Source organism: Oryctolagus cuniculus, chromosome 4 (assembly GCF_964237555.1).
Source record: "Oryctolagus cuniculus chromosome 4, mOryCun1.1, whole genome shotgun sequence".
NCBI lineage: Eukaryota > Metazoa > Chordata > Mammalia > Lagomorpha > Leporidae > Oryctolagus > Oryctolagus cuniculus.
The window spans coordinates 65,995,905-66,284,262 of NC_091435.1; the positions used below are offsets into that span (position 1 = coordinate 65,995,905).

The 288,358-nt window shown below is 37.1% G+C and overlaps 1 pseudogene; it reads left to right on the plus strand.

The window, feature by feature from the left end:
* Nucleotides 1–49,665: 49,665 nt before the first annotated feature.
* LOC103350619 (inositol hexakisphosphate kinase 2 pseudogene) lies at nt 49,666–240,507 on the plus strand (annotated as a pseudogene).
* Nucleotides 240,508–288,358: the final 47,851 nt, after the last annotated feature.

Here is a 288,358-nt window from a genome sequence, read left to right on the forward strand (position 1 = left end):
CAAGCAAGGAGGGAATGGCAAGATATAGCCCAGGTACTAAGAGAGAAAAACTGCCAGCCCAGAATATTATATCCTGCAAAGCTCTCATTTGTGAATGAAGGTGAAATAAAGACTTTTCATAGCAAACAGAAATTGAAAGAATTTGCCGCCACTCGTCCAGCCCTGCAAAAGATGCTTAAAGATGTGTTGCACACAGAAACACAGAAACACGGTCATCAATATGAAAGAAGGTAAAGGAAGGAAACCCCACAGCAAAAGATCACAGGGAATTCAAAGCATATATTAGAATTTATCTTTGGCAAATGGCAGGGCAAAGTTACCACTTTTCATTAGTCACATTGAACATTAATGGCCTGAACTGTCCAGTTAAAAGACACAGATTGGCTGATTGGGTTAAGGGACAAAACCCATCTATTTGCTGCTTACAAGAAACACATCTTTCCAACAAAGATCCATACAGACTGAAAGTTAAAGGCTGGAAAAAGATATACCATGCCAACAAAAAAGAAAAAAGAGCGGGCGTAGCCATCTTAATATCGGACAACATAAACTTTACCACAAAAACTGTTAAGAGAGACAAAGAGGGACACTATATAATGATTAAGGGATCAATTCAACAGGAAGATATAACAATTATCAATGTATATGCACCTAACTACAGGGCACCAGTTTATCTAAAAGATTTGTTAAGGGACTTAAAAGGAGACTTAGACCCCAATACAATAGTACTGGGGGACTTCAATACTCCACTCTCAGACATAGGCAGATCAATAGGACAGAAGATCAACAAGGATACAGTAGATTTAAATGACACTTTAGCCCAATTGGATCTAACAGATATATACAGAACTCTCAACCCTACAGCTAAAGATTTACATTCTTCTCAGCAGTACATGGAACCTTCTCTAGGATTGACCACATACTAGGCCATAAAGCAAGTCTCAGCAAATTCAAAAGAATTAGAATCATACCATGCAGCTTCTCAGACCATAAAGGAATGAAGTTGGAAATTAGCAACTCAGGAATCCCTAGAGCATACGCAAACACATGGAGATTGAACAACATGCTCCTGAATGAACAACGGGTCATAGAAGAAATCAAAAGAGAAATCAAAAACTTTCTGGAAGTAAATGAAGATAACAGCACAACATACCAAAACTTATGGGATGCAGCAAAAGCAGTGTTAAGAGGAAAGTTTATATCAATAGGTGCCTACATCAAGAAATTGGAAAGGCACCAAATAGATGAGCATTCAATGCATCTCAAGGACCTAGAAAAACTGCAGCAAACCAGACCCAAATCTAGTAGGAGAAGAGAAGTCATTAAAATCAGAGAAGAAATCAACAGGATTGAATCCAAAAAAATTACAAAAAATCAGCCAAACGAGGAGCTGGTTTTTTGAAAAAATAAACAAAATTGACATGCCATTGGCCCAACTAACTAAAAAAAGAAGAGAAAAGACCCAAATCAATAAAATCAGAGATGAAAAAGGAAACATAACAACAAACACCACAGAAATAAAAAGAATCATCAGAAACTACTACAAGGACTTGTATTCCAGCATACAGTGAAACCTATCAGAAATGGATAGATTCCTGGACACATGCAACCTACCTATATTGAACCATGAAGACACAGAAAACCTAAACAGACCCATAACTGAGATAGAAATTGAAACAGTAATAAAGGCCCTCCCTCCCAACAAAGAAAAGCCCAGGACCAGATGGATTCACTGCTGAATTCTACCAGACATTTAAAGAAGAACTAATCCCATTTCTTCTCAAACTATTCAGAAAAATCGAAAAAGAGGGGATCCTCCCAAATTCTTTCTATGAAGCCAGCATCACCTTAATCCCTAAGCCAGAGAAAGATGCAGCACTGAAAGAAAATTACAAACCAATATCCCTGATGAACATAGATGTACAATGATGTACAATGTAATACTTTATACATTTTAGTATTTTTTAGTATTTTAGTATTTTAGTATTTTTTTTATTCTAGTACCATTGGTTGAATTCTGTAATTAACACACAATTATTCTTAGGTGTTTAAATTTTTTTTTAACTTTTATTTAATGAATATAAATTTCCAAAGTACGGCTTATGGATTACAATGGCTTCCCCCCCATATCGTCTCTCCCACCCGCATCCCTCCCTTTTCCCACTCCCTCTCCCCTTCCATTCACATCAAGATTCATTTTCGATTATCTTAATATACAGAAGATCAGCTTAGTATACATTAAGTAAGGATTTCAACAGTTTTCTCCCACACAGAAACAAAAAGTGAAAAATAATAGATGATTTTTTTTAAATGATGATGAAATCAGATCAGACCTATTGTCATGTTTAATCCCAGTGAGAGTCAAATTGGGAATTGATAATTTCTTTTTTTTTTTTTTTTTATAGAAGATCAGTTTAGTATGCATTAAGTAAAGATTTCAACAGTTTGGACCCCCATAGAAACACAAAGTGAAATATATTGTTTGAGTACTCGTTATAGCATTAAATCTCAATGCGCAGCACATTAAGGACAGAGATCCTACATGAGGAGTAAGTGCACAGTGACTCCTGTTGTTGACTTTACAAATTGACACTCCTGTTTATGGCATCAGTAATCTCCCTATGCACCAGTCATGAGTTTCCAAGGCTATGGAAGCCCTCTGAGTTCTCTGACTCTTATCTTATTTAGACAAGGTCATAGTCAAAGTGGAGGTTCTCTCCTCCCTTCAGAGAAAGGTACCTCCTTCTTTGAAGACCTGTTCTTTCCACTGGGATCTCACTCACAGAGATCTTTTGCCAGAGTGTCTTGGCTTTCCATGCCTGAAATACTCTCATGGGCTTTTCAGCCAGATCCGAATGCCTTTAGGGCTGATCCTGAGGCCAGGTTTCCTTTTTGGTGCTCAGTTAGTTGTCACCTATCAGGTAGAACATATGTTATTTGTCCCTTAGGGATTGGCTTATTTCACTCAGCATAATGTTTTCCAAATTCCTAACAGGGATCACTTTTCACTGAAAAGAAGGATCATTTTTTTAATCCATTCAGCCTGTCACTACCTTTTAATTGAAGAATTTTGGCCTTTATATTCAAGGTTAAAGGGAGAATATCCAATTAACAAAATGAGACATTAAAAAGGAGATGTTTAAAAAAGGACATGTCAAAAATTAAGACCTTCTTAACAAAGAAGAGCCCAGGACCAAATGATTAACTGCTGATTTCTACCAAACATTTAAAGAAGAACTAACTCCAATTCTTCTCAAACTATTCAAAACACTTGAAAGGGAGGGACTTCTTCCAAACCCCTTCTATGAATCCTGCATCACCTTAATTCCCAAACCAGAAAAAGATACAACAGAGAAAGAATTATAGACCAATATCCCTGATGAACATAGACGTGAAAATCATCAATAAAACACTAGCTAATCCAGTGTATTAACACAACCATAAAAATCATTTACGTGGACCAAGTGGGATTTATCCCTGGTAAATAGGGGTGGTTCAACATCAAATTAGGAATGGTTCAACAAATCAATAACTGTGATGCATCACATTAACAAAATGAAGAACAAAGAGTATATGATTATCTCAATAGATGCAGAAAAACCTTTTGATAAAGTACATCTTTTCATGTATAGAAGGAAAATCCTCAACACTATCAAGGCAATATATAACAAACCCATGCTCAGCATCTTATTGAAAGGAAAAAATCTGGAAGGATTTCCACTAAGATCCACAACCAGGCAAGGAGCCCACTCTCACCATTGCTATTCAATATAGTTTTTAAAATTTTAGCCAGAGTCATTAGGTGAGAAAAAGAAATCAAAGGGATATAGATTAGAAAGGAAGAAGTCAAATTATTTATTTGGAGATGACATGATTCTATATATTGAGAAATCAAAACACTACACTAAGAGACTGCTGGAACTCATAAGAGAGTTTGGTGAAGTGGTAGGATATGAAATCAACACACACAAATCAATAGCCTTTGTACACCCAGACAATTCCATGGCTAACAAAAACTTCTAAGATAAATCACATTCACAATAGCTACAAAAATTAAATTCTTTGGAATAAATTTGACCAAGGAGTTGAAAGATCTCTACAACGAAAATTACAAGAAATAAAGAAAGAAATGAAAGACAACAAAAAAGGGAATAATCTTCATATTCATGAATTGGAAGAATTAGTATCATCAAAATGTCTATACCACCCAATCTAAATTATAGGTCGAATGCAATTCCAGTCAAAATACCAATGAAATTCTTCTCAGATCTAGAATAAAAGATGCTGAAATTTATATGGAAACACAAGAGATTCTAATAGCTACAACAATTTTAAACAACAAAAACAAAGCCAGAGGCATCACAGTACCAGATTTCAAGACAAACTACAGGGCATTTATAATCAATACAGCCTGGTGCTGGAACAAAAATAGACATGTAGACCAATGGAACAAAAAAGAAACCCCAGAAATCAATCCATGTGTCTGCAACAAACTAATCTTTAACAAAGGAGCTAAAATCAATCCTCAGAGAAAAGACAGTCTCTTCAACAAATGGTACTGGGAAAACTGGATCCGCATGTAGAAATACGAAACAAGACCTCCACCTTACACGTTATATAAAAATCAAGACAAAATACTTCAACGATTTAAATCTACAACATGATACCATCAAATTACTAGAAGAGATCATTGGAGAAATTCTGCAAGACATTTGCATAGTCAAAATCTTCTTGGAACAGACTCCAGAAGCACAGGCAATTAAATAAAACATAGAAAAATGAGATTACATCAATCCAAGCTTCTGCACTACAAAGGAAGCTTTCAGCAAAGTGGAGAGGCAACCAACAGAAAGGAAGAACATATTTGCAAACTATGCAGATAATAAGGTATTAATATCCAGATTCTGTGAAGAGCTCAGGAAACTAAACCACAATAAAACAAAACAATCCAGTTAAGCAATGGCAAGGACTTGAATGGCCATTTTCAAAGGATGAAATTCAAATTGCCAACAGGCACATAAAAATGGCTCAGAGATGTACAATTTGGGACATGCTCAAGCTGACTTGCCCCAAATGGTAGAGTTAGAAACATACCAGGGGACTCCAATTTAATCCCATCAAGGTGGCATGTACCAATGCCATCTCACCAGTCCAAGTGATCAATTTCAGTTCACAATTGATCATAATGAAAGGACTAAGAGTCAAAGGAAGCACATAAACAAGTCTAGTACCTGCTAATACTAACTGATAGAATAAATAAAGGGGAGAGTGATCCAACATGGGAAGCAAGATACTCAGCAGACTCATAGAATGGTGGATGTCCTAAATAGCACTCTGGCCTCAGAATCAGCCCTAAAGGCATTCTGATCTGGCTGAAAAGCCCATGAGAGTATTTCAGGCATGGAAAGCCAAGACACTCTGGCAAAAAAAAAAAAAATAAAAAATAACCAACCAAACCTAAATAAAAGATCTCTGTGAGTGAGATCCCAGTGGAAAGAACAGTTCTTCAAAGAAGGAGGTACCTTTCTCTGAAAGGAGGAGAGAACCTCCACTTTGAATATGACTTTGTCTAAACAAGATAAGAGTCGGTGAACTCAAAAGGCTTCCATAGCCTTGGAAACTCATGACTGGTGCATAGGGAGATTACTGATGCCATAAACAGGAGTGTCAATTTGTAAAGTCAACAACAGGAGTCACTGTGCACTTACTCCTCATGTAGGATCTCTGTCCTTAATGTGCTGTACATTGAGACTTAATGCTATAATGAGTACTCAAACAGTATATTTCGCTTTGTGTTTCTATGGGGGTGCAAACTGTTGAAATCTTTACTTAATGTATACTAAACTGATCTTCTGTAAAAAAAAAAAAAAAGAAGAAGAAATTATCAATTCCCAACTTGACTCTCACTGGGATTAAACATGACAATAGGTCTGCTCTGATTTCATCATCATTTAAAAAATCATCTATTATTTTTCACTTTATGTTTCTGTGTGGGAGAAAACTGTTGAAATCCTTACTTAATGTATACTAAGCTGATCTTCTGTATATAAAGAGAATGGAAAATGAATCCTCATGTGAATGGAAGGGGAGAGGGAGTGGGAAAAGGGAGGGATGCGGGTGGGAGAGACGATATGGGGGGGAAGCCATTGTAATCCATAAGCCGTACTTTGGAAATTTATATTCATTAAATAAAAGTTAAAAAAATAAAAAATAAAATAAAATGTTTAAAGCAATCATAAAAAAAAAGAAATGCAAATAAAAACCAAAATGAGGTTTCATTTCACCTCATGTACTCTGGTTTTGATACAGAAAAAATAAATAAATGCTGATGAGGATGTGGGAGAAAAGGTACTCTAATCCACTGTTCTTAGGAATTTAAACTGTTGAAACCATTGTGGAAGACAGTATGGTGATTCCTCAGAAAACTGAAGTCTACCATATGACCCAGCCATCCCACTCCCGGGGACTTACCCAAATGAAATGAAATCAGCATGTGAAATTGTTACCTGTACCCCAGTGTTTATTGCAGTTCAATTCACAATAGGTAAGGTCTGATCACTTCAAATGTCCATCAGCTGATGACTGGATAAAGAGATTTTCGTACATAGTACAGAATACTACTCAGCCATAAAAAAAAAAAAATGACAAAATGGTTGCAACTGGAAACCTAGTGTAATAAGCAAGTCCCAGAAAGACAATTATCATATGTTTTCCTTGATCTGTGGTAACTAATAGAGTACAAAAAATATAATGTATGTGAGCAAAATTGACATTTTGAGATTTGATTATAATGTATAGGCCTTGTCTCTATTGTTGAACAATGCTTCTTTTTTTCTGCTTCTTCTTTTTCTTGTTACTATTTGCTGAAATTTTTACTTAGTGAGGGTTACCTTATGGTTGTAAAAATAAAATCTATCATTGTAAAAATTAAAAGAAAGAATATGAAAGTAAGGAGGAGTGAGAATGGGACTGTGGGGGGAGGGATGTTTTGGTGATAAGTATTACTATGCTCCTAAATCCATAAATATAAAATACAAGTAATTTGTTCATCTTATATAAATAAAAATAACTTAAAATAAAAGGTACCTCATGAATAGAATATTTTAAATAATTAATAATTGGAAAAAGTACAATTAATAATCTAAAGACATCATTTTAGCAATTTAAGACATTATTTCCTACTCCAAGGTCACAATGTTTTGTCTAGAAATTTAGTGATAATTTCTACAACATATGTGATCAGTACTTGGTTTTCTTTTCACATTTTACTAGAAGTCAATGGTGTTATTCTCTCCATGAGCATACTCAATTTTTAAATAATGATTCAGTGGAAATATTTCCTTTTGTCTATTGATTTATTCTGGAATTTTAGTAAAAAATTATTTTGTCATGTGTCTGTAGGTCCATTTCTGGAGTCTACAATATTTAATTCAATTTATTTAGTTGCTTTTGTTTTCACCAATACTATGATGTTTTAACTAGTTAGTGTAGCTTTTCTAACAAGTAATGTATATTCTCTAACTTGTTGATGTTCTTTTTGCCTCTTCCTTCTTTCACTATTGTTTTGATTTCTGTAATTTCCTTTATTTTATACATTTTTCTTTAAAGAAATTTGCAATTTATTTTTTAAAAAAATGCCTACCAGAAATCTGATTTGGATTTCATTAAATCTACAGATTTGTCTTGGGTAAGAAATAACAACTCATCTTGTTCCTGTGAAATGCATATTGCTTCATGGCTGTCATGTAACATTAGGATATCCAATCAAATGTATGCATGTAGCCATATAAGGGAGACAGAAATCCAAAAATCATATATGAGAAAATGCCCCTCTTTTTTGTAGGCTCAGTCTTTTCAGATATGAATCCAACTGAATCTTATGCCATCATAATTAATTAAGACTGCTTCCTGGCCTTGGTCTCTCATCTCTGTTCGGGAATCCTGCTACACACTAATCTAACAGAGTTTTGAGTTGTAAGGAAGAAACTTAGATTCCCAAGCAAGTCACAGAAAACAATGCTGAGAAGGGTTAAGGTAATTTTAATCTCTTGTCTCCTAGGTATATACATGTTATCTATTAAAGTGAATGTACCACTCAATATAATACATAAAACCTGTAATTATTGCCCTTCCACCAACACCATAGCCAAGCTTTCACCAAGCCACTCCAACATTTTATCAAGCATTCTTTTTCCAGATGATGCAGTATGTATTTCATAGGATCAATGAATCCTATGTCAATGATTATAACTCTTAATTATTAAATAAGTATCTTGGTAAATGGTTATGCTTTATGGAATCTCGTGTTGGTAATTTAAACACTGCATAACCGCTTGGATAGTGTTGGCAGCAAAAGTATCGTGCATAGGAGGGCAGAATAGTGGTCAATTTGAGGAAAGGTAAACCTATGATTGCTTAGAAGATGAAAGAAGCTTTGTATAATTGACTTGTCAACAAGTGGCTTCTTTCAGTGTGCAATCATGTTGTGGGCTCCATAACTCAAGTGCTAACAGATGAGGTATTTCCTTGTTATGTTAGGTTCATGTACAGTCTCTACTTAACAGTAGCATGAGTGATACCTTCCTAGTTCTGTTGAGCAAGTAGAGGGTGGTAAAGACAGATTCTGGTTGATATTCACTGTTAAGTTACTTGGTGTAGCTGGTAGTCATGAACCTCTTCTACAGTGACTTCTCTGGTAGTCACTGACATGATATACAATATTTATGCCCATTTTCATAGGTCTGCATTCAGGCTTCTTCATCACACTTTCTTGCCTTTAATCTTACAATCTTGTTACCCAAGGCCTCAGTCTAACCACTCAAACTATTTGACACAAATCAAAATCATTTGGGAGATAGAGAGATGATACATAGATGATACATAGATAGAATTTCACTTCAATGTACTCTTTCCATGTAAAAATATTCTACTTCTTATAGGAGTGGCCCCTCTACTGTCCTTAGACTATCTGTGTACCTCAAGTGAAGCAAACTGTATTTATTCACAAGAGCATATAGAGATAATGCATTTTGAACCAGGCCAACGTATATTTTTAAAGATTTTTTTTTATGCTAAAGGCAGGGTGACAAGACAGGGGGTCGGGGATAGAGAGAAAAAGAGAGAATGACAGAGAGATCTTAAATCTACTGGTTCACTCCCTAAGTTTATACAAGGGATTGGGCTGGGCCAGGCTAAAGCTAGGAGCCAGGAAGTCCGTCCAGTTCTCCCACTTGGGTGGCAGGGACTAAAGTATTATGTATCATTGTATGTTGCTTTTCTGAGGTACACTAACAGGAAGCAGTATCAATGGGAGCAGTTTGACTTAAAAGAGCACTCCAGTGTGGATGCCAGCATTGCAAAAGGTGGTTTAACCCACAACACCATTGCAGAAGCCCATATCCTTTAAAATCTATTAGTTGAAGATACATATATCATACAATGAAGCCTTAAGTGTCAGTTAAGGAGAGGTTATAGTGCACCTAAGATGACCAATATCATTAGCTTAAGACAACTCTCCATGTAATTTACGTTTTACTTCTGGACTTGCACAGGCTGCATGAGAAATGTATCATTTCTAGTATATTATAAACTGATGCTGCTCCTGACCAACAATGGGTCTTGTAAGAGATGGCTATACCAAATTCTAATGTCAATTTTAAATGGCAATCTAGGTTCTACTGGACCCTGGGAGCACAACAGGGTCTGCTTTTCAAGTAGCTTTTTAAAAAATTGACATTAAAATGCTAAGAATCTGAGCTACAAAACTCCTTCTGAGGTGTCCTAGAGATTCCACAAATCATCTTTATCTAAATAGATCTCTATCTCCATTGTATCCACTGAGTTAGAGTGCCTAAGTAATTATAAAGATTATACTACAGCCTAAGGCTGAAACAGAATATTCTCTGTCTCTAGACCCCACATAAAAGTGGAACTGGAACCTTGGGGATCACATAGTGAAAGGATTAGAACACTAGTTTTAAGCGTGTTGTGTCCTATCTCTAAAATCCAAAGAGATATAACAAGAGTAACACTCTTAGTGGTAGGGGATAGAAAGTATAATGAGTTATCACTTTTATGGACACAACATCCTAAATATAACTGTACCCTTATCACTTCACTAATATACCAGGCCCTGAAAATATATAGGGTTTATCTCTAGCCATCTGACATGCAATGTTTTTCCAGGTCTTCCAAAATATTTGACACCCATTGATCTCCAGGTCCAACTAATATATCGTCAGTTTAGTGGAGCAGTGTCATGTTATTCAGAACATCAAGTCAATTAGTCATTGTTCATATGTTATAGACAGCAAATAAGTTATATTAGCCCTGGTACATGGCAGTAGATTATAAAATACTGTTTTCTCTGGCAAAACGATGTCCTTTAATCTTCTTTACTTTTTAAGGTAGGAGAGAAATACTTGTCATATCAGTACATACTTTCAAAGTTTCAGAGCTATATTTGTTCAGCTTCATTAAAGATATCACACCCTGCATAGCAGCTGTGATTGGTGTTATCACTTATTAAGTTGATGGTCTAATTTATATACTATAATCTGTCTAGTTTTTGCCACATAGGAAACTATAGCAAAAGCTGGGAACATTAATCTTGCACACTTTAATTTTTTGAAGAAGCTGTGAAATTTACCCATTTTATAATATTGATAAGCTTTATTATCTTTAACTAGGCCAGTGTTTTTCAAGATCCTCCTTATAATAATTATTCTTAATCCAAAGATCAGAGCAGTTTGGGGGAAATAGCTACAAAACAAATCCTCAGTTCCTTGTTAAAGGTGCTTAGGTCAGGATTCCATTTACAATACTTGCCATAATCCCCACTTTTTCTGCAGGCCGTCATGGATTCAGGTCTGGATGTTTTGCTTTCTGCAGTGTAAAACCACTCTGTGAAATGGCACCAAGTTTCATTGGATGAAATACTTTTGGATTATAAATTATGTAAACTTGGGATTACATTAGAAAATTCTTCCCCAAGGAGACCTGGACTCGTATGAATTAATTAACTCTGTATATGTAATCCAGCTCAGTTTAAAAAACCAATTGAGGGATTTGACAGCTCCATTGTCATATGTACCAAAGAAACTCCAACTCTACTCCAATCCTTTCAGAAAATCTGAAACAAAAATAAAGCAATGTATTGCTTGCTATAAAATGTAAGACTAGCTTTATAAAGCACTATGTTTCCAATATCTTGATTTTGTGAAGCATGAAATTCATGGATTGGCTAGCATTCAGCCATATCAGGAGAACTACTACAGCAGCCTGTTGTTAATTGAGTTTTACAAGTATAAGCTCTTGCTGATTGGCTAATTAGAGACATAGGTACTGATGCAAAACTGTCAATGATCAATTGGGATGGGCTTTAAGTGCCAAAGCAGTAACTTTCATGGATGAGTCAAAGAATCAATAGAAGAATCAATATTTTCTTTTTCTGAAATTTCAAGAGAACTTTTGTTCTTAAGCACTTGGCAATCTTCTGCTCACCACATGTAGATTTTTTATTTCTGACTATACTTCAGCTAAAGTACATATTAATAATTGTTGTGTATCAGTGTTCTCTGTAGGAACACACGGCCCAATAGCCATCATCAAAGACCCATATAGCCAAGACATTTTTGTTATTTTCGCTCCTGACATAATCATAATATCCATTTTACTTCTGCTATTCTGGGACATTTTCTTTACTGACAGTGGGGAAACCAATTCCAGCTTATGCTACTGTCAAGCTTAGCCTCTACGTATTATCTACTGCTGAGCTTCTCAGGAATTCCAGAGACCTTCCTCACTAAGCAAATCCTCGAGATGTTAATAAAAGGAACTTCTTCTGGGCCATCATAAGGAATGCAGTCAGAGGGTAGCTTTCCACACTTTCTAAAACTATTGCCTAAGCCCCAGAGCTTTCCATCTCTTTCTAAATGCTTGGTCAATGCATTCAGGATCTGCACATTATATTTTAAATTTCAAAGCTTTATTCTGCACATTTTTCATTATGGCTTTTGTCATTTCAAAGCTTTAAGAAACCAATCTCAACTCTGTCATAAGTTCCAAGTGTTCAGATGATAAGTTCTAACTCGTAAAAGAGTGAATTTAAACAACATAATCAGGTAGAAGAAAGAAAAAATAAAAGGCATAGAATTAAATGTAAGAAGAAAAATTATTTGTAGATAACTTATGTATATTTGGAAAAACCCTCAAAGTTTTTTTGAGCATTATTTTAAGTGTTGAAAATCTGAGCAAGGTAGCATCACCATACCTATATATTTTCTTTTTTTTTTTGAAAAATTTATTTATTTTTACTTGAAATGCAGAGTTACAGAGAGGCAGAGGCAGAGAGAGAGAAGTCTTTCATCTGCTGGTTCACTCCCCAGTTGTCCCCAACAGCCAAAGCTGCCCCAATCTGAAGCCAGGAGCCAAAAGCTTCTTCCAGGTCTTCCGTTCGGGTGCAGGGGCCCAAAATCTTGGACCATCTTCCTAGGCCATAGCAGGAGCTGGATCGGAAGCAGAGCAGCCAGGACTTGAACTGGGATTCCAGAACTGCAGGCGGAGGCTTTACCGGCTACCCACAGCATCAGCCTGTACTTTTCTATATATGCAAATGGATATTATAATCAAAAGAGCTTAATACTGTCATAGAAATAGATCAGAAACCTCAAAAATTAACCCACACCTCTACAACAAACTACTCTTTGACAAACGAGTTAAAAACATTCCCTAGAGAAGGGACAGTTCTGTCAAGAAATGGTGTTATGGAGATTGGATTTTCAAAAGCAGAAGTATGAAACAAGTTCAATACCTTACACCCTACACAGTCAACTCTAACTGGATCAAGTGTCTCAACTTAAGATCTGAAATCTTAAAGTGCTAGAGAAAAACACAGAAATCTTAAAGTGCTAGAAAAAAACAAATTCTGCAAGACCCTAGCATAGGCAAAGACTTCTTGATTAAAATCCTAGAAGCACAAGCAATAAAATAAAAAAAGATAAATTGGATTACATCAGGTCAAAAAGCTTCATTGCAGCAGAAGAAACAGTTACCAAAGTGAAGAAGCCAAGACAGAATGGGAGCAAATATTTGCAAAGTATGCATACAATAAAGTACTATAACCCCAGAATATACCAGGAGCACAAGAAATTAAACAACAGCAAAAAAACCAACCTAGTTAAGAAATGGACAAATTATAAGAACAGACATTTTCAAAGGATGAAATAAAAAGTATAAGTTTCATAGATGTAAGATTATGATTATAAGTGATATTCATATTTATAAATAAAATTTATAAGCTGAACACAATTTTAAGATGATCCATAAAGGTAACACATCTTCCATTAAAAGAGGATTTTAAAGAATACCAAACAATCTGATTCTATAACTTATTGGGAAGAAAAAATAGGTAAGAAAATTCTGAACCAGCAGAAGAATTTCATGTGTGCTAAAATATACTATAACACTATAATAGGTTGAGAATCAATTAGAATTGAATGGGAAGGACTGGCGCTGTGGCGTAGCAGGTGGAGCCGCTTCCTGGAGTGCCAGCATCCCATGTGGGCACCCATTCGAGTCCCAGCTGCTCCACTTCCCATCCAACTCTTTGCTATGGCCTGGGAAAGCAGTATAGGATGGCCTAAGTCCTTGGGCCTCTACACTCATATGGGAGACCCAAAGGAAGTTAATGGCTCCTGGCTTCGGATCATCTCAGCTCTGGCCATTGTAGCCAACTGGGGAGTGAACCAGTGGATGGAATCTCTCTCTCTCTCTTTCTCTCTCTGCCTCTCCTTCTCCCTCTGTATAACTCTGACTTTCAAATAAATGAATAAATTTAAAAAAGAATTGAATGGAAAGTCCAGAAAGAATTATATATATTTAAAAATATATATTTGCTAATATTTGAGATAAATTACCTAAGTATTATGTTTACATAACCATTGGATTTCAAAAAGTCTAAATAAACCTCATAAATGATTTATTGACATCTAAAATTATTTGATTAGCCTTACGACTATTATCTATAGCATGATCTCAGAACATCAGAATTATATTGAACACCTTATGTCTTATATGTATCTTTTGTGAGGTTTTTAGTTATATAAATTATCACCATGTTTCCATACTATTAATAGTCATTAATCATGTAATTTTTGTACTAAATTTATACTTTCAACATTTTTCTATTTTTAAATAATTTACTTTGTTAAAAGAATATTTATTTATTTGAAAGGAAGAGTTACAGAGAAATGGAGAGGGAGAGAAAGAAGGAGAAGAATGGAAAGAGAGAGAGGAGACAAAGAGAGGGAGACAGAGAAAATCATCCATCCACTGGTTCACTCCCTAAATGGCTACAATGTCCATGGCTGAAGCCAGTGGCCAAGAGTTTTATGCAGGTCTCCCAGGAGGGTATAAGGGCCCAAGTAATTGGACCATTTTTCACTAGCATTTTTCAGTTTTTTTTTTCTTTTAACATACTTCTAGGTCACATTTCTTCCTTCCTAGCTTAAATGTATCTTTCACTAAAATATGTCCAATAGTTGTAGTCAGAATTGACCTACACATGTAAATTCTATCAATCCTTGCTTTAATGTCTGCAAATTGCTATTATGTCTGACTTCTTAAATTGCCATCATACTGGCTCTTCCAATTTTCTAATTCTTTGTTTCCCTGGGATGAAACCAATTACAACTCTTTTCATAACATCCTTAGTCTATGGATTTAACCATTTGTGATGAACTGAATATTATGTGAATCTTATTGCTAACAGCAGGAATGAGTGCATCTTTATAAGGAAATATAGAATAACTTGTAAGTATCAATTTGTTGTATGTTACACTGCAGGTAAAATATATTAACTAAAGTATAATCAATGTTTTACCATTTACAATATAACTGAAATAATTTTAAAGTTATTTCATCCTTATAATATAATTCACTAGATATATGTAATCAAGTTACAATGTTTTTTTTTTTTTTTTTTTTTTTTTTTTTTTTTTTTTTTGACAGGCAGAGTGGACAGTGAGAGAGAGACAGAGAGAAAGGTCTTCCTTTTTTCCATTGGTTCAACCCCCCAGTGGCCGCTGCGGCCAGCGCACCGCGCTGATCCGAAGCCAGGAGCCAGGTGCTTCCCCTGGTCTCCCATGCGGGTGCAGGGCCCAAGGACTTGGGCCATCCTCCACTGCACTCCCGGGCCACAGTAGAGAGCTGGCCTGGAAGAGGAGCAACCAGGACAGAATCCGGCGCCCCGACCAGGACTAGAACCCGGTGTGCTGGCGCCGCAAGGCAGAAGATTAGCTTATTGAGCCATGGCGCCGGCCACAATGGTCTTTTAATTAACTTGGAATTGATTCTCTCTAATGATATGCTATAGAAATTTACATGTATTTATCTTATTTTCAGTTGCTAAAATTTTCTTTAATATGATTTTTGTTTTACAGTGATATACTAGAAGCTAAGAAGTAAAGTATCTAAAATAATGCCTATCTAAGTTCTATATCTGCTTCTTTAGTCTATCATCTCTTTTATAAATGAAGGCTTTTAAATTTACACATGTATGTATTTATATTTGTCTACTTATAAAACAAATGACAAAAAGCCACACATACTTTCTTCAATCTTTTTTTCATTTTAGTAATATGCCTGGAATATATGAAAGAGATGGTTCTTGCTCTTTGTTATAAATGTGTAATAATATTATCTTAAGAACTGGATTTTTAAGCAGGTCATTTTAAATTTATATTGTTACATAAATAGTAGGTTAGTATTTTCATTTTGTGACATTGATGTTGAATATTTTTCAAAGATTTGGTTTTTTTTTTTTTTTTATTTTTGAAAGTAAAGAGATAGAGAGAGAAAGATATCTTCAATCTGTGGGTATGTTCCCCAGTTGGCCACAATGATAGCACTGAGCCAAGTTGAAGCAGGAGTCAGGAGCTTCATCTGGCTCTACTATGTGGGTAGCATCAGCCTGATCACTTGGGCCATCTTCCACTGCTTTTCCCAGGCCATTAGAAGGAAGCTGGATTGGAAGTGGCATAACCAGGACAGAAATTGCTGCCCAAATGGGATGCAGGCAGCATCTTTAGCCACTATGCCACAATGCTGGTCCTGATGCTCAATGTTTTTAATGCATTCCAAGTAAGTTTATAATGGCTAAGAACAAAATTAATCTATAAAATGTATACAAGCAGATATTATGTAATCTTATCTGATTTTTTTGTTATTTCAATCATAACTAGAAATTTATATTTTTCTCAACTTATTTTGGTTGTTTTCAAACTAATCTCAATCTTTCATGATAGAAAAAATCAAATTTGATAAACATACTTTATAAGATTTTATTAAGTATTTTCTAGAACAGCAGATATATGAATAAAATGCATGACTTGAAAATAATCCAGTGGTGCTCCTGCCAGAAATAATGAGCCTCAATCATACTGAGAGCAGTTTCCATCGGAAAAAACTCAATATGATTTTAACTATCTCAAACTACTTCCTTAAGTATTCTTTGGACTACATAGACTTTTAAAAACTACTCAGATTTTATCCTTTAATCTAAAATGTGTAGAAGAAGTTAATATTGCAAGAATGCTGAGGGAAATAAGCCAGGCCCAAAGGGACAAATATCATATGTTCTCCCTGATCGGTGACAACTAACAGAGCACCAAAAAGGAAACCTGTTGAAGTGAAATGGCCACTATGAGAAACAATGACTTGATCAACACTTGTCCTAACTGTCAATGAACAACTTAATACTTTATCCATTTTAGTATTTTTTGTTCTACTTAATACTATTGGTTGAACACTGTAATTAACACACAATTATTCTTAAGTGTTTAAATTTAACTGAAAAGTGATCCCTGATAAATATAAGAGTGGGAATAAGAGAGAGAAGAGATGTACAATTTGGGACATGATCAAGCTGACTTACCTCAAACGGTACAGTTAGAAACATGCCGGGGATTCCAATTCAATCCCATCAAGGTGGCATGTACCAATGCCATCTCACTACTCCAAGTGATCAATTTCTGTTCACAATTGATCATAATGATAGGACTAGGAACCAAAGGGATCACATAAACAAGACTAGTGTCTGCTAATACTAACTGATAGAATCAAAAAGGGAGAGAATGATCCAACATGGGAAGTGAGATACACAGCAGACCCATAGAATGGCAGATGTCCTAAACAGCACTCTGGCCTCAGAATCAGCCCTTAAGGCATGCAGATCTGGCTGAAAAGCCCATGAGAGTATTTCAGGCATGGAAATCCAAGACACTAGGGGGAAAAAAAAAACCTAAATGAAAGATCTCTGCAAGTGAGATCCCAGTGGAAAGAACGGGTCATCAAAGAAGGAGGTACCTTTCTCTGAAGGGAGGAGAGAACTTCCACTTTGACCATGGCCTTGTCTAAATATGATCAGAGTCAGTGAACTCAGGGGGCTTCCCTAGCGTTGGCAGCTCATGACAAGAGCCTAGGGTGATTACTGATGCCATAAACAAGAGTGTCAACTTGTTAAGTCAACAACAGGAGTCACTGTGCACTTACTCCTCATGTAGGATCTTTGTCCTTAGTGTGCTGTCCATTGAGATTTAATGCTATAACTAGTACTCAAACAGTATTTTTCACTTTATGTTTCTGTGTGGGACCAAACTGTTGAAATATTTAGTTAATGTATGCTAAACTGATCTTCTGTATATAAAGAGAATCGAAAATGAATCTTGATGTGAATGGAAGGGGAGAGGGAGTGGGAAAGGGGAGGGTTGTGGGTTGGAGGGACGTTATGGGGGGAAGCCATTGTAATCCATAAGCTGTACTTTGGAAATTTATATTCATTAAATAAAAGTTAAAAAATTAATAAATAAATAAATAAAAATATTTTAATTAGATTAACTTAATTATGTTATCCCTTCCCCTGTGGCATCTATTGCTCCTCACAATAACTATGTAAATAAATAAAAAGTACAATAAAATACAATGATTTCTGGGTCTGTTTTTCCCTAATTCCATCTAGATCCTATAGTCATCTTAAGGCATAGCCGCTCAACAATGAGACATTGATTAGAATCCTAATTTCTCCCTTAAGGAAAATTTGGCTAAGTCTCCCTTGAATGTGGCCTAGGGAATTCCAGTCCCTCTCTGCCTCCACTTACACATTGTACTCACCTTCAATATCACTACCAACTAACTTATATGTAATTCCTTTAAGGGTTGTACTCCATGAATAAATGATATCCACACTGGTGTCGTTAATCTCAGGTGCATGCTGGCTTCAGACAACACAGAGGGAGAGTTAGTAATAAACTTCACAAAGGGGATACAGTCAAGCTTCTAAATTTGTGTAAGCAGGGTCTGTCCACACCCTGTTGTGCCAACACATGTCACTACTGCTGGGACCAGGCTAAAACTTCCAATACCAACTACACTGTAGATATGTGTTCAACATGGCAAACTTGGTCTTTGGTGAACACCCTGGGAAAAGTCATTTTCATACTCTCTATAGAGTTTTCTTGCATTTCAGCATTGTGAGTAACTATAGAGGATTTTAAGGCTCACTTGAAATAATGTTATGGTAAGTATTTTCCCTTTTGATAATTGCATGTATGTACATTCTACTCCAGCTTACTTACCATATTTTCCACTGTAGAAAAAAAAAAGCCGTTTAACTCATATTAGAATCAATACATTCACTTCACAGTTTTCAGAATTATAACTTTCAAATTTTCCTGCAATTAAAAGACAGTTAAATGAAAATATAAAGCAAAGTAAAAGATTCACTCACAAAACAATAATGAATCTTGCTTTCACGTATTTGGGATTCTGTGTAATATTTAGATGGAATTAAAGTTGTAGAGTAAAGTTTTTCCCACAGCCAATCATATACCCATTATCAACGGCTATGTTTTTAGGAGTTAAAGTTTCCCGTGGAGATAGTTGCATTTGTGTTTCCTGGAAGAGTTGCTGTGGGGTATAGTAAATAGAGGAGAGGGGTTCAATGCAAATAGAAAGGCATTATAGAAATCTAGGATGTAATCACTATGCATCTAGCTTTCCAGATATTTGGCAATACCTGGTCTATTCAGATTAAATTTTATTAGCATTCTAATCTGCATACAACATTCTTTTTTTAAATTTTTATTTAATAAATATAAATTTCTAAAGTACAGCTTTTGGAATACAGTGGCATTTCGCCCCCATAACCTCCCTGCCACCGGCAACCCTACCATCGCCCGCTCCATCTCCCATTCCATTCACATCAAGAATCATTTTCAATTCTCTTTATATGCAGAAGATCAATTTAGTATATATTATGTAAGGATTTCAACAGTTTGCACCCACACAGAAACACAAAGTGTAAAGTACTGTTTGAGTACTAGTTATAGCATTACTTCACGTTGTACAACACATTAAGGACAGAAATCCTACATGGGGATTAAGTACACAGTGACTCCTGTTGTTGACTTAAAAATTGACACTCTTGTTTATGGCATCAGTAATCACCCTAGGCTCTTGGTTGTTTATATTTCTTTAATTTTTTAATTTTTTTAAAATTTTTTGACAGGCATAGTGGACAGTGAGAGAGAGAGACAGAGAGAAAGGTCTTCCTTTTTTCCGTTGGTTCACTCCACCAATGGCCACTGCGGCCGGTGCACCTTGCTGATCCGAAGCCAGGAGCCAGGTGCTTCCCCTGGTCTCCCATGCGGGTGCAGGGCCCAAGGACTTGGGCCATCCTCCACTGCATTCCCGGGCCACAGTAGAGAGCTGGCCTGGAAGAGGAGCAACCGGATCAGAATCCGGCGCCCCGACTGGGACTAGAACCCGGAGTGCCAGCGCTGTAGGCAGAGGATTAGCCTAGTAAGCCATGACGCCAGCCCACCCTAGGATCTTGTCATGAATTGCCAATGCTATGGAGGCCTTTTGAGTTTGCCAACTCCGATCTTATTTAGACAAGGTCATAGTCAAAGTGGAAGTTCTCTCCTCCCTTTAGAGAAAGGTACCTCCTTCTTTGATGGCCCGTTCTTTCTACTTGGATCTCACTCACAGAGATCTTTTATTTAGGATTTTTATTTTTATTTATTTGTTTTTTGCCAAAATGTCTTGCCTTTCCATGCCTAAATTACTCTCATGGGCTTTTCAGCCAATTTCTAACTCTACCATTTGAGGTAAGTCATCTTGAGCATGTCCCGAATTGCACATCTCTTCCCTCTCTTATTCCCACTCTTATATTTAACAGCGATCACTTTTCAGTTAAGTTTCAGCACTTAAGAAGAATTGTGTATTGATTACAGTATTCAACCAAAAGTATTAAGTAGAACAAACAGAAAAAATACTAAGAGGGATAACATATTAAGTTGCTCATTTTAAAAACAGATTTATTTATTTATTTGAAAGGCAGAGTTACAGAGGGTAAGGAACATAGACACACACACACACACACACACACACACAGAGGGAGAGAGAGAATGAATATCTTCCATCTGTTCCTTCATTCCCATGACCAGTTCTGGTCCAGGCCCAATCTATGAACCTGGAGCTTTTTCTGGGTCTCCCACATTGCTGACAGGGGCCCGAGCACCTCAGCCATTCTCTGTTCCTGTCTCATGCCTTTAGTAGGGAGCTAAAGGTGGAGCAGCTGGGACATGAACCATCACCCATATGGGATGCCAGTGTCACCAGCAGAGACTTGACCCACTTCGCCACAGTGCTAGCACACAAAATACATTTTTTATTAAAGATTTGTTTATTTGGAAGGAAGAGTGCTGGGGGATGGGGAGACAAAGAGAGAGGAAGAGTGAGATCTTCTGTCAACTAATTCTCTCTCCAAGTGCCTTCAACAGCTGGGGCTGGGCCATGTCAAAGCCAGGAGCCAGGAACTCCATCTGGGTCTCCCATTATGAGTGGCAGGGATTCAAGTACTGAGTCATTATCTTCTATTTCCTAGGTACACTAGCAGAGAGCTGGATAGAAAGTAGAGCATCCAGGACTTATCTGGTACTCAGTATGGGAATTAGGAGTCCCAAGCAGTGAAAACCAGAATTCTTCCTTCCAGAATTCTTCCTTTGCTGTATTAAAAAGTAAAACGGGAAAGACCATCATTACAACCAAATGTTATGTGTATTTTCAAATTTTCTGTAGAATTATTTCCTCAGGAAAATTTCTTAGGCACTTTCTGCCTCTATATTCCTAACTCACTAGAGTCCAGGATCAAAATATTTTCAAAAACTCAGCTTGTTTCTTGATTATGGGAGAAAAGTCATTTTCATACTCTCTATAGAGTTTTCTTGCATTTTAGCATTGTGTGTAACTACAGAGGATTTTAAGGCTCACTTGAAATAATATGGTAAGTATTTGCCCTTTTGATAATTGCATGTGTGTACAGTCTACTCCTCAAAGGCAGGGTTGCTACAGTCAGGATACGGTTTCTTAATGCAGGAAGAGGCAGATAGAGGGGGCTCAAAGAAAGGATTGTGTGATCATCAGATGATGTAGCATCAGCCAAAGGTCCTGAGCACCAGGTGTCTTTTCTAGCACTCGATCAGCTTTCCATTTGCAGAACGAGTTATCCTGTCGCTGAACTCTGAGTGGCTGACCTCTTTAGTGTGTACAAGCAGAAAGGGAATTTTGGCAACTTCTCCCTGAGTGGTCATATCAAACACTGATAATTTTTGCCTTATTAATATAGTTGCCAATCAGTGGAAGTTCCCTATTTAAAACATCAAATCCCCTATACATGCCTTTTTAGTGGGAAACCCCAACAGTTCCTTTGCATTGTTTATACTCTTTTTTTTTCTGTTCTTCAGTGTTCCATGATTGTGAGAGTAGAATCCAGCATAGAAAAAAACCTGTATCACATCATATCTTCTCCAGTATAAAACATCTATAGATAAGAAAATCCAAAGTGTACATTCATCCAACAGAGTAAATATGAAAAATTCTTGTTTTATTCAAAATCTTCGATGGCAAAAAAGTATAAACTATTTTAAGAAAAATAGTGTAAAAATAATGGATTTTAAGAAACAGAGTGTTAAAAATTGGTAAAAGTCATAGTAACAATCACCGAAGTCACTTAAAGAAGTTAAAAATAATTTAGAATTAAAAACAAACTGGCAACATTTTTAAAGTATTTTATGTCTTTATTACTTCATCTGTAAGGTCATTATATTTCACTCAAATTCTTTGTTTGAATGATTGCTCTTCTTACTTCCATAGCACAAAAAGAAAAATTCTCTCATTAGCAATTGACCAGCATATAAGCTTATAAGGAGTTGCTAATACTCATTAATGAAGTGTAAATATGTAAATAAACAATGTTATTAATATGTAAATACATAAATAAGCAAAGATGTAAATTCATAATAAAATTGGTGATGGTGTAAATTGATAAGGCCATTATGGAAAAAAAGACATGGAGATCCCATAAGAAACTGAATATAGCCCTGTCATTATTTTAGGAATCCCAATACTGGGTATATATCCAAGGGGAATGGAATTCATCTGTCAAAGAAATATCCGTACTGGCATATGTATTACAATATTAGTCATAGTAGCCAAGAAAATGAGAAAAAACTTTTGATATCTCCATAAACAGAAAAATGACTATAGTTATGATTAATGTACTCTATAATCTCTTTTAAAAACAAAACTAGAAAATTGGGTTTGTGTGTTTTCAAAATTATAAAGAAATATTAATATTTGAAGAGATAAATATATGTACTCTGATTAGAAATTATACAATGTTTATAAGTATTGAAACATCACATAATGTGCCAGAAATATGTGCATTTTATGTCTGTTAAGTTCTTGTTAATAAAAATATTAAAAGTAAAATATGATGCAAATAAACAATATGAGAAATAAAATTAGAGTATTATTTTAGACTACTTTTCAAAACTTTTAAATAACAATAATTGCACATATATATTGGGCATCGTGTGAGATTTGAATACATGTGTATGAGGCTAAAGATAAAATTAGGGTGATTAGCATTTGCTCATTTTTAACATTACTTCATAATTGGAGATCTGCATCTTCCCTCCTCCACTTGCTCAAAAAAACACATAATAATTTATATTGTTAGAACATTCCATGAGTCAACACATTGACAATGTTCAGTCATGATTCTATATTAAAATAAGCATTATTATTTTATAATAATCATATTACAATTCACAATTGCAATTTAACTGGTTGATTTTATATGAGTTTTATGTCATCTACTTAAACCCACAAGATTACTCTATTTATACTGTATTTTAATCATTATAACATCAAGGAGAATTCTTTCTGCTTCTTGGTCATTGTGTGTGTATGTATATGTCAGTGTATATTTTATTGTTAATCACATTTCAGGGTTTGGAACATTTAGAACATTTCAGAAAGATTTCATAGTTGTCCAGACATCAGATTGGCATTTCACATCACTTTCATAATTTTGAGCATATCATGTTGTTTTTTATTTCTTTGACAGATACAGTTATAGACAGTGAGGGACATAGAGAGAAAGGTCTTCCTTTCGTTGGTTCATTCCCCAAATGGCCGCAACAGCCGGCACTGCGCCGATCTGAAGCCAGGAGCTAGGTGCTTCCTCCTGCTCTCCCATGCGGGTGCAGGGGCTCAAACACTTGGGCCATCCTCCACTGCCTTCCCGGACCACAGCAGAGAGCTGGACTGAAAGAGGAGCAGCCAGGACTAAAACCGGCGTCCATATGAGATGCCAGCATCACAGGCAGAGGATTAACCAAGTGAGCCATGGCATCGACCCAGAGCATATCATATTTTTAGTGGATTTGAGAGAAGAGAATATGCCATTTTCATCCAAAGTCTTCCTTAAAACATTACTTATTATTATTCTATATAAGGACTATATTAACAGCCTAGTATACAATCCCATAAACTTTGCCTAACTTTAAAATGATGAGAAAACATGTTTGCAAAATTACAAAGAAGCTCTTTGTTCTTGAAGTTATCATCCCAATTTGGCCAAGAACAAAAGAACAAGTATGTCTCAAAATTATAGGACATTTAATGACAAAATTCTTTACAAACAATATTACTATATATTTTCCTCTCATTCTGTTTTTGAAAAAAATATTCTTCAGAAAAGTAAAAATGATTGAGGATACTTGTCTTGTGAAGATCTCAACATTGCAAATGATAGTAATACCTTTATAGTTATTCACACAAGAACTCAATCCTGGGAACTCTTTTGGGTATTATTTCACTATTTTAAAGGTGAAGAAACAGGGACTCAGAGAATTTATCCATTTTTTTTTTTTTTTTAGAAAATGAAGAGTAGACACGAATGAATATTCATCTGACACCAGAGCCATTAAGATTAAAATACAGATATGACTTGAAAAGTTATTAAAAAGAGTATTTGTTTGTTAGATTTTCTGTTTTTTTTATTCCAGTTGTAGGTGTTCCTTTTCAATTGGTAAAATGGGTACCATATTAGGAGCAGAAAATAAATAAGATCAGACAGAGTTAGCATATGGGAAAATGGATAAGCTCTTGAAATTTGTCATTACAAATAATTCTCCCCAAAGAATCAAAAATACATATTATCCACTTTACCCATTAGACTTTCACAGAATCACTGCAGGAGCTTCCAGGGCAATTTTATATTGTCATGAGCTTTATGAGTCAGAGGATAGAAACAGCTGAGAAATTAGGGGACTTCAGAAATGACTTAGGTAATAGAATGAAATAATCTTGAAGTTTTAGTGATGGAAGGGTATTAGAAGTACTATCAATCAGTAGACTTCAAAAAGAAGTCACCTACATGCAAAGCAATGAAACTAGATCCCTGTCTTATACTATATACAAGAATGAACAATATAGATTAAAGATACACATTATGTCTGAAACCATATAATTCCTAGAAGGAAAAAAAAAAGATAAAAGCTCCTTGAGTGATCTCAGCCATGATTTTTTGCCAAGATATGACAATAAAAATCAGCAACAACAGCAAAATTAAATAAGGGGGACTACCTCAAACTAAAATGCTTCTGCAAAAATGAAACAACAAAATAATAAAAAAGCAAAATACAGCATGGGAGACAATATGTGAAAACCACATATATGATAAGAGGTTAATATTAAAATATATTAAGAATTTACACAATTTGAGAGAAAAAATAAGTAAAAAAAAGTTTGATTTAAAAACTGGCAAAGGAACTGAATTGATATTTTTCTAAAAAAGGGATTCAAAATAGCCAAAGATATATAAAGATATGTATAAAAATGTCAATCTTTAGAGAAATACAAACAAAAGCTAAAATAAGATATTGCCTTGTATCTATTAGCATGCCTATTATAAAATTATAAGTAATAACACTTCTGTAGAGAAAGAAATTTTGGAGAAAATGATACCACTGTATACAGAGAAGAGAAATGTGTTATAGTATGGATATGTTTTGTCCCCCGAAAAGGACATGTGACGTGTTGAATGCTTAGTCCCTAGCATAATGGTTTTGAAGTGGTAGCCTTTATAAGAGCTGATTAGATCATGAGCTTCACTCTGAGATGTGATTAATATAGTTCAATAGCAGTTTTGCTCCCATTAGAGAGCTGTGGTAAAAGAGTGATCACGGCCTCTCTTTGAGATAAGTGATGAAACTCTGTCTCTTGTTTCATTGTTGTGGTAGAAGGACATTTTTGTAGAAGAATGAGATGATTTTTTCTATTATTTTATTTTGCTCATTCAACTCATAACCTCTGATATAAGTGTTGAACAACAACTTGATATATTAGAAATGCAGACATAGGGAAAATAGCAAAGAATTGATGCATTTGAATCTAAAACTCTTAAGATTCAGTAAAATAGGGAACATTCCTGCATGTAAATAGTTGTTGCAGAATTTACAGAAGAGACAAGAGGCTCACTCTGGAGGAGAGAGCCTGGATTTGAGGCTTTTGGAAGAAAATAAATACCCAATAACAGAAAGGCCCCAGAAGGAGTGACTAGACATGGAGATAAAAGGTGTTCAAGGAAGAGGCAAATTCCCAGAGCTCCCAGACACTGGCAGCCACTTGAAGAGATTGTACTCACTACCCAAACTTGGGAACTAAATAGTCAGCTTCACAGAATTTTAGTCCACAGCATCAAAAAAGAAGCTTCACCTGTGTCACGAATTAAGTATGCTTGCTGTTAATTAGACAAAAGCACTTCTCTAACTTCCCTAAGCCATAGCCAGGGTACTTCCTTTTTACTCTCTGAGAACATTGAAGCCATTTGATTCTCTTTCTTCTCCACTTGACTAAGAAAGCTTAAATAGGATACTCTCTTTTTTTCTTGTTGTTCCAGAACATGCGATAGTGCTCTATGTTGGCATATTGTCAAAGAAAGATCTAACAAAGGGAGTCAATAAAGTTCACCGCAGGGATTTAAAGTGAAGAAATTTTGCTTAGATACTATTGCTACAGAATTCAAAAGTACTGCAATAGGTTTGAGAACCTGAACTGAACTACAAACACAGCATAGACAAGTCAGCATTTACAGCCAATGTACAGAATGAAAGAGCTGATGAACATTATAACAAATAATTTATATATGGTTCTATCCCCCTCCCCTGTATGGGGTTCCAGCAGCTCACGGGGGTCCCCGTTGGAGGAATGACAGTAGCTAGGCAGCCCAGCTTCATGAAGGCTCTGTGTGTGCCAGGGCACTCAGGCACATGATATATGCCCTTCCTGTCACCAAGAGGTACAAGATGAAGGTCAGCTCCCTCAAAGGACTGGTTAAGAAAGGTTCCAAAGAGATTGGTGTGGTTGTCAGGTAAATCTACTGCAAAAGTGGAAATGAAGCTCAAAATGTGTCTGGGAAGTATCAACTGTAAGACAAAAAGTGGGAACAAAAGAGAAGAAAGGGGCAAAGATAAAACAGGCCATGGTGACTCACCAAAATCCCAAAGATTTACCTACAGAAAATAGAAAGTAAGAGTGTAGAGAGTCTAGCCTCTGATGAGGAACATGAGAAAGAAGCCAAATCCTCTTATTCATATCATACAGCACATCTGGAAGGAAGACCACCTCATCCTTTAGGGGCATATCATACCCTAAAGCTCATGATGATCATGCTGACTCATCAAAATACCAAATGATAAGAAAAGGAATTCTCTTAGTATTTGCTTGTAGACTACAAAATAATATTAATGATTGAGTGTAGCTACCCATTAATGAATTAATTTTATTTATGAAACTGTACCATGAGCCTGTGTAATCCTTACACTAGATTTGTGATACTATTGTCTTTAACTTGGTATGAGAAAACTGAGTCATTAGAGATTAAGTAATGATGCAAAGGTCATGCAGAATGTGATAGGACAGAAATCACACTTAGATCTACAAAAGACATATTTTGATACCTATTGCACAATACAACCTCACTATTTTATTCTTCAGGGCTTTTACTTTTAACTACCAAGTATAGTATCTAATGAGGTTGGAGTTAAAAGTAAAGTAGAAAATCATCTTTTTGCTCATTAAGCAGTTAACTGCTATTAATACTTTTAAATAGTCTTATATCTCTTTATAGAACTCATGTGATAAAGCTTGTATTTGTGATGTCACACACACACGTTCTGCTTTCAAAAATGTTTGTCACATTATCTCCCCATATCATTATATATATATACTTCTAGGTTCAAGTGGGTAAAAATGTGAAAAACATTAATTTGGTATTTTTTAGTCCCGTGCCTGAAATGCTCAAGGGAGAGAAGTACATTGTCCAATATCCCTGATATTGAAAATGTTTCCTTTACTATTTTAAACAGGCAAGGATGTTGATGCTCATTGTCCTGTTCAATACAGCACTGGCAGTTTTAACCAGATAAAGAGAAAAAATAAAAGGCATACACACAGGAAAGGAAGAAGTCACAGTATTGCCATTTGCAGATGACATGATGCCATATAAAGGGAAACTGAAATATTACAAGTGAATACAGCAAAGTTGTAAAATAAAAAGATCAACACACAAAAATCCTTAGCATTTTTATTTAGCAAAAATTAATTAGCTACAAAAGAAATTATGAGGTCAACCCCATTCACCATTGTTACAAAAAATACCTTGAAACAAATTTAAAGATTTGAAAGCCCTGTACAATGAGAATTACAATATATTGATTAGAGAAATTGAAGAAGACACATGAAAACGCAAAAAGATCCCATGTTCATGGACTGGGAGAATTCATATTGTTAAAGTGTCCACATTACCCAAAGGAACATACAGATTCAATGCAATCACCATCAAAATCACAATGACAATGACATTTTTCACAGAACCAGAAAAAGAAATTCTAAATTTTATATGAAAACTCTGAAGAACCCAAATGGCCACAGTTATCTTAAGCAAGAAGAAAAAAGCTACAGCCATCACAATACCAGATCTTAAGATCTATTCTAATGAAACAGAAGAGTACTAGTATATAAATAGACACATTGACCAATAGAACAAACCCCAGATATTAGTCCAAATACCCACAGGCAACTTATGTTTGACAAAAAAAGATAAAACGTACCCTATAAAAGAAAGAGACTTTTCTACAATTAGTGGTTATATCTATAATGCATGAAACTTGAAATGAAGCTACCTGTAACACAAGAAACTTCAAAGAAAGCATCTATCTTTTAGTCTGTACAAAAATCTACTAAAATGGACAAAGTTCTAAATGTAAGACTGAAACTATGGAACTATCAGAAGAAAACATAGGGGAAACACATGAAGACATTGCCACAAGCAAAGGTGTTTTAAATAAGGTACCAAAAGCACAGGTAACAAAAGAAAAAAAAAGGATTATATGAAACAAAAGCTTCCACATAGCAAACAAAACAACAAAGAGACAACAAACACCTGGAGAGAAAATTTTCGCAAGCTCTTCATCTGACAAAAGATGAAAACACAGAATGTATAAAGAAGTAAAGAAACTCAACATCAAAATAACTTATTTAATTAGGAAATGGCTAAAATATCTAGAGAGGCATTTATTGAGAGAAGAAAAGCAAATAGATAGTGCTAACATGAAAAACATGTGCTCAGTCTTTCAGAATAAAATGAATGCAATTGGAGACAATTACATTTCATGAAATAAACCAGCCCTCAAAATGCAAATATTTTAAATATTATATTATATTATTGTACAAAATACTATAATACTTTTAAATATTATATTTTAACTCATTTCAATCCATCCACTCTGTAATCACAAGCTTCATTTACAACTAACCATTATATTCAACAAGTTAAAGGGAGGAAATAAAATTTTTCCTTGAGTTCTTATGGAAGTATCTGTAAGATCAACATCATTTAGGGAAGTTAAGCTCTCCATAACAGTATTGATTGAAGTGGATTTTACTGACCTATAAAGACATCTTTGTTAATAATTGATATTATTGTTAGTAATTAGTTATCTCTTATTTGACATAATATACACAGTACCCAAAATTTCATTCTATGTGAGTGAAATTGACATTTTTTGAAATATTTATTTATTTATTTGAGAGGTACAGTTACTGACAGAGAGAGGGAGAGACAGAGAGAGAGATTGTCCATCTGCTGGTTCACTCCCCAAATGGCTGCAATGACCAGAGCTGAGTCAGTCCTAAGCCAGGAGCCAGGAACTTCTTCCAGGTTTTGCATGATAGTACAGGGGCCCAAGCATTGGACCATCTTCCACTGCTTTCCCAGGCCATCAGAGAGCAGAATTGGAAGAGGAGCAGCCAGAACACGAACCAGCACCCATATGGATGCCAGCACCACAGGCATAGGCTAAGCCTATTAGGCCACAGAGCAGGCCCCGAAACTGACATTTCACTAATTGATTATTGTTTATAGCCCTTGTCAATACTCCTGAAGAGCAGTGTTTTTTGTTGTTGTTGTGCTACTTACTACTTGTTGAGTTCTTTATTTAATGGAAGATTAAGCTTGCTATTATAAACTAATTTGAAGATATGTCATTGCAAAAATTAAAAGTAAAATAAAAAAGGAAGGAGGGGGGAGGGCAGTATGGGGCATATCATATTCTTAAAACCATATATATGGCCGGCGCTGAGGCTCAATAGGCTAATCCTCTGCCTGCGGCACCAGCACACTGGGTTCTAGTCCCGGTTGGGGTGCCAGATTCTGTCCTGGTTGCCCCTCTTCCAGGCCAGCTCTCTGCTGTGGCCCAGGAGTGCAGTGGAGGATGGCCCAAGTGCTTGGGCCCTGCACTCACATGGGAGACCAGGAGAAGCACCTGGCTCCTGGCTTCAGATCAGCACGGTGTGCCGGCTGCAGTGGCCATTGGGTGGTGAACCAATGGAAAAGGAAGACCTTTCTCTCTCTCTCTCTCTCTCTCTCACTGTCCACTCTGCCTGTCTATATATATATATATATATATGAAAAAAATGAATCATAAACATTGTTGGTGGAAAATAGAAATTAGGACAGCCATTATAGAGAATAAGAAAAGAAAAATCAAGGAAAAGAAAAAAGAAAAAAATCCCTAAAGATGGATCTCCCATATCATTCAGTTATTCTACTTCCTGGAAACATATTCAGAGAAAAAGAAATAGTCACATGAGAGTGATACCTGCTCTTCCATGATCATTGTATCATTATTCACAATAGGCACGATGTGGAATCAATCCAGGTGTTCACTGTTTGCTGAACAGGATAAACACAACCTGTTACATATGAATACTATTCTGCCATTTAAAAGAATGAAATCCTTGGATTTTCAATAAAAATGGATGGAATTGAAGATCCTTATGTTAAGTGAAAAGAATCAGTCACAGAAAGATAAATATCAATTTCATACACACACACACACACACACACACATATATATATATAATCCAAATTTAACACAGTAATTAGTAGAGGTAGGGAAAGAAAGTGGGAGACATGGGGGATTTGATTATGAAAACAGAAACACAGTAGAGCAAATATAATATGCTTTGGTGTTTTGTAGCAGAGTGGAGTAACTATGGATTCTGCTGATGAACTATATTCTATATAATGACTGGAACTGATCATTTAGTAGGCTCTAATCCTAAAAGATAAAGGAATGGAAAAGCTTATTGCTTGGTTTAGGTTAGACATGTGTGCAGACATATTTCACTATATCCCATAAAAAGTGAAAGTATTACATGTTAATCTAAAATTTAAAAAAAAATTGAAAAATAAAAAAGTGGTTAAGCTTAATGGCCAAAGTGAATATCTACAAACCTGAAGTCCTCATAGTTTTACCATTTTGGGACTGACTGAGTAGTAGAGTAAAATGTATTTATAAATGTACATAGGAGCAATTGGAAGAATGAATATAATGCAAATGAATGTGTCTTTTCTAATTTTTTAATTTTTAAAAATATTTATTTATTTGAACGTCAGCATCACACAGAGAGAGGAGAGGCAGAGCAAGAGAGAGAGAGAGAGGTCTTCCCTCCGCTGGTTCACTTCCCAATTGGCTGCAATGGTCGGAGCTGCGCTGATCCGAAACCAGGAGCCAGGAGCTTCCTCCAGGTCTCTTATGTGGATGCAGGGGCCCAAGGGCTTGGGCCATCTTCCACTGCTTTCCCAGGCCATAGCAGAGAGCTGGACTGGAAGTGGAGCAGCCGGGACTAGAACCGGCATCCATATGGGATGCCAACACTTCAAACCAGGGTGTTAACCCACTGCGCCACAGTGCTGGCCCCAAATGAATGTGTCTTAAGCGGTATTGGCTCCACACTGCTCAGAAAATAGAAAGTTACCTGTGGGTACACACAAAGTGAGCTTTATACTAAGTGAGTTTTTCCATATTACAAGTACTCTAATCAATCTTCTTATGCCTTACTAATAATCTTAGCAATTATTCACAAGAGAAGAACGTAAGAAAAGGGCAGGCCGGTGTCGTGGCTCACTAGGCTAATCCTTCACCTAGTGGTGCCGGCACACCGGGTTCTAGTCCCGGTCTGGGTGCCGGATTCTGTCCTGGTTGCCCCTCTTCCAGGCCAGCTCTCTGCTATGGCCTGGGATTGCAGTGGAGGATGGCCCAACTGCTTGGGCCCTGCACCTGCATGGGAGACCAGGAGAAGCACCTGGCTCCTGGCTTCAGATTAGCACAATGCACCAGCCACAGCGCGCCGGCCATGGCGGCCATTGGAGGGTGAACCAACGGCAAAGGAAAACCTTTCTCTCGGTCTCTCTCTCTCACTGTCCACTCTACCTGTAAAAAAAAAGGGGGGGGGGGCAAAAAGAGTAATAGAAGGAAGTGAGCAGGGATCTTCCCAATATTGTATACTGAAAAGAGACAATGCTAATATGGGAGGTGAGGGAAGAAACTGAGTAAAAGACAGGCATACCTAGAGACCATGGAAAGTATATCCCAGCACCTTGGAGGTTAAACTGGGGTATTTGGAAAGATTCCAAGGACTGCTTACCCAGACAGAAGGCATCACAAAATCTGCCTAGTAGAAGAGTTACCAATGCAAAGCCTGGAAATATGTGTAATATTGGTGTAGTGAAAGCTCGTATGATACTCAAAGTCTACCACAATTTGTTCTGTGTACTACATAAGCTAATTCATTAAATCTTTATATCAATCCTTTAAATGTTCTCATCAGCAACATTTTATAGGTGAATACATTAAGGTACAGTGCCATTAAGAGGCATAATGCATTTTCTAACTGGGTATTCTGTCACTAGAGTCCATAATTTAAACTACATTATATTATGCTATATATAATATACCACCTTCTGAGAAGAAATAATAGTAGTTTTTACAGCATATACAATTTGGAGGTCTAGAGAGAATGAAATGTTTAAAGAAATTAAAAAATTAGGTACTGGCAAGGAACATGTATGTGCCTCTTTGTGTGTAAACAGTCACTTGGAGTCATTTACTCCAGAACAGAAAGACATTAAAATTACGATTGAAATATCATGTCCACACTACAGAGCAGTGTGGATTGACTTGCATGAGGAACCAATACCTTGGTTGAGATAATAATCACATAATCTAATACACTAATAAAACCTCATGGAAAGGTACACTTAGATATGTGCATTGCCCTCTAAAAAGCAAACATAACGAACAAGATTTATTTAGGCCTTCAATAAGGCTGGCCATCACTGTCTGATGGGACTACTTAAACACTGTGGCAGTCTCGAGGCCACCTCATGAGCTAATTGTTTTACCTTCCAAACCAGATCATTTGATATATCAAATAAATTCTAGGAACTGTATTATTTATATAAAGTGCTATACTGGTAAATTGCATAATCTGATAAAACAAAACAAAACAGAAAGCTGGTAGGGTCCAAACATGGAAGTGGAGAGTTAGAAATGCCAATTGCCTGATTTTATCGGTTTACACCATATACATTTGGTGAAATATTGCACTATGCCCCTTACATAACTAAGTATTGCTTGCTAAAGCCATGTTTTAAAAAATATGTGAACCCTGAGAGTTTTCAATGTTTTAAGAAAAATATAGCATTACTTTATATATTTATTTTTAAATTTTATTTGTTATAAAAATTTCATGTATTTCCTTTTTTTAACTTTTATTTAATGAATATAGATTTCCAAAATACAGCTTATGGATACCAATGGCTTCCCCCCCATAACTTCCCTCCCACCTGCAACCCTCCCCTTTCCTGCTCCCTCTTCCCTTCCATTCACATCAAGATTCATTTTCAATTATCTTCATATACAGAAGATCAGTTTAGCATATATTAAGTAAAGATTTCAAAAGTTCACACCCACATAGAAACACAAAGTGAAAAATACTGTTTGAGTACTAGTTATAGCATTAAAACACAACGTACAGCACATTAAGGACAGAGATCCTACATGAGGAGTAAGTGCACAGTGACTCCTGTTGTTGACTTAACAATTTGACACCCTTGTTTATGGCATCAGTAATCACCCTAGGCTCTTGTCATGAGTTTCCAAGGCTATGGAAGCCTTTTGAGTTCACCAACTCTGATCATATTTAGACGAGGTCGTAGTCAATGTGGAAGTTCTCTCCTCCCATCAGAGAAAGGTACCTTCTTCTTTGATGACCTGTTCTTTTTTTTTTTTAACTTTTATTTAATGAATATAAATTTCCAAAGTACAGCTTATGGACTACAATGGCTTCCCCCCCATAACGTCCCTCCCACCCGCAACCCTCCCCTTATCCACTCCCTCTCCCCTTCCATTCACATCAAGATTCATTTTCGATTCTCTTTATATACAGATCAGTTTAGCATACATTAAGGAAAGATTTCAACAGTTTGTTCCCACACAGAAACATAAAGTGAAAAATACTGTTTGAGTACTAGTTATAGCATTAAATCTCAATGGACAGCACACTAAGGACAAAGATCCTACATGAGGAGTAAGTGCACAGTGACTCCTGTTGTTGACTTCACAAATTGACACTCTTGTTTATGGCCTCAGTAATCACCCTAGGCTCTTGTCATGAGTTTCCAAGGCTATGGAAGCCCCCTGAGTTCACTGACTCTGATTGTATTTAGGCAGGGCCATGGTCAAAGTGGAAGTTCTCTCCTCCCTTCAGAGAAAGGTACCTCCTTCTTTGATGACCCATTCTTTCCACTGGGATCTCACTCGCAGAGATCTTTCATTTAGTTTTTTTTTGTTTTTTTTTTTTTTTTTCTCCTCCAGAGTGTCTTGGCTTTCCATGCCTGAAATACTCTCATGGGCATTTCAGCCGGATACGCATGCCTTAAGGGCTGTTTATGAGGCCAGAGTGCTGTTAGGACATTTGCCATTCTATGGGTCTGCTGTGTATCTCACTTCCCATGTTGGATCATTCTCTCCCTTTTTTATTCTATCAGCTAGTATTTGCAAACACTAGTCTTGTTTATTTGATCCCTTTGGTTCTTAGTCCTATCATTACAATCAATTGTGAACAGAAATTGATCACTGGGACTAGTGATATGGCATTGGTACATGCCACCTCGATGGGGTTGAATTCTAATCCCCTGGTATGTTTCTAACTCTACCGTTTGAGGTAAGTCAGCTTGAGCATGTCCCGAATTGCACATCTCTTCCCTCTCTTATTCTCACTCTTATATTTAACAGTGATCACTTTTCTGTTACGTTTCAGCACTTAAGAAGAATTGTGTATTGATTACAGTATTCAACCAAAAGTATTAAGTAGAACAAACAAAAAAAAATACTAAGAGGGATAACATATTAAGCTGCTCATCAACAGTCAGGGTGAGGGCTGATCAAGTCACCATTTCTCATAGTGTTCATTTCACTTTAACAGGTTTCCTTTTTAGTGCTCAGTTAGTTGTCACCTATCAAGGAGAACAAGTGGTATTTGTCCCTTTGGGATTGGCTTATTTCACTCAGCATAATGTTTTCCAAATTCCTAACAGGGATCACTTTTCAGTTAAAATTTAAACACCTAAGAATAATTGTGTGTTAATTAGAGTTTAACCAATGGTACTAGGACAAAAAAAATACTAAAATGGATAAAGTATTACATGTACATCAACCATCAGGACAAGAGCTGATCAAGTCACTCTTTCTCACAGTGTCCATTTCACTTCAACAAGTTTCCCCTTTGGTGCTGAGTTAGTTGTCGCCAATCAGGGAGAACATATGATATTGTCCCTTTGGGACTGGCTTAATTCACTCAGCATGATGTTTTCCAAATTCCTCCGTCTTGTTGCAAATGACTGGGTTTCATTGCTTTTGACTGCTGTATAGTATTCTATAGAGTACATGTCCACTAATTTCTTTATCCAGTCTACTGTTGATGGGCATTTGGGTTGGTTCCAGGTCTTAGCTATTGTGAATTGAGCTGCATTAAACATTAGGGTGCAGACTGCTTTTTTGTTTGCCAATTTAATTTCCTTTGGGTATATTCCAAGGAGTGGAATGACTGGGTTGAATGGTAGGGTTATATTCAGGTTTCTGAGGAATTTCCAAACTGACTTCCATAGTGGCTTAACCAGGTTGCATTCCCACCAACAGTGGGTTAGTGTCCCTTTTTCCCCACATCCTCGCCAGCATCTATTGTTGGTAGATTTCTGAATGTGAGCCATTCTAACTTGGGTGAGGTGGAACCTCATTGTGGTTTTGATTTGCATTTCCCTGATTGCTAGTGATCCTGAACATTTTTTCATGTGCCTGTTGGCCATTTGGATTTCCTCTTTTGAAAAATGTCTATTGAGGTCCTTGGCCCATCTCTTAAGTGGGTTGTTTGTTTTGTTTTTGTGGAGTTTCTTGATTTCTTTGTAGATTCTGGTTATCAACCCGTTATCAGTTGCATAGTTTGCAAATATATTTTCCCATTCTGTCGGTTGTCTCTTCACTTTCCTGACTGTTTCTTTTGCAGTACAGAAACTTCTCAATTTGATGCAATCCCAAATGTTAATTTTGGCTTTGATTGCCTGTGCTTCTGTGGTGTTTTCCAAGAAGTCATTGCAGGTACCTATATCGTGCAGGGTTTTTCCAATGCTCCCTAATAATTTGATGGTGTCAGGTCGTAGATTTAAGTCTTTATTCCATGTTGAGTGGATTTTTGTGTAAGGTGAAAGGTTGGTGTCTTGCTTCATGATTCTGCACGTAGAAATCCAATTTTCCCAGCACCATTTATTGAATAGACTGTCATTACTCCAAGGATTGGTTTTGGATCCTTGATAAAATATGAGTTGGCTGTAGATGTTTGGATTGATTTCTGGTGTTTAATTCTGTTCCATTGGTCTATCCATCTGTTTCTGTACCAGTACCATGCTGTTTTGATTACAACTGCCCTGTAGTATGTCCTGAAATCTGGTATTGTGATGCCTCCATCTTTGTTTTTGTTGTACAAGATTGCTTTAGCTATTCGAGGTCTCCTGTGTCTCCATATAAATTTCAGCACCATTTTTTCCAGATCTGAGAAGAAGGTCTTGGTATCTTCATTGGTATTGCATTGAATCTATGAATTGCTTTTGGGAGAATGGACATTTTGATGATATTGATTCATCCAATCCATGAGCATGGAAGATTTTTCCATTTCTTGGTATCCTCTTCTATTTCTTTCTTTAAGGTTTTGTAATTTTCATCGTAGAGATCTTTAACGTCCTTGGTTAAGTTTATTCCAAGGTATTTGATTGTTTTTGTAGCTATTGTGAATGGGATTGATCTTAGAAGTTCTTTCTCAGCTGTGGCATTGCCTGTGTATACAAAGGCTGTTGATTTTTGTGCATTGATTTTATACCCTGCTAGTTTGCCAAACTCTTCTATGAGTTCCAATAGTCTCCTCGTAGAGTTCCTTGGATCCCCAAAATAAAGAATCATATCATCTGCAAAGAGGGATAGTTTGAGTTCTTCCTTCCCAATTTGTATCCCTTTAATTTCTTTTTCTTGCCTAATAGCTCTGGCTAGATCCTCCAGAACTATATTGAATAGCAGTGGTGAGAGTGGGCATCCCTGTCTGGTACCAGATCTCAGTGGAAATGCTTCCAACTTTTCACCATTCAGTAGGATGTTGGCTCTGAGTTTTTCATAGATTGCTTTGATTGTATTGAGGAATGTTCCTTCCAAACCCAGTTTGCTTAGAGTTTTCATCATGAACGGGTATTGTATTTTATCAAATGCTTTCTCGGCGTCTATTGAGATAATCATATGGTTTTTCTTCTGCAGTCTGTTAATGTGGTGTATCACATTGATTGTTTTGCACACATTAAACCATCCCTGCATACCAGGGATAAATAACCTCTTGGTCTGGGTGGATGATCTTTCTGATGTGTTGTTGCATTCTATTGTTGAGAATTTTATTGAGGATTTTTGCGTCTATGTTCATCAGGGATATTGGTCTGTAATTCTCTTTCAATGCTACATCTTTTTCCGGCTTAGGAAATAAGGTGATGCTGGCTTCATATAAAGAATTTTGGAGGATTCCCTGTTTTTCGATTTATTTTATTTATTTATTTTTTTGACAGGCAGAGTACAGTCAGAGAGAGAGACAGAGAGAAAGGTCTTCCTTTGCCGTTGGTACACCCTCCAATGGCCGTCGTGGCCAGCGCACCACGCTGATCTAATGGCAGTAGCCAGGTACTTACCCTGGTCTCCCATGGGGTGCAGTGCCCAAGCACTTGAGCCATCCTCCACTGCACTCCCGGGCCACAGCAGAGAGCTGGCCTGGAAGAGGGGCAACCGGGACAGAATCCGGTGCCCTGACTGGGACTTGAACCCGGTGTTCAGGCTGCACAATGCAGAGGATTAGCCTAGTGAGCCACGGCGCCGGCCCCCCAGCACCATTTATTGAATAGACTGTCCTTGCTCCAGCAATTGTTTTTGGATCCTTGATCAAATGTAAGCTGGCTGTAGATGTTTAGATTGATTTCTGGTATTTCTATTCTGTTCCATTGGTCTATCCATCTGTTTCTGTGGCAGTACCATGCTGTTTTGATTACAGCTGCCCTGTAGTATGTCCTGAAATCTGGTAGTGTGATGCCTCTGCCTTTGTTTTTGTTGTACAAAATTGCTTTAGCTATTCGAGGTCTTCTGCATCTCCATATGAATTTCAGCATCATTTTTTCTAGATCTGAGAAGAAGGTCTTTGGTATCTTAATTGGTATCACATTAAATCTTAAATTGCTTTTGGGAGAATGGACATTTTGATGATGTTGATTCTTCCAATCCATGAGCATGGAAGATTTTTCCATTTTTTTGGTATCCTCTTATATTTTTTTAAGATTTTGTAATTCTCATCGTAGTGACCTTTTACATCCTTTGTTAAGTTTATTCAAAGGTATTTGATTGTTTTTGTAGCTATTGTGAATGGGATTGATCTTAGCAGTTCTTTCTCAGCTGTGGCATTGCCGGTGTATGCAAAGGCTGTTGATTTTTGTGCATTGATTTTATACCCTGCTACTTTGCCAAACTCTTCTATGAGTTCCAATAGTCTCTTAGTAGAGTTCCTTGGATCCCCAAAATAAAGAATCATATCATCTGCAAAGAGGGATAGTTTGAGTTCTTCCTTCCCAATTTGTATCCCTTTAATTTCTTTTTCTTGCCTAATAGCTCTGGCTAGATCCTCCAGAACTATATTGAATAGCAGTGGTGAGAGTGGGCATCCCTGTCTGGTACCAGATCTCAGTGGAAATGCTTCCAACTTTTCACCATTCAGTAGGATGTTGGCTCTGGGTTTTTCATAAATTGCTCTGATTATATTGAGGAATGTTCCTTCTATACTCAATTTGCTTAGAAAGGGTGTTGTATTTTATCAAATGCTTTCTCGGCGTCTATTGAGATAATCATATGGTTTTTCTTCTGCAGTCTGTTAATGTGGTGTATCACATTGATTGTTTTGCGCACATTAAACCATCCCTGCATACCAGGGATAAATCCCACTTGGTCTGGGTGGTTGAATTTTCTGATGTGTTGTTGTATTCTATTGTTGAGAATTTTATTGAGGATTTTTGCGTCTATGTTCATCAGGGATATTGGTCTGTAATTTTCTTTCTATGCTGCATCATCTTTTTCTGGCTTAGGAATTAAAGTGATGCTGGCTTCATATAAAGAATTTTGGAGGATTCCCTCTTTTTCGATTGTTATGAATAGTTTGAGAAGAATTGGAGTTAGTTCTTCTTTAAACGTCTGGTAGAATTCAGCAGTGAATCCATCTGGTCCTGGGCTTTTCTTTGTTGGGAGGGCCTTTATTACTGTTTTGATTTCTTGCTCAGTTATGGGTCTGTGTAGGTTTTTGATGTCTTCATGGTTCAATTTAGGTAGGTTGCATGTGTCCAGGAATCTATCCATTTCTGATAGGTTTCCCTGTTTGCTGGCATACAAGTCCTTGTAATAATTTCTAATGATTCTCTTTATTTCTGTGGTGTCTGTTGTTACGTTTCCTTTTTCATCTCTGATTTTATTGATTTGGGTCTTTTCTTTTTTTAGTTAGTTGGGCCAATGGGGTGTCAATTTTGTTGAGTGGAATTGAGGGTAGTTGATGTATGAAATCTGGCCCCTGTAGGTATTCATCTGCTCTACCTCTGGGACCACACAAAGAGTTTATTCAGCCCTCAGTGTGTTCTCAAATTGCTCTGCATTCTCTCACCAGGTTGCCAAGGTTACCGAGTTTGTGTACTCGGTGAGTTTTCTCACCCTCCCCCCTCAGATTTTCACAGTCTCAGTTCATTAGCTCCACACTTTCACTAGGTTCTAACCTCCTGTTATTTCTCCCCACAAGAGTCAGGTTTTTCTGCTTGGCTGATAGCGGGTGCCACATTACAGATGTCCAAAATGGCCCCTGCTCTTTGTCTTGCTTGGCTTTGCAAGGTGAGTGGAGAGAGCGGCTAGTGTCCGTGCCGGTTCCCCTTATTTATTTGTTTTTTTTTTTTTCTCTCCCCCAGTCAGCCTGGTGAACTTTCCCCAGTGGGGCTTCAAGCCTCATTCCCTGTAGGCTCTTTCTGCCTTTCCCCACCAATGTCTCGGGTTATCGAGGTTTTTGTCTCACCTCCCCTTCCAGCACTGGTGCGCAGACTCTGTGGCTGGGTTTCCATGCTGTGGGCAACCTTGCTCTCCCCGCAGGTCCTTCATGTCACATCCACTAGATCCAGAAGAGTTTCCTCTGCAATTTTTTCCTGAGACTACAGTAACTCCACTTTTATTAAACTATCTTTTCCTGGACTATCAGTGCGTGCCCTCACTATTCTGCCTTCTTGGCTCCGCCTCCTGTATTTTCTATATACAGATTCATGAACATAGTGATACTTTCCATCCCATTCTTCCTCCTGCCCATTCTCCCACCCTTCCTCCTCTTCCCTCTCCTACTCTCATTCTTTTTTTTTTTTTTACAGGCAGAGTGGACAGTGAGAGAGAGAGACAGAGAGAAAGGTCTTCCTTTTTGCCATTGGTTCACCCTCCAATGGCTGCCGCGGCCAGTGCACTGCAGCCGGTGCACCGCGCTGATCCGATGGCAGGAGCCAGGAGCCAGGTGCTTTTCCTGGTCTCCCATGGGGTGCAGTGCCCAAGCACCTGGGCCATCCTCCACTGCACTCCCTGGCCACAGCAGAGGGCTGGCCTGGAAGAGGGGCAACCGGGACAGAATCCGGCGCCCCGACCGGGACTAGAACCCGGTGTGCCGGTGCCGCTAGGCGGAGGATTAGCCTAGTGAACCGCGGCGCCGGCCCCTACTCTCATTCTTATTTTTTACAAAGATCTATTTTAAATTAACTTGATACACATAAGATTTACCCTACACTAAGTAAAAAGTTCAGTAAACAGTGTGAAGGAAAAAAAAGTTCCTCAATGGTTAAGACAAGGGCTGTTAAAAATCATTGAATCTCAAAGTGTCAATTTCCCTTCTATAAATTACCCTGCAGATACTCTATTATTTACCACAGATCAGGGTAAATATATGGTATTTATCTTTTTGGGACTGGCTTCTTTCACTAAGTATAATGGTTTCCAGTTGCATCCATTTTGTTATTTTGTTGCAAATGGCAGGGTTTTGAATTTTTTTTACAGCTGAGTAGTACTTCATACTACATATATACCATAATTTCTTTATCCAGTCTTCAGTTGATGGACATATGTTGATTTCATGTCTTAGCTATTGTGAACTGAGTTGCAAGAAACTTGGGGATACAGATCACTTTTTCATATGCTAGTTTAATTTTATTTTCATAAATTTCCTGGAATGGGATTGATGGTTCATATGGTAGGTCTATGTTCAGATTTCTGAGGTATCTTCATATTGTCTTCCACAGTGGCTATACCAGTTTATGTTCCCACCAACAGTGGATTACGGTGCCTTTTTCCCTACATCCTTGCCAGGATTTGTTGTTCATTGATTTCTGTATGTGAGCCATTCTAACCGGGGTGAAGTGAAACCTCCATGTGGTTTTGATTTGTATTACCCTGATGGCTAGTGGTCTTGAGCATTTTTTCATGTGTCTGTTGGCCATTTGAATTGCCTCTCTTGAAAAGTGCCTGCTTAAGCCCTTTGCCCATTTCTTAGCTGGATTGTTTGTTTTGTTGTTGTTTCTTGAACTCTTTATAGATTCTGGAAATTAATTCTTTATCAGTTGCATATTTTGCAAATAATTTCTGCCGTTCTGTTGGATGTGTCTTCACTCTGCTGAGATTTCTTTTGTAGTACAGAAGTTTCTCAGCTTGATTTAATCCCATTTGTCAATTTTGGCTTTGATTGTAGTTCTTTTCCAAGAACTCTTTGCCTAAATCTTGCAGAGTTTCCCCAAGGTTATCTAGTCAGAATCACTTCTGAGGTAGGTGATTTGCAATGCCCTCATTTGAGATACCTGCATTTCATACCAGAGAGTCAACTGGAGTCCTGCACTTCTGCTTCTGAACCAACTTCTTGCTAACACATCCTGGGAGGTAGCAGTGCTTCATCCCTTGTTACCCATTTGGGAGACCAGGATGGAATTCTGGGCTCCTGGGTTTGGAATGACCCAGTTCTGGCTGTTGTGGGCATTTGAAGTATAAACCAGTAGATATAAGATTCTCTCTCTCTTTCTCTCTCTCTCTCTCCCTGAAGTAGATGAAAATAAACAAATATTAACAATAATTTTAAGAAGACAAAAAGAGGAAAATTAATGATATGTTTATGTCAAGAATTGACCAAAATCAAGCAATTTACTCTATTTTCCTCCTTACCTGAACTGTAATCTTCATAAAATATTAAATAAATAGGAACTCTTGGCCATGGTTGTTTAACCCAGTAATAAGAAGTTACTTGAAAATTATTGTCTTTCCTGATGTGTGATTTGATCACACATACTGGGAAAACTAACATATTGACCAAGAGAACTGAACTGTATTTTGAAATGCTTAATGAACTGTGATATGGGGTTAGCTGATTAAGATGTAAAACCTTGAGGTTAAAGTTCAATAGGAATGTAAGCATACTAAATGACAAGTGTACTCCATTTCATCCATAGTTGAATCCAGCTCCTTCTGATATACCCTCCAGCTACAGGATATTTGAAAAGCACTGACTTTTTTTGTTCTGCAGTCTTTTCAGATTTCAAAAAACCCCTTTCTCTCTACTGTTACTAAGAGGTAAACACTTCTGTTGCCAAGTAACAAGAAAGTACAGTGTCTAGTATGTATCTGTGTTTCCTCAGCTGCATATCAAATGCAAAACCATGAGCTGTTCACAAGGACTTGGTCTTACCGAAATTTCATGGCAAATCCTGCAGTAAGTGTTTCAAGCCTGCCTGGGTTCATTTAGTCAGTGTTCTCTGAGAGTCATAGCTTTGTGTACAACTTTTAGTGTTTCAACTTGAAAAGTAAGGACATTACTAATGCAATTGCACTTTCCACTTTCCTGAAGCTCTTTGCTTAATCGTGAGCAAGTAATTTGAGGGAAAATTATTTTGTTTGTTTCATGTCTTGTTCCTGACCTATTTAACACAAGTTCCTCTTTTTACACCAAATAATGGTAGGTAAACAGATGTGTTATGAATCACTTTGATGTAATACCAAAGTTATTTTGTTATTTGCAAAAGTCTCAAATATACCTTTACAAAACTGACTCATCTAAAATGCCCCACACTCCAGAAAACACTAGATGAGCACTTACTCAGAGTAAACTCCAGTGATTAGCTACCTGTCATGCCCCTTCCTAAGAAAATTTCTAACAACTCTCCATTCACTTTTGCTCTCCTCTTTGTAACATGAATCATATCATAGTCACAACTAATTTGACCAATGTTTGGCCTAAGGAAAATCAATATTAAATGACTCAGGCAGGATCAAAGTCTGTATTTAAAGATGTGTACAAAGAGCTACGTAATGAAATAATGGCTTGCACTGGGTTCATATAACTTTGTGACTTAACCATGCTAAGCCACAATTAAGCAGGACAAACTCGTGTAGACAGACAAGAGATAGAGGTAAAGAAAAATAAGAGCATGAAAGACTGAAAAATAGAAAGACACAAAATCTTTGAGAGAAGTAGACATTGACTACAATAAGACTAGATTGTATTAATGTTATTTAATTTTATTTTCAAATTATTCCCTTGAAATAAGCTCAATTTAATCCCTCTATCCTTTACCTGAGAAGGAGTCTATATAACTTCTTAGTCATTGTCATTGGGAGTGATGGAGTACAATTCATAAGCTCTGTGGAGAGAAATCTGGCCTCCAATGTACTTTGCTCATTGGAATTCTCTTTAAAATATGAAGTACTTAGAACCTCTTGTCAGCTTAGCTTACAATTATCCTCAGCTGTCTTTCTCTAATATCAGAAAAGTCCCTTTCAGCATCAGTTTAAGCTGTTTTCCTCATGAGAGTTTTCTGTAGGTCCTAAGTTTCTGTGAGATATAATGTTTAAAATAAACCAGGCACTTTTTCAGTTTCTGTCCAATATTACCCAAATGAGACAAAGTGAAATTTCCCATACAGACTTTAGAGAGAAATGAAAGAAGGATGGATCATCAATCTGCTTGAAAGACAAAATTTACACACACAAAAATAACAATATACAGTATTATTTCAGTGAATGTTAAAGAAATTTTAAGAGACAATAATCACTACAGGACACTGTTGGTTCACAGCTAACAACCATGCTGTTATAATCCAGAGTCAAAAATAGGAAAATAGAATCACATTTTCATTTAAAGGCAAAGGAAAAATAATTTCCCTTTTAATTTTGAAAACCTGTCTTCAGGCAAATTCCTATATTAATAAAAAGAAACAATTTATATACCTAAAAATCAAAGTAGTGCTTAAGGGAAATCCTTGACATGGTGGAAGGTGAATGCAAAAGTTTTCTCTCTCTCTCTCTCTCTCTCTCTCTCTCTCACACACACACACACACACACACACACAAACACATGCACACACATACTAACACATTGTATGTCTCTATGCATGGTGTTTCTATGTATATTTTATGTATACCTATATCTATTTATACATATAAATAGATGTATTAGTGCACATAAACAAAAAAACCTGCAAAAGCTTTGTGGAAATTGATATAAAGTTTGTTTATTTTGGTACAAAAAATTTTAAAATGCAGTTTTCACAAACATTTTGAAGACCTTTCATATACATTCATATACAGGAATTTCAAAGTTTTTGAACAAAAATAACCTTTAAATTTTCTTTGCAATTATATTTTTAATAGAAACTATAAATTTTAAACAAAAATAATAAAAATAAAGAAAAATTGGACTCATATCTGAAAACTATTTCATTGACAATGATATTTTAATATTAAAGAGTTCAGAATCTTAATTTTATATTAGAAAGCTTTTACAATTATTTGAAAGTGTGCTTTACAGTCAAAGTTACTTTAGAGTTTAGCTTCTGTAACACACTATCTGGCTAGATTTAAACAAGCTAAATTTTCTAAATATCATTTTCCCCCATAATATATTCCAAAGTTATCATTCAGCTGATAGTGATGTTAATGGACATCTTCTTGGCTGGTTCTTCATAAAATAAATCCCAGAGGTGTTTCTACTTCAGTACCAATATCTGGCTACATTGATCATGAAACAGTTATAAAATTAATATAAAAGTGAAACCTCAAGATTGTTAATAATTCTTATGGAAAGTGTCATCTCCCATTTTCTTGCCATTTGGACTCCTATTTGTTTAAAATATGGACAGAGAAAGAGCATAAATCTTCATCTGATTAGATCACTAATGTGAACATCAAAGAGCTTGAGAGACAAAGTGAGCTTCTTCTTGAATAAATAGATTTATGTATTTATTTGAAAGGCAGAGTGACAGAGACAGTGGGAGAGACAGAAAGAGATGGATCTTCCATCTGCTGGTTCATTCCCCAAATGGCCACAGAGCTGGGTCATTCTGAAAACAGGAATCTGGAACTCCATCTGGGTCTCCCATGTGGGTCACAGGACCAATTACTTGGAACACATTCTGCTCCTTTTCCAGGTGCGTTAGCATGAGCTGGACCAGAAGCGTAGCTGACAGTACTGGATCATCCAACCAGTGCTCATGTGGGATGCTGGTGTCACAGGCAGTTACTTAACCCACTGTGCAGCAATGTCAGCTCCAACTTTTTGGACTCTTTTTGACAGGGACTTTGTTCTTGAAAAGAGAGTGAGGGAAAAAGAGGGGGGAGGGAGAGAGAGAGGGAGAGGAAGGATTTCTCCATAAACTATTTTATATCTGAAAAACAAAACTAAATTCACTTGAATAGTTTGAATATTAGGATGGTTCAAATGTGATTTTCATATCCCTTTTTGAATACAGATTCCTTTGGAATATGTATTTCTATTTCTCTGTGAAAATCTGTTTAAAATCAGTATCTTGGTCAAGTAAAATACTTAGGAAATTATGATTTCATTTCAATGAATGTTATTTAGCAAATAGATAACATATTTTCTCTAAATGTGCCTGTGCATGTGTGTGTGCGAATGTGTGTGTGTGTTTGTGTGTGTGTGTGTGTAGGAGACAGTGGAGGGAGTCACATCAAAACATATTTTTAAAATATAAATCTAAATGGTATATAGGCACATTTTTACATATTGTGAGTACATTTTGACCTCCAAATATATTTATTCACTCCACAATTATCTCACACCTATAAAATGTGTTATATTTGGCAATGCTAAGAATTAAACACAAGGGCATTACAATTTTAATGATGCAATGTTTATGATATCATAGAATTTAGGCTTTAATGAATATTCTCTTTTCCTCACATTAATTTGAGCTGTACAGAAATAGAATCCAGTGTCATAATTTAACAGGTCTCTGTATTTTCTATAACTCTTGATGATCTCCATTTTGAGACATTCACATATAATTTACACTGGTATTTACAGCAACATGGATGAACCTGGATGATATCATGCTGAGTGAAATAAACCAGCCACAGAAAGAAAAATGCTGCATTATGTTATTTATTCATAAATCTAAAAAAAAACACTCAAATATTTATAGACAGAGAATACAGTAGTATTTACCAAGCATGAGGATAAGAAGAAATGGGTAGATGTAAATCATAATTTGCAGTTCTTTTTTTGGGACATGCTCAAGTTGACTTGCCCCAAATGGTAGAGTTAGAAACATGCCAGGGGATTTCAATTCAATCCCATCAAGGTGGCATGTACTAATGCCATCTCACTAGTCTAGGTGATCAGTTTCAGTTCACAATTGATCATAATGATAGGTCTAAGAGTCAAAGGGATCACATAAACAAGACTAGTGTCTGCTTATACTAACTGATCGAATAAAAAAAGGGAGAGAACGATCTTTTTTAACTTTTATTTAATAAATATAAATTTCCAAAGTACAGTTTATGGATTACAAAGGCTGTTCCCTTCCATAATTTCATTCCCACCTTCAACCCTCCCATCTCCTGCTCCCTCTCCCATTCCATTCCCATCGAGATTCGTTTTCAATTCTCTTTATATACAGAAGATCAATTTAGTATATATTAAGTAAAGATTTCAACAGTTTGCACCCACATCGAAACACAAAGTGTAAAAACTGTTTGAGTACTAGTTATAGCATTAATTCACATTGTACAACACATTAAGGACAGAGATCCTACATGAGGAGTTAAGTGCACAGTGACTCCTGTTGTTGCCTTAACAATAGGAGTTGTTTGTTTCTTTTTTTCTTGTTGTTTGTTCATTAAGAGTTCTGTAAGATGGCTAAATCTAGAGATTTAAACAAATAGCATAAGGACTATATTTACTTTTATTTAAATGTTTAGAAGAATTCATCAATGAAGCAATCCAATCTTGGAATTTTTTTTTTAAATTGAGAGAGTTTTATTACTGATTAAATCTACATATTGGTTATTACTCCATTTAATTTTTCTAGAATTTCATTGTCTTCTAGATCTTCATTCTCCTAAATTATATGTGTTCAGAAATCTATTCATTTCTTCCAGATTTTTTCAATTTGTCAGCATACAGCTCTTTTTAATAATTCCTAATGACTCTTTTTATTTCAGTGGCATCATTTGTAACAACTTCTTTTTGTCTCTAATTTTATTAACTTGGATCTTTCCCTCCTTCCCTTTTTTGGTTAGTTGGGCCAATGGGGTATCAATTTTGTTATTTTCTTTCAAAAGGCAAGCTCTTCATTTAACTGATTTTTGTGAGCTTTCCTTTTTTTTGTTTCAATTTTTATTATTTCTTATCTATTTTTTATTATTTCTTAACTCCTTGTAATTTTGGGATTGTTCTTGTTTTTCTAGGTCCTTGAGATGCACTGTTAAATCATTTATTTAATATCTTTTCAATTTCTTGATGAGGGACTACTTGCTACAAACTTTCTACACTGTTTTTGCTGTATCCCCTAAATTTTAATATGTTGTGGCATCACCTGTATTTGCTTCAAGGAATTTTTGAATTTCCAATTTGATTACTTCATTGATTCACTGTTCATTCAGTAGCATGCTGTTCTGCCTCTATGTGCTTGTGTGTTTTCCAGAGTTTCTTATGTTATTAATTTCCAGCTTCATTCCATTGTGGTCAGAAAAAATACATGGTATGATTTCATTTTTTTAATTGATTGAGACCTTTTTTAAAGCATAGCATATCATCTATCCTAGAAAATGTTCCATAAACTGATAAAAATGCATATTCTGCAGTTGTGGGATGAAATGTTCTGTAGATAGCCATCAGATTTGTTTGGGTCATAGTGTAGATTAACTCTGGCGTTTGTTGCTTTTTTTGCCTACTTGATCTGTCCATTAATGAAAGTGGGATGTTAAAGTCTCCAATTATGATTGCACTGGAGCATATGTCATCCTTTAGATCCATTGACATTTGTTTTAAAGAACTGGGTGCTCTAGCATGGGGTGCATATCCATTTACTAGAGTCATATCTTCCTGTTAAACTGATCCCTTAATCATTATATAATGACTTTCTTTGTATCTATTGACAGTTTTTGTCTTAGAACCTATTTTGTCTAATATTACGATAGTAATTCCCACTCATTTTTTGTTTCCATTTGCATGTATCTTTGTTGGTGAGGTGTGTTTCTTGTAGGTATCATATAGCTGGATTTTGCTTTTTAATCCATTCAAACATTCGGTATCTTTTAATTGGGGAGTCTAGTTTATTTATATCCAAGGTTAGTTTTGATCAATAATGAAATGATCTTGCCATTTTCCTGTAAATATTCTTGTTTGTTTTAGATTTCCTTTGTACTATTATAAGGAGCTTTTCTGCCTTCACATTCTTTCATGATGCTGGTTATCATTCTCTGTTGCTGCGAATAAAGCCCTATTCAGTTATGACACTGCCATTTTCAGTGTCTCATCAAGAGGCCAATTATTTCACCTTCTTTTCTTCTTGTTTCTAATTAACACCAAAAAAATCTTTCTCTTTCAGGTCTCTAGTGCCACTTTGGTTGCCCTTCTCTACATCAACAAGGTGCAATTTTCCCAAACTGGGCCAATTATACTTTTTCTCTATTATTAGGTATACATACAACATGAAGCTACTGGGCAAGCCTCAGCTGATTGTTTTGTTTGAGAAGCCCTGTCGAGGTTGGTGTGAAGTGGTCCACAACACTCATTAAAGCTCAAAGAACTAATATGGAAGGACAGAGAGAAAGAAATAAGTTGGGGCTCACTTCAGCAGCAAATATACTAAAAATAAGAATAAGTTGATTCCTAACACTTAAAACCCTCTTTCAGTCTTCATGAGACTCCTGCGTACTTTGTGCTCAATGTTCTGAGACACAAACTAAAAAAGGAATGTATGGGTGTTGAGAGCGAATGATGGAGAATCTCAACATGATGGCTCCTCTGGAAGGTGAAGTCCATTATTGTCATGGTTTTCCAGGCTAATTTTGTAGAAATGCCCCTTGAAATAAAGGAGGGATGTATTAAATAGAATGGAATGTGCCTGTTCAAATAAATCTATAGTTTTCTTGATTTGACACTACCAATGTAGCAAATCAATTTCTGTAAGATCATAAAAAATCAATGGTGATTTTTCTATGTGGGAAGCTACTTGTAGTCTACTTTCTCAGAAGGCTTATCGGGATGGGATCAGGAGGATAGCTGAGCATCTGAATCTGCTCTGACTCAGTTAACTACAGCAGATTGTCAAAATCGTGAGTTTAAAAAGTAGATCTATTTCATTCAGTTTACTTGCAATGCTTCAATTGAAAGTGTTTAAACAATTTTTTGGCTTTATGATAATTAACACTGTTTCAAATGGAAATATATAGAAAATAATAAAGTCTGTATGATGAAGTGGTTCACATGTGAGTTTCTAATTCTTCCTCATTAAAGATCTGCCTGAGTTCTTTTGTCATTTTTTATTCTGTCCCAAACAGCTTTGAGGCATTTGTGATCTTAGAAGTAGTTTTTCAATTTTCAACCATTCCATAAGTTCACCTTTATTACTGACTTTATCAGCTGGTATATCCAGAAGTTTTTTTTTTTTTTTTAATTGCAATAAAACACCTAAAGTTTCCAAAATTATTTACTCAGTAACTTTGGACTTCTGAGTGCTCCATTCTGTGTCTGACTTACGTATGCTGTGCTAATGCAGGAATACCAGTGCTGGAATACAAACTTTTTTTGGCAAGAAGAGACATTTTCTAATTAGAGTATCATAATTGCATGTAGATTTTCCCATTGCATAGAATTGTTTTTCCAAGCAAGTTTTGCTCTGTTTATAGCAGTGCAGGGGATAGTTTATTTCACAACCACTATCTAGTTGCTTTCTCAAGCATTCAACAGAGAAAGAGATTTTTCTTTTTCAAACCCAAATGCTATGGGTTTCTTTTTTAATCCTTAGAGAATACATGTGCATTTTAACTGAATTGGTTTGCTACAAAATGCACATCTTTCAGTCTGTTTATTCTTGCGCATAAAGGAAAAAGAATTGACTAAGGATAATGATATTCCAAGATTTGACAAAGTGTTTGGTGTATGGCTCAAAGGTCTCAGTAAAAATAGGGTAAAATGTAAGCATATCATTTTTGTGTGTGTAAAAACATGTCGGCATTGAAGATGAAGTATTGCAAAAGAAGAACAATTCAAATGCTAGTAAAATCTGGGTGAACAAGATTGTAGTGATAGAAAATTCGGAAAGGGAAGTGGGATGACTTTTGATATTTCTTTTTTTCAAAAGCATATTTTATTGATTCATGAAACCCTAAAATTACACCATTCAAACTAGAAAAGATACTACAGTATTGAAGCTAATTTTTCAGGTTCATAATCTGCAGTAATCCAGAATAATATTATCTGAAGATCTATACGGTGTTTTTTTTACTCCAATATCACTACCTCTGAGAAAATTTCTCTGTCTTGTACTTTTCCTTTAATTTGATACAGAAGAATTTTATTAGATTGGTAAATGGATTATTATTACTTAAACGCAGTGTGTGGTACTTATTTTTAATGTGGACTCAGCTCTTTGAGACTATGAGCGTTATAAAGGCAAGAATCTTTTTATACTTAATACTTAGGATAATGTGCATTAAATTCATATTTGTAAAGATGAAAGTAATTTTCCTTATATATAAATTATTAATGTAATTTATCAGTAGGAACATTTTTGTTATAATTAAGACAATTTTGAATCTCATCTTATTAATAAGAATATGTTCAGAATATATTGTGATTTATGCATGTGAAGGTTTGAAATGGCCCCATTTTATATTGTTTTCAAAATGGCTTTCACACTTATAGGTTTTGGGATGAAAGAGAAATAAATAAAGAATAATTCAGTGCACCATTGCAAGATTTTGTCCTTTTGAATAACCACAGATACCTTCCTGTATGTAGTATATGTGCGTATTTTAGTTCATCATAAATATGGATGTCTTCAGAATGAGATGGCATAAATCACAAGTGAAGTTAATTTCCATATCAAAGATTTAATTTTACTTGTCTCTGGTTTATTGGCTATGTCTTACAACTTCCTTCTGCCTCTTTTGAGAGACTATTCTAGATTGAAAATTGATCAGAACCCTTTATGAAGCATGCAGATTTACATGAGGCATTGAGGGTATAGAGCTCAGTATACTATCAGTGATGTCATGAGAAGGACTGTATTTCTTAGTGCATCTGAAGGAAACAATAAGAAGGCAGATATCTTCAAACCAGGAAGAGGGCCTTCGTCAGAAATAAAATTAATTAGTACCTTAATCTTGGAATACCTAGACTTCAGAACTGTGGAATTAAAATTTCTGTTCTCAAAGCCACTAAGTTTATAAAAGTTTGTTAAAGAAGTCCAAGAAAACTAAGATACATGTTCTTCTAGAGAGGAATTTTAAACAACATGTTTGTGATATGCTACATCACTTGATCTTTTTGACAAATAACTCTTTAAGTAAGATGAGCAATATCCACCTAGCCTAGTCTTTAAGAAGTCAGTGAAGACAGCTGCACCTCCAATCAGGGCAGATGTGTTCAGGTTTTGGCTCCAAGTCCTCATTCCAGCTTCCTGTCAATGAGAATTAATGATGGATCAAATTATTGATTTCCTGATATTCGTGCTGGAAGTCTGTACTGGGTTCCCAGACTTCTCTCTCTCTCTACCATTCTTATCAATAAATATTTTTTTAAATTATGAGGAATCTTTAATACATGGAAAATGTATATTATAAAAATTGATACAGTCTTATCTGTGGCACAATCTATGCCCCGGAAATCATCCTAGGCTCTAGCCCCTGCTGCCATTGTTGGACACCAGGTGACCACATGGTCCAACCACAGGTGTCAGCTACACCCCCACCCTAATGGAATTCGCTGCTCCTACTTCCCTGCCCACCCCCCAGCAAAGTTTTAACAGGACCTGTTCCTGAACAGGTGTCTCTCTTGATCTCCTCTCTCTCTTTTTCCTTCTTTGCCCCTTCCCTTTGGTCTGTCGGGTTTGCCCTCAATAAATCCTTTCCCTTAAAAAATTATGAATGGATTTCATAAAAAATACACCAAAATAAACTCCATAGGGTATAAACTGTAATAGTTGCTGCATTATTTAGCTACAACATGTCTGAACATAGCCTAATTTAAGATTCTAAGAAAGATTACACATTGTTTTAAATCAGTCCCATTCAGAGCAACAAGATTTCTGCTAAAATACAATGAAATATAAACAGCAAATTAATGAAGAAGTTTGGGTGGAAAAATGGTGAAATTGTTAGTGAGTTATTAAAAGTTTACAAGGAGAGTTGCCCAAAGAAACCAGTGGTTTACATATGAGCGGCTAATTGTAAGAGGGGAGAAGATGAAGACAGAGATAAAACAGACAGTGACAAACTATTCACAGCAGTTTGTGAGGAAAATAAACGTGTGTGTCTGTGCCCTGACTGAAGAGGACTGATAGATAACAGTTGAATCAATGGCATCCCCAGCTTCTCAACTGGTTTATTGTACACATTTCTTATTGAAAAATTAAAGTGTAGGAAACTTCCTGCTTGAGCTGATAAGTGCAAAATTGTTGCACTAAGAACTACAGACAAGAGCAGAGATTTCAATGGGAATGTTAATTAGGAGGGATCCAGACTTGGAAGCATTTCTTCAGAGAATATAAAAAGAGATGAGGCAAGATAAGCATGATCCTGCAGACAAAGCAAAATCAAAGTAATGGTTACTAAGAAGTGCAAATGATCTAACGCAAAAGTGGATCAATCTAAAATTTTTGCCATGCCCAATTCATTCTTCCTATTGAATTTCTGTTGGGAAAAGGAACAATAAAAGCTGTTTACTATGATAATATTTTGAAAAAGGTTGCCAAAGCTTTATAAGAAAAGTGCTGGGTAACTCTTCCCAGAGAATCCCTATCCACCATGACAATGTTTGTATTCTTTCCTCTCATCAAATAAGGGCAATTTTGAGGCCGGAACTATGGCATAGTGAGTAAAGCTGCTAACTGTAGTGCTGACAACCCATATGGGCGGAGGTGCATTGTCCAATGTGAATTAATGCTATAACTAGTACTCAAACAGTTTTTATACTTTATGTTCTGTGTGGCTGCAAACTGATGAAATCTTTACTTAATACATACTAAATTGATCTTCTGTATATAAAGAGAATTGAAAATGAATCTTGATGTGAATGAAATGGGAGAAGGAGCGGGAGATGGGAGGGGTGCGGATAGGAGGGAAGTTATGGTGGGGGGAAGCCATTCTAATCCATAAACTGTACTTTGGAAATTATATTTACTAAATAAAAAAAAATAAGAATGGGAATAGTAGAGGGAGGAGGAAAAAAGGTAGAAGTAGGGGCAGGAGGGAGGTAGGGTGGGAAGAATTACTACATTTCTAAATTTGTATATATGAAATGCATGAAGTTTGTATTCCTTAAATAAAAAAATTTTTAAAAATCTCAAAAAAACAAATAAGGGTTATTTTGTAAGAATCTTGATGAAAAATCATTAGGCATCCACGTTAAAGTGGTAATGTGACTCCTTCCAACTTATTGTCCTTTTCTAATCTTAAAAAGTCTATGGAGGACAGTCATTATTCAAAATTTCATTGATATGGATAAGTTCCTAGGACCCCTAGTATGATAGGAATGGAATAAATGAGTATCATCACTTGAAAATATATCTTGAATTTGATGGAGCTAATGCTGAGGAATAAAAATTACATTTAGGTAATATTCTTCTTTCCATTTTACATGAAAATTTTTGAAGTCCCCACATCCATGTTTCAAAATAAAGTGTTATACATGTACAATTTTTCTTTATTAAAGAAAGTAAATGGGGCCAGTGCTGAGTCGCAGGAGGATAAAGCCCTGGCCTGCAGTGCCGGCATCCTATATGGGTGCTGGTTCTAGTCCTGGCTGCCCCACTTCTGAAACCAGCTCTCTGCTATGGCCTGGGAAAGCAGTAGAAGGTGGCCCAAGTCCTTGGTTCCCTGCACCCATGTGGGAAACCCAGAAGAAGCTCCTGGCTCCCAGCTTCAGATCAGCTCATCTCTGGCCATTGCGGTCATTTGGGAAGTGTACAAGTGGATGGAAGACCTCTCTCTCTCTCTTGCTCTGCATCTCTCTGTAACTCTGTCTTTCAAATATAAAATAAATCTTAAAAAAGTAAATAAAAATGTTAAATTGAAAAAATAAGACCTCAAAAATAAGTGGAATTACATCAGTTGAAATCACAATTTTAAAGTTTCTGGCAATAAGAATTTATAAAAATTACTTGGAATATCTACACACAAGTTTTCTCATTCATAAATTCTTCTCCGCAAACATTTCCCTCTAATTTTATTTCATTATATTTTGTTTCATTTCAATTAAGACAGACTTGTTTATTCAAAAGGCAGGATGACAGAGAGAAAGGGAGAGACAAAGTGAGAGACAGAGAAAAAGAGAGTGAGAGAGTGAGAGAGTGAGGGAGAGAGAGAAGTGTGCACCTCTATTTGCTTATTCACTCCCCTGACACAACTGGGCAAAGCTGAAGCCAGGAGCCAGGACCTTCATTTCAATCTCTCACTTGGGTGGCAGGAACCATCTTCCACTGCTTTTCCAGGTACATGAGCAAGAAACAGATAAGAAGCAAATCAATAAAGTCCCCAAAGCCAAAATAGAATGCCGGGGTCACAAGTGGCATATTAACCCACTGTGCCAAAATGCCAGCCCACTCTCTAATTTTAAAAACTTAGAAATAAAATAAAAAAAAATTTTAGTAAGTGTCCAGAACTGAATGTGTTATTACTTCTTGCCCAAACAGAATAGCTTATTTTCTCCTACATAATGTTCCATTGCCTAGGGTGGCATCCAGTATCTGGTTTAATTACAGTTGAGAATCAGAGCTCTAAGATCTGCATTTAAAAAACTGTGTATGCATTTGTCATAGTAATTACCTTTTAGAATTATGGAAGAGGTGCTACTTTGAATACCAAAGGATACTTTCCTTTCAGTAACTAATCCACTCTCAAAATTGAACCAAATTAAAGTGGGGTTTTTCTTTTTTAGAGATTTCTTCTACATATACATCAGGTGTCCTTATCTCAGTAGCCGGATTCACCTGTAATATTCTCAGGCTGGTGCTGGTTTCTTACAGGTGATCTCCAATTTTAAGATGAAGTAGTTAATGACACATTTAAATTCAAATGATGATTTTTAGCTTAGTATACTTTGACATGTTTTCAATATTATGAAATGTATTTTTAAATAATCTTAGAAAATCATATATTTAAGAAACTATAATTTCTTTGTTCAAGGTCATCATCACTTGGAATAGTGAACGCTCTGGTCAATTCAGCACATATTAATCCGTGATGATTATCTGATGACGTGACATAATAATAATAACAGTTTAATTGTATTTAAGAGTTTCTTACTACAGTTTGAGTAGTCGTAATCCAAACACTAAAAACTCAAAATACTAGAAACTGAAAATTTTTGAGTACCGACATGACACAAATGGAAATATTTACACCTGACCTCATGTGATGGGTATGTAAAAAAACATTTAAAGTTATCTTCATTCTGTGTGTAAATGGTACATAAGAAACAGAAACAAATTTTGAGTTTAGATTTGGGGTTCCCTACCAAAATATTGTATTATATATATGCAAATATCCCTAAATAAATCATAAACTGAAAGACTTTTTATCTAAAGCATTTCAAATAAACTATATTCAAACTCTATAAGTAAAGCTTTGATGAAGAATCTTTTTGTAAAATAATAACCACTTAAGCATAAGTAAAATTTTAATCACTGGATATATAGATTTTTTTGAAAATCAGATATTACTACTTTTTAACCTGAATCTCAAGTAACGCTTATTTCTCAATATTTGTTCTCTCCTGAAACATCTTGCTTTTGTAGCCATCTACTATACTCAAATAGTTTTTGAAAATACACAACTAACAACCTTGAACTTATCAATGAGCTAAAGGGCTTATGACACTTTATTTTCCTTTTTGATTGAATAAAATTCTCATTTTATCTGGCTTACCTCTGGGGTAAAGAGTTCATGTTCACTTATGGTAATTATTGACCTTTTCTCTTGATTAGCTAAACCTGTATGGAATTATAGTTGGAGTCATATTTCATGTTTACCTAATATAGTCTACATCTAGTCTAAATAAAGAAATGAATATAAAACTATGCACAAAAGAGATAAATAGCTCTTTATTGCAGTAGTAATTGTTTTGGAGTACTAATTCAGTGCAACACTAAACTGTGAAAACTTTGAGAAACAAACAAGATTAGTGTTGACCAACTGTTCCTGGATATTTAAACAAAAAATAAATCCATTTAACTGTTGTGCATGCTAGTTGTGAAAATGTTGTATCATCAGTGTTTGGGGAGATGATTTCCTCAATATACTAAGTACTAAAAAGATCATTCTGCAAGTATGGTGTTTGGTTCATATGCTGGAAGTTGTATGCACAAGAGTGTCTTGGCCTAGTAATACCACAGATCACACCACATAATTACCTAGTGGATAAACTTGTGATGTTGAACCTCGACAAAAGCTACATCAGAAAACAAAGAAATAAGCTTGATAGTGGATTTCACGTATCGGAGGGACTTATGTTAAATGCCAAATAGTCTTCATTTTTAGTAACTTCAGATGATATTTAATTGGTGAAAATGTTAATATCATAACTTTTACTTTGAGGGAAGGAGTCCTTCTAATATGTGGAATCACTTGTTAAAACTAAAATAGATTGTGGTAAATAGAAGGGTGTTTTTTAGTCCTGAAAATGATCAAATTTATATTGAGTTGTGAGGCTATAGAGTAGAATAATAAATACGGTTGCTGGATTAACTGTATTTCTGCTACCTCATTCTGCGAATGCGTGTAGGACTGGTACTGTAGTGCAGCCGATAAACATGCCACTTGTGGTGCTTAAACGCCTTGCAGGTGCAGTTTGAGTCCCAGCTGATCCACTTCTGATCCAGCTCCTTGTTAATGTACCTGGGAAAGCAGCTGAAGATGGCCCAGGTGCTTGGACTCCTGCACCCAAGTAGGATACCCAGAGGGAACTCTTGGCTCCTGCCTTTGGCATGGTCCATCCCTGGCCATTGCTGCCATTTGGGGAGTGAACCAGCATATGGAAGGCCTCTCTGTCTCTCCCTCTCTCTCTCTCTCTGTAACTCTGCCTTTCAAATAAATAAATAAATCTTTAAAAAGAGTGTAGAAGTTAATTTAAAAGGATATGACGCATTAAAATATGAAATACTAGGAAATTAATTCATCAAAACAGATACTAGCCCTGAATACTGGAAGAAAAAAAAAAAAAAAAGAACAACGCCAACAAAGTGGATAGAGGCCTAAATAAAATCTGAGTTGTAGCTAGCGCATGTACTAGGAGATTCAAAATTACTAAGGTGTTACTAAGGTGTTAACTTTTCCCTTAGTAATCTATAGATTTAATGAAATTCAAATAGAAAAAAATAACAGATAATTTGTTAGAAATTGATAAATTGATTTGAAAGTGGATGTGAAGATGCAAATAACCTAAAATGGTTCTGTGGAATATAGCAGGCAGTTTTAAAAAATAATCTTGAAAGACTTGTACTACCATGAACTTAAATGTATCATTAAGCAACAGCAATAAAGATAATGTGTTATTGGCAAAAATATAAATGTACAGTTTAATGTAACACAATGAAAAGTTCAGAAAGAAATCCTCACTTACATGGTCAAAACCCTCATGTTTGGAATTAGTGTCTTTATAAAAGAAACTACAAAGAGCTAGTTAATCCATTCTACCATATTAGGACTCATAGAAGACTCTATGATCAGGGAGGCAGACCCTCACTCGACACCAAATCTGCCATTGCCTTGGTCTTGAATTTCCCAGCCTCCAGAACTGTGAGAAATAAATTTTTGCTGTTTGTACATTATCCAGGTTACAGCATTTTGCTATAGCATCTTGAATGGACTAAGACAAAAAAGAAAGTCAGAGGTTAGGAAAAATATTCACAGTACATGTACCTGATAGAAATATATGTCATATAAACTTAGAAGCAATAACAGGAAGAACAATTGATGCAATAGAAAATGGGTCAAATATTTAATAGTCATTTCATAAAACAGGATATATAAATGGCAAATATGTAATAAAAATGCTTGGCATCATTAGTTATTAGAAGAAACTGAGTTAATGTTATAATGAGGTAGAATTCTCTACCCAATAGAATAACTAGAAATTAAAAAAACAGAGACTGGCTCTGTGGCTTAGTGGGCTAAGGCTCCTCCAGTGGCACCGGCATCCCATATGGGTGTTGGTTCTAGTCCTGGCTGCTCCTCTTCCAATCCAGCTCTGTGCTATGGCCTTGGAAAGCAATGGAAGATTGTCCAAGTGATTGGGCCCCTGCATCCATGTGGGAGATCCAGAAGAAGCTCCCGGCTCCTGGTTTTGGATCCGCCCAGCTCCAGGCAATGCGACTACTTTGGGAATGAACCAGTGGATGGAAGACCTTTCTGTCTCTCCTTCTCCATCTGTAACTCTGCCTCTCAAGTAAAAGAGAAAATCTTAAAAAAAAAAAATTAAAAAGATGGCAACAACTATTGGCAAGGTTGTGGAACAATTTGAATACTTGCACATTTTAGGTGGGAATTAAAATGATAGAACTGCTTTGGAAACAGTTTTGCTATTTCTAATCATGTCCCTACTATGTCAAGACATAATGCATTTCTAAGTATTTAATAAAGAAACATAAAAACAGTTATCCTATCAAAAGACTTGGAGGAATGGCATTCATCTTAGCATTTACGACATCTGTGTCCCACATTGGAATGCTTGGATTTGACTCCCAGGTCTGGCTCCTGACTGCAGCTTCCAAATATTGCAGACACTGGGAAGCAATGGTAATGGTTTAAGTAATTGGGTTCCTGCCACACATGTGGGAGACCTGGATTATGTCTCTAGCTCCTGGCTCCAGGGGAGGCCAGTCCTAGATATTGCAATCATCTGTTGAGTGAATAAGCAGAAGTGATCACTCCCCCACCACACACAGACACACATCTCGTCTGCCTCTGTCTGATTTTGTCTCTCTGCCTCTGAAATAGTTTTTTTAAAAAAACTGTTGCATATTTATTTATAATACCTTTATTCATAAAGCTAGGAATTGAAAATAGCTCTAATACTTATACCAACTGAACTGATAAAATGTATTTGATTTATATAATGGAATACTATTAAACAGTAAAATGAAGCAAACTAGGCAACAGCATAGATGAATATAAACAAATGTGGGAAATACATAAGATGCAACTGAATTCATACTCTATGATTCCATTTGTAAAAATGTTAGAAAGGCTAAATAATCTTTAGTGATAGAGAGCAAATTATAATCTCCAGAGACTTGAATCAAAAGGATTGGTTGAAAAAATGTTCTTAGAAAAAGTTTTGCATTGAAAATGCATAATATATCCTAACTTTAATGTGATTACAGTGGAGTATGAGAGTATTTATTGAAGCCCATTACTTGTACACTTAAAAGATTGCATTGAGAAAAAAAAGATACTGAAAATCAAGCTAGGTCTGCAGTCTCGTTAGCTGCAGTCAGTCCTCTCTGCCTTCACTGTAGTTATTTCAGATGTTGCAATTGAGAGATGGTAAATGGCAGGCACGCAGGAACTCTGTGTACAATTTTATGACTTTATGTGAGTCACTATTCATCTAAAAATGAAATTAAAAAATAATATTATAATTTTAGTATCCACACCAAAAGACAAGAATACATTTCATTTCCATATTTCAATAAAATTATTTTTAAAAAAAGATGATGAAAATGCACATGAAAGTAGAAAATGTTTGAGCTAAATGTTATAGAACTTTCTTAAACATCATTATTCTACAAATAAACACAATAAAATATTGTTCGAAACATTATTAAATGATCTAAAGAAGAAGTAGAAGAAGTAGATACTCACATAATAGAAAATTTTAAAAAAGGAGAGAGAGAATGAAGGATAGTTTTTTTATACTAAAAAATACTTTATCCAGGTAAACAATGACAAAATATGTTGTATGGAAATAAAATCTGATCTTATCAAAAGTGGTAATTTTCTGATGGTATTTGCAGAAAATGATGTTTTTAGTAAGTAGTAATGTAATTTAAAACAGTCTTGAAAGAATGTTCTCCTGGTACATTATCCCAAACTGTCTTTTCAATAAAGAAGACATATGGCATTAATTATAGTACAGCGATGTGAAAGGTGCATGTTAATTTTCATATGAGAGAAACTGCATAAAATATTTTTATGACTACCGTCATCATTATAATAACACCTCCAAGGTACTCACTCAACTTGGAAACATTATTCAAATTTTATGTCATTTGCAGCAGGCTAAATCAAAGAGGTTGCTGTTATCACATTAAGAACACTAGTCCTTTTTCTTTAATATCAGCAGGGAAAATGTCAGGGCAATCAAATACACCTGCTGATATGTCTGAATTTTTTTCGCCTTTAACATCCCCTCCCCCCCCCCCGACACACACACACATGTGAATGCTTAACGGTTGCAAGATTTCCCCTCTCCTGGCTACAATTAGCACTTGAGCATCTAATGTATAGCCAAGAGCTTTGGACTCAGTTCAGATTGCCTTGTCAGTATATTTTTCTTTTATTGCCATATTTGTGGATATTTGGTTTGGGGATTCTGGAGTCATCCTCCCTGCATGCAGTTTTAATACCTACTAGTTCTTTGCTGCTTTGCTTTCTCCAAGCTCAAAAATTGGCTTCGTGAGGAAGAGACCCACTGTGGGTGAGCAGCTCATAAAACATCTGCTTTGATCATCTCACACATAACACAATAGCATAGCTAAAAATAGCAAATAAATAAAATCAGATTAATTATTGAAATATGCTTTTATAAAGATAGCTGAGAATAAGATTGCTCTGTTCGGTGAAAATATAAGTTTTAAGAAGTTACATATGTATGGTAATAATATAATGTTGACAGAAAATACAATAAAAAGCTATCAGCTTTCATCTCCATCTTTGTCCATCAACCCCTAGTCCCTTTTCACAAAGAAAACCCCTTTTATTTTTCTATTTTTATTTATTTACTAATTATTTCTAAATATAAACAATAAGCATATAATATCACTTACTGATGATTTAAACATTTATCAGTTAGGAAAATAAAGACTTTCATTTACATGGTCTCCTACCCACCATCCTCAAACCTCCGTTCTTCATACTTAAGTGGTTATTTTTAATTTAACCAATGTTGCTCTCAGCTAATTTCAGAAAATTGCTTGTTCCTATATCTATAGGCTTATACCACACTTCTCCTTTTCTTAAATTTTCTAGCTCCTGTCATTTATATTTGACTTTATTAATTCAACATTTTTGTCGCACTTATCTTTCCCCTCGTAAGTCTTTAAACTTCTGTCCATAAAAAACATAATTATTTGTAGAATCCCATTTAAAACTCTTTATTCAACATTAAATCAATTTTACGAAAAAATTAAAAAATGAATTTATTTTGCAATAACTGAAATGGTATTCAGTGCAGAGGCATGTAGAGTGATGGGGTTCCATTACTTCCTCAATAGAATTATTGTAACAACCATTGTGCCACTGAACATTAAATAGCCCTCGGTTCAAATTTAATCTTTTCCTACACTTTATAATTCCTCAAGATTATGGGATACTGATCACTTCATATTTCAGTTGCAATTTTGTCATTCTTTAAATGTATTGTTTAAATGTATTGTTTTCAAATTATTTTTAGTCTTTTATTAAGAAAATATAAACTCTATTCTTTTGGGATGGACACTTGACAAAAGTTAACAAAATTACATCCCATATCATATCAGCCTAGATTTCATATCTGATTTGGTTTCCAACTTTACCTTTCTGTTCATAGCGACCCTGATAGGTAGTGTTGATAGCTCATGTAATTTGGGTTCCTGTACACCCAGTGAAGACTTAAATTAAGTGCCAACTCTAAACTGCAACCTGGCCCAGCCCCAGTCATCTCAGGCTTTGGGAAGTAAATCAGAAGAAGAATGCTACAAGGAGGGAGAGTGGGTATGAAGGAAAAAAGCAGCATAGAATGAGAAGTGTCATTATGTTTCTAAAACTGTATGTATGAACTACATGAAATTTTCCCCTTTATATAAATAAAAATAATTTTTTAAAGTTTTAAAATGTAGTCTTCAACTTGTGGTATCATATTTTAGGACCTTTTTGATTGAATCTTGTCTGTTCTTGCAGTCTTCTGTTTGGAGGTTCATGATTTCAGTTTTATTTTGAATTGTTAGTCATCAGATATATTTAAAAATCATCATTCTGAAATTAGCTTTTACTAAAGTTTGGTATTAATTCCATTGTTTCTTGAAACCCATATTTTTCTCTTTTAATTTTCATATTTGATTTAGATGCATTCCCAAGAAACTTTCTTAGACAAGGTGTACGAGTATTGAACGTGAATTTTGTGAATTTTTGCATGCCTAAATTAGAAAATATATAGGCTGAAATTATTTTCTCAAAATTTGCAATTTATTGAATCAAATACCACAATGAAGAAAGATAGCGAAATAAAACTGAGAATGAGTTAAGAAGAGTTTTCTGTTCTGGAAGATGTGGTGGAATGAGAAGGCCATGCCAAGATGGCCGCTGGCAACAGTCTGCCTGGCAACAGAATGTGATTGGATGGCTTCGGAAACTGCCTTGCAACCGGGTGTGATTGGTTAGGGCATAGACCACGCCTTGACTGGATTTGCTGCCTTGGCTATATAAGCGGCTGTAGCAACTGAAATAAATAAGTCTGCAGGCTGCTTGCCTCAGGCCTGCTTTCACCCGACTCCCGGGGTCTGTGTGGTGACTCTGCGCCTCTTACCCCCACCACGCTACTCCTCACAGAAACTAATCCACTCCAACAGGAAGACAAGCAAAATAGTCTCCAGGAGTAGAAAATGATTTTTAAAAGCCAAATCTACAGAGATATGTATAGGATGAGAGTTTAATATTATCTTTATTCTATATTAATTCATAAGAGAATAATTAAATGGCAAGTTTATTTGGTTGCAAAAATTTAAAAACCATGGTTCATACAAAACACATTGTGAAAAAAAACACTGTGTTGATTTAATTATTTTCACCAAAATGAACCTACCTTTCAATTGCATTCCCCATAGACTTTTTAAAGAAGAGTTACATACAGAGAGGCAGAGACAAAGAGAGGTCTTCTATCCACTGATTCACTCCCCAAATTTTTGCAATAGTCAGGGTTACATCAGGCTGAAACCAGGAGCCAAGGGCTTTATCCAAGGCTCCCACATGGGTGACAGGGGCTCAAACACTTAGACCATTTTCTGCTGCTTTTCCCAGGCCACTATCAGGGAGACGGATTGTAAGTCGAGCAGCTAGAGCATGAGCTGCTACCCATATATCAATGCTGGCATAGCAAGCTGTGGTTTTACCTGCTACACCACAATGCAGGCCCTCACAATAAACTTTTAAAGTTCTTCTGCACAAGATGAACCCAGATCATCTTACAGTTCAATAAAGTAAGGAAAGCCTGTAGAGCATGAAGCTCAAAAGGACAAAATAATTGCTCTGAAAGTGAAGTTAATTGCAAGATTGAAACTGCTGATCAACAAAATAAATAAGGATAACATTGTATTATACCTCTATGAGAAAATAACTATTTATGATATAAACAAATAGAGAAGACAGAACAGTGATTTCCTATAGATGAATTATGATTAATTTAGAGGAATCAAGGGAATGAGACACCACTATTAAAACAACCTACTAAAGTGTTGCATACAATATCTATCCATGTGTGCAAGTAGTGAGTGAAGGCTTGAGAAATAATTGGGTGTTTACATATTCTCAACTATTTCTACCAATATACTTATGAATAACAAGGCAAAATAGCAATTTTAAAATAGAAAACCTGATTGACACCATGTTAGCCATGTAGCCAAGGACAATATTACCAGTAATAAAAATGTATCAATGTAATATATTCCTAAAATTATGAATATCGTTACTTTCTTGTATTATTGTTTGAGAAACATATAACTTGCTTCTAATCATGGGAAAACAGCAGATGAACACAAACTGAGGGACTTTCTCCAAAATTATTTATCAAAACTTGTCAAAACTATTAAGATTATAGAAGCAAAAGTAACACAGTAGAACTCAGAGATTTGGAAAACTAAGGGGACACAAGAAACAATACGTAGAGTAGACTTCAAGAATAGATCCTGGTACAGAAAAGGATATTAAAGGAAAAATTGTTAAAATCTAAATAGAATCATTAGTTCATATTACAAACAATTAATTGAAAATCTTGATCTATGCTTTTAAACAGAATTCCTGCTCTCTGAGCCAATTTCTTCAGCTCACCCCTGAGTCTCAAAAGGTCTTCAAGATCTCTGCATACTGTAAGGGATCATAAAACATTAGCTGAATGATTACATTAAATTGAATGAAACACATGGCAGTCTATTTAACTTCACTCTGTACTATGATTTTTTTGAAGGTAATGAGCATTTGAATTAAAACCAAATTTAGGAACAAATATTCATGTGTGGATGGGGGCATATGCAAACATCCCATACAGGCACCAGTTTGATTCCCAGCTGCCCCAATTATAATCCAGCTCCCTGCTAATGTGCTTGGGAAAACAGTGGAAGATGGACCAGGTGCTTGGGCTTCTGCACCCACATGGGAGAACGGAATGAAGCTCCTGGCTTCTGGCTTCAGCCTGGCCCAACCTGGCCATTGAGGCCATTTGGGAGTGAACCAGCTGCTGGAACATCTCTCTCTCTCTCTCTCTCCCTCTTTCTCTCTCTCTCTCTCTCTCTCTCTCTCTCTTTTAACTCTGAGAGATAGAAAGTCGGAAGCCAGGAGCTTCTTCAACTTGGGTGCAGAAGCCCAAGCAGCTGGACAATCTGCTGATTTCCTAAGCACATTAGCAGGAGCTGCATCATAAGTAGGGCAGCAGTGTGAACTGGCACCCATATGGGATGTTGGTGCAGGCCCCAAGTAAATAAACCTTTCAATAAAAACAGAGGGGCTGACGCTATGGCACAACAGGTTAAAGCCCTGGTCTGAAGCGCGGGCATCCCATATGGGCACCGGTTCTAGTCTCAGCTGCTCCTCTTTCAATCCAACTCTCTACCATGGCCTGGGATGGCAGTCGAAGATCGCCCAAGTCCTCAGGCCCCTGCATCCGCGTTGGAGACCCGGAAGAAGCTCCTGGCTCCTGGCTTCAGAGCAGCGCAGCTCCAGAGGTTTCGGCCATCTGCGGAATGAACCAGAGGATGGAAGACCTCTCTCTCTGTCTCTATCTCTCTGTAACTCAAATAAATAAAATAAAAAAATAAAAAAAAAAAAAAAACAGAAAAAGAGGTGATGGATATAAACAAGTTACAGAAAAAAATGAGCACATACGGTTAATTAATAAAAATCTGCAATTTACTAGAGATAAAGCTCCAGGTCATACTTAAAAACAGCAGATTTTTTAATAGAAACCCTAGATAGCAAGAGGCAATGGCAGAATGATATATTCCAGGATCTAAAAGAAAATAACTGCCAACCGAGAATACTTTAGTGACATTATCTTTCATAAATGAAGAAGCAATAAAGACTTTCCAAGATAAGCAAATGGTGAAGGCACTCATCATGCAGGAAAGCCCTGCCAAAGGTGCTTACAGGAGTCCTTCACACAGAAGCAAATAAGGATTACAACCGCCACAAAGGCATGTGAATGTATAAAATTTATTAGGAACAGAACAGATGATATGTAAAATAATGAAAAATGTGAATGTATAAAATGGATTAGAGGCCGGCGCCGCGGCTCACTAGGCTAATCCTCCACCTTGCGGCACTGGCACACGGGGTTCTAGTCCCGGTCGGGGCGCTGGATTCAGTCCTGGTTGCCCCTCTTCCAGGCCAGCTCTCTGCTGTGGCCAGGGAGTGCAGTGGAGGATGGCCCAAGTGCTTGGGCCCTGCACCCCATGGGAGACCAGAATAAGTACCTGGCTCCTGCCATCGGATCAGCGCGGTGTGCCAGCCGCAGCTTGCCGGCCGTGGCGGCCATTGGAGGGTGAACCAACTGCAAAAAAAGGAAGACCTTTCTCTCTGTCTTTCTCTCTCACTGTTAACTCTGCCTGTCAAAAAAAAAAAAAAAAATGGATTAGAAACAGAACAAGATATAAGAAATAAAGATAGCTTCTTAAATGACAGGATTAAATCATTACTTATCAACAATAACATGGATGTAAAAGAATTCAATTCTGCAATTCAAAGATGCAGCCTGAGTGAATGGATCAAACAAAAAGATTCTATTTTAAGCTGCCTACAAGAAACTCACTTCACCAATAATGACACATACAGACTGAAAGTGAAAGGATAATGAAAGATATTCCAGTCAAACAAAAAACAAGTGGGGAGTAGTAACTAATATCAGACAAAATATATTTTCTGAAAAAAATTATAAAAAGGGGTGATGAAAGGCACTATAGTGATCAAGGTATCAACTCAACAAGAATAAATGAAAATTACAAATATATATGTGCCAAATACACCCAATTCTATTAAGCAAAAATTATTAGAGAGAGCTGAACTGGAAGAGGAGCAACCAGGACAGAACTGGCACCCCAACTGGGAGTAGAACCCAGAGTGCTGGCGCTGCAGGCAGAGGATTAGCTTAGTGAGCCACGGCGCCGGCTGATAAAGCACTCTTAAATATCAGCTCTGCAAGTATGTGATAATTCTTACAACTACATTCATATTTATTATTTTTCCTCCCTTACTAGACCCATCACTTCTCCAGCTGAGTTATGCTATAGTTAAAGATGAATGCATATCCTGAGAGAGGCACTTACTGACCTGTGTGGGAAAGGTCTCTTCCAATTCTTTTAGAACAAAGGGTGTCCTAACATGTATTAGAAAAGAATAGACCATATCTGAAGGCTATAGCAGTCTGAAGGACTCCTTGGGAGAACACAATCAGATGTTCATATTCTATGTTTCAAGGTCCTAGCATGTCTGAACTAAATACTTGCATATCTATTATGATCATAAAAATGACTCTGAATCTATGTGACTATAATGTTCAACATTCTCCTGAATTATGTCAACTCTTCTACTGAGGAACATAGGGTCTTTTTAAATCTATGAAACATTTAGTCTTTAAAGCTATTCATGTCCCTAAAATCTTACCATCCCTCTGGAAAATAATAAAACTTATCAGTAGCCAACCAATTCTACTATCTTTGCAGGACTTTTTGTTAGTCAGTCCTCTAATAAGCAGATAGCAAGACAGTGTGAAATATGCATAAGTTTTGTTTAGAAAATATCTGTGAGACATAATGGAGAAGAGTGATGAAAGGAAAAATGAGTTATGAAGTGACAGGGTTTGGAGGTGAGAAGGAAAGAAGATGGGTAAAATAATTCTAGAGTGTTGTGAAGTCTAAGAAATCATGGTCATGACCAACAAAAGTCCTACAGTAAAACAACTCTTTACATCAGTTTTGAGATCACCAAAAGTTCTTCCATACAACACTTGCAATGTTCAATCACTGACTGGGAATAGCCCATGTGAAGCATTGCCATGGGTAAATGTGATATATAGCAGTGCCCAGCAGCTCTAGTGCTTGGTTAAGTTCTTGATAGATGAAGATCTGAAAGGTTTATCTTCATGTCCATCAAAACATCATCACACTCATATTTTTCAAATGCCTACAAGGGCATTGCCTACCAATGAATGTCTTTAATCAGTTTGGTAGAACACAGGGCAGACAGAATGGCATTTTCTTTTTCTTTCCTAATAGTTCATGAGACATTCCATAGTTCGTATTACCTTCTGTCTTCTTGGATTACTTTGTACAACACTTGTGTTCATTAAGGTCCTCTGAGACACAAACATCAAAGTGGGGTGAGATGTATCTGATTTTATTTCTCTTTGGAGGGGAGAGACAACTGAAGAAAATTATAGAAAAGGACCTTTAGAACAAGGGAGGGGCTGGCATTGTCATGTGTGGGTAAAATCATTTCCTGCACCACCAGCATCCCATATGAGTGCCAGTTTTTATCTTGTGTGATCTAATTGCAATCCGGCTTCTTCCTAATGGCCTGGGAAAAGCATCAGAAGACCTAAATTTGGACCCCTGCCACCCACATGGGATACCAGGGTGAAGCATCTGGCTTTGGATCGGCCATCTCTCACCATTGTGACCATATGGGGAGTGAACAAGTGGTTAGAAAATCTCTCTCTCTCTCTCTCTCTCTCTCTCTCTCCCATTTGTTTCTATAGCTCCAAATTTTTAATAAATGCATATTTTAAAAAAGAAGGCTGATGGAGCCTTAATATCAGAATGCTGGTGTGATGTATATCTAGGAGAGTGAGGGAAATAATGTATTAGAAGAGTTGTAGATGGTAGTATATAGAACATTTCACCAGTTTAATGGGAAGCTTTTGTGTTAATTAAAGTCACCAAGAAGAAGAGAAATTTCCCTCAAAAATGAGCCTGCATTCGCAGACCAACTTGATCACTCTTTGGTTGGTAGCAACCTAACAGAAAATGTGGTCTTATTATGAACATGATAGATGGTAGTAGGAGCCAGAGCTATCAATTATGCTCTGCACTGCAAGAACTAAGTTCCCTGCAAAAGGCCTTTGAATACTCTCCTTACATTTTTGATTACCTCTTTATTGACCAGTGTTAGCTCTTAGAGCTTCCCTAAAAAATTGGGAAAAACTGGGTTCTTAAAACAACAATAATTTATCCTCTTATAGTTCCAAAACTGAAAATATGGCAAGGTGTCAACAGGCTAAATTCCTTCTGGAAACTCTTAGGTTAAAAAACACACCATGACTTTCTCCAAACTTCTGTTTGCTTCCAGCAGTCTTTGGGATTCCCTAACTTGGAGACACATCAATCTAATCCCTGCCTCAATCTCCACTGTTCTTCCTATAGATCTTCATCTTCCCTCTTTGCATATGTCTGTGTTCAAATTTTCTTCTTCTTTTAATGACATTAGTTTTTGTATTATGGTCCATCATCAAACACTATAACCCTATCTTAAATTGATTGGATTATCAAGATCCTATTTTCAAAGAAAAATTACATTATGGTTCAGAGTAGATATGAATTGTAAGAGGGACATTATTCAACCCATTACATACGTTCTTATCCTTCTCCCTTCAGGCTTAGCTAATAATTCCCAATCCTTCTTCATATTTATATTAACTGTCACTTCCCATTAGTCCGCCAAGACTCTATTAATTTTCCCAACTTATACACCTTCATAGCATGATCTATTCTTTGTAGCATTTCTCATAGGAGGACATTGTACATTAAATGTGTGGTTATTTTATTGATGTCCATCTACCCACACCAAGCCATGTGCTTAAGGAAATCAAAGCATTTCTCTTATATTTTAATCACAGCTGAATCCCAAAAATATAGCACAGTGTCAAGCATGTACTATGTACATGAAATTTAAAAATGAATAAATAAACAAATAAGTCACATTCCTGAGGAAGGAATAAAGGAGGGATGCTGTGAGAGAGTGGTAATGACACTTTGGAAGCATCTCTGTTCTCTGTTCGCAGAAAAAGAGGCACTAAGAGAAGTAGTCAATCCTTTGTTCACAATTCTTATTTTAATTCTTCTACTAAATAGTCTTTTTTGATTGGCCTTGAACTTTGATGAGGGAAGTTGAAGAACTCACATTTGGAGTTATGAATCATACTAAAAAAAAGATGAAAATAAGAGGAGAGAGAAAAATAGTGCATTGGCTGAGATTTGCTACTGGTTTTTCAAAGGATAATCTCATGTGGAGGCAAATCATGAATTACAAATAAGACAGACTCTGGCTGCACTGACAATAAGGATGGGTTAACGTCTGTCTACTTTCAAAAATAGATTATAAGATTCCTTTTCTTAAACAAGATATTGCTGCACGCTATTAACCCTGGAGATTTCTAGATATGCTGAAATAAACTTTTCACTTTGCTTTTCAAATAAATATTTTTTACTAAAAGTACATACATAATATGTGTAAACAGTTACAAACAAGTGGGTAAACAATTTCTTTTGTCACTCATTCAAAATTCCCATATTTGAGTTGCGTTTTCACCTAATTGATTTTAAAACAACTCAATGATTTTCAAGTAGTATTATACTTTGTTTCTTTTAATTAGATGACATGTTTCTAGTTGAGAATGCCTAGAAACAATATCTGAAATCTTAATTTTTTAAAGATGTTATTTATTTCTTTGACAGGTAGAGTTATAGACAGTGAGAGGGAAAGACAAAGAGAAAGTTTTTCCATTCGCTGGTTCTCTCCCCAAATGGCTGCAATGGTTGGAACTGGGCCAATCCGAAGCCAGGAACCAGGAGATTCTTCCAGGTCTCCCACATGGGTGCAGGGGCCCAAGCACTTGGGCCATCTTCTACTGCTTTCCCAGGCCATCGCTGAGAACTTGGTTGGAAGTGGAGCATCGAGGATTAGAACCGGCTCTCATAGGGGATGCTGTTGCCACAGGCGGAGGATTAATCAACTGCACCACAGTGCCCAGTCCACTGAAACCTTTTTAATTTAGGTAAATTGTTAGTCAAATATTCCATGTTGCATATATGTAAATTCATGACTCATTAACTTTTTCTTTTTTTTTTAATTACACATTTTGGGACATGTCTCTTTTATTAGCTTTTAATAGGGGGAGAAGCATTATGTAAAGATCACAGGACTGGCATCAGAAAGAGGAGGGTTCAAATATCAAAGTGTGCATTTACTAGTGTGCAAATGTAGGCAAGACATTTTGCATCTCTGAAACTCAGTTATTTCATGTTGAAAGATGTTCCAGTGCTGTTCAGTCACCACTGGGGATGCATCATTGGATGAGCATAAAATAGACAATAGGTAAATTTGTGATTTTCCTTCCTATTTCTAGGTGCCTAGCCTATTGTTCTTCAAACATAATCAATAATTGTTTGTTGATGATACCACAGAATTTCACATAATAGTAACATTAGCAGATAGATTCCTACTGCTTCCTATTTCCACTCTGGTCCTTTATAATTGAGCCTATTAACACTTTCCTTGTATTTCAAGTTGCCACATCTAGATTGACTGTAACATAGGGAAATATTCTAAATCACTCTTTTGATTTTTAATGACAGTTCATAATCTTGTTTTGGAAGTTCTGTGACCTTTTGCTTCTTGGGGCAGACAGCCAGAGAATAAATAAAATCATAAAATCTGAGAGGACTATGTTAGCCACACAAATTATTGAATAAGAAACTCATCTGCCTTCATTGTGATTTTACTTAGAACTTTCTTTCCCTCAGGCTTTCAGAAACAAAGAAAAGGAGTGAAACTAGTATGGAAAATGAGAACATCCAAACACAGCTGCAAGCTGAGAGTTGATCAATTTAACCTTTGGGAATAATGATTCATTAGCTTAGAAAACACAAAAAGAGGCATCTTCTTATGTCAATTATGAAAAACAGAAGTCATTAAAGAGCTAAAGAACTATGCTGATATAATTATGATGAGAGACAACCCTATTTGGTCAATAAGCTACCTTAATATGAGGCAATCTATGTCTGAAAGAATAAGAAAATTGGATGATACTTGAATACCAGAAATGAAACTGATACTTAACTTCAGCAAAGAAAAAGCAGCATACCACACAAGTACACACACACAAGCACACACACACACACACACACTTGCATTTTCTGAGTTGAAACAGGAGAAATGGAGAGACTGTCTAAACAAACTACATAAAGTATCAATGAATTTCTTATGAAGTTGCTCTTATAGATAATTATGGAAATTGCTCATCTGTAAATGTCCCTATCCTATTAGAACCTCTCACTTAATTAAAACATCGTCATCTCAATTGTTGAAATGCTCTTATTTAGTATGTTGTGCAGTGACTGCAGGGTTAATTTTTAGAGCGGCTGCAGGGTTAGTAAATGACTCATGGCTTTAAGAAATTATTTACTCAGAAGTACATACGCCTTGGCTACAAGTGAGTCTTCCAGATACACAGACTTACAAGCACATGCACCCCCTCATACTATACAAACTATGGATTAACTGCATGGGACCATCAAAATATCTATGGTAGAACAACTGAAGAGGTAAGGGACTTCTAAAAATTTAAAGACAAGTTCTAAACTGTTGCCATCCTGAATTTTACAATATTGAGCTCAAAAACAATTAATATCCTTGATATTTATAAAAAGGAATAATTTGTTCCCAAACTATGTGAAAATAAAGCCTCAGGAGAAATCGTCTCTTCAGACATGTTTGTCAATATTCAATTGAGAGTTCCATCTAACACCCATTTTGGGGTTGATTCAGTAATATTAGTAAAAGAACAAAAATAGACACAAAGCAAGGAATCAATACTTGCAAGAAGTCTCCCTGAAATATTCTGAATAATTAGACTATGTTCATTGCTTGTTAATGGTATGATGAAATACACAATTTTTGTCAATAGGATTTTATAAACTAGGTTTCTAATCCAAGTACTAAAATAATCACAAATATGAAAAAAGCTGCAATGAAAAGATATAAAACATAATCAGCTATTTTTGTAGCATTTTTTCTTCTTTAACTCATAAAAGCCAATGTATGTTAAAATTTGCATGTGTAGAATTCAATGGAAGGGAGAGTTAAACTTTTTTGTTTCTATCTGTACATTCATAGGAAGGAAGAAAGAAAAATGGTTGTAGATTTCAATGACTAAAAACCATGTTAATAAAATTAATTACTCTTGAAAAAGAAAAAAAGGAAAATGGGAAAATGTAAGAAACAAAACAACTTTAAAAACTTTTTCAAAAGAAGATTTAATGAGCCTAAACCTCTCCTCAGATAGGTACAGAGAGAAATAGGACAGATGTGATGTGACTGGATTTCATCGGAAGATACATTTTGTAAATCCAAGAATGGAGTTTGACTGAAATATCTTAACCATTCCAGTTTTAAAGGTAACTCTCAATTTTAAAAGTCATATACTTGAGGAACAGAATAAGGTTCAGGATTGTAATGGAAGAGCATAAAAGCCTTCCTTGTCTCCACGTGCCACACTGACATTCCTATCTATATTTTCTGAAGAAACATATTTTCATAATGCACCATTCTTCCATTAATTTAGCACTCTTACTGAAGCCGTAGAAAGATGAGAATGACATCAAGAAGGAAGAAACACAGAGTCACCCATAATTGCTAACGACATGTTTTAGTGAAGCTGATAATGTTCATTTGAATTAAATTTAGAAGCTGTTTTCTAAACTTCTCAAAACACATTTCTAATAATTGAACTGTTTACTCTTTGAAAGTTAGTATGCCACTAAGATAACTATTGTAATAATAGAATTTCACCATCTTATACCAGTTTTAGGTGGAATTTCTAGGATATGAGTTACACCTCTCGTTTCCTGTCCACAGCTCTGGATACTATGGTTAACAGAACTGTAAATGCTATTAAGATTATGGATCTCAGAGGAGAAAAACCAACTTCAAAAATCATTTCCATTTTAAGAAAAATCTCTCAAAACTTCATTCTTTTGTAACATTTTGTATTCATTTCTCTTTTGCTTTCACGTGTATTTATATGGTCAATTTTCATGATAATGCTTTTTTTCTAAATACACTTTCTTAAATTTTGATGTTAAAAATTATATTCAGTATCATCTGACTAGCCTGTGGCTCATTTTTGATTTGACTTATTCTCTGGATGCCTGTGAGCTTTAAGGGAGAAATGGCATATTATTTCTACAGTCTTCAGAAGGATCCTCAATTCTTCTTCACTTTTCACTAAATGTTTTCTAAACACTTGCTTATTGCCACTTCTGAATCTCACAAATGGTCATCACTTATCCTGTGGAAGTGTGTGTATATTTCACTAGCTCAATTTCTCTTGAATATTTAACCTCAAGAAAAGCTGAAAGAAAAATTTGAGATGGCAAAATTAGTAGTTACCTCAGAATAATCACTTATGACCCAAATTGATGTAAGATATTTTAAATATCACTTTACTCCCTTATAAATTAGACATAGTTAATAAAAATCAGTATTCTCTTGACACAAGTGCTATAAACAAGTCTTATTATTCAAGTCAAATGTTACCATATACTAAAAGAAGAACCATTTATGAAGTTAGCTGACAATGTGAAGAATACTAATAAAATCTTAGGTTTTAAAAACGCCATTTAATTTTGTATAGGGAATTAGAAAGTATTAAATACTAAAAAAAATCACCATTTAATTGTAAACATGAACTTATATATGCTTTTTAGAATTTTAGAACAATTATTAAATGATTTTATGGTGCTTTTTCTAACTTTTGGCACATTAGTTTTGGCATTTTGTTACTAATCTCTATGTTGGGTACAATATTGTGGAGTAAAGGATTAAGCTGCGTCCTGCAGTGCCAGAATCCTGTATGGGCAACATTTCAAGCCCCAGCTGCTCCACTTTCAGTCCAGCTTTCTGTGAATGCACATGAGAAAGCAGCAGAAGATGCAGAAGATGGCTCAGGTGTTTGGGCCCCTGAACCCATGTGTGAGAGCCAAATGAAGCCCCTCGCTACTGGTTTCAGCTTGGCCCAACTGGAGCCATTGTGGTCATTTGGGGAATGAACCAGTGGATGGGAGATCTCTTTCTTTCTGTCTCTCTGCTTCTCTCTGTAATTCTGAGTTTCTTAAAAAAAAAAAAAAAAAAAAAAACTTCTTGTTATTGATTTTCAGAATTGTGTTGCTTTTTAGGTTCTAAGACATTACATTATGGTACTCTATTAGTTACCACAGATCAGGAAAAACATGGTATTTGTGTTTTTGAGACTGACTTATTTCACTAAGTACAATGGTTTCCAGTTGCATCCATTTTTGTTGCAAAAGATAGAATTTCATTTTTTACTTTTTTACCATTGACTAGTATTCCGTAGTGTATGTATACCATAATTCCTTTATACAGTCATCAGTTGATGGATGATGTCTGGGTGATTCCATACCTTAGCTATTGTAAACTGCACTGCAGTAAACACTGGGGTACAGATAATTCTTTCATATTCTTATTTCATTTTCCTTGGGTAAATTCCAAATCAGGAGTTTTACTCATTTACACTAACACATCATTTCTATCATCTTAATTATTAATTTGAAATGCAAAAAGACTAAGCTCTGAGTATACAAGAGATCGAATTCAGATGTGCAGAAGGATCACTGACAGCAAGGAAGCAGAAAAAGATACCACACTGAACTTGGCTTGTTTAACTAACATTTTCCTGAGAACTACTTTCTGAGGGCATGTCTCCAATGATCAATGTATCTTCCAATAAGTCCACTATCCAATCTCTGTAATTAATTTAATCGTTTACCCTCTAACCTCACTAATGAGGAGTAAGAGGGGAAAAAGATTTTTTTTTGAAAACTGACAATTTCTAAAACCACATGACTGAGACTATAAAGCTGAAAATGAAATGAACCATATGTAAACACAGTATACTAGCTGGTAAATATTTTTCTCATAGAAAGTAAATGTTAGCAGTTCTGAAACTAAATTACATTTGTCGTAGAATTCAAAAATATTGAATAATATTGACTAGCACATTATGAATAAATGGGATCCATATTTCTCACTCTCAGCGTAAACTTTTCCATAAGATAAATTTATCTCATATTCATTGTCAAGTTTCATAGCTAAGTATTAAATAAGTAAACAGACTAATCTTCCCTTCTTTGTTTTGTTACTAATCAGCATTTTCCGGAGAAAAAAATTAAGAACTGATCCACTGAATCAGTAGATCACTAAGGGGTACAAATCCTGTCCCAGGACTATTGGCTCATGCTGGAAATCGCTCTCCGTCATGTTCTACTGCAGATTAGACCTTTTTGGTGATCCCTCCAATAGCTCCCTCTCCTAGAGGGAGCCCCTCACAGCAGGGGTAAAATACTATGGTGGTTTTAGTGCTTCTGTGGTATGCCAGACTTTATAGATGCTTCATAGGGCAAAGAAAATTGAGCATTCAGCAAGTCCCGCTGATTTATGCCAAACTGAGGGAGGCTGTTCTTGCCTGTCAGAGGTCACACTTGAATGAAGTATATTGTTAATCAAGTGGCCACCTGCACTGATCAGTGTGTCATTGCTGAGGATATGCCTGACAACGGAAACATCTTCATTTTGTAAGTACGCGTTGAAATTTTCTAAGACATTTTCAGCCTCCTGTGAACTGGCACAGTTTCTCTTGAAGTTGAAGAGCAAAGGATCACAGTTAATACCAGAAGAAAAGCAAAGTACACTTAAAAACTAGTGCCCTGTATTCAAGGCACCATATTTCCAATCCCTCTTTCAACCTAATTCTCTTGGAATTATAGGGTTCTTGTAAATATCAAAAGGACCACTCACAGTCTTTGAGAAATGTGCCCAGTTGGAGCACTGCACTTAGGTGCAAAAATCAAAGACTTCTTGTGCTTCTACTTTCCCATCCAGAAAATAGAAACAACTGAAAGAGCTGGTGTCTTCTGAGGACTTATTAGCAAAGTGTAAAATTCTTTGGCCCTTACAGGAGCAAATATGCACATCAGTAAACAAAGAGAAAAGAGGACAAATTAGCTATTTATGCAGCCTATCCAGAAAATACACTAGCCAGAGTGAAAAAAAGCCCTTTCAAGAAGTATTCACAGAAATTGCAGAGCCGTTATACCAGCCTCCAAAACAAGGTCAGGGACAGGATTTAATTCATTTTTTAAAGATTTATTTATCTGAAAGGCAGAGTTACAGATGACAGAGGCAGAGAGAGACAGAGAGACAGAGAGACAGAGAGACAGAGACAGAGACAGAGACAGAGAAAGAGAAAGAGAAAGAGAAAGAGAGAGTGATAGAGAGAAGTCTTCTGTCCTCTGGTTTACTCCCCAAATGGCCCCAACAGCCGAAGGTGGGCTGATACAAAGCCAGGAGCCAGGAGATTCTTCTGTGTCTCCCGCACAGGTGCAGGGGCACAATAACTTGAGCCATCTGCCACTGCTTTCCCAGGCCATAGCAGATAGCTGGATGGGAAGTGGAACTCTGGGACATGAATTGGCTCCCATATGGGATTCTGGCACCACAGGAGAGGTTTTACCTGCTATGCCAAGGCGCCAGCCCCATAGGATTTAATTCTAAAGTATTGGGAACTTAGAAAATTAAGGTAATAGGTGTTACTTAAATAGGTTATTTTTCATAATTTACTTTTTAAATACTAGTGAACAATTTAGAAGAATCCCCACTACACATTTAATTGTGGTGGGGATTGTTTATGCTTAAACTGTGAGCATAGGTGTTACTGAAAGGTATTTCTTTAATACACTGTCCCAGAGGTAAAAGCACAATACAGACAAGACTGTATAAAGTTGGCACAGATAATAGTAGCAAAGTTGTGTTGTGTTTCAGGCCAAAAGCTGGAATTGTTGCAGCTATTATTAAAAAAGGGAAAAATAAGAGGCAAAACCTTCTTTGGAAATGAATACATCACTGGCCCCAGGGTAGGTGTGGAATCACCAATGCCTTTGATGGACAGAATTGCACAAAGAAAGCATATTGAATGAGCCCACCTTTGTGATAAGAGGTAGGAAGCCTTGTGGGAAAATACTTTCAGCTCTGGACTACAGTCGTATCTGAAATCAAGGACTAAAAGTAAGAGACAATGACATCTATCTGTCTGGGGAAACAGTTCCTGTTGTGTACTAGGGAACAAGGCCAGGATGTGCTGGAGAGAGTCTTCTTCCCAACAAAAGAACTGGGATAGAATAATGGGATTATACTTTCTAAAGGGCTGGGCAGGCCCTTTTAGAATTTCACAGGCAAGCATGAAACGAAGGCCCTGGCCACAAAACCTGCCAGAAACCTTAGCTCTAGAAGAGTTAATAATAAAACAGGATGAAGTCTTGTTATATATCTTCCTAAAACATCTTTCCGTGTGTCTGCAGTGTGGCTGTGTTACAAAAATGAAGCTCACATCTATTTGGGGGAATTTGCCTGATGATATGAAAAAACTGTCAGATGGTGCCCTAGATAATACAAATAGGAAGGCTGTTCCTGGCCAAGCACAGAGCATGACGCTGGCAGACACATTTATAATGGAGTAGTAAGGAAGATTCAGATCTAAATTTAGAGCATTGAAAGCATAGATGGATTGGGATGCCATTTCTCATTGATCTTCATCAACCTGTACTCCTTTGTCCCATGCACATTTTATATCTCTCAATCGCCCCCTTTTTATATTTCATTTTCATTTATTCCTCTTATCTGAACCAAAATGAACCTTCTGTATGTTTTGCTTTATTATTTAGAATTGCATAGAATTATAGGAATTAACAGTGACTTCACCAAAAACCAATTTCCTTTTGAAGTCTGAAGATGAACTGTGGGTCCTGTGAAAGGGTGCCAGGGGAACAAAATCGTCACAGCCAGCTTCAATTTCCCTTTCACAGGATTTTTAGCATATGGCTTTCATCCTCAGGGTTCTACAATGGCTGTTGTACCTATAGGCAATCTATCCACATGCAAAGGAAGAATAAGGGCTGAGAGCTGGGAGAAAAAAAGTCAAAAAGAACATGACCGCTGACTCTTTATCCTTTTAAACATACTTGTTTCTACTTATGTCACAATAGCCAGAACTGGTTTGCATAACCACCCTATTTGATGGGACTGAGACAAATGCCAAATTTTCATGGTTCATGCTTACCACATGTATACAACTATGATATTCTTTCCTTGTTGAAAAAGGCTGTGGAAGAGACCAAACGATTATGCTCTATTTAATGTATTATATCTAATAGCATAGCCAAATATAGTTATGCTCTTATTACAAATATTTCAAACAACAGAGAGAGAAAAGTGACCCTGTGGACCACATACCCTAGGCTCAATACCTGTACCCCTTCCACTGAGATTACCCTATGAGCATTTTCCAAAAGATTATTTATTTATTTGAGAGATAGAGTTACAGTAAGAGAGGGAGAGACAGAGAGAAAGAGAGAGAGGTCTTTCATCCACTGATCCATTCACTATATGGCTGTAATGGCCGGAGCTGAACTTATCTGAATCCAGAAGCCAAGAGTTTCTTCCAGGTCTCCCATATGGGTGTAGGAACATAAACACTTGGGCCATCTTCTACTGCTTTACCAGGCCACAAGCAGAGAGCTAGATCAGAAGAGGAGCAGCCAGGACAGTAACTAGAGACCATTTGGGATGCCAGTGCTGCAGGCAGAGGCTTAGCCCAATAGCCACAGTGCTGGGCAATTTGATGTGTATTTTTCCAGACCTTTTAAGTGAAATTATATTATAATAATATGTATATATGTATATATATCACATATTTAGTTTAAAATGTATTATAGATTTTTAAATTATAAATGTTCTACTGTATTTTTCACAGACTTGCTTTTGTCTGTTTAACAGTATCTTAGAGGCTTTTTATAAAATTGATCTTTTAAAGTTAGAAATGTGAGCTTTATAAAATAGTAACACTAGACAGCAATTAAATATAGTTTGTATTACTCCCCAAGGTGTGGGTGGCATAATCTAGTATAAAAATGCAGAAATTATTCTCAGTCTACATAGAAAATGTCTAAATAATCTTAGAATTCTAATATATGTCTCCTTAAGTAGGTCATTTCTTTAATCTCATTTTTATTATTTTATTCTCTCCCTAATCTTTATAATTTTGATTGTTTTTAATGATTATCCTTCCTTCATCAAATTTTGGGATGTTTGTTCTTTGTTTTACTTGGTTCCTAAAGGGGGTGATAGGCTTTAATTATTTTAAACTTTCCTTTTAAACCACTTTCGATTAATAACATATATTTTAGTATTCTCTTTTTAATTGGCTTCAAGATTTTTTAATTCCTTTCTAATTTATTTGATAAATCTTTGTTTTGCAAGAACAGTGTTTTAATTTCCACATATTTGTAATTTTATGAAATATCTCATTGTTGATTTCTAATTTTAGACTAATTATGGTCAAAATGATACTTGATATGACTGAAGTATTTTTAAATTTTATATGATGGACTTTGTGGCTCAACATATAATTTATCCTGATTAATGCCCATATATTCTTGAAATGATATGTATTCTGCTGTTGCATGAAATGTTCTATATATGTCTAATAAATCTATGAGTATTTCATTTATTGTGACATTCAATTCAGCTGTTACCTTATTCATTTTCTGTCTGGAAGACTGATCCATAATTGATGATGGGACATTTAATTATCCTACTATTATATTGCTTTCTATATTTCCCTTCAGTTCTGTTGATATTTTCTGTTATGTTTATGTGCCCCAATATTGGGTGCATATAGTCTGTTGATGAATCAATACCTTCATCATTTACATATTTGTATTATGATGGATTTTAAATACAGTTCATTTTGTCTCATATAAATATGGTAGCTTCCACTATCTTTTGGTAGCCATTTGCACAGAGCAGTTTTTTTTTCAATCTCTTAACATTCAGCCTATATATGCCCTTAAAGCTAAAATATTCTATTGTATGTAACCCATTGTTGGATCTTTCATTTGTTTTTTTCTAATTTTTTTACTATAAAAAGAACAGATATCATATATTTCATAGATACAATTCCTTTTTAAAAGATTCTTTCATATATTTGAAAGTCAGAGTTACAGAAAGGGAGAGACAGAGAGAGAGAGAGAGAGAGAGAGAGCAATCTTCCATCCCCTGGCTCATTCCTCAGATAGCAGCAATGGCCAGGGCTTGGCCAGGCTGAAACCTGGAGTCAGGAGCTTCATTCTGGTTTCCCACATGGCTGGCTGGGGCCCAAGAACTTGGGACATCTGCTGCTGCTTTTCTCAGGCCATTAGCAGGGAGCTGGTTCAGAAGTGGTGCAACAGGGTCTTGAACCAGCACGCATATGGGATGCTGGTACTACAGGCACTGGAATTACCTGCTGGCCTCTCATAGATATAAGTCTAGGGAGATAACCATACTTCCCTGCCTACCTCCATTCCCCTCCTCAACCTTCCAACCTTTTTTCCCTTTAACTTTTGCAATAGCATAATTCCAATTTGCTTTATAATCACAGGCTTAATGCACCACTAACCGTAATGTTCAACAGGCAAAAAGTAAAGACTTCTATTCCATAGGAGTATAGACAAGGGCTAAAAACAATAAGTAAATCATAAGATATCAGTTTCACTTTTATAGCTTTTCTTCTGTGGTTCTGTTTTATTAATCAACACATAAAGAGGAAATATATGATATTAGTCTTTGGGGACTGGCTTATTTTCCTAAGCATAACAGTCTCCAGTTGCATCCATTTTGTTGCAAAATACAAGATTTCATTATTTACATGGCTGAGTCATATTCCATTGTGTATATAAACCACTTTTTCTTTACCAAGTCATCAGTTGATGGACATCTGGGTTGATTCCATAGCTTAGCTATTGTGGATTGAACTGTAATAAACATGAAGGTACAAACACTTCTGTCAATTGCTGGTTTTAGTCCCTTTGGGTAAATATTCAGGTGTGGGATGATTGGGTCATATGGTCAATCCGATTATTTGTTTTAACCCATTCAAAAACTCTATATCCATTGATGGGAGAATTTAATCCATTTACATCTAAAGTAATTGTTAATAATAAGTTTATTTTTGACATTTTGCTAATTTATTTTCATTTTCATATTCCTTTTTTTTTCTTTTGCCTCTCTTGCTGTTTTCTCTTGTGATTTGTTGGTTTTAGTTCTATATTTTAATTCCTTTTCTTTTCTTCTTGTGTATATTTTGGAAATTTTTTTTTCATCTTGGAGCTTATGTAAAGTATCATATGCTTAAAAATCTATTTTAATTTACAAACAACATCAACTATTGTTTCCATATATCATTCTCAGTTACACCACGATTTGGTAATGGTATCCCTGTTCTATTTTCTTAGTATTCACTGACATCACTTTTCTTAGTTATATCTAAACTATACAGATATGCTTCAATGATTTTGAGATACCAAAGGTCATTTTAAATTTCAGTAAATCATAATCCCTTTTAGCACATGCTGTGAGATTTTTGACGATACAGATCTTTAATGATTTTTGTTTTTTTTATCTATCAGATTACAATCAGCTCCTCTCCATGAATATTTAGGTCATGTATGGTTGTTACATTTCTATCATGTCTTTCTTTCCTGTCTTCTCTCTCTTTTTGTCTCTTTCTATTCTTCCCATATTCTCTTTTGATCACTGACATCTTGTATTATCAGGCTTTTGGGGTGCTGGATTCTGTCCCGGTCTCCCCTCTTCCAGGCCAGCTCTCTGCTGTGGCCAGGGAGTGCAGTGGAGGATGGCCCAAGTGCTTGGGCCCTGCACCCCATGGGAGACCAGGAGAAGCACCTGGCTCCTGCCATCGGATCAGCACGGTGCGCCGGCCGCAGTGCGCCGGCCGTGGTGGCCATTGGAGGGTGAACCAACGGCAAAAGAAGACCTTTCTCTCTGTCTCTCTCTCTCACTGTCCACTCTGCCTGTCAAAAAAAAAAAAAAAAAGAATCACAAAATTAGTCTTGTTTTCCTGAGGTCATCTGCCTAATTACATTTTTTCTTGTAACTTGTCCTTAGTTGAATGCTTGGTTTGTAAATTCTTACACCATTTGGACATTTTAATAATGAATGTGAGTAAAGTATCTTTGGCTTGATCTTTAGTCAATGGTAAATTTTAATTGCCTTTTGTTACAGGAATTTTTCTCAATTTTTAAGAATGGTTTTGAGAAGTAATTATTTCTTCTATTTCTTACTCTTTATTTTCAGTTATTGGATATTAAATCTTTCTGAGATCAACAACTGTTTTCTATAATAATTGTTATATACTATGAATACCCCAATAATGTGATCAATCATTTATTTTCCAAACTTTCACTGTAGGGTTAGTAGTTTAATAATTACCTAAACTGCCTCTCAAATTATTATAAGCAGCTGATTATCAAGTTTTGCCACTGTATAATAGGTATTGCCAACCTTTCAGTTTCTGACAAGCATTTTACTTGTGCTGCACACTGTTCAGGTACTAATACAGTAAAAGAAACTAAGGTATTGGAAAGTTAAGCAGATGCTCAATGAAATGTCTAGGAAGCAACAAACTTGATATTTAACACTAATAAAACTCCAGAACTCAATATTAGCTATTGAACTAAATTGCTGTATAAAAAGTTTCATGTATGGCGATCAGAGCTGTGGCATAGTGGGTAAAGCTGCTGCCTGCAGTGCTGGCATCCCATATGGGGGCTGGTTTAAGTTCCAGCTGCTCCACTTCCTATCCAGCTCTCTGCTATGGCCTGGGAAAGCGGTAAAGGATGGCCCAAGTGCTTGGGCCCCTGCACCTACATAGAACCGGAAGAAGCTCCTGGCTCCTGGCTTCAGATCGGCGCAGCTCCAGCCATTGCGGCCATCTGGGGAGTGAACCAGAGGATGGAAGACCTTTTTCTCTCTGCCTTTCCTTTTCTCTCTGTGTAACTCTGACTTTCAAATAAATAAATAAATCTTTTAAAAAAGTTATATACATGAATAGGAAATGTAATTACTCTGATTCATTTATTTCACCTTCATTATATAGTATCACATACAAAGTGACATGTTGACTGTATATACAGTAGGTAAAATCAGAAATGATCATGAAAAGTATCTGTTAGTTATCAAGTAATATTTTAAAATTTACTTCATATATTTTAGCACATACAGCTCCAACTAGCATTATTCCTTTAAATATGGATGTCTTGCATAATTTTACATTAATATAAGAATTACAAAAATACTATTCAATTTTCTCTATTATTAATACCTGTAATTATTATGGGACATTTGCTACAATTAACCAGACACTATTAATATATTTGTAGTAAATAAAGTACATATTTTACTGAGGTTTCCTTACATTTTGCCTAATGATCTTCAGCTTTAAATCTCATTCAGGATATGAAATTACATTTTATTGTAACTTCTCTATTAGCTTCCTGTTTTTTTTTTTTTGACAGGCAGAGTTAGACAGTGAGAGAGAGAGAGAGAGAAAGGTCTTCCTTCCATTGGTTCACCCCCCAAATGACCAAGAGCCAGGTGCTTCCTCCTGCCCTCCCACACGGGTGCAGGAGCCCAAGCATTTGGGCCATCCTCCACTGCCTTCCCGGACCACAGCAGAGAGTTGGACTGGAAGAGGAGCAACAGGAACTAGAACCCGGTTCCCATATGGGATGCCAGTGCTGCAGGTGGAGGATTAACCAAGTAAGCCACAGTGCTGTCCCCATCTATTAGCTTCTCTTGTAGGCAACAGTTCTTCAGACCGTACTGGATCATTAATGACTCTTGAAACAATTTTCAAGTGTATTGACCAGGCATTTCAGGATACCCTCTAAGGGGAGTTATTTGATGCTTTTTATACAATTAGCTTGAAGTTATGAGTTTTTTAGGGCTAAAGACCACACAAAAAATTTTGCTGAAGTTTTCATCACATTAATGTCTTATTAAGGGTAAATTCTATTGACAAGAGTTATGACACTGAAGTCATGTTTATCAGATTTCTGTACTGTAAAGTTGTTCTTTTAAACTGCTCTATCATACTCTTCCGAGGGATGTCAATATATGTGGCCCATACTTGAAGACTGGGTTATGGGAGTTACACTTCTCTTCCTTGAGGACTAAGACTTTATATAAATTATCTAGATATTTTAAATGTTCGTAGAATTGGGACTATTTCCTCATACTACCAATATTTTTCAAGCTAAAGTGTCAGTTACTTGCTTTTGGAAAATGAATTTAATATCTATTCAGTGAGAGTATTTATGAGCCATTCCAACATTTAGAGGATACAAAGCACAAAACATGAGGTTCACAAAGAGGAAAGAAATATAGACTACAGACATATGCATTACTTAGATTTATAGACATGCATAGGATCATCATACATTTATGTTTATTTAGCAACATTTGCAGATGCATTATTTCTATATATATACATATACATGAATAAATTAGACTAAAAGATGGTGAGATGAAAGTTACTAAAGTTTAAAACTTGAAAGAGTATTGAAGATCATTTTTTCACTTGATTTTTTGATAAGTAGCTAACAGAAACGTACTGTTGTATTTGTGAGTGATAACAGGGTCATCAAAACAGTGGCATTAAAAGGCAAAATTTTGAAAGTTTTATATAACTTTAAAACAAACCCAAATCTTAAATTATTGCTAAGTGAATATATCCATGTTATTATCAGGTGAAGAAACCGTACATTTGCATCACCATAGGAACTTTTTATGATCCTATTCAATTACTACTCCCAGAAGGCAAATACTAGCTTGACTTCTAAGAGAATACATTATTATTTTCTTATTTATTGAAACATAATTTAGTTTATTCATAAAATTATGTGTGTGTTTCAGTCAGAAAATAATCACTAATGAATGGTAACAGTATATTTTGTGTAAATATTCTTCCCTAGATTTTCTAGTTCAAAAGAACTTGGTCCCAATTTCCATTTATTACACTATAGAAATTATCATATCTAAAAATGCAAGACAAAAGATTCTGTTGGTTTTTGTTAAAATTATGCCTTTGTTATTTCTACCTTCTTTAGAAGAGCTATGCCTAGATGCTTCAAACTTTATGCACTAATTTTAAAAAAGTGATTTTCCTGAGAACACTTAGAGTCTATATATTTTAAATATCCTTGAAGAAATACAGAATATACATATATTTTATGTATCAGATAAAATAATTCTATCAAAAAATTCCATGTAAGTGGGATACTTGTAATTCTGTCCCTCAAAAGATGAGAGATGATATGAAATCCAGAATTTATACCAGACTATGAAGTTAAAACTACAAATAACCTTTTCCTGAAGAAGGGAGGTTAACATACCAAAAAGGACACTTTTCAAATTCAAATTCAAGACAGCTTCCAAGATGGCAGAGAAAGGAGGGAGCTTACTGATCTAGTCTAGAAGATAGTTTAAAAAAAAGTGGAGAGCACAATCTCAGAGAAGAGTTAGAGAGAAAATGGCAGAGGAAACTTGATACAAATAAGAGGGACATAGTGGATTTTGTGGAGGGCATGAAAGGCCACAACTCCAACAACCGAGAGCCTACACACCAGCATTGGAGAGTGAGGTGAGACCAGACTGCAGCCGCCCAAGCCACTGGCGATAAAGCTGCTAAAAGAGACAAAGAAGGGCACTATGTAATGATTAAGGGATCAATTCACCAAGAAGATGCAACTATTATAAATGATTTTGCACAACATCACAGGGTACCTAGCTATTTAAAAGAAATGTTAAGGGATTTAAAGGTAGACATAGCTCCAATACAATTATAAGGGGGACTTCAATACCCCACTTTCTGCAATGGACATATAGACCAGACAGAAAATCAGGAAAGAAACAGCAGAGTTAATTGACATAATAGACCAAAGGGACCTAACAGATTTCCGCAGAACTTTTCATCCTACAGTTGTAGAATACACATTCTTCTGACCAGTTCAAAGAACTTTCTGTAGGATTGGCTACATGCTAGGCTGTAAAGCAAGTCTCAGCAAATTAAAAAAGAAATCAAAATCATACCATGTATCTACTTGGACTTCAATGGAATGAAACTGGAAATCAGACTCAGGAATCCCTACAACATATGCAAACACATGGAGACTGAAGGACATACTTCTGAATGAACAGTGGGTCATAGAAGAAACTAAAAGAGAAATAAGAAACTTTCTGGAAACAAATGAAGATGACAACACAGCATATCAAAACTTACAGGGTATAGCAAAGCAGTGTTAAGAAGAAAGTTTATAGCAATTGCTGCCTACATCAAGAAATTGGAAAGGTACCAAATAAATCAGCTGTCAATGTATATGAAAGATCTAGAAAAACAACAGCAAACCAAACCCAAAACTAATAGGAGAAAAGAAATAATTAAAATTAGAGAAGAAATCAACAAAATTGAATCAAAACAATACAAAAAAACAGCAAAATGAAGAGCTGCTTTTTTTTTTTTTTTTTGGAAAAAATAAAAAAAGAGAGACACCATTGGCCCAACTAACCAAAGAAAGGTGAGAGAAGACAAAATCATACAATTAGAGATGAAAAAAGGAAATGTAACAACAGACGCAAAAGAAATAAAAATGACTTACCAGAATTTACTACAAAGAGCAGTATACCAACAAACTGGGAAACCTAGAAGAAATGGATAGATTCAGGGGCTGGTGCTGTGGCACAGAAGGTTAAAGCCCTGGCCCAAGTTTCCAGCATCCCATATGGGCGCTGGTTCTAGTCCCGGCTTCTCCTCTTCCAATCCAGCTCTCTGCTATGGCCTGTGATAGCAGTAAAGATGCCCCAAGCTCCTGGGCCCCTGCACTCAAGTGGGAGACCTGGAAGAAGCTCCTGGCTCCTGGATTCGGATTGGTGCAGCTCCAGCCATTGCAGCCATCTGGGGAGTGAACCAGCGGATGGAAGACCTCTCTCTCTATAATTCTGTCTTTCAAATAAATTTTAAAAATATACAAAATAGAAAGAAATGGATAGATCCTGGACACATACAACCTACCTTAATTGAGCCATGAAGACATAGAAAACCTAAACAGCCCCATAACCAAGATGCAAGTTGAATCAGTAATAAAGACCCTCCCAACAAAGAAAAGCCTGGGAACAGATGGCTTCACTGCTAACTTCTATCAGAAATTTAAAGAAGAACTAATTCCAATTCTTCTTGAGTTATTCAGATAATTAAAAGGGAGAGATATCTCCCAAATCCTTTCTATGAAACCTGTCACCTTAACTCAAAATTTGAAAAGAAGCAACCGAGAAAGAGAATGACAGACCAATTTATGCAATGAACATAGATGTAAAAATCCTCAACAAAATTATAACTAATTGAATCTAACAGAACATCAGAAAGATCATCCATCCAGACCAAGTGGAAATTTTCCCTTTTTGTAAGGATGGTTCAATATATACAAATCAATCAGTGATAGATCACATTAACAAACTGAAGAACAAAAACCATGATTATCTCAATAGATGCTCAGAAAGCATTTGATAAAATTCAACACTCTTTCATGATGAAAACTAAGCAAATTGGGTATAGATGGAACATTCTTCAACACAATCAAGGCAATTTATGACAAACCTATGGCTAGTGTCCTATTGAATGGGGAAAAAGTCAGAAGCATTCCCACTGATATCTGGTACCAAACAAGGATCCCCACTCTCACCATTGATATTCAATATAGACCTGGGAGTTTTATTAAGAGCCATTAGGCAAGAAAAAGAAATCAAAGGGATATATATTGGGAAGGAGGAAATAAAATTATCTCTATTTGCAGATGATATGATTCAATATATAGGAGATCCAAAAGACTCCACCAAGGGACATTTGGAAATCATCGAAGAGTTTGGTAAATTATCAGGATATAAAATCAACAAACCAACATCAAAAGTCTTTTATACGCAGATAATGTCAATGCTGAGATTGAGCTTCTAAGATCAATCCCATTCACAATAGCTACAAAAAATAATTTGGAATAAATTTAACCAAGGATGTCAAAGATCTCTACAATGCAAAATATAAAACGTTAAAGAAAGTAATAGAAGAAGATGCAAAAAATATGGAAAAATCTTCCATGTTCATGGATTAAAAGAATAAATATCATCAAAATGTCCATTATTCCAAAAGAAATTTATAGATTCAATGTGATAACAATCAAAATACCAACGATATTGTTCTCAGGTATAGAAAAAATAATGCTGAAATTCATATGGAAACACAGGAGAACTCTAATAGCTAAAGGAAGGGTGCTAGTATGGATGGGAGGGTGTGCATGGTGGGAAGAATAAATATATTTCTAAAGTTGTACTTCTAAAATTTGTATTCCTTAAAAAATAAATAAGTCAATTAATTAAAAAAATTCAAATTCAAACACAGGGTTATGAACCTATGAAAAGAGAATCAAATGGTTGAAATTCATGCAGCACAGTCCAGGTAACAAACCTGGAAAAAGGTGGAAGGTAAATATTGAATAACCCAAGAAGTCAAAAGAAGAGTCGTAGACACAGTTGATAAATCTTTATCACCCAAGTCACATATAATTCTTACAAGCTGCATGCCCTCCCAGCATTATATGCTGCAGGTGAAATGTTATGCCTGGGTTTTGGTTACCATAGCTCTCTCCATTCGATTGTTTGTCAGATGTTGAGCTATTTCAAGTGCTGTGCCTACAAGAAGACCAGAGACACAACATTAAAATATATTCAAAGATTCTCAAGCTTTTGCATGTTCTATTAGTTACCAAAGATCAGTGAGAACATACGTATTTTTCTTTCCAGGACTGGGTTATTTCACTAAGTATATTTTTCAATTGTATCCATTTTGTTGCAAATGACAGGATTTCATTTGCTAAACAACTCTGTAGTATTCCATGGTGTATATATCCCATGATTTTTTCATCCAGTCTTCAGTTGACAGACATTTGTGTTGATTCTATGTCATAGCTATTGTGAATGGGGGAACAGATAACACTTTCACGTGCTTATTTCATTTCCTTTGGATAAATTCCCAGGAATGGGAAGTCTTGGTCATATGGTAAGTCTATATTCAGTTTTCTGAGGTATTTCCACACTATCTTCCACAGTGGCCATACTAGTTTACATTCCCACCAACAGTGGATTAGGGTACCTTTTTTCCCCACATCCTTGTCAGCATTTGTTGTTTATTGATTTCTGTATGAAAGCCATTCTAAATGGGGTAAAGTGAAACCTCATTGTGGTTTTGATTTATGTTTCCCTGATGGCTAGAGATCCTGTGCATCCTTTAATTGGTCCTTTGGCCATTTGGTTTTCCTCTTGAAAAGTGCCTGATTAAGCCCTTTGCCCATTTCTTAACTATGTTGTTTGTTTTGTTGTTGTTGAGTTTCCTAATCTCTTTATATATTCTGGTTATTAATCCTTTATCAATTGCATTGTTTCAAATATTTTCACTCAATCTGAAAATCTTCACTATTCTGAGTGTTTCTTTGGCAGTGCAGAAGCTTCTCAAATTGAGGTAACCATATATGTCAATTTTGACTTTACTTGCCTGAGCCTTTTGGGACTTTTCCAAGAACTCTTTGCCTATGCAATGTCTTGCAGGATTTCCCCAGTGTTTTCTAATAATTTGATGATGTTGTGCCATGGATTTATGTCTTTGATCCATTAGGAGTGGATTTTTGTGTAAGATGTAAGGCAGGAGTCTTTCTTCATACTTCTGCAAGTAGAAATTCAGTTTTCACAGAACCATTTGTTGAAGACATTGTCTTTGATCCAGAGATTGATTTTAGCACCTTTGTCAAACATGTTGGTTATAGATGCATGGGCTGATTTCTAGAATTTCTTTTCTGCTTCATTGGTCTATCCATCTGTTTTTGTGTCAGACCCAGACTGTTTTGATTATAATTGCTGATTTCTATTTTGATTTCTTCTATGACCCACTGTTCATTTTGGAGCATGTTGTTCAGTCTCCATATGTTTGCATATGTTTTAGAGATTTTTGATTTGTTGATTGTTAGCTTCATTCATTTGTGGTCAGAAAGATGCATGGCATGATTTCATTTTTTGAATTTGCTGAGACAGCTTTATGGTGCAGCATGTGTTCTACCCTAGAGAAAGTTCCATGCACTGGTGAGAAGAATGTGTATTCTGCTACTTCAGGATGAAAAATTCTGCAGATATTCATTATGTCCATTTGGTCTATAGTGTTGATTAAATCTGTGTTTCCTAGCTGATTTTCTGTCTGATTGATCTTTCCATTGCTGAAAGTAGGGTATCAAAGACCCCATTACTATTGTATTGGAGTCTTTGTCTGCCATTAGATCCATAAACATTTATTTTAAATAGCCAGGTGCCCTGTGATTAGGTGCATATATGTTAATTATAGTCATACCTTCCTGTTGAGTTGATCCCTTAATCATTACAAAGTGCACTTCCTTGTCTCTTTTAACAGATTTTGTGTTAAAGTCTAATTGTCTGATACTAGGATGGTTATACCAGCTCTTTTTTTTTTTTTTTTTGGTTTTTATTAGCATGAAATATTTTATACATCCTTTTACTACCAGTCTGCGTGTATTTTGTGATGTGATGTTTTCTTGTAGGTAACAAATAGATGGATCTTATTTTATTATCCATTCAGCCATCTACATTCAAGGTGACTATCAATAAGTAATGACTTGGAGCCGGCACCTTGGCTCACTTGGTTAATCCTCTGCCTGCGGTGCCAGCATCCCATATGGGCGCCAGGTTCTAGTCCTGGTTGCTCCTCTTCCAGTCCAGCTCTCTGCTGTGGCCCAGGAGGGCAGTGGAGGATGGCCCAAGTGGTTGGGCCCCTGCACACTCCTGGAAGACCAGGAAGAAGAACCTGGCTTCTGACTCCTGTCTTCGGATTGGTGCAGCGCCAGCCGTAACGGCCATTTGGGAAGGGAACCAATGGAAGGAAGACCTTTCTCTCTGTCTCTCTCTCTCTCTGTCTATAACTCTATGTGTCAAATAAATAAATAAATTATAAAAAAATAAGTAATGACTAAGAGGCCAGCGCTATGGCACATGGGTTAAAGTCCTAGCCTGAAGTGCCGGAATTCCATTCTGCTGTGGACTGGGAAAACAGTGAAAGATCGCCCAAATCCCTGGGTCCCTGCACCCACGTGGGAGACCTGGAGGAGGCTCCTGGCTCCTGGCTTCGGATTGGCTCAGCTCCAGCCATTGTGGCCACCTGGGGAGTGGATCAGTGGATGGAAGACCTCTCTGTCTACTTTTCTGTTTAACTCTGTCTTTCAAGTAAATAAAATAAATCTTTAAAAAAATAAGTAATGACTTCGCCCTGCCATTTTCCCATAAATATTCTTGTTGTTTAATTTGGATTTCCTTTGTAATTTTTTGGCAGGATTTTCTGCTTTCACTTCTTTCATAGTGATGACCATGTTTCTGTGTTTCTTAAACATCTTTTCTCAGGCTGGACAAGTGGTGACAAATTCTTTCAATTTCTGTTTGTTATGGAGGGTCTTTATTTAACCTTCATTCATAAATGAGAGTTTTGTCAAGTAAAGTATTCTGGGCTGACATGTTCTTTTCTCTTAAGACTTGGAATATGTCACATAATTCTCTCCTAGCCTGTAGTGTTTATGATGAGAAGCCAGCTGTGAGTCTAACTGATGATCTTCTGAAAGTAATCTGGCATTTTTCATACACACTTTAGAATATTTTCTTTATATTTTATTTTGGAGTTTTATTATAGTGTGTTTTCATGAAGATTTTTTCTTCTTGTCTATTAGGAGTTCTATGTGCTTCCTGTAGTTGGATATCCCTTTCTTTTTTCCAAATTGGGAAAATTTTCAAAAGCAAAAAAAAGAGAGAGAGAGGGGAGATTTATCATGCTCAACTTGGGTGTCATCTTCAACACCCAATTTACTCGGAGCACTGAACAAAGCTCAAAGGCCACATCTAGCACAAGTATCTGGGTATTCATGAAAAAGCAGACATTCTATTAAGCCACAGAGGCATAGTCCAAAGTTAAATGCCATCACAGAGGGAAAAAACAGAACAAGTATCTCCAAAAAACCCTAAAAATAAATGCAGAAATTTAAGATGCAAGAATAAGGAAAACAACATGATGCCCCCAAAGGAAAACAAGTGTGGATACATCCTGTGAGGCCCACACTGCTGGGATGGTAGGGTGATGCCATTCTTCAACAAGAAGCACCAGAGACAAGTTTCAGTGAACATGTCCCTTAATTAACAATCAGGCACAAGCTTTTATGGGGCAGGAAAAGGGGGTGTAGCTATTCAGGGCAAAACTAATTCTACAGGATAAAGCTGATACTGGTGCTTCTACGCTTCTCCTATCAGCTTTACATCACATAGCTGTTACATAAAATTATGTAACCTTCAGAGTAGTCTTATGAGTCTGAGCCACACATGAGATCTGTTTACCTGGTTGACAATTTCAAGGCCCTTCAACAGGAAGTAGGGGTGGGGGAAATTAGCCTAGGGCTTCTGCCACCTACCAGAAGTCAGGTCATATTTGGTTCAGTGTGCTGAACTCCTGACCAGGGTCCCAGGAGGCATGGTGTACCATGTCCTGTTAACCTCCTGCATGGGCTAGGAATGCGGTCTCACAGCCAGGCAGAGGATCACTCATACACAAGAACACTTCAATACAAGTATGTGAAGATGAAGAGTTTGAAGAAATGGAATTCAAAAAATTGATTTTAGGATTATTTAAAAGTAATCAGAAACAAATACTATAATTAAAGAAATCCATACATGACATGAATTGAAACATTTTCCTATGAATTGAAGATTTTAAAGAGAAATCAAAATAAAATATTGGAAATGAAGAATAAAATAGATTAGATAAAATGTGTTGGAAAGCCTCATTGAGGAAGAAGAAAACTATATGTTCTCCCTGATCGGCGACAATTAACTGAGCGCCAAAGGGGACACCTGTTGAAGTGAAATGGACACTATGAGAAACAGTGACTTGATCAGCTCTTGTCCTGACAGTTGATGTACAATGTAATACTTTATCCATTTTAGTATTTTCTCTTTGTTTTGTTCTAGTACTATTGGTTGAACTCTGTAATTAACACACAGTTATTCTTAAGTGTTTAAATTTTAACTGAATAGTGATCCTGTTAAATATAAGAGTGGGAATAAGAGAGGGAGGAGATGTACAATTTGGGACATGCTCAATCGGACTTGCCCCAAATGGTAGAGTTAGAAACATACCAGGGGATTCCAATTCAATCCCATCAAGGTGGCATGTACCAATGCCATCTCACTAGTCCAAGTGATCAATTTCAGTTCACAATTGATCACACGAATAGGTCTAAGAGTCAAAGGATCACACAAACAAGACTAGTGTCTGCTAATACTAGCTGATAGAATCAAAAAAGAAGAGAACGATCCATCATGGGAAGTGGGATACACAGTAGACTCAGAATGGCAGATGTCCTGAATAGCACTCTGGTCTCAGAATCAGCCCTTAAGGCATGCGGATCTGGCTGAAGAGCCCATGAGAGTATTTTAGGCATGGAAAGCCAAGACACCCTGGAAAAAAAAAAAAAAGGAAGACCTAAATGGAAGATCTCTGCGAGTGAGATCCCAGTGGAAAGAACGGGGCCATCAAAGAAGGAGGTAACTTTCTCTGAAGGGAGGAGAGAACTTCCACTTTGACTATGACCTTGTCTAAATAAGTTCGAAGTCGGTGAACTCAAAAGGCTTCCATAGCCTAGGTAACTCATGACTAGAGCCTAGGGAGATTACTGACGCCATAAATAAGAGTGTCAAATTGTTAAGTCAACAACAGGAGTCACTGTGTACTTACTTGCCATGTGGGATCTGTCCTTAGTGTGTTGTCCAATGTGAAGTAATGCTATAACTAGTATTGAAACAGTATTTTCCACTTTGTGTTTCTCTGTGGGTGTAAACTGATTAAATCTTTACTTAATATATACTGAATTGATCTTTTGTATATAAAGATAATTGAAAATGAAAAAAATAATATATTAGTTAGAAGAGAACTATGATCAACAACAGATGATGGAGAGGATGTGGGGAAAAAGGGACACTAACCCACTGTTGGTGGGAATGCAAACTGGTAAAGCCACTATGGAAGTCAGTTTGGAGATTCCTCAGAAACCTGAAGATAACCCTACCATAGAACCCAGCCATACCACTCCTTGGAACTTACCCAAAGGAAATTCAATTGGCAAACAAAAAAGCGGTCTGCACCTTAATGTTTATTGCAGCCCAATTCACAATAGCTAAGGCCTGGAATCAACCTAAATGCCCATCAATGGTAGACTGGATAAAGAAATTATGGGATATGTACTCTACAGAATACTATACAGCAGTCAAAAACAATGCAATCCGGTCATTTGCAACAAAATGGAGGAATCTGGAAAACATCATGCTGACTGAATTAAGCCAGTCCCAAAGGGACAAATATCATATGTTCTCCCTGATCGGTGACAACTAACTGAGCACCAAAAAGGAAACCTGTTAAAGTGAAATGGACACTACGAGAAACGGTGACTTGATCAGCCCTTGTCCTGACTGTTGATGAACAACTTAATATGTTATCCCTCTTAGTATTTTTTTTGTTTGTTCTACTTAATACTATTGGTTGAATTCTGTAATTAATACACAATTATTCTTAAGTGTTGAAACTTAACTGAAAAGTGATCCCTGTTAAATATAAGAGTGGGAATAAGAGAGGGAAGAGATGTGCAGTTCAGGACATGCTCAAGCTGACTTGCCCCAAACGGTAGAGTTAGAAACATACCAGGGGATTCCAATTCAATCCCATCAAGGTGTCATGTACCAATGCCATCTCACTAGTCAAAGTGGTCAATTTCTGTTCACAATTGATCATAATGATAGGACTAAGAGCAAAAGGGATCACACAAACAAGACTAGTGTCTGCTAATACTAACCAATAGAATAAAAAAGGGAGAGAACGATCCAACATGGGAAGTAGCCACAGTGTTTTCACAGTCTGTCCCAGCACACAAGGCTTCCATAGTCATGATTGCCCAGACCCTGTCAATTCTTCTGGCCAGAATCAGTCATCTCCTCTTGGCTGGTTGCTGGGAACGTGGATACAAGCTGGTGCAGGTGTTACATTTGCCTAAAATGGAGCCCACCATCTCTCAGCTAGTTACAGGATGCTTGTGCTGGGTGGTCATGGAGACTGAAATGTTCCCCCTTTTTCTTGCTTTTTTTTTCTCCTAGGTTAGCTGGTACACTGTATCCCCTTCTCCCTGGGCTCCAAGCTATTCCCACAGCTTTATTTCCAGTGTCTTGGGCTGCTGCAGTCTTGCCTCATCTCACTCTTCAAGCTGGTGCTGAGGCGCTTGGATGTTGGGGTCCTGAGTTGTGCCTGTCTACACCCTCTATGTAGATCTACAGTGTCCTTCTAATTTGCATGGAGTTTCCTCCAGTTTTCTCCCTAACTCTTCCCTGGGATTTTACTCTCTACACTTTAAAAAAAAAAAAAAAAGAGTAGTAAGATCCCTCCCCATTCCACCATCTTGGAATCTCTCCTTATACATTACATAAATTGAATTATATATTATATACTATTGTTATGTGAAATCTCTTTTGCTCAATATCTCATTTGTGAATTTCTACTATTTTGTTGAGTTTATAGGAATTTTAGTATAATTGATTTATGGCACTTTATTTGGAAATACACCACAATTTTTCTGTTCCTTTTTTTATGCAATATTTGGCATATTCCAGTATTGGCATACTATGAACTGCTGCTATTAATAATGTTTATCTTCAGGTGAATTTATGTAAGAATGTCTGTTGCATATAAATCTAGGAGTTGAATTTTTTAGTCATAGGATAAACATATATTCGCCTTTAGAAGATATTACAAGTTTTCCCAGTAAATGTACCAATTTATGCTCACAGCAATGAGTGAGAATGTGTTCTTGTTGTTCCTAATTCACACTAAGAATTTAGGGGAAGTCTTTTTTACTTTAGCCTTTCTTATTGATGTATCAGGGTGAAGCATCATTTTGTTTCATATTTCCCTAATAGTAAGTAAACTTTAATATTTTTCATAAATCTGCTGACTACTTGGATGTCATCTTTTGTAAAGCAACTATTTATGTTTTTTGTCCAATTTCTTAAAATGCTTCCCTTTTCATATCAATTTATGATAGTTCATTTTATGATTTCAATGGTAGTCCTTTGTTATATATATTGCATATAACTTTTCCCAGTGTGTAGATTGCACTTGAAACTTTTGACCTTGACTTTTAATGAAAAGCCTTGAATCTGTATAGATGCTCACAAACATGCACTCATTTCCTCTATTTTAGTGTGTCTGTGCCCATGTGAAAAGTCTTTACCTATGTGCAGATCTACATTTTCTTCTAAAATTCTTATTGCTTACATTTTATACTTAAAAACTACAAGCTATCTGGAATTGATTTTACTTAGTCTGTGAAATAACAGTCATTTTTTTTCTCTTATTGAAAGCTTTGCATCATTTTTTAAAACAATGACAGTCTTTTCAAGGTCACTGAAGCAGTCATGCATATATTAATATTTTTCCTTTATCTGTTTGTCCTCATGCCAATTCCACCCAACCCTAAGCTATAAACTTTTATTCTAATAAAGGCAGTATGGACCTGATATTTTGTAGTTGAATACTCTAAAGTGTACAACTTCAGCATTGCGTTAGCTATTACTTACAGAATACCCATTATTTATTTGGAAATTGTGTTTTGTCCTCTTTCTCGCTTTTTCTCTCTTTCTCATTTCATTACATCTGTCACTCTATACACACAGATACACATGCATACACATTTTGTTATTTGTAAGTATATATTCATACACACTCTTAGTTAAGAACTTTTGGTTCAACATTGTGATGTAGCAGGTTAAGTCTTCTCCTGCAATACCAGCGTCACATATGGGCTCTGGTTTGAGTCCCAGTTGTCCACCTCCAATGAACTCCCTGCTAATGAGCCTGGAGAAGCAGCAGAGGATGGCATAAGTGCTTTAGCCCCTGCATCCACATGAGAGATTTGGTAGAAATTCCTGACTCCTGGCTTCTGATCAACTCATCCCTGGCCATTGCAGCCATTAGGCTAACAACTCAGCAAATGGAAGCTCTCTCTCTCTCTCTTTCTCTCTCTCTCACACACACACATACTCTCCCCCTCAACATCCTGTCTGTCTGTAACTCTGCCATTCAAATAAATAAATAAATCTTTAAAAAAAATCTGTCTATTGCAAAAAAATAAGCTTTACATATCATTTATAAGCTTTATCCCTATGTTTTGTTGTTTTCTGATGTAATCATAAATATTTTTATCGTTTAATAAATTTTATTTCCTAATTGTTGTTATTTGTATATAGGCACACAAAAAGTATATGGAATAAAAGGAATAAAAGATAAATTATTTGGTGAAAAACTTTTTGAAATTCTTTTTTTTTTTTTTTGACAGGCAGAGTGGACAGTGAGAAAGAGAGAGACAGAGAGAAAGGTCTTCATTTTCCGTTGGTTCACCCCCAAATGGCTGCTGCAGCCAGTGCACTGCGCTGATCCGAAGGCAGGAGCCAAGTGCTTCTCCTGGTCTCCCATGGAGTGCAGGGCCCAAGCACTTGGGCCATCTTCCACTGAACTTCCGGGCAGTTCACCCTCCAATGGCCGCTGTGGCCAGCGCGCTGTGGCTGGCTCACCATGCTGACCCGAAGCCAGGAGCCAGGTGCTTCTCCTGGTCTCCCATGCGGGTGCAGGGCCCAAGCACTTGGGCCATCCTCTACTGCACTCCCGGGCCACAGCAGAGAGCTGGACTGGAAGAGGAGCAACCGGGAGAGAACTGGTGCCTTGACCGGGACTAGAACCTGGAGTGTCGGCACCGCAGATGGAGGATTAGCCTACTGATTTGCAGCACTGGCCTGAAATTCATTCATTTTTATAACATATATTTCCATAATGCTTCTGAAGAACTGTCATAGAAATAAATTCAGTAACATACTAGGTTGAATGGCATAATTATTAAACGCCAATTTATGAATCTATATAATATTAATATTGTTATTAAACATAAGTATTCACTTCAAATGTAGACATATGTGTATATACTTAGATATACATATTAGTTTAGTAATTGGTTTCCTGATCGTTTTGGATTTCCTATTTTTATCAGATTGTCAAAGAATATGACAACTCTAGTGTTCTAATTTATCTGCTTTTTGTTCTTTTTTCTTTCCTTATTACATAAACTAGACTCTTCATGTAATTCTTTTAAAAGAGTTATTTATTTATTTGAAAGGCAGAGTTACAGAAAAGCAGAGGCAGAGCCAGAGAGAGAGAGAGGTCTTCCATCCACTGGTTCACTTTCCAATTGGCTGCAACAGCTATACAGCTGTAGCTGTATGCTGATCTGAGACCAAGAGCCAGGAGATTCTTCTGGGTCTCCAACACAGGTGGAGGGGTCAAATATTTGGGCTATCTTCTACTGTTTTCCCTGGCTATAACAGAAAGCTGGATTGGAAGTGGAGCAGGCAGGTCTCTAACTGGAGCCCATATGGGATGCTGGCACTGCAGGCAGTGGCTTTACCCTATACACCACAGCATCAGCCCTTAGTGAAATTTTTAAGGACCACTGCATTTACTATTGTGTCCTATAAATGTTTGACCACATGCATGAAAAAGAGTGGAGTCAACTAATGATACAAAAGACAATTTGGAGTTTCTTATTTCTTGTACTGTTAAAAATATTGTGCACTTTTCAAAATAACATTTCAATGTGAAATAGCTCTAAAATTACCACAGGATCTTTGTATTCTCTTTACACACACACACACACACACACACATATACACACATGTACTTGATATCCTCTCTTTCTTATTTGTACATGATCATTAATGATGTTTTTGGCATTTCAGTTGTGCTTTAACTCCTCAGACAGGAAATATATCTTATTTTCTTGTGTATTAATTGGCTTATAGACCTAGACTGTTTTCGATAACAAGAATTCTTTTATTCTTTGATTTGGAAAAAATATGTTACATACACTGTCAGTCTGTGTAATAGCATTTTATAGCAGATAGGCGTTCAAAAATTGTTTGCAAAACCATTTCACATATTCTCTTACTAGAATCTCACAATTTTTGAGGTTTTTCAGAAGCTTCAGCATTTGTATAAAAACATAATATACATATGATTTCATGTAATTGCCTCTAAATCATTGTACTTTATTACCAGTTTGTGGGACTGATTGATACAGTAATAAAACAGGATATTTGACCACCTCCTGTGTACTTGGCATTGTGCCAACCAGCATAGATTAAAGAGATTTGGGGAGACCATAATCCAAGGGTTCAGGTCATTTTGATTGCTAAATTGAGGATAGAAACTACAATTCCCACTTGGTAGCAGAAAGAGAATCCCATGTTCTAAAATTCCCTTCACAGAGATTTTTATCCAGATGGTTTTATCTTAACCTTATGCCTCAGTGCATCTGGAAGAAAACAACGTATGGCATCATATATATGGATTATTGAAAGTGCTTCTTAGTTTAGGTGTCTGCTCTGGAAGCTAACCCTACAAACTCAATAGAACAGTATTCTTAAATTCAGATCTACATTTCACAAACATGAAAGAGATGACTTTTCTGTTCAAAGCTTCCAGCCTTTTCCCACACCACACCTCACTGAATGGAATGTCCCTCTGCCTACTTCTGGGAAAACAAACAGAAATCAAAAAGAGTAATTGCTCAATCTAGTCTTTCAAAATTGCCACTATAAATAGAAACCACCTCATCAACCCAGTGATTCCTGGGATACACACAATTCCTGCACATATATCTCTGATTATGGAAATATTTATAACAAATCTCAAAATTTGATTATCAGTTCTCTTCTTCCCACTTGCAATAAAAATGTCATGATCTTCTAAATAATCAAGTAATTCCTTAGGCTTTTTCATCATTAATTTTATTATTAAGAATCTGAGGGGCAGATGTTGTAATGGCACCGATTAAGCTGTGGCTTGGGTTATGCACATCACATATCCCAGTGCCTAACTGAGTCCTGCCTTTGTAGGACTGATAGTGTGCCTGAGAATCACAGTTGGTGGCCTAAATATGTGGTTTCCTACCACTCATGATGGTTGTTCTTGGCTCTTGGCTCAGCCTGTCATAGCTCTGGTTGTTGGAGGCATTTGGGGAGTAAAACAATGTATAGAAGACTGATTCTCTGTCAGTCCTCTACTCTTTCAAATAAATCAATATATTAAATATGACTAATATATTAAATATATATTCAATATATATATTCAATATATAGTCAATATATTAAATATTGACTAAGATATGTCCTACTACTAAAATACATCTACCTACCAGATTATAATAAATCTTAAAATATCTAATCCAAATTATCCTTCAAGAGGCAACTAATTAAACTGTAATTTTACCTCCATGAAGACTTAAACTGTATTTTGCTTACTTGCTTGTTTAAATTTCTGCAATGGTTAATCTCCCCTTGATCGCAGTCCATGTATGTGTTAAAAATTCTATAAGGCCATCTTTTACATGTTTTATAATCCTTTTCCTATTTACCAAAAGTGCTCTATAAATCCACTGATAAGTTAAAATCTGTCTATTCATAAAGAGTTGTGTCCAAATCTGCTGGGAATTGGTGGCAAATAGAAAATCTTATTAAGGTTCATGGTAGTGTTTCTTACGCTTCTATCTCTTCCAGAATAAATTGGGAAGTTTTAAAATACCCATCTTCTAACCAGAAGTTTTGCATTCAGTATGTTTGAAAGATGTCATGAGTTTCACGATTCTTTTTGTGCTGCACGGAGACTTCTCCTCTGTAGTCATAGCTGACACCTGCTGTTTTACAGGATAAGAATAAATACGTCACCTGTTAATAATAACTTTCTTCATATTAGTAAAGGTACATGCAAAATTGTTATAATTTTTAAAAGAACAGCTTGAAAACAATATGGACCATAAAAATCATCTTTAGTGTTAATAATGAAAAATTAATTATAAAAGCATGATGATATAAGGTGCTCGTATTCATCAAAGCTGCTCAATTATGATAGTTCAAAGGGTATAATGAAGAAAGTTTTATTCTCCTATGCTGAGAAAAATATAGAAATAAAATCAACACTTGTTGATTTATTGATTTAACATCAATTTTAGATTATCTTTGCTAATATTATAATTTCCTAAAAATGTTTTAAATCCTTAACATGGAATGAAAGGGAAAATTTTTCAAACCAACAAACAATTTCCTATACTGTAGGTTTTTGTTTTGGAGAAGAGATGGATATAAGAATAATAATGTATGTTTTTAAACATGAAAACTAATAAATGTTTATGTGAGGAGTCAGACTGGATAATAAGCAGCGAGGTTGGTCCCAGTGGAAATTGAGGGTCCAAAATGCTTGCTTCCCCAAAAAGTTATCTTTAGCAAGGTCAACGTTGCCTGCCCCACTCCTTGGGAGCTTCCAGTTTTATCATGAGAATAGCTAAATGTGGCAATTCCATCCTTGTGAGCTCAAAGTTTACTGTAAAAACAAGTTGCCTATCCCACCCCTGGGCAAATAAGATTACAGATCACGTCTTTTGATGGGTTTTGTCCTCCCCTTGTAACTGAATGGCAAGCTGATTGTCAAGTTTTTTTTTCTACCTGTAAATTGTGTTTAAAAACCCACTACACTACTGTGAGCCCCTTGGGTTTGGCCTCGTTTGGAGCACCCTCCTGGCTGCTCTGCTGGGAGGTATCTAACTTAAATAGAGCTTGCTTTTTAAATGCATATTGCCTTTCTCTCTTTCTCTCTGCCTTGTCCACTTGGCAATTCTTCCACATGAGACAAAGAACTGAGGTAATCTTTTTTTTAAAGATTTATTTATTTGTTTATTTGAAAGGCACAGTTACAGAAACACAGAGGCAGAGAGAGAGACAGAGAGAGAGGTCTTCCATCTGCTGGTTCACTTCCCAAAAATGGCTGCAATGGCCAAAGCTTTGCCATTCCAAAGCCAGGAGACAGGAGCTTCTTCTTGTGGGTCTCCCATGTAGGTGCCGGGACCCAAGGACTAGGGCATCTTCTGCTTTCCCAGGCCATAGCAGAGAGCTGGATGGGAAGTGGAGCAGCCAGAACTCAAACCAGTACCCATATGGGATGCCAGCACTGCAGGAGGTGGCTTTACCCACTAAGCCATAGCACAGACCCCTGAGGTAATCTTTTCTCTGCCACTGTTTCACCTGAAACATTTATAGATTGGTTAACCTGTGTAAAATGGAAGTTAGATTAACCACTGAAAATTATAGATAAGTTACTTTCTCATCTATTTGATTTCATTATGCTATAAATTTTAAAATTTTTTTTGAAAATACAGAAAAATCAAATTACCGAAATATTTTCTAGAATAAGGGCCTTTGTTCATATTACTATGATGAAATTAAAATGAATTATATAATCATATTATTACTAAGGAGACTGAGGGCACCCACAGTTATGTATCTAGACAGCATTACTGGTCTTTTTTTTATTTATTTGTTATTTGAGAGGTAGACAGAGAGAGAGAGAGAGAGAGAGAGAGAGAGAGAGAAGGAGAGAAAGGTCTTCCATCTACTGATTCACTCCCCAAATGGCTGCACAGGTTGGAGCTGGGCTAATCCAAAGCCAGGAGCTAGGGGTTTCCTCTGGGTCTCCCACATGGATGCAGGGGTCCAAGCACTTGTGCCATATTCCTCTGCTTTCCCAGGCCATCAGCAGAGAGCTAGATCAGAAGCAAAGCATCTGGGACAAGAACTGGTGCCCTTATGTGATACCAGCACTGTAGGCAGAGAAAGCCTACTACACCACAGAACCGGGCTCCATTTGTCTTTTTTTTAAACTTAGAAGAATGTTCAATTCTCAGAATACTTCTCTTGTTATTAATGAGCATTTTTTATTTAAAACAATTTTGTCTTTCTTCTGTTTGAACAAGTATTTGTGGCTTTCTAATCATAAACACATTTAATATCATCAAATTTAAAATAATTACTGGAAATTTTCACAAAAATATGCAATAGCTTTCCATGGAAAGAACTGTCATTTATATTCCCTAACACTTCAATATATATATACCTTTTTTCCCTCTGTTTTTGTAGGATCCTACATCACAAAAGTAAAATTCATAAGGTCAAAGAGACTAATCTCATGTAAAATTTGGCAAATAGCTTTGTCATCCATCACTAATGAGTGCATAGAAGTAAAATTCAACATAAGGCTGTACTTAATATGAATACTAAACTGTGTTACATGTAACAGTGCTAGTTCTGGAAGACAAGAAAAGTCTCACTAAAGTTGAATAAGGTATACTGCATCTGTTCAATTCTTTTAAATTTTGCAGATGATTCTTGCCCTCTTTTGAAACAGGGTAGTTTTTATATACAAAACATATGTTGGTTTCATCAGCATTTGTTCTAGAGTTGACATTAAAACCAAAACCAAATACTGTTGAGCCAAAAAATCTAACACATATTAATCAACCTAATTATATTATATATCTGTATCTATATATTCGTAGTTTTTATTGGTTTACTTAAATTGTAACTAATTCTCTTAAGGATTGATATTTTTCATAAGCATTATCACCACACAACAAGCAGCAAATTCAGTTTGGAAACTTTGGCTGATGTTGGAAGTATTCTGTGCAGAGTGGATCTTGGAGCATCATTATTTGTTGGTATGCACCTACAGTTCCAGGGAAAACTTCTGAGCCTCTCATTACTTGGTCCATTTTCATTCTATCAACTTTGCTCATGTTTATTTCACTTAAAAATCTCTTCTTTCCTACTCACCATGTAAGATCTTACCCAAATCTCAGGTTAAGTCAGTTAGATCTTAGTCCTATTAAGTTCTAAAGTACTTGCTTTCAAAATATAATAATTGCAAATTAAGAACTCACTGAAGTTATTTTACCTTTTATGCTTGCCCTGTTTTGCATTTCTATTTCTACTCTGCATCTTCCACAGTATTAAGCACAACAACATTCCTATGAAAGTTCATTAATATGTGTTGGGTGCTCTACATTTGATGGTAAATTAAATCAAGCTCAGTTTGTAATTTCAGTATTAAAACTGGCAAATATTTACATGGTTTCGTGCTTGAAAGGCATTTTTGAAATTCTAAATGTAAACAAATCTTCTGTTCTGATGCTTTTTTTCTGTAAAACACTGAGTGGCTCATTACCCACAAGCTGCGGTACAATACTAGTATCTTCTGCAAAAAAATAGAAAGATCCAGTTATGGAAATTAAGACTGGCAAAAAATCATGGTCCTGCAATTATGTGTTCCCAAAACACACTGAAGATTCAACAAGAGTGTAGATAGAATTTTCTAATTGGCTAAAGATAATTTACATTCCCAGCTCCAAAATTAGCCTTGAAATGACATTCCTGTTGGAAATGGTTAATGTACAAAACTAAGTGGTGTTAAAGGATTAAGTCACATAAAATTTTTGGGATATAAGTGTCAATCATTCAGTTCACAGATTTTGTAAATTAGGCACCATCAGTGTTTAACTGAAGCCACCCAACTCAATGAAGACAAATAGTAATCTGTAAAAATTATAATTTAAATTTATAATTATGCTATAAATATCTTGTAGAATAAATTTGTAAGGTCCTTAATTTCTTCTTTTTTTTTAAAAGATTTATTTATTTATTTAAAGTCTGTTACAGAGAGAAAAAGAGACAGAGAAAAAGAGAGAGACGAGAGAAGAAAGAAATGTGGCCACAATGGCCAGGGCTGGGTCAGGCCAAAGTCAGGAGAGAGGAGCACATGCTGCTGTGTGTGTCTTTAGTGTCTATTTTCAAAGATCTGAATAACCATTTCCAACATGCAACATGGCATCTTAGGATCCAGGTACCAACATCGAGCTTTTTAAATATCTTATGCTAATACCAACCTGAAGCATTTCAAAACTCAGCATTAGGGAGACTGCAAAATACTTCGGAATTCATGTGTAGGTATGCATGTATGAGTCTGAGATAGTAAATAAAGTCTTCATATTTACACATTTGGGATCTCAATCTTCTCATTGAATCATCTCAGACAAAAATCTCTCTCAATATAGTAACTGTTAGTGAAAACTAAGGCATAATTGTAATAGAAAATCACACCTGATTGGTTATTATACTTGCAAAGATGAAAAGCATCTTCAAAACATAAACCTAGAATTGATGTTCTAAAACCATTTAACATAAACCAAGTAGTCATCATGTTTTCAGCATTCACTCTTCTTTAAAATTAATTATCTTTGTATCTTTTAGCAGTAGTATTAGTTTACTAAAAGAAATTCATTAAAGTCAACCTCTCTAATTTTATGAATAATAAATATTTTAATAGTACATTAAATAGGACTAATATTGTGTTATTACAATGTCTGTTTAAGCTAACATGATATATTAGAACATAAACAGTGTACAATGAGTTATTTTCAGGATTTCTTTGGTCTGCATTTTGGAGGTGATCCCAGCAATTTGATCTGGAATTCAAAAAGCATTTCAAATTCTACTTAGAGTAGTCAGAAATACAACATCATCCTGTGCCAGATATATTTTTATGGAAGGAACCTGTGATGCTCAGTTCAAGTTTTTGCATATGAGGACTTGATATGTTTATAGACTTGTTTATTTGGGATGACAAGCTTAAATTAAACCTTCACAGATTCTTCAATAGCTTTCCATTTGGAATAGGTTCAACAGCCACCCAGCAAGCTGCTGTACATATCTAGAATGGCATATATTTCACTATAGAAACACTAACAGAGTAAGAATATCACAAAGGTATTGCAGTCGGTCATCAGTGAAGCATGTAATGGAAAAGCAGTGAAACTAAACTCAGTAATAAAAATAGAGTGATCAAATAATTCAGGGTAAGTTAGTGTATAAAAATACTTCATATCTTTTGGATTTGTATACTGTTTAGACTTTTCTGTTTAGTAAGAGAAAACCTTAGCTATGGAATTGCTGCATACAAAACAGACCATAGATTATAATGTATAAGATCCCAGACTGCTGGGAAACAAACTTCAATTTGAGTCCTAGTGGTTTGTAATAATCTGGATGAATGTGAGAAAAATACTTAAATTTGGTAAATGTTCATTCCTGCCTCAATAAATTTAGGGTAGTAATGAAGCCAACTAGACCAGAGAGAATCCAAATCTTAAGAAAGATAAATAATAAAAGATGTTTAATATAAAGTTTGGAAAATAGAAAGTGAAAAAGTGTTACATATTTGCAAGATGGTCCATTCAAAAAATGTACACAGTTTATGAAGGGTAAAAACACCATGAAACTGTCATTAAGCTCAATCTTTTCAACTCAGTAGTGTTAGGTGAGGTCCTGTAAAATACAATAGAAACAAGAAAACTGCAGAGTTTTTTTCAACAGTTATTCATGTCCACAGATACTGTTCACAATCCATCAAGTAAAATGTGTGATGGTTTAAGCATAAATATTTTCAAGAAAACCTTATTAACTTCATTGTGAGTACTATCTACAATGACTAACTTAACTTCTGTTGTGGTCCATTTCTATTGAAAAATTTAGCAATCTTGCTAGACCTTCTTACATAAGGGAAAAGATAGATATTGACTTTAGTATGCAAGAGTAATACTGAAGTGTATAAATTGCTTTAGAAACTAGACAACTCAGTAATATTTTAACTTATTTAAAACAGTTTTTCCACACCAAATTTTATTTTCCCAATGTCTATGGAACTACACACAGTAATTTCCATTCACATAGTTTTTATTGTTACTGAGGAAAAAGAAGTAATGAAATTAAACAGTCAAATTTGAGTAAGGCTATGTGATGTGTTAGAATATATTTGGTGGATACAACAATAATTATGGTCATGAGACTTTGAAAACTATAACTTTTTAGAAATATGACTTATAACAAAGTTATAAAAGGATTTTAAAGAATTTTCCATAAAATAAGGCTGACTACAGCATACTCATTTTTAGGTAGATATTTTTTGTAGAATATGATAAGAATGCATATAATTTCCCCCTGCAAATTATGGATAATTTTGGAATACACATTAAGGAAGGTTATATTCAACAAGCTAGGTTTTGTGTTTTATTATGTATGTAACAGGATAATATATTTTAATTATGTTGATTTATATTTATAAAAACCCCTACTTTGATTTAATTTGCTTAGATGATGGAAAAAAGTACATTGCGATTTGAAGTGACTCTACAAAAAAGTTAACTCTGACTTTCAAATAAATAATAAAATAACTAAATCTTTATAGAATAATCTCTCCTTTTGACTTCAACCTCCTTTTTTAATATTCCCTTATCTTTAAGTTTTTGTTTAAAGTTCAACCTCTAAGAGGTCTCCCTTTAATCCAAAATAATTTCACCCTCTTTTCCCCTTCTATATAATTCTCCTGTACCCATCTGTTTCATTCATTTATTCCCTGGTTTCTTTAATCAATCAGCTAGAACTTACCATGTGTGAAATTCTGAGGAGTCATCTAAGACTGTGCTGTCATATACCATACAACCTATTAAGACAGAAAGACACCACATAGCACATAGTCAAATGCAGAATCTCAGCTATGACAAATTATAGGAACAACAGAGACATGGTCTTCCCAGAGAGTGTTGTAACACTAAAACAAGAGAATTTCCCTTGGCTAGAGGGTTCAGGGAGAGTCTCACGGAGGGAATGATGGTTGTGGAAAATCTGAAGGATGAGTAAAGAGTTAACTAGACTTACCAGTCTGTCGTCTGTTATGTAGTGAAATATCTGAGGCACGATAACTGCATAAATAAAAGAGGCTTTTTCAGTCCACATGGAGGCTGAAAGTCTAGAATCAAGCAGCCCCAAGATTTTGCCTCTGGTGAAGGCCTAATAATTACAGGTGGCATCATGGTGGGAAGATATGCAAGATGAAGGTCACAGGACCAAACTGGAAGCCTAAAGAGTGATTCCGGGGACAGTTCAAGGGTTTTACGACTTTCTCTTGCAACAGCTAAGAGCCACTTAGGAGTTACTTCAATCCTTTCTGAGGATAGAGCCTCCAATGACCAAGGACATTATAATAGACATTGTCTCTTAAAGGCCCCATTACCTCTTACATCATCACACCAAAGACAAAATTCACAATACATGAACTCTTAGGGGAAGAAACGCTTTCAAACTATAACACTAGGAGAAGAGGGAAAGAACACATTATGGAGGCAGGAGAGACTAGGTACAGATGGCTTGCTAGCACTGGCAAGGAGCACACTAAGCATTTAAGTCCAAAAGACGGCCATTGCAGTTCAATATGTAAAAGTATTGAAAATATTTTAACGATTAAAAAATAAATTCTTTAATTTAAATTACATTCTAAGCACTTGAGCAAGAACAGGTATTCTTGAATCCCTTGAGAATCACAACAGAAAATTGAAAAACTGCACAAAACCCCAAGGCTAAATCTAACCCAACTTCAAGTTATTTGCAAATAACAGCATGTTATTCAGTGGAGGAAGTATAGGCTATATAATAACACAGTCACTCTCCGTTATCTTCAGTTTGACTTCTGCAGTTTCAGTTACCTGCAATCATCATCAAGTATTTTTAATGAAAAATTCCAGAAATGGGTAATTCATGAACTTTAAATATGTTCAAACATTTATTTAATTTACTTAAATGTCAGACAAGGAACGATAGTTCCCATCTGCTTGTTTGGTTCCCAATTCCAGCAACAGTTTAATCTGGTTGGCCAATCCAGGAACTCAGAACACTATTTGGTTCTTCTACATAGGTAGCAGGGACCCAAACATTTGTGCCACAAGCTACTGTCATTCAGAGTGTGAGTTAACAGGAAGCAAGAATTGGAAATGAAGCCAAGATTTGAAGTTAAGTATTGTGATAGAGAATGCAGATACCACATATACCACAGTAGTATACCAAACACCATGATAAATAAATATTATTACATCATGTTTTAATATTTCTATTTTATTATGGATTATTATTGATAATGTATTACTGTACTAAATTATTAAATTAAACTTTACCATAGGTGTGTAAACAGCAAAAAACATGGTAAATATCCCCTTTGGTTCTATCTGTGTTTTCAGATATTCACTGGTGGTTCTGGAACATATTCCTATGGATAAGGGGGTACTATTATAATTGTAATACAGTCTATTTTCCACATTTGAAATAATTTGTTCTCAAAACATAGAACATTAACAGTGGGAACTATTAATTTTGCTATGTACTAGTTGCTAACTTCTCTAAAGTTTACCATTTTATTAAATATTAAAACATTTGAGGGCCAGCGCCGGCTAATCCTCCGCCTGCGGTGCCGGAACACCAGGTTCTAGTCCTGGTCAGGGCTCCGGATTCTGTCCGGGTTGCCCCTCTTCCAGGCCAGCTCTCTGCTATGGCCTGGGAGTGCAGTGGAGGATGGCCCAAGTCCTTGGGCCCTGCACCCCATGGGAGACCAGGAGAAGCACCTGGCTCCTGCCTTCGGATCAGCACTATGCGCCAGCCGCAGCGCGCCGGCCGTGGCGGCCATTGGAGGGTGAACCAACGGCAAAAGGAAGACCTTTCTCTCTGTCTCTCTCTCTCTCACTGTCCACTCTGTCTGTCAAAAAAAAAATTTTTTTGAATCATTGAAAATCAAGTTAAAATCAAGTTATATCAATGGTAACATGACAAATATATAAGACTCAATTTTAGGAATTGGAATATATAATTATAAATCCTATAAATAAAAATTCATCTGACAAATATGATTGAGCATATTATCTTTAGGATATATAATATAGGATATAGTTCTAGGTCTTAAAGAGTTGTAAATTCAGTGTAAAATATGATATAAGATTAAGAATGATAGGCATTTAAGGGATTATGTAAGGCAGCACTGTCCAACCAGAGTTTCACGTTATGAGGAATATTCTTTTTATTTGCTTTGTCAGCTATGCTTAATTCCAGGGACAGGAGACTATCAAGCTCTTGAAGTATGTCTAGGATGACTAAAGGTAAATTTAAAACTATTTTTCAGAATTTTAGTAATTTAAATACGCATATGTGACTAGTAATGTTTGTACCAGATAACAAAGATCTAGCACACTTAACTTTCTCAATTTTTAGATACTGAAATAAACATACAAGAAAAAAATACCTTGAGAGCTTATTTGGAGGTTCTAGCAGGAGAGACAGCTACTCGTATATCCTTGCCTGAAGACTAGTCTTCCTCTAGTGGGGAAGGTAGTCCTCTTCGACTGAGCCTGCAGCCTTGGGAAGGAGGCACATGGAACAGTGAGAGAGAAAGGGGACACCCCTATTATAGATGTAAAATAAAATTTAATTTATCATTGGAAAAATGTGAAGAATTGCTGAGAATGACTCCTGAATTACTCAGGGAAGACATAGTAAAGTACTTTTGTGGGGCAAGTGTGGCACAGTAGTTAAGTCACAGCTTGGGGTCACACTTTCCATCCCAAATGCCTGGGTTTGAGTTCTGCTCCGTTTGAGTTCCAGGCTCCTAACTTCAACTTGATCCAATCTGGGCTGTTGCCAGCATTGAAGGAGAAAACCAACAGATGGAATATCTCTCTCTCACTCAGTCTCTCTTTTTCCCCCTGCTGTTTTGGGTTTCAAATAAAGGCAAATAAATATAACTTTTTAAAAATAATATTTTGTGAGTTACTGTCATTGTTCTTATTATTGTGAGTGACCACTTTAGGGATAAGTTCTATTTTTTAAAAATGATAGTAATTTAATAAACCAAGAGATATACAAATGCACTTAATGTATTAGCCAAAGTGTTAATGGACTACGTCAACACTCATTTATTACTTCACATTTTCTGTAGGTTGAGAACCCAAGAATGATTTATCAGAGTCCTTTACTGCAGAGTCTTTCACAAATTTGGCTCTATCTTACTGAATTCCAGGATACTTCAAAGCTCAGTCATGCAGGTACTGTAATGATTCTATGTCTCAAGAATTGTGCTGGGGAGTCCTGTTCCTTGCTTACTGTTGGATTGATGCTAACCCTCAGTTCCTTTCCTAGAGGGTCTCTCCATAGGACAGTTCAAAATAGGAAAGTTTGGTTCATCAAAACAAAAAGAAAAAAGGACAAAGAGATAGACTTCATTGTTATGGTTTAATTTTAGATGTATTTATATTTTAGATGTATATATAAAATGGATATTTTAGATGTATATATAAATGTATTTTAGATGTATATATATTTTATTTTAGATGTATATATAAAACGTATTCTATATTTTTTCTTTTTTGCTTTAGACCCAAGTATATAGGCTCAGCCCACATAAAAGTGGATAGGATTACAAAAGGGCATAAATATCAGGTGATAGATAGTGGATCTCTATATGTAGAAGTATGAAATAAGAAGGAAAAATCAATACAAAATGAATCAAGGATCCAAACCTAAAATCTGAAACCATCAAATTACTGTAGGCAACCATGGGAGAAAAATGGTAAGGCACTGGAATAGAAAAGCATTTTTGGTTAAGACCAAAAATGACAAACAATAAACGCTCCTGGCTGCTGGCTTCGGATTGGCGCAGCTCTGGCTGTTGCGGCCAATTGGGGAGAGGAGCAGCAGATGGAAGACCTCTCTCTCTTTCTGCCTCTCCTTCTTTCTCTGTGTAACTCTGACTTTCAAAGAAATAAATACATCTTAAAAAAAGATTGAATAACTTACTGATTAAAACATTCTATAGTTTTTCAGAGTAGGATATAGCCATGAAGAGAGAGCTGTTTTTCAACATGGTCCAGACATGGATTGCATCCAGTAAGTGAACACAGTACTAATACTGATATAGTGAATAATCTCCATTAACTTTGCAAAGAATGGACACTCAGTAGAGAGCCTGACTCTCAACAGTGTTGTTGTTGCTAGAAAAAGAAGCCAAGAGGATTCAGAAATGACAACAATGATATAGAAAAGAAATATATAAACATGATTTTCATATTCTATTGTTGAGAAACAATGATTTTATATTTTTGCATAATCAGAGCTTTCTAAAAGAAAATTATTTGAATTGAGGAAAATTATTAGAATTGAGGGGTGTTTGAATGATAAATAGATCTTAGAAGTTGGGGGCCTCCAGAATTACTTACAGCCCTATCTCCTGGAGAGCCATTTATTTATTCTTGAAGAGTTATAAACATCTAGGATATTTTCCCTCTTCTTCCAGTGAGGATTTGTTTATATGATAAACAGTTTATTTTCCTCTCCCTGGAGGGGGAAGAGGAGTTACTATGCCTTAGTACTTCCCATAAGAGCTGTAAAATTTATAATCTTACGGTTCCTCTTCCTTCCTAGAAATTATCTCTATACATGCATATTCCCTCATCTCATTACCTCAAGAAAGAGAATATGAAATGGGAAACTTGCGGTTATTGCTCTAAATATTAATGGGACAGATCTCTGGTCTAGAAATACCGTATTCACTTTCAAGTTAAATATTACAAAGATATGAATGTGTTTGTGTTATTTGCAGCTATTAAAAGATACACAGACCTAAACTAGGGAGTTTGATTCTCCGGTAGTTGTTGAAAGTACTGTTCCCTGTTATTTTATAGTCACAGTTTGTTAAATAGCACAAGCGATTTGCACAGTACTGAGGGCCTCACATGTCTTTCTATACTACAGAGTTTATAGAGAGCAGAATTGCCTGCAAATGAGGAAACAAATTAAAGCAAGCAGGAAAACAAAAACAGGAACAATACTTACTAAGTTTTCCACCACAATGCTTACTAGCATTTAATAGGCTGGGTCTGCAAGGTCTACAGAGGAATTGTACCCAGATAGTTTGAAAAGTATTCAGAGGTCAGACAAGAGACTCAAGGGCAAGTTAATTATAGTGAAGACTGACCTTTAATTGAGATTTGTTTCCCACTTTTTTTTTTTTATTTGTTAAAACTGTCTTTTAAACAGTAATGAAAATGACAGAGCATATTTTGTTTGTTGTTTCATTATGTGGTTGGGTGAAATGTCCCTAATACTGCTTAGAATTTGTATTCGACAACAAGAGCACACGGTCTTGGAACCACTACTACAAATGGTTTATATTTTGCATTGAACTTGGTACCTCTGTTTTAGTATCAGCCTCAGAAGAAGAGTTAGCATGTGAGAAGCTAAACCTCAGGTTTGAATAATTCAGAGGAGTGTGATAATACAACTAGATAATTCATGTTAAATTTGAAAGTTAAAAATGAACCGATGTATTAATATATGCGTAAATGTTTATCTTCTAGAATATAACATTAAGACAAATCAAATTCCTTTCTCCATGAGTGCCTTTTTAAAAAGGTGTTAACCATTTCTTCTTGAAATGAAAATTTTCTATTAAAGATTTATTTATTTATTTATTTTTAATTTTGAAAGCCAAAGTTACAGAGAGAGAGATAGAAAGAGAAAGATCTTAACATCTGCTGGTTCACTCCCTAGATGGCAGCAAGGACAACGAGAGGCGAGGCCCAGGCTAGAAATCAAAAGCTTCATCCAGGTCTCTCATTTTGGTGGCAGGAGAGCAAGAACTTGACTCATCTTCTGCTGTTTTTCCCAGACCATCTGCAGGGAACTGGATTAGAAGTGGATTAGGAGGGACATGAATCAGCACCCACATGGAATGCCAGCATTGCAGATGGTGGCTTTATCTACTTCACCAAAATGCAATCCCCAAAAAGCATTTTTAAACAGCATTATAGCTGAACACAGTGCTATGAACGTTCTTAAGAACATTGACAGTCAGGAACCAGAATATTCAAGAACTTCTTAACTGTTTTTTAAGACTATTGGGCTTCATTGTATGGCAACAGGAAGTAATTGAAGAGTTTTATTTATGTATGTGTGTTACAAACATATATATGAATATTGATAAATGATCACCTCTGGCTGTTGAATAGTAAATGGTTTATTAGAAGGAGGCAAGTATGGAGAACTAAAGACCAGTAAAGGAATTATTGAAATAGATTAGATGGGGCTGGAGCCGTGGCTCACTTGGCCAATCCTCCGCCTGAGGTGCTGGCATCCCATATGGGCACCAGGTTTAGTCCCGGCTGCTTCTCTTCCAGTCCAGCTCTCTGTTGTGGCCAGGGAAAGCAGTGGAGGATGGTCCAAGTGCTTGGGCTCCTGCACCCACGTGGGAGACCAGGAGGAAGCATCTAGCTCCCGGCTTTGGATCAGAGCAGTGCCGGCCGTAGTGGCCATTTGGGGGGTGAACCAATGGAAGGAAGACCTTTCTCTCTCTCTCTCTCTCTCTCACTGTCTAACTCTATCTGTCAAAAAGAAAGAAAGAAATAGATTAGAAATAGAAATGGGAGCAAAATTAGGGTGGGGCCAGAGTTATGATCAATCAAGGTTAATAAGTGGCCCAAATTGTATGTGTTGATAAATTTCTTCTATACAGGTATTTATAAAAAGATAGTCACTCATTGCACAGTAAGACTCAGGTAGTTAGAAAATGATCCAACAAGTAATTTAAATTATACAATCTAAGTCTGGTTATAGGAGTCTTGTGTATTGTGCAGCTCGTTAAGCCACCCCTGGAATTCCATATGGGTACCAGTTGGAGTCATGGCTGCTCCAGTTCCAATGCAGATCCGTACTAATGTTCCTCAGATAGCAGTGGAAAATGTCTGGAGTGCTTGGTCCTTTGACACGCAAGTGGGAAACCCAGATAGAGTGCCAGTCTCCTGGCTTTGCCTGGCCCAGCCTCAACTGTTGTGTCCATTTGGGTAATGAAGAAGTGAACAAGTAGATGGAAGATCTCTCTCTCTCTCTCTCTCTCTCTCTCTGTGTGTGTGTGTGTTTATGTCCGGTCTGTTTCTATAGCATTGCCATTCAATTAAATCAAATTAAATTTAAAAAATGGTCATCAGAACTTATATTTGAGGAAGTCTAATACTGTGTTTTTGAGTATGTGTGAATATATATACCCTCTGCAATTCCATTATCCACATAATTTTGTAAAAATGATCAATGGAAACACTGAATAAAGATGAAGATGAGTAATTTCTCAAATGTCTTGCCACTTTTGAAAGTATATAAAATCGGAAAAAAAAATCAGGGAAAAAAAACTTACAGAAAGTCCCTGGTTTCTGTATAACCCTTAATTACTTCCTATCTTCTCTCCATTATTATTAATTTATTCCAGTCAAACTCAATTAGCTAATATAGTTTTCATATTTCTGTATCACAGTTTGATTTGATTTAGGAGCCTGAATATTTGGGAGAAAATACAATTGAGTTTGTGCAAAAATCTAGTGCATTATTATCTGTTCTCTTCTGTTTCAGATTTCTACTTTTATTCCTTGAACTGACTCCAGTGATCTTATGCTTCAAGTTGCATTTATAACCTTCTCTGGGGAAAATTTTCGCAACTATGTTCTGAAGTATGCAGCACATCAAGAAAACAGTTGCTCAGATATGTGTGAAAAGAAATTTCAGGTATGCCAAGATATTTAGGGAGAAATGTGTGAAAGCTGCATTTCTTTAGACGGAATGTGAGTTAGGTCAACTATATTTAGAATTTCACCTGATTGTACCAATTTCATTCAGTGAAAATTCAAATGAAAGTGTTATCTGTCTAATAGATGTTTGGATTAATTAGATTAACTCTTTACATTCATGAAGTAGATATTCACTCTTCTCAATGTAAAGAAAATGTGGATGTCGTATATAAAGATGTTATGTTTAGCACTTATTTTTTCTCTTATAAATCTAGGTAAACAAAAAGAAGATTTTAACCATTCCTAATAGTTATATGCCAATGAGTAAAACATGTTTATATTCTCGCATGATATAAGTAAGTTTACAAAAGAGCCTGAACTGAGAGAAAATGCATCTCAGTTCTAATTTGTTTTGTTATTCATTGGTAGTAAAAAGTCAGAAAGTGAGACTAAGGACCTGAATTCTTTTTTGATTTACCCAACTATGTGAAATCTTTAGCTGGAAATCACTGAAACCCAACAAAAATATCTTAGTCAATTGTGGTAGTTTTGCTGTCTAATTAAAATGATTAAAGACAGAGAAGAAATTTGGCTATACACAAAATCAGACTCCAACACTATTATGATTTTTCTCTTCACTTCCTTTTACCTATGTTTTTGTAGATAATTTTTCCACAAAGTCTTTTCCTCTATAAGAGAATTTGTCCATGGATATAATTAGAAACATTCCAAGACAGAGCATTAATTACACTGTTCTGCATCAATAAGCTACATATTAATCTTGGGAGCTGGAATAGCATAACTGACAACAGTCACTGCAGTGCCGTGACTGCAATTAGGAGCAGAGTAGCTCACCCAAATGAGCTGATGTTAGCAAGGAAGAGAGAAGTGATAAGCATAGAAAAAAAGTACTTATCAAAAATGCCAATGAAGAGGCCGGTGCTGTGGCACACTTGGTTAATCCTCCGCCTGCAGTGCCGGCATCCCTTATGGGTGCTGGGTTCTAGTCCCCGTTGCTCCTCTCTTCCAGTCCAGCTCTCTGCTGTGGCCTGGGAAGGCAGTGGAGGATGGCCCAAGTGCTTGGGCCCCTGCACCCGCATGGGAGACCAGAAAGAATCTTCTGGTTTCAGATCAGTGCAGCACCAGCCGTGGCAGCCATTTGGGGGGTGAACCGGCAGAAGGAAGACCTTTCTCTCTGTCTCTCTCTCTCACTGTCTAATTCTACCTGTCAAATAAAAAAAATAAAAAAATGCCAATGAGACTGTGTGAATTACAAGTATATGTGTTGATATAAAAACCTATCCTGGAATATGTTAATCACTTAAATGTAGAAATTTTCTTTTCTTTTTTCTTTCTCCCTTAGAAGTGGAGTAATGTCTAAAATGATAATACATATAATTCTACTACATCTACTATATCTACACACAAACTTGACTGATTTAATTTCTTCAAGAATTCCCTTGACTTACAGGCTTGATCAATGAAATTTACTCTCCAATAAAGAAGGTGACGTGAGGTTGTGGCAAATAGTACACAATTTTTGATACATATGAAGTTGGGTTTCATTTCAGCCACTTGCTATCTCTGTTCTCTAGGACAATTAATTTCTCTAGAACTCAGTTTCTTTATTTATAAAATAATGATTATATAACATTAAGGATACAATAATAAGGGCCAGAGTTGTGGTGCAGCAGATGAAGCTGACACCTGTGCTGCTGGCATCTCACACGGTTGTCAGTTCGGAACCCAGCTTCTCTACTATCAACATGGCTTGGAAAAAGCAGTGGAAGATGGCCCAAGTGCATGAGTCCTGTCACCCATGTGGGAAACCGGGAAGAAGCTCCTGCCTTTGTCCTGGCCCAGCCCTGTCCGTTACAGCCATCTGAGGAGTGAACCAGCCATTAGAAGATTCTCTGTTTCTGTCCTTCCTTTTCTATCTGTAACTCTGATTTTCAAATAAATAAATCAATCAATCTCAAAAAATGCAATAGTATTTCTAAATGACTTAGATTGTTTGGCAGCAAATAAGGAAATAATTATTATGATTGGGATAGTTCAGGAAATATTTTATTTTCCAAGACATCCTTATCTGGCATCTTGTCCTACGCAGGAAAACCTGATTCCCTGAAGATGATCCATAGAAATTCACTGAACATCCATTTTTCAGTGTTTTTGATCTTTAAATATTTTCCTTACTGAGACACAGACAGCTTCCTTTCAGCAAAGAAAGTTATAAAAGCAAAGCACAGGCATTGTGGCCAGCAGCTTAAGCCACTGCTTGTGATGCCTGCATCCCATATCTGAGCACCTGGTTTGTTTCCTGGATGCTCCACGCTTGTGACACAGCTTTCTGTTAAAGTACCTGTGAGGTAGTAACCTAGATGGAGTCATTCATTTGTAGATTGAACCACCAGATGAATTATTATCACTGTCTCTCCCTCCCCCTCTCCTTCCCTTTCTTCTTTTTTCTATTTTTCTTTATCTGTCAAGCTGCCTTTCAAATAAATACAAATCTTAAAAAAGAAAAGACAATATGAATCCATTATAGGAATAAATGGAATACTTCATGAACTGTCAATCCTAATTTCAGCTTCTCCATTTTCATATTTTCTGACCTTGAGGAAGACATTATATTCCCTCGTTAAATCTGACCCGAGTTTTACCTGCAAATTTGAAAAGAAACATCACAGAATAATTCAATATAATAGCATGTTTGCAAATATGAAAGTCATGTAAAATGCAATAAAATGCCAAATTATAAGTGAGCTAACATTTACCTATGATATCAGGTTGTTGAAAGAGACATATAGAATATTAAATGTTTTCATCACTCTTATGTCTCAAAAATAGAAATGAGACATTTCTATCCATTGAAAATTATTTTTTTTCATGTTGAAGAAACCATCTTCTACCCTGTTAGTTCATCTCTTCATAAACATAATCTTTGAACAAGTAAAGTCATGGGCATGGTCTGTTTTTCATGTGGGATTATGTAAATTCATGTGATAACAAAGAGAATTTGTGCTGCTTATAGTCTGTTGAAGACAAGATATTAAACAGGGCATTTTGCTTTCGTGGCTGAAATAGCTGTTGGAATGCAATCTCAGATCTTTCATGAGAGATTTTCTGAAAGGATAAGAGATAACTAGCAACCTCCACAGCAGTGTTCACACTATTTTCTCCTCAGGCTCCTTACATCCATAACTGTGCCTGGAGACAGAAATCCAGCCATTCTATTATTGCCTGATAAGTGACGCATCCAACAGGCAAGCGTTCTCATGGGTTTCCTATCATGTTGGCCAAGATTTATTTCAAAGCTGTATACAGTCTGAGGCCCTTTCTACCCAATCCCCCTTACTTCTTCTTTCTTTGTAGAGGTGTAAAACCTACATTGAGGTGTGAAGGCCGACCTCTCACTCCTCCTGTTCTTCACCTCTTGTACTTTATAAGTACTTCATATAATAAACCTCTCACAACATCTGCTTCTCAGAGGAAATTATCTGCTAAGATATTCAAATTAGCACTAAAATTAATGATTCTGTGATTGGGGTTCTAGTTATATGGGGATACTAAAACCAAAATGCGGTTTATTTAAAAAGTCTAATGGGTACTCTATGACTATCCTGACATTCTACATATATTAAAATTTCCTGGTTACAATTTGTTTTCTAGAAAAATAAAATTAAAAATTGGGTAATCAGTTTTCTGTCTTCCTTGTCCACAATCTTGTTTTAGAATAGATTTGCAGTCTCACCTCCCTGTTTCTTCACCCTAATCACAGTTGAATGGATCAAGGACTCCATCAGTACTTGGAAGACAGTCCTTGTCTTGAGTAACTTAATCAAATTTCGCTTAGGACAAATCAGTACAATAAACATAAAAGATGTAGTACATAGCTAAGCACACTCTAGAGTTGGAAGAATATATAGATGTGTGATAATTCACTTGTGTTATGTAAGAATATATGGAAATCAGTAAAAAATAAATAAAAGCAGAGATGAGATTATAAAGACTATGAGAGGCAGAGAGATCAACCTTGCTTTTCCTGAGTTCTATTTCTACATCATTCTTTGTGATGATTAAATTTATCTATTTGAATTTTCAAGTAATTAGAGCAAGGAACATGATGTAGAGATAGAAGAAAGTAAGCTTGAGCTAATTACGTCAAGCAAATTAGGAAAAGTCAATGAATCAGAGGATGAGATGAGAAGTATAAAATTTATCCCAAAAGTGATAGACAATGAAATTCACAAATCTTTTATAGGAAGTAAGTCAAGGTTAAATTATATTCCTATAAATCAAGACATGACATTATTCACTCATGTTTAACATATGCTTACGAGCCTTATTGGGAATTTAAAGGACATTCCTTTGCAGAAGCTTACCATATGAGGAAAAAGCAAATGTAAAAATAACCTGAACATAACATTAAGAGATTAAATACTAATAGAGAATTCTAGGAGGAAGTCTAATGAAGGAAGATATGTCATCATGTTGATGTTTATCAACGTGAAAGATATTTGAAAAGAAGTTTATCGAAAATATTGATTTTACAGATAGTCTTGTGGAGGAGGCAACATGAGTGAACGGTAAGAAACACATGGATCAGAGCCAAGAAAAAAGTAATTCCTCTTGCTTCTAACATAGCCTCTAGTTGGTAAATGACAGGGCAGGCATAGTCTGCATTATGCCCTTATTAAAGATATCCTGAAATAAGAACTGACAAAACTAAATGACTGATTTTAAAAGGTACACAGAGAGAAGAATTACTTTGTTTCAGCAGGGAAGCACAGAAAAATTATAACCCATTGACCTACACTGGGAAATTGGATTAAGGAATGGCATTTAGAGGAAGATACAATAGTACTTTTCATACAATATAAAATAATGACACTTTAGAAAACGTGTAGTAAACGTGAGAAAGCTAAAAACGTTCCCTAAAAACATAAATACAGCAGCTTCTGCCACACAGATGGTTTGTGTTTCCCACTTTTACTTACTACAGTCTTTTCACTGCAGTAAAAATTGATTGGTATAAATATTATACTTCTCCAAAGATTATGTTTTAACCTTATCTTTACTCTTTGCAAGTATTAAGTATGTGACCAAGCAAAGAGAGGTATGCTTTGACACACTGTAGAGAGAACCTTGACTTCTGTACTAATATTAGGCAACACGACGTCTTGTCAACATTGCCATATTCAAGGTTATTCTTGGTCTCTGTGTGATCTGAAAGTATGATACAAGAGATAAATCTGGACATGTAGGTTGAAGGGTAAGATTCAGGATTCATAATTCATAAAATAATGAGAATTAATTAATTAATTTATTGAACAAATATTTGCTAGGAAGCAGGCATTTTTCTAGGCAATGAGGATATTTTAATGAAAAATTAAAAATATAAAATACACAGAAATCCGACCTTGTACATTTGAGGAAACTAACAAAAATATACATTCACAAGTAATTAATACATGTATCATAGATATGTAAGTCACTTCATCTGAAATTACTCAATATGGTATAGAGAAGGAAAAGAGATAGAAGGACTGAAGAATAAGAAAATTTCAATTTAAAAATAATCAGCAAGACCACACTAGCATAGGTTGCAGCCTATGACTCTGACATCTCATATGAGCCCCAATTCAAGTTTGAGCTGATCCACTTCCCATCCAGCTACCTGCTAATGTGTCTGGGAAATCAGCACAAGATGGGTCAAGGGTTTGGGTCTCTGCCACCCATTTGGGAGACCTGGATGGAGTTTCTGGTGCCTGGCTTCAGCATGGCATAGTTCTGGCTATTGCAGCCATTTGGGGACTGACCAGTGGATGGAAAACTTGTCTATGCAGCTCTGTCTTTCAAATAAATGTTTAAAAAAATCAGGTAAACATTATAAATAAGGTAACCTTTGAGCATAATTCAATGGGAATAGAGTAAACCATGTGAAAATCTAGATAAAAAGGACATTCCAACAGAAAGAATGACAGTAGTTCCACCACAGGAATGGCTAGAAATATTAGTGAAGTGGACCTGAATAATTCCTGCTAGTACACTTGTCCTAACATAATATTGACATTGCTTATCTTCCATCTTCCACATATTCTATAGTTCTCTCACCTTAGTTCTGCATCACAATTGGTCGGGCTGTTTGCCCACAGATTTGTACTACACATATACCATTGTCACCAAGGGTTTGAATTCTTAGTTTTCTTTCCCTTTTGGACTGTGGTTGTTATGACTGTTCAAACACCAGACAAATGCTAGGTGAATCTTCTGTATTCCAGGCATATACCTACCTACTTCTGTTGTAAAGAGCAATCCTAGCTCTTCAAGATGTAGTCAGTTTCCCTAGCTGTTCAAGATGACAAGAAGTAGTCACAGTTTCCCTCTGCTATAGTTAGTACTAGTAGCATGAGGAGACCTGCAAAACCAGGGAGTAGTGGAGCTTCAAGACCAGTGGAGCTCTTACCCTGTATACTAGTTGAATTCTTGCTTAAAACAAACACTTCTAAATCAAGCAGAGCCTAAGGTCATTGGAATGGAAAGACAAATTCTGTAATTGATTCACTGTAAGTCTAAGAATAAAAGAACCAGGCTTCTGGTTTGTTTGTTTGTTTGTTTGTTTTTGGTTCCCGGACCCATGTATTTCCTCTGAAGAGGAGAAAGTACCCAAATATCAACTGTAAGCAAAATGCATATATTACATGCTAGAGGCAGTGCCCTAATGTCCTTGGTAGTAAGTTGGGCATTCAAAAGTGGATTTTAGGAACCGATATCAGTTCAGTATCAAAAAGAATGTATCCACCTAGACATCCTTGTGACTCCTGTAGTAAACCACAGTTGGAAATTTTTTGGCAAAGTTCTTGCTATAGGCATATATGGCTTAAGAGCCCTTCATAACATTTGTAAAAGTTTTTATCATAGGATATATGAATGATACCCTCCCTTTTCAGCTTCCCACCTGTTTAGTTTAGGTTTAACATAAGCTACTCCATCTTAATATTGACAACTACTACAACAAATCACTGTAGAGTGGCTGGCTTAAACAACAAGTATTTTATTTTTTTACAGTTCTGGAGACTGGAAACTCCAAGATCAAGGCACTGGCCAATCCTGTAGCTTGTGAGGGCGGTCTTCAATTTGAAAGTGTGTAAATTTTGGAGGGACACAAACACATACACTATAATATCTTAATAATTATTTATCAGAAAAAATAATTAGATACATTTTGTTAGATTCATAAAATTAATTATGAAGCAGAGCATAGTTTGGAATGACTGAAAGATTTGTATGGTATGGAAATGCATTAGTAAAACAGAGTCTTTTGTTTTTGACAGGAAGGAGTTAGACAGTGAGAGAGAGAGAGACAGAGAGAAAGGTCTTCTTTTTTCCATTGGTTCACCCCCTAAGTGGCCCCTACAGCCAGCATGTTGTGGCCGGCATGCTGCAACAATCCGAAGCCAGGAGCCAGGTGCTACCTCCTGCTCTCCCATGAGGGTGCAGGGCCCAAGGGGGCCATCCTCCACTGCACTCCCAGGCCATCCTCCACTGCACTCCCGGGCCACAGCAGAGAGCTGGCCTGGAAGAGGAGCAGCCGGGACAGAATCTGGCGCCCCAATCGGACTAGAACCCGGTGTGCCAGTGCTGCAGGTGGAGGATTAGCCCAGTGAGCTGTGGCACCGGTCCAAAACAGAGTCTTTTAATATTTACATCTTACAAATATTTCTGGTTATTAAATATATCATTAGTATCATTTAAAATTTTAATCATACTACTTATCTGCTGCCATATTTTCTGTTAATTTAAAATATTTTATGGAAAATAAGAAATCAGTATATTTTGAAGGATCATGTGTGTATTTGAATGTCATTTTCATATAATTAATAAGTACATATATATGTACTATATTTATTCACAAGTATATACTTATCTTTTTATTAATAATTATATTTTTATATTTTCTTCTCTATATCTAGGAATTAGTTACAAATCATTGCATGGATTATGGATTTAATAATGTGGTGATTGTAAAGTAACATGTGAGTCTGTGAAGAGAAAGAAAGTCAGAAAATGTCTGATAGTTTTTTTTAAGTTTTAGTTTGTTTTAGTTTTTAACATATTCAAAATAGTTCATAAATATAATTCAAAATGTAAAATAATCCGTTCTTCCCTCCCTCTTTCTCTCCACCTCATTCTCACCCTACCATCCTCTCCCTTTCTTTATTCTTTCTTCTTTATTTCTTTTTTTCTTTTTTAAGTTTTGAGGTAACATATTTTTAATTTATAGTCTAGGGCTTAGTGCTTCACCGAATAAAGTGTTCAACATATAAAAAGACAGAAGTTTGGAGGGAATACAGGCATAAGCTATAAACAATAATCAAATGGAAAGATGACAATTTTACCCTTAAACACTAAATTTTAATCACAGAACAATGAAACCATAATAGCATACATTCTTAAACAATGATTTGTCAAAGGTATAAAACAAAGTTTAATAAAACTGTATTTGCAGCAATAATGATACACTTGGGCAGTTCTTTTTTGTTTTTGTTTTTTTGATTTTTTTCTTTTTAAATTTTGGTTCAGCATATAAAGGAGGACATGTGGTATTTGTCTTTTTGTGTCCTCCAGTTGTATCTATTTTGCTGCAAATGGTAGAATTTCATATTTTTACATAGCTGAACAATAGCCCATTATGTATGCATATTGCATTTCTTTTATCCATTCATCTGACGATGGTACAAATTTTGGCAATTGTGAACAGTGCTGCTATAAACATGGTGGTATAGATATCAATTTTTATTGTTAATAGTAATATTGGTATTCTGCTTTTTTATTTGTTAGCAAGTTTCATGTATTTCATAGATACAGATTTAGGAACATAGTGACACTTTCCCCCCCTACTCTCAGTCCTGCCCATGCTCCAACCCTTCCTCTTCCTCCCTCTCACATTCCTACTGTTAATTTTCACAAAGATCTATTTTCAGTTTACTTAATGAGAATTTGGTTAACACTATGCTAAGTAACTGATATTGCTTTGATACAATGTGTTTATGTCTTTTGGTTTATACTCAGAAGTGGGATTGCTGGATCATATGGTAATTCTATTTGTGGTTTACTTTTAAGAGATCACTATACTGTTTTCCATTCCTACCAACAGTGTATAATTGTACCTCCCTCTCCACATCCTTGCTGGCATTTGTTACTCTCTGTCTTTAGAACAGTAACCATTCTGACAGTGGTGAGGTGGTACCTTATTTTGATTTTGATCTGCATTTCTCTGATGGCTAGTGATGAGCATTTTTTTCACATATTTGTTGGCCATTTGTATTCCTTCTGTTGAAAACTGTCTATTCAGGTCCTTTGTCTATTTCTTAACTGTATTGATAGTTTTGTATTGTTGAGTTTTTTAAGTTGTTATGAATTCTGGATATTAATTCTTTGTTATGTATGTAGCAGACAAATAGTTTCCTATTCTGCTGAATGTCTCTTCACTCTGTTTATCATTTCCTGTGCTGTGCAGAAACTTCTGAGTATGATATATTCTCATTTGTTTAGTTTTGTTTTTGTTGCCTCCGTGTTCGTATCTCATGCAAGAAGTCATCATCTACACTAATGTCTTGTAATGTTTCCCTTATATATTCTTCCAGATAATTTCATAAGTCCCAGCTCTTAAATTTAGGTCTTTGATACATCTAGAGTTTATTTTTATCTATAAAAATCTCTCCTAGGTATAGAGTTTGCATAAGGCTTTTTAAGTAGCTCAAAACTATAAATACAAATCCTTCATGATTTTTGGCATCCTTAACTTAGAGTTCTCAAGCAACACATATGCATATTTAGTAGCCACAATTTTATCAAAGAAACCTGTACTTATGCAGATCTAAATCTTGTCTCCTGAGTTCTCACCTGTACATCATCTAAGGAAGTGAAGGCATTTCTAGGTTTAACCCAGGATGAATAAGAATGGAACTGTCCATCCCACCAAAAGGTAAAGTCTAAGCTTTCGCTGAGATGTAGTCTGAGATTTTGGACTCACCCACTGGCACAGAACAATTTGGCTTTAGTATATTTCCTTTAAGTGGGGCAGCACTAGTACAGTCTACATGGGTCAATATAAAGCAGTTAATACTCATTAAAATTCAAATAATATGGTGCACAATCTTATTCTGAGATAAATTTGTTATTGAAAATATATAATACCATACTAACAGTGACCTGGTGTTTCCAATTATTTTATTAAATTTAGTTTTCACTACTGTAGTTTCTGTATTTCTATGAGTATATTATATTATCCAGGAATTGGAACAGTAAGAAGAAAGAGGAAATGAGCAGGGACAGATGTTTGGTTTATGGTATGCACATTTGACCTAGTGATTAAGACACAACTAAAAGTACCTTCAAGTCATATAGGAATGCTTTGGTTCAATTCCGTACTGCAGCTCTCAGTTCTAACTTATTGCTAATGCAGACCATAGAAGGCAGCAAATGATGATGACTCAAGAAATTTGGTTCTTTCTGTCGCTCTTTCTCCCTTTCAAATAAGTATTTTTTAGTTGAGACATTCTGTTTATATAGTTTTTAAACTATTGTTATTTGTTTAAAAGGAAGAAAGAAGGAGAAAGAGAGAGGCAGATAAAGAGATATACAAAGAGGGAGATATAGAAAGAGGGTGAGAAAGAACCAAAGAGAAGGAAAATAAGAAAGAGAAGGGGATAAAGGGAAAGAGAGAGAGAAGGCTAAATGATCTTCCGTCTAATGATTCACTCCCCAGTTGCCTGTACAGCTGTGGTTAGACAATGCTGAAGTCAGGAGTCAGGAATTCCATCCACTGATCCCATGTGGTTGGCAAGGATCCAAGTACTTAAACTGTCCTTTGCTACTTCCAAGAGCATGCATTATCTGAAAACTAGAACAGAAGTGGAGGTAGGATATTTTGATCCTAGGCTTGCTGATACAGGATATGGGTGTCCCAAGCAGTGATTTAACCTACTGTGCCTCAGTGTCCACCCATGTAATTTTTCTTATCAGGAAAATGATCAAATTACTGCAAGCATATCCGCAAAAAATTTACTAGGGTTTTTATCTGAAAAAATTCAATTATTGGTGATTTTCTCCTATTTGCTAATGTCTACAAATACTTAAAAATACTAAACTCAGAGAAAATTTTTTACAAAAAAGTGCTGAAGAAAAAGTTATGAAAGCTGGAGTGGATTGCATACTATCACTGAAGATTATTCTAATCTACTCTTGGGATCGACTAGCAGCCTCTCTACCGGAGTTCTTCAGGGTTTCCCTAGTCTGAGTTTTTGTTCAGGATTTCAAGTTTAAGGTCTCATTTTAGTTTGGTTTGCATGTTGCTATTGTTGGCATCTCTAAGCCTTGACCTCTTCGTATTTGTGTTCAATTTTGACAATATCAACCTCTCAAACTCTCTGTAGTCACTGCTCCCTTGATGGATGTTCCTCTTTCCCAATTTATTCATCATTGTCATTTTACAATCATTTCTGGTAAGAATTAGCTTTCATGTTTCAAAAGACATTGTCTCTGGGGATACCAATACTCAATCCATAATATTTGGGTATTTATTCTATGAAAATTCCCAAATGCATTCTAAAATATGAGCTGTTGAAAATAGGAGTTTAACCAACCTTTACATGAATGCCTGAGAATAAGTGATCGCTGTTAAACTGAAAAGTGATCGCTGTTAAATATAAGAGTGGGAATAAGAGAGGGAAGAGATGTGCAATTCGGGACATGCTCAAGCTGACTTACCCCAAACAGTAGAGTTAGAAACATACCAGGGGATTCGAATTCAATCCCATCAAGGTGGCATGTACCAATGCCATCTCACTAGTCCCAGTGATCAATTTCTGTTCACAATTGATCGTAATGATAGGACTAAGAACCAAAGGGAGCACATAAACAAGAATAGTGTCTGCAAATACTAGCTGATAGAATAAAAAGGGAGAAAACAATCCAACATGGGAAGTGAGATACACAGCAGACCCATAGAATGGCAGATGTCTTAAACAGCACTCTGGCCTCATAATCAGCCCTTAAGGCATGCGGATCTGGCTGAAAGACCCATGAGAGTATTTAAGGCATGGAAAGCCGAGACACTGGGGAAAAGAAATACCTAAATGAAAGATCTCCACGAGTGAGATCCCAGTGGAAAGAACGGGTCATCAAAGAAAGAGTTATCTTTCTCTGAAGGGAGGAGAGAACTTCCACTTTGACCATGGCCTTGTCTAAATGTGATCAGAGTCAGTGAACTCAGGGGGCTTCCATAGCCTTGGCTGCTCATGACAAGAGCCTAGGGTGATTACTGATGCCATAAACAAGAGTGTCAATTTGTGAAGTCAACAACAGGAGTCACTGTGCACTTACTCCTCATGTAGGATCTTTGTCCTTAGTGTGCTGTACATTGAGATTTAATGCTATAACTAGTACTCAAACAGTATTTTTCACTTTGTGTTTCTGTGTGGGAGCAAACTGTTGAAATCTTTACTTAATGTATGCTAAACTGATCTTCTGTATATAAAGAGAATCGAAAATGAATCTTGATGTGAATGGAAGGGGAGAAGGAGTGGGAAAGGGGAGGCTTGTGGGTGGGAGGGACATTATGGGGGGGAAGCCATTGTAATCAATATTCTGTACTTTGGAAATTTATATTCATTAAATAAAAGTTTAAAAAAATGAGAATAAACCCTAAAAATGGTGGAATCACTGACATGAGGAAGGCAGAACAAGCTGCTTTCTAAAATTCGCACCATCAGGGCCGGCACCGTGGCTCACTAGGCTAATCCTCTGCCTTGTGGCGCCGGCACACTGGGTTCTAGTCCCGGTCAGGGCGCCGGATTCTGTCCCAGTTGCCCCTCTTCCAGGCCAGCTCTCTGCTGTGGCCAGGGAGTGCAGTGGAGGATGGCCCAAATACTTGGTCCCTGCACCCCATGGGAGACCAGAATAAGTACCTGGCTCCTGCCATTGGATCAGCATAGTGCGCCGGCCACAGCGCTCTGGCAGCGGCGGCCATTGGAGGGTGAACCAACGTCAAAGGAAGACCTTTCTGTCTCTCTCTCTCACTGTCCAATCTGCCTATCAAAATATAAATAAATAAATAAATAAATAAATAAAAAGAAAAAAAATTGCACCATCAAATTAATTGAGAACATTGGGGAAACCCTGCAGGACTTTTGCCCAGGCAAATAATTCCTGGAAAAGACCCAGAGGCACAGACAGTCAAAGCAAAATGAACAAATGGGATTACCTTAAATTGAGAAGCTTCTATGCAGCAAAAGAAACAGTCAGGAAAGTGGAAAGGCAGCCGACAGAATGGGAGAAATTATTTGCAAACTATGCAACCAATAAAGGTTTAATAACCAGAATCTACAAAGAGATCAAGAAACTCTACAATAACAAAATAAACAAGCCAGTAAAGAGATGGGCAAAGGATTTAAGCAGACATTTTTCAAAAGAGGAAATCCAAATGGCCAACAGATACATGAAAAAATGTTCAGGATCACTAGCCGTCAGGGAAATGCAAATCAAAGCCCTAATGTGGTTTCACCTCACCCCAGTTAGAACTGCCCTCATGCAGAAATCAACAAACAACAAATGCTGGAGAGGATGTGGGAAAAGGGCACCATAACCCACTGTTGGTGGGACTGTAAACTGGTAAAGCCACTATGGAAGACAGTATGGCAATACCTCAGTAATCTGAATATGGACCTCTCATATGACCCAGCCATCCCACTCCTGGGAATTTACACAAGGGAAATGAAATCAGCCAAAAAAACAAACAAACAAAAAAAAACAAAACAAGAAAAACAAAACAAAACAAAACAAAAAGACTATCTGCATCTCTGTATTTATTGCAGCTCAATGCACAATAGCTAAGACATGGAATCAACCTAAATGCCCATCAACTAAAGACTGGATAAAGAAATTGTGGGATATGTACACTATGGAATACTATACAGCAGTAAAAAAGGATGAAATCTGGTCATCTGCAACATAATGGAGCAAGCTGGAAAACTTCATACTAAGTGAAATAACTCAGTCTCAAAGACAAATACCATATGTTCTCCCTGATCTCTGAGAATTAATAGCTCTCCTAAAATCAAACCTATAGAAGTAAAATTGACACTTTTAGAAACAATGGGTTGAATAGTCCTTGTCTTGACTGTCGAGGGACAGTTTTTTATTGTTATTTTTTATTTTGAATTTCCTTTTTTCCTTTGTATCCTTTCTTTCTTCTTTTTCTTTTCTTCATACTATATATTTAACTCTTTATGTTACATACAGTTAATCATATGTATATAAAGTCAATTGAAAAAAGATCCCAGTGAAAAATGAAAGGAGGAATAAGAGAGGGAGAGGGTAGTCTATAACTGCAAAGCTATATAGTTCTACATACAGTCCTACAGACTTACTTCTAAGGGTAAAGCCTAAAAATTTGTCATGGGACTCAAACCCATTAAAATCAGTGGTATAAATGCCATCTTAATTGTTAAAATGATCATATTAAATGTTACAGTCAATATATAGATAGGTTTAAGTATAAAAGTGACCATATAAACAACATCATGTGCATGGTAATAATAATAGACAGAATTAAAAAAGAAGGAATATCCAATATGGGAAGCAGTCCACACGGCAGACTCTTAGAATGACAGTGGCTGTAAATAGCACTCTGATCTCAGAATCAACCCTTAAGCCTTCCTGATCCGGCTGAAAGGCCTGTGAGGCCATTTCAGACGTGGAAAGCCAAGACTCTGTGGCAAAAAATATCCTACACGAAGGATCTTTGTGAGACCTCAGCGGAAAGAAGGGACCATCAAAGAAGGATGCACTTTTCTCTGAAGGAAGGATAGAACATCTACATTGCTTATGGTTGTGTCCAAACACTGATGCAGTTTATGGTCACAAAAGGCTTCCATAGCCTCGACAGCACATGAAAAGAGCCTCAGGTGATCACTGACATCATAAATAAGAGTGTTAATTGTTAAAGGAACAAGATAAGTCACTGTGCACTTACTCCCCATGTAGGACCTCCATCCTTAATGAGTTGTACTATGAGAATTGACTGCAAATCTTGTTCTCAAATTGTACTCTCTATGTTGTATGTTTCTGTGGTTGGGTGCAAACTGTTGAAATCTGTACTTAACATAGAGTTGGTCCTCTGTATATAAAATCAAACTAAAAATGAGCCATAATGGGCCGACACCATGGATCACTAGGTTAATCCTCCACCTGAGGCGCCGGCACACCGGGTTCTAGTCCCGGTTGGGGCACCAGATTCTGTCCCAGTGGCTCCTCTTCCAGTCCAGCTCTCTATTGTGGCCCGGGAAGGCAGTGGAGGATGGCCCAGGTCCTTGGGCCCTGCACCCACATGGGAGACCAGGAGGAAGCACCTGGCACCTGGCTCCTGGCTTCGGATTGGCACAGTGCACCAGCCAAGGGGCCATTTGGGGGCTGAACCAATGGAAAAGGAAAACTTTTCAGTCTCTCTCTCTCACATTGTCTAACTCTGCCTGTCAAAAAAAAAAAAAAAAAAAAAGAAAGAAAGAAAAGAAAAGAAATGAGCCATAATGAAGAAGGGAATGGGAGAAGGAGAAGGATGTGGGATGGGAGTCAGGGTTGAAGAATGGGTATGGAGGAAAAAACCACTATATTCCTAAAGTTGTACCTATGAAAAATGCATTCATTAAATAAATGCTTTAAAAAGTTGTACTTAAGGGAGGTAAACTGGGCTGCTTTAATGTATTGATTGCTTATTCAAAATAGAATAACTGTTTTCCAACATCAATAAATTGTAGAATGATGAGAAAAAATATTTAAGTGTTCTCTATGGGAATATTAATGCTTTTCTAGAGAAAACATAACTGCTTTTCTCAATTATTTGAAGGCAAGATTGGAATTCTGCCTTTGAAAAGAAATTAGAACTGAGGCAAACTTCATAGCAGCCAACTCCAAAGGCTGGTGGGCAACAGTCATTCCATTTGCAGCCTTTGTACTAATTCCATTTGGGGAACTTTCCAAAATCAAAGATAAACACTCTTGTATTTCCACAATTACTGCTGAAGTGCTTCGATACCCACATGGGATTAGAAATTGTCACAAAATCAAATTGTTAAATGGCAAAATTGTATATATTTAGGGTACATAGCTTTATATTTTGAAATATGTGTACAATACGAAATGGGCATAATCAGGAATTTATTTCCATAATATCAAATATTTACTTGTGTGTGTGTATGCATATGTGTGTGTGTGTTTGTGTGTGTGTGAGAAAGAGAGAGAGAGAGAGAGAGAAGAGAGACTCAGCAAATTACAAGTCTAAGATCCCATTCTAACTGTAGTCACCATGTTGTGTATTTTATCTCTGGAACTTATTCATCTAGCATAAGTGAAGCTTTTTACCCCATATCTTGACCAATATCTCTATTCACTCCATTTCCTGCTAACCCCTGAAATCACCCTTCAAGTCAATACCTGACTACTTCTGTGGGTTTGACATTTGAGCTATCTTCCTATATGTTCTAGAGATATTAGATTTTAAATTTACAGCCTTATTTCTAGTATCATAATGTCTTCATATTTGTATTTTATATTCATTTTTACAGTAGCTTAAAGAATAATCTTTATGTTCTGTGTGCTTTCATTAATTAAATTCTGCGGAAGTTTTGATGTTACTCTTATAAGCTGTACCGTAGGTTGGCTTTATCAGTGATGAGAATGCCCGTATGGAGCTCTCTCTTGTGTAGTAGCAGCCATAATGTTCTCTCTTTGCTTTGGTCATCATTCTGTGATAGCTATGGTGTTCAATGCTAATTTTAATTATTTATTTATAAAGATTTAGAATTTATTTATTTTAGTTATTCAAAAGACAAAGAAAAGTAAATGGAAAAATAGACAGAGATCTGTTGGTTCACTCACCAAATGTCCGCAGCAGTGAATGTTTGTTTAGGAAGCGAAACGCAGAAGAGGAGACACAGTCCAGGTCTACCACATGGGTGACCAGCAAACCAGAATTGGCAGTGGTGGTGGACTTGAACCCAGGCATTTCTTAATGGGATATCAGCATCTTAACTGCTTGGCTAAACACCCAAATCCAGAAGGTTATTTTAAATTCACTCTATATGTACAGAATATTTTTTTTCAGGGAATCCCAGCTGAAAGTGTATTTCTTCATTAAGGAGTGATTTAATTCAATCATCATTCCTGATGTCAATAACTTAGTCATTTCAAATCATGATGTTGTGAAACACCAGAATCTGTCCTGTGCTGAGTGATAGGCCCTTGCAGAAAGAAATGAAAAATGAAAACCAAAAGCACAACCAAGTTCAGATGACTAAACCATCAGGCACCAAATAGATGTGAGCCGCATACCTATTGATTGAATAAACAGACAATTCCAGCACCACAGCCATCAGCTCTATCTGGGACTTCAGTGATGAGGGTGAATGTTGTACTGACTGTGGATATATGCACATGGAGAGAATGAAGGCAATGCGTGGCATGGAGAGGGCAAAGGAATACAAAGTTGTTTTTCCTATTAATGTGAACCCAGACGCAGGGACTGTGATGAGCTTGAGTAGTTATTAGGAACATCAGAGAAACCTACACGAAGGGCCTGTGAAAAACAGAAGTTAGCAGAGCTAAGACATGTTAGTCAATGAAAACCATTAAAATATATAAGCTCTTCTGAAGATCAAACAGTAGAGGATGGCCTTTTAGTTGTGAGAATCAGAAGACTTGACTCCAGAAAGAAAATAGTGTGAAGTTGGTTATAGAACTATGAATAAATTTAATAGAATCCAAAGTCATGAAAAACAATATAACTGGGTTTCCTGTAATATAAATTTGTCTACATCTCAAAGCCACATGAATTGTCTACTATCCATCTTGCAAACTGAAGGTGAAATAAATGACTCTAAACCTTCTGTCTCTAGATTTAAGTAAAATATATTTGCATCTAGAGACATTTATATCATCATGTACAGAATGGTTAGCTCTAAGAGAATGCCATGTACATTTTAAATTTTCTTCTTGTGATTATGATTTTTAATTACTCTAAAACAATTAAATGATTTTATGTAGAATATTTTTAATTGGTAGCACATTATTTTCATCTTGACTTTGTAAAATTTATTTGATTATGATATCACTTAAAAATTTCTATGTAAAATTATTTAAATTCATAATTTTGAAATATATTAAATATTTATATTTAAAGTAAATGTAAACTAATAGAAAACAGTTAACTAATCCAAAAAAGCATACACAAGTAGGTAGAATTTAATCCACAGAAAATGAAAATATTACATCTATTTATCTATTATGAACAAGATTTATGATTAACTATATAATTTGTAAAGAATTCCCTTACTGGCTAATATAATTCAGTATCAATTAACACCTACTCAAATCTCAACACTTATTTAAATAAATTAAATAGAAATAAGCCTATATAGAAGTCACTTATTTTTTTCTGGATTTTTAGAATTATTATAATTTTATCAAACTAGTCAAAATGACTATTTTAGAGTTTGGATTCTATAGCTTATAAATAGTGATTTCATATTATTAAATGATCATACTATGGGTAAATGTAGAATTCAAAGTTTGAAAGGATATTTTTTCTTAAATCTGAAAATTTAAAATTCTCAAAAAAAGATTTAAAAACAATCTTACGCCTTAGAGGAAAATGTAACACGTAAGAGCTGTCACCAGGCGCTTTTTAGGGCTTTAATTTTTTTTACATGAGCTGGACATTTGTCCTAAATTAATTGCTTCTTTTCAGTTTTTATACAAAGCTTGTGTATTTTATGTCTTCCTTGCTTTCAGGGTTTAAAAATGAATGAAAACTGTAATAGACTGCTTTGGACAAGATTCAAACTTTTTGGCAGACTCCTAAGTAACAAGAGCCAGTACTTAATCAAATAGCGTATTTTAGTCTCTATTTTTTTTCAAGCTTTGAAGGAATGCTGCTTAACTAAACTGCCCATATATAAACTTTTATTTCTTTTTAAATGCTAATATGTTGTAAAAAATTTCAACCTGTCAGTAATCTAAATAACTTTTTCTGAGAGTGTTTCTGTTACCAAAATTTATTTCTAATTATGTCAATATTTTCCACTGAGCATAGAAAGCAAACAAGTGAGTTTATATGATATGAACATTTTCCAAAATTAATTCTTGAGACAATTCCTAATATAAATATTGACTTACGTATGAGCATTTTTCTACAGTATATACACTGTACTCATAGCATGTATGCACAAATATCTGTTATTTTTATTTCCCACATTTCTAAACCTGATTATATAACAGAAAAGTCACATTTTTCTGCTCTAGATGGAGATACAGAATAGCCGGGCAAGAAGTGAAGCAGCAAAGCCTCACAGAAGCCTGACAAAATTTACCCTTTGGTATATATATATATAAAGAAAAAAGTCAGCTTTGCTAGTGCAACCCCAAGAACAGAAGCCCACAGCCATTTAGTCATATGATTATTCCCTGTAGAATCCTGCTGGGATACTGTTGCCATAGAATTGAAAGACAAATCTAGCTACAGTCCTCAGATGTTATCTGTATAATGTCAAAGGTATTTTTTCAATAAAAATAATCTCATGAATTACTCAAAAAACCCTGTGCCTACTTTAGATTAATAAATAAATATTGTTAATTATTTACACAATTTTGGTGAGTTACTTCAATGGTCACAATTTTTTTATTTATTACGTTCATGTTGCCTACTGAAGATTGAATAATAAATTAAATTTGGAATGAATTACTATTGTTTAGTAAGAAGAATTAAAGCCCTTGAATATAAATCTGTTTTTAAAGTACTAAATTGAACTCAAGCATTTCTCAGTGAGACTAAAATTGCATTTATGTAAGTTATTCATGGAATCCTGAACATCAAATATTATTTGTGCTAAGGTCATGGATAAGTATATTTATATAATTCCTATTAAAAGTTCAGAATTTCTAATGTTGCTTCCCTTGTGTATATACTGAGCTAATAGAAAACATGAGTGAAAAGATAGCACATATTTTCTATAAATATATTCTCAATGTTGTTCCACTATATTAATCACAGATAGCTTAAAGTTATCAAAGGCCAGCATCTGAATTGAAACTAACACATGTTCTTGTACTGTACTTGTAACTGTAACTAAAAATGAAGCCTCATCCATAATCCACAGATATTTCAACATTGCTTGGCTAGATACACTGTGCCCAAAGTAGGTTAATTTCTAATAAAAAGTACATCTAAGAAGTCTGGGGGCAGTGCTGTGCCACAGCGGATTAAGCTGCCATCTGCAGTATTGGCATCCCATACTGGTGCCAATTCTAGTCCTGGCTGTATCACTTCCAGTCCAGCTCCCTGCTAATGAGTCTAGGAAAGCAGGAAAAGATGGCCCAAGTCCTTGGGCCCCTACATCAAGGTGGATGACCTGGAAGAAGCTCCAGACTCCTGGCCCATCCCTTTCTGTTGTGGCTATTTGTGGAGTGAACCATCAGATGGAAGATGTCTACCTTCCTCTCTCTTGCTCTTGCTCACTCTCTCTATAACTCTTTCAAATAAATAAAAATATTTTAAAATAAATCTTCTGAATTTATCACAATGTAATAAATATTTTTGCATATTGAATACATTAAAATGATCATAATTAAAGCAAACATACATGATTCAAATGACAACAAATTTAAATGTCAGGAATCTATTAAGCATATATCTGAATATAAAACACAATTCCCATACATTTGCAAAACAGAAATTTATAATGCACTTATCTCAATGTTTGGTTGCTCTTCTGTGTTACTATACTGACTCTCTTTTTTTAATTCTTAGATTTCTATTTCAGTAGAGATCCTCTTATTTTTCAAACTTATGAAAATAAAATGAATTTTAATTCTTTGACAATATAATACCCTTGTTCTGAATTATTTCCAAATCACTGAAGTAAAATGTATGAAAATTGGATTTGCTAACTGTGATTGATAGTCAATGATCTCAAAGAGCTTGATGTAATCTAATCCACACAGGTAACAAGCAGTAAGCATTTAACTTCTATTTCTACATGAGGAAATGTGGATTCACAGAATTTAAATAACCTGCACAAAGGCATACAAAATTGTGGACCCAAGCTTTGTATTACCCTAACTTACAATTATTCATTTGCCTAATAAAATCCTTCTTATAAACGCATTTGGCTTTAGCAAATACCTTCTCCTCTTATTTCACTTAAAAAGATAATTTTCCATAAGAGATTTATATAAAGCTTCATTTAATTCACTTTTTCCAAATGATTACTTATAGCATACTTCAGCTACACAAAAAAGTAAATAATGGCATCAAATAAATGCAGGCATTTGTCATAGAAGTTAAGATGCCAGTTAAAATGTGGCATACTATGTAGGAGTACCCAAAGTTCCTGATTCCAGCTTCCTACTAACACAGACTCTGGGAGGCAGTGGGGATGGCTCAAGTGGTTTCATGCCTGAGACTCACTTGTGAAACCTGCTTTTGAACATCTGGCTCCTGGCTCAGACTCCTTCAAGTCTCTGCCATTACAAGAACGTAAAGAGTGAACCAGAAGATGGAGACTCTCTCTCTTTCTAATTATCTTTTAAATAGAGAGATCTAAATGATATAGAAAAACACAATACAACACAAAAAGTACAAAAGAAATATAAATGCAGATAATATCAATACCAAACTTTAATGACAAAGCATACAGATAGACCGAAATCTCCCTGCAAATGTCTCCTTTGTCATATTATCTTTCCAAGTTTAGTACTAAATACATATTTATAGTATTTACAAACAGTATTTTTTATTCCCTTGGAAGCAGAAACAGAGATATAGTTAGAAGTAAATACAGGGGCCGGTGTTATGGTGCAGTAGGTTAAGCCTCTGCCTGTGGTGCCAGCATTCCATATGGGTGCTGGTTCTAGTCCCAGCTGCTCTTCTTCTGATCTAGCTCTCTGCCATGGCCTGGGAAAGCAATGGAAGATGGCCTAGGCTCTTGAGCTCCTGCATCCACATGGGAAACCCAGAAGAATCTCCTGGCTCCTGGATTCAGATCAGCTCAGCCCTGGTAGTTGCGGCCATTTGGGGATTGAACCAGTGGACGGAAGACCTTTCTCTCTGTCTCTCCCTCTCTCTATCTACAACTCTACCTCTCAAATAAGTAAATAAAATTAAAAAAAGAAGTAAGTACAATATTGAAGTTAGGGCAATGCTTGTGAAACGTTAACAGGAAAGAGGCAGAAGAGATCAATTACAGCAACATTGCTTTCTCTTTGAAATCACTTTGGTGGAGATCCAAGATAACTTGGGTACAACTCATGATATAATAGAGCATAACCATGCTAACTTCAGCTGCAAAGGAAGGATCACATTTCCAGGAGTCTGACTAATGAAAATTTGGGGTGAAAAAGTGAAAAAAAAAACAATTAATATTCCATAGACAAGAAGAAAGACAGAGACAATGATGCCACCAGCTGCAGGCTATAAGCCACCATCTCACCATTTGATGTGAGGAAGAATCTGCTGCATACCCTGCCACTCACAGTTCTGGCTGAGATGGAATTCCATGGCCACCCACTGACTTTTACTTCAGTCTGGGGCACTGACTGGAGTCTGAGCAACTGCTGGACTCGGGGCAGGGCAGCTGCTTTTACTCCCTCTCCTCTCCCAACTTCAGCAGAGTGCCACATTTAGAAGTAAAAAATCACGCAATGGGCCAGTGTTCTGCTCCTACCAGAATCGAGTCAGAGTCAGGGCAACATGCGGAGCAAAGAACAGATACTCTGCATCTTGGAAGTGTGGAATTTCTGGAAATTAGCCCCAGAGCAATGCTCACACACTCTACGTGAGGCAGAGGGATTCACCTTAGGTACACTCTGCAACATCAGGACTGTAACAATCCATTCTCAATTTCACAATGCCACTGGAATCTGCCCAGTGGATCTAGGGAAGAGCCCACCTGCATTCTTCTTCTCTGAACTCATAACCTCCAGGGCAAAATCTCCTATATAACTTGCAGTCACTCTCTAGGACAGTAGCAGGATTTAGTTCACATCCCGTAGTCCCAGGACCAGGGCTGTTGGTGTTATAAGCAGCAGAACTAGTTGGACCCTTCTAGCAGGATATGAGGAAGGGTCCATCCACATTACACTGTCCTGGAACCACAGAAATTGGTACCATAATCCATCCAAGCTTTCCAGTAGGACAAGGGGACTGCCGACTTAGTCTCCCTCAGAACCAAGAAAAAGGCCCCAGCTCTCACAATCACCAGGGGACTGACATCGAACGCTCTGTGGATCAAAATACACACCCTAGAAAATCCATATTTATCCCAAAGCCACTCTTCTGTCCCTGTGAACTGCAACAGATTAGTCTACTCTGTCACTTATAAACACAACTGAAAAAAAATTAAGACAAAAGAAAGCATGGAGAAGCTACACACCTGTGCTCACCTAGAAACAAAGTCAAAGCAATAAGCCCAGTGATACCCTGAATTTCAGCTAAACTATAAACTCTTTCCCATTAAAACCTACTCCATAAAGAAGAATGAGTGATTACACCAATGTACAGATGTAACATAGGGACACAGGAGACATGAAGAAGCTAGATAACATGCTTCCAGAGGGACACAGTAATCCTCCAGAATTACATTGTGAGCTGAAGAAAATCTGAAATGTCAGATAAAGAATTCAAAATAATGATTGAAAGGAAACTCAATGAGATGCAAGAGAATGCAGACAGATTAAAGAAATGAGGAAACCAACGAGTAACATAAATGGAAAACATTACTGAAGAGGTGGGACTCATCAAGGAAAACCAAACAGAAATTTTGGATATGAAATCATCAGTCAGTGAAATTAACAATGTGATGGAGAAATTTAACAGAATAGACCAAGTGGAGGAAAGAACTTCTGAACTAGAGGACAAGACTTTTTAAATAACTCAGACAAAAATAAAGAGAAAAGAATTAAAAAGAATGAACAAAATATATGCAAAATATGGGATACCATTAAAAGACAAAATATTACTATTACAGATATTCCTGAAGGAAAAGAAAAAGAGAACAGCATTGATAACCTATTAAATGAAATAACTGTTAAAAATTTTCCAGGTCTTGGCTGGCGCCACGGCTCACTAGGCTAATCCTCTGCCTTGTGGTGCCGGCACACCAGGTTCTAGTCCCGGTCGGGGCGCCGGATTCTGTCCCGGTTGCCCCTCTTCCAGGCCAGCTCTCTGCTGTGGCCAGGGAGTGCAGTGGAGGATGGCCCAAGTACTTGGGCCCTGCACTCCATGGGAGACCAGGAGAAGTACCTGGCTCCTGCCATCCGATCAGCGCGGTGCGCTGGCTGCAGCGCGCCGGCCAGGGCGGCCATTGGAGGGTGAACCAACTGCAAAAGGAAGACCTTTCTCTCTGTCTAACTCTCTCACTGTCCATTCTGCTTGTCAAAAAAAAAAAAAAAAATTTCCAGGTCTTGAAAGAGAAATGGACATCTAGATACAAGAAGCTCAAAGGACTCCAAGAAGACTCAATTTAAAAATTTTTTTTTAAATTTTCCGAGGAATATTGTAGTCAAATTGTCAATTTAAGAACAAGGAGACAGTAAGAGAAAAGTGTCAAGTTACATAGAGAAGAAAAACAATTAGGTTGGCTTCGGAAACTTCAATGGAAAACCTATGGAACAGAGAAAATGGTGGGAAGATATATTCAAGGTCTTAAAAGAAAAAAATCCAATAATATTATAGCCATCAAAGGTATCCTTTAATATAAGTGAAGGAAAAATAAGGCATTTTCCAGATAAGAAAAAAACAAGAGAATTCACCACCTGCAAACCAGCCTTACGAAAAATTATGAAGGTGTCATTGATTAGAAGTAAATATCATGAAAGCACATGATACCACCAAATTTACTAACAGATCAGGCAGAATCATTATCCAATCAACAAAACAATAGATTTTTGTTCTTATCTATCAATACTAATCTTGAATTCAAATGTAATAAACTTTCCAGCCAAAAGACTCAGTTTGGCTGAATAGATCGGAAAAAAAGACCCCACTGCCTAAAAGAAACTCACTTCATAAACAAAAATACACACAGACTAAAAGTAAAGTTCTATGGCCTGCGCCATGGCTCAATAGGCTAATCCTCCGCCTGCAGATTCTAGTCTTGGTCAGGGTGCTGGATTCTGTCCCGGTTGCCCCTCTTCCAAGCCAGCTCTCTGCTGTGGCCTGGGAGTGCAGTGGAGGATGGCCTAAGTGCTTGGGCCCTGCACCCACATGGGAGACCAGGAGAAGCACCTGGCTCCTGGCTTAGGATCAGCGCAGTGTGCCGGCCACAGCACGCCAGCCGCAGCAGCCATTGGAGGGTGAACCAATGGTAAAGGAAGACCTTTCTCTCTGTCTCTCTCTATCTCACTGTCCACTCTGCCTGTCAAAAATAAAAAAAAAAAAAAAGTGAAGTTCTAGAAAAATATAAACCAGACAAATGGAAACCAAAAATGAGTGGGAATACTAGATAAAATAGATTTTATATCAAAAACTGTAAAAAGAGACAAAGAAAGATATTATATTTTGATAAAGGTTTCAATTCAACAAGAGGGTATATCAATCATAAATATATATGCACACAGATCACTCAGATATATACAGCAAATACTATTAGATCCAATGGGAGAATAGAAAGTGACTTCAACACCACACTGTCATCAATCGGCAGATCATCCAGACAGAAAATCAATAAGGATACATCAGAGTTGAGACCTACTATCGAGCAAACAGACCCAACAGACATTTATAGGACATTTTTGACAACAGTTACAGAATACACAGTGTTCTCATCAGTACATGGAACACTTTCTAGGACAGACCACACATATTAGGACACAAATCAAGTCTCAGCAAATTTAAAAAAAGAATGAAATCATACTATTTTTCTTCTCAGAAAAATAAAGAAATAAAATTAAAAATCAACAACAAGAACACTAGAACACTTGTAAATATTTGGAAATTAAGAACATGTTGTTGAATGATCAATGAATGAGTCATTGAACAAATTAAAAAGCAAATCAAAAAGTCTTTAAATAAATAAAAAATGAAATGAAGGCACAACATATCAAAACCTGTGGGACACAGCAAAAGCAGTATTAAAATGGATGTTTATAGCATTAAGTCAAGAAAACAGAAAGTTTTGCTTGTTTTGAGAAGACTATCTCAAAAAAAAAAAAAGAACGAGAGATAGAGGAGAAGGGGGATGAAGGGAGGAAGGGAACATCATTATATTCTTGGAATTGTGTCTCTCTCTCACTGTCCATTCTGCCTGTCAAAAAAAAAAAATTAAAAAAAAATATAGTAGTCTCAGTCATCTCACTTTGTTCTTCTTAATGTAATGAATTTTTTTCATATGAATTTAGAAGGATGTGTCAACATTCCTAAAACAGTTTGATAGATTATTGATGGGGATTCAGGTGAATCTGTAGATAAACTGGAAATATTGGCATCTTAGCAAACTAAGTCTTTCAATATATAAATGTAAGACAATTAGATTTTCTTTTTTTTTTTTTTGTTTCTTTGGAGATTTGGAGACTTTTGCATAGAGGCCTTATAGTTTTTGTTAAATATTAAAACCTAATTAATATATTTTTGTATGCTATTATAAGTGCTATACAATTTAAAAATTAAAACTCTAATTTTTCATTGTTGCTATATTGGAGAAAAATGACTTATATCAACCTTGTATCCAATGATTTTGATAAATTTATTTACTCATTTATTCATTTTTTGGAGAGGAATCGTTGATATTTTGGGACTTTCTATATATATTATTATGTCATTTTTAAACACAGGTAATTTCATCTTGTTTTCAAATCTACATATCTTTATTTTAACTCCTTGGATTATTTTATTAGCTGAAACTTCCTATAGGAGGTTGAGTAGTAGTGATAAAGGAGATTATAGTAGATATTATTGCCTTGTTTCTAGTATTTGGAGGATATTCCAGTAGCCCATCATAATGTAGAATGGTATACCATGCTCTCTCAACTTCCTGCATGGGCAGGGCAGCAGACTCCCCACCAGGTACAGGGTTACCCACAGGGACTTGAACTAGTGCCTATATAGGATGCCAGTGCTCCAGGCCAGAGCTCTAACCAGCTGCACCACAACTCCAGCCCTATCCCTTTACTTTTAACATATTATAATTCACTTTTATTAAAACAGATTTCTTGCAGAGAACATATAGTTGAGACTTATTTATCTATTCTCTCATTTGATATATTTATACCATTAATGTTTAAACTGCTTATTGAGCCTGTAGGAAAGATATCTACTAAGCTTGGCATGTTCTTTCTTTCAACATTTTAAATATTTCACATTTTTCTCTTGTTGCTTGCATGGTTTTTGAATTAGAAATGTACTACGATCCTCATCTTTTTCTTGATTTATTGACATCTTTAAAGATTTTTCTCTTTGTCTTTGCTTTTCTTCCATTGAATGTGATATATCCAAGTTTTGTTTTATTTTGTTTTTGCTTTGTTTCAAAAGATTTATTTCAGAGGAAGAGTTACAGACAGAGAGAAATGTCTCCCATCTATTGGTTCACTGTCCATATGGTAGCAACAGCAGGAGCTGGGCTGATCTGAAGCCAAGAACCAGGAGCCAGCAGCCTCTTCTTGGTCTCCCACATGGGTACAGTTGTCCAAGGACTTGGGCCATCTTCCACTGCTTTCCCTGGCCATAACAGAGAGCTGGATTGTAAGAGTAGCAGCCAGGACACAAACTTGGTGCCCATATGGAATGCCAGGGCTGCAGGAAGAGGCTTACCCTATTATACCACAGCACTGGCCCCCATTTCTGTTTTATTTTTATCTGGCTTTGTATATAGTGAGGTTTTCAGATCTGTGGTTTAGGGTATGACATTAATTTTGGAAAATTATTAACGATTATTACTTCTAATATTTCTTCAATTCCATTAACTCTTTATTCCAACTTTGTTCTTTTAGTCAAACAAATATTATACCACATTGAATTATTCTACAGTTCTCAGACATGCTGGTACATTTTATTCATTCTTTTCTTTACTTTTCACTTTATGAAAATTTTCTGTTAAAATATTTTTTCAAAATCTTGAGTCTTTCACAGACCATGTCCAGTCTATGGATGAGTCCATAAATGGCATTCTTTACTTCCTTAACAGAATACCTTATTTCTAACATTTTTGATATTTGCTTAGAGTTGACATCTCTCTGCTTACATTACTCATCTATTTTTCTGTTGCCTGCTCTGACACTGATCTTAACATATAATTCATTACTTTGAATTGTCTTATAATTTAAAATATTTTAATTTTGTTTCGGTGCTTGCTTTATTAATTTAGGCTGTAAATTTCTTTTTAGTTTTTTTTTTTTAACAACAGAGATTTATTCACAATTTATTCACAATTCTGAAGGAATTCCAAGTTGAAGGTGCGAGTTAATTTATTGTTTGATGGGCTGCTTTCTGGTTTGCAGAGAATTGCATTCTAGACATGTGCTCACGAGATCCTTCCTTGGTACATGGTTTTGGAGAGATTGAGAGACAAAGAAAACAATTCTAAACCTAATTACCTTTTTTTTTTTTTTTTGACAGGCAGAGTGGACAGTGAGAGAGAAAGACAGAGAGAAAGGTCTTCTTTTGCTGTTGGTTCACCCTCCAATGGCCGCCCTGGCTGGCGCGCTGCGGCTGGCGCACCGCGCTGATCTGAAGGCAGGAGCCAGATGCTTCTCCTGGTCTCCCATGGGGTGCAGGGCCCAAGCACTTGGGCCATCCTCCACTGCACTCCCTGGCCACAGCAGAGAGCTGGCCTGGAAGAGGGGCAACCGGGACAGAATCCGGTGCCCCGACCGGGACTAGAACCTGGTGTGCTGGCACAGCAAGGCAGAGGATTAGCCTATTGAGCCATGGCGCCGGCCCACCTAATTACCTTACAGTACTCCTACCTCCAAATGTCATCACACTGAAACTGAGAACTTCAAAAAGAATTTTGAGGGACACAAAAAATTTATCGGCTAAAACCTAGGCTCCATTCCAATCAGACTAGCAAAACCAAAGACAAAGAAAGAATCTGTACAGGAGTAAGTGAGAAATCTCACAGAGAATAAAATAGTGGATAGAAAAACCAACCAAAAATTGGCTTGGTAAATTTCTGAATTACTTTTACTAAACTGACTAGAAAAAAAATAAAGAAGACAGCAGCAGAGAGGAAACATAATTCTAATTACTCACCATAGTTAACTCAAAAAAACACTTTTAATTACAATATATGAATATATTGGAGATAACCATGGTTGACAATTTAATATTGAAAAATAGCTCTTACCAGGGTGGCGCTGTGGCATATCAGGTAAAGCCACCACCTGCAGTGCTGGCATCCCATGTGGGTGCCGGTTGGAGTTCCAGCTGCTTCACTTCCAATCCAGCTCTCTGCTATGGCCTGGGAAAGCAGTAGAAGGTGGCCAAAGTCCTTGGGCCCCTGCACCCGTGTGGGAGACCCAGAAGAATCTCCTGGCTCCTGGCTTCAGATCAGTGCAGCTGCAGCCATTGTGGCCAATTTGGGAGTGAAACAGTGGATGGAAGACTTCTCTCTCTCTGCCTCTCCTCTCTCTCTAACTCTGACTTTCAAATAAATAAATCAGGTTTTGTGGTAAAGTTTATGTTGTCCGATATTAAGATCGCTACGCCCGCTCTTTTTTCATTTCTGTTGGCATGGTATATCTTTTTCCAGCCTTTCACTTTCAGTCTGTATGGATCTTTGTTGGAAAGATGTGTTTCTTGTAAGCAGCAAATAGATGGGTTTTGTTCCTTAACCCAATCAGCCAATCGGTGTCTTTTAACTGGACAGTTCAGGCCATTCACGTTCAAAGTGACTAATGATAAGTGGTAACTTTGCCCTGCCATTTGCCAAAGATAAGTTCTAATATATGCTTTGAATTCCCTGTGATCTTTTGCTGTGAGGTTTCCTTCCTTGGTTTCCTTCCTTTACCTTCTTTCATATTGATGACCGTGTTTCTGTGTTTCTGTGTGTAACACATCTTTAAGCATCTTTTGCAGGGCTGGACGAGTGGCAACAAATTCTTTCAATTTCTGTTTGCAATGAAAAGTCTTTATTTCACCTTCATTCACAAATGATAGCTTTGCAGGATATAATATTCTGGGCTGGCAGTTGTTCTCTCTTAGTACCTGGGCTATATCTCGCCATTCCCTCCTAGCTTTTAGAGTTTCTGATGAGAAGTCAGCTGTGAGTCTGATTGGAGATCCTCTGAGAGTAATCTGACTTTTCTCTCTTGCACATTTTAGGATCTTTTCTTTATGTTTCACTGTGGAGAGTTTAATTACAACGTGTCGTGGTGAGGATCTCTTTTGGTCGTGTTTATTAGGGGTTCTGTGGGCTTCCTGTACTAGGATTTCTCTGTCCTTCTCCAAACCTGGGAAATTTTCTGCTAATATCTCACTAGAAAGGCCTTCTAATCCTTTCTCCCTCTCCATGCCTTCAGGAACTCCTAGAACCCGAATGTTGGGTTTTTTAATAGTATCCTGAAGATTCCCAACAATATGTTTCAGATTTCTAATTTCCTCTTCTTTTCTTTGGTCTGACTGTATCCTTTCCTGTTCTCTGTCTTCTAAGTCCGATATTCTCTCTTCTGCTTCACCCATTCTGTTTGTAAGGCTCTCTATTGTGTTTTTCATTTGATCTATTGAATTCTTCACTTCAGTCACTATCACAGTTTCCTGTTGTACTAGTTGTTTCGTTTCATTTTGATTCCTCCTTAATATTTCATTTTCACGAGAGAGATTTTCTATCTTGTCCATTAAGGATTTGTGTAGTTCCAGAATTTGTTTTTGAGAACTTCTTAATGTTCTTATCAATTTTTTGAGATCTGCTTCTTGCATTTCTTCTATGTCATCATCTTCATAGTCTTGAATTGGGGTGTCTTTTTCATTTGGGGGCGTCATGGTGACTTCCTTGTTTTTATTACCTCGGTTTTTGCGTTTGTTATTTGGCATATTGGAGATATTTGGTTTCTTCACTGTGGTGCTTTTTCTTGTTATACTATGACTCTAGATTAAGTGTACTGTCTGTTTTTGATGGAGCCTTAGGGCTTGAGATGGGTGTGGCCTGAGAGCTCTGTTTGGTGTGCCAAAGGTGACACTCCCAGGTTAGGCGTGGTAAATCTCTCTCTCTCTCTTTCTTTTTTTTTTTTTTTTTTTTTGATTCAAAAGGGAAGTAATTCCGCACAGCTGAACGAAGTTGGAGGTAGTTAGCAGGCAAATGATATACCCACAGGAGCCAGAGATCGGAAGCTCTTTCCCAAGATCCCCACAGAGAAGCTGTTCGGCCCTCAGAGTGGGCTCAAATTCTCCTTCAGCCTCCCACTGGGTTGCCAAAGTTACGGAATTGTAGCGTCTCTGGAGAGTGTTCACGTGAATTCCGTGAGTTCTCTCCCCCACCGTCTCTTTTTTCACAGTCTCAGTTCAGTAGCACCACCAATTTACTAGGTCCTAATCTCCTGTTAATTTGCCCCGCCCAGAGTCAGGTTTTTCTGCTAGGCTAAGGGCCGGTGCAGACCTGAGGTCGCTCTGCTTATGACGTATGTCCAAGATGGCGCCTGCTCTTTGTCTTACTCGCCCTTGAGAGGTGAGCGGAGAGAGAGAAACCCGTGTCCGTACTAGTCACCCTTTTTTTTTTCTCTCTCTCTCTCTCTCTTCCAGTTAGCCTTGTGAACTCCCCCCCCCCCCGGGGGTCGTTCCCTCTAGTCTCCTCTCTCCGCTTGCCTGCCGGTGTCTCGGGCTATTGAGGTTCGGCTCACCTCGCGTTCCAGCGCTGGTGTGTTGAGTCTGCCGCTGATGTCCCGAACTGTGGGCTCCCACGCTCTCCACGCAGGTCCGCTGTGAGTCACGCGTTCCGGAAGAGTTTCTTCTGCTGTTTCCTCCCCTACTCTTCCTTGAACCTGCAGTATCTCCACTTTAATTAAACTATCTCTACCCAGACTATCAGTGTGCTCCCTTCCTATTCCGCCATCTTGCCCTCAAATCTTAATATCGGACAACATAAACTTTACCACAAAAACTGTTAAGAGAGACAAAGAAGGACACTATATCATGATTAAGGGATCAATTCAACAGGAAGATATAACAATTATCAATGTATATGCACCTAACTACAGGGCACCAGTTTATCTAAAAGATTTATTAACGGACTTAAAGGGAGACTTAGACCCCAATACAGTAGTACTGGGGGACTTCAATACTCCACTCTCAGAAATAGACAGATCATCCGGTCAGAAGATCAACAAGGATACAGTAGATTTAAACGACACTATAGCCCAAATGGATCTAACAGATATATACAGAACTTTCAATCCTACAGCTAAAGATTTTACATTCTTCTCAGCAGTACATGGAAGCTTCTCTAGGATTGACCACATACTAGGCCATAAAGCAAGTCTCAGCAAATTCAAAAGAATTAGAATCATACCATGCAGCTTCTCAGACCATAAAGGAATGAAGTTGGAAATTAGCAACTCAGGAATCCCTAGAGCATACGCAAACACATGGAGATTGAACAACACGCTCCTGAATGAACAATGGGTCATAGAAGAAATCAAAAGAGAAATCAAAAACTTTCTGGAAGTAAATGAGGATAACAGCACAACATACCAAAACTTATGGGATGCAGCAAAAGCAGTGTTAAGAGGAAAGTTTATATCAATAGGTGCCTACATCAAGAAATTGGAAAGACACCAAATAGATGAGCTTTCAATTCACCTCAAGGATCTAGAAAACCTACAGCAAACCAGACCCCAATCTAGTAGGAGAAGAGAAATAATTAAAATCAGAGAAGAAATCAACAGGATTGAATCAAGAAAAACATTACAAAAAAATCAGCCAAACGAAGAGCTGGTTTTTTGAAAAAATAAACAAAATTGACACCCCATTGGCCCAACTAACTAAAAAAAGAAGAGAAAAGACCCAAATCAATAAAATCAGAGATGAAAAAGGAAATGTAACAACAGACACCACAGAAATAAAAAGAATCATCAGAAATTACTACAAGGACTTGTATGCCAGCAAACAGGGAAACCTATCAGAAATGGATAGATTCCTGGACACATGCAACCTGCCTAAATTGAACCAGGAAGACATCGAAAACCTAAACAGACCCATAACTGAGACAGAAATTGAAACAGTAATAAAGGCCCTCCCAACAAAGAAAAGCCCAGGACCAGATGGATTCACTGCTGAATTCTACCAGACGTTTAAAGAAGAACTAACTCCAATTCTTCTCAAACTATTCAGAACAATCGAAGAAGAGGGAGTCCTCCCAAATTCTTTCTATGAAGCCAGCATCACCTTAATTCCTAAGCCAGAGAAAGATGCAGCACTGAAAGAGAATTACAGACCAATATCCCTGATGAACATAGATGCAAAAATCCTCAATAAAATTCTGGCCAACAGAATGCAACAACACATCAGAAAGATCATCCACCCAGACCAAGTGGGATTTATCCCTGGTATGCAGGGATGGTTTAATGTGTGCAAAACAATCAATGTGATACACCACATTAACAGACTGCAGAAGAAAAACCATATGATTATCTCAATAGATGCCGAGAAAGCATTTGATAAAATACAACACCCGTTCATGTTGAAAACTCTAAGCAAACTGGGTTTGGAAGGAACATTCCTCAATACAATCAAAGCAATCTATGAAAAACCCACAGCCAACATCCTATTGAATGGGGAAAAGTTGGAAGCATTTCCACTGAGATCTGGAACCAGACAGGGATGCCCACTCTCACCACTGCTATTCAATATAGTTCTGGAGGTTCTAGCCAGAGCTATTAGGCAAGAAAAAGAAATTAAAGGGATACAAATTGGGAAGGAAGAACTCAAACTATCCCTCTTTGCAGATGACATGATTCTGTATTTAGGGGACCCAAAGAACTCTACTAAGAGACTATTGGAACTCATAGAAGAGTTTGGCAAAGTAGCAGGGTATAAAATCAATGCACAAAAATCAACAGCCTTTGTATACACAGACAATGCCATGGCTGAGGAAGAACTTCTAAGATCAGTCCCATTCACAATAGCTACAAAAACAATCAAATACCTTGGAATAAACTTAACCAAAGACATTAAAGATCTCTACGATGAAAATTACAAAACCTTAAAGAAAGAAATAGAAGAGGATACCAAGAAATGGAAAAATCTTCCATGCTCATGGATTGGAAGAATCAATATCATCAAAATGTCCATTCTCCCAAAATCAATTTACAGATTCAATGAAATACCAATCAAGATACCGAAGACCTTCTTCTCAGATCTGGAAAAAATGGTGCTGAAATTTATATGGAGGCACAAGAGACCTTGAATAGCTAAAGCAATCTTGTACAACAAAAACAAAGCCGGAGGCATCACAATACCAGATTTCAGGACATACTACAGGGCAGTTGTAATTAAAACAGCATGGTACTGGTACAGAAACAGATGGATAGACCAATGGAACAGAATTGAAACACCAGAAATCAACCCAAACATCTACAGCCAACTTATATTTGATCAAGGATCTAAAACTAATTCCTGGAGCAAGGACAGTCTATTCAATAAATGGTGCTGGGAAAATTGGATTTCCACGTGCAGAATCATGAAGCAAGACCCCTACCTTACACCTTACACAAAAATCCACTCAACATGGATTAAAGACCTAAATCTATGACCTGACACCATCAAGTTACTAGAGAACATTGGAGAAACCCTTCAAGATATTGGCACAGGCAAAGAATTTCTGGGAAAGACCCGGGAGGCACAGGCAGTCAAAGCCAAAATCAACTATTGGGATTGCATCAAATTGAGAAGTTTCTGTACTGCAAAAGAAACAGTCAGGAGAGTGAAAAGACAACCGACAGAATGGGAAAAAATATTTGCAAACTATGCAACAGATAAAGGGTTAATAACCAGAATCTACAAAGAGATCAAGAAACTCCACAAAAACAAAACCAACAACCCACTTAAGAGATGGGCCAAGGACCTCAATAGACATTTTTCAAAAGAGGAAATCCAAATGGCCAACAGGCACATGAAAAAATGTTCAAGGTCATTAGCAATCAGGGAAATGCAAATCAAAACCACAATGAGGTTTCACCTCACCCCGGTTAGAATGGCTCACATGCAGAAATCTACCAACAACAGATGCTGGCGAGGATGTGGGGAAAAAGGGACACTAACCCACTGTTGGTGGGAATGCAAACTGGTCAAGCCACTATGGAAGTCAGTCTGGAGATTCCTCAGAAACCTGAAGATAACCCTACCATTCAACCCAGCCATCCCACTCCTTGGAATTTACCCAAAGGAATTTAAATTGGCAAATAAAAAAGAGGTCTGCACCCTAATGTTTATTGCAGCTCAATTCACAATAGCTAAGACCTGGAACCAACCTAAATGCCCATCAACGATAGACTGGATAAAGAAATTATGGGATATGTACTCTTTAGAATACTATACCGCAGTAAGAAACAACGAAATCCAGTCATTTGCAACAAAATGGAGGAATCTGGAACACATCATGCTGAGTGAAATAAGCCAGTCCCAAAGGGACAAATACCATATGTTTTCCCTGATCGGTGACGACTGACTGAACACCAAGAGGGAAATCTGTTGGAGTGAGGTGGACACTATGGGAAATGGTGGCTTGATCAGCATAGCCCTGACTGTTAATGAACAACTTAATACATTATCCCTCTTAGTAGTTTTTTTATCTGTTCTACTTAATATGACTGGTTTAGATCTGTAATTGATGCACAGTTATTCTTAAGTGTTGAAAATTAACTGAAATGTGATCCCTGTTGAACATGGTGGTGGGAATGGGAGAGGGAAGAGATGTATAATTTAGGACATGCTCAGGCTGACTTGCCCCAAGTGGTGGAGTTGGAAGCATACCAGGGGATTCCAATTCAATCCCATCGAGGTGGCATGTACCAATGCCATCTCACTGTTCCAGGTGATCAATTTCAGTTCACAGTTGGTCATGGTGAAGGGACTGGGAGTCAAAGGGAGCACTTAGACAAGTCTAGTACCTGCTAACGCTAACTGATGGAGTAAATAAAGGGGAGAGTGATCCAACATGGGAAGTGAGATACTCAGCAGACTCATAGAATGGCAGATGTCTTAAACAGCACTCTGGCCTCAGAATCAGCCCTAAAGGCATTCGGAGCTGGCTGAAGAGCTCATGAGAGTATTTCAGGCATGGAAAGCCAAGACACTCTGGCAAAAGATCTCTGCGAGTGAGATCCCAGTGGAAAGAACAGGTCATCAAAGAAGGAGGTACCTTTCTCTGAAGGGAGGAGAGAACCTCCACTTTGACTATGACCTTGTCTAAACAAGATAAGAGTCGGAGAACTCAGAGGGCTTCCATAGCCTTGGAAACTCATGACTAGAGCATAGGGAGATTACTGATGCCATAGACAGGAGTGTCAATTGGTAAAGTCAACAACAGGAGTCACTGTGCACTTACTCCTCATGTAGGATCTCTATCCTTAATGTGCTGTACATTGAGATTTAATGCTATAACTAGTACTCAAACAATATATTTCACTTTGTGTTTCTATGGGGGTGCAAACTGTTGAAATCCTTACTTAATGCATACTAAACTGATCCTCTGTAAAAAAAAAAAAAAAATTATCAATTCCCAACTTGACTCTCACTGGGATTAAACATGACAATAGGTCTGATCTGATTTCATCATCATTTTAAAAAATCATCTATTATTTTTCACTTTATGTTTCTGTGTGGGAGCAAACTGTTGAAATCCATACTTAATGTATACTAAGCTGATCTTCTGTATATTAAGATAATCGAGAATGAATCTTGATGTGAATGGAAGGGGAGAGGGAGTGGGAAAGGGGAGGGTTGTGGGTGGGAGGGACGGTATGGGGGGGAAGCCATTGTAATCCATAAGTCGTACTTTGGAAAATTATATGCATTAAATAAAAGTTTAAAAAAAAATAGAGATAAGAAATGCAAAAAAAAAAAATAAAAAAATAATAAATCAAAAAAAAAAAAAAAGGGAAAAGAAAGATAGCACCTATGATTTATAATGTTTCCAACATGCTAAACTTAGGAGATGACAGATATGCCAACTACCAAATCTGATAATTACTCACTGTACAAGTGTATCAAAATGCTGGCCAAGGAAGATTTTTAAAAAGAAAACAGCATACATTTGCTTGCTAACAAATTGAAAATCTAAATGAAATGGACATTGTCCTAGAACAAGGGAAACTACCAAAATGAAACCAAGAAGATACAGAAAATATAAATGAACCTAGAACCTACAAAAAGGAAAAATATTTACTCTTTTTTATTAATCCAAAAGTGACTTTATTGCTAAATTAACAATCAAAAAATTATCCCACAAAAAGTGCTGGACCAGATGTCTTCATTAGTTAATTTTTAATTAATGTGTTTTCTCAAGTTTTTAATTTAAAAATTAACAGACATATAAAATTGTACACATTTATTGGTTACTTTGTGATTTTTTTACATGTGTACACTACATTGTCCAATCATGACAAATCTATCTTTTTCAAGAATTTAACATTTTCTTTTAGCAAATACATCTACAAATCCTAGGAAAATATATGTTCATAAGTGTCATCACTCTTTCTGGATTGAATCTTTTATCATTATCTAATAAAATTCCTGGTCTGTTTTTAATGTATCTTATTTAAAATTGATTTAACTGATAAAAGCATGGATGTTCCTACTTTTTTCGGATTCCATTTCCATGTATGTCTCTAGAGGTGAAGTGAGGTTTCATAAGCAGTGTACAGTTAAGTTTTTATATTAACCCATTTTAGTCACTTTCTCTTTTTTAATTGGAATATTTATTCCACTGATATTTAAAATAATTTTTAATAAGTACATTCCTACAACTGTCTTTTGATAGCTGTTTTGTCATTTTATGGTAGTTCTTTTCTTTTTAGATCCCTCAATTACAATCTTGTAGTTAAGTAATTCTCTTTTTTGCTGTACTTTGATTCCTTACTCATCATTTTTAGGTAACTCTAAGTTTTGCTTTGAAGTTTCTTTGAGGTTTTCAAAAAATGTCTTCAGACTATAATTATCTATCTTGAAATAACAACATTGTTTGTAAAACCATAATAGAACACACAAAAGCAAACAGATAGAAAATCCCAACAAATCACAACCCTATATTTGTGCTCCATTCCTCCCCACAGTTTGAATTTTTGATTTATATTTTACCTGTTTACATATTGACCACCTCTTAATATTTTATTAGAGTAACTACATATATATATATATATATTGTTTGCACAATAGATATAAATGACTTCATGTAATGTTTACAATATAATAGCATTTTGAATTTGTTATTATAGTTACTGTGACCAGCTGATTTTCTACCTTTTGATATTATCTTCCTTTTTCTTCCTGTTTAGCATCTCATTTTCCTTTTCAGCATCTCTTTCTTCAAAAAAAAAATCTAACATTTCTTGTAACAGATGTCTGATAGTAATAAATTCTCTGACAATGTCTTTCTCAAATATCTGAATGTTTTTCTGGATGCAATATTTTTGGTTAGGTATTTTTATTTTTTACTTTAGTATTGTAAAACAGTACATTCCCTTCTGATGTATAACATTTCCGATGAAATATGCAGTCAGGGTGATTAGCATACATTTAATTTTTGTTTGCTTCTTTTATGTTGTAGATTTAGGTATCTTCTCTGTCTTTTCCTTGAAGATCTTGATTATAATATGTCTTGGGACATAGTTGGTTGAGTTGAATCTGATTGGTTTTTGATCTTCCTATAGATGGATTATTGCATCTTATTCTAGGCTTGATAAGTTTTCTGTCGTTGTCTCTATGAATATACTTTCTACATTTTATTTTTGACATTTTAAATTCCCTCTTCTTGAAACAATAGCAAATATTTGCTTTTTTCATGCTATGCCATATTTCCCATATGCTTTCTTCCTCTTGATTCTTTTTTCTTTTTCTTCTCTATGCATTTTAAATAGCATGATATGAGTTCATAGATCTTTCTGTTTGATCCATTCTTATATTTGAGCTACTGATGATATCTTTAGAAATTTTAATTTCACTTAGTGTATTTTTATGAAGGATTTCTTCTGATTTTGTTCATTTTCTTCTATCTGTATAAAATCTCTAATTTAGAATATTGACTCATTTCTCTGAGTTCTCTTATACTTCACTGACTTTCCTTAAATTACCTATTTTTAAAATTTTATTTGACAGATTGAGTTAGACAGAGAGAGATAGAGAGAGAGAGAGAGAGAGGTCTTCCTTCTGTTGGTTCACCCCCCAAATGGCTGCTACGGCTGGCACTGTGCCAATCTGAAGCCAGGAACCAGGTGCTTCCTCCTGGTCTCCCATGCGGATGCAGGGGCCCAAGCACCTGGGCCATCCTCCACTGCCTTCCCGGGCCACAGCAGAGAGCTGGGCTGGAAGTGGAGCAATTGGAACTAGAACCCAGTGCCTATATGGGATGCCAGCACAGCAGGTGGAGGATTAACCAAGTAAGCCATGGCACCGGCCTCAAATTACCTATTTTTAAATCTTAATCCAAGCATTTGGAAAATTCATATCCTAGATAGCTTGTTTCTAAAAACTTGTTTTGCTCTTTAGGTAAAGCTATTGTTCCCTAGAAGTTCCTGATGAGTGTTGAAGTACAATGTTGTCTGTACATTGAAGAATTAGGCTTTGTAATATGGCTTTGTTTGTGGCTATCTTTATAAAAATGTTAGCTGTCTTTCTGCTGTTGAAGTGGACAATGGTCAGTCTACTGCTGTGGCAGGCTCACTTCCCACTGATACACATTTCAGCCACTAGTGATATTGCTTGTGGTATAAATCTGCTCAGTCAGTACTGTGGTACTCCACTAGGCACTGGAGCAAGTCCAGGAGACTATGTTTGTGGGCACTAACTTGGGATCAAGGGTCATTAGAATCTCTTCAGTGATGGTTTTCTTCAGCCTGGCACTGAGTTTAAAAACAATCTTATGATTCTTTACTGTCTGCCATGGTTGTAGAAGGGATGAACAAGGTACCCACTCAACTACTCAGACAGACCCTAGATGGGTCTCATAGTCACCAGACTTTGTGTAATCTTGGAATTGTGTACCAGCCTTGCATGAAGCTGGGCATGCTAGATGCCAAAAAAAAAAAAAAAAAAAAATCTGCCACTCAAGGCACAGGTCTTCACAAGATACTGGGGCAAGTTCAGAAACTCCATCAACAGTCACGGGTCTCAGGATGGAAATTACTAAGATCTGCCAAGCATTGGGCTTTGAAAGTTCAGTGATGAATTTTAAGACATAGTCCCTTGGTCCCTTGCTGTCTGCTCAAGTTTGGAGGGTGGGATAAAAGCAATCCCCCCACCTTACAGACTGGACTCAGATTGATCAAGCCTGAGTCTCAACATCCCTTGGATGCACTAAGTCCCAGGAAAGCTTTCCAAGTCCACCTTTCAGTGGCTGTGACACACACCAAAATGAATCAACCCAGTGGAGCATAGGAGTTCACCTGATACTGGGCAAATCTCGAGTCTCCCTCTGTGAGAACTGGCCGGTTGGTGGAGGCTTTTGGACTTTATCAAGTGCTAGGTCTTTGTGTCACCAGCTTGGTTTTAAGTTCCAGGGTATGATCCTTAGCTCTATCTCCCAACTTGTCCTCATGGTTGACGTTTCAATTTCTGCTGGTGGTTGAGGGAGGGGCTGTGGAACTAGGGTCAGGCCTGGTGGGCTCAACCTTACTGAAGATATTCACAGTGAGTCTGACACTGAAATTAATTTCACTCTTCCTCTTCCAAACAATGGATCTCTCTCTAGGTAGTCTCTTGGAGCAACAGGAATGGTAATGTAGGCCACTCTTCCTTATTACTTTCTTTTTTTTTAACTTTATTTAGTAAATATAAATTTCCAAAGTACAGCTTATGGATTACAATGGCTCTTTACTGATACTTTTTGTATGACTGTAAAAAGATGAGCTACTGTGGTCCTTCATCTTGCTTCCATAGCTTTTGTGAAAGTGACTAGGTGTGTCCCTGATTACTCACATGCTGGTGTGTCTCCAGGGAGGTGGTCTCTGGAGCTTCTTGAATCACCATCTTGACTCTGCCTCCTCTTGACTTTTAGAGTGATTTATATCTTTTTATTAAAAGCCAGTATGATTTATTAGATAATAGGAACTGAAATAAAGATCTCTGGTGTAAGGTATTTATCACTATGGCTAGTAATTGGGCTGTGTTTGATGTTTGCTTTTGTGTTGGGGTACTAGATTTAAATTGCTCTACTGTTTCTCCCCTCTCCTCTATCTTTTCACTAGTCTAGTAACTATTCATTAAATACAGTTTATAATTTGAAGTAACAGTTGAAACTCATTTTTGTTGTTCTTGATGTGATCATGAGGAGTAGAGATGTGTTCTATAATCTAACGATTACATATTTTTGTGCTTGTATCTCTGAATTACGTTCTACACAACAGATTCTTTTTTAAAAAATGATTTCTTCACTTATTTGAAAGTCAGAGTTACATGAGAGAGAAGGAGAGGCAGAGAGAGAAAGAGAGAAGTCTTCCATCCGTTGGTTCACTCCCCAGATGGCTGGAACGATCTGAAGCCAGGAGCCAGGAGATTCCTTGGGTTTCTCATGTGGGTGCAGTGGTCTAAGGACCTGGGCCATTTTCTACTGCTTTTTCAGGCCACGTCAGAGAGCTGGATCGGAAGTGAAGCAGCTGGGACTCAAATTGGCACTCATATGAGATGCTGGCACTGCATGCAACAGCTTTACCTGCTATGCCATAGTGCCGGCCCCTACAATAAATTCTTAGCTCAATGCTGTGACCACACTCTTAAGTTAGACAGAATGGGTAATAGGGCCTGGAATTAGAAACACTCCCTTCTTCTCTGGGAGGAATAAGGTTATACCAGAAACCTATGTCACAGTGAACAGGTCACAGTAATGTAGAACACACATCACGTATTTAAATACTTTTTTCTCTCTTTATGCCAGAACTCTGAGGGAGTCCTTCTTGGCTCTATATCATGACCCTGTGGGTTTCCTGGAGGAAAACCAAAAAGAATGTAGGTGTCCCTCGAAGAGTGTTACCCTCAGGACTTCTCACTCTCAAGCATAGTCACACCGACTCTCACAATTCCATCCTAATTATTATTCATTACCAGCGATTATGATTCTAGGAGAATCTGCTCCAGGCAAGCAGATCCAAGACTATGTTTTTTCTGTATGTGCTTGTCTCTGCTGATTTCAGGATGGCAGCTTTCCCTAAAGCCTCAATTCTGCCCCAAGAAAAGCTGTTGTATTTCAATTTGTTCAGTAGTTTTTGTTGTTATTATAAAGAGTGGATTTATAACTTCCAAGCTTTTTACATGCCAGATTAGAGATCTACCTTTTTTTTTTTTTGGTTTGGTAGTTCATCATACTTATACATACATATGTACTAAATACACTTATTAATTTTATTCCGAGCATTTGTACTTCTTTCTGATAAACTTTCTTAGAGCGGTTCTAAGTTCTCAGGAAAAGTGAGCAGAAAGAAGAATGATCTTCAATACACTCCCTTGTCCCACAAATATATAACTTTCTCTGTTGTCAATAACCTCTAGAAGAGTACAACGCTTGTCACAATTGATGAACCTACATTGACACATTATTATTACTTAAATTTCATAGTTTATATTAGTGATTACTCTTGGTGTTGTACATGTTTTTGATGTTATAATAAATATTACTTCAAGTTACTGTTTCAAGTGGCCAGCATTGTGGTGTAGGAGGTAAAGCAGTAGTTTGATATGTCAGCACCCCTTATGGGCACTTGTTCATGTCCCAGCTGCTCCAATTCTGATCCAGTTCCCTGCTGATGGCCTTGAAAGAGCAGCACACATTGGCACATGTGCTTGTGATCCTATGGTACTCATGTTACACCCAGATGGAACTCCTGGCTCCCTGCTCCATCTTGGCCTAGCCCTGGCTGTTGCAGTCAAAAGGGGAATGTATCATTACACTATAATGCCAGCCCCTGGTGGATTTTTTTTTTTTCAGATGTTCTTCATGAGTTTAAGCAAGCACCCTTCTATTCCTGGTTTGCTCAAAAATGTTATTATAAGTCCTTTTTAATGTATATCAAATTATTTTCTTACCCTTTTTGAAGTGATCTTTTATCTTCTTTAGTTTGTTAATATACTGAATTACATTATTTGCTATTCAGAGGTAGAATCATACCTACAGTCACCATATAGATCCTAATCATGCATTCACAGCTAGTTTGGTTTACTTACATCCAACTGTGTCAATGTTCATGAAAGAGATACTGGCTTGCAGTTTTCATCTTGCAAAGTCTATATTTTTGGTGTCACGGTAACTCTGGTTTTATATAGTTTCTGAGAAGCACTGTCCTCTATTTTCTGGAATAAATTATATAAAACTGCTATGCATTTTTTAATGTTTGGTGCTGTTCAACTGAGAAATTACCTAACTCTGGTGTTCTTTTAATTAAAAGTGCATTAATTATAACTTCAATTTTGCTGGTAAATGTCACAAAGTTCAAGTAAGTATTTCTTCTTGAAAGTGTCTTGGTCATTTTTCTTTCTTCCAAGGAATTAGTCCATTTGACTTAATTTTCATGATCATACACTTATTAAAATGTTTTCATTATCTTTTTACTGTCTGTAGATCCTATAATGACACATTTTTATCTATGATACAGCTAACTTGTATTTAAAAGATATCAGGTTGGCTAGACTTTCATTACCTTTATTGATTTCTTTAAATAACTTGTTTTTAAGTTAAATTTATCTTTTCTGGTTTTTAATTTCATTGATTTCTACTCTTCAATATTTTCTTCTGTTTATTTTCTGTTTTACTTATTCTTTTTCCAAATTTCTTAAAGAAAATTTTAGAATACTTAATTGAAGTTTCATTTTTTATAAAATGTATAAAAATGTGATGCTTCATACATTTTTAAAAGATTTATTTATTTATTTAAAAGTCAGAGTTACACAGAGAGAGAAGGAGAGTCAGAGAGAGAAGTCTTCCATCCACTGGTTCACTCCCCAACTGTCTGCAATGACGAGAGCTGCGCTGAACTGAAGCCAGGAGCCAGGAGTTTCTTCCAGGTCTCCCACAAGGTTGCAGGGTCCCAAGGACTTGGGCCACTTTCTACTGCTATTCCAGGCCATAGCAGAGAGCTGGATTGGAAGTGGAGAAGCTGGGTCTCAAACTAGCCCCCGCATGGAATGCCAGCACTGCAGGTGTCGGCTTCACCCACCATACCACAGCACATGCCTCGCTAAATATACATTTTTTTTTTTTGACAAGCAGAGTTAGACAGAGAGAGAGAGAGACAGAGAGAAAGATCTTCCTTTTCTGTTGGTTCACCCCCCAAATGGCTGCTATGGCAGGCGCATTGCAAATATCCGGAACCAGGAGCCAGGTGCTTCCTCCTGGTCTCCCATGCAGGTGCAGGACTCAAGTACTTGGGCCATCCTCCACTGCCTTCCCAGGCCACAGCAGAGAGCTGGCCTGGAAGAGGAGCAGCTGGGACAGAATCCGGCACCCCAACCAAGACTAGAACCCGGGGTGCCAGTCCTGCTAAGTATACATTTTTAAGATATATGATGTGATATCTGACAAGATGTAAAGGATGGCTGGAGAGTTACACCACTATGGTTATAGTCTTTTGCACCCTTCATTCAGTAATTGATAGAATGTGAGCCTAAAAGTCAACAAAGCATAGAATTATATAGATATTATATACATATATATGTATATTATATATAATATATATCAGGTCACCCAATAGGATATAATTGTAATTTATTAAAAGAACACATACACTCAAGAGGAGAACAGCAGAATTTATTTTGTAGCACACAGTATATTCACTAATGTAGACTTTAATCTGAACCATAAACTCTTGGACATTTAAAGAATTAAAATAATAAATGTACACAGTATCCCATAAAACATTTACAAAGCAACTATATATTATTCATGATGTTAGAAAGTTCCTGTTTCCCTAGAAATTACAAGGTGACAATATTAATTGGTGATATAATGAGGGCCGAGCCCTCTGATTGGGATTAGTGGCCTTCTGAGCCATGAGAGTTTGCTTCTTTGCATTCTAGCATGTGACGATGCAACAAGAAGTTGGCAGTCTGCAGTCTGGAAAAATACCCTCAATGGACATAAAGTCTGCTGGTTCCTTGATCTTGAACATCAAGCCTTCAGAACTGTAGGATGCAAATTGCTATTTTACATCAACAAGTTTATGTTATATTTTATATTAGCTCAAATGAACTAAGATTCTTGGAAAGTTTGCAAGTATTGTAAGATTAACAATCTAATTCATGGGAACTACCTAGAGGAAATCTTAGAGAAATCAGAAAGTATTTTCAACTGAATTAAATGAAAATAAAGTAAATTTTCACAGCACTCCACTTTTGTACTATCTGTTTGTCTAGTACAAGGGCTACATTTCACATGGTGCCAGTTTCTAAAACTTGTTTTGATTACATTTTCCATAAGTAGCCCAGATTTTATATTTAGATACATTTGATCCATCCTCCCTGTATGTATCTTAACTGTCTAACAGCAGAATAGGATAAATGCAGGCACCAAAACAATACAGATGAGTGGAATAATGCAGACAACATTGGAAAGTAGCTTTCGATATGCTATCCATGTAAGGAATCCATTGGGGTAGAACATTATTTTTAGAAAAGATTATAAATTTATATAAACTAGCTATATCAATATAAATTAAAATTTTATGGACCACAAGTTACCATTCTCCAGAACATATGACTATGTCCAGATGGTGTCAGAAGATGTGTCCCCCAAGTAATCTAGAGACTAATTAAGAGCTTTATGGAGAATTTACTTTTCCTTTCAACCTTAGAAATATCTGATACTGACCAAGGTTAGAGGGAAGTCATACAGATAAACATTGATCTGCTACAGTAAGTACAACTGTACTTATTCTTTTGGCACAATAAAGGAAACAAACAAAAATACAATCACCATTTGATAGCTAGCCAGTCAGAGAATATGAATTATCAATATCATAAGTGCAGAGGGCTTACCAGTGTAAATATTACAGACATATTTTCAAGCAACTTGACAACTCAAGTAAAAGAATAAATTTCTAGAAAAAAATAAAAGTAATAAAATACTTATACCACATAACCTTGAAAATGTGATTATCACTACATCTTTTATAGCAAAATTTTGTACATTCACACACATACACATACATATAACAAAGCAGAAGACATGTGTCCTGGTGAATTATATTGAAAACTCAAGGAAGAAATATCACCATTATTTTACCCAAATCTTTGAGAATGTAGAAAGATTTTATCAAACTTGAGTTACTCTAAACCAAAACCTACCAATACAAAGCTGTTGCAAAATATGGCGTATTTGGAGATAACACTGCATAAGCAAACACAAATACATCAATTATGATAGAAAAAATGGATCTACTCACCAAATTGGAAATTAATGTTGTCAAATTATAATATTTAATAATATGAAGTTTATATTTAACCATAAAGAAAATTCAAAAAATATAAAAATTCAATAAAACATGTTCATGAATAAATGGTTTAATTTACTTGGAAAATATATAAAAATTGAAACTTGACATGCATTTCATAGCCTATGCCTAAGATATAGAAAAGGAAGTTGAGGGGCCGGCACAGTGGAGCACTAGGTTAATCCTCCACCTGCAACGCCAGCATCCCATATGGGTGCTGGTTCTAGTCCCGGTTGCCCCTCTTCCAGTCCAGCTCTCTGTTGTGGCCTGGGAAGGCAGTGGAGGATGGCCCAAGTGCTTGGGTCCTGCACCCACATGGGAGACCAGGAGGAAGCACCTGGTTCCTGTCTTCAGATAGGCACAGCTCCGGTTGTTTTGGCCATTTGGGGAGTGAACCAATGGAAGGAAGACCTTTCTCTGTCTCTCTCTCACTGTCTGTAACTATACCTTTTAAATAAATAAATAAATAAATAAAATCTTAAAGGTAAGAGACTAGCATGGAGTATTACAATTAAAAAAAAAAGAAAAAAAAAGAAGAGGAAGTAGAAAGACTTAAATGGAGATGTAGACAAATCCCCTGAAACTGTATGAGACTGCAAATATTCCTGTCAGGAATTGACAGATGAAGCAAATAAAAGGTGACTAATGATATACATCTCTTTACTACATAACTAAAAAGTTGTCTAATCTATATATGCCTTTTACTCCCATAAACAAATACATACTATTTTCAAAGCAAGGCCATAATGATACATAGTTCATTTTTGTGGTATTCAAAATACTTTATATCAGACTGTTTTGTGAAAAAAATGCGTTTAGAAACTTCTAACAAAGTCATTAGAAAAACTCATATGTGAAAAAAATCATAATAGAAATTTTAAGTGCTGGGATTTAATGATAACAAAAGAAATAAAATTAAATTTGTTTAATACAGCTAAAGTTTTCTACTGCTAGAAACATTATATCACTAAAATTAAGCATTAAAAAAGAAGAAATATTATTAGCTAAGATTTTTAACATGTAAACCAACAAACTAAAATTATCAGTAGTAAATAATAAATATGAATTAATATAGTGAAGTATCAAAAACAAAAGATAATTTAGGAAGATCAACAGATGTTTATTCTTTTGAAAATGGCTAGAATTGCACAAGCTCTGGCAAAGTTTATTAAGATTAGCGAGGTAAGAGAGAGACAATGAGAATCAGAGACATTATGATAAATATAGTAGAAGTGAAAATGGTATAGGAATAAAATACATAAAAAGTAATACAAAAAGAAAAATTAAAGGTAAAAAAGGAAAGATTAAGATCAACCAATGGCAATCAATTTTAAACTGTAGGAAATAGTAAACTCTTCTGAAAAAGTACATTTAAACTGACTAGTTTGCTTTCTTGTGTGGGTGTACTCACATTTTAAAGTATGAACCACAGTTAACTAGTGGTCTCAGGGGTAGTGAAACACTCACTTTTTTTTTTTTAATGGCTTAGTTGAAGTATAAGATACTGATCATGCTGTGTTAGTGATTTTGGGGTGGGGGGATGACTCAGCCATGTTTTGTGTTGACCTAACAAAACTGTTAAATGATGGTTGATTACACTTTAAAGTGAATTTGTCTATTTTATGAGGAACCCAGTGCAAGTCACTAAATATTGTCTAATAGTGGCATCTGCCTAAGACTTGTAATAACTAAAGTTAATTGAGCTTAAAGGAATTGTTACCATTAAAGTCTGTGTTTAAAGACAAAAAAAAAAAAAAAAAAAAAGAAAGAAAGAAAAAAGCAACCCCTTGGGTTTAAAAGGCCAGGTCTGGAAAAATTTATGGAGCATCCAAATAAGAGGCATTTCTAAATTACAGTTATATCCAAAGAGTAAAATATTAGTAACCTAAATGAAATAATATATAAAAAAGAGTAATGCATCACAATTTTCCTTGTTTTAACAATGTAATGCCTTTCATATTGAAATGTTGTAAACTATTTAATGTAATTCAGTTCATGGAATGTTTAAAGGACAAAATCTGCTTGTTATTGAAATACCTATGGAAAAATATGATAAAATGGATTGACTTTTATGAAGAAAGATTGCCTTTGCTAGAAAACAAATTATACCCTAAGATCAAAAAAACACAGATTTAGTTGCGAGCAAATACAAAGAGTGGGCTAATCTTCTAGCCAGAATGTCTCACACTCAACTTTGTCTTCTCACTGCCAGGGTAGAAGCCAAGACATTGAAATACACAGGCACACAAGGGAAGACTTAGAAGTCTGGAGGGAATGTGTCCAGAAGATTAAATTGATGACAGACACAAAGGAATCTAGTATTTTATGGATAAAATCCTTAATTCAGAAAACAGCTATGGTTCCAGTGCACAAATGTTGCATGTAGTTCTAAATGGTTATATATTTAGATTGGTCATCTTTTCGTATCAATTCTATATGATAATTTTCAGTAGCATTCTCATTTTACAGATGAAGAAATTGAAGCAAAGGAAGATAAAAACTTGATTCAGATTAAATACTTAAATTGAAACTGTTACAAAGAAATTAAAAAAAAACAAAAAACAATGTGGCTTTGGAATCCAATTCATGATTTAGCAACCATGTTATGCAGATCATAAAAAAGGCAGATTATCTCAACGAAGTTTAAAAAAATTCATAAGCATAAATGAAACAATCTTACTGAGACATTTTGATTAAAATATAACTATTTTGTTAAGATGTAGCAATGATACAAACTGAATCTAAGCTTTTGCATTCTTCCTGGCAAGGATGTGGTGAAAAAGGGACATGAACCCACTGTTGGTGGGATTGCAAACTGGTAAAGCCACTATGGAAGTCAGTTTGGAGATTCCTCAGAAACCTGAATATAATCCTACCATAAACCCAGCCATACCGCTCCTTGGAATTTACCCAAAGGAAATGAAATTGGCAAACAAACAAGCTGTCTGCACATTAATGTTTATTGCAGCTCAATTCACAATAGCTAACACCTGGAATCAACCTAAATGCCCATCAACAGTAGACTGGATAAAGAAATTATGGGACATGTATTCTATAGAATTCTATACAGCAGTCAAAAACAATGCAATCCGGTCATTTGCAACAAAATGGAGGAATCTGGAAAACATCATGCTGAGTGAATTAAGCCAGTCGCAAAGGGACAAATATCATATGTTCTCACTGATCGGTGACAACTAACCAAGCACAAAAAAGGAAAACTGTTGAAGTGAAAGGGACACTATGAGAAACAGTGACTTGATCAGCTCTTGTCCTGACTGTTGATGTACAATATAATACTTTATCCATTTTAGTATTTTTTTGTTCTAGTTAATACTATAGGTTGAACTCTGCAATTAACACACAATTATTCTTAGGTGTTGAAATTCAATTGAAAAGTGATCCCTGTTAAATATAAGAGTGGGAATAAGAGAGGGAGGAGATGTACAATTTGGGACATGCTCAATCGGACTTGCCCCAAATGGTGGAGTTAGAAATGTGCCAGGGGATTCCAATTCAATCCCATCAAGGTGGCATATACCAATGCCATCTCACTATTCCAAGTGATCAATTTCAGTTCACGATTGATCTTACTGATAGGTCTAAGAGTCAAAGGGATCACACAAACAAGACTAGTGTCTGCTAATACTAGCTGATAGAATCAAAAAGGGAGAGAATGATCCAACATGGGAAGCGGGGTACACAGCAGACTCATAGAATGGCAGATATCCTAAACAGCACTCTGGCCTCAGAATCAGCCCTTAAGGCATTTGGATCTGGCTGAAGAGCCCATGAGAGTATTTTAGGCATGGAAAGCCAAGACACTCTGGCAAAAAAAAATAAAAAACACCTAAATGAAAGATCTCCGCGAGTGAGATCCCAGTGGAAATTACGGGCCATCAAAAAGGAGGTATCTTTCTCTAAAGGGAGGAGAGAACCTCCACTTTGACTATGACTTTGTCTAAATAAATTCGAAGTCGGCAAACTCAAAAGGCTTCCATAGCCTTGGCAACTCATGACTAGAGCCTAGGGAGATTACTGACGCCATAAACAAGAGTGTCACATTGTTAAGTCAACAACAGGAGTCACTGTGTACTTACTCCTCATGTAGGATCTCTGTCCTTAATGTGTTGTGCAATGTGAATTAATGTTTTAGCTAGTACTGAAACAGTATTTTACACTTTATGTTCTGTGTGGGTCAAACTGATGAGATCTTTACTTAATATATACTAAATTGATCTTCTGTATATAAAGAGAATTGAAAATGAATCTTGATGTGAATGGAATGGGAGAAGGAGCAGGAGATGGGAGGGATGCGGGTGGGAGGGAAGTTATGGGGGAAAGCCATTGTAATCCATAACCTGTACTTTGGAAATTTATATTTACAAAATAAAAGTTAAAAAAAAACTTTTCTGAATAAAACTTGATAACTGACCAGACTATAAACAGATAGGAGAGTATAATAAAGAAATTTTCAGGGAAGAGAGGAATGAGAACATTCATATCTCTTGTATACCTGCTAAGAAAGTTCAAAGACACTGGATACTGCCATAGAAAATCTGTAGTGCAAGACAGAGGAATAGAATCTACGATAAACCATCAACATGATGAAAAGAGAGATTTTCAGTTGTCTAGGGAGTCAAGATCTTGATTACATTATACAAGAAAAAATGCTCCAGAGTATAGGTCTATTGAAAAAAAGGTAGGTCCTATTGAAAAAAAAGTAGGATAAATGTATTCCACATACTTTATTGATGTTTAAAATTATATGACTTTTGAAGGACTTGGTTATTGCAAATGAAATAACTAGGCAACAAATAATTCCAGGAAAATTGAAACTCACACAGTGAAAAGTAATGTAATCGTAGATATTATGTATAGGTTTTAGTAACATATGCATCGATAACTTTTTTAATTTTAAAATTTATTTATTAGAGAGCTGGAGAAAGAGGGAAAGACAGCATGCACTTCCACCTGCTGGTTCATTCCCCAGATGTCCACACAGAAAAAGCTCTAGCCAAGACGTGAGGACTAAATCCAAATATCATGTGGCTGGCACTTCCCAGCTACTGGAGTAATTCCCACTGTCTCTGCGTTAGCAATGTCTGCATTAGTAGGAAGTTGGCGTCAGGATCAAGTTTTAGGTACTGGACTCAGATAACCTAATATGGGAAGTGGTGTTCTACTAGTGTCTTAAGTGCTCCACCAAATACCTGTCCTACTGTTTTGTTTTGTTTTGTTTTAAGGATTTTATTCAGTAAGGGAAGTACACAAGAAAGTGAGGGCTTTCATTAGGGAAGAAAGAAGTCTAGAAGTTAAGTTGGGTCCATACCAGGCAGAAAGCAGGCCAGGAGCCACGTGGAGCAAGCATGCAGGCAAGAAAGCAGAGGAAGGGCAGAGGCCATAAGGTCTTGCGCCCAGAGGTGAGTTGCAAGAAGGGTGCAACAAGGGAAGAATCTTATTGTTTTTAAACAAGTATACAGAAAGAATTCAGAGAGAAGAATCCAAGAGAGCTAATGTTCATCATTTATATAAGATGTCAATGAAAAAAAAAACAAAATTGATACATTATAAAGGGCTCTTTGTTAGCAATTAGCTGATTTCACTAGTCAGAAGTCACAGATTCATTTTTAATCCACTCATAATATATTCATTCTACTTTGATTGTGGAATAGATTTGTTATTTGCTTTTCTTTCTCCATATTGACACCAGTGGTCCCAAGCTGAATCTTCTAGTTATTTCAGTACTCCAAGGATAAAAGTTAGTTTTTGGAACAGTGATAGAGTTGGTTAAGCAAATACTTTTGCTTTTCATGATGTTCCAGGCATATAACTCTATACAAATTTCTCTACAATGTGGTATGGAAGATCTAGTCAAGGATTTATAGATTGATTTGAAAGTCAAAAATATCTTAGATAGGCCTGATGCCTGTACTGGCCTTAGTAATTCTCCTTTGAAACAGAATGAGTGGTAAAGTGGAGGGATGCTGGGCGTAGGAGAGGGACAGGAAGAGAGAGAGACTATGAGGAATTGACTGCCATGATTACAGAGGCTGACAGTTCCCACCACCTGACATCTGCAAGCTTCCAAATAAGGGAAACTGATGATGTAAGCATCAGTCCAGGGACAGAAGTTCTACATCCTAGTGCATGACATAGGCAAGGACATCTTTGCCCTATTCAGGTTTTCAGCAGAACTAATGATGTCCCCTACAACTGGGTTGGGTAGTTTTTTTTTTCATTGAGTCATCAGTTTTGAATGCTAATCTTTCCTGGTAACCCTGCATATACCCAGATCACACCCAGACATACCCAGCAAATATCTGGGCACCCTGTGATCCAACTGACACAGAAGGTGAATCACCATAGTTTTCTAATGTAAGTTTTATATTATCAAGTGGAAGAGTTTAATTCATATGTCTGGTCAGTTACCATATTCATGAAATTTATAACCATTTTTTCCAAGAGGGTTCATATATCTTCCCAAAGGATAAAGCATCTCACACATACTCAAGGTAGATACATGCAAGTATGGACAGCATCCAGCTTTTATTTTTCCACCTATGACTAAAGAAGGACAGGAATCTTAACCCACAACATAATTTCACGTTTATTTCTCTTATAATTAAGGAAATAACAGTCCTGCCATCACAGTGATAAGATTTTTCCAATGATACTTATTATCTTCATTTATTTATCACTTATGATCAGCACAAACTTCAATAATAAGAAGGTCTTCTGTTTAGAGGAATAATGTCCAAGTACTAAGAGACAAAGAAACAAAAAAACAAAAGTGGTGTATCTTGTGCTACAGTTGAGAATCTTGTTTGTGATCATTCGTAGAAAGAGAAAAAGAAATTGTGGAAGCCAAAAACAACAGTGAGAGAAGAATCTGCATATATATAAAAGGGGAGGGGGCATATATGTTTTAAAATACCCATAGTTAAGATTTTTCTAACAAGGGCATCTGTACTGATGAAATATCTAAACACCATTCCACAAAACAGTTATCATTACAGTCATTATTAGGTGGAACTGAAACAGAAATATTAATAATATATGGCAAGAAGTTCTTGAGGTGGGAGCTGGGAAGGTAAACTTAACTGGTCAATGAAAATATCTTTACGTGATAAACTTCCTTCACTATGCCTAATTTTCTTTCTCCAGATAATTATGAACAATAAGGAATTTAGAATCAACATTTAAAATCATAGATGCATAAGTAGCTAAGATTTATCAAAGATGAATGAGTACATAACTAGTTCAATTTTGTACCTCAGGGCAGGTGCTGTGGTGCAGCGGGTTAATGCCCTGGCCTGAAGCCCCGGCATCCCATATGGGCTCTGGTTCTAGTCCCGGCTGCTCCTCTTCCAATCCAGCTCTCTGCTATGGCCTCAGAAAGTGGTAGAAGATGGCCCATATAGCCTTCAATTGCACCCACGTGGGAGACCTGGAAGAAGCTCCTGGCTCCTGGCTCCTGGCTCCTGGCTTCGGATCGGCACAGCTCCTGCCGTTGTGGCCAATTTGGGAGTGAACCAGCAGATAGAAGATCTCTCTCTCTGCCTCTCCCTCTCTGTGTAACTCTTTCAAATAAATAAATAAATCTTTTAAAAAATTTGTATCTCAGTAAAATCTTTCTTGATGATTATAACATGCAAGAAATTATTTGTAGTTCTCACTCATGGCCCTCACTAGATCCATGTATTGAGTTACTTTCATTTCAAAACAGGGTCTCAGGAGATTTATTACTTAAAATTCAATATCTTCTATTTCATTATATCAAAGAATTTCTGCTTCCAATTTATTTTGAAATAAAGGGAGATGGAAATAAAATATTTCAGAATTCAGCAAATCTTTAAAAATAATACTCAATATAACCAGAATAACCTTTAGATAATACATAATTGATAGCATATCAAATATTAGCAATAATAAAACATTTAAATCCATGCTTTAGGGAAAATTGAATCACACAATAAAGAATAAATTCTCTCAGTACGACATTTCTAACCCTATTTCGATTCACATTCCTCCTGTGGAGGTTAACAAACTCTAAAGCTTTAGCAATTCAACTTTGTTCTTAATCATTTTACTCAACCTTAATCTTTTTTGGCATTTTAGTCAGGGTAAGCCTCTCATTATTTCTTTCTTGGTTTAAGTAAATTTGATAAAATTAAAAATACATTATGCATGTCATAGGAGTGTTAACACATGGGTTGGTATGTGCACATATGCATGTATATGTGGGTACATTTGTGCATGTGTGCATATTTGTAAATGCATATATTTAGGGGCCAGCACTGTGGCACAGCTGGTTAACGTCCTGGCCTAAAGCGCCAGCATCCCGTATAGGCACTGGTTCGAGTCCCAGCTGCTCCACTTCCAATCCAGCTCTCTGCTATGGCCTGGGGAAGCAGTAGAAGATGGCCCAAGTCCTTGGACCCCTGCACCAGCATGGCAGACCAGGAAGAAGCTCCTGGCTCCTGTCTTTGGATCGGTGCAGCTCCAGCCATTGGCCAATTGGGGAGTGAACCAGAGGATGGAAGAACTCGCTCTCTCTCTCTCTCTCTCTCTCTGCTTCTCTCTCTGTGTAACTCTTTCAAATAAATAAATAAATCTTTAAAAATGCATATATTCATATATCTGTGAGTCCATAAATTTGTGTGTGTATATATTTAGAGACTGAGAAAGCTTGTGTGTCTGATACAAAGGCTTGATCCTGAACCATAATGGGAAAGATAATTTGAACTGTAACTGTTTATTAATAACATTAGTTTTCATTGTGTGGTAATTTAATATATAACAGTCACTCTATGGAGAAATGTACTCATATCATCTCCTTTCATCTTCACAAATCTATGGGGTATGTATTAGTCTTATGTATTGAGGAATAGCATGAGTAAATGTCCATGATTTCACTCAAAAAAGTTAGTTTTAGACTGTTATGCCAGTTTCTCTGATCAAAAACTTACTTCTTACGCATCTCAGCAAACCATACTGTTTTGTTCAATGGGGAACAGCAACAAATCAGTTGAATATAGTATCTGTAAAAAAGACCACTTTATGTAGGATATGAAAAAGGAAAGTGGAAAAGTATTGATATTACAACAATTGAACTATCCTCTTTAAAGATATATACAACAGTTTCCACAAGACAAGAATTTGCTATGACAAATTAAATACATCAATATTATAATGACTTCCTTTGAATACAATAAATCTTAAATCCCTGGTCATATAATAAAAAGAAATACAAAAAAAATGAACAAACAGCTAGGTCAATGCCTTTGTCACTTATATAAGACAGCTGTGGCGATGCTGTTTCAGAATATATAATGGCCCTTTCTGCTAAGTGGAAACTCTTTATTGCCTTTGTTGCATCTCCTTCAATTGGCATTGCTTACCATTATTGTTGCCATGACAAACATTTTAAACCCTCAAAATCTTTAGCCATACAAGTTTCCAGATGCATTTTGGAAAGCTTTACAATTATCATTCACTTTACCAACTTAATATGTAGATTTCACTTATTATTATTAAGGGGATTTTTTTTTCTGTACCTGCAGAGATTGAAGCACAAGCAACAGATAGGTGCTTTGGGATGCTGTTTTGGCCATCTTCCTTTCTCGGTAATCATTGTGTCTAACCTTTTTACATAGCCTTCAATTGAACTTAGATAAGTCAAACTCCGAAAATGAAGAAAGGGTTATTTAGTAAAGTAGAAACAATGAGACATTAGGACATACGCTCTAAATTCTGTTCCCAATCTCAGTAAAAATTCTGAGAATCTTGAGGAAATGATACTTCTTGGACTAATCAACAAATTCAAATGCAAACTAAGTTTCCATTATGGATATTATTGATTATCTGGCCCCAGACCAGTCATGTTACCAAGAACTCCTCTGTGGGCAGCTTCAAGCAACTCAGTATGTAAAAATTTTGAAATCCATTTATTGAAGTGATCAGTGTTTGAGATGAAAACATCCACTAGAAGAAATATTTAATATCCATAATTCTAGGGCTGTTATATTATAAAGAATGTGTAAAACTAGAAAGAGAACTGCAAGTAAAAGGAATATATGTTTACTTTTCAAATAGGAAATGAGGGGCTGGCGATGTGGTGTTGAGGGTAAAGCGACCCATGCAGGGCCAGAATCCCTTATAGGCACAAGTCTGAGTCTTAGCAACTCCTCTTCCAATTCAGCTCTCTGCTATGGCATGGGATAGCAGAAGATGGCCCAAGTGATTGGGCCCCTGCACCCATGTGGGAGACCCTGAAGATGCTCCTTGATTCTGGCTTTGGATCAGCACAGCTCTGGAAGTTGTGGTCATCAGATGAAAGATCTCTCTCTCTCTCTCTCTCTCCCCCTTACAAATAAATATATAAGTAAATAAATATTTTAAAAAATTGATTCAGCAGTTTGCTACAAGGACCTCAAGTAATTAGAAGTCCGATCAGATTTAAAAATTTACATTGTGTGTATGTGTGTGTGTGTCTATGAAGAAGTATATAAAGGAAAAAACGATTCTAGAGAAAATTCGGGAGATGATAACAATGGTAGTGAAATTAGTGGCGATGGCCGGTGCCGTGGCTCAATAGGCTAATCCTACGCGTGGCAGTGCCCACACCCCGGGTTCTAGTCCTAGTTGGGGTGCCGGATTCTTTCCCGGTTGCCCCTCTTCCAGGCCAGTTCTCTGCTGTGGCCCGGGAGTGCAGTGGAGGATGGCCCAAGTACTTGGGCCCTGCACCACATGGGAGACCAGGAAAAGCACCTGGCTCCTGCCATCAGATCAGTGCGGTGCACCGGCAACAGCGCGCCAGCCGTGGCAGCCATTGGAGGGTAAACCAATGGCAAAAGGAAGACCTTTCTCTCTGTCTCTCACTGTCCACTCTGCCTGTCAAAAAAAAAAAAAAAAAAAGAGAGAAATTAGTGGTGATGAATAATTGGAACAAAGAGTAACCACAATTATAGAATGCATGAAATTAATGAGAAATAGTGTGTATTCAAAAGAATGTGAAAATTGAATGTTTCATGGAATAGGACTTTAATTTCTGGAGTAAGGACAATGATCCTCTTAAAGGCAGAGGCTACCCACGAAAGCACATATTAGACTGAAGGCAAATATAAAATGATATATAAAAATTTTCCTCCGGTGCCCCGGCTCACTAGGCTAATTCTCCGCCTTACGGTGCCAGCACACCGGGTTCTAGTCCCGGTCGGGGCGCCGGATTCTGTCCCGGTTGCCCCTCTTCCAGGCCAGCTCTCTGCTGTGGCCAGGGAGTGCAGTGGAGGATGGCCCACGTACTTGGGCCCTGCACCCCATGGGAGACCAGGAGAAGTACCTGGCTCCTGGCTTCAGATCAGCACGGTGCACCGGCCGCAGCACTCTGGCTGCGGCGGCCATTGGAGGGTGAACCAACGACAAAGGAAGACCTTTCTCTCTGTCTGTCTCTCTCACTGTCCACTCTGCCTGTCAAAAAAAAAAAAAAAAAAAAAAGAAAACCTTTCTCTCTCTCTCTGCCACTGCCTCTTTCTCTCGCTCTCTGTAACTCTGCCTTTCAAATCAATCAATAGATATATATAAAAAAAGAAAAAGTATCAAAAAAATATAAAAATTTTAAGAGGGAAAGTAGAGAAAGATGACTAATAGTTTAATTCATTTATCTTTAGTTCTTGTTTCTGTCAAAATTATTTTTGTGGGTCAAGACAAGGCATAATAATGAAGCATAGAAACAAGATCATACATTCTCTTTAGAGGATAATAGGCATTTTGCTTTGGCCTAAACTCTATCGATGTCAGACGGTTAGCAGGACTTGTTCCCTCGGTGAGCAAAGCTCTGGCTGTTCAGTTCAAAGGTCTAAAGAAAGCACGTTTGTGATAGACAATGAGTGCTGACTCATCCTTCTAAAAAATATCAAGATGTTTTTGTCACTTTTAATAAAATTTAGATTAATCAGAGATTTATTTATTCCAAGAAAACTGCTTTGTAGTTCTGTGAAGAACAGCCTCCCTGGGAATCTCAAGAACTTTAGTTCAAATCCCAGCAGAATGGATATCCCTTTCCTTTTGGGTAGTGAAAATTGTTTCTTTAGAAAAAGCAAAATTCTACATCAAGAAATTGGAAAGGCACCAAGTAGATGAGCTTTCAATTCACCTCAAGGATCTAGAAAACCTACAGCAAACCAGACCCAAATCTAGTAGGAGAAGAGAAATAATTAAAATAGGGAAGAAATCAACAGGATTGAATCCAAAAAAAATTACAAAAATCAGCCAAATGAGGAGCTGGTTTTTTGAAAAAATAAACAAAATTGACACCCCATTTGCCCAACTAACTAAAAAAAGAAGAGAAAAGAACCAAATCAATAAAATCAGAGATGAAAAAGGAAACGTAACAACAGACACCACAGAAATAAAAAGAATCATCAGAAATTACTACAAGGACCTCTATGCCAGCAAACAGGGAAACCTATCAGAAATGGATAGATTCAGCTGGCACCGCGGCTCACTAGGGCAATCCTCCGCCTAGTGGCGCCGGCACACCAGGTTCTAGCCCTGGTTGGGGTGCCGGATTCTGTCCCGGTTGCCCCTCTTCCAGGCCAGCTCTCTGCTGTGGCCAGGGAGTGCAGTGAAGGATGGCCCAGGTGCTTGGGCCCTGCACCCCATGGGAGACCAGGAAAAGCACCTGGCTCCTGGCTCCTGCCATCAGATCAGCGCGGTGCGCCGGCCGCAGCGCGCCAGCCACGGCAGCCATTGGAGGGTGAACCAACAGCAAAGGAAGACCTTTCTCTCTGTCTCTCTCTCTCACTGTCCACTCTGCCTGTAAAAAAAAAAAAAAAAAAAAAAAAAAAAAAAAGAAATGGATAGATTATTCCTGGACACATGCAACCTACCTAAATTGAACCAGGAAGACATCGAAAACCTAAACAGACCCAAAACTGAGACAGAAATTGAAACAGTAATAAAGGCCCTCCCAACAAAGAAAAGCCCAGGACCAGATGGATTCACTGCTGAATTCTACCAGACAGTTAAAGAAGAACTGCCTCCAATTCTTCTCAAACTATTCAGAACAATCGAAAAAGAGGGAGTCCTCCCAAATTCTTTCTATGAAGCCAGCATCACCTCATTTCCTAAGCCGGAAAAAGATGCAGCACTGAAAGAGAATTACAGACCAATATCCCTGATGAACATAGATGCAAAAATCCTCAATAAAATTCTCGCCAATAGAATGCAACAACACATCAGAAAGATCATCCACCCAGACCAAGTGGGATTTATCCCTGGTATGCAGGGATGGTTTAATGTGTGCAAAACAATCAATGTGATACACCACATTAACAGACTGCAGAAGAAAAAACCATATGATTATCTCAATAGACGCCGAGAAAGCATTTGATAAAATACAACACCCTTTCATGATGAAAATTCTAAGCAAACTGGGTTTGGAAGGAACATTCCTCAATACAATCAAAGCAATCTATGAAAAACCCACAGCCAACATCCTATTGAATGGGGAAAAGTTGGAAGCATTTCCACTGAGATCTCGTACCAGACAGGGATGCCCACTCTCACCACTGCTATTCAATATAGTTCTGGAAGTTCTAGCCAGAGCTATTAGGCAAGAAAAAGAAATTAAAGGGATACAAATTGGGAAGGAAGAACTCAAACTATCCCTTTTTGCAGATGATATGATTCTTTATTTAGGGGACCCAAAGAACTCTACTAAGAGACTATTGGAACTCATAGAAGATTTTGGCAAAGTAGCAGGGTATAAAATCAATGCACAAAAATCAACAGCCTTTGTATACACAGGCAATGCCATGGCTGAGGAAGAACTTCTAAGATCAATCCCATTCACAATAGCTACAAAAACAATCAAATACCTTGGAATAAACTTAACCAAGGACGTTAAAGATCTCTACAATGAAAATTACAAAACCTTAAAGAAAAAAATAGAAGAGGATACCAAGAAATGGAAAAATCTTCCATGCTCATGGATTGGAAGAATCAATATCATCAAAATGTCCATTCTCCCAAAAGCAATTTATAGATTCAATGCAATACCAATCAAGATACCGAAGACCTTATTCTCAGATCTGGAAAAAATGGTGCTGAAATTCATATGGAGACTCAGGAGACCTTGAATAGCTAAAGCAATCTTGTACAACAAAAACAAGCTGGAGGCATCACAATACCAGATTTTAGGACATACTACAGGGCAGTTGTAATCAAAACAGCATGGTACTGGTACAGAAACAGATGGATAGACCAATGGTACAGAATTGAAACACCAGAGATCAATCCAAACATCTACAGCCAACTCATATTTGATCAAGGATCCAAAACCAATCCCTGGAGTAAGGACAGTCTATTCAATAAATGGTGCTGGGAAAATTGGATTTCCACATGCAGAAGCATGAAGCAAGACCCCTACCTTACACCTTACACAAAAATCCACTCAACATGGATTAAAGACCTAAATCTATGACCTGACACCATCAAGTTACTAGAGAACATTGGAGAAACCCTTCAAGATATTGGCACAGGCAAAGAATTTCTGGGAAAGACCCGGGAGGCACAGGCAGTCAAAGCCAAAATCAACTATTGGGATTGCATCAAATTGAGAAGTTTCTGTACTGCAAAAGAAACAGTCAGGAAAGTGAAGAGACAACCGACAGAATGGAAAAATATATTTGCAAACTATACAACTGATAAAGGGTTGATAACCAGAATCTACAAAGAAATCAAGACACTGCACAACATCCAAACAAACAACCCACTTAAGAGATGGGCCAAGGACCTCAATAGACATTTTTCAAAAGAGGAAATCCAAATGGCCAACAGGCACATGAAAAAATGTTCAAGATCACTAGCAATCAGGGAAATGCAAATCAAAACCACAATGAGGTTCTGCCTCACCCCAGTTAGAATGGCTCACATTCAGAAATCTACCAACAATAGATGCTGGAGAGGATGTGGGGAAAAAGGGACACTAACCCACTGTTGGTGGGAATGCAAACTGGTGAAGCCCCTATGGAAGTCAGTCTAGAGATTCCTCAGAAACCTGAATATAACCCTACCATTCAACCCAAGCATCCCACTACTTGGAATTTACCCAAAGGAAATGAAATTGGCAAACAAACAAGCTGTCTGCACATTAATGTTTATTGCAGCTCAATTCACATTAGCTAATACCTGGAACCAACCCAAATGCCCATCAACAGTAGACTGGATAAAGAAATGATGAAACATGTACTATACGGCAGTCAAAAACAACAAAACCCGGTCATTTGCAACAAAATGGAGGAATTTGGAAAACATCATGCTGAGTGAATTAAGCCAGTCCCAAAGGGATAAATAGCATATGTTCTCCCTGATCGGCGACAACTAACTGAGCACCAAAGGGGAAACCTGTTGAAGTGAAATGGACACTATGAGAAACAGTGACTTGATCAGCTCTTGTCCTGAGAGTTGATGTACAATGTAATACTTTATCCATTTTAGTATTTTTTTTGTCCTAGTACCATTGGTTGAATTCTGTAATTAACACACAATTATTCTTAGGTCTTTAAATTTTAACTGAAAAGTGATCCCTGTTAGGAATTTGGAAAGCATTATGTTCAGTGAAATAACCCAATCCCAAAGGGACAAATACCACTTGTTCTCCTTGATAGGTGACAACTAACTGAGCACCAAAAAGGAAACCTGTTAAAGTGAAATGAACAGTATGAGAAATGGTAACTTGATCAACCCTCACCCTGACTGTTGATGAGCAGCTTAATATGTTATCCCTCTTAGTATCTTTTTTGTTTGTTCTACTTAATACTTTTGGTTGAATACTGTAATCAATACACAATTCTTCTTAAGTGCTGAAACTTAACTGAAAAGTGATCACTGTTAAATATAAGAGTGGGAATAAGAGAGGGAAGAGATGTGCAATTTGGGACATGCTCAAGCTGACTTACCTCAAACGGTAGAGTTAGAAACATACCAGGGGATTCGAATTCAATCCCATCAAGATGGCATGTACCAATGCCATCTCACTAGTCCCAGTGATCAATTTCTGTTCACAATTGATTGTAATGATAGGACTAAGAACCAAAGGGATCACATAAACAAAAATAGTGTCTGTAAATACTAGCTGATAGAATCAGAAAGGGAGAGAATGATCCAACATGGGAAGTGAGATACACAACAAACCCATAGAATGGCGGATGTCCTCAACAGCACTCTGGCCTCATAATCAGCCCTTATGGTGTGTGGATCCGGCAGAAATGCCCATGAGAGTATTTAAGGCATGGAAAGCCGAGACACTCTGGGGAAAAAAAAAAAAAAAAAAAAACTAAATGAAAGATCTCTGTGAGTGAGATCCCAGTGGAAAGAATGGGTCATCAAAGAAGGAGGTAGCTTTCTCTGAAGGGAGGAGAGAACTTCCACTTTGACCATGGCCTTGTGTAAATATGATCAGAGTCAGTGATCTCAGGGGGCTTCCATAGCCTTGGAAACTCATGACAAGAGCCTAGGGTGATTACTGAGGCCATAAACAAGAGTGTCAATTTGTTAAGTCAACAACAGGAGTCACTGTGCACTTACTCCTCATGTAGGATCTTTGTCCTTAGTGTGCTGTACATTGAGATTTAATGCTATAACTAGTACTCAAACAGTATTTTTCACTTTATGTTTCTGTGTGGGAGCAAACTGTTGAAATCTTTACTTAATGTATGCTAAACTGGTCTTCTGTATATAAAGAGAATCGAAAATGAATCTTGATGTGAATGGAAGGGGAGAGGGAGTGGATAAAGGGAGGGTTGCGGGTTGGATAAATGTTATGCGGGGAAGCCATTGTAATCCATAAGCTGTACTTTGGAAATTTATATTCATTAAATAAAAGTTAAAAAAAAAAACAAATCAAAAAAAAGAAAAAGCAAAATTCTTAAAATTTTTAAATTTTATTTTCATTTTATTTACAAAGCAGACACACACACATATGGTCTCTCTCTCACACATACACACACACACACACACGAGAGAGAGAGAGAGAGAAAGATTGAGAGAGCTTTCTTTGGCTGGTTCACTCTCCAAATGTTTGCTTAAGCCAAGGCTAGGTCAGTGTGAAGCCAATAGCCTATAAAGAAATAGAGATCTGCTGCGTGCATGGCAGGTACCCAAGTATTTGAGTGGTCATCTGATGCTCTTAAAGGTTTACATTATTAAGAAACTAAAAATTCCTTGCTGTTCCGCTTCTGATCCAGCTCTCCGGCAATGTTTCAGGGAAAGCAGCTAAGAACGGCCCAGGAACTTGGGCACTTGCACCCACATGGGAGGCCCAAATGAAACTCTGGCTCCTGACTTCGGTCTGGCCCAGTCCCAGCCATTGCGGCCATTTTGGGAATGAACTGGCAGATGGGATCAATCTTTCGCTCTCTCTCTCTCTTTAAATATCCTTTCAAATAAATCACATGAATCTGAAAAAAAAAAAAAGCTTCTCAGAAATCCTTCTTTCTCCATCAGGTTCCGCCTGACTTCTTAACTGAGGATCTTGAGTAGACTTCCTGCAATGCTCAGTGAGGACCGAGGTCTTGAACCTGGTGATTACAGATCACATGCCCCCATGTAGACCTTACTGCTGCAGAGGGAATGCAAGACCTGCCCTCCTTTTCCCTTTCCCTATAGTGTAAGTCAGCACCTGGAGGATGGGATGCAGTATCAGAAATCACTGGCTTTGTTCAGGCCTCCTGCTGATTTTGCTTTGGATGCAGAAACAAGATGCAGATTTCTCTGAGTCATTAAGCAAGAATGTCAAGGGAATTGCCCATCTGCCTTCCCAAAGCATGCTCTACTGCTGACATATTGTCAAGAAGGCCAAGTCCAAAAGTTAGTTTTCAAAGTGTAGGAGGCTTTTGTTGGAGCGAAGTTTCTCATTCCATCAAGATAATTGGTCATCACATCATTTCTAAAGGGGGTTTTCACAGCTTTCAGAGCACAGAGCAAATTTTTGGAAGAAGCTGAAAGAAATAACAAGATTGAGGCCCAGCATGTGTTCTCGGTCAAGGTCAGGTTGCCACAGTCACCAAGGCTACTTTGCACAAATAAATTATTACTGAGAGATTGAGAGATTTTTACAGAGGATTTAGAACACCCTGCCATGTGCTTCTTGTTGTCTTTCAAGGAAAGCAGCTATTTACAATTGAAACACGTAAACCACCTGTCAAAACCTGATTTTCTGTAGAGGTTGATAAATACTGGAAAGCAGATGCATCCGTGAATATTTTACCAACATAACCATATGTGAATTATGCTGTAATTATTCCTCTTTAGTACGAAAAGTATTTCATGTTGTAAAATAGCATACAGTGAAGCTGACTCTGAGGCTCACATTGTGGTGAAAGGGCTGCATTGTGGTGAAATATAGATAGGAGAGTGCTAATGCCTGTGATTGAGTGATATTTGAAAGGAGTAAAATAAAATATGGCCCTTGCCTTTCATCTATCTTTCCTTCAACTCTGGTTAAAAGGTCATGATGGCTATTGGGTCCATGGCCAGTTCGTCAGTACAAGAGAACAAAAGCAAAAAGTATATACAAATTACCAGAACAAAGAACAACAACAACAAAACAAAAACAAAAACAAAACAACAAGGAAATAAATAGCAATACAGAATGGCACTTGTCATTACTGCTCAGTTCTGGCCAATTCTGGTTCACAGGCCATGTGATATTTGCACGGAAGATTTCAGCTGCATGTCTCCGTGACTTGATGTATATTGCTCCTTCTCCTGAAATGTCTTTTTTTTTTTTTTCACTTGTGACCTCCATGGTTATGCATGCTCTGATCTCCCTTCAAGAGAGAATTTGCACTGAGAACTGCTGAAAACTTCCAGCTGTCTCCTCATTGAGATCCAGTACAACATTCACAGTAATTATAAATTCTTCATGGGATACTTCTGGTCAATGAATGAGGCTGTACTGTAGTGAGCCATCTTTGCCCTGAGGTTTCTCTGTTAGCCTGAGATTTTTCTCAGGATTTCACTGCATTTCCTTTTCACTTCTCCTATTCAAGCTCTTTCTTTTCATAGGTATCTTACTGCATCTTTATATTTTCTTGTGCATTAATTTCTGATGGCTCTCTCTAATTACTTCTGATCCTCTGCCCCCCCCCCTTTTTTGACAGGCAGAGTGGATAGTGAGAGAGAGAGAGAGAGAGACAGAGAGAAAGGTCTTCCTTTGCCGTTGGTTCACCCTCCAATGGCCGCTGCGGCCGGCGCACTGCGCTGATCCGAAGCCAGGAGCTTCTCCTGGTCTCCCATGCGGTTGCAGGGCCCAAGCACTTGGGCCCTCCTCCACTGCGCTCCCGGGCCACAGCAGAGAGCTGGCCTGGAAGAAGGGCAACCAGGACAGAATCCAGCGCCCCAACGGGACAAGAACCCGGTGTGCTGGTGCCACAAGGTGGAGGATTAGCCTAGTGAGCCACGGCGCCGGCCCTGATACTCTGCCCTTTATTCTTCACATATATTTGGCCTAGAAACTATCTCCCAGCTTTAATTTCCTGTTGCAATTGATTTTCAGAAGGCCCAAACTAGAACACATGTGAAAACTGATCACATTCATTTATGGAAAATCAAGGTCAAGATCCATGCTACCACTTTCTTTCTTTTTTTTTTTAACTTTTATTTAGTAAATATAAATTTCCAAAGTGCAGTTTATGGATTAAAATGGCTTTCCCCCCATAACTTTCCTCCCACTCGCACCCCTCCCATCTCTTGCTCCCTCTCCCATTCTATTCACATCAAGATTCATTTTCAATTCTCTTTATATACGGAAGATCGATTTAGTATATATTAAGTAAAGATTTCATGACATCCTTCAAATCCTAACTCATTGTATTATTTTACTATATGAACCCCTGCCCATAAGAAACATAAGCATTATTTTTATGAGGAAATCTTATTTTATTTTAACATGTCCCTTGCTTTATTTAGAAAACAGACACAGGTATACACTTTTAAAATATTCATTCTTCCACCTTCCAGTAGCAATTCATAGAAGTGAACATGGGACCACAGTCATACCAGGGTCATAAACTCTTTGTGATATCACACTGGCTTCAGCCATGGCCCACAGCAGCAGGCATGTAGCTGGTATCATAGGAGCACCAACCCAGAGTACTAAATCTTAGCACATGTGGGAATAGGACTACAGTTCCTGTAGAGGAATGACAGTTCCATGAGTGTGGGTCTGGGGCCAGGGCAGTACCACTGGTAGGCAATCCAGGCAAGGCTTGAAGTCCCAGTGATAGCCTATGAGACTAGGGATGCAAAGGTCTTGCTAGAAGTCCGATATGGTCCTATGAATTAGGCAATGGCTTCACAGTCACAGCTGTAGGGAAAGAGGATGTAAGGCCAAAGTATTCTTACTCTTACTGTTCCTTGGACAGCCTATTCTGAATTCTCAGTCCCTTGCAGTGTAGAGCATTGTTTGGGCTAAGGTCCTTGAGTCACAGCTGCTCTGCTGAGTCTCGTTGAGTTCATGAAATTCCAGACGTTTTCTGCTAGTGGGGTAGACTAGCTTTTCTTTTTTTTTAATTTGACAGATAGAGCTAGACAATGAGAGAGAGAGAGAGACAGAGAGAAAGGTTTTCCTTCCTTTGGTTCACTCCCCAAATGGCTGCTACGGCTGCCGCTGTGCCGATCCAAAGCCAGGAGCAAGGAGCTTCCTCCTGGTCTCCCATGCAAGTGCAGGGGCCAAGCACCTGGGCCATCCTCCATTGCCTTCCTGGGCCACAGCAGAGAGCTGGACTGGAAGAGGAGCAACCGGGACTAGAACCCGGCGCCCATATGGGATGCTGGCACCGCAGGCAGAGGATTAACCAAGTGAGCCATGGCGCCAGCCCTGGGGTAGACTATCTATAGGGTCAAGGTGTGGGGGTATGCAGAAGAATCTTTTTTCTATAGTGATTTCTTTCTCAAGTTGGCACGACACTGCCATAGCCTATGCCCTGGTGATTGGGAGAGATACAATGTGAGGAATTTTTTTCCCCTCTAAATCAAAACTACTGGTCTTATTCCAAGTAGATTCTCTCACGGACCTGCAAGCATGTGATGCCTGTGGAACCCTCCTGCAGCCAGGATTGCCAGTTGCTAGAAGTCCGTGGAGAGTAGGTCCACTGAAGCTCTCCTGTGTATGCTTTTCCCTGCAGCAAGGGGTCCCCTTGGCTGTGGGGCTCAGGCCATGTTTGTCAGTTAGCTTTGTTCCTCTCTCTGGTGCCATCTCAGGTTTCCATACCTGCAGCTTTTCTATACCTCCCTAGGTGATGGGGTTCTCCCCAAATGTACCTAATTATTTGTTGCTTTGGTTTGCTCTGTGAAAGAGGAGGTAAATGCTGGAACTCCTTTTTTGTCATCTTGAAATCTGCTAAGTTTATTTTGAAAATAAGCTTATTGGGAAGAAATTTTTGAAATCCATGCATAAAAGGTATCTTCCAAAATCATAGAAGCAATATTATTATGCAAAAACTATGGATGAATTTTTTGGAACCAAAATAGATTATCTTTTAGTTTCATTTTTTCCACAAACTTTTTGAAGGACCCTTGTGCATTTAAAGGCACAAAAACACATACACATATTTATAATAAATGTTCTTGGTTTGAGTTTAAAAGTGATTCCTTTTCATGTTCTCCCTTATTATTTTGCAAGGACAGTTCTAGGAAAGTTCCTTTGAATCATTTAGTGTTTGATAATGTCCTTATTACTTTGCATTCTGTGAATGTGAAATTTGAGTAAATAAAAAAAAGTTATAGCAAATCATCCTTTTAGTGACATCCCAACAGAAGAGCATCAGTATCCCACTGGTTTTCATGCTGTTAAATATTTAAAAAAAAAAACAGATTTTTTTGTAAAGCAGAGACTTATGTTGAATTTGAATCTTTAAATTGAATTACTATTGTACAGCTTGACACATGCTACTGAATCAGCTAAGTCCAGAAACCTCAGAAAATTATAACCTCCTAAATTTCTCTGCTTGAAAAGCTGCTACAGAGTGCTCGTTTCTTTTTTGTGCCTCATCATTCTCATTAGGAGAAATGTGATAGTAGGATGACCACACAGTAACAGTCAGTTAGTCCTCATCAAATCTTGGCCAATGCTGACAGAAATTTATTGAGCAGAGAAGCTTGTGGCTCACAGGACAACATATCATAAAATATCATTTCCTGTCTCATCTGTTATAAAGACTTAGACTTGACTATTTGAAATTACACTCATTAAGCAAGAGCATTGCTTTTTAAAACATGGTGCACTTTGGGTAAGTGGTTATACTAGAAAGATGGTATGATATAATTATGATTGAGGTAGGAGAAACTAGAAAGTCAGTCATTCACTTTATTGGAACTCAAAAAGGTCACAGAGATGTCCTTAAACAACCATGTATTGACTTAAAGTTACCTTTTTATCCCTATGATCCTGGGAACTACACATTTGCAGTTCCTAAAATCAACAATATCTCTGAAATTTTCTCAAAAGAGATGAGATTTTATCTTTGAAAATCAATTGATTGCGAGCTCAGCCTTGGAGATGTATTCTGGTATTTTCATTTAGCATAATGCTACAGAGATATGAGAATGAAAACCGTGCACTTTGGGAGTGATATATACACAAGATGCAAATGAAGAAAATCCAGGCAAAGCAAAACAGGGTGATTCTAATTTAGTGTTCAAATTAGTTTTTCAGATAGCTAGACACTTGTCTCTCATTTTCAATCACTCCTCTGTTTGTAGAGCACTTTGACGGGTTGTCTTGATAGCAAAATTATAGGCAATTAAATGTAGAGGGGTAACTTTTCCAATGATTTCAACTTCAGAAAAATAAAATAGGAGATAGATTAAATACATCTTATTAAATGAAACAGTATTGTTTCAAAGGATCAAAAGCTTTGTCTCTTAGGGAACTGAAGGGCCCAGCTTTTGACGTCAATCACATTTTTTCATAAGAAACAGAACTTTTCTGCTTTTGAGTTGAATGATGAAGAAAATTATTCAACCTATCTTGAAAAAAGTTTGCTTTGAGACATGAAGATGTAAAGGTATTTGGCAGCAGCTGTTACCCCAGCTGCAGAGAAAACTTCTGTCTCATTTCATCTGTTGAATTCTTCACAGGATCTGGGGTAATGTTTATTTGTTCACAATTAAAGATACCACATAGTCATCAAAGATTGTTCCAAAAAGACTGTCAGAGAGTCTACAGGGTCTGAATGTTAAGCCTTCCTATGCTATTTAAATACTAGCTCACCATTTACATGATGTCTCTCCAAGAATGTTAAATTGGTTAACCAAAGTAAAGTAAGACATTTTATTTAAGAAAAACCTGGCTATCTTCCCACGCCTGCCTCTGTAGTTGCAATCCTAAATGCTGTATTTATTTGCATTTCATTTTCTGTATATACTCATATGTAACCATCACTGCCTCTCTGAGATGTACATCTAAATTTGTGCTTCCATGGGTTTCATCTGTCCTACAAAATATGGATCATAACATCTGCTTATGTAAAATGTGTTGGATAGAAATTCCTTTATCCTAAGAATCAATTCCATCTTTTTAGAATGCATGGCTGCCTATAATATATTCTGGTTTCACCTACCAGAAAAAAATATATAATTGAAATGACTAAAAGCAAATTATATTAGAGAAAAGCACATGTTTTAAAAATGAAATGTATCAATACTAGTACAAATCAATGCCTGGATGGCTCTTACTACCCAGTTCCATGCAATCTCATATTATTTTAACTGTAAGAGAGAAGAAAATATGTTTTTAACAACAAAAGAACTCATTTACATTAGCTTCTTAAGGGAGTCAACCTAAAGATACCTCAAAAATTACATATAAAATTTCCTGGCAGATATACCAGGCAGAGTTGAGTTGTCATTTACTGTAGTTTGAGATACAAGAAAGCCTTAATATTAGATTTTTTGGTTACTTTATTTGAAGTTGAATTTTGAAGGGTTTTACAGCGATTTTTTGACATTTAGTATCTATTAAAGTTCACTTTTAAAGAATAAAATACTCTTGTGTCAGGATGATAAAGACTACATTGTTTGCTTGGGAGATAGCTGTTCAGCCAATTGGGTAAATAGTGTAAAAGAAAAGCATTGCAATCAGGGAAATGTGATTGTATATAACTATTCAGATCAACCTGGAAAAGGTATGTTTCATGATTTATCACAGATACAAAAGGGATGTTATTGATCAAATAAACAGGTAATAATGGAATTGTGACAAGAAAAAATAAAGCCAAAAAAATCTCCAATATCAACTCTAAATTTAATTATTCAATAACCATTCAGATGTGAAACTCTAAGATTGAGTTAATTAAAAAAAAGTCACACAGAAATAAGAATAAAGATAGTAATGGAAACAGTATAATCACATGAGTAGTTCTTAATGTTTTTTAAGCCATAGAATAAACGTTGTCATTGTATTCATTATCATTAAAATGTGGCAGTTGTGGCAAGATGGATTATTATGTCACATGATGGATATTACAATCTCTTTTTTAATATAATAAAGGTTCATGATCTTGACTTATTATTTATTGATTTCTTTATTACACATGATACTAATTGAGAATGTGTCAGCCTTAACAAATGATTAATGTAGTGAAAATATTGAGAACAAAAGGATAAATCTGTGAAGCATAAATTATTCTATTCTACCAGTTGCAAGAACCTGGACAAGCCATTTTGTAGTTTGTGCTATGAATTCCTGATTCACATTAAGTAATATTTGGATTTGGTTAATTACCAAGGTTCTTTCCAACTCTAAAATGCAATCATCCAGTAAGTTCACATTATCATTTCTAGTGTCTTTTCCAAGAGCAACAACTAATTCTCCAAATCTCTAATCACTAATTGGGTGTCCAACTACTCACTTCAGTTATTATACTAACTGCTCAGAGTTGCCATGATTCTCACATATGAATGGCTCAGTGCCACAAAAGTGTCAAATCAGACACCAGATGCAAGTACTAAGTTGTTACTAGTACTTCTGTTTTACTGGTTATAAATACCTCTCCCACCAAGGTTAAAGTGTTTGATAGAATAGCTAAAAGAACTAAGAGAAAATTTTACTAACATTTACATTACAGAATCCACAATATTATGTAAAGTCTCCCATATAAAAATAAAATTATTTATTTATTTGAGAGGCAGAGTTACAGAGAGAGAGAGATGGAGAAACAGAGACAGGTCTTTCATCTGCTGGTTCACTGCCCAGATGTCCACAACAGCCAAAGCACTGGCCTCAAAATCATCTAATATTAAGTAGTGAAATGCATTTCAATTTTTTTTCAAAGTACTATATATGCCAAGTAAAACATATATGTGGAACAGAGTCAACCCTTAGACCAACACTTAGTACGTATGTCCTATATGGGATCAGGTCCATAGCAGGCTTCATAGTAGTTTATGAAGAGTGACATTTAAATACATTTATGGAGTAAAGGGGACATTCACTCCCTCTCTAAGTGTGGACGATAAAGGGCTACATTTTCTGACATACCAGGTTCTCCATGGTGGACAAGAGATGGATGTTCCACCTCAGTGGCCACTGTCTACTGCCTCCAATTCTGCCATCCAACCCTCATTTGTTATGTGCAGTTCTATGGCTTTCATTTCTTCCTCAAACAAACCAAATCTCTTCTTTCACAGAGATTTTCTCCTTGCTATAAAATTCTGATTAGAAGAAATGGTGCTGTGGCCTACTATGCTATCCTCTGCCTGTGGCACCAGCGTCCTCTATGGGCTCTGGTTCGTGTCCCAGCTGCTCCTCTTCTGATTTAGCTCTCTGCTTACAGCCTGGGGAAGCAGTGAATGATGGCCCAAAGTGCTTGGGATATTTGTAAGAAGCTCCTGGATTCTGGCTTCAGATCGGCCCAGCTATGGGCAGTGCAGCCATTTGAGAAGTCAAGCAGCAGATGGAAAACTTTTCTCTGTATCTCCTTCTCTCTGTAATTCTGCCTCTGAAGTAAATAAATGAAATTTAAAACAAAAATTCTGATTAGAAAGTTCTTCTTTTGCCTCTTAAGATTATTATTTTCATTGTTCAGATTGCAGCTTAAATTTATTTAAAACATTTCAGAATCATGTAGTAGTTTCACTCAATCATTCCGTACATCACTCTGTTTTATCTTGTCATATTATTCATTTCTTTGTTTAATTCCATTTTGTAGCATTCATAATTTCTCACAACACCAAATCATATTATAATGTAAATTTAATCAAAACATTGAGCATAGGAATCTGTATGTTTAAATGTACACTGATTTATCCCCAATGTCCGAGCCATTGCCTGGTATACAGTTGATGAACAAATACTCCCTAAACGAATGTAAATTATGACATTCCCAAATATCAACCCAAACAATAAATAAAAAGCAACTTTGGTACAATTTGCCATATGGCCTGCATGAGTCTTTCTTAAAGTAGGTACATTTTATTCTGATGAATGGCTCTCATGCTGGATGCATACATTTGATCTCAGCTAGATAATGCAGACCCTTAAGATTTCAAAAATATTGGAATGATTGCATCCGAGTTAACAAGGCTAAGTAAAGATAGTATTTGCCAAAGAAAGAGACAGTGAAAATTTCCCAGATTTTTAAATATTGTAAATTATCATCTTTAACTTTATGAATGGTACTGAAAATTTAATAAAACCTTAGGAGTTTGATTGCTTTTTCTGTTTTGTATCTGTTTTTCAATACTAAATGTCAAAAAATGAAATTCTGGAAACAGCTAGGCATCAGAGACAATTTTATTTTTCCTCAACACATTAGAAATGTTATATTTAGGCTGGCACCATGGCTCACTAGGCTAATCCTCTGCCTTGTGGCGCCAGCACACCGGGTTCTAGTCCCGGTCAGGGCACCGGATTCTGTCCCGGTTGCCCCTCTTCCAGGCCAGCTCTCTGCTGTGGCCAGGGAGTGCAGTGGAGGATGGCCCAGGTGCTAGGGCCCTGCACCCCATGGGAGACCAGGAGAAGTACCTGGCTCCTGCCATTGGATCAGCGCGGTGCGCCGGCCGCGGCGGCCATTGGAGGGTGAACCAACGGCAAAAGGAAGACCTTTCTCTCTGTCTCTCTCTCTCACTGTCCACTCTGCCTGTCAAAAAAAAAAAAAAAAAAAGAAATGGTATATTTATAAGAACAGTTTCATAGATTTATTATAATAATACATGTATTTATAGGAAACATCTGAATCCAGGACACAACTTTGAGAATTCCACTGCAGTTTGCTAATAATACTTTTTATTGCAGTTAATGACGTGTTTCTACTGAAACTACTTCTTAATACAGTGTAATATTTTAGCAATGATGTAAAATTCTATAAAGTTTGAAATTTTGTGTCTTTTCCATCTAGCTTAACTTTTCAGAAATAGGCCGATGATGAAAGTTTTCTTAAAGGATGTTGCTGAAATATGAAAGGTGAAGGAGGGTGAAGTTCAAGTGTCTTATTGCCATCATCTCTTTTCTCCTTTTTGGACTCAGACAATATTTATTAACTATCTATTTTTTTTATTCATTTGAAAAACAGAGTGATAATGAGGGAAAGACAGAGAGGGAACGAGAAAAGAGAATGCACTTCCATCCACTGGTTCACTCTCCCGATTTCTGGGGATGGGCCAGCCCAAGCACTCAGACTATCTTATGCTGCTGTCCTAGATGCATTAGCAGAATTACTGGATCAGAAGTGGTACAGCCAGGATTGACACCTGTCCTCATTTAGGCATCACAGGCGGCGTTTTAACCTGCTGTTCCACAACTCTGGCTCCTGTACTATTTTTAACGTGTTAGGTTTATATATGTATTTGAATGTGCAATTACTTTTTAATATCTTTCCTGACTCTTCTATAATTAGTAATATTTTGTTATTAACATTAATAAATGCTTTGTTTTCTACTTATGCTTTATATATAATGGATATGAAGTCTTCTAATATATCAAATGCATCAAAATCATTATATTTTATTATTTTATTTTTATATTTTCATAATTACACAAAATCCAGCTCTGAGATTTCACCTGGTATCAACATTATTTATTCTTTGGTAAACTTTTTCACATTCATGACAGGAAAATGGAGAAATGCCTCTGAGTCATAGTCCATTTTATTCTTGGCTAGGATGTTTTTCCCATATCTAGTTGTTTTAAATGTTGTACATTTGGGCATGGTTAGTTCTTCTGCTTGTATCCATACCCTCCATTCCAAGTTCAAAACAGAGCCTTGGTTCCCAAAGTGTTGTTCAACTCAGATATCCCTCTGTAAATACTGTACATTCTCTACAGCATGCTCTGCTCATGCTCTGGATCCCTCATAATATGAAGCAGCTGAAAATGAATAGTAGTGTCTAAGCAGTATTTCAAAAGAGTGCCCTATGGAAAACCTCTCCCTTACCTTCATAGATAACTGTGCACAAAAATGTTCATTTTATCAAGTAAGTCTGGAAAGAATTGGATTAAATAAAAGTAAAGAAATTTCTTTATGGAACAACTTCTCATAGATTTTTGTATGTTGACATTGCTTTAAAACCTCCAATAAGAGAAAATAGTGAAGATTTCTCAAATTTCATGGCCAACAAAGTTTATTTGCCAAAACAAAACAAACTTATTTGGTATCCCATGGTTTACTCTTTAGTACTCTCCAAAATAAGATGATGGCATAATGGACAGTGAGAGAGAGAGAGAGAGGTCTTCCTTCCATTGGTTCACCCCCAAATGGCCGCTACGGCTGGCGCGTTGCACCGATCCGAAGCCAGGTACTTCTTCCTGGTCTCCCATGCAGGTGCAGGGGCCCAAGTACTTGGGCCGTCCTCCACTGCCCTCCCAGGCCACAGCAGAGAGTTGGACTGGAAGAGGAGCAACCAGGACTAAAACCCGGCGCCCATATGGGATGCCGGCACTGCAGGCAGAGGATTAACCAAGTGAGCCACAGCACTGGCCCCCCAAGTTGTCTCTCAAAACCATACTTAAAAAGTCCCAAGATGATTTCTGTGATTGTAAGCTTGGCCTATTATTCTTTAATGCCCAGTCTGTTATTGGCCAGTGGGATTTCAATCTATGAGAAATAAAAGTGTTTTTTGCAGTACATCAGTCATACAATATACTTCATTAAAAGGAAGAGAAATATCTCAGCACAATCTCCTGATCTCTTATATTCAATATAACATCTGCTTAAGGCATGTGTGCACATACATGCTTATTTGAAGCTAAAGTGAAAAATAAATCTATACTGAGATATCATCCTTTTAGAGATAAGAAGGAAAAAAATGACCACAATTGCATCGTGAGAGGAATGGAATGGTGACCAAATCTATCACATAATTGAGAAAATTTTAAGAAAGTGCCCCAGAAAAATGATGCATCATATTTTTAGTGGATCAGATAATCAAAATTTATTTTTTTCTTTTTTAATGAAAAGGTGACAAGTGAATAAATATAGCATTTTTAATATCTAGGGTTTTGTCAAAATAGAAAATTGGCCAATGACCAAAAAAACCAAAAATGTCAGGAGAACAGACACAGATAGGAGACTCCACAACCATCATTGCACTTATTTCTTTGTTATGTGTAAAGTATAGAGCATCAGTCAGTGGATTTTAAAAGTTGTGCATATAAACACGGGGAGAATGGACAGTTCCTTAAACATACAATATAATGACAGGACAAAACTTGATGATATGTACTTATTTTAAAATACTACTTCATGAACTATGCACAGATATGTGTTTGGGATGTGATTTGACTGTGGAATATCCAAATGAATGCAGTATTGCAGTTAAATAAACATAGAAGTTATCTTTTAAAAGGATTTAAAAACTGCTTAAAATTTTCAAGAGGATGAATATTTCCCATGTTGAACAGTTTTGCAGTGCTGTATCTCCTGTGTCTAACATTTTCCCTCTAGGCTGTGTTGACACTGTAAATGATTTATGGTGACAAATGGTCAAATATATAATTTATATATATGACATCTGCTGTTGGTATTAACATAAAACTTAATGGAGGAGAGCAGGAACCTCTTTGACAATATTTTACTCAACTCCAAATGAAAGCTAAAACATTGCTAGCCGTTCACTGGATTTTTAAAAATATCTTCAATCATTGGTTTTTGTAACTGAACTTTCTTCCTAGCTAAGTCTCTGCCCAGAATGGAAATAATAGTTATCACAGCAGCCCAGAGCTATATATAAGGGTTTCTGTTTGACATGAGGCGTGACTGGAGTTCATTACTAAGTGAGAGAGATCTCTGGCAACCTCTTCTCACTACTCTTCCCGCTCCAGGACATGAGCACTAAATGCTGTGAGCTGTCTTATTTTGTTGTCCCCTGAAAATGGAACTGAGATTGTCACTCTGAAGCCACAGAAGCAAGAAAAAAAAAATGAGAAGGAGTCATCTAGTGATAAAGAGTCAGGTTTGCCACCTGATACTTCCTTGGAAGTTTGTCTTTAGTTAAGTTTGTTTCTCGCTGGTTGGCTTTTGAATGAGCCATTGACTTCTAGATGTATTTGTCAGAATTGATCCAAAAGAAGATGAGGGGCTTTGCAAAGGTGAAATCTAAATTGTGTGGCTCTAAGACGATTAGTACATGTAACAAGTGTGTGTGATTGTACTTCAGGGATATGTTGGGTCCACAATAAGCGGTAGAAATAGCAATACAATCCTACAGCAACTCAAAATTATTATGTATCACTTAATTCCTCCCCCTTATCATTTCTCCCCAAAATAATGAATGTTATGGCACTCACAACAGTCCTTATGAAGACTGAGGTCAAGACAAACATGTTTTCTAAGACTTTTGACATACAGTACATAAACTGACAGCTTTCTCTTGAGAAAAACTCGTTCTTGAAAGTTGAAAATACAATAAGCAATGCTTTTGACTTTCTACAGTGGTGAGTTATAAAAATCAAGGTTTTCTACCAAACTTTTCAACCACGTTGGACTGCTTCCCAGTATATTGCCCCTGTTGGAAGAGCAGGGCAGGCCAATTGTACCTGTGTGCTTTCCAGATGCTAGAATTCTTGCTCTGACCTGGACATGTCTGTTCATGCATTTGCTGGATGGCATTTTCTGGGTCACCAGACGTGCCCCTTCAAATTTGCGGAAATGTCAGCCCTTTGTTGGGACTTCTCTGAGACTAGTTTGCTTCCCCCACCACCTTGTTGGGAAACAGCTGGAAATGTTGGCTTTATCCAAATGTGTCAAACTGAATATTGATTCAGCGAAGTCTGTAAATGTTTAAGATTGAGTTCCAGTACATCTCAAAGGATTTGATTTTGTATCCAAGGTATGGATCCTTCTACCTCTCTCTCCTTCTTGCTCTCTTTTTGAGATTGAGTACAAATGCTTTTCTGTCACTGCATAATGTGAACCAGAAGACGGCTGTACACACCATGTCAAGTTGTAACTGCTTGGCAGACAGGATTTTTTTTCACCCTGATGAAGTGTATTATGTATTCTGAGATTGCTACAACTTTCTGCCTCTCGTAGCAAAGCCAAAGCATCGTTCTGGCACAGAATTCTTCACCATTTTCTTTGTTCGTTCTGTTCTCTTCAGAAGATCTCTTCAATACGCCACAACCCCCTTGCTCTTATAAAACTCTAAAGTATGTCACTAAAAAAGCTTTTGAGGGCCGGCGCCGCGGCTCACTAGGCTAATCCTCTGCCTAGCGGCGCCGGCACACCAGGTTCTAGTCCCGGTTGGGGCGCCGGATTCTGTCCCGGTTGCCCCTCTTCCAGGCCAGCTCTCTGCTGTGGCCAGGGAGTGCAGTGAAGGATGGCCCAGGTGCTTGGGCCCTGCACCCCATGGGAGACCAGGAAAAGCACCTGGCTCCTGGCTCCTGCCATCGGATCAGCGCGGTGCGCCGGCCGCGGCGGCCATTGGAGGGTGAACCAACGGCAAAAGAAGACCTTTCTCTCTGTCTCTCTCTCTCTCACTGTCCACTATGCCTGTCAAAAAAGAAAAAAGAAAAAAAAAAAGAGAGAGAAAAAAAAAGCTTTTGAGTGGGAAAAGGGAGGGTTGCGAGTGGGAGGGACGTTATGGGGGGAAGCCATTGTAATCCATAAGCTGTACTTTGGAAATTTATATTCATTAAATAAAAGTTAAAACAATAACAAAAACAAAAAAGCCTTTGAACAAAATCAATTAAGATCAAATGTGCATAAAAACTAATTCTACTCTCTTCTATGATCATCTTGTTTTAGGAGCAAATACAATTTAAAACAGCTCTTGAGAGCCCAGTGCCCAGTTTTCAACATGTTCCTTAGGTATTTTTTTTTTTTACCAGTGGCTGCAATTTCCAGAAACACATTTCCAGAGAGTAAAAAGGATGAATCAGTAAATAATGATATCCTCTCTCTTAAAGGAGGCTTGTATGAGATCTTCTCATGATCACTAAAACAGAGGTCATCTTGCTTTAATCAAAAGCAAGATTCTTGTTTTTTATCTTTATCCATGAAGCAGAGAGCTTTGTCAGTGATTTTCTGTGTTTTGGGTGAATAATAAAACTTCTCTCTCTTCTCTCTCTTTTTCTGTCATAGTGACAAACATTTTGACACCATTCTGCAAATTATAGGAAATAAACAGAAAAAAAAAAACCTGAGGCACTGTATCAATTGTCCAAAACCCCTGGGCATTTCAAAAGGTTAGCTCTGCTTGAAGGAATGTGTATTTATCTAATTTCACACTTGGATAGTGACTCATTAATCCACAATGAAAGTAGACATTTTGCTTCTCAGGATCTCCCTCTATTTTAAAGTAGCCAATCAGGCGGTTTAACGTTTGATCACTTAAACAAAGAAAGAGTATTTGGAAATTATTTCTCATGCATACATTAATCCACAAGCACTCTAATTAGATTTTATGAAATGTGAAACTGTTTACATGTCTGCCTAAATGAACTACTCTCCATCCCCTTTTTGACCTTGGTTCTGTTACTTTTTATTTCCTAGGATTTTTTTTCCATGTAGAATTAGAATTTTCATATATATATATATATATATGTATACACACATACTATATTGTTTTTGTCCTTTTAGATTTCTTAGCATTTGAAATATCAAGGTAAACATGTATGGTTTGGTTTCATTTACTCTTTAGAACATGCATGCCAAAATAGTGGAAGCATATTTTAACAGTGACCCTTTTCTGGCTGCTTATATTGTTTTCTACATTATTACAGTTAACCTTAGTTTTAAAAATGCATTAAAATATAGTTAATATTTTTCAAATGAATAAAATAATTGTCTTTTCCAGGGCTGGTGCCATGGAGCACTAGGTTTATCCTCTGGCTGAACCGGCATCCCATATGGGCACCGGGTTCTAGTCCCCGTTGCTCCTCTTCCAGTCCAGCTCTCTGCTGTGGCCTGGGAAGGCAGTGGAGAACGGCCCAAGTGCTCGGGCCCCTGCACCCGCATGGGAGACCAGGAAGAAGCACCTGGCTCCTGGGTCCTGGCTTCAAATCGGCGCAGCTCCGGCCGTTGGGACCACTTAGGGAGTGAAAGGGAAGGAAGACCTTTCTCTCTGTCTCGTTCTCTCTCACTGTCTGTAACTCAGCCTGTCAAATAAATAAATAAAATCTTAAAATAATTGTCTTTTCCAGTATAAAAAAAAACTATAAGGGTAGTATAAGAATTCAAACCCAGATCTATCAACACATATTGTCTTTGAAGTCAGATAGACTCCAAGAAACTCCAACTTCCAGCAGCACTCTGATAATTTCTAGGACAAAAGTAGTTTATTCATGTAAGCCTCAATAAGCCATCAGAAATTTTCTGGAGAAATAACAGAAACAATATAGAACATGTGAATCAAAGCACTCAATTATCTAACACCATTAAGCAATTACTCATATACAATTTTATATATATATATATATGGGTAGGAATGGGCTATATAAGGGTGGGAAAGGGCTATATAAGGCCACAAAACTATTGGGTCTGATCCTCCCAAGGCAACTGCAGGTAGAACTCTAAATTCAATAATTGTACAGGAGGCTAATTTTTAAGTTGATAATTTTGTGTGGCCTATGAATGATATACCTATAAATATGACCCTTAGAAGGAAAAATGTTTCCCAACTCTGTAGCAGATAGATGCTTGAGTAGCAAGCTTAAAGCAATTGTTAGTTCTAATTCATGCTCAACGTATTTTAGTAGTTGTAATTCAACCTGAATGGATTTAATAATATCTTTCAGTCTCTTCTTGTTTAGTCCAGTTATGGCAACAGTGTTTAAAAAAGAACCAATGAAAGAAAATATCTGTATAGGGACTCCAGATAATTTTCATGACTGAATTACTTCTTATATTACATTATATTTATAGGATTTATTTATTTATTTTTGAAACACAGACACTTAAATATTTTCCATTCACTGGTTCAGTCCACAAATGCTTTCACGTGCCCAAATTGGGTCAGGACAAAGCTAGCATTTTGGAATCCCACCCAGTTTTCCTGTTGGGTGGCAGGGAACCAAATACTTGAACCATTATATCTTGACTCCTACATATACATCAATAGGAAGTTTGAATCAGACAGAAATAGAATGGAGATTTGAAGCCAGGTTAAGAATTTTAAATTCGACTTTTTATTTAAAAAAAAGAATTTGACATATTCTTATGTGTTTTCCTGATCAAGTGCTTCAATATTAAAGTATAGCTTGGATGATGTTATTATTGGAGGATATTTTAGTGATTCAATATCCTTAAAACTCCTCTTTCCCCAATCTCTGTCTCCCTTTACAACTCTGCCTGTTTACAATGTGGCTTCTTTTCCCTGGCACTCCACTGAAATCCTTCTTTGTAAGGTCTAGAAACAAGCAAACAAATAAACACACACACACACACACACACACACACACACAAATATTTTCTTACTGACAACTGTATTGAATATTTTAGTCCTTATTTGTTAGATTAAAGAGAGGAAGAGACAGACTCTCGATCTCTCTCTTTCTCTCTCTCTCTCTCTCTCTCTCTCTCACACACACACACAAACACACACACAAATGGATCTTCCATCTGCTGCTTCACTCCCTAAATGGCTGCAACTTCCCCAGGCTGGACCAGAGCGAAGCTAGGTTCCCGGAAGTCCCTCCAAGTGTCCCATGTAGGTGGCACCAGCCCAGGTACTTGGGTCATCATCTGCTACCTCCCCAGGTGTGTAAACATGGAGCTATCTTTTAAGAGGAGCAAAAAGGGTTCAATCCAGTGCCCTTGTTTGATGTTGGCATTGCAACTGGTACAATGCCAGCCACTACAGACAGCATTTTCGATCTCTTATATTTTTTTGTTCCTATAACCATAATCTGCCTCTTAGATTTTTGGAAACTGTTTTGATATTTTTCAACCTTTAAAACTGAAATGAAACAAAGCTCTGTACTTTAAAAATAAATCCATTTTCTAGAGGTTTACAGTTCCATGTCTTGTGTTTCAATCTTTAATGCATTTTTGAGTTAGTTTTCAGTGTATAATATAAAATAAGGGTCTAAATTCTTTCTTCTGCTTGTGGACATGCAGTTTTCCTAACACCTTTCATTGGAAAGATTTTCCTTATGGGATTATATATCTTTCACAACTTTATCAAAGTTCTGTTGAGTATATAAGTGGAACGATTTATGGATTCTCTATTCATGGGTCTACACGTCAATTTTTATAATTGGATCGTACTGTTTTAATGACAGAGCCTGCTGTGTAGGCATCCTATATGGGCGCCGGTTCGAGTCTTGGCTGCTCATCTTCCGATCTAGCTCTCCATCATGGCCTGGGAAAGAAGTAGAAGAGGGACCAACTCCTTGGGCCCCTGCACCCAAGACTGGAAAGAAGCTCCTGGCTCCTGGCTTCAGATCAACTCAGCTCTAGCTGTTGTAGTCATTTGGGTAGTGAACCAGTGGAATGGAAAACCTCTCTGGCTCTACCTCTCTCTGTAACTCTGTCTTTCAAATAAGTAAAATAAATATTAAAAAAAATGGGGGAGGGGATTGGCATTGTGGCAGAGAAGGTAAAGCTGCCATCAGCAATGCAGGCATCCCATATGAGCAGCAGGTCAAGTCTCAGGTGTTCCACTTCAGATATAACTTCTTGCTAATGTGCCTGAAAAAGCAGTGGGAGGTGACCCAAGTGCTTGTGCCACTGAACCCACATGGCAGATATAGAAGAAGTTCCTGACTCCTGGCTTCAGTCTGACCCAGCCCTGATTGTTGTGGCCATCTATCTCTTTGTTTCCTCCTCTCTTTCTGTGTAACCCTAACTTTCAAATAAATAAAGTAAACTTAAAAACAAAGTATGGGCTAGGATGTTGAGAGATGGGAAATCTTGCCCACTATTTACAGGAGTGTAATAGCAATACTCACTACTTAATTTGTAGGTTATATCTGTGGATATTTCAGACATTGGGTCAAATACAGAAAATTATTTCCAAGTACGAAGGCTAGATCATTTTTAACTTCTTAAATGACACCAGGTAATTATTAGGTCGAACTAGTTGTGAAAGTATATCTGCTTTCATTATCAATAAGAGCCATATCATTCCAAAGATGTTTGTTTTATCTCATGAAAAAGAAAAGGTTTCCACTCAAATAGGAAATGAGCATTTCATGTCAAGTTCTTGTATTTAATAATTATTTAATTTGTAGCCTCATAAACAAGCATGAAGATTTAATGATTAATAGTTTTGTGCCAATTGCTACTTCAGGCATTGAGGATGAAAGAGCGCAGGCAGAGTTCCTAGTTGTAAATGCTTTCTTGAGTGGCTGTGTGTGTATGGGTGTGTATGTTTGGGATGAGATGGAATAGAAGTGGCAGTCAGGACCCGGAGAGGTATGGATGGGTAGATGATTCTATTGCCATGCAATAAGCACTATTATAGATACCTACCATGTCTCTTTGTGTGAGGGGGGACATTGTATCATGCAGGTCAGGAATACTCAAGGAAGGCCTTCTGGAGAAGGCATGGTCTCAAGCAGTTCTTAGAGAAAAGTATTCCCCATGCAAACAAGAAGGAAGAAGTCTGATTCTAATAAGATGTGCCACTTGAGTTGGGTCACCGAGGACTCTGGGGGTAGTATACAGAATGAAGAGGGTAAAGAGAGCATGAATAGTATTCCTTAACAGTTTACAATGTCTCAAGGTTTAAAACATTATTTATAAAAATAATAATTATGAAAATGCTTTCAACTTAGAACATATGAATGATACATTAGCATAATACATTTTGTAGCATGTACAACAGACCAATAAAGTGAGAATTATTCCATCCAAATTACTTTTTGGGAAATGGGATCTCAGTATGAACAAGTTACCCATGGACATGGATTCAGTGAGTAGAAGATCTATGATTCAAACCCCAAGACTCGTAACTTTGAGGTCTATGATTATTCCTGTAGTAACACTGTCTTTAAAGAAAATATATTACTGGGACCAGTGCTGTGGCACAGTGTGTTAAAGCCCTGGCCTGCAGTGTCATCATCCCATATGGGTGCTGGTTCGAGTCTGGCCACTCCACATCCTATCCAGCTCTCTGCTATGGCCTGGGAAAGCAGTAGAGGATGGCCCAAGTCCTTGGACCCTGCACCCACATGGGAAGACCTAGAGGAAGCTCCTGGCTCCTGGTTACTGTCTCCTGGCTCCTGGCTCCTGGTTTTGGATTGGTTCAGCTCCAGCCATTGTGGCCATTTGGGGAGTGAACCAGCTGATAAAAGACCTCTCTTTCTCTCTTTCTCTTTCTCTGCCTCTATCTCTCTCTGTAACTGTCTTTCAAATAAATGAAATAAATCTTTAAAAAAAAGAAATTTGGGGCCAGCACCATGGCTCACTAGGTTAATCCTCTGCCTACAGCGCCGGCATCCCATATGGGCGCCGGTTCTAGTCCTGGTTGCTCCTCTTCCAGTTCAGCTCTCTGCTGTGGCCTGGGAAGGTAGTGGAGGATGGCCCAAGTGCATGGGTGCCTGTACCCGCATGGGAGACCAGGAGGAAGCACCTGGCTCCTGGCTTCGTATCGGCACAGCTCAGGACGTAGCGGCCATTTGGGGAGTGAACCAATGGAAGGAAGACATTTCTCTTGGTCCTCTCTGTCTCTCTCTCTCTGTCTGTAACTCTACCTGTCAAATAAAAAAAAAATCCTTAAAAAAGACATTGTAGTATTTTAAGGCCATTTTTGTGGTACAGTGAGCTAAGCTGCCACCTGCCATGCTGGCATCCCATATTGGACCAGCAATTCAAGTCCTGGCACATCTTCTTCTTGTCCAGCTCCCTACTAATGTGTCTGGGAAGGCAATATGGGATGACCCAAGTACCTGGGCCCCTATGACCTACATGGAAAGCCTGGATAAGGTCCCGGTCTCCTGGCTTTGGTCTGGAACAGCCACAGAAGTGGCAGCCATTTGGAGAACGGACAGGTAAATGGATGAGCACCTCCAACTCTTATCACTACGCCTTTTAAATAAATAAATAAATAAATCTTTAAAAAGAAAGCATCATATTATTCCTCATCTAGACATCTTTATGTATAGCTTTAAAAATAAATATTTAATAAATAGAAAGTTTTAAGTAACTCTTATGGGTGGTTCCTAAAATTGTGAAACAGCTAGACATAGAAAGCAATTTGATTTCACTTGCATGTGCAATCTAAAAAAGTCCAACTCATAGAAGCAAAATAGAATGATGTTACCAGAAACTGACAGATGGAAGAAGGCAGAGATGTTAGTTGAATTGCTTAAACTTGTTATAAAATTAATATAAGTTCTGGAGAACCAGCATACAAAATGCTGACTGTATTAACAATGCTGCATTGTTTCATTGAAGTTTTGTGAGAGATTTTTAAGTGTCCTCATCCTTTCACACATATAATAACTATGAGTGGTGATAGGTGTGTCAATTTGCCTATTTTAATCAGTACACAGTGCAGTCAAAATCAAATCATCAGGTTGTGTAACTTAAATATACACAATTTTATCAAATATGTATTTTAAAGTTCCTAAGCATTAAAAAAAAAAAGGAAAACAATGACATCAAAACAGTGTTTTAAGGAACTACTATCAGTGCCCCTCAGTGCATGGTTTTCAGATTTTGCTGTCTCAAACAAAGCTCCCCTGTGTAGTATTCAAGTTGAATTCTGTTTCACATTTATGACAAGATATGTCGCATATGCTTTTCAATAGTTGATGTCCACAGTCTTCCTGAAACATTGTACTATGGACAAAAATACTTGTTTACCTTGTTTTTATTCAATGCCTTTATCTTTGAGGTTTTTATTAGCAGTTGTAAAAACAAAAAAAATGAAATATTTTATGGCATTTGCTAGATAAGTATTTGTTTAGCAAACATTTGTTGAATATAACATATACCCTAAATGCAAATCTAGGTGTTATGATTATTGCAGTGAGCTAGATACAGTTTAGGAATTCAAAGAACTTTCTCTCCAGTGGGAGAAGAGAGTAAGGGGAAAATATGCTATGAAGGAAAACAAAAAAGTAAAAGGATGACTAGAAGGGCAGGAGTTGTTGTGTACTGGGATAAGCCACCAGCAGCACCATATCAGTGACAGTTCGAGTCCTGGCAGCTCTACTTCTCAACCAGCCCCCGGCTAACACTCCAGGAAAAGCAATGGAGATGGCCTAAGTGGTTGGTCTCCTACACCTATGTAAAAAACCTGGAAGAAACTCCTGGCTCTTGGTTTCAGCCCGGTATATCCCCAGCCATTGTGGCCATTGGCAGAGTGAACCAGCAGATGGAAGACACCTCTTTCCCTCATTCCTTCTCTCTCTCTCTCTCTCTCTCTCTCTCTTTCATACTATCTTTTTCTATAAATCTTCTTTTCAAATATATATAATAAATCTTAAAAAAAAGAGGATGATCAGGAACTGAGCAGGCAGGGAAGACAAGAGATCTGATCCTAAGGAAATTTGCAGGTCCAGATAATAGTACTAACTGAAAGACATTTCTCTCTGACTTGGCATTTCTGTGCCCAGCCAAGCTGCTTACCCAAGTTAATTAGTTGGAAGAGGTTCTTGACAGAAACGTGGCTGTGAATGTTTGCACTCATTTATTATTCTCCTTTTCAAGGAGAAAATGAGGATTACACTCCTTGGGTAAAGGGTTGAATAAAGCACATATTTACCTTGCAAGGGGGTAGATTTGTCTTGCTCTAGGTTTAACAGAGATTTGGAAAGCATTTCATGGATAGCACAGAAAGTAGGCTGAAATCTGCCCTTGGATCCCAGGTTCTCAGTTTGAAAATCTGAGTCCTTTTACTCTGAGAAACAGTGTATTTCATGAAGGTCACTGCCATTCTTGTCTAACTTCTGGACAAAATTCTTGACATCAGCTTGAAGGTGCTCTTATAAGAGACTTACTATAGAAACATTCATTTCTTTTCAGTATGTTTAATTCTCTACTCTGACACTGGCTAGTTAACTGACCTTGGACAAATTACTTTCTCTCACAAAACTTCTGATTTTCCCTGACAAACCCCATTTTCTTCATCACTCAAACAGGTCTTGAAATCTCATCTCTCACAAGAAGCAATTCCAGGAAATTAGAGAAGAAATGATTAATTCCAGTTTGCCACTTCCATTGTGCTTTTCTTCTCTCCCTACATATCCATTAAATGAACTCGTCCCCCCAGTCTACAGCTAGTGAAGATACATCGACTTTGATTTCATTGTTTATGTAAGATAGTTGTTCATGTTGTCATTCCATGTGCATACTTCGGAGGAGAAAATGTAATATTTTTCTTACCTATCACAAGGTTCATGCTGAAATCTATAATAGACATATTAACAAGAGAAAGACATGACATGTTTATTTAATCCAAGTTTTATGTGACACATGATAGTTCAGAAACTAAAAGCCAAAAACCTTGGAAAGCTGTGCGCTTTTTAAAAGATTTATTTATTTATTTATTCATTTGAAAGACAGAAGGAGAGGGAGAGAAAAAGGGAGAGGAAGAAAGATTTGCAGCTGGCTGGCCAAACCTGAAGAACCAGTATGGAGAAGCTTACTGCCCCTACCCCACCCTTAACCCATCTAAGAAATAAAAAGGCCCAGCCTACTGAGGTCTGGCCCTTTGCTACGTGTGGTTTTCAGTCTGTGTACATGCTGGCAGTTGGTAAACTTCTGCGAGTTTATTTTCTTTGAATAAGTTCAGTCTGGCTGTGAGTTTGTATTCTGGCTCTTCTCTATTCTGTGCCCCATTTCTTCACATTTGGTGCCCCATGTAAGGAGGCACCAATCTGCACTTTTTCCTTACAGGAAGAGTACATGTAAACTGGTAACTTAACCTGCTGGGTAACAACATCAGGCCCCAAACTGTGTATTTTTATGGAATGCCAAATAGAAGTACGATTGGAGTATAAAACGGTATGATATAATGGTAATAAACTATTAGGAACTCAGCAAAGCTTGTTTGTTCACATTCTTCTTGGCTTCCTTGTTTATGGAAGAATGGCCCTGGAATAAGGACCTTAGCACTTGTTTTTTGAAGAGGGAAGTCAGAGAATTTATTTATGAAAATGCTTCAAGGTGAAAATGCTGAGTGATCTTGGCAAGCCTTGACCCATACTCATCTCTCAGTCTCTTTCTATTTTATCTTGTTTCTGTCTCTATCTTGTGTCTATAGCAGAAATATTATAACATCTAGACATAGTGTTGTAGTAGGAGTCCATGATTCTATTGATAATACACATTTCCCCTTTCACCTCACATCATCACCTGAGATAAATCAAAACTTTTTCTAGAGACCATAATGAAAAGTAGGCAACACAGTGATCAGAGGCCATGTCAATAGTGAATGCTATCATTTCCAATAGAACAAAGGTATAGCAGTTACACTGACAGGTGAACTGAGCAATGATGGAACATACGCCTCAGCCATTTGAGGTGCTTGTTACCCCCTCCTTCTTTCAAGAGATCAGTTCAGTTTCACACTCCATGGTTCCCCACCCCATCCCTGCATTCTTCCCCAGGTTTGGAAGCCAGGGGGCCAAACTTGAAAAACCTGTGTAGAGAAGCTCCCCTTTGCCTACTGCTTCACACCTCCACTCATAGCCCACACTCTGCCACATGTTTGGTCTCTCTGCATGGTGGCAGTTGGTTGACCTCTGTGAGTTAATTTTCTCTGAGTAAATTCTATCTGGCTGAGAGTTTGTATTTGGTCTCTTCTCTGTTCTGTGCCCCCTTTTCAATGCATTTGGTGCCCGTTGTGAGCCGGTACCAATCTGCACCCCTTTTTCTCACAAGGAAGAAGCTGCTTTCTTAGCCTTTGAAATGTCCAGTGCAGCAAGGTACTAACACAGGGACTTCAACTAATGTGATCCTGAGATAACAGAAGTTTGATGCCTTTCAGGTAACCAGATCCTTTATTTCACAAATAATGTCAAAGAGGGCTGCACACACAGGAAATACTACTTCTTCTAGTGCTTCAGCTACAGCTATGAGTATAATTTGCTTCACGCTTAAGAGCCTTGTAAGAATTCAGGGGTGCCAAGTGCTTTCATGAAAGCAATGGAAGGTCCTGAGCCCTGCTTATGCAAATGAAATGGACTGACACTAAACTATCCAAGGGCTCTCCAAACAGGTGCCATGTGTGTATTAACATATGTATTACATAGCATTTACATGACAAATGATTAAATTAACCGCCACCTAAAGGTGACCATGATTGAAACATCTTTAGCAGGCAGAGCAGAAAATTGCAGGGAGCTTATGCCTATGAACCAGTGGATAAGATCACAGCACCTCATTGGTAGCTAGGCAGAGGCAGTGCTAAATGAAGACTGGTTTCGAAGGTATTTCCAGGGAAGGCTTCCCCTGAAATTAAACACCAGCAGGGTATAGTATACCCCACACAGATTCAACACTGTGAAAGTGATTTATCCATTTAAAATACATTTATAGGAAGAGAGAACACGATTATCACACATGGAAATATGTGCAACATCCTAGCTGAATAATAAACTCTTCAGTCTTTCTCTTTATATTGCAAATCTGCAGTTTTGAGGATTTCCTTGTTGATAACAAAAGAGAGAGCAGAAGATGCCAACAGACTGACACTATTTTGAGCATCATTTAAGGAGCTTATTTCATGACTTTATAGGGTAGCACTACAAATCATTTTCTCATTAAGGAAAAGAAAAGCAAGTGAGAATCAAGACATAAGCATTGTAATTGCTAGAGTTACTACTAGTTGAATGGCTTGTACTAATTATTGCTGGGAAAAATAATCTTTTTATTTTGTGCATGAATAATAAAGAGATTTTGAGCCAAGGTAATGGTGTCAAAACTCACTGTGTGGTCCTTTATCCTCTTTGTCTGCTGAATTGCTTGCATGGACTCCTGGGATTTTGTAGTTGTCCTTACCTTCCCACACTTGGGCTTTCTGTTTCCTCTGTTTCTATGCTGTTGAACAGGAGCTTTGTGAAAGCAAATTACTTTGGATTTTGCTGCAGCTTTTGAGAAAAATGTTGTGAAAACCACTGCACGTTACTGAAGACTTCTCAAAACAAAACAACCGGTTGATTTAACAACCACTCTTTTGAAGAGGTTTCTGCTTGATTAGGAACACAAGAATAATGTTGAGAATCTGGGAATTCTCTTACTTCCTTGAGAAAATAGAACAAGATAAAAAAATGCTTCTTGCTGCTTGCTGAAAAATAACTGCTTATGAAGAAATAAGTACAACTGTAAAACTACTCAAAACCTAGCCATGTTTGGAATTCAAGGTCTGTACTTACAACCTACTTCTTTAACTATACTTTCCCTTTTGGTGTATTGTCTTATAGGAAACAGTTGGGCATGCTAACAAATAAAGTCCTTTATTAGTTTTTTTTTTCCTGTTAAAGAATAAATTCTTAAAGGTGGAGAACTTAAGCATGTGAATCATTAACTTAGAGAAGGTGAATTCTCAGTTACCTTCTACATTACAAGAATTGATAATTACTGCTGTTTACAATGTGACTTCTGTAACATGTTATTATGCTTGTTCTATTTTGTTTTGTTTTTGTTTATTTAACAAAAGTGATAATTTCCCAGGGATTCTGTATACTAAAGTAGTGATCTGTGGGGAAAGTGATATGTCACAACATAAAATTTCCTTGTGTTGAAAACAACCAAAGTCATTGAACAATTATCTATTTTATTCACAAATTTCCTACTTTCTCCAGATTCTTTTGACCCCAGGATGGTTTCATGGACCTGTGATCAGTAGAGTCATGTAAGACCCCAAACTACCTAGTGCTTACACATAGGGTTTAATGCTCAGAACTTGCTTTTCCTTCTTTCTCTTCCTTTCTTCCCTTCCATTCTTCCTTCCTCCCTCCCTTCCTCCCTTCCTCCTTTCCTTCCTTCCTTCCTTTTCTTTCTTTCTTTCTTTCTTTCTTTCTTTCTTTCTTTCTTTCTTTCTTTCTTTCTTTCTTTCCATTTTTTCCTTCTTCCTTTGTATTTTACTTGAAAGACAGAGAAATTGAGAGAGAGAGAGAGAGAGATCTTTCATCTATTGGTTTACTTCAAGTATTTGCTGTAGCCAATGCTAGGCCTGGCTGAAGCCAGAAGCCTAGAGCTCCATCTGGGTCTCCTATGTGGCTGATGCAAGTACTTGAACCATTGTCTACTGCCTTCTGGGGTGTGCATTGGCAGGAGCTGGATTGGAAGTGAAGTGGGAATTCAAACCCAAGCACTCTGATATGGGATGCAGTCATTTCAAGCAGTTCCTAAACTGCTGAACCACAACACCTGCCCCTGAAATGTTTAATATAATTATCTTTGAATTTAGGTTTTTAAATGAATTCTAATGGAGGAAAGAGATACCTGCCAGGGACTTTGGGACTCAGGGACTCAGTAAATAGATGGTTCACCTTACTCCATCTGGACAGGTTCTCCATTGCTGACATCCTGCTTCATGATGCCCCAGTCTATCCTAGCATCCCCTTCCTACTCCTCCAAGGTGTTTAATGCTGCTGAAAGCCTTCATAGATATTTGAGTGCAGACACAGATTGTGTTAAGGTCACAAATGTCTCATGGTGTCTTTAGAGGGCAAACCAACAGCCATGACTTACCTGGGCTGGCAGCATCTGGATATATTCCTTGGGCAGTTGACACAGGAAGTCTGTGGGAAGGGGAGATTAACTGCCTGAAGAAAGAGAAAATTTATACCTCAATGATTCTCAAAATTGCTTAACCTCTGTTCTGGCTAACATTCATGCATTGTCCATTACTAGTCTGTTTCATGGAAATTGCAAACAAAGTGATGATGTATTGACATGGCTATGGAAACAAGGGAACTGTGGTAGCAGCTTAAACTGAAGTAGAGGAATTTAGCCTTGTAGCTCCTTATAGCTCTAGTTATCTAGTCAGTGTCTCCTCGGACATCCCAGGAAACAGGGATGCTGGTAACTGATTTTAAGAACTTATATCTCAATTCTTTGATGAGAGAATATTTCGATGCATTAATTGCTGCTTCTTCAAATTTGCTGAAGTAAGTAAATTAATATCATTAGCCCTGAATAAAGTAAAACCAGATTTTTCTATAGATGTTATGAGGTAGAAGCCATTATATCTAAATATTAGGGCACTAGCATTTTAGAATGGAAAAGAGATGAATCAGCCAGTCATCTCTCCGGTTTCACTCCATTTTTTTTTCAAAACTAGCAAAAAAAATCTAGTAGTTGCCCAACAGCAAGTCTTTAATGTAGGGATTAAATTCTAAATATGTATTACACATGAGTGGTCTAAAGTTACAAGGACACCACATTTCTAATTTGAATTCTACTGAATTCAATGCTGAATGCTCTTGAGCAAAGGGCCAATGGAGCTTCTTTTGTGGTATAGTAAAATCTCTGAGGTAAACAGCTAACAACACAAGCATAATGAAAGATATTCACACATCTTAATATTCCAAGTCTTGCTTATATCTTCCAGGAGAGCACAATTTTTTGTCTTTCAGACCACGTCAAGGATTTTCTTCCTTGGCTTTTACACAAGAAGATACTCTTGTCTCTCACTATTATTGGAGAGAAGAGAAATGACATAGAGTTGTGAGCCATAAAGTTAAAAGTTGAGTCAGGAGACAAAAGAAAGCATGTAGCATACAAAACAAAATGTTAGTCTAGGATGCATCAGCAATGTTCGGAATTCTCTACAGCTATTGTGAATGACTGGAGAAGAGCTCTTGCCTTTCCCTCCTAGTGCTCCTCCCTACCGTGTGCCAATGACAATGCTCCCCTGTTTGTGAATGTTAACAACCCAATTAAAACCGTAAAAAGAGGTAACTAGTGGATTAAGACAACATAAAACATTAGAGTCATAGTAAATGCTGTATTTTTTTTTCTTTTCACAAGATCTTGAGTGAAGATAGGCCTTGTTATGAACAGAGATTAAAATGAAATCCAAAATCATGGGAACAACATACTTTTATGTTCTACAACCAGATTCCTTTAATAAACTTTCATATAGAGTAATGTATTACTGTATATTTCACTGATATACTAATAAATTAATATATATCTTTTACTCTCATTTGTCTCTCTCTTTCTTTTTATCTACCTGTCTCCTTTTTATTCTTTCTGCCTCTATCTGCATTCTCTGTTCCTATCTCTAGCTGAGCATATTTATAGTCTCACTCAATTTGAACAAACACCTTCAGCCACCTAGAATGTCATACACTAAAAAGTGGATGAGATGATTTTTATTCATTCTGCTCTAAGTTCTTTTGGTCATTTATTTAGTGTTCTCATTGTTTTGGACCCATATAAGACCTGCCAGTAATGATGCACCTCTAAGATAAATGAAGACAAAATGCCACACAAGTTTGAGATGTAAAAGGACACCAAGAAGATATTCAAGGAAACAGCAGTAAAGGAGAGGGGGGAGTTCTGGCTGCACATTTTGATGGAGACCATGAGCTTTATGGAAATGGAAGACTGATCTTCAATTATAATATCTGGAGTGAAAGAAACTAAAGCCAGAGGTCGGCGAAGTCCTTTAGGACTATAAGAACCACAGTCACAACCAGTATAAAATATAAGAATGCAAATCTGTAAGAATTTTGCTCTATTGTGGTCATCCACACTGTATGTGCAATGTTATTTTTCTCAGGCTGCAATAAATAACATAGATGGGGTGGCTCACACAGCAGAAATTTACTTTCTCAAAGTTGTGAAGACTAAAAGACTGAAATCATAATGTCATTATGGTATACATCTGGTGAGGGCTCTCTGGCTAACTTGCAGATGGCCACCTTCTAGCTGTGTCCTCATTTGAAAGAGAGAGAAAGTGTGTACTCTCTGGTGTATCTTTCTAAAGGGTACCAATTCTATCAGGGCCTCTCACCTTAATAACATTCCCACTCCAAGCACAGTTATAAGATGGTTAAGAATGTAATATTAACTTTTGGAGGATAGGATTTATTTCATTAGCAGTTCTCTTTCTGGAAATTCTGTTTTCCAACAATAATGCCATGAACCTTTAATAACTCAGTAACCATTTAGTAACCCAAAAGCAAGAGTACACGAAGCAAAAACAAAACCTGAGCCAAATTTGTTTAATTAAGTGGGCCAGCAAAGGCCAACTACATCTTTTTTATTTTGCATCTCTCTGAAACAGACTCTTTTCTTTCTTGCTTCTGTCTTTTAAGGTTCCTTTTGATTATATTGAACTCACCTGGATTATTGAGGACATTCTCCCATTTTAAACTCAGCAGATAGAGATCTTAATTTCATTAGCATGCTTAATTTTCCCTAGCAATGTAACAGAAAATCTCCTCAGGTTTCAGGAATTAAATGCAGACATCTTTGGGGAACTATTATTCTACCAATATAACCATATAATTGTATCAGAACACTAAATTCTTTGAACCTGTAATCTAACAAGGTAAAAGACAAATAAATAAAATCATTAACTTTGGAATATGAATTTGACCTAACTACTAATATTGTTCTGGACATTTTAATTTCTGACTTCCTAAATATGGGCCTTTTAATATTGGATAATACTTGAATCAGATTACAGATGTAAATTAAACAGAATTTAATCAAAAGCACAGGATTCAATTGTCCTCCAATTCTCTTTAGCATTCAGTCAGCTGATACTTGCAAATTTTAAAAGTTTAGTTAGTTGTTTCACTGGTCACCATGTCTATTTTTTGTGCCAGTGCCAAGCTGTTTTGAATATAACTGCACTGTAGTGTATCTTGAAGTCTGGTATTGTGATTCTGGATCTTAGTGAAAATGCTTCAAACTTATCATAATTCAATATGTTGGTGACTGTGTGTTTGTCCTGTATCGCCTTGATTGTGTTGAGGAATGTTCCTTCTACATAGTTTGCTAGAAGTCTTTATCGTGGAAGATGTTGTGTTTTATCAACTGCTCTCTCTGCATTTGCTGAGATAAGCAGAATGTTTTTATTCTTCAATTTGTTAATGTAATATATTGCATTTTTCAATTTGTGTATGTTGAACCATCTCTGTATACCAGGGACCAACACAATTTTGCCCAGGTGAGTGATCATTCTTTTTTTTTTTTTTTAGATTTATTTTATTTATTTGAAAGAGTTACAGAGAGAGAAGTAGAGTCAGAGAGAGAGAGAGAGAGAGAGAGAGGTCTTCCATCTGTTGGTTCACTCCTCAAATGACCACTGTGACCAGAGCTGAGCTGATCTGAAGCCAGGAGCCAGGAGTTTCTTCCAGGTCTCCCACATGGGTGCAAGGACCCAAGGAGTTGGGTCATCCTCCACTGCCTTCTCAGGCCATTGCAGAGACTTGGATCAGAAGTGGAACAGTTAAGACTGGAACCAGAGCCCATATGGGTTGCTGGCCCTGCAGGCCAGAGTTTTAACCTCCTGTGCCTCAAGGCCGCCCTCAAATTTTTATGCATTGTTGGATTCAATTAGCTAATATTTTGTTGGGAATTTTTGCATCTGTGTTCATTATGGATACTGGTCTATATTCCTCTTTCTCTGTTGTATCTTTTTCTGGTTTAAGAATTAAGGTGATGTTGGCCTCATAGAAGGAGTTTGGGAGTATTCCCTCCCTTTCAATTGTTTTGAATAATTTGAGAAGAATTGGAATCAGTTCTTTCCTTTTAAAAATTTTATTTACTTGAGAGGAAGAGATGCAGACAGTAAGAGGGAGAGACAGAGAGAAAGGTCCTCCATCAACTGGTTTAACCCCTAAATGGATGCAATGGCTGGATCTGAGCAGATCAAAACCAAGAGCCAGGATCCTCCTCTGCGTCTCCCAGGAGGGTGTAGGGGCCCAAGCACTTGTGCCACCCTTCCTATGCCGCAGCAGAGAACCAGATTGGAAGAGGATCAGCTGGGGCCAGAGCCAGTGCCCCTACAGGATTCCGGCAGAGGATTAACCTACTGTGCCACAGTGCCAGCTCCTGGAATTAGTTCTTTCAAGGTTTGGTGGAATTCAGCAGTGAAGCCATCTGGTTCTGGACTTCTCTTTGCTGGGAATGTCTTTATTAGTGATTCAGTCTTTGTCTTGGCTATTAGTCTGTCTAGGTTTTTTAGGTCGACATGACTCAATTTTGATAGATTGTATGTGGTCAGAAATCTACCCAAGTTTTGTATTAATACTCATGATTTTTTTTACTTCAGTGATATCCATCAAAACATTTCCTATTTCACTTCTGTTTCTATTGATTTGTGTCTTCTCCCTTTTTTTTATATAGTTGGCCAATGGTATATCAATTTATGTATTTTTTTTTCAAGAAACCAGCTCATCATTTCATTGAACTTTTGTTTCATTTTCATTTTTGGTTTCAATTTTTTATCTCTTATCTAATTTTAATCATTTATTTCATATAACTAATTTGGGGTATGGTTTTGTTTTTCTAAGTCCTTGAAATGCACTGATAGATCATGCATTTGATGACATTGAAATTTCTTGAAGTAGGCACTAATTGTTAGAAACTTAACACTGCTTTTGCTGTATTCCATAAATTTTAACATATTATTTGTCATTCATTTCCAGAAAATTTTTTATCTCTTCAGTAACCCACTGTTCACTCAGGAGTATGTTGTTCAGTCTCCACTTGTTTGCTTACTTTACAGAGTTGCTTAAGCTGTTCATTTCCAGGTTCATTACATAATGATCAGAAAAGATACAGGTATGATTTAAATTTTTTGAAACTGCTGAACCTTGCTTTATGGTGTCGCATATGATCTAACCTAGAGAAAGTTCCTTGCACTGAAGAAAAGAATTTGTACTCTGCGACTGTGGGATGAAAAGTTCTGTATATATATATCAGTTGTGTGCATTTGGTCCATAGTGTTGATTAGATCTCGTTTCTTTGTTGATTGTCTGTCTAGTTAATCTGTCCATTTACGAAAATGGGATGTTGAATTCCCCCATTACTACATTGTTGTATTAGAGTCTATGTCTCTGGCCAGTGCCATGGCTCACTAGACTAATCCTCCACCTGTGGCGCCAGCACCCCGGGTTCTAGTCCTGGTCGGGACGCCGGATTCTGTCTCAGTTGCTCCTCTTCTAGTCCAGCTCTCTGCTGTGTCCTGGGAGTGCAGTGGAGGATGGCCCAAGTGCTTGGGCCCTACACCCACATGGGAGACCAGGAGGAAGCACCTGGTTCCTGGCTTCGAATCAGCACAGCATAGCGGCCATTTGGGGGGTGAACCAACAGAAGGAAGATCTTTCTCTCTGTCTCTCTCTCACTGTCTAACTCCGCCTTTCAAAAAAAAGAGTCTACATCTCCCTTTAGATCCATTAACATTTATTTTAAATAGCCAGATGGCCTGTAATTGGATAAATATTCATTTATTACCATCACATCTTCCTATTGAATTGTGCCTTCATCATTACATAATGCTCTTCTTTGTTTCTCTCAACAGTTTTTGCATTAATGTCTATTTTGTCTGATATTACAATGGATGCATCTGCTTGTTTTTGCTTTCCATTAGTATGGAACAACTTTTTCCATCTTTCGCTTTCAGTGTTTATATCTTTGTTGGTGAAGTGTGTTTCTTATAGTCAGCAAATAGATGGATCTTATTTTTAATTCCATTCAGCCAGTCTGTATGTTTTAATTGGATAATTTAGATGATTTACATTCAAGGTTCTTATTTCTAAGTAACAACTTGATCCTACCATTTTTCCATAAATATTCATATTATTTGCTTTGGATTTCCTTTGTATTTTAACTAGGAGAATTTCTGCCTTCATATACTTTCATAATGATGATTATCATTTCTTCTTTCTTGGTGTAACACATCTTTAAAAAAAAAGATGTATTTATTTATTTGAAAGGCAGAGTTACAGAGAGGCAGAGGCAGAGAGGGATAGAGAGGTCTTCCATGTGCTGGTTCACTCTCCAGTTGGCCACAATGGCCAGAGCAGCACCAATCTGAAGCCAGGAGCTTCTTCCAGGTCTCCCATGCAGGGCCAGAGACAAAAGCCTTCCAGCCATCTTCTACTATTTTCCCGGGCCATAGCAGAGAGATAGACTGGAAATGGAGCAGCCAGGACTTGAACTGGTACTCATATAGGTTACCAGCACTGCAGGTGGCAGCCTTACTTGGTATGACACAGCACTGGCCCCTGTGTAGCACATATTTAACAATAATTTGTAAGGCTGGAAAAGTGGTAACAAATACTTTGAATTTGTATCTTTTGTAATATCTTTATTTCTCCTTCATTTATAAATGAGAATTTTGTTGGGTACACTATTCTGGGTTGACAGTTTCTTTCTTTCAGGACTTGGACTATGTCTTTCCATTTTCTCCTAGCCTGTAGGGTTTCTGATTTGAAATCAGCTTTTAGTATACTTGGGGATCTTCCAAAGGTAATCTAGGATTTCTCTTTTAGAAGATTTTCTTTATATTTTACTATTGAAAGTTTTACTATAATGTGTTACGGTGAATATCTTTTCTGATCATGTCCTTTAGGAATTCAATGTGCTTCTTCTACTTGGATGTCCCTTTTTTCTTCAAATTGGGAGTATTTTCTTTTATTTCACTGAATAGTACTTCTAATCCATTTTCTCCTTCCACATCTTCAGAAACTCCTGAGAGTCTGAAGCCAGACAGAGTGATTGCCCAAAGACCTGTCTTCATTCCACACACAATATGCAGTCACAGAATTCACACAGTCATAGTATGCAAGTCTTCCACAGTCACAGGGTACAGAGGATCCGCTCTCAGTTCTGGAATCCTCTCACAACCACAGAGAGAGCTGAGGCAAATTCAGCCCCAGCGGGCTATGCTTGTTCTGTCTTAGATGTTTGAGAGGCTTTGATATGGTTGGGGAATGAGAGAGCCTTACAGCCCCAAGTGAGTGCCAAGCCCCATGTCAATCTAACATTCCAGATTGAAAATCAGTGGGTAATGCAGACTTACCCTCTGCTAAAATCCCCTACTCGCAAGTGATTGAAAATTGCTATAGCCTCTACTGGTGTTTTCTCTCTGCTGGTCACTTGGTGCCCCTGCTAGGGAGATGGGAAGAAAGAAATGTGATTTTCTTTCACCAGGTTAAGTGGATACCCTGCCCCTGCTTTGGCTCCAGTCCAAACTGAAAGTCAGTGTGGTTCAAAATGCTATCCCTCAGGCAACATCACCAGTGACATTGGCTGGGCAGCTGCAGGCTTCTCCCACCTCTCCCTCAGCAACTGGCATCTCCTCCAGCCTCTGGATATGGTTGCTGTGGGTAGTGTCCCTGCTCGCTGATGCATGTGTGCACTGTCCACACTGCTCCCCGGCATCTCTCCTTCTGTAGAATTTCCACTGCAAATTTCTTTCCAACTTTCACCTGAGAAGACACTTCCTACACTTTTCTATTTTATTCCTCTAATCAGATTCAGCACATATTGTAACTATTTGGCCATCTTGGTTTCCCTATGAATGAATCTTTAAAAATAAGTCATGATAATACAATGAAGGTACCAAAAACATTATCACATGCCTACACATAGACACAGAAACTCTCACATACACAAATTACTATATTGCTGGGTAATGTCTAAAATAAAACTAAGAGAACAGAACTATGTGTATCAATATTTAGTCTTATGTCCTGGCATAAAATTTTAATGTATAATTTCTAAATGAATGAGCAAATATTTCTCAACAAATAATTAAATATATGCATATCCTTAAGATTACATGGACAGATAGCTTTAGATAACATTGAAAATTGGAATTTTTGCAAGGTCATTTAGGAGTTTAGATGTGAAAATTCATTTCTTCTTTTAATTATATGATGACTCTGGGTTCCAGTCATTCTAACTCCAGATGCAACAAAATTTTTATCTATGAAGCACTAGAACATTAGTTAAGAGCCATTTAAGATTCATTCTTATTTTAAAACAATTGCATTTTTAATATTTAACATGAACACTTTTTGAAAAATTTTCTATTATTTGAAAGGCATGATCTCCCACCAACTGGTTCACTCCACTAGCTGGGCCAGGAGAAAGCCAGAATTCCAGAATTCTATCAACATAACCCATATGTGTGGCAAGGACACAAATACTGATCATCTAGAAATCAGTGGATTTCTAGCAGGAAGCTGGATCATAAGTGGAACATCCAGGATTCAAATTAGAACTTTGATATAAGATGTGGGTGGCACAAAAGATGACTTAACCTGCTGTACCACAAAGCCTGCAACCAAAAATAGTTTAACAGAAAAGATAATACAATGACTTCTGTTTCTATATCTTCTTCAACCAGCCACAATAGTTATCAACTCATCGCCACCCTTCTTTCATTTCTGCTTTAGCCCTGTTCTTGCTTACCTTACCAGCACAATTTAAAGCAAAGCACAAACAACAGTCCATTAATTAATACATATTTATATAAGTATAACATTTTAGTTGATAATTTGGATGTGTTTTTTATATAACTGATTAAATGTTTTATCCATTTTTTTTTTCTATCAGGGCTTTCACCTCTTATTGATTTTTGAGTAGAAAATATAGGCTCTACTCATGAGTCTTTCACTTTCATAAATTTGTGTATCATAACAATATTTCAACAGTCAGGGCAAGGGCTGATCAAGTCACCATTTCTCATAGTGTTCATTTCACTTTAACAGGTTTCCTTTTTGGTGCTCAGTTAGTTGTCACCAATCAGGGAGAACCGATGGTATTTGTCTCTTTGGGACTGGCTTAGTTCACTCAGCATGATGTTTTCCAGATTCCTCCATCTTGTTGCAAATGACCGGATTTCATTGTTTTTGACTGCTGTATAGTATTCTGTAGAGTACATATGCCATAATTTCTTTATCCAATCTACTGTTGATGGGAATTTAGGTTGATTCCAGGTCTTAACTATTGTGAATTGAGCTGCAATAAACATTGAGGTGCAGACCACTTTTTTGTTTGCCAATTTAATTTCCTTTGGGTAGATTCCAAGGAGTGGGAAGGCTGGGTTGAATGGTAGGGTAAAATTCAGGTTTTTGAGGAATCTCCATAGTGGCTTTACCAGTTTACATTCGCACCAACAGTTGATTAGTGTCCCTTTTTCCCCACAACCTCACCAGCATCTGTTGTTGGTAGATTTCTGAATGTGAGCCATTCTCACTGGGGTGAGGTGAAATCTCATTGTGGTTTTGATTTGCATTTCCCTAATGGCTAGTGATCTTGAACATGTTTTCATGTGACTTAAAGAAGAAGCTGTATGCTTCTATATCTCCACACCCATATTGCTAGTGGAAAACCTTTGTATACATTGTAGCCAATGTGTAGGACAGGAATAGAACTGAACCAAAACATTCCATGGTTTCAGGATTAGAGTTTGTGGTGTTATAAACATGATAACCATATGTACTCTCCTAGAAGGGACTGGAAAAGGGCCCATTCACCACACAGTACTAAAGCCATAGCTAATGGTGACAGAAACCACAGCATAACACAGGATTATTAGTAGGAAAAGGATACAGCCCCTTTGAGCTGTCCAAAAATGAGGCTATGGCCATCACAATCTCTAGTGTAACAGACACAAAACCCTCTAGAGACTGAAGATTCAGAGCCAGGAAACCCATATGCACTTCAAAGTCACACTTGTACACAAACATGAACTGCTATAAACTTGGCCATTATTTACTTATATACACAGCTGACACTGATTAAGATAAAATAAATCATTCAGAAGTTCTACTTCTGGGCTTAACTAGAATCAAAATGAATCAACAAGCTAAGAATTCCATCTATACCACAAATTCTTTTCCAATAAAATATACTCCATAAAGATGAGAGAACTATAACACTACATGCACAGACATAAACATAGGGACACAAGAAACATAAAGAAGGTAACATGACACACAAAACACATTCTCCAGAAATAGATCCTGACCTGAAGGAAATCTATAAAATAGCTGACTAGAATTCAGAATAATAATTACAAGGAAAATCTTTGAAAGTGAGAGAATACAGATAGACATATTAAAGAAATGAAAAAACCAATAGGTGACTTGAATGAAAAAAAGCACAGAGAGAGAAATTCTTAGGAACAACAAACTTTAAAGATGAAAACTTCAATAAATGAAATGAAAAATACACTTGAGAATACCAACAGCAGAAAAACCAAGTGAAGGAAAGAATTCTTTTATCTGGAGGGCAACACCTTGAAATAACTCAACTCAAAAATAAAGATAAGAGGCTGGTGTAGCTCAGGAGATTAAGTTGCTGCATGTAGTGCTGGCATCCCAGATGGGCACTGGTTCATATCCCAGATGCTCCACCTTAGATGCAGCTCCCTGCTAACACACCTGTGAAAACAGTGAAGGATGGCAAAAGTTCTTAGGTCCCTGCACCTATGTGGAGACGAGGATGAAACTCCTTGTTCCTGGATTTGTCCTGTTCCAGCCCAGGCCTTAATGGTCATTTGTGAAGTGAACTTGTGGATGAAAGATCTCCTTCTATCTTTCTCTCTCTGTCTCTGCCTTTCCCTCTCTCTGTAAATCAGGCTCTCAAATAAACAAATAAATAAAAAAAGATAAGAGATTTTAAAAATGAATAAGTCTGGGGTAAGTGCTTTGGTGTAGTGGGTAAACCACCACCTGCAGTGTCGGCATCCCATATGGGCTCAGGCTTGAGTTTCAGTTGCTCCAGTTCCAATCCGGTTCTATGCTATGGCCTAGGAAAGCAGTAGATGGTCCAAATCCTTGAGCCCCTGCACCTACATGGGAGACCTGGAGGAAAGATCTGGCTCCTGGCTTCTGATCGGTGCAGCTCCAACCATTGTCGCCAACTGGGGAGTGAACCAGAGGATGGAAGAACTCTCTCTCTCTCTCTCTCTCTCTCTCTCTCTCTCTCTCTCCTTCTCCTCTCTCTATGTAACTCTGTCTTTCAAATAAATAAAGAAATCTTTGAAAAAATGAATATGTCTGATTTTGGAATTTAGGTGATTCTGGCCTCATAGAAGGAATTTGGGAGTGTTCCCTCCCTTTCAATTGTTTTTAATAGTTTAAGAACTGGAATTAGCTCTTCTTTAAACATTTGGTAGAATTCAGCAGTGAGAGCATCCAATTCTGGGCTTTTCTTTGTTGGGATAGTCTTTACTATCAATGCGATCTCTGTCTTAGTTATTGTTTGTTTAGGTTTTCCATAATTTCAAGACTTAATTTTAGTAAATTGTATTTGTCAATAAATCTATACATTTTTCTAGATTTTCCAATTTGCTGGGATATAACTATAGTGATTCCTGATGACTCTTTTTATTTCTCTGATAATTATTGTTACATCTAAAACAGCTGGGAAAAATACAAAACAAAACATAAACCAATAGAATTTTATAAAATTACTACTAAATACTATTTTTAGAGGATGTAGTCCTGCTATTTTTTTCCATTGATATTAAAATTGTTTGCTTTGGATTTTCTTTGTACTTTTATTAGAAGATTTTCTGCCTTCACATTCTTTCATAATCACAAGTATCTTTCTGTGTTTCTGTATGTAGCAATCTATTGGCATCATTTAAGATTGAATGAGTTGTGAAAAATTATTTCAATTTCTGTTTGTTTTGGAAGATGTTTATTACACATTTATTCATAAATGAGATCATTCATAAATGAGAGGTTTGTAGTGTACAGTATTGTGTTGATTTTTTCCTTTTAGGACTTGGACTACGTCTCTCATTCTTTCATGGCCTGTAGGGTTACTGATGAGAAATCAGCTGTCAGTCAAACTGGAAATCCTCAAAAATTAATCTGGCATATCCCTCATGCATATGTACTTCCCTATTTATTTCAGCTCAATTTGCAATAGCTAAGCTATGGAATCAACCCAGATGTCCATCAGCTGATTACTGGATATAGAAAATGTGAAATATATGCAGTATGGAATTCAACTGAGCCGTAAAAAAGAATGAAATCTTGTCTTTTTTCTTTTTTTTTTTTTTGACAGGCAGAGTGGATAGTGAGAGAGAGAGACAGAGAGAAAGGTCTTCCTTTTGCCCTTGGTTCACCCTCCAATGGCCGCCACGGCTGGCGCGCTGTGGCCGGCGCACCACGCTGATCCAAAGGCAGGAGCCAGGTGCTTCTCCTGGTCTCCCATGGGGTGCAGGGCCACAGCAGAGAGCTGGCCTGGAAGAGGGGAAACCGGGAAAGAATCCAGCACCCCGACTGGGACTAGAACCTGGTCTGCCGGTGCCACTAGGTGGAGGATTAGCCTATTGAATCGCAGCACCGGCGAAATCTTGTCTTTTACACTTGATCTTAGCCCAAAGGCCAAGAAGCAATGAAATCCTGTCTTTCCCAATTTTTGCAAAATGAATGCAATTGGAAACCATTATGCTAGGCAAAATAACCCAGTCTCCAAAAGACATGTGGCATTTTTTCCTCTGATTTGTGGTAACTAATATACAGCATACAAAAACGTAATGTGTATGAGTGAAAGTGACACTGAGATTTGATTATTGTTTATAGCCCTTGTCTATATTCTTAAAGACTGGCGGGATTTCTACCTGTTATTTGTTGGATTCTTTCCTTAGGGGAGAGTTAACCTTGTGATTGTAAGAAAGTATATCATTGCAATAATTAAAAGAAAAAATAACTTCACTACAACCCTTTTCTCTATTGTTGAGGAAGAGTATTTTTTTCTTCTCATTATTTGTTGAATTCTTTCCTTTGTGGAAGTTTAAGCTTATGATTATTAAATAAACAGAAAATATTTCACTATAGCAATTAAAAGAAACAATAAGAAAGGAAGGAGGAGAGAGGGTAGGAACGGGTATGAGGGAAGGTAGTGTGATAATTCTCACTATGCTCCTAAACCTGCATATATGAAATACAATTGTTCATTTTATATAAATTTTAAGAAATTAAAAATAAAAATTATTAAGTCTACACAAAATAGGGGCTACCATTAAGCAACCAAATATTAATATTACAGATAATCCTGGTAGAAGAAAAGGAAAAGGAATTTGAGAACTTACTATGTGAAATAATGATTGTAAACTCCACGTCTGGAAAAAGATATGGTCATCAAGAAACAAAAAGCTCAAAGAATCCCAGGTCAACCCAACAAAAGGAGATATTCTCCAGGGCATATTGTAGTCAAATTGTCAAAATTAAGGGCAAGGAAAGAAGCCCAAAAATAGTAAGAGAAAAACATGAAGTTATGAATAAAGGAAAATCAATAAGATTAATAGAAGACTTCTCAGCAGGCCAGAAGAGAGTGGGATATGAGAAAAAAAACTTTCAACCAAGAATTCACTGAAACTATCCTTCAAAGTGAAGGAGAAATAAGATATTTCCTGGAAAAGTAAAAACAAATAATTCACCTTCACCAAACCAGCCTTATAAGAAATTTATATTATAAGAAATGAGTCCTTATAAGAACTAGGAGTCTTAAATTATAAATAAACATCATGCAAACAAATGATAGCAACCAGTGCACTAACAGGACAGGCATAATCTGTAACCAATCGACCAAATGACAGATTCTAGTTCTTATCTATTAGTACTAAACTTCAATGTAAATAAATTAAATTCCGATTAGGTTTGCTGAATGGACAAAAAACCAAGAACAAACTATATGCTGCCTACAGGACACTCACTTCACAGATAAAGATACACATAGGCCCAGCGCTACGGCTCACTAGGCTAATCCCCGCCTTGAGGTGCCAGCACACCAGGTTCTAGTCCTGGTCGGGGCGCCGGATTCTGTCCCGGTTGCCCCTCTTCCAGGCCAGCTCTCTGCTGCCTCCAGGGAGTGCAGTGGAGGATGACCCAAGTGCTTGGGCCCTGCACCCCATGGGAGACCAGGAGAAGTACCTGGCTCCTGCCATGGGATCAGCGCGGTGTGCCGGCCGCAGCACGCCGGCCATTGGAGGGTGAACCAATGGCAAAGGAAAACCTTTCTCTTTGTCTCTTTCTTTCACTGTCCACTCTGCCTGTCAAAAAAAAAAGACTCACATAGAGTGAAACTGAGGTACTGGTGCAAATGGAAACCAAAAATGAGTGTGAGTAGCTATATTCACATCAGATAAAAAAGACTAAATTAAAATATAAAAAGAGGCAAAGAAGTATATTACATATTGATAAAAAATATCAATTCAGGAAGAATATTTAGAGGAAACACTCATAATATTGGTGTTGGTGATGACTTCTTGGATAAGACCCCAAGAGCACCGCACCAAAAGCAAAACTAGACAAATGGAATTACATCAAACTCAGAAGCTACTGCACATGAAAAGAAACAGTAAATACAGTGAAGACAGTGAAGCCAGCCAACATAATGGGAAAAGCATATGCAAACAACTTACCTGACAAAGAAATACTATCCAGAATATAGCAGCAACATAAAAACAATTTTCAACAGCAATACAAACGCCAATCCACTTAAGAAATGGGCAAAGCTCTCAAAAGAAGAAATGAAAATGGCCAACAAATTATTAAAAAAAATGCTCAACATCACTGGCCATCAGGCAATGCATATCAAAGCTACAGCGATGTATCACATGATCCCTGTCCAAAGACTATTATCCAAAAACCAGAGAGTAACAAAGCCTGGTGAGGATGTGGAGAAAAGGGAATTCTCACACATTGTTGGAATGTAAATTAGTACAGCTGTGGTGGAAAACAGCATGAAGAATTATTAAAAAGCTAGAAATAGACTTGCCATATGATCCAGTAATCCCACTTCTAGGTATATATCCCCAAAGACACGGACACATTCCATCAAAGAGATACCTGCACCACTGTGTTTATGGTAGCATTATTCACAATAACCAAAACATGGAAATAACCAAAGTGCCCATCATCAGATGAATGGATAAAGAAAATATGATATATATGTACATTTCTATAAGGTGTGTCTCCTTTAAGCAACATTTAGTTGAAATTTTGTAAATTTTTTAATATATTTAGGTTGATATTTATCAGTTCATATTTTGCTTTGTATTTTTCCCGGATGTTTTAAATTACATTCCTCTTTTGCCTTTTTTAATTAAACTATTTTTATTACATGGATTTTTTTCCTAAAAGGAAACACATATAAATTCAAAGAGTAAATCACTTAGACATTGATTTACTATTATTTTCAGTAGATTTCCTGAAGAATATGAAATACATTTTATAATTAATTTAACAAGTATGATAAAATCCAATGTATATTATATATAGTCAATAACTATAATCTCTTGTTCATAGTAAAAATTTTCTGTATACAAAAATTAATAGTGTTTCTACTTGTGAACAAAAATCAAATGTGTTGGAAGAAAAGGCTCAATTGCTACAGTAATAAATAAATACAAATGGATATAAAATACCTAGATGCAAATTGGTAGTACATAAAAATTGATTTTAGGAAATGGAAAGATATACTATATTCTAAATTAAGTAGTCTCAACATCATAAAGATATCAATACCCATATAATAAACTATAAAACTAAAGCAATTATGGTATGAATGCCATGAATTCTTACCACCCTCCATGTCTGGAAGTTAATGTGATTGTAAAGTTTGCCTGAAAAGGCAAGTTAGCAAAAGAGGCAGTCATAAGAAAAGCTAAAAGAGAAGAAGTGAAAGCAATGGTGAGGAGAATTGGGGCGGGGGAGGCAGGGTGACATTGAGTAGTGTTTGCAATATTGGGAAATATTGAAATTTTGATAATTGAATGGTGTTGTATTATTCCATAAACAATGAGATAAGTCTACCAATCCTAACAAAACTTCCAATAAACATTTAGTATTTTACACATACTCTTAGTATTTGATAAAAGTGCATTACAAATAGAGAAACTATGGAATTTTTAGTAAGTTGTATTATTTAACTAAATGCCTTTATGGCAAATGATGAAATTGAAAAGAAAAAAAATTTTTTTTTTTGACAGGCAGAGTGGACAGTGAGAGAGAGAGAGACAGAGAGAAAGGTCTTCCTTTGCCGTTGGTTCACCCTCCAATGGCCGCCGCGGCCGGTACGCTGCGGCCGGCACACCACGCTGATCCGAAGGCAGAAGCCAGGTACTTATCCTGGTCTCCCATGGGGTGAAGGGCCCAAGGACTTGCGCCATCCTCCACTGCACTCCCGGGCCACAGCAGAGAGCTGGCCTGGAAGAGGGGCAACCGGGACAGAATCCGGTGCCCTACCGGGACAGAATCTGGTGCCCTGACCGGGACTAGAACCCGGTGTGCCGGCGCCGCTAGGCGGAGGATTAGCCTAGTGAGCCGTGGCGCCGGCTTTGAAAAGAAAATTCTAACATGTGTATGGAACTGCACAAAATCCTGAATAGCCAAAGCAATTGTTGTTTGTTGTTGTTATTAAAAATAACCTTGTTGGAGTTTTCTTGCCACCTGACTTCAAAATATAGTGCAAATCTATAGTTACCAAAGCAGCACAGTGCTAGCATAAAAATATAAGTTAAGTCAATGGAAAATAAAGACAGATGAAGTTAGCATATTACAGAAAACTGATTGACGATGATGAAGTCAAAAACACATAATGGATAAAGGACAATTTTCAATTTATGCTATAGGAGAAAATCAATATCCAAACAGAAAGATGGATGAAAATAGGTCCTTATCAAATTCTATATGAAAATAAATTATAAATTATTTGAAGATTTACATATAACATCTGAAACCCTAAAACCTCTAAAAGAAAACAGATGAAAATCTCCATGACATGGATATGAAATGTGACATCTTTATTAAAAATGAAAAAGCATCAATAAAAACATAAAAAGAAAAATAGGATTATATTAACATATATATATGTATGTAACAAATTACTCAACTAAAACTGTTCAAAAGACCTGAATAGACATTTTTCTACAGAATACAAATGACCAACAGGTATTTGAATAAAATGTTCAACATCAATAAACACCAAGAGACTGCACATTAAAATCACTATTATATATCACTTCACAACTGTTAGAATGGTCATTACCATAAACCTGAAGGATAACAAGTATCAGGGAGGACATAAAGAACAGGGAACCATTACACACTGTTGATGGGAATGCAGATTAGTATAGTCATTATGAAAAAACACTTCAATTATTTCTCAAGTAATTAAAAATAGAATTACCATATGATCCAGCAACCCCAATGCTTGATTTATATTTAAAAGAAATTAGATCAGTATGAGGAAAAGATACATATACTCTCATGTTTATTCACAATAGCCAAGACAGAGAATAAACCTGTGTCATTACTGCATAAAGAAAAGGTAATATACATACACAAAGGACTACTACTATACATGCATGTAAAGGAAATGCTGTAACTTGCCACATCATAAATATGCCTGGAGTTCATAATATATGTGAAACAAGCCAGACACAGAAAGACAAATACTGCATGTTTTCAGTCATATGTGGTCTGAAAAAGCTGACATAATAGAAGAGAGTAGACTGATAGTTAGCAGACGCTGAGGTGGTTCATGGAGGTAAGGAGATAACAGTCAAAAGATGCAAAATTTCACTTAGAAGAAATAATTTCATGAAGTCTTTTGTGCAATATGCTGCCTACGGCTAACGTATTTTATTCTTAATAAAATTTAAGAGAATATATATAAATATTCTCACTATAAGAAATGATAACATGAGAAGTATGTATGTTAATTAGATTTATTTATTTTTAAAGTTTAATTATTAATAAAAATGAACAGATTTCATACTTTTCATAGATACAATTCTATAGTCATTCCATAGTATATACATATACTTCAAGTAATTATGTTTTACATGGAAAACACCTTTTTTTAAATCACGAACAGATAATTTCATCTGCCCATGTAAAAATAAATACGTAAATAAACAGAAAAGGAGATAGTGTTATGGCACAACAGGTTAAGCTGCTACTTGGGATGTCCAATATAACATCCGAGTGTTGGTTTAAGTCCCGCTATTCTGTTTCCAATCCAGTTCCCTTCTAATGTACCTCGGGAGCAGGCGGTGATGGCATTAAGTACTTGATCCCCTGCCATTCAAGTGGGAGACCCAGATAGAATGTGTGACTCCTTGCTTCAGCTTGATGTATTCTCAGTTGTTGAGGCTACTTGGAGAGTGAACAATGAATGGAAGCTCTCCCTCTCTCTCTCCATTCCCCTCCTTCTCGCTTCCTCCCTCTCCCTTGACCCCTTTCCCTCCCCCTCTCCATCTCCTTCTCTCAGTTTCACTATAAATAAATAGATATATAACTAAGTAAATAATCTTTTAAAAATGCAGAAAAAACCCTAAGCAGTCATTATTTTAGATTTTTCATTTCTAACCTTACTGATCTCTTCTTGAATATTTTCAACTTTTTTTGCCTAGCTTATTTGGCTTGGAATATGATAAAAGAATTCTGATTCCTTGATAAACTCTTGGAATAAGCCCCTATTGCTCTTGGAACGATATCCAAAATTTATGGATCAGTAAACTGATTGTAACTGGCAACTCCTGCAGAATGAACTAAATTTCTTGTTCTCTGTGTTCATCCTTTCACATGGAGCACCTTGTTACACGTCTGTTTACTGCCACAAACCACTCTTCATAATTATCTCCATAAGGTATGATATTTCTTTCAATGTACCATCCAACTTTCTATATCTTTCATGATAAATGAGATTATGTGATTTTTTGTGTAAATGTCATGTCTCGTAATTTTTATAGTTCAAGGTCTTTGTTCTGTACTACAGATTCCAGCCTTTCTGAATCAGGATGATTCATATAGGATATTTTTAGAGGCCCATGAAATGGTAAGTCCCATCTCATATATGTTCATATACATACATACAGAAATCTTGGCTGCTTGGAAACACTGTAATACAGCCTACAACTAGCATAACTTCAGAAAGACTAACAGAAATGTTCTAGATACTCTTCCAACGTATTGAGGAAAAGATAAAGGTTGAGATAGTACCAGAGAAAATCATCAAATGATTCTAGGAACATCTTCAGCATCATAGAAAGACTCACAACAAGAATTAGATTCTACTGCCAAGGCTCTTTACATTATATGACTTTGAACCAGCTTAACTTAAATTTAACTTCCTTTCTTTATCAATGAACTATTGGTCCAAATAGCAATTAGCCTTTCAAAGTTTGACTTCAGTTAATCTTTTTTTATTTTTATTTTTTTTAATTTTTTTTTTTTGACAGGCAGAGTGGACAGTGAGAGAGACAGACAGAGAGAAAGGTCTTTCTTTGCCGTTGGTTCACCCTCCAATGGCCGCCGCAGCCAGCGTGCTGCGGCCGGCGCACCGCGCTGATCCGATGGCAGGAGCCAGGTACTTCTCCTGGTCTCCCATGGAGTGCAGGGCCCAAGGACTTGGGCCATCCTCCACTGCACTCCCTGGCCACAGCAGAGAGCTGGCCTGGAAGAGGGGCAACCGGGACAGAATCCGGCGCCGTGACCGGGACTAGAACCTGGTGTGCCGGCGCCGCAAGGCGGAGGATTAGCCTAGTGAGCAGCGGCACCGGCTCGACTTCAGTTAATCTATCAGACATAAATAGTACTGGAATTTTTAAACATAAATGCTTTATTTTCAGAGATATGGGAAATACCTCCTTTAATAAAATGGAGTATCCACCTTATGATCTGAATCTCTAAATAAGTTTGTGGCACCTTTTAAAATTATGAAAACTTTTTAATTATCAGATGAAGTGATTCCTTAAGGCTTACAAATCTATGAGTGTAAATGCAGAATACAACTTTTTCTTTAAGACTGGAGTACAAGGAAAATTTAAAAATAGGTGTGGAAAATACTTTTGATAGGGTAGAAAAGGCTTTTCTGACTTTGAAATCAACTTTGGGCAACTGTTCCAAAAAATAACAACCAAGTGCAAGTGAGTTTGTCATTTTTTTCCTTTGATTCCTACAGATATATACAACAAGAAGCCCAGAGAGAAAAATCTACTTTATTAAAAAAAATTACTTATGGGAGGAGATTTAGCAGCACCCTTATTCTATTTAGATTGCTGATCCTCACAGATAATACTAATGTGCAAAATTCATAAGATGTTCAGATCAAAATCAGAGACCAAAAATTATATATATATATGTATATATATATGCAGTGTAGAAGAGCAATGCATGTTAAGACATAGGGGCTTTATTATAGAAATTGAAAAGAAATGGAAAAGCAATGTGTAAGCTATTATGATATAAAATTTGTGTATGCATCTGTCCTGGCATTCCAATCAATGTGGATCAAAAAATTTGTCAAAAATATAGAATATTGGATGTATATGTATACTTGTACTAAAATCCAAATGACACAGAACAGCAATTAAATAGCCTGAAAATAGATCTATTCTTCTAATACTTCTAGAAAACTTACTGATGAGGAGGCATGACTTGTACTTATACAACATAAAAACATCAAACTTCTGAGGGCCACAGAAGGTTCTCAAGAAAAGAGAGAATGTTTGCAAAATCCTGTGTCAGAAAGAACACTATCTCACCTCCTGAAAGCAGCCACAATCTCACAGCAATTGCAAGCTTTAAGTGGAAATATAAATAAATAAAGTCTTTAACCAACTACGACTGCAAGGGGATCACGTTTATGCTGGTGGAAATAATTAACCAGCTGGAGCTTAGCCAGTACACCAGACAGAAAATATCACCATCCCCTCTCAAATTCTTTGGGATTTTTAATGAGCACAAATCGTCATGACTGAGTTTTCATGCTCCATCCACATAAAGGACTTCTTAACAGTACAACTGATCTGTTCCTTCCCTTGACTCATGCTATGGGACATTGATTCAGAACACAGGATTAGGAAGTTTGTGGACCACTGCAAAACATTTTCAGTTCAATTAAATAACAGATTTTCCAGGATAGTGACAGTGTTGTTTTGCTGCTAGCAGCAAATGGCAGAACTGCTTGATGAATTCCTATCAAGGAATTTAATATTTTAATGTGGATCATCTATAAAGGCTTAATACTGTTTTCTGCCACTTGGAACACCTCTACTCTCCTCCCTAACACCAGTTTTACTTTTGTTCATTAGCTGTGGCTTCCCTGGCTTAGCCTTTTGCATACATGCATTTGATTTGTGCCGAATGGATGACAAATTATTCAGGTTGCAAATCATAATTGAGCAGAAATCCATGTAATGTGACTCACACAAACCTGCCATCCACTTCTGTTTTGCAAAGACTGCAGTATTAATAGTTGCCAGAGAAAATGATATTTGTTCAGGTTTACTACTGACCTGCATTCTTGAGACAGCGAAGATTCTTTTCTTTTCTTTTCTTTCTTTCTTTCTTTCTTTCTTTCTTTCTTTCTTTCTTTCTTTCTTTCTTTCTTTCTTTCTTTCTTTCTTTCTTTCTTTCTTTCTCTTTCTTTCTTTCTTTCTCTTTCTCTCTCTCTCTCTCTCTCTCTTTCTTTCTTTCTTTCTTTCCTTCTTACAGGCAGAGTGGACAGTGAGAGAGAGAGCAGAGAGGAAGGTCTTCCTTTTCCATTGGTTCACCCCTCAATGGCCATTGTAGCCGGCACGCTGCATCCAGCACACCGCACTGATCCAAAACCAGGAGCCAGGTGCTTTTCCTGGTATCCCAGGCGGGTGCAGGGCCCAAGGACTTGGGCCATCCTCACTGCACTCCCGGGCCATAGCAGAGAGCTGGACTGACTTTCTATAGCCCACAAACTCCAAAATAGAGAAAATTTCTAGGAGCTTCCTAGTATAATGAGACTTAAAGGTAGCACTGGAGAAGTAACTATCAATTTTGAACTTTTAATTTTTTTTTTATTTATTTGACCAATAGAGTTAGACAGTGAGAGAGAGAGACAGAGAGAAAAGTCTTCCTTCCGTTGGTTCACCCCCCAAATGGCTGCTACAGTCGGTGCTGCACCGATCCAAAGCCAGGAGCTAGGTGTTTCTGGTCTCCCACGCGGGTGCAGGCGACCAAGGACTTGGGCCATCCTCCACTGCCTTCCCAGGCCACAGCAGAGAGCTGGACTGACAGAGGAGCAGCCAGGACTAGAACCTGGCCCCATACAGGATGCCGGCACTGCAGGCGGAGGATTAACCTAGTAAGCCACAGCGCCGGACCCAAGCAACTATCAATTTTGAGCACTTATGTGCAAAACTCTATACTAGACATTTCACAATTATGATTTCATTTAACCCTCCCAGTAATGGAAAGGATGTTTTGCTAATGTCATTTAACACATGAAGGGGAGGGATGTGATGTACTTGCAGGAATCCAAGCAGCTAACATTCTTCCTTCACCTATTCAGGCTTTTTTTATAAATAAAAATACAGTACCATAAAAACTCTCTTTCTCTCTTTCTCTCTCCCTTTCTCTCTCTTTCTCTCTCTCTCTCTCTCTCTCTCTCACACACACACACACACACAGGCAAGAAGTTCATGCTGTTCACCAGATTTGGGAAGAGATACATCATTGTGGTTCGAATATTCTATATATCCATATTTAATCTACTCTAAAACCATGAACATTAAATTGTAGCACAAAAGCAAAAATTCAGAGTATGATTTGGCATTATAGCAGGTATTTCTCCATTTTCTCCTGAATGCTTTCCCTCACATTTCATTTGCTGCATTTTTCCCCCCTCAGGTGGTTGACCCTCTCAAACTGTATCTCCTGATGTTATATGCATTCGTCAGAGTTCTGCTGAGAGGATACCGGTATGACATTGGACAAAAGAATAGGAAAAGCTAGAGTATGCTCTCCTCTCTCCTCATGCCACAGGCAGTTTGCGGTGGATTGTTCACTCCTCTAGCTTCAATTCATCACCAAATGGATTGTTCTCCGTGGTCCCAGCTCTTGATGGGAAACCCAGCTGTGGTTCTCTGGTAACACTACGCCTGGTGATAACAGCTGGCTTGCCTTTTAGCTACTTTTACAATATCTTTAATAGTACAAAATTCACTTTAATGACGTTCATAGTTAGTTTGCATGCTATATCTAGAAACTAGAGAGTATTCCAAGGTGAAAATAAAATAAAGTAAATTAAATTAAAAAAACAAAAAATTATTCTTATTTTGGTTGTAGCCTTATCATAGTTTTAGCTCTTTTACATCTATCAGCTTTCTGTAGGCTGAGGCAGAGTCAAACTTTTCTTTTCATGTGGATATTCAGTTGTTCCAGGATCATTTTTTTGAAAAGATTATTCTTGTAATGACGCTGTGGCACAGTAGAATTAGCTACAGCCTGCAATGCAGGCATCCCATATGGGCACTAGTTTGAGTCCCACTTCCTATCTAGCTCCCTGCTAATGTGCTTGAGAAAGCATCAAAGGATGGCCCAAGTGCTTGGGCCCTTGCCACCCACATGGGAGATCAGGATGGAATTCCTGTCTCCTACTATTGGCCTGGCCAGACCTTGCTGTTAGAGCCATTTTGGAAGTGAATCACTGAATGAAAGATTCCTATCTCTCTTGCTCTCTCTCTCTCTGTGTTTTCAAATAAATTAATTAAATCTTTTTAAAAAAGACTATTCCTTCCCCCCAATTAACACCCATTATGAATTTTACTATTTCATGTAAATTTTGAAACAAGGACATATGAGTTCTCAAAATGTATCATTTCTTTTCATTATTATAACTGCTATGGGTCTCCTAAATTTTCATATGAATTTTGGATTGGCATGTCAATTTCAGCAAGGAAGTCACTGGTATTTGACAGGGATTTTATTGTATATGCAGATCAATTTGGGGAATATGGATGCTGTAATAATACCAAATCATCCATTTCATGATGACAATGTGACTTTCTGTTTATCCTGATCCTCTTTTTCTTAAAAGATTTATTTTTTGTTTATTTGAAAGAGTTAGAAAGAGAGGTAGAGACAGAGAGAGAGAAGTCTTTAACCTGCTGGGTCACCCCCAAATGGCCTCAACTGCTAGAGCTGAGCAGATCCAAAGCCAGGAACCAGAAGCTTCTTCTGGGCCTTCCACAGGGGTGCCGGGGCCCAAGGACCTAGGCCATCCACCACTGGTTCTCCCAGATGGATTAACAGTGGAGCAGCTGGGACTTAACACTGGCGCCTATATGGGATGCCAATGCAGTATGCCTGGGCTTTAACACACTGTGCCATATGGCTGGCCCCTTAGATCTTCTTTAAATTATTTTAATAATTATTTTGTAGTCATTTATAATAACATGCCTTATACAATTTATTTGATATTTATTCCCAAGTATTTCCTTATTTTTGATGCTGTAGAAAATGGCATTCTTTATTTTCACTTATATATTATTTACTGTTATTTTATAGAGATAAATTAATTTCAATATTTTACTTGTATTTTGCAACTTTAATGAGTTCTCCTACTACATATAATAGTTTTACTTGTGAATTCGTTAAGATTCCTATGTATACAATATTATCATCTGCATATAGAAACAGTTTATTTCTTCCTTTCTAATCTGGATGCTTTTTATTAAAGATTTTTTTTTTATTCATTTGAAAGTCAGAGTTACACAGAGAGAGAAGGAGAGGCAGATAGAGAGAGGGAGAGAGAGAGAGAGAAAGAGAGGCAGATAGAGAGAGGGAGAGAGAGAGAGAGAGAGAGAAAGAGGTCTTCCATCCTCTGGTTCACTCTCCAATCACTCCCCAATTGGCTGCAACAGCCCGGAGCTACACCAAACCGAAGCCAGGAGCCAGGAGATTCTTCTGGGTCTCCCACGCGGGTGCAGGGCCTCAAGGATTTGGGCCATCTTCCACTGCTTTTCCAGGCCATAGAGGAGAGTGGATCAGAAGTGGAGCAGCCAGGACTCCAAACCAGTGCACATATGGTATGCCAGCACTTCAGGTGGCAGCTTTACCTGCTATATCACAGAGCTGGCCCCTCAATCAGGATGCTTTTTATTTCATTTTTTTTTATTTAATTGCTTTGCTACATAGAGTGAAAATGTTAAAAGGGAAAAATCTTTGATTTCTTCCAGATTTTAACATGAACAAATTCAGTTTTCTATCACTAATCATGATGTTAGCTGTGAGTTGTTTGGAGATGTATCTTATCAATTTGGAGGAGTTCTTCTCCATTCCTAATTTCTTAAGATTTTTTTTTTTTGGTTTATCATGAAAATATGTTTACATTTTTCAATTGTTTTTCTAAGCTTTTGAGATGATGTGTTGATTGTCTTTAACTTCGTAATATTGTGTGTTACCTGGAATGATTTGGTGTGTTAAATCTAAGAAGTTTCTGCATAACAAAAGAAACACTCAACAATGTGAAGAGGCAACCTACAGAATGGTAGAAAATATTTGTAAACTATGCATCGATACAGGATTAATATCCAGATTATATAAAGAGCTCAACAACAACAATAAAACAATCCAGTTACGAAATGGGCAAAGGACATGAACAGGCACTTTTCAAAGCATGAAATTCAAGTGGCTAACAGCAACATGAAGAAATGTTTAGGCTCAGTAGTCATCAGGGAAATACAAATAAAAACTACAATGAGGTTTCCCCTCACTTCAGTTAAAAAGGTTATCATTTGGGGGCCAGTGCTATACCATAGTAAGCTAAGCCTCTGCCTGTGGCACTGACATCCCATATGGGCAACAGTTTATATCCTGGCTGCTCCTCTTGCTATTCAGCTCTATGCTATGACCTGGGAAAGCCATGGAGGATGGCCAAAGTTTTTGGGCCCTTGAACTCACGTGAGAAATCTGGAAGAAGCTTCTAGGTCCTGGCTTCAGATTGGCAAGCTCCCAACCATTGCAGCCATTTGGGGAGTAAGTCAGAGGATGGAAGATGACCTTTCTCTCTGTCTGTTCCTCTCTCTGTCTGTAACTTTGCCTCTCAAATAAATAAATAATTTTTTTTTAAAAAGAAAAGCTATCATTCAAAAATAAAGTAACAAATACTAACTAGGATGCAGAGGAAAAGGAGCACTAATACATTTCTGGTGGGAATGTAAACTAGCACTGCCATTGTAGAATACAGTATGGGCACTCCTCAGAAATCTGAAAATAGATCTGCAATATAATCCAGTAATTCCATTCCTAGGAATTTACTCAAAAGAAATGAAATCAGCATATGTAAGAGTCGTCTGTACCCCCATGTTTATACCAGTTAAATTCACAATAACTAAGATATGGAATCAATGCAGATATCCATCCACTGATGACAGGATAAAGAAAATAATGTATTTATACATAATGGGATACTATTCTGCCATAAAAAATTAAATTCTGTTTTTCACAACAAAATGGATGCAGCTGGAATTCAATATGATTAGTGACTTAAGCCAGTCCCAAAAAGACAAATATTATGTTTTCTCTGATTTGTGGTAGCTAATATAGACAATACAAAACTATAAAATCTATGAGTGAAATTTATATCTTAACATTTGATCATTTTTATTGAACTTGTCTATATACCTGTGGAACAGTTTCTTTCTACTTCTTGGAATCTTTATTTGGTGGAGGATTAAGCCTATGATTATAAAGCAATTTAAAGTATGTATTTCAGGGGCCCAGTGTCGTGGCGCATTAGGTCATTCCTCTGCCTGCTGCACCGGCATCCCATATGGGCACAGGTTCTAGTCCCAGCTGCTCCTTTTCCAGTCCAGCTATCTGCTATGGCCTGGGAAAGCAGTGGAGGATGGCCCAGGTTTTTGGTCCCTGCACCAGCATGGGAAACCAGAAGGAGGCACCTGGCTCCTGGCTTCTGATCTGCATATCTCTGGACATTGTTGCCATTTGGGGAGTAAACCAACGAAGGGAAGACCTTTCTCTCTTTCTCTCTCTCACTGTCTGTAACTCTACCTGTCAAATAAATAAATTTAAAAAAATCTAAAAAAAACTATGTATTTCAAAAATTGGAAAAAAGGATGGAAAAAACAAGAGGGATGTAGAGTCAAAAGTATCATTATGTGATTAAAATCATATATGAAATCTGGTCTCTATATATCAATTAAAATATATTTTCATCGATCACCCAAAAGAAATAATTCATTATCCATTTAAATTGAAGAAATCTCATTACATTTTCAGGTCCTACTACAAATTCTAGTTTTCCTGATATTTCTACCACATCTTCCTTAACAGGAATCTTGAACCCCTAAAAATTATTCATTGCAATTGGAATTGATTTCTTCCAAATTCCTTTTAATGTTGATACTTTGGCATCTTTCTAAGAGTAACAAATATTCTTAATGACATTTAGCATGGTGCTTCCTTTCCAGAATGGTTTCAATTTACTTTTTCTAGATCCTTCAGAGAAATCACTATATGGCAGCTAGAGCCATATCATACATATCTCTTAAACAATGAAATTTAAAAGTCAAAATTAATTTTTGATCAGTGGGCATCAGAGCAAATCTTGTATTAGTAGTTAGGAAAATGTCGCTCCCCCATTCGCGGAGGAATGACAGTAGACCCTGTGCTGTTCTTTTGTCTGCTCGGTCCTTCCCGGGTTGGCTGCCGACCCCTCCACCTCTGTGGAGGGGCGGTACCCCCTGCCACTTTCCCCACTTCTGCGGAGGAGCAGCATACCACCAGCCGGCTCTCTCGGGGGCTGCTCAGATGTTATCCAGATGTTCCTGGTGCATGTTGTCTCTCTCCTCCTTTATAGTCCTCTTCCACCAATCCCAACTCTGCTACCCACACGCCGAGCACGTTGCTCTCCTCCAATCAGGAGCAGGATCAGCTCCTGCAGGTTATTGGTCGAACTGGAGGCAGCTGTGTAGAAGTTGTTTGGTCTCTCTCTCAGCGCCATATTGTGGGAGAGCAGATGCATAGAATAAGTCTTAATTCCAGTAACCGTCTAGTCTCAGTTGCTCCCCACAGAAAACAACATTAATCTTGTATATCTCCATCAGAGCTCTTGGGTAAGCAGGTGCATTTTTCAATGGGCAATAAACTTTGAAAGGAATTATTTTTTCTCTAAGTAGCAGGTCTCAACTGTGGGCTTAAAATAGCCAGTAAGACATGTTGTAAATAGATGTGTTGTCACAGAGGCTTTACAGAAAGAATAGATTTAATGTAATACCTAAGGGTTTAGGAGTTTCAGAATGGTATGTGAGTATTGGTTTCAACTTCAAGTTACAAACTGTATTTACCCTTAACAAGATAGTCAGCATGTCCTTTTAACCCAAGCATTGAGTTCTCTCCAGCTCTGCAAGTCCCAGGAGCATCTTCCTCCAATATAAGGTTGCTTGGTCCACTTGGAAAATATGCTGTTGCCAAGTTCATCATAGTTCTGAAGGCTGAGAAGTAAAAACAGAAATGTACTAGCAGATTCAGGATCTGATAAAGACCCATTTTATGCCTCAGAGATGGCAACTTTAGCTGTATTCTCACATGGCAGAAAGTGAAACAGCTCTGCCACACTTCTTTATGAAGTGACTAATCGAACTGATAAGCGTTCTACCCTTATGACTTAATCAATGTCTAAGCCCCACCTATTAATACTATCTCATTATTATCTATTTTGCCCCCCAAAAATTTTTAATACAAACCAAAAAAGGTTTGTATTAAAATACACTTTGATATTAAATATGTCAATCAAGAATTTTGATTATTGTTTGTAGACCATAACATTTTTCATATTTTTATTTTTAACCATTTTTTCTTGTAATATAATATCTCTTGAAGGCAACATACGATCATGTCATTTATTCTTACTTATTATTATTTAAAGATTGATTTATTAATTTGAAAGGCAGAGTTACAGAAAGAGACAGAAACAGAGCGATCTATCTTCTGGTTCACTGCACAAATGGCCTTATGAGCAGGGACTAGACCAGGCTGAAGCCAGGTGCCAAGAGTTTAAACCTATCTCTGTGTTGGTGCAGGGACCCAACGATTTGGGCCATTGGCTTATTTCCCAGGCACATTAATAAGGAGCTGGATCAGAGGTGGAATAGCACAGGGACTCGAACTGGTATCTACATGGGATTCTGGCACTGTAGGCACCAGTTTAATGCCTTTAGCCACAGCACTGGCCCTGATCATGTTATTTTTTAAAATATCTTTTCCAATCTAGATCATTTAATGAACCGGTTAGTTTGTTTAATCCATTTACATTTAACCCAGTTAAGTGACTCTTCCGTCACTACCTTATTTGTTTTAAATATATTCTAGTGTACTATTTTAATTATCTTGTTTCTTTTTATATCTTTATGTTATTTTTAGTGCTTATTTTGGGGATTAAAATTAAAATCTTAATTTAAAATAATCTAGTTTAGATTAATAGTACAATTTCAACAGTACACTGAAATTTATTCTAAATTATATCCATTTCCATTTCTCTAATTATTACCATTTAAGTGACTTATTATTTAAATATTGTGATTGGAACTGGTGTTCAGTACAGTGATTCAAACACTGCTTTGGATACCTCCAGCTCTGCCTTTGATTCTAGGTTCCTACTACTATGGACCCTGAGAGGCACAGGCGATGGCTCAAGTACTTAGATACTTGCCACCAACATGGAAAAATGAGACTGAGTCTTTTTGGCTATGGCCTGTTCCAGAGTTGGCTGTTGCAGACATTTGGCTGAACAAGCAGGTGGAAAATATGTCTTTTTCTCTCTCACTTTTTCTCTGCCTTTCAAATAAATAAGACATATAAAGGTATACAATTATAAATGTCTGTGATTTATGCAGTGTCATATATATGCCATGTATTGTAAAATCATATATATATATACATATACTTAAATTGCAGCCCACCAAAATAGTTTTATTATTGTTGCTTTACACAATTATCTTATAATTAAATAAGAGAGGAGATATAAAACAAAATACATATATAGTCTTTTACATTAACTAATGTAGTGAACTTTACTCACACTTCATACTTATTTAGGCAGAATTGAGTTACCAAGTTTTATTTCAATTGAATTGAGTTAAAGACCTCTAGCATTTCCTGGAGTGTGTCTTTCAGTGACATATTCTCATTTTTTGCTTATTTGCTAATATCTTAATATATTTCACTTTTAAAAAAAAACTTATTTACTTTTACTTGAAGTTGAGTTACAGAGAGATAAAGAGGAGAGAGAGAGATCGGTCTTCCATCTGCTGGTTCACTCCCCAAATGGCCACAACAGCTGAAGCAGGGCTGGTCCAAAGTCAGGAGCCAGGAACTTCTGAGTCTCCTATGTCAGTGGCAGGGGCCCAAGCACTTAGACCATCTCCCATTGCTTTTCCCAGGCCATTAGCAGTGAACTGGATAGGAAGAGGAGCAACAGGAAGACATGAACTAGAATCCATATGGATGCCAGTATCATAGGAGGTACCTTTACCTGCTATGTTACCATGCCTGCCCCATTATATCCTTCATTTTTGAAATCTAGTTTTGCTTAATTTAGAATTATTGGCTAAGCCATTTTTACTTTTTTTGGCATTTGTATATGTCATCTACTGTTTCTGTTCTTCTTAGTTACTGATAGAGGTCATCTGTTAATCTTATTGAGAATTAATTCTATGGCATATTTTATTTTTCTCCTGCTGCTGTTCTCATTGTTTAGTGATTTCCTTGTACTAATTCTCTGGAATCTGTGTCCTCCCTGGTATGCAGCTACTACTTGATTATCTTAGTGCTCAGCCAAAGATTGATCAAAGATTTTCTTAAAATCTTGAATAAAAAGTCTTCCTCTTGCCATGGAACTCTGAATGTATATTGGGGGACACCTTCAACCTTCATTGTGCTTGAAATTCTGCTTTGGCAAAACAGCTAGCCTGCAGAAGTCCTCAAGGTCATGGTGAGTGCACAAGTCAGGTTTCTGCAGGAGTTTCTTAGGCATGTGAACATCTTGTATATTTAAGTTTAGCATTTAGAGTTCTCAAAAATATCTTAAGATGTCACAAGCCCTAATACATACAATTATTTCTCAGTTGTTTCTTTGAAGTATTTGGCCAGATTCTTGTTTACCTCAACTTGTGTCACAGCAACAGTGAGTTAAAATGAACTGACTGGAGAAGCCAACTTCCCACTATAAGGTGCCTTGGGTCCTGGACCTCAATATGGGCACGTGACAGCAGGGCAATGATGCATCATGGGAAAAGACAAACAACCAGATCCAAAAGTGTCAGCAGTATATCCGTGGTCATGTGTGTGTGTCTGCACATGTGTGTGGCATGCAGGTGTATGAGGCAGGCCGTGGGCAGCTCATGTTCATGGACCAATACCATAGGCAGAAGCTGGCAGTGCAGGGCTTCAAGAAGGCACTTTTCCAGTTTTTCCACAATGCACAGTGCCTGGGCTGTAAGCTCCTGGGCCCTGTGCTCAAGAAGCTGGCAGAGCTCAAAGCAGTGTTAGAGCGACTGGAGTTGTACAACTTAGACTCAGGCTCCCTGCTAGTCATTTATGGTGGAAAGCAGTGGCCTGAAGTGGCCCTGGACTCAGATGCTGAGGACTTAGAAGACCTTTCAGAGGAGTCATCTGTAGAGTCCACTGGTGCCTATGCCTACAAGCCTACCAGCCCAGTGGACATGCACATGATGAACTTTGCACACACTACCTGCTGGCTGTATGGCAAGTACAGTGTGGCGCACAGGGCCAGTATGCTGCCTATATATTTGGGTTCCAGAACTTGGTAGACACTGTCACAGGGGTAAGTGAGGATGGTGGGGAGTGAGCTCACTGGCTGCTCCAGCACCTGAGATACTCTTTGTGTCCCATCACAGCTATTCTGCATCAGGGAGCAGGCCAGCGTGGCCAAGTGGTGTCCCCTGCAGCCCGGAGCTGATTTGCAGTGGCCTCTGAGCCAGCCCCAATTGCACTCATAGTCTTTATTTATTTCAACAGTTTTGTCAACATTCCATATTTGATGATGAAGATACCTCTTTCTTCCCTTAGTGTAAATGTTCTAATACATATCTTCTTGATTATCAGAAAAAGAAATACTTCACTATATGCATGAAATATCCTTGTCATTTCTGTTTGCCTACTGGAAGCTTCTATGTTACTGCTGCTTATTCTGTACCTCCCCCAAAAATGCTCTGTACCTCCTCCAATAAATGCTTGCACATCAAAAAAATTATTAGACAATAAGTCCCTCATATTAACAATGCCCACTGCAGAACCTGGATAAAATGCAATCTATGACAATTACAGCTGCCCAGCCTTGCGGAAGTCACTTAACATTCCTGTCATAGTTCACTTAGTACTCCCTCACAAGATTGTTGTAAGAATAAAGTGAAATAATGAAAAGTGCCTGGATGAGATAAGCTCATTGTAAACATTAGCCGTTGATATCATCATTTTTTAAACTTTTATTTAATGAATATAAATTTCCAAAGTACAGAATATTCATTACAATGGCTTCCCCCCCATAATGTCCCTCCCACCCGCAACCCTCCCCTTTCCCACTCCCTCTCCCCTTCCATTCACATCATGATTCATTTTCGATTCTCTTTATATACAGAAGATCAGTTTAGCATACATTAAGTAAAGATTTCAACAGTTTGCTCCCACACAGAAATATAAAGTGAAAAATACTGTTTGAGTACCAGTTATAGCATTAAATCTCAATGTACAGCACACTAAGGACAAAGATCCTACATGAGGAGTAAGTGCACAGTGACTCCTGTTGTTGACTTAACAAATTGACACTCTTGTTTATGGCATCAATAATCACCCTCGGCTCTTGTCATGAGCTGCCAAGGCTATGGAAGCCCCCTGAGTTCACCAACTCTGATCATATTTAGGCAGGGCCATGGTCAAAGTGGAAGTTCTCTCCTCCCTTCAGAGAAAGGTACCTCCTTCTTTGATGACCCATTCTTTCCACTGGGATCTCACTCGCGGAAATCTTTCATTTAGGTTTTTTTTTTTTTTTTTTTTTTTTTTTTTTTTTTTTTTTTGCCAGAGTGTCTTGGCTTTCCATGCCTGAAATACTCTCATGGGCTTTTCAGCTGGATCCGCATGCCATAAGGGCTGATTCTGAGGCCAGAGTGCTGTTTAAGACATCTGCCATTCTATGGGTCTGCTGTGTATCTCACTTCCCATGTTGGATCGTTCTCTCCCTTTTTTATTCTATCAGCTAGTATTTGCAGACACTATTCTTGTTTATGTGATCCCTTTGGCTCTTAGTCCTATCATTATGATCAATTGTGAACAGAAATTGATCACTGGGACTAGTGAGATGGCATTGGTACATGCCACCTTGATGGGATTGAATTGGAATCCCCTGGTATGTTTCTAACTCTACTGTTTGAGGTAAGTCAGCTTGAGCATGTCCCGAATTGCACATCTCTTCCCTCTCTTATTCCCACTCTTATATTTAACAGTGATCACTTTTCAGTTAAATGATGAAAAACTTAATTAAAATCCATTGTTTGTTTATAACTTCTCTTTCCATTTCTGCCACATAGCTCTAATATTTAACCAATATTATAACATGAATATTCTGACATATGTGTAGGCATAGATAAATTAACATTTGAGGTTTTGTTCTCAAGGAATTAACATTAAAAAGGTAAGTACCATATAAGACAAAATGGAATCAGCATCAAGTCAAGGCAGTCATACCATGCTTCTCAGACCACAGAGGGAACAGAGGCCAATCTATCAAGTGCTGAATGTACCACACAGTCCTGGTGCCCTTGATTTGGGCGCTTAATGATAATGTGGAATTTCCTGGCTTCCAAACAACTCTGGGTGAGAGAAACCTTAAGACTACTATACCAATTTATAATATATCACTGAAAAGATCACAAGTTTAACATTAATGAGATTTGGAATAGGCAGAAAGAGGTAATAGACGCTGAGATTAAAGAAATAATAAGGTCTTGCTTGTGGAGTATCTCTCATAGTCTGTTAGATATTTGGAATATATACCACAGGAAAACATGATTCAGAGAAGTTTCAGGAAAAATATATTAAAGCCTCCACAACTATTCACAATATATAATAAGATAATATATATACAGGAATATGTTTACTCCTTGGGAAAGACAAGTTCCCCTTTATGCCATATTTAGGCCTTAGTAGGATGAATAGATATTTCTATATTTCTTTAGGAAAGAGGAATATTTCTGAGTTTTAATATCAGAATTATCTCATTAAATATTAAATCTTAAATATTCTCTGTTACACTTCTTTCTTTGGAATGAATATTTGTCTCATTGAGTTCAGACAACAATTTAAAAATAGCTGCAAAAACTTAAATAAGATGGACATGAAGAAAATCTCTAAAAGAAATAATATTAATCTCAGTTTTTGAGAACAGAACCAAAAAGACAGACTGAGGTGACCTCATAAAGGAAGCTTAGGCATCTTGCTCTGGGAGTTAAGCGATTAAAAAAAAAACAGACAAAAAAAATTCCTCTTTTCTTAAGCTATTTGTTCTTGAGCTCATTAGGGGAACTACAATTTCAACTTGAGCTTAGGAAAGAGTTTCTCAAACTTGTTATTATTTACATGTTGGGTCAGATAAGTCTTTGATCTGAGACTTTTCCTGAGGTTGTTCAGCAGCTTTGATTAAGTTTATCCACTAGGTTCCAAAGGACCTTTCGGTTGTGATTAAAAAAAAAAAAAAAAGTTTCCAAACACTGTCAAATATCCCTTGGAGGTGGCAATTGTTTCCAAATGAGACCACAGGGTTACAGGCATTTGGGAACAAAGAGACTGTCAGTTTGTTAGATTCCAAATTCTGGGTCCATCCTGAGCAATCAAAATAAGATGGCAAAGTAGGAAGCCTAGATTCTCCTTTCCCCAACAAATACACCAATTTGTCAGTCATTGAAAATTTCCCTTTTAGACACTCCAGAAACTAATGGAAATGCTTTTGTACCTGGGGTGTACAAAACTGATATTCACCAAAGCCAATAGATTTGAGGCACTCATGCTACTGCCCTTGCTGTTGCCAGAGCAGCTTATGATCAGAAAGAGATTCCCAACACCACACTTCACCCAGGTGAGGTAAAGAGTTGGTTCACACATCCAGTCCCTAAACTTTTCTAAGGGAGTTCCCTAGAGGACTGGCTTACATCTCACCAGCCTTGTGGGTATAGCATAGGACATAGGCTAGTCCCTGGGGAAGAGGGCAGAGCTGCAATTGTGGACTAACGGACGCTATAGTTCACCCTGATCTCCAATTCAGCTTCTCCCTGAGAAGAAAAATGTTGGTCTAGGCATTCAGCGACACAATTTTTGCAAGGGCTTCACAAAGGACTATCTCCGACTCATCTAACTCCAAGTATTCATGATAATTGTCATAATCCAATTACCTGTTTGCAAAGGAGAACACAGATGGAAACTTGGACCTGTAATTAGCATAGACCACTCTTCCAGATCAGAATAGAATTAGCTGACTGGGGGAAGAAAACTGTAGTTCTCAGATTCTCCCTAGGAGAGGAAAGAGTTGGATGGAGCAACCAATAATCCAACTTCTCTGAATGTCAATTATCAACTTATTTTTACTGCAATTGGCCTATTGTGTTGATGGGACCCAACATGCCTTGCGTGCCTGATAACTACAAACAACAAAGAAAGCAGGAAGGAGTAGCATAAAAGATTGACGAATCTGAATATAATCAAATAGTACCATGACAATAGCAAAAAATAAGAAATTTCTTTTTTAAAGATAAATGTGTAGACAAATATAGAATTCTGGATTGTAAAATAATAGTGAAAAATTCTTTGTCATAGCATAAAAATTCAGGCAAAAGTATATTAGATAACTTGACATATTTGATTTGTTGTTTATAGCCCTTACCTATATTTCTTGCTGAAATATGGTTCTTTACTTTTCTTTGGTGAACTCTTTATTTAGTGGAGCATTGCCTTTGACTATAATGTAATTAAAATATTTATCTCAAAAATAATAAAAGACAAAAAGAATGATAAATTACACAATTGGATTAGATGGAAATTATAAAACCAACAAATATAGAGTGTGAAGGGAAGAAGTTAAGGTGCAGTTATTACACAATGGAATTTAAACTTTTTGTTAACTAAAAATAGTTACCCAAAGGAAATTAAATTGGCAAACAAAAAAGCTGTCTGCACATTCATGTTTATTGCAGCTCAATTCACAATAGCTAAGACCTGGAACCAACTCAAATGCCCATCAACAGTAGACTGGATAAAGAAATTATGGGACATGGACTCTACAGAATACTATACAGCAGTCAAAAACAATGAAATCTGGTCATTTGCAACAAGATGAAGGAATCTAGAAGCATTATGCTGAGTGAATTAAGCCAGTCCCAAAGGGACAAATATCATGTTCTCCCTGACGGGTGACAACTAACTGAGCACCAAAGGTGAAACCTGTTGAAGCGAAATAGACACTATGAGAAACAGTGACTTGATCAGCTCTTGTCCTGACTGTTGATGTACAATGTAATACTTTATCCCTTTTAGTTGTTTTTTTTTTTTTTTGTTCTAGTACTATTGGTTGAACTCTGTAATTAACACACAATTATTCTTAGGTGTTTAAATTTTAACTGAAAAGTGATCGCTGTTAAATATAAGAGTGGGAATAAGAGAGGGAAGAGATATAGAATTTGGGACACGCTCAATCGGACTTGCCCCAAATGGTGCAGTTAGAAATGTGCCAGGGGATTCCAATAAATCCCATCCAGGTGCATGTACCAATGCCATCTCACTAGTCCAAGTGGTCAATTTCAGTTCATAATTGATCACACTGATAGGCCTAAGAGTCAAAGGGATCACACAAACAAGACTGGTGTCTGCTGATACTAACTGATAGAATAAAAAAGGGAGAGAACGATCCAACATGGGATGAAGGATACACAGCAGACTCATAGAATGGCAGATGTCCTAAGCAGCACTCTGGCCTCAGAATCAGCCCTTAAGGCATTTGATCTGGCTGAAGAGCCCATGAGAGTATTTTAGGCATGGAAAGCCAAGACACTCTGAAAAAAAAAAAAAAAAGACCTAAATAAAAGATCTCTGCGAGTGAGATCCCAGTGGAAAGGATGGGGCCATCAAAGAAGGAGGTACCTTTCTCTGAAGGGAGGAGAGAACTTCCACTTTCACTATGACCCTGTCTGAATAAGATAGAAGTCAGTGAACTCAAAAGGCTTCCATAGCCTTGGCAACTCATGACTAGAGCATAGGGAGATTACTGAAGCCATAAACAAGAGTGTCAAATTGTTAAGTCAACAACAGGAGTCACTGTGTACTTTCTTCTAATGTGGGATCTGTCCTTAATATGCTGTCCAATGTGAAGTAAGGCTATAACTAGTACTGAAACAATATTTTACACTTTGTGTTTCTGTGTGCATGCAAACTGATGAAATCTTTACTTAATATATACTAAATCGATCTTCTGTTATAAAGATAATTGAAAATGAATCTTGATGTGAATGGAATGGGAGAGGGAGTGGGAGATGGGAGGGAAATCATGGAGAGGAAAGCCACTGTAATCCATAAACTGTACTTTGGAAATTTATATTTACTAAATAAAAGTTAAAAAAAATTTAAAAAAGAAAATAGGCTGCTCTAAGTTATTTGATGTAATCTCCAAGGTAATAAACTCATACTCAGGTGCAAAAATAACTGTAGGTGTTATACAAAAAGCAAAAAAGGAATCATAGCACATCAATACAAAAAATCAACAAAACACAAAGGGAGACAGAAAAGGGGAAAAGACAAATTAAATAATTATAATATTGACAGAAAACATTTACCAGCCAGCGCCATGGCTCACTAGGCTAATCCTCCCTCTGCGGCGCCTGCACCCCAGGTTCTAGTCCTGGTTGAGGCACCAGATTCTGTCCCGGTTGCTCCTCTTCCAGACAGCTCTCTGCTGTGGCCCGGGAAGGGAGTAAAATACAGATGACCTCAGCAAAATATTAGCAAAATAAATTCAATAGCACATTAAAAGGATGGTACCTAATTATCAAGCATGAATTATCCCTGGAGTGTAAAGATGTCCCAATACATGAAAAATCAATAAAATATAATAACACATTAACAGAATAAATAATACAAATTACACAATATCTCAATTAATGAAGAAAAACTGACAGAATTCAGTTAAAAACTCTCAACAAACTAAGAATAGATGTATGTTGATATGATAAAGGTCATAAAGACAAAACCAATAATTATTGTTATGTTTAATAGTGAAAAAGCTGAAAGCTTTTCCTGTAAAATCAGAAACAAGTCAAGGATGTCTACTTTTGCCAGTTAGTTAAATATAAGAATTAAATATAAGAATTTTTAACCATAATGATGAAAGAAAGAAAGAGAGAGAGAGAGAGAAAGGTAGTAGAGAGCAAGGAACGAAGGAATGGAAGAAGGAAGGAATAAAGGAAGAGAGGAAGCAAAAAGCATCCAAATCAGGAAAGAAGAAGGGAAATTTTCCTTGTTCACATTTAGAAAACTTGTTACATTTACTAAACTCTAAAAATCCCACCAAAAGATTATTAGTTAAAAAATGAATTTAGTAAGTTTGCAGGATACAAATCAACCTACAAAGTTTAGTAGCATTTATATGATTAACAACAAACTATTGTAAAAAGAAATTACCAAAACAAACCCATTTATAATACTTACAAAAAATAGAATTATTAGAAATGAATTTAATCAGAGGTAAAGATACGTACACTGAAAAGTATAAAACATTGATGAAAGAAGATAAAGACACAAACAAACGAAAATATATCTTGTGCATAAAAATTGCAAAAATTCATGTTCATGCTGCTTTAATTAATCCAAGGACTCAATAATTATTTATCAAAAATTTTAATAAAATATTTTTACAACATAGGGAAAAAAAGTCTAAAATTTGTATGGGACCACAGTTACCCCATGCAGACCAAACTTGAGCAAAAGGAACAAAGTTCAGGGCAGTATACTATCTGATTTCAAAAGATAATTCCCTACCATAGCAATCAAACAGTGAGATGGCAGACAGATATATAGAGATATGTAATCAATGACCCAGAAATAAATTGACTCAATGATAGTCAATTGATATTTTTATATGAAAGCAATAACATACAAAGGGAAAAATAAATCTCTTCTAGAAATGCTGTTGGGAAAACTAGAGTTCCACTTTGTACCATAAAAATAGTCCTTTGTTTCATATGATACATAAAAACCAACTCAAAAGCTATTGAAGAATGAACTATAAGAACTGAAACTTTTAAATTACTAGAAGTAAACACAGAGGGAAACTCTCATGATGTTGTTCTGGGCAATGATGTCCTGGATATGACTCCAAAAATGCACACAAGAAAAAAAATGGTTAAATGAAATTGCATCATAAAAATGCTCTGCATAGTCACAGAAACAATCATTAACAATGTGAAGAAAAAATTTAGGCCTGAGCCGCGGCTCACTAAGCTAATCCTCCGCCTTGCGGCGCCGGCACACCAGGTTCTAGTCACGTTTGGGCCACCGGATTCTGTCCCGGTTGCCCCTCTTCCAGGCCAGCTCTCTGCTATGGCCAGGGAGTGCAGTGGAGGATGGCCCAGGTGCTTGGGCCCTGCACCCCATGGAAGACCAGGAGGAAGAATCTGGCTCCTGGCTTCGGTTTGGAGTAGCTCCGGCCATGGCGGCCATTTGGGGAGTGAACCAACGGAAGGAAGACCTTTCTCTCTGTCTCTCTTTCTCACTGTCTAACTCTGCCTGTCTAATAAAAAAAAAAAGAAAAATAATAAAAATAATAGTAGCCTGTAACTACTATTTTAAAAAGCAGTATTCTAGAAACTCAAATTTTAAAAAAAATAACTATCATGTAATCCAGCAATCCCACTTCTGAATTTTTATCCAAATTGAAACCAGGATCTTAAGGCACTGTTGTGGTGTAGCTTGCAAAGCCACCTTCTGTGACACCAGCATCTCATATGGGTGTGGTTAATTTTCTGGTTGCTCCACTTCTGATCCAGCTCCCTGCTGGTGCATCTGGGGAAGTAATAGTTTAGGGACAAAGTGCTTGAGGCCTTGCCACCCACATAGGAGACCTGGAGGAAGCTCTTGTTTCCTGGATTTCGCCTGGTACAACCAGGGGCTTTACAAACATTTGAGGGAGTGAACCAGCAGATGAACAATCTCTCTCTCTCTCTCTCTCTCTCTCTCTGTGTGTGTGTGTGTGTGTGTGTGCGTGTATGTGTCTCCCTCCCTCTCTTTCTGTAACTCTGCTTTTTAAATAAAATATTTTAAAAAATCATAATCTCAAAGAAATAGTATTCCTATTTTGTCGTGTCATTTTCCGTACTGTCCAAGATGTATATATTTATTGGTTCCCCATTCTAATTAAGTATGTGAGGAAAACATATTAATTACTGTAGTTTTATAATTAAGATTATGATTTTCTCTAAAGTATCCACTATTTGTATTCCCAGTAGAAAGTTTACCTAGGTACCCCTGAAAGTGTTTAGATATTGAGGATGCTAAAGTCATAAAATTTTATTAAATATGTCAGTTTTAATTCTATACAATTTATGATTTAACCCTTTTTTTAATAACAGAGTAGCTATAGGATTTTAAATACTTTGTGACTATCAGTCATATATCAATAATTAGGATGAATTTTTACATAATAATAAATAATTTAAGCTGAATGATGGCAGATCTCAGTTCATGACACACACAGGCTATTCTTTATGAAAGAGAGGGAAGTAAAATGTTATAATACCTTGGGTGTGTGTCATCTCCAGGGGTTGCTCTCTGAGGGGAATAAAGGAGTATTTTATTCTTCTAAATAATTTCATGTTTATAGTGAATATGGACTTGGACTTTTGAGGATTTGGACTAGGCAAATGTTTCTTAGCTACAAAAATCAAAAGAATAACCTGCAAATGAAAACATAAATAGATATTCTGCTGAAACTCAAAAATAAACACATTTACACTGTGATAGACATTGTTGAAGAGTGAAAGCTGTAGCCACAACTTGAAGAAAACATTTCAAATGCATACAAGATAAAGGATTTATATCCAGAATATATAAAGAATACTCAAACTTCAACAATAAAAATGACATCAACTCAGTTACACTTGTCAAATTTTCTGGATGGACATTTCAGCAAAAAGATAAATGCACTGCAAATAAGAATGAAAAAATGTTCTGCATCATCAATCATAAAGTAAATACAAACTGAAACTACAAGGATATCACACTTGAATGTCAATTTTTTTAAAAAATGGAAAATAGTTATATTCTAACTATTAAAAACAGCTAGAAGTCATAACTGTACATGAAATGCCAAACCATAAAACCTTGTAACAGTTGCACAGTTTTTGTAAAATAAAATTAAACATAAAACTATCATGTCACTCAGTAATCCTACTACCCACTCAAAAGTAGTTATCCTAGAAAAATGAAAGCTGGTTCACACAAAAACCTGCACAAAATCGTTTGTTGCTTTGGTTCATAATCTCCAAAAGCTGGAAACAAATCCAATGCTATTCAATTGCTGAACCAACTGTGAAGTATATGTGGCATACTACTCAGAAATTATAAAGGACGCAATGTGTGTTTTAATTTAAAATGCATCTGGAAAGCCAAGACATGGTGGCAAAAAAAAAAAAAAAAAACAAAAAAAAAAAAACTAAATGAAAGAGTGAGATCACAGCAGGAAGAACTGGCCATCAAAGAAGGTACCTTTCTCTGAAGGAAGCAGAGAACTTCCATCTTGACTTTGACCCTTTCTAAATATGATCAGAGTTGGTGAACTCAAAAGGCTTCCATAGCCTTGGCAACTCATGACAAGAGCCTAGGGTGATTACTGATGCCATAAACAAGAGTGTCACTGTTAAATCAACAACAGGAGTCACTGTGCACTTACTCCCCATGTAGGATCTCTGTCCTTAATGCGTTGTACTATGTGAATCAATGGTGTAACTAGTAATCATCAGTACTTTACCTTTTGTGTTTTTGTGTGGGTGCAAACTGTTGAAATCTTTACTTAATATATACTAAATTGATCTTTGGTATATAAAGATAATTGAAAATGAATCTTGATGTGAATGGGATGGGAAAGGGAGCAGGAGATGGGAGGGTTGCAGGTGGGAGGGAAGTTATCGGGGGGGAGCCACTGTAATCCAAAAGCTGTACTTTGGAAATTTATATTTACTAAATAAAAGTTAAAAAAAATCAAATGCATCAAAGTATTTGAATCTCAGATGCATGAAGCTAAGTGAAAACTCATGTGCTCTGTGGCATCTGGAACTCAAAGTCCTAATCGAATAACACAAGTCAGTGGTTTTCAGGTGCTGGGGATGAAAGGAAAGGTTGACAACTAAGCGGTATAAAGAAATTTTCCTGGCAATGGAAATGTTTATTTTGATTGTGATGACAGTTACATGAAGTTTGTCAAAGCTCATAGAAATTATGATCTAGAAGATGAAATTTTAGTAGTATATAAATTTCATCATATAATTTTTTAAAATGAGGGAAAGCTGAAACAAAAACATCAAACATTACAAAAATTAAATAATATTTAAAGTTTATATAATTATGTCAGCATATGAATTATTGACATAATAATTGTATAATTCTGTGTTATACAAATTGTGCATATAAATGATTAATAGAATATTGTTTCATATTGTCTTTGTTTTCTGCTGTTATAACAGAATTTCATGCATTCAATAAATTACATACAACAGAAGTTATATGGCTCACATTTTAGAAGCTTAGAAGCCTGAGAGTGTGTCAGCAGTAAATGGGTTGAATCATCTCATAGAAGAAACCTTCACAGGGCAAGAGAGCACTCCACAGGGAGAACAAGGAGGCTGAACATGCACAGTAACAACATTAATCTGTTCATGAAGGCAGAGTCCTTATGACTCAGTCACCTTATAAATGAATCACCTCTAAATAGCATCATACTAGTAATTAAATTTCAATGTGTATTTTTGAGGAACAGTAAAGCCATAGCCTTTACACCAATTATATAATAAATTGGTATATAGTAAATTTTATATTTATGTCATGCTTCAATTTTATTATAAACTTAAATTATATTTTCATAAATTAAATTAAGGAAAGGATACAAATGAAGGTCTTAATCTTATCTGTGGCTAAGTCCATTATATTTTGTATTTCTTTTTAATTTTTAATTTTTTAAAAATATAAACAGGTATGCAAAGACTATACACATTTATGGGATGCTACGTGATGTTTCACTCCATGTACACACTGTGTAATGTTTAATCAGATTAAATGTATTTATGCCTTTAAACATTTAACGTTTCTTTAGGGAAAACATCCAAAATTCCATCTCCTAGTACAGAAATATACATTACATTAACATTAGCCACAGTTACTCCACTGTGTAATAGAACCTGAGAATGTCCTCCTCTTATCTAGCTATAACCTAGTACTCATCAATAAAACTTTTCCAAGCTTCCATCTCCAGTTCTGCCTAAACCTCTGGTAACCACCATTACATATTTAAATTCTATGCCATCATCTATGTTTTGTACTCCACTTATGAGTAAGATCATATGACATTTTCCTTCCTATATTTGGTTTATCTCATTTAACATAGTGATCTCTAGTTTAGTCCATGCTGTGGAAAGTGACAGTTCATCTCATTTTATGGCTGCACAACAATTGCTTATTCTGTTTTCTACTGTTCTGATAGAATAACACAGACTGAGTCACTGATAAAAGAAAAGAAAAGAGAACTACGGTTTCAACACACAAACATTTGGAAGACACATTCACATTACGGAAGATCTCTAGTATACGGAAAGAAAGAAATTCATGCTCATATGTTAAAAAATGTTTAGGATTAATAAGATTTCACAAATCCAAATATGAGTATTTATTGAATAAAAGTTAGTAGTCAAGATAATTTTTTTTAACTTTTATTTAAGGAATATAAATTTCCAAAGTACAGCTTATGGATTACAATGGCTTCCTCCCCCCATAACTTCCCTCCCACACACAACCCTCCCCTTTCCCTCTCCCTCCCCTCTTCCATTCACATTGATTCATTTTCCATTCTCTTTATATACAGAAGATCAGTTTAGCATATATTAAGTAAAGATTTCAACAGTTTGCACCCACATAGAAACACAAAGTGAACGATACTGTTTGAGGGCTAGTTATAGCATTAAATCACAATGTACAGCACACTAAGGACAAAGATCCTACATGAGGAGTAAGTGCACAGTGACTCCTGTTGTTGACTTAACAAATTGACACTCTTTTTTATGGCATCAGTAATCACCCTAGGCTCTTGTCATGAGTCGCCAAGGCTATGGAAGCTTTTTGAGTTCACCAACTCTGATCATATTTAGACAAGGTCATAGTCAAAGTGGAAGTTCTCTCCTCCCTTCAGAGAAAGGTATCTCCTTCTTTGATGACCTGTTCTTTTCACTGGGATCTCACTCACGGAGATCTTTCATGTAGGGTTTTTTTTTTGTTTGTTTGTTTGTTTTTTTGCCAGAGTGTCTTGGCTTTCCATGCCTGTAATACTCTCATGGGCTTTTCAGCCAGATCTGCGTGCCTTAAGGGCTGATTCCGAGGCTAGAGTGCTGTATAGGACAGAATGGGAAAAAAATATTTGCAAACTATGCAACAGATAAAGGGTTGATAGCCAGAATCTACAAAGAAATCAAGAAACTCCACAACATCAAAACAAACAACCCACTGAAGAGATGGGCCAAGGACCTCAACAGACATTTTTCAAAAGAGGAAATCCAAATGGCCAACAGACATAGGAAAAAATGTTCAAGATCACTAGCAATCAGGGAAATGCAAATCAAAACCACAATGAGGTTTCACCTCACCCCATCGAGAATGGCTCACATTCAGAAAGCTACCAGCAATAGATGCTGGAGAGGATGTGGTGAAAAAGGGAAACTAACCTACTGTTGGTGGGAATGCAAACTGGTTAAGCCACTATGGAAGTCAGTTTGGAGATTCCTCAGAAACCTGAAGATAACCCTACCATTCAACCCAGCCATCCCACTCCTTGGAATTTACCCAAAGGAAATGAAATTGGCAAACAAAAAAGCAGTCTGCACATTAATGTTTATTGCAGCTCAATTCACAATAGCTAAGACCTGGAACCAACCCAAATGCCCATCAACAGTAGACTGGATAAAGAAATTATGGGACATGTACTCTATAGAATACTATATAGCAGTCAAAAACAATGAAATCCGGTCATTTGCAACAAGATGGAGGAATTTGGAAAACATCATGCTGAGCGAAATAAACCAGTCCCAAAGGGACAAATATCATATGTTCTCCCTGATCGGCGACAAGTAACTGAGCACCAAAGAGGAAACCTGTTGAAGTGAAATGGACACTATGAGAAACAGTGACCTGATCAGCTTTTGTCTGACTGTTGATGTACAATGTAATACTTTATCCATTTTAGTATTTTTTGGTTATAGTACTATTGGTTGAACTCTCTAATTAACACACAATTATTCTTAGGTGTTTAAATTTTAACTGAAAAGTGATCCCTGTTAGGAATCAGGAAAGCATTATGCTGAGTGAAATAAGTCAGTCCCAAAGGGACAAATACCACTTGTTCTCCCTGATCGGTGACAACTAACTGAGCACCAAAAAGGAAACCTGTTAAAGTGAAATGAACACTATGAGAAACGGTGACTTGATCAGCCCTTGCCCTGACTGTTGATGAACAACTTAATATGTTATCCCTCTTAGTATTTTTTGTTTATTTGTTCTACTTAATACTTTTGGTTGAATACTGTAATCAATACACAGTTATTCTCAAGTGCTGAACCTTAACTGAAAAGTGATCACTGTTAAATATAAGAGTGGGAGTAAGAGAGGGAAGAGATGTGCAATTCGGGACATGCTCAAGCTGACTTACCTCAAACGGTAGAGTTAGAAACATACCAGGAGATTCCAATTCAATCCCATCAAGGTGGCATGTACCAATGCCATCTCACTAGTCCCAGTGATCAATTTTTGTTCACAATTGATCATAATGATAGGACTAAGAGCCAAAGGGATCACACAAACAAGACTAGTGTCTTCAAATAATGACTAATAGAATAAAAAAGGGAGAGAACGATCCAACATGGGAAGCGAGATATACAGCAGACCCATAGAATGGCAGATGTCCTAAAGATAATTGTTTTTTTAAAGATTTATTTATTTATTTGGAAGAAAAGTTACACAGAGAGATAAAGAGAGACAGAGAGAGAGAGAAAAATAGAGAGGGCTTCCATCCACTGGTTCACTCCCCAATTGGCCACAACGGCCAGAGGTGTGCTGATCTGAAGCCAGGAGCCAGGAGATTCTTCTGGGTCTCCCATATAGGTACAGGGTCCCAAGGACTTGGGCCATGTTCCACTGCTTTTCCAGGCCATTGCAGGGAGCTGGATCAGAAGTGGAGCAGCCAGGACTCCAGCTGACATATGAGATGCTGGCACTGCAGGTGGCAGCTTTACCACTATGCCACAGTGCCAGGCCCTGGAATAATTATTTTTGTAGCTTTCACATCCAAATTAAAATCAGAACCATTAATAGAGACCAACTGATTATATTTTTCCAAGAAATAAAATTTCAAAATATTTGCATATTAGTAGATAGAAAACCAAAATATTTTGCTTTTATTTGTTGTTTTTACTGTAATTCACACTAAACGGAAAAGTGGAACTACTCTAATCTAATTGAGCTCATTTGAAAAGACCTGCCAAGGCAGCCTGAATGATTTATTCTGTTGCTAGAACAAAAACCAATAAAGGAGACAGAAACCTAATTTTTCTCATTAAAAAATAGTAAATATATTTAGCCAGTAACAAGATAGGATATCTTATTGACACGGCACATTATTAAGCCAATCTCACCCTCATCTACAGAGTTAAATTGCACAAGATAGTAGATTAATGTTCACAGGTTGGACAGGCAAGAAATGTGACTAGTTAGCTTAACATACTGATGAGCTTTATTTCAAGTAGGATGTAAGACTTTTAAAATATGTTAGTCTGATGTTTGTATTATCATTGGTGATTCCTGTTACTGTCATAACTTACCGCTACTACCACTGTCAATATTATTGCCTAAACTTAATTGATTTTGATCAAAGTAAGCTATTTTTGTGACTCACTTCACTTAAGATAATCTTAACACTAATTCTATGATATTGCCATTATTTTATTGTATTTAATAAAAAATGGAGCTCAGAAAGATCATATTTTTTAAAGATTTATTTTATTTATTTGAAAGTCACTGTGCACTTACTCCTCATGTAGGATCTCTGTCCTTAGTGTGCTGTACATTGTGATTTAATGCTATAACTAGTACTCAAACAGTATTTTTCACTTCATGTTTCTGTGTGGGAGCAAACTGTTGAAATCTTTACTTAATATATGCTAAACTGATCTTCTGTATATAAAGAGAATTGAAAATGAATCTTGATGTGAATGGAAGGGGAGAGGGAGTGGGAAAGGGGAGGGATGCGGGTGGGAGGGAAGTTATTGGGGGGGGGGAAGCCATTGTAATCCATAAGCTGTACTTTGGAAATTTATATTCATTAAATAAAAGTTAAAAATAAAAAAAAAGAAAGAGTTACACAGAGAGGAGAAGCAGAGAGAGAGAGAGAGGGGGGTCTTCCATCTGCTAGTTCACTCCCCAGATGGCCGCAACGGCCAGAGCTGCGCCGATCAGAAGCTAGGAGCCAGGAGCTTCTTCCGGGTCTCCCATGCGGGTGCAGGGGCCCAAGGGCTTGGGCCATCCTCCACTGCCTTCCCAGTCTACAGCAGAGATCGGAAGTGGAGCAGCCAGGTCTCAAACCAGCGCCCACATGGGATGCCGGCACTTCAGGCCAGGGTGTTAACCCGTTGCACCACAACGCAGGCCCCAGAAAGATCATATTTTGTGATCAAAATAATTAAAAAACTTGAAATTGACGTGTTGAGAAAGCATATTGTTACCTTTTAAAAGATTTATTTATTTGTTTAATTATTTATTTATTTGAAAGAGTAAAAGAGACATACAGAGATCTTCCATCTGCTGGTTCACACCCTAAATGGTCAAGACACCAGAGCTGGGCCAAGCCCAAACCAGGAGCCAGGAACTCCTTCCTGGTGCTCAACAATGATGCAAAAGTTCATGTGCTTGACCATATTCCATTGCCTCAGCAGGTGCATTAGGAGAAACCTAGATGTGAAGTAGACAACTGACCTTGTTATAGTAGGCTGATATTGCCCAGTGGGAGCTCAACCTGCTTCACCATAATGGCAGGCCCAGAGCACATTTTCTTACCAAGTTAGAAGAGAGTTTCATGAAAGATAGTCATGTGAAAATAGGTGAGTGATTAGCACTGAAAGTGGGATAATTTAAACAAATTTCATTATGTAACATTTTAAACACAATAAATATTTTTAAAATAGAGAATACATACCAGAAAACACATTGACATTAAATATAAACACAGTCATCCTTTGGTGTCTGTTGGCAGATTGCTTCTAGGAGCCCTCTAGATATCAAAACCCATGAACTCAAATTCCTTACATAAAATGGTGTAATATTTGCATATAACAGACAAAACACTCCTATGTATACTTATGTGATGTCTAGGTTACCCATAATACCTACAATAATATAAATTCTGTGCAAATGGTTATTAAATGTATCCTTTAGAGATGCAATATTTTTACAATATTTTCAATGCGCAATTTGTTGAATCCCACAGTACAGAAATCACAGATGCAGAGGGCCAACTATAGACTCAACATTCAAATGAAAGAAAAATGGCAATAATTATCTTCCTAGAATTTTATCTATAATCACATTGTATCTATTAAAAACTGATAAAAATTAAAAGAAAAAAATATCCATCCCAGTTAAAGATCCTACACTATCTATTTCAGAGTATGACTATATAATAAGTGTTTGATTTCTAGGGGAGATAATTTCCTTCTTAGTACTCTTTCATTTCACACTTTCTTGTCTATTTCAACATAGTTATTTCCATATTATTTTTCAGATTGTTGTTTCAGAAATTTACAAATTTCCATAAATTGCTTATTGAGATTTCCAAGTAAAATAAATTAAAAAAATCTCTAGCCCTAAACCATGCTTCATTCATAATGGATCATGCAAAATAGATCTAATGTTTCTGGAACTAAGCAGGAATGACTAAAGATGATTGCCATGATTTTACTACAAAGATCCAATTATGTAGCTTATGTGTGTGTGTGTGTGTGTGTATGTGCAAGAATGAGGCATTGATTGATTTCAATGATGAATTATAAACTTTGCATGATAAAAGTAATTTTTACTTTCCAGGGCAAAACTGTTCGTTACCCTAAGCCATCCAAGACAAAATAATACATTCCTTGAATGTAGTTAACCATGCTTCAAAAATAGTTGACAAAAGACACAATAATGCCCATTAAGAATTTAAAAAAACTCATTTATTTATTTATTCAATGAATATTCTGAACATCTTTAAAATACAAACAATGATGCTAGATGTTGGACATACAGATGGGAATATGACAGGAAGCTTATAGCAAACAAATAAATAAGCAAAATAAATTGTACATTTCCAATTCTGCTTGGGTTGATATAGGGAAAAATGTGATGCTATAAGTTCTTTCAATAAGGAGATACAAGGCATCTTTTACTTTCTCTTGATCACTTACTTGTGTGTGCATGTATGTACTCCTGTATCCAATGAATAATAGACATCTATGACCATCCAGAATGGGGTCGGGAATACAGGAAGAAGATGCAGAAAAACCAGACTAACCTTTTATCTTCATTCCTGGAAGATTTCTGTTATGTTTCTTGTGTTATTTATCTTTGGATGATTAAGAACTACCTCACAGTTTGCGATCTCTACCAAAATTCCCTCATTTAGAATGTCACCTGGCAGTTGGTCCTTGGTCCCTTTAAATTGGGGTGCAATTATTAAAAACAAAGAGAGTGAAACAGCTAACCTGTATCCCGTTCTGTAGAACAGTCTCAAAGCTCTGCTGACACACTCCACTCCACTCACCCTGAGAGTGATTGAAGTCAATGGCTTCTGTGTTCTGTCATATCACGTTCAGAATTCTTACAGTGCATCTATCATGATGGCATTCCAAACAATGGGTGAAAGAAGTTTCTATGTTAAATATAACATAAACATGTGTTTAGGATGCATATGTATGTATATAATATATTTTATATACTAAATATAACATTATATATAAATACTAGAGGATATATATAATTATTTGTGAGTTGCTTAAAAATGATGAAGAAAGTTGACACAGAGTTATTATTAGCAGAGACATGAGAGCTAATCTTCTCATATGTTGTATTTTTGAGGAAAAAAAGGCACTGAAAATTAGATATATTAAAAATTTGATTGCTTAACACAGAAAGTGTGTGAAACACAAAGGCACTGTGAAGTTGTTGCTTGTGTGCTCCATCCTTCCCAAATTTGTTTCATTGTATTTTTCAATACAGCTTTAAAAAGAATGAAAGGTTAAAATATAACACAAAGATAGGTAAAAAGAAGTAAATACACTGTTGCAAATAATCCATTTTGTTTGCTTTTTCTACTTTCCTCCTGTGGCATAATGATCAAGATTTCCTCCTAAAGGAGAGAATTCTTAAACTTTGAGCATCTGTTATTGTCTGAATACTGCTTCTCCAGGTTTCACTATGGTGCATCTAATCAAGAAACATATCGGTCCATGACCATTAGATTGACACTAGCACAAGGTTTAGAGACCACAGAAGAAATGCTCTTATTAGCATTACAGCAGCTGCATATGATACCATACAGACTTGAACTGAACATTTACAATTCAGCTTTCTGAAAAACACACATGCACATGATTACTGAATATACTGAAATGACAGATACAATTAAATCTCCAACAACAGATGTCTTGTGGGAAAGGATTGGAAAGTGAGATCATAGTTATAGCCAATGCTGCTGGATTGGGCATTTTAACTTAAAAGGAAACAGTTATTCTTTGTCTAATTTCCCATTTCAACTCTTATTCCTATAGTATCGGAGATGAAGACTCGATTTTTCCAACATCAGCTCTTCCAGAATTTTGTTTTCTTTTTTAAGGCTGATCTCCATATGGATGTACTTGTTTTCAACTTGGAGTTTCTATGCATGCCATCAGTGTCTGATCCTTTGACATTGCCTGCAAGTAGTTTACTTAAATCCAAAAAATAGGATTTGGCCATTCAGTTTCTTTATTTTTTTTAAAGTATTTATTTATTTATGTGTGGGGCAGAGTTACAGAGAGAGGGAAAGATAGGGAGAAGTCTTCCATCTGATGGTTCACTCCCCAAATGACCCCAATGGCCGGAGATGGTCTGATCCAAAGCCAGGAGCCAAGAGCTTCTTCCTGGACTTCCAAATGGATGCAGGGGCCCAAGCACTTGGGCCATCTTCCACTTCTTTCCCAGGCCGTTAGTAGAGAGCTGGATCGGAAAAGGAACAGCCAAGACAGGAACTGGCACACTCATGGAAGGTAGGCTTAACCTACTTTGACCCAGCTCTTGCCTCAGCCAATTTCTTCATGGTACTAGTTCTCTGAGTCTACCACCCTCCTGCTATTCCCTTGTATGTGGATCATACTAAATTAAACATTTATCTGTAATACATTCATTACTATCTGTAATACATTAATTCAGTACACTTGATGTGATTTTAGAGAACTCATGTTATTCTAAATCTCCCTTCCTTCCTTCCTTCTTTCCTTCCTTCCTTCCTTCCTTCCTTCCTTCCTTCCTTCCTTCCTTCCCTCCTTCCTTCCTTCCTTCCTCTTTGAATCAGGGTTACAGAGAGAGGGAGAAACAGAAAGAGAGAGAGTGAGAGAGAGATAGAGAGAGAAGGAGAGAGAAAGAGAGAGATTCCATCTGCTGGTTCACTCACCAGGTGGCCATAATGATCATGGCAGCACCAGATGGAAGCCAGGAGCCAGGAGCTTCTTTCAGATCTCCCATTTTGGTGGCAGGGTCCCAAGCACTTGGGCCACATTCCACTTCTTTTTCCAGGCCATTAGCAGGAACCTACATTGAAAATGGAGCAGCCAGAACATAAACAATATGTGATCAGGTATCTTGCCAGCCCTGGCTTATTTGTTTTTAAATGAGATTATTATCAGTGCTATGAAAGAGAAGTACAGATTGCTATGATAGTATTTAACAGGAACCAAACCTAGCTTACGAGAGCATTGTAGAATATAACAGTGGTTTCTGTGATAATGACATCAGGATTAACTATTAGAAAGTGTTTAGAAGATGATCTGGCACAGAATAAGGGCCCAATAATTGTTGATTATTAGAGCTGTATTTATTGAAGCCTTCATGGATACTTTGCACAGTGATACAAATTCAAGTAAGTATTAAAGAAAGATGAGTTAGGCTGCAGATCATGTATTCTAAGGATTATAAACTTCCATTAAGATGCACTAGGTCAAACAAATATGGGATTGAATGCCCAAGTGATAAACCTTTAAGAACTGATATGCAGAAAACTACAAATTAAGTTTGAGTGGTCTAAAAATTGTCCCAAGGAGGAAGAATGTAATCCAGATCCTGAAAGAAAGAGTAAGGTTTGTATAGGCTGAGAGTGAACAGAAGTGTTACTATTAACGTGGATCTTCTCTCTTTAGTACTTATATAGGTTAGATGTGTTTTAATGTATCACTTGGGGGGGGGTGAGTCTATGTTGTGACAGCTCCTCAGAGATGTCATCAGAAACTGTTGTTATTTCCATCCTATCTTACATAATTCTCATGATTTTTTATAGCAGCTTTAAGTTTACGCAAATACCTGCAGAGCAAAAACCAGAGAGAAAAACCTTTTCTGTAAATCCCATAGGAGATTCCTGTCACTGGACAAAACTGATTGCATGCACATTGCTAATCAATCATTTGATAGAGGAGAATAGAGTACTATGAACGACGTAGATGGATCATGTTTCATCTCCTTGGTAGCTGTTTTAAAAAAATATTCATCAATAAAAGGACAAAAGGGAGAAGGGTATTTTGGTAGGCAACTAGCAGCCATAATTTCTTTTTCGTCATTTATCTATAAATTCTCCTCTCCTGTTCATCTATCCTGGGGTCCCAACAAAGACATACTTCTCAGTGTATTACACCACTGGTCCCCACCAGCTATGATTTCACCCCTAGGAAGGACTCAGAAATTTTTCATTTTCATCCAGGATCCACAAGACAGCTAGAATTTCTTTTTGAAGATCCTTCAGGTACATGATGTTACAAATGAGTGATCTGAAAGAAGAAACCTGTGGGCACTGGAAGGAAATCTTGCGTTGACCTGTGCTAAAATCACAGGCAAGAACGCCTGATTGCTGAGAGCTACAGCCTTTGCTTGAAGGAGTGATGATTCAGTAAATCGTGGTATCTGTAGGGTTGTCAGTAGACACAAACTAAAAGTTAGCAGAGTGTAATATGGAGAAATAAATTTACTTTAGTTGTTCAAAAGTATTGATGATTAGTCAGATATGCAACCCCCTTCCGCTGACCATAAATTTCCATCCAGCATAATATTTGAATGCCCGCCTCACAAAATGTGAGATTTTTTTTATCTTAGCAAGTCACATAGAAAATCTGTACTTCAATGTTTTGTCTTCATGTTGTGCTGCTTACACAGTAAATCCATCTGTTCATGACATTAAGTGTTTGGAAGGTATATTTTTAAAACAAGAAATGTTATTCCCCTGACCCTCTAGTCTGAAGTTGTTTAAGCACAGCACAGCATATGCTTCACAAAGGCCCTGCTCAGTCGCATCACGTAGGGGGGATGGACGGGGGGAATTCACAGGCATACAGGTTTAAACAATCGCAACAAAACCAAGAAACTGGGAATGAAAAGTTTTTACAAAATTGTTACAGAAGAGTGAGAACTAAAAGATTTTAAGAAGAATTAACAAATTAAATATAGAGGAAGAAAATAAAAAATTTAGGAAGTTGCAGAAACTGAGTTAATCCTCATCTTGCTGAAAAATTTCAGTTTTGTATCCTTCATACTCTTCTTCAGTCTCTGACTAGAGAAAAGCTCTAGGTTGTTTCTAATTCTTATATTTGTATTTTTTCTTCTTAAGTTCCCATACACTTAGCATATACAGCAATGATCAATTGTTTGTTTCTGTGTGATCTTGTTATTCTTTTGGAACTGATAGCTCAGAGACAGTTGCAGGGATTGGGAGAGAAAAAATTTAAAAACTTAGATATCTTCTCCCTTCCCTAGAAGGATGGTACTTGGAGACAGAGGGCACAATTGCATGGGTTTCAAATGGTGGATGTGATGCAACCCCCTTAGTAAAAGATATGGATGACATGATCAGCATTAAGGGGTAAGAGTGGTTTTTCCTACTTCTGCTAAGATAATTGATAGTCAACAAAAACAGGTGGTTACTGTTTTTTAAACGAAAGCACAGAAACCACCACTAGGGGGCCTGCATTGTAAACAGTGGGTTCAACCATTGCTTACTAGGCTGGCATTTCATACTGCAGTGATACTTCATGTTCTGGCTGTTTCATTTGCAATCCAGCTTCCAGCTAATGTGCCTGGAAGGCAACAGAAGATGGCCTAAGTACTTGGGTACCAGCCACCCATGTTGGAGATCATTACGGAGTTCCTGAATCTTCTTTTTTGTCTGGCCCAGATCTGGCTGTTGCAGCCTTCTGAGAGTAAACCAGCTGCTGAAAGATAATACAGATAATCTCTCTCTCTCCTCTTAAAATTAATTAATTACATAATTAACCATTTTTTAAAAAGAAACAATTACTAGGCACTCAGACACTAGGAATTAATCAAAGGAAAAAGAAAGAGTACTACTTCAGGTCTTTTCTATATGCCCGTACAGTGAGCACTTTTTGTTTCTTGGAATTCATCAAACACTTTGGAGACATTGATATTTTTATAGAACCAGGGATAACAGTTAGTGCTGCATTTTAAGATGAGAGACATTTCTGGTATTTAGAATATTTATTTTTTATTTTGATCTATACAGGGAAGGTTTGATTTTGAAACATCCCTTCTAGTACCTAGCACAACAATGCTCATATTTACACGTTAAAAAGCTGTTGCCATGAAGTTGGCCTAAATTCAGACTCATCATCCATGGATGCACAAGGATGGAGAGAATCAATTTTAAATCAGTGAGCCAAACTGAAGGAATGTGAACTAAGTATAAGCTGTCATTCTACAAAGTTGACTCAAGAAAATCAGGTCCTTAAGAAATATCCTGTGATTACAACTGATCTTCTGGTGAATAAATAAGCTATGCCACTTAAGTACTCTCCTGTTCACCTTTTCTGGGGTCCTAATACAGACGTAACACAGCTGACGTGAAAAAAGGAAGCAACTGATGATCTTATGGATAAAAATAATACTGTCACAAAAGTTAAGACAGATTGGGTATTTCGTGCAGCAATTAAGATTCTACCTGGGACACCCACATTCCAGGCATGAATGCTTGGTTCAAGTCCCAGCTCCTCTACCTCCAATCCAATTTCCTGCTGATGCACACCCTGGGAGGCAATAGATGATGGCTCAAGTTGTGGGATTTTGCAACCCATGTGGGAGACCCTGGATGAATTCTGAGTCCCTGGCTTTGGCTTGGACATGGTCTGGCTGTTGCAGGCATTTGAGGAGTAAACCAGTGGGTGGGAGACCTTTCTCTTTCTCTCTGCCCTTCAAGTAAAGTAAAAAGAAATAAAAATTTCTGAAAGAAAGTTAGGAAAGCCTAAAAGGTCATGTCCTAAGTTCTGCATAATGACACACAGCAGTTAGAATAATACAGTATGCTAATAAAGACTGATGCGCGTGCAGTAATTATTCTATGCTAAGAAGTTTACACTGATTATTTTATTGAATCTTTGAACCATCTCTGTGAGCTTAGTAAACTTAATACTCTCATTTTACATATGAGTTAATGTATGGTTGATGCTCAGATCACTGAGCTCCTCAGCTATGGAGCTGGACTCTGAACTTTGACTTGTCTGTTCCCAGATGTATACTCTTAAACAATATGCAGGGTGAAATATCTGAACACATTTTGGTTTTTAACAAGAAATGACATTCTGTAGTGCTTTACATTTTTCTGTCCATATCACCTAAATTTGTGTGCATAGGATTCCTAGAAGAGGGACTAAGAGTTTAAGAGATAGTAGTCATTTCATCGACATTCACAAAAGCAGATCTTTAGCTCTGCTTGTCTGTGAATGTCTGCATTTTGCTCTTCAACAGATGAAACCTCTGCTTATAAAAAACCCACATGCTTAGCATGTTACTGAATATGGTATTCTATTACTTATATCTAGTTATACTATATATGACACATTTTTAATTATATAAACCATAGCATAGTCTCTATAATCTGGAATTAATTTAATATGACTGCTGTAATGAAGTATTGCAGCCTGGGTGAGTTAAGCAGCATACACTTGTCTTCTTACTGTTCTCAATGCTTAGAGCCCTAGAAATGAGGGAACAGCAAAGTTGGTTTCTTCTAAGACTTCTCTCTTTGGCTTGCAGATGATCATCTTCCCATCTTCTGCCTGTGTCTTCATGTTGTGTTTTCTTTTCACATGTTTATCACCAAATTTCCTCTTGTTTTACTTTTTAAATTTTATTTATTATATTAATTTAATGGCAGGGAAAGAGAGAAAGGAAAAGAGACAGATTGAGAAGGAGAGAGAGAGAGAGAGAGAGAGAGAGAGAGAGAGAGAGAGAGAAAAGGATGGAGAGATTCCATCACTTGTTTTCCAAATGCTGGGAACAGCCAGGACTAATCTGGGGATGAATCAATCTGAAGTCATGTGCTGGGATCATTTGAGGTCTCCCCTATGGGTGGCTGAGACCTAACTACATGAGTGTCATCAGATGCTTCCTGGGTGCATATTAGCAGAAATCTGAAATCAGGAATGAGCCAAGATTTGAATGTAGGCAGTCCTATATGGAATGCAAGTATCCCAAGTAGTATTTTAATTGCTGTGCCAATTACCCACCCCAAATTTCTTCTTTTTCAAGGATCCCATTCAGATTGCATTCAGGCCCACACTTATTACTTCTTGTTAATTTAATCATGTATTCAAAGGCCATATCTGCAAATTCATTCTTCTGAGATGCTGTGAGTTAGGGACACAGCAATTGAAACTTTTGAAGGACACTGTTTGGCCCCCAACAATCTGCAAGACTCGAAATGTCTGCCAACAATCCAGAATTTCAAAATAACAGTACCCACTTTTCTGACTAAAACAAGTAAAATATTCAATTTAAGTGGGTTAAAGATAATACTGATTTCTAAATAGGAGATCAAGTCCCTTTAGAGTCAGAAGATGGCACAGAAATCCTTCCTATCTCAACATATTTTTTTCTACTCTTGGTGAGATTAAAACCAAAGCAACAGGCTGGTGCCATGTCTTACTTGGCTAATTCTCTGCCTGCGGTGCCAGGACCCCAAGTTCTAGTCCCGGTTGGGGCGCTGGGTACTAGTCCCTGTTGCTCCTCTTCCAGTCCAGCTCTCTGCTGTGGCCCGGGAGGGCAGTGGAGGATGGTCCAAGTGCTTGGGTCCATGCATCCTCATGGGAGACTGGGAGGAAGTACCCGGCTCCTGGCTTCGGATCGGTGCAGTACTGGCTGTAGTGGCCATTAGGGGAGTGAACCAAAGGAGGGAAGACCTCTCTCTCTGTCTCTCTCTCACTGTCTATAACTCTCTCTCTGTCTGTAACTCTCTCTCTGTCTCTCTCTCTCTCTCTCACTAACTCTGCCTAGCAAAAAATTAAAAAAAAAAAACAAAGCAACAAACCTTACAATAACTATTTTCATCATGGTCACTTGAGGCATTTTTGAAAAAACTTATTGGTATATCAAAAATAGTTATCATTTATGCTAATCATTAAGCTATTCCACCTATGTAGACACATTTTGAACAATTGTCTTCCAAATTCAAGAGCAAATTACTTGATCAGGACTAACAAATTATACTTTATTCTTCCAAAGCCTATAATACTTGTCAACAATTAGTAAAGTGTAATATTTGATACTATGACAATAAAGAACATGGTGCTTTCCAAAATGTCCAGGCAAAATGAGTATAGCTGGATCCTCAAGGTGTAGTGTGACGAGAGACCAAGAGAGGAATGTGTTAGTTGCATGATTGAGAACTTTAATACTAAAATAAAATTATAGATGGCTTGCTCTTTCCTAGGCATCATATGAAGCAGTAAATGCACAATAATTACCCTGAAAGAAATGATTCCTACCATCATGGAACTTAGTGCGTCACAGAGAAGGCTTGCAATGATCCTCATGGGAAGGTCATTTGAAAAATGTAAGTGACATAGCATTCTGTCTTAATCTATTTTCTCTTGCTACAATTGAGTATCACATACTGAATAATGTATGAAGAATAAGTGTGTATTTGGCTTGTGGTTCTTAAGGCTGAGTAGTTCAAGTTCCGGCAGCCGCATCTGGTAGGATTTTCTTACTGGTAAGGTACTCTGCAGAGTCCCAAGATGGTTCAGAACATCAGATGGGGAGATGGAATGTCTCACTCAGGGCTCTACTATTCTTATAAAGCCATGGGGTCCTTTGATTAGGAACCTATCCTTGTGGCCTCTCGAAATTAATAATCTCAGGAATGCCTCACCTCCAAATACCATAGTCAGTTAAGTTTCCACTTTCTTTAGTAGTTCACAACAGGAATTAAGTCGTAGCATGAGTTTTGTTGAGGAATCGTCAAATCATAAGACCTTATAAGTTATACTCTAATTTCCAGAGAATTAGCTCTTCCAAATTGAATTTGGGTTTAATTTTTAAGTTAAATCCAAGTTTATTTGATTTTTTTCTTGGAAGGAAAAGTTAAGATCCATGATGAGTCTAACACAGTTTTCTTTGTTTTATAAAACTGCATTCAAAATCATCTCTCCCCATTTTGTGACACACAAGCAAGAGATAGCTTCATGACTGATATTGTGGAAAGTATTCCTATGCCACACCTCAGCCTTCTTCTAGGACAGTCCTGGTAAGCAGCCCAAAGGTAGCCATGAAGTCCTTGGGTATTTTATTTACAAATGAAATAAAATGATTTGCAAAAATCTTCTTATAGGAAACAATAACTTTGAGAAATTTTATAATTTTTTTAATAATATTGGCTTTGGGCCAGCGCCGCGGCTCACTAGGCTAATCCTCTGCCTGCAATGCCAGCACCTAGGGTTCTAGTCCCAGTTGGGGTGCTGGATTCTGTCCTGGTTGCTTCTCTTCCAGTCCAACTCTCTGCTGTGGCCCGGGAAGGCAGTGGAGGATGGCCCAAGTGCTTGGGCCCTGCACCCGCATGGGAGACCAGAAGGAAGTACCTGGCTCCTGGCTTCGGGTCGGTGCAGTGCGCCGGCTGTAGTGGCCATTTAGAGGGTGAACCAACAGAAGGAAGACCTTTCTCTCTCTTTCTCTCTCACTGTCTAACTCTGCCTGTCAAAAATAATAACAATAATAATATTGGCCTTGAGGAACTTTTTAAACTACTTTCAAAGCAGTTTTGGGGACAGGTGTTTAGTATAGTGATTAAGAGGTCTCTTGGGATGCCAATATCCCATATTCAAGTACCTGAGTTTGAGTCCCAGGTTCACTTCGGATTTCAGCTTCCTACTAAGGTGCACCTTGGGAGGCAGTGGGTGATGGTTCAAGTGTTTGGGTCCTGTCCTCCCAAGTGAGAACGTCAGGTAAGTTTCAGGGCTCCTGGCTTCAGAGTGTTGCAAGTATCTGGGAAATAAACCAATAGACGGCTGTCTGTCTCTCTTTCTTTGCCTATCAAATAAGTATATTTCCTTTAAAGACTTAGAAAGAAAACTCCAAAAAGATACAAATGAAAGTTAGGATAATTGTATTAAAATCATTTATCACGGAGCTGACATTGTGGTGCAGTGGGTTAAAGCCTTGGCCTGAAGCGCCAGCATCCCATATGGGCGCCAGTCCCAACTGCTCCTCTTCTGATCCAGCTGTCTGCTATGGCCTGGGAAAGCAGTAGAAGATGGCCCAAGTCCTTGGGTCCCTGCACCCACATGGGAGACCTGGAAGAAGCTCCTGGCTTCAGATTGGCTCAGCTCTGTCCATTGCAGTCATCTGGGGAGTAAACCAGGGATGGAAGACCTCTCGATCTCTACCTCTCTCTGTAATCTTTCAAATAAATAAAATAAATCTTTAAAATAAAATCATATATCACTTCAGTGCTTGCCAAAATGTAGACCCTAGAGCAGCAATTTAGAATCATATAGAAACTTGCTAGAAATACAAATTTGAAATTTCCACAGGGACCTGCTAAATCAGAAACTCAAAGGGTGAGAGCCATCAATCTGGGCTTCTTTAAGTTCTCTGATGATCCTTATGTTTTGAGAATCTCTGCTTTATTTTGACCAAATCATTATTTTCCACTTGGACCATCCACTCATACTATTATCTAAACTAAATGAGTAGTTTAGAAAGCCATGATCAGAAAATCAGCTGCCTTTACATGGAGCTTATACAAGAAAGTTTTATGCATAGTGTAAAAGCAATTATATAAAATTTGAAAAGCTGAAATAGCACAAGAATGCTATTTAGAGACAATAATTTCTCAATAAATATATAGCATTCTTACAGCAAAATTGTTGAGAAATCTGCAGCCTTATAGTTCAAGTTCATTAGAAATAAGTTTATATTTTTCTTTTCTGACTTATTTTCTGATATTTTCTCTCTGTGCTGCTAATAGCAAACAGCCCATCAAACTGGAGAGTTTTGAGCAACAGGACTTTTTTTACTTTACACCTCATCACTGATCCTAAGATCATTTTTCAACCTCATTGCTTTACAAGGGTACTACAAAAAAGTCCATGGCAAATTCATATAATGGAAAAAAAACTATGCATGGATTTCAAAACTTTTTGAACCAAAGTAAACTAATCTTTTAATTTCAGTCTGCATCAACTCTTTGGAGTAATTTCATGTAATTTTGCCTCTTTAGAAAGTGTTAACCAGAAAAGCCAGTAATAATAAATTCCCAAATACTTCTCCAAGGGGAAAGGCAGCATTTTTACTTGCTTCTGCACAGATACCCGTCACTGGGAAGCACTAGAATTCAATGTGCCTTTAGTTTGAAAAAGAAATGGGTGATTTATTGTAGTTTTTAATTTGCCAATTCTATAAAAATATCCTTTTAGTCCTGAAAAGTCTCATAAGCATTTGATATTTTTAAAATGGTTATTACCTTATAAAAGGAATGAATAACTTCTTAGGGAATCCATTTTTAGTTACATTGCTCCTTTCAGACTCACAAATACAGGATAATAGAAAGGAAGACAGTTGTGATTCTCCTAATGAGTGAACTTATGAAAATACTACATAATCAAAAGTGTTTATGTCTTACCACAGTGGTTAGAATTTTAAATAGCTCTAAAGTTCTCTATTGATTTATATTCAGACCAAACAGCCCTACTCTATGACAGGGAAAGAATAAGCATGTCAACAGATAATACAGTCATATTGGCTACTTTGTCAGCAGTTTTCTTCATTCAGATGAATGGATAAAGGGCTTCTTTCCTGACATATGTGTCTGCATGTCACAAACAAGACAAATAAAGGTGATCTGCTAACCAATATGAATGGCACATACATTTCCAATCACTTGTTACTGAGTGGGTTATTGCTGTCTTCAAAGAAATATAAAGCATTTTTCTGTAACAGAACAAAAGCCTGGCACACTTAATAAACTCCTTTTGAAATGCAGAAGTGCTGTATTTTTATTGCATGTTCTTTAGACTTCACTTGAATTACTTCTTATTAAATATCCTACTCTCTGGTGTCTAGGTGCTAGGGAAGTAATTTCCTGTGAACTCTCATTGACCCTTTGTTAAGTTCTAGTAGAAAGTGTATATTAGCTCCCTGGAAGGAATGAAAAGGATATGCAAGGTACAAAGATTTACTAGTTAAAAAAAATTAGACCTCTTTCCTCCCCACGCCAACAAAGTGTTTTCTCATTAGGAGATCAGAAAGGAAGTCTTGCCTCACATCAGACCCACCTTCATCACTTGCAAAATCCAGAGCATTCTTCTGCTTCCTCACTACACCAATTAAAATCAGTAAGTTGCTTTGAACAATAGATTGACAGCCACAAATCAGTCTGGTAATGCTCATTGTCGGGAAACTCTGAGATCAAGTTCTAGTACACTACAGCTTCCTTCCCATCCTATGAAAATGCATAAAACCACAGCTATTCCATAGAATGATAGTAAATTAGTAGTTGGTATGGCTGGGATTTTATTTTTTGCCATCTTGATCCCTATCTAAATACAGTTAAAATTTCCATGTAGAAGAAATCTTTGACTACAATAAAGAGATCATTAGGAAGAATTAGGTAGCAATAGATATAGCCAATAGACATGCTCTCACTGTCAAACATCAGCTAAATAGCACTTGTCATCTGGATCTGAGGATAAAGAGAAGATCTGAGCTGCATCAGGTTAGCGGGAATTAAGAATTAGGAGTGACTAAAATAGGTGAGGGAACAGGAGTGGCACTTAGACTAGGGATTGCTTTTCTTTATGGGAAGAGGGCTTATTTCTAACTGCCACACAGATATCTAATAAAAACCTCAAATGCATGCTATCCTTAAACAAACTTATGATCTTCCTAATATTCACTCTAACTACAGCCATGGTCTTCCCTGTACCACTTGAAGAGAGCCTCATCCTTCCAACTGCTTGGAGAAAAGATCTTGGAGGCATCTCTGATTCCTCTCTTCTTTTCATCCCTTGTACCCAATCTCATAATACTCACTTGGCTAACCTTTCAAAATAAATCTAGAATCCACTGTGATCAGCTTGGTACTATGAACAAAACATCTCTTTTAGGGAACTTAGAACCAAAACTCCCTCCATTGCAACATAAACTATTTTCAACATAAAACCGAAAGTAAACCTAAAAATAAAACAAAACAAAACAAAACAAAAAAAACCACTTAAGTCAAAGCATAAGTACATATTCCTTGTTTTTCTGCCTAAGGGATCCTTTGCACTGACTGCTCCTGTGCTTGGAATGTCCAGCCTGCTATTCCAGATATCTGTAAGACAAACTCCTTTTGCTTCTTTAAATAGTTTTTCTAATTTAATCTTCTCAGTCAGTCCCTTTGTGACCTCAGTGTCATCCTCCTTGGCGCCCCACTGAAAATACTTTTTTCATGGGCCAGCGCTGTGGCAGAGCTGGCAAAGCTGCCGCCAGCAGTGCTAGCATCCTATATGGGTGTCAGTTCGAGTCTTGGCTACTCTACTCTTGATCTAGCTCTCTGCTATGTCTGGAAAAACAGTAGAAGATGGCCCAAGTCCTTGGATCGGATGGTCCAGCTCTAGCCATTGCGACCATTTGGGGAGTGAACCAGAGGATGGAAGACCTCTCTCTCTCTCTCTGCCTCTTCCTCTCTGTAACTTTGCCTTTCAAATAAATAATCTTTAGAAAAAAGAAAGTACTTTTTCAGCATTGTTTATGTATGGACATATCATGTATTTGACTTATGTATTAAGATTTTTCTTTATTACCTCTCTTCATCCACCAAACTGTTGCTTCACAATGCCCTGGCCTTGGAATTATTATGTTCAATAACTAATGCATCAGAAATGCCTGACATTTATTGGGCATTTAATAAATATTCATTGACACATGAATGTGATTTACTACTTCATTCAATGTGGAGGACAATATTCAAGTCCTATTATGTATATAACAACTCTAAAAGACAATGTTGAAACATATACACACATATCTTTCAGTTACTTCCCCTTATCTAGTTTATAAAACTATACATGGAGAAAGGAAACCTCAGTAGGCTCATGTGAAATGATCTACATAAGTCCCTGAAATGGAAAATAAAAGAAAGAGATTGCATTAAACCTTGGAGCTTCTGCAGCTGTGAAGTTGAGCTCCGAGGCTCCTCATTACAAGTTTATTAAGTGATGAGTCAATTTTCAATTTTTTCTGTAATGCTTTCTCCAGAACTTTATTGTAGAATATGTTTCTAATCCACAGTTTTAATAATATAGTTATTAAATTAAATGAGTGCATTTAGCATAATTATCTTAAGTAGTTGAAAACTATATTTTAGCCACTTGATTCCAAACTGCATTCTTTATTCAATTTTATGTTAGTGATCAAATTCCCCTTTGCTGTGGGTTTAAGTTGTTATTCTATCCATCTTCCTACTCAATAGAACTTGGCAGTAAACTGTTGGAAAGAGGCACTAAAAGAGTTCTCATTTAAAAGTAACAGAATTGTGTTACATTAGATTAGGAATCGGGGCTGAGGTTGTGGCATAGTGAGTAAAGCCGCTTCCTGCAAGCATCCCTTGTGGGTGCTGATTCATGTTCTGGCTGCTCCATTTCCAATTCAGCTCCCTGCTAATATGCTTGGGAAAGCAGCAGATGGCCTAAGTGTTTGGGCCCCTGCCACCCACATGGCTTCTGGCTTCAAGCTGGCCCAGCACTGGCTGTTGCAGCCATCTGGGTAGATTTCTCTGTCTGTCTCTCCATCTGTTTCTCAGTAACTCTTTCAACTAAATAAATAGATAGCTTTTTTAAATAAAGAAATCTTTTTTTTTTTTAAAGGTGGGGTTTCTGTGGTATAGTAGGTTATGCCACCTTCAGGAGCAGCAGCCCGTATGGGTGCCAGTTTGAGCCACAGCTGCTCCACTTCCAATCCATCCCCCTGCTAATGTCCCGGGAAAGTGATGATCAAGTGCTCGGTCCCCTGCACCCACATGGGAGACCCAGAAGGAGCTCCTTACCCCTGTCTTTGGATGGGTCCATCTCTGGATGTTGCAGCCATTTGAAGAGTGAACCAGCAGCAGGAAGACCACTCTCTCTGTCTCTCCCTTTGTCTTAGCTCTGCCTCTGAAATAAAATAAATAAATCCTTAAAAAAATTAACTGATAGTGTTTTTTGTGCCCACACTGGAAATGACCTTTCTTAAACTGTTACCTTCGTGGAATGTGTCAACCGATGACATAAGCAGACATAAAGGGCACAGAACCATAAATGACCCTGTAATGCCCTGGAGAAACTATAGCATGTTTTAACAGAATGATGGTGTCACATGAAGTCAAGATACACATTTCAAAGGTCTTTCCCAAACAAAAAAGCAGATGCCCTCTTCTTTTACCGCTAAAGGCAGCCTCCCCCTAGTGGCCATAATAGATATGACTACACTGTCTGTGACCTTGGTGGATGTGAACTTTTAGGATTTGAAACTAATGTGAGTACCTAATTAATTGATTGTAAGTTCCTCTTATGCAAAATAAATTTAGTGCTAGGAGAACCTAATTTACACAATTAGCAAATTATAACCACAATTTTTAACAATAACAAGCTCATCACACAGTTAGAGGGAACAGTTTATAAGATAACAGGGTGTACAGCTTATTCCTATGACTACTAGCAATGTAGAGTGAGGAAAATCATTACACCCACCTTGCAGAAGGCTGTAGGGTGTAGAGGCAAAACACCTAGCACAATAATGGATGTGTATGATGGGTCCTCATAAAGTTTATGGAGGCTGGCGCCACAGCACACTTGGCTAATCCTCCACCTGCGGCACTGGCACCCCAGGTTCTAGCCCTGGTTGGGGTGCCGAATTCTGTCCCGGTTGCCCCTCTTCCAGGCCAGCTCTCTGCTGTGGCCAGGGAGTGCAGTGGAGGATGGCCCAAGTGCTTGGGCCCTGCACCCCATGGGAGACCAGGAGAATCACCTAGCTCCTGGATTCAGATCGGCGCAGAGCGCCAGTTGTAGCGGCCATTTGGGGAGTGAACCAACGGAAAAGGAAGACGTTTCTCTCTGTCTCTATCTCTCTCTCACTGTCTAACTCTTCCTGTCAAAACAAAGTACCTAAGTACCAGAAGATTAATATCTTTTACCTCCTGGTATAGCAAACTGTTCATATCTATATAGCCTTTTTGTAATTTCTTAAAGCTTTAAACATTCTTAATGGTTGAGTATAATACATGTGATAGAATGAAGTATCCAAAAATGTTTTACTCTTGTTATGGACAATGGTCCCACTATGTTCAATTTGGCAAGCTTTTTATTAAGAGATGCTATACACTAAGCTCTGTGCAAAAGGAGCATTAGCCACAGAGAAATGAATAGTATATGGCCCTTGCCTCCAAGGGAATCAGAGACTTGCAAAGAAATATTTAGACTAGCAAGTCGCATCTGCAATTCAAGAATTATTTGCAGGTAGCATAATTGCAAAGTGGCTGTCTCTTTGTGAAAAGGACAAGGAACACTTGGGCAGAATGAAGGTGGTTCTTGGGGAGAATAAGGTAATTTTAGAAAGGTGAGAGAAGAGCTTTTTAGAAGGTGGGACCAGCATGTACCAAGTAACAGTGGCAGGAAGCAGTGAGCTGCACTCCAAGATCTTCCAGCAGTTCTGTATGGCTGGGCCATGCTTAGTGTTTTTGCCATTGTGAAGCATTTGAAAATCCTTTGGAGCTTAATAGAACTGACATAATTTCTTTTGATTTCAAATTGTAGTAGAATTTTCCAAGCATATCATTCCATTAAGTTTTGCTACTTTATACTCAAATGGTCTGGATGTCTCTATCCCAAAACAGAGTATACTGACACTAACATTCACCTAAAAGTTGACAGATAAAAACAAACACCCGAATTGCTGCCTAATGTTCCCTGCAGTCCTTTTATGTATCCTTAAATTTGACAGTCATTTGTTCAATGTCTCTCTGATACACTATGATATTTTGGATCATTTTCAATAAGCTTTTTTGCCTACCTTTCATTCTGCATCTATAATGAATGATTAAAATACCTATAGAAAACTACATAGGGTATTCCAGATGGGAAAAACAGGTTGCTATATGGTTTTGAATTTATTTATTAATCCTTTTTAGCCACAGGGTAAATTAATGACTTTGAGCTCTTAAATGAAGAGCAGAAGAAAGGGAAGGAGAGGAGTAAGAGGAGAGGGAAAAGGAGTAGAGAGAAGAAAGGTGGAGGGAGAGGAGTAGAATAGGCTTAGGTTAAGAACCTTGGGCCCCACAAAGAGTGATTTTGTAAGGAAGACTGTGGAATATGGAAACAAAAAAAAAATAGCCCTTCAATACCTCAGATAAAAATGGGGAGAGAATTGTCCCACTAGTATCAGAAAGTGATTTGGTCCTGGTGTACCAAGGAGTGGAGCAAACGCAGTTGTCTTGGGTACTCCCCCAAGGCTTTACAACTCTGTGAGCACAGGAGATTCAGATTCTGAGCAAAAAGATTGACAACCTCAAGGATAGCAGAAGCTATGGTGTCAGAGACAATATATGAAGATGCTTCAAGGCGAATAAATAGAAAAGCTAGTTTGGAACTAGGACTATCTTACTGAACAGCCTCTGTTTTTCATATTTGGAGGCTAAATTCTAATGTATTTTATAATTTAAAATTGAGTCATTGGGATTAAGACCACCGCACCTCAAAAAAGTAAAGGTGAAAGATATTCTCAACTCTCAAGACCTCCAAATTAAAGTAACCAGATTTAACAAACAAACATAAAGATTCTCAGGTAAGTCTGTATTTCAGATGAATGACTATTTTTTTAGGATAACTATTTTCAAAATACGTTATGGTAAACATTTCATTCAAAATTCCAATTTCATGAGGTGTCCTATGTTTTCTGTTGCCTACAATACCGAATGCAAAAACCTGTGAGATACCCCATTTCAATGTGTAGGAAACACATTAAAATGAAGGAAGTTCAATGTTCATTTTCTAACTCATAAGACTATTTCCTCAAAGCATTAGAAAATAGTCACGTGTTACATGCTGCTTTCTCTTATTTGCAGCCAGCAAATAAGTTCAGAATTGTCTGCATTTCTGAGTGGATCTATAAAGCAGACCAAATACTAGAACAAAGCCTTCAGAGTAACGTATTCATCCAATGTACCTCAGTGTAAGCTATACTAGGGATCATCTAATGTGTGATTCAATCAGATAACATAAAGAGGAGAGTAATTGGTGTTTACAGAGACTAGTGTTTGTCAATTCATGCCTCCCTACCATCATCGTTGTAGCCCACATGAAACACAGCTCTTAACAAGGATGGAGTAAAGATGAAATCATTGTTCTAATAGGCATGATAGCAACAGGGGAACTTTATGATCTGGACTTAGCAATTTCCTTCTGATTAATACAATAAGTAGAAGTGATGGTGTGTGACTTGCTCTCCATCCCCTCTGTTTGATTGGAAATGAGCAGCCACGTCATGAGCAATCAGTGGGAGAGGCCCAACTGGCAAGGACAAGAAGCCTCTTGCTATCAGCCATGTTGTGGGTTTGGACACAGACCTTCTGTCCCTATAATGTTTTCAAATGAATTGTTCCCAGAGCAACAGCTTGACAAAGGTCATGCGAGACTCTGGGTCAGAAACATCCAGGTAAACCATCCCGTATCCTTGGTCCTCAGAAACTGTGAAACAGCATTTTGTTGTTTTCAACTATTAACATTTTGGGAAACTTGTTATGTGTCCACAGATAGGTAATACAGAGCCAGAGCCATATCCAGACATAATGTCCCTGCTCAGCAGATATCAACTCCTCTGAGTAAAGTGTGGAATGACTATTGATCGTTCTTAACCTTTTAAAACAGACTTAAATAATGATATCAATAAAGTGGAAATTCTTAGTTCTACAGTGCAAGTTCAAAGTTGAGATTTTTATTTCAAATGGGTCTATTGCCCACAGCACGGATTGAAAGCACCAGTGGCGCATCTCACTTAGCAAACACTCTTGGTCACAGTCAGCTCTTCAGCTGTTTATTCAGGCTCAGCATCATCACGGCAGACCTCCAATGCACCTCTGGTTTGGAGTGGATAAACATTCTCACAAATCCTGCAGGTGATGACAACTCTTGCAAACACAGTAATCACAGGTGGATTGGTTTCTTAATATTGTGACAACAAAACTCAGAATGGAAGACTTAAAATAGATTCTGTTATTCAGACACAAAGCTGTTTACCTAGCAATCTTTTCAGGTAGATCAGTATTTTAATCCTGGCTTTACACTGTGAGGAAGCATACTAAACAGTCCTTCTCAGATTATTTAAACTATATCAGTTCTAGATAAGCACAGAAATGGAGATAAAGATGAACGCATGCCGAGTCCAGGCAGCATTGTGTCCTCACTGGTGGACAGATAACTTTCCAAAGTTGACTTGCAGGAGTCTGAGAGACTTTAAGCCACATTCGAAGCTGGCTATGATTTTTAAGATAAAGAAAAGTAGGCCAGTGCCACAGCTCACTAGGCTAATCCTCTGCCTGCGGCGCTGGCACACCAGGTTCTAGTCCCGGTCGGGGCACCAGATTCTGTCCCGGTTGCCCCTCTTCCAGGCCAGCTCTCTGCTGTGGCGCGGGAGGGCAGTGGAGGATGGCTCAAGTGCTTGGTCCCTGCACCTGCATGGGAGACCAGGAGAAGCACCTGGCTCCTGGCTTCGGATCAGCGCGGTGCGCCGGCCTCAGCATGCCGGCTGCGGCGGTCATTGGAGGGTAAACCAATGGCAAAGGAAGACCTTTCTCTCTGTCTCTCTCTCTCTCTCTCTCTCACTGTCCACTCTGCCTGTCAAAAAAAAAAAATATATATATATATATATATATGAAGACAAGGTACTAAATGCAGATGCATTCAGAACAAGAGTGAGATAACCCCTGAGAGAAAGCCCCCTATAGGAGGAAGGGTCTGAGCCAGGAGAGTGAGCGGCAGTACAAGTTTCATGGCTGTTGGGAGAAGGAGACAGCTCTAAGTATGACACAGCATCTTCATTCAAATTGTTTCTCCGGTATCCATCATTTGGAGTCACTGTTGAATTCCATGAAAAACAGATAGGACTTAAATGAAACACTGAACGATGGTGTCCTAAAAATTTTGTGAGTGTTAAAAACACAGTAGAATCCTACAAACAGAAACCTAATTTTTTTTTTCTTCTGAAAAATTAACCAATAAACTTTTGGGGATGTGCCCAGGAAGATCCCAGTGACACCTACAAGAGAGTTTAGGGCGAGTTAGCCCAAGTAATCTGTGAGCCCACCACCTGTAAATATAGGAGCCAAGGATTGATACCATAACCTAGTCTGTCTTCCTCAATTTCTTTCTCTTTCTCTTTCCCAGATTATGCTTTTGTTGTTGTTGTTGTTTACTTACCTTGCTTTTACATGAGTTGAAATACTCAGAATATTGATAGTAATCTGTCTAAAGTCAAGTTGCGGTATTTGGAATTCTTTTTACATAGATACATGTAAGACTTTCTTGCCATGAAATTGCTCTACAACATTCACTCCGTAAACATTAGATTATATTTTGTGCAGCAAAGTGCTCCGCATCAATGATACACACAGTAAAGGCAAGGAGTTCTGAATTACCTATGACATGTGAGAGTCAGAGCACCAGAAAAAAATGTTAGAGAGCTTGATGAAGGTGATTATTATAAAAGTGTCAACAATAGCATCACTTACATGGCATCTTCTTAAATATGTTGGTATATCTAAGAGAAAAGAAGTGACTCTCTGAAGCTACTTCTCTGAACATCTTGTGAACTTAATCACAGATTGTTTTGAGCCTAAGACATAATATTCTAGAATTTCCTTGATTTGTGTTTGCAAGCTATACAATTTTAGAATGGGACATGATTCCTAAAACATCTTAGGCTACTCAGAGCACACTCATTTATGTTTTTATATAGACAGTTCTAGAAAGTTCAAGGGGAGGTTATCCCTTAGATAACAATTAGAAAACCACAACTTCTTCAAAAGGAGAATAATTACTGTTTTTCCTCAGTTGAAGATCTAAAAAAAAGTTCTCTTTAAGAATTCTTAAGTCTCTACCTTAAAAGTTAGTTTAATAATCCCTAATGCATGTATCAAGAATAATGGTATTTAACCTCGTCTCTTTGACTAACCACCTATTGTTGCCTTTTATGAGTAGTGTCTCTGTGATTATTTTCATTGGAAAAAAATCAAGTTTTACATATTTGAATTTTTAGCTTTGCGAGTTATTAGCCTACTTCTTGTAATTGGATATATTCAATTTTACTGAAAATTTCAAGTTATAGCCCCTTCTTAAATGCTATTCTGTTTTAATTTTGCTTTTTTCTTTTGCTAAAGGTTGATTTGTTTTAATGGTATGGAATAAAGAAGTTATTATTGTCTTATGAAATAACATTGGAATCATAAAAATTATATATTTCAACTCCATTAGTATACAACTATAGTTACTGGGGCCTCTGCTGTGGCGCAGGTGGGTTAATCCTCCGCCTGCGGTGCCAGCATCCCGTATCAACACTGTTTCAAGACTCGGCTGCTCCTCTTCCAATCCAGCTCTCTGCTGTGGCCTGGGAAAGCAGTGGAAGATGCCCAAGTGCTTGGGTCTGTGCACCTGCATGGGAGATCAGGACTGGACACCTGGCTCCTGGCTTCGGATTGGCACAGCTCTGGCCATTGTGGCCACTTGGGGAGTGAACCAACGGATGGAAGACCTTTCTCTCTATCTCTCTCTCTCACTGTCTGTAACTCTACCTCTCAAATAAATAAAATCGTTTTTAAAAAAATCTATAGTTACTGCTGATAAGCCAACTTTTCAAAATTTCCATGATTACTCAAGTTTTTCAGTGTAGTTTTCCTGTATCACCACTTTCTGAAGGTAATAACATCATTATCATTAATTGTTAGTTATCCATAATCTACCATTGGTGATTATTTTTCCTTCTGCATTCCTGACATTTTATATATATTTTTTTCTTTTTCTGCAGCAATTAGCAATTTTAAATTAACCCTCCCATTTACTGTGGATTTAAAATTTAAAATATTCTTCGTATTACAAACAGTCTAATAAAAATCTCTGCTTCTTTAGGGATTTGTACTTATTATGCATAAAACCAAGAAACATTGTAATGATCACTTCCCACTGCTCAAATCACATTCTAGCACTACAACTTTTGTTCAAACAAACCACATTGATGTTATCCCTCTCAGCCCAACAGTTATATAAAAGAAATCCCCTCTAAACTATTCTTGCCTTGATTTATAAGCCCTTTCAAAGGACCACTTTGTAATCTGCTAATACTAAGGTAACTACATAACATTGCTATGGATGAAAATCTGGCCAATTATACATTTTCACAGGCCTACTATTAAGTTTCAAGTAATTGCTCAATTCTTGCATAACATGAGCTATTAACATAGCTTATCATGTAGTGTGCCAGTATTGAATTTCCATCTAAGGGGTTATTTAATAATGGCATTGAAATAAAAAAATGAAATCTCTAGACCCTGAGCAATATCACTGCTTTTACATGCTCTGCAGTCTGTAATAGGCTATTAGATAAAAGATAGCAATGTATTCTGGAAGAGCAGGCCTATTGAAAATGAGTAAGGGCAGGATTTTATTCCTGCTTCACAAAAAATGATGTCTGTATCTTTCTTAAAAGAATTACAGTCTTCAAAAGCTTCCAGGCTTCAATCATTTGCAGCTGGCACATAACTCTAGTTCTATACAACATTTTCAGAACAAGCAGAAAATATTGTAGCATATATAGAAAGATATCTAGGAACCTAGATGTTTTGAAATGTCATAGGCACCTAGAATTGCAAGGTAATATTTATTAATATGTTATATATCTAATGAAGAACAAATAGAAAAGGAAATATTTCACAGGCAATATTTATAAGATTTAGTACATGAAGCTGTTTCTTTTTTTTCTACTTACAAATATTTATAATAAAAATATTTCGCATTTTAACATTATATATATATATGTATATTTCCTAGTTACTAAAATATTTAACAGGAAAAGAATGCCTATACAAATTGTCAGGAAAATACTGCTGATTGGTGCCTCCTCACATGGACACCAAATGTAAGAAAAGGGGCACAGGATGGAAAGGACACAGAATACAAACTGGCAGCCAGACCGAATTTATTCAGAGAAAATAAACCCATAGAGGTTGACCAACTGCCATCCTACTCTATTCACAGAGCAAATACCTGGCAGAGGCAACTACTCCAGCAGGCTGGCCTTTTTACATCTTAGGTGGGCTAGGGGTGGGGGTGGGAGAGCAGTAGGCAGAGATGACTTTCACAGGTTCTCCAGGTTCTCCAGGTTTGGCCCACTGGCTTCCAAACCTGGGGAAGAATGCAGGGGTGGGGTGGGGAACCATACAGGGTGTGAGATAGAACTGATCTCTTGGAAGAAGGCAGGGGTAACAACAAAAGGATGTGGCTTTTGTCCTTATTTCATCACAAATATTAGTGGATTTTCACTGGATTTTAGAGGCTCAAAAATAAATACGTTAATAATTCTCAAAGGATTTCCCTAAAATAATCCAAGTAATCAAGGGCAGCGAAGATAGAATTTTAACATCTCCAAGACCAGAGCCATCAGAACCCGAACCAAGTACCCTGCATTTCCATGGCTCTCACCCTGCAGCTCTTTTGTACAGCAGGGAATTTGAAAAACACACTTGGCTCTTTACAACAGCCCTTGTCACCGCTGTTGAGGAACTTTTATATATATATATATATATATATACACACACACACACACACACATATATATGTATATACACACACATATATATATATACTATTTGTTGAACTCTTTTCTTTTTTTGCTTTTTTTCTTTTTTTTTGTTGAACTCTTAGTGTGGGGTTAATCTTATGTATACAAAGTTAATTGAAAATAGATCTTTGTAAAAAAAATGGGAATAGGAGAGGGAAGAGGAAGATGGGTAGGAGTTCAAGCAGGAGGAAGGGTAGGGTTGGAAGAATCATTATGTTGCTAAATTTGTATATATGTAATGCATTAAGTTTGTATAATTTAAATAAAAAATTTCTAGGGAAAAAAGCATAATGTTATCTCAGGTTACTGTGTTAGGATTTAAAAGTGGCATAATGTTCCTGTTTATACTGATGACTTAGAATTCCTATTTGACAAAGGAGAAATCATTATACATGAGTTTGAAATATTGAACAAAAAGGAGGATTTGCCGGCAAGATGGCGGAATAGGAAGGGAGCACACTGATAGTCTGGGGAGAGATAGTTTAATAAAAGTGGAGATACTGCAGGTTCAAGGAAGAGTAGGGGAGGAAACAGCAGAAGAAACTCTTCCGGAACGCGTGACTCACAGCGGACCTGCGTGGAGAGCGTGGGAGCCCACAGTTCAGGACATCAGCGGCAGACTCAACACACCAGCGCTGGAACGCGAGGTGAGCCGAACCTCAATAGCCCGAGACACCGGCAGGCAAGCGGAGAGAGGAGACTAGAGGGAACGACCCCCGGGGGGGGGGAAGTTCACAAGGCTAACTGGAAGAGAGAGAGAGAGAGAGAGAAAAAAGGGTGACTAGTACGGACACGGGTTTCTCTCTCTCTGCTCACCTCTCAAGGGCGAGCAAGACAAAGAGCAGGCGCCATCTTGGACATACGTCATAAGCAGAGCGACCTCAGGTCTGCACGGGCCCTGAGCCTAGCAGAAAAACCTGACTCTGGGCGGGGCAAATTAACAGGAGATTAGGAGCTAGTAAATTTGTGGTGCTACTGAACTGAGACTGTGAAAAAAGAGACGGTGGGGGAGAGAACTCACGGAATTCACGTGAGCACTCTCCAGAGACGCTACAATTCCGTAACTTTGGCAACCCAGTGGGAGGCTGAAGGAGAATTTGAGCCCACTCTGAGGGCCGAACAGATTCCCTGTGGGGATCTTGGGAAAGAGCTTCCGATCTCTGGCTCCTGTGGGTATATCATTTGCCTGCTAACTACCTCCAACTTCGTTCAGCTGTGCGGAATTACTTCCCTTTTGAATCAAAAAAAAAAAAAAAAAAAAGAGAGAGAGAGAGAGATTTACCACGCCTAACCTGGGAGTGTCACCTTTGGCACACCAAACAGAGCTCTCAGGCCACCATCTCAAGCCCTAAGGCTCCATCAAAAACAGATAGTCCACTTAATCTGGAGTCATAGTATAACAAGAAAAAGCACCACAGTGAAGAAACCAAATATCTCCAATATGCCAAATAACAAACGCAAAAACCGAGGTAATAAAAACAAGGAAGTCACCATGACGCCCTCAAATGAAAAAGACACCCCAATTCAAGATTATGAAGATGATGACATAGAAGAAATGCAAGAAGCAGATCTCAAAAAATTGATAAGAACATTAAGAAGTTCTCAAAAACAAATTCTTGAACTACACTAATCCTTAATGGACAAGATAGAAAATCTCTCTCGTGAAAATGAAATATTAAGGAGGAATCAAAATGAAACGAAACAACTAGTACAACAGGAAACTGTGATAGTGACTGAAGTGAAGAATTCAATAGATCAAATGAAAAACACAATAGAGAGCCTTACAAACAGAATGGGTGAAGCAGAAGAGAGAATATCAGACTTAGAAGACAGAGAACAGGAAAGGATACAGTCAGACCAAAGAAAAGAAGAGGAAATTAGAAATCTGAAACATATTGTCGGGAATCTTCAGGATACTATTAAAAAACCCAACATTCGGGTTCTAGGAGTTCCTGAAGGCATGGAGAGGGAGAAAGGATTAGAAGGCCTTTTTAGTGAGATATTAGCAGAAAATTTCCCAGGTTTGGAGAAGGACAGAGACATCCTAGTACAGGAAGCCCACAGAACCCCTAATAAACACGACCAAAAGAGATCCTCACCACGACACGTTGTAATTAAACTCTCCACAGTGAAACATAAAGAAAAGATCCTAAAATGTGCAAGAGAGAAACGTCAGATTACTCTCAGAGGATCTCCAATCAGACTCACAGCTGACTTCTCATCAGAAACTCTACAAGCTAGGAGGGAATGGCGAGATATAGCCCAGGTACTAAGAGAGAAAAACTGCCAGCCCAGAATATTATATCCTGCAAAGCTATCATTTGTGAATGAAGGTGAAATAAAGACTTTTCATTGCAAACAGAAATTGAAAGAATTTGTTGCCACTCGTCCAGCCCTGCAAAAGATGCTTAAAGATGTGTTACACACAGAAACACAGAAACACGGTCATCAATATGAAAGAAGGTAAAGGAAGGAAACCAAGGAAGGAAACCTCACAGCAAAAGATCACAGGGAATTCAAAGCATATATTAGAACTTATCTTTGGCAAATGGCAGGGCAAAGTTACCACTTATCATTAGTCACTTTGAACGTGAATGGCCTGAACTGTCCAGTTAAAAGACACCGATTGGCTGATTGGGTTAAGGAACAAAACCCATCTATTTGCTGCTTACAAGAAACACATCTTTCCAACAAAGATCCATACAGACTGAAAGTGAAAGGCTGGAAAAAGATATACCATGCCAACAGAAATGAAAAAAGAGCGGGCGTAGCCATCTTAATATCGGACAACATAAACTTTACCACAAAAACTGTTAAGAGAGACAAAGAGGGACACTATATCATGATTAAGGGATCAATTCAACAGGAAGATATAACAATTATCAATGTATATGCACCTAACTACAGGGCACCAGTTTATCTAAAAGATTTATTAACGGACTTAAAGGGAGACTTAGACCCCAATACAGTAGTACTGGGGGACTTCAATACTCCACTCTCAGAAATAGACAGATCATCCGGTCAGAAGATCAACAAGGATACAGTAGATTTAAACGACACTATAGCCCAAATGGATCTAACAGATATATACAGAACTTTCAATCCTACAGCTAAAGATTTTACATTCTTCTCAGCAGTACATGGAAGCTTCTCTAGGATTGACCACATACTAGGCCATAAAGCGAGTCTCAGCAAATTCAAAAGAATTAGAATCATACCATGCAGCTTCTCAGACCATAAAGGAATGAAGTTGGAAATTAGCAACTCAGGAATCCCTAGAGCATACGCAAACACATGGAGATTGAACAACATGCTCCTGAATGAACAATGGGTCATAGAAGAAATCAAAAGAGAAATCAAAAACTTTCTGGAAGTAAATGAGGATAACAGCACAACATACCAAAACTTATGGGACACAGCAAAAGCAGTGTTAAGAGGAAAGTTTATATCAATAGGTGCCTACATCAAGAAATTGGAAAGACACCAAATAGATGAGCTTTCAATTCACCTCAAGGATCTAGAAAACCTACAGCAAATCAGACCCAAATCTAGTAGGAGAAGAGAAATAATTAAAATCAGAGAAGAAATCAACAGGATTGAATCAAGAAAAACATTCCAAAAAATCAGCCAAACGAAGAGCTGGTTTTTTGAAAAAATAAACAAAATTGACACCCCATTGGCCCAACTAACTAAAAAAAGAAGAGAAAAGACCCAAATCAATAAAATCAGAGATGAAAAAGGAAATGTAACAACAGACACCACAGAAATAAAAAGAATCATCAGAAATTACTACAAGGACTTGTATGCCAGCAAACAGGGAAACCTATCAGAAATGGATAGATTCCTGGACACATGCAACCTGCCTAAATTGAACCAGGAAGACATCGAAAACCTAAACAGACCCATAACTGAGACAGAAATTGAAACAGTAATAAAGGCCCTCCCAACAAAGAAAAGCCCAGGACCAGATGGATTCACTGCTGAATTCTACCAGACATTTAAAGAAGAACTAACTCCAATTCTTCTCAAACTATTCAGAACAATCGAAGAAGAGGGAGTCCTCCCAAATTCTTTCTATGAAGCCAGCATCACCTTAATTCCTAAGCCGGAAAAAGATGCAGCACTGAAAGAGAATTACAGACCAATATCCCTGATGAACATAGATGCAAAAATCCTCAATAAAATTCTGGCCAATAGAATGCAACAACACATCAGAAAGATCATCCACCCAGACCAAGTGGGATTTATCCCTGGTATGCAGGGATGGTTTAATGTGCGCAAGACAATCAATGTGATACACCACATTAACAGACTGCAGAAGAAAAACCATATGATTATCTCAATAGATGCCGAGAAAGCATTTGATAAAATACAACACCCGTTCATGATGAAAACTCTAAGCAAACTGGGTTTGGAAGGAACATTCCTCAATACAATCAAAGCAATCTATGAAAAACCCACAGCCAACATCCTATTGAATGGGGAAAAGTTGGAAGCATTTCCACTGAGATCTGGGACCAGACAGGGATGTCCACTCTCACCACTGCTATTCAATATAGTTCTGGAGGTTCTAGCCAGAGCTATTAGGCAAGAAAAAGAAATTAAAGGGATACAAATTGGGAAGGAAGAGCTCAAACTATCCCTCTTTGCAGATGACATGATTCTGTATTTAGGGGACCCAAAGAACTCTACTAAGAGACTATTGGAACTCATAGAAGAGTTTGGCAAAGTAGCAGGGTATAAAATCAATGCACAAAAATCAACAGCCTTTGTATACACAGACAATGCCATGGCTGAGGAAGAACTTCTAAGATCAATCCCATTCACAATAGCTACAAAAACAATCAAATACCTTGGAATAAACTTAACCAAAGACGTTAAAGATCTCTACGATGAAAATTACAAAACCTTAAAGAAAGAAATAGAAGAGGATACCAAGAAATGGAAAAATCTTCCATGCTCATGGATTGGAAGAATCAATATCATCAAAATGTCCATTCTCCCAAAAGCAATTTACAGATTCAATGCAATACCAATCAAGATACCGAAGACCTTCTTCTCAGATCTGGAAAAAATGGTGCTGAAATTTATATGGAGGCACAAGAGACCTCGAATAGCTAAAGCAATCTTGTACAACAAAAACAAAGCCGGAGGCATCACAATACCAGATTTCAGGACATACTACAGGGCAGTTGTAATTAAAACAGCATGGTACTGGTACAGAAACAGATGGATAGACCAATGGAACAGAATTGAAACAGCAGAAATCAACCCAAACATCTACAGCCAACTTATATTTGATCAAGGATCTAAAACTAATTCCTGGAGCAAGGACAGTCTATTCAATAAATGGTGCTGGGAAAATTGGATTTCCACGTGCAGAATCATGAAGCAAGACCCCTACCTTACACCTTACACAAAAATCCACTCCACATGGATTAAAGACCTAAATCTACGACCTGACACCATCAAGTTACTAGAGAACATTGGAGAAACCCTTCAAGATATTGGCACAGGCAAAGAATTTCTGGAAAAGACCCGGGAGGCACAGGCAGGCAAAGCCAAAATCAACTATTGGGATTGCATCAAATTGAGAAGTTTCTGTACTGCAAAAGAAACAGTCAGGAGAGTGAAAAGACAACCGACAGAATGGGAAAAAATATTTGCAAACTATGCAACAGACAAAGGGTTAATAACCAGAATCTACAAAGAGATCAAGAAACTCCACAAAAACAAAACCAACAACCCACTTAAGAGATGGGCCAAGGACCTCAATAGACATTTTTCAAAAGAGGAAATCCAAATGGCCAACAGGCACATGAAAAAATGTTCAAGGTCATTAGCAATCAGGGAAATGCAAATCAAAACCACAATGAGGTTTCACCTCACCCCGGTTAGAATGGCTGACATTCAGAAATCTACCAACAACAGATGCTGGCGAGGATGTGGGGAAAAAGGGACAC